General features: G+C 47.5%; 1 protein-coding gene across 1 annotated transcript; it reads right to left on the bottom strand.

Moving 5' to 3' along the window:
- Positions 1–67,216: 67,216 nt before the first annotated feature.
- Positions 67,217–177,848, bottom strand: LOC138293951 (uncharacterized protein C1orf87 homolog). Its single transcript, XM_069233219.1, has 8 exons — positions 177,761–177,848; positions 162,461–162,601; positions 142,213–142,426; positions 107,017–107,118; positions 95,008–95,271; positions 94,639–94,766; positions 87,004–87,154; positions 67,217–67,333 (listed from the first exon to the last, which is right to left on the bottom strand). Exons 2-8 carry the CDS (start codon positions 162,565–162,567, stop codon positions 67,217–67,219), a joined length of 1,083 nt encoding a protein of 360 aa, XP_069089320.1. The 5' UTR covers positions 162,568–162,601; positions 177,761–177,848.
- Positions 177,849–236,036: the final 58,188 nt, after the last annotated feature.

Below are 236,036 nucleotides of genomic sequence, written 5' to 3'. Positions count from 1 at the left end.
GTCCTTTCTGGGATGCATTCCTTTGAAGGTCCAAAGTATTCAATTGAATTTGAAGTCAGATAAGGTTGCCTACTGAAATCTCGGACAGAGACATCTTAGTTGAACAACTTATTGTAGATGAATAGAACAATGATAAAAAGTTGACACCATAAATGAACACACAGAAAAGTAGTTTTAAAAGTCCCTTTGTCATGTTTCTATAAGTTGCACAAATTCAGCAGATGGGCATGTCTTATGTGTACTAATGTGAGTTCAGAGATAAGAAACTGCAAACTAAATGAGGAGAGTATATAGCTCTTTGCCCTGCTCTACATTTCCCAATGGCAGCAGAGTTGTTTGAGATTGACTTGGAAATTCTTCCTGTAGAGTCTGGGTCATCCTGCAGATCTGTACTATTGCCTGGTGGTACCGTGTCCAAGCAACTATGTGGGGTGCCTTTGTCATTTGTTACTGTCTTCTTCACACCTCTATAAAATATTTTAGAACATTGAAATGTTGGAAGTGTCATTTAAGGCAACGTAGTAGCTCCAGGATTATAACAGTTGGTATAAGTCTTCTTCTCCATCATTCCAATGTTTGTCTATGTGTTTCTCCCTTTTTAATTTAGAACACTCTACCCTAAGTGTGTGAAATGCTCTAAAAGTCTTATAGCCCTTAAGCTGCAAGCTATTCTGGTTGTTAAAGGCCCTCTCCATCCTTAAAGGCCTTCTCCATTGTTATAGGCCCCTGTCTCTAGTTCAGGCCTGTAACTTTGGTCAGGACCTTTAACAACTGGTATGGCTCTTGGCAGCAGGCTATAATATTATAATTCTTCTCAACTATGTCTTTAGCTTCTCAACTTTCCCAAACAGTAGTATCGGACTGTTAGAAACTGGGGCCCATATTTATACTTTTTGACGCTAAACTGCGCTAACGCAGTTTAGCGTCAAAAAATTTTGCGCCGTCTAACGCCATTCTGAAGCGCCATGCGGGCGCCGTATTTATGGAATGGCGTTAGACGCGCAATCAGACCGGCGCTGCCTGGTGTGCGTGGAAAAAAACCACGTAGACCAGGCAGCGCCGGCGTTGGGAAAAAATGACGTTAGGGCGTCTTAAAATGGCGCAAGTCAGGTTGACGCAAAAAAATCGTCTTAACCCGATTTGCGCAATTTTTTCGACGCCCAGACGCCATTTCATGACTCCTGTCTTAGTAAAGACAGGAGTCATGCCCCCTTGCCCAATGGCCATGCCCAGGGGACTTGTGTCCCCTGGGCATGGTCATTGGGCATAGTGGCATGTAGGGGGGCACAAATAAGGCCCCCCTATGCCACAAAAAAAAAAAAAAAAAAAAAAATTATTATACTTACCTGAACTTACCTGTACTTCACTGGGATGGGTCCCTCCATCCTTGGGTGTCCTCCTGGGGTGGGCAGGGGTGGCAGGGGGGGTCCCTGGGGGCAGGGGAGGGCACCTGTGGGCTCATTCTGAGCCCACAGGTCCCTTAACGCCTACCCTGACCCAGACGTTAAATTCAGGCGCAAATGCGGGTTTTTTTGACCCGCCACCTCCCGGGCATGATTTTTGCCCGGGAGTATAAATACGACGCATTTGCGTCGCCGTCATTTTTTTAGACGGGAACGCCTTCCTTGCATCTCATTAACGCAAGGAAGGCGTTCACGCTAAAAAATGACGCTCTTTCTTCATACTTTGGCGCTAGACGCGTCTAACGCCAAAGTATAAATATGGCGTTAGTTTTGCGCCGAATTTGCGTTGAAAAAAACGACGCAAATTCGGCGCAAACGGAGTATAAATACGGGCCTGGGTCTCTAGTTGTCAGAGGTATGCGCCCTGTCCACGTAGGGACCACAATCTGAATCAGGTTAAGTCAGATACACAACCCAAATTAACCTGTGCTCACCCTCTGGGAGCTTGGAACAGACCAGTCAGACTTAACTTAGGAGGCAATGTGTAAAGTATGCGCGCAACACACACATTAACACAATGAAAACACCACAAAAACAACTCCACACAGGTTTAGAAAAATAGAGAATATTTATCTGAGTAAAACAAGACAAAAATCCAATCCGTAGAAGTCGAGATATGCATTTTTAAAGACTAAGGCCCTCATTACAACCCTGCCGGTCGGTGTTAAAGTGACGATAAAACCGCCAACAGGCCGGCGGTAAAAATTGAATCACGACCCTGGCGGAAACCGCCAACATAGACAGCCACTTTAACACTCCGACCGCCAAGGCGGTACAAACAAACACCACGGCGTTAACCGCCAACAGACAGGCGGAGGACAATGTACCGCCCACAGAATTACAACAGTTCAATCCACCACCTTTTCCGGGGCGGATTCACTGCGAACAAAAACACGGCGGAAACAGGACTTAGAAGGGAAAACGCTCACCTCTACACACTCCACGAGGAACCAGGACGCCATGGAACCCGAGCTCCAGATTCTTCCAGCCTTTATCTTCCTGCTCCTCTACCAGGAGCACGAACGCCGGCGGCGAAGACCACAGTGAGTACTGCACCTATGACACAGGGGAGGGGGGAGGGGAAAGAAAGTGACACACACACGCAACACGAAACACCCCCACGCCCACAAATGACAACACACTAATACATCATGATAAATTAAAGTTACACCCCCCCAAACCCCCCTGGAAGAATGCAAGGACAAAAGGAAATGAGTCGAATGATTGTAATATATTCAAAGACATGAATCAAAAATATATACATATATAAAGATATTCACACTATAAACAAATATATTCACCAAGAAAACAAGTCCAAGGGATTCCACCATCATAGTCCGCGAACCACTGGGCCCAAAATGCATGGGCGAGGCCCACACTCAATACCCGAGAAGATGGAGAGAACACTGCTGGGGCATCAGATAGAAATAAAACAGGCACCTCGGGGGAAGGGAAGGGGGGGCACCTCAGCCGGATGAGTGCACGACGCCAGATCCACGAGGGGGCTCCATGCCCACTGCTTTATCGTGGGGAGTGCAAAGCCACAGTCTCTCAAGTCTCTTTAGTGGGTGGTTTGCCCCCTGCTGCACCCCGGGGAGTGCAAAGCCACAGTCTCTCAAGTGGATAACAGTCTCCACTGGTTCTGGAGGGGGCTTGGTGCTCAGAGTGCTTCATCCTGCCAAGGACAGAGGTAGTGGATGTCATTTTCCACTGGTTCTGGAGGGGATTTCTCCACTGGTTCTGGAGGGGGCTTGGTGCCCAGAGTGCTTCATCCTGCCAAGGACAGAGGTAGTGGATGTATTTCTCCACTGGTTCTGGAGGGGGCTTGGTGCCCAGAGTGCTTCATCCTGCCTGTGGCGGCCTCAGTAGCGGTGCTGGTGGCGGAGGTGTCCTTGGCAGCAGTGCTGGTGGTGGCAGTGTCGTGTTCAGCGGTGCTGGTGGCGGCGGTGTCCTGTTCAGCGGTGCTGGTGGCGGCGGTGTCCTGGGCAGCGGTGCTGGTGGCGGCGGTGTCCTGGGCAGCGGTGCGGCGGTGTCCTGGGCAGCGGTGCTGGTGGCGGCGGTGTCCTGGGCAGCGGTGCTGGTGGCGGCGGTTTCCTTGGCAGCGGTGCTGGTGGCGGTCTTGTCTGCCGTGCAGGTTTTCCCAGACTTGCCGGTTTTACTGTGCCCCTTCCCCACCTTGGATGGTGGCGCAGCTGTCTCCACACTCCCAACTGTACCCCTGGGATCGACTTTGGTGGCAGATTTTTTTCCTCTCTCCCGGCGAGCACTGGCCAACTTTTTGTGCTTTTGAGGTGGGGGACTGTCTGTGCTCTGGCTCCTTGCCACATTGGCTGGCCTGCTGCCTGGCGCACTCCAGAAGCCGGTTACTACTGGCACCACTGTTTCCCCAGATGTTGTGGCTGAGTTGCTGGGTTGGGACCTGGAGAGGTGGGCCCCAGGAGAGTGAAGGGGTGGGGGAAGTGAGGGAAAGAGGTCAAGGTTGGACAGGAAACGTTTGTTGGGCACACTGGGACGGGTAGATGGAGGGGATTTGGGAGTGGATGAAGAGGAGCGGTTGTAGGAGGTGTGTGTCTGCTGACTTTGGGTGAAGGTGCATGGGCTGGAGGCTGTCGTGAGGTGGATGGCTGTTGGGTGGGTGTGTGGCTGCGTTTGTGTACCTTGGGAGGAGGGCTCACAGACACACTGGTAGAGGACACAGGGGATGTGTGAATCGTAGGGGGGTGGTGAGTGCACGTGAGCGGGGTGTGGTGGTGGGTGTGCTGTGATGGACGTAGTGGATGAAGATGTAGTGCATGCAGGTGTGAGTGGAGATGAGACAGGGAGGGAGAAGGGAGACGAGGAGGAGGGGGACACAGTGGAGGCTGTGGCTGTTGGTATGTCTGCATGTGTATGATGCTTGTGTGAGTGCCTGTGGGATGTGTGGTGCTTATGTTTGCCTGAGCTTCCGTTTTGTGTTGATGTGTGTGCATGCTGGTCTGATGGTGTGCTTGGGATAGGCTGAGATACAGGGGTTTGGGTCTGGGAGGAGGAAGTTGGAGGGGGAGGCTAGAGTCAGGGACAATGGCTGCCATCAGTGCTGAGGCCAGAGTCTGAAAAGCTCACTGTTGGGCTGCCTGACCAGAATGAATGCCCTCCAGGTTTGCATTGGTTTGTTGCAACTGCCTCTCTACACCCTGGATGGCATTCAAAATGGTAGACTGCCCAACAATGAGGGATCTGAGGAGGTCAATGGCCTCTTCACTGAGGGCAGCAGGGGTGAGAGGGGCAGGGCCTGAGGTGCCTGGGGCGAAGGAGATGCTCACCCTCCTGGGTGAGCGGCCAAAGGAGCAAACGCTGAGGGGCTGCTGGGAGGGCGGTGTTGGTAGGGGGGGGGTGGCGGCTGTACCTGTAGATGAGGCGCACAGATGGGCCCGCCACCACAAGGGAGCTCCCATCAGAGGAGGAGTCTGTATCGCTGGTGTCAGCTCCTGTCCCCGCCGTGGAGCTCCACTCGCCCTCTGACCCACTGGTGTATTCAGACTCCGTAGTCTCAACCTCCAGGGCCATGTGGGATGCAGCTCCCTCCTGCTCCGGTGCCACTGCTCCTCCGCCTGATGATGCTAATGCACACAAGAACAGGGAGACCACAAAAAGGGGGCGGAAGACAGAAGAAAGACATGTTGAGTGCATGCAATACCGCTACCGTTGGCGGACACTACAGACACAGAAGCCCCCTGCACTACGCCGTGCACTTGGAGTTCCCTAATCAATCACAGGGACATGGGTTACAAGGCTATGCCCGATTGCTGCACACATGGATGTCACAGGAGCCTGACTAGGTGTAGTTGGCTCTGTACACATGTGGGGTGGGGTGCCACAGGGCCTGCCTTAAGAAGGGAGCTTGCCTACTAAACTCGCCCTGGCCTAGGGGAACCCACAGCCCACCTCCGCTACCCAGACACCTACAATACTCGCTGAATCAGCTGAATGAGAGTGTACTCACCCCCTTGTGGCTGCTGTGATGCCCTCAAGTACCCATCCAACTCCGGGTACGCCACCGCCAGGATCCTGAACATCAGGGGGTCATGGTGCGATGGGCACCCCTCCCACGTTGGGAGGCCATCCCCAGCTGGGCCTCCGCCGTCTTCTTGCTCCAGCGGGGAACTGTCCTCCCATCTTTTCCAGCAGTGGGTACTCTGTCTGTGGTAGACCCCCAGGGTCCGGACTTCCTTGGAGATGGCACGCCAAATATCCTTATTCTGGTGGGTGCTGACCTACAGGAATAGTACAGGGGAAAAGGAGAAGATATAACCGTCCGCACCGTCACATTCATTGACCTGCATCCCTACCCTTGCCATGACGCACATGCACTCACCGTCGTTTCATGCATGCCTCATTCTCCCCCCTATCTTTCATCCACACCACTCCAAACAGGCATTTCCCGTAGAGCATGCTCATAGTGTACTCACCTGTTTGTCTGGAGGACCGTAGAGTAGCGTGTACTGGGGGAGGACCCCATCCACTAGTTTCCCCAACTCCTCCGTGCTTTAGGAAGGGGCCCTTTCCCCAGACACACGAGCCATTGTCTCTTCCAGACTGAGGTCAAAGCAGCACTTGCAGTGCAGGTCCTCTCCTGTCGAAGATCAGGTATCAAGTGAGTGAACATAGAGAAAATGGCGGTCACGTCCGGGTGGTGCGTACCGTCACCGCCGGCGTACATCATCATTGGCTCCTGGGACCCATAGGGTCCAATGTTAACCAATACATGATTGCGCCGCGGTCTTCGACCGCCTACTGCGACGATGTACAACGCCAGCGCAGTTACCTCATATCCCCTTGTCCCACTTTACAGGACAGGCAGCCGCCATTTCAGGGGCCCACATAGCATTATTTTGGACTGTGCCACACATATCTAGGCCTTGCTTAAACACTAATACAGCCATATGTCGATTTGCAAACATTTTCCGATTAAGTTGTGTTTACGTACCTCAGAGTTGGTTGACTCTCTGCTCGCTGTTCTCCTCCATAGGCAATGTCTGCTGGGGCAGGTGAGGAGATGGAGGGCATCCTCCGGTGTACAGACCGCTGGTGGACCTGTCAACAATGGAGGAGCGACATGTGATCATCACCTAGAGACTTGATCGTACCACAATCCTGGAACTGTGTGCCCAGTTGGAGCCAGACCTGATGTCAGCTATACGCCATCCCACAGGAATCCCCCCCTCAAGTGCAGGTGCTGTCAGTACTCCATTTCCTAGCAAGTGGGTCTTTTCAAACAACAGTGGCCATAGCATTAGGGATGTCCCAGCCTATGTTTTCCAATGTGTTGTCCAGAGTGTTGTCTGCCCTGCTGAAACACATGCGGAGCTACATCTTTTTCCCTTAGGTGGAGGATTTGCCTACAGTGAAAGGTGATTTCTATGCCCTGGGACATATCCCCAACATCATAGGTGCCATTGATGGGACACATGTGGCCTTGGTCCCCCCGCAGGAGTGAACAGGTGTACAGAAACCGGAAGAGTTACCATTCTATGAAGGTGCAGATGATGTGTTTGGCCGACCAGTACATCTCCCATGTGAATGCCAAATTTCCTGGCTCAGTGCATGACACTTATATTCTGTGGAATAGCAGCATCCCTTATGTGATGGGGCAACTCCAGAGGTACTGTGTGTGGCTATTGGGTGAGGACATGGACCCAATACAGTGTGACTAGGTGTGTGGGTCGGGGGATGTCCCTATGAGTTTGTGTGTGTCTAACAGTTGTCCCTCACCATTTGCAGGTGACTCTGGTTACCCGAACCTGTCATGGCTACTGACCCCTGTGAGGAATCCCAGGACAAGGGCAGAGGAACGCTACAATGAGGCCCATAGGCGAACTAGGAGGATTATAGAGTGAACCTTCGGCCTCCTGAAGGCCAGGTACCGGTGCCTCCATATGACAGGTGGTTCCCTATTCTACTCACCAAAGAAGGTGTGCCAGATCATCGTGGCCTGCTGTATGCTTCACAACTTGGCTTTGCGATGACAGGTGCCTTTTCTGCAGGAGGATGGTCCAGATGGAGGTCTTGTGGTAGCTGTGGAGCCTGTGGACAGTGAAGACGAGGAAGCAGAAGAAGAGGACATAGACAACAGGAACACGGTGATCCACCAACACTTCTAGTGAGACACAGGTAAGAAGACAACAATGCCTGCTACATCTGATTTAATTCTACTACCTCTCATCTGTTTTTCTTTTTCACCCAGTGTATGGTCACTGAGTTGTCACTTTCCCTTACGATTTCACAGATGTGGGTCCCACTGTGTGACATCTGCTTTGTTTCCTCATGGACTAGATCTGTGTGACATTGGTATGTTGACATTACATTGGATATAGCATTTTGCCACTGTTATTGCTAATACATATTTTCGAAAGCACAGACTGAATCCAGATTGTTTTGTGATTTAAGGGTGTTTATTTAAGTGCTAAATAGTGGAGAGGGTTGTAAAATAGTCAGGGGTGATAGTGGAGGAATGTTCATGGCAGATTCCAGTCTATTAGTCTCACAGGTGCATTGTCCAAAGAGGCATAGGAAGTGGAGCTGGGGCAGTTTAAGGACGGACAGGGTGGCAAAGTGGGACAGAACGACGACAATCAGGGTGGTGTCATTTCTTGGCGGGGGTCTTGGCATTGTTCTCTGTCTTTGTCCTGGATCTCAGGGACCGTTGGCGGGGTGGTTCTCCATCTACTGGGGGTGGGGAGCTGGTGTCGTGGTCCTGTGGCGGTACCTCCTGTCCACTAGCGCCGGCGGAGGTGGTGGGCAGTTCATCGTCCAGGCTAGTGTCAGGGGCCCCTTGTTGTGCCACAGTGTCCCTCCTGGTGTTGACGAGTTCCTTCAGCACCCCTACAATGGTGCCCAGGGTGGAATTGATGGATTTGAACCTCAAAAATTGTTCTTCCTGCAGCCGCTGGGTCTCATGAAACTTGGCCAGTACCGTTGCCATCGTCTCCTGGGAATGGTGGTAGGCTCCCATGATGTTGGAGAGGGCCTTGTGGAGAGTCGGTTCCCTGGGCCTGTCCTCCCCCGTCGCACAGCAGCCCTCCCAGTTCCCCTGTGTTCCTGGGCCTCTGTCCCCTGAACCGTGTCTCCACTGCCACTGCCCCCAGGTCCCTGGTGTTGTTGGGGTGGTCGGGTAGCCTGGGTTCCCTGTAGTGGTGGACACACTGCTGATTGACGTGTCCTGGGGACAGAGGTATGGGCCCGCTGGGTGGGTGCTGTGCTGGTGTTTCCAGAGGGGGGAAGCTCTGTAGTGGCTTGTGCCAGTGTGAGGGGAACCGACTGTCCCGAGGTCCCAGATGGGGTGGGCTGGTCATCTAGATCCAGTTGGACAGAGCTGCTGTCATCACTGTGGGCATCTTCTGTGGGTGGAGTGGGCATGTCTGGACCCTCCTGTCCAGTGACGTTGGGTAGGTGTCCTGCAGGGGTGTAAAGGCACGATTATTGCATCTGTGTGTGCTATGGTGTGCAATGGGTGGGTGACCCTGTACCCCAGTGCTTGCATTCCTGTGTAGGACCTTGTGTGATAATTGTTTAGGGGGGTGTATGGGTATGTGCAGTGGACATGCTTTGGTGATGGGTGTCCCTGCTTTGGTGTTACATGCAGGGCTTGGGTTTGGGATGTGTGGCTTGTGATATTGGGACATACGTGCGGAGTTGGAGTGATGGGGGTGAGGGCGAGGGTGGGGGTATGTGATAGCATGCAGTGGGTGGGCGATGAAGTAGTGAAAGATTTGACTTACCAGAGTCCATTCCTCCAGCTACTCCTGCGAGGCCCTCAGGATGCAGTATAGCCAAGACCTGCTCCTCCCATGTTGTTAGTTCTGGGGAAGGAGGTGGGAGTCCGCCGCCAGTCCTCTGAACCGCGAAGTGGTGTCTTGAGACCACGGAACGCACCTTCCCCCATAGGTCGTTCCACCTCTTCCTGATGTCATCCCGTGTTCTTGGGTGCTGTCCCACTGCGTTGACCCTGTCCACGATTCTTCGCCATAGTTCCATCTTCCTAGCTATGGTGGTGTGCTGCACCTGTGATCCAAATAGCTGTGGCTCTACCCGGATGATTTCCTCCACCCTGAGCTCCTCCTCAGAGAACCTGGGGTGCCTTTGCGGGGCCATGGGGTGGTGTGGGTGATGTGTGGGGTGGTGTGTGTTGTGATGTGTGGGGTGATATTTAGAGGTGTGTTGTGTGAGGTGCTTGGATGTTGTGTGAGTGATAGTGTAGGGTGCCGGTGGATGCTATTGTTCTTTCTGGTGGTGTGTCTCTCTCTGGCCTTCTGTCGCAATTGTTGACGTAAGGGTTTGTGGGTGGTGTGTGTTTTATATTGTATTGGGTGTGTGGGAGTGATGTGTGGATGTGTATCAGGTGTGTGTATTTCGATATGTCCAATGTGGTAGTGTTTTGTAAGAGTGTGTGTATTTTGAGCGCAGCGGTGTGTACCGCCAATGGAATACCGCGGTTGAAAGACTGCTGCGTGGATTAGTGGGTCGTGATAATGTGGGTGTATTCCTGTTGGCGTGACGGTGGAGGTTTTGTTATCGCCAGTTTATCACTGACCTTTGGTGTGGCGGACCTGTGTGGGTGTCTGGATTTTGGCGGATTCCGAGCTGTGGGTCATAATGACTGTGGCGGAATTCTGGTCTTCTGCACGGCGGTAAGCGGCTTTTACCGCCAATGTTGTAATGACCCCCTAAATCAGAAATAGTTCTTAGAAGTCACCAGCAGTCAAACGGTTACTTGAGGTTGTGAGGGACCAGCGCAAAGCCAAAGTTTAGGCCAGCTACAGAACCCAACCGCTGAAACTTTACCGCGTCAAGGGCAATATGCAGTGATATTCTCAACGCAGTCGGGTCACTGCATCGCTGTTAGACTCTGCTGGAGTGAATGCCATGCGCTGTCGCCAAGCCGCACAGAGTGTCATCATCCGGCTGTGCAGGCTGTGAATCCGTTGTTGTTGAACAGCCTCTGCATCTGCATTGAAGGAGCAATGCAGTGGTAAATCTCACACACTCGAGGCAATGCATTGGTCTTTGCGGAAATCAACTGCAGAACCCACTTCTGAAGCCTACCCCTATAAGGGGCACCTCATGCAAGTTTAGGACTCACAAATGGAAGAGTCCAGCAGCACCAGAAGAGTTCCAGGCAGTCTTTGATGTCCCTGAGACTGCAGAAGAACAGGGGAAAGCAAGCAAGCCCTTGGAATCACTCTGGGTTCAACAAGATGGGTCCAGTGCTTGTCCTCAGCAATGCACAGATCAGCAGGCAGCAAGGCAGCTTACCAAAGCAGGAAAGAGGTTTTGGGAACAGACAGTCCTGGCAAAGTGGCACTCCCTATAGCACAGCAGTCTTTACTCCAGCAGAGTTCTTCCCAAGTCCAGAAGTGTACTGATTTGGTAGGTTCAAAGACCCAGTACTTATACCCAGATGTGCCTTTGAAGTGGGATGACTTCAAAGCAGCTTCTTGAAGTGGACAGAGATCCTTTCTTCCTAGCCCTAGCCCTAGCTCAAGACTACAAGTAGGGGGTAATCAGCCCCTCTGTCTGGGGCGAGGCACTTCCCTATTGAAATCTAAATGTTAGCTCCCCTCCACTCTTCCAGGCCAAGAAGGCCCATCAGAATGCAGATGAATGCAGATGAGTCCTTTGTCACATCCACGTTCCCTGTGTTTGTGGCTGCCTAGAGTGAGTGCAATAAGTGTAGCTGTCACCTAGTGCAGCTGTGTATTAGAGACAGTCTGCAAGGAAACCAAAGCAGTAAGAGCAGATAACTGCTCACTTTCTAAAAGTGGCATTTAAAAAAAATAGTAATGTTAAATCCGACTATACCAGTAAAGAGGATTCATCATTACCATTCCAATTAAATGTAACATGATGTAGCTACTCCTTTCTGATCAGGACTTAAAGCTTAAAAATATATTAAGGAATTTCCAATGCTGACCTAGAAGAGAAGTAGGCCTCATAGAAGTGAAGACAACTTTGGGAGTTTTTTTTTTGGGGGGGGAGTAATAAAAGGAACGATTAAGGCTTGGCAAGAGGTTTTAAATGCCAAGTTTAAATGGCAGTGAAATTGCCCACTCAGGACCTGCAATGGCAGGCCTGAGACAGGTTTGAAAGGCTGCTTGTGTGGGTGGCACAATTAGTGCTGCTGGCCCACTAGTGGCATTTAATTTACAGGCACTCAGAATATGGTATACCACTTTATAAGGGGTGCACAAGTAAGTTAAATATGCTAGTTGGGGACACACCAATGTTAGGCCAACAAAAACATTACAGCAAAAAGTGGGGGGGTAAAAGGCAAAACGTTTAGGGTGATCCTTCAGAGAGGGCCATTTCCAACACAAACTCATTCTGGGCTCTTGAAGTATTGTTCCCCACACTTTATACTCTCTGCCTCGCCTCCTCCTGTTGTATCACCATGAGCCTGCCTTATCCCTCCAAGAACTGAGATAGGAGACCCTGTAAAAAAAAGTTCAGTCAACATTCTTGTCTTATGCATGCCCCTTAAGCACCCATATTTTTCATAGAGAATTAGTTCTGTGATCTGGAAGGAAGTATAATAGAGATACGCATTTTACTGCCTCTTTCTACTAGATGTCCAATGAGACATCTGCTACAGATGATGGACGAACTGTAGATTTTAATTCTTTGTTCTTTCGTAAGAATAGTGTTGCTGCATACCTAGAACACTAATAATAGTGTAGTAGTAGTGAATGAGTTTAGAAATGTATAAGGCATGTTTGCAAAATAAATCACCTCTTTGTGCCATTCTAAAGCTCTTTCTCATATAATTCACCTATTTTGAGATAATTTGCTGTGGTAGTAATTGTCTAATTGTCCCAAAGCTTGGTTATGAATGACAGAATGACATGAAATCATCCTGGTCCCAAAATGGGTAACCTGGGTTTATACAATGGCATTGGCATCTTTTGTTCAATAACTGTCATTTTCATCTAGGGGAATATGGGTAAATGACATTGAACAGGCACGCAAGACCTTTAGCTACTTATGATTTGATGATTCTGCATGAAATCATAATTCTTAACTACAGGTCTATGTTCCATTAAGCAACAGAGATTCCTTTGCCTGACTTTAGAAACAAGGCCTGATTAGATTTTCCAGGATAGGTTAATCAGTCACAACTGTAAGGGATGTTCCACTCGCTGAAATATAAATTCTATTATTTCCTATGGGATTTATATTTTGGCGGACAGGATATATGTCATTGTTGTGATGGAGTAACCCATCTGCCAAAATCTATAGGCTATTGCAGTATTTCTCAAACTGGTTGCAATTAGAACGGGGCATTTGTGACCAGATCTAGTTTCTTTAAATTATTTTTGGCTATCCTCTCCGAAGGGAATTAAGTTAGCCAGAACACCTAGTAATTAAGGTTTTAATGATATTTTCCTTAGATTTTTCAGTTAGTCAAAGCAATTATTCTAAATCATCCACATCGATTGTGAGAATGGGATAACATCTCTACTTAAATAGGAGCGAGAGATAAACTGTTCCTCGAAGAAAGAAGGCTAAATTTATGGTGCTCTAAATGGCTTAACGTAAGAAATCCAGAATTACTATTTCTGTTTTGGAACAGCACAGTTGAATCCAACTACTTCTTATCCAGTCCATGATCATGGACAAGCAAGACTGAATTTTTAGTACTTGTATGTGAGAGCCCTCCAGTACCATATACAGATTGGTTATCACCTTTGTAAGCCTCCATCCCCATACTTCTTGATCATATAATTTACAAGTTTTCAAAAAACAGAAGTATGAACTTCCAAATTTGCTGATGTTCAAGCATGTTTATTTAGATAGGCACAATAACATCTGCTCTGGTCTTGATAGAGAAAGAAATATGGAAATCAGTTTTGTGGATTCACCCTCAATAATAATAAAATATATTTCTTAAAATGTGTCACTTTTGTTTTGAGGCTTTTCATTTTGATTATCAAAAAATGCAACCTATTAAGAAAAATTATCAACGTACTTTACTCGACTTAAAATTTATCATCACTGAAAAAGATATGGCTTCATCAGCACATATATACACACAAAGTATTACATGATATATTGACACCTTACTCCACATAACCACACTGGATTATTTACTCAAGACAGTCCCTACTATCTTTATAATCTCAAAATTAACATATTACTCGTCTGTTATAACCAGCTCCAAAATCCACAGGAAATGGATTAGCATAATAGTAAAATGAATAGGAGTTAGTTCTCACTTCATGAACACTTAGGGGATCATTACGAGTCTGGCAGTCTGTATGCCACATTATGAACACGGCAGTCGTGCCGCAGTTGCCCACCAAGATCAGAGATCCCAGCGGTCTAGCGGTTGTGTTGGTCCTAAGACTGCCATGAAAAGGGTGGCGGAGAACTGATGCAGTGGGCCCCCCTGCACTGCCCATCCACTTGGCATGGGCAGTGCAGAGGTCCCCCTGGCCAGCACCATCACAAATATTTCAGGGTGCTGGTGCACCCTGCATCCTACATCATTGCCGCTGGCTCGATTACGAGCCGGAGGCAATGCTGTAGGGTGTTTCTTGCTAGGCCAGCGGGTGGAAAATCAGTTTTATGGACCCGGCCGGGAGACAACCTCCCCGCTGAAAGTTTGGCGGATGGCCTAAACTGTAATAAGGCCCTTAGTGCAAACTCTCAATTTCACACTTTCAGTTAGTCAACAGAATTAGAAAGTTATCTATCTCACACATAGAACAGTCCTCCAACATTTCTACCTGTACTAGGTTTATTCAAACCTAAACTATTATGTATACGCAGAACTCTGCAAAGTGGCTAAAAACTCTGCCGCGCTACACAGCTTTCCGCTATTGGGCAGAGTTCTCCATTGCACCATTCACGTTAAGTTTAATGTCAAACGCAACACAAAGTACATACTCACTTCAAAATTACAGGTGCGTACTGCATCACGCGGTTTGCAGGGGTGAGGCCATCTTGTTTTTTACTCTGTTTATGGTGCTGTGCCATGAACTTCAATCTGTCCCCAATCTTTGTAGTCCCCACACTTGACCTACCTGTATTTTTTTATTTACTGTATTAGTGTGCCTTTTTGTGTCTCATTATCTTTACAGTTTTAATTTGTTTTGTGTTTTTGTGACTTTTTGTATTTTTGTTTATTTTTCCCTCATTTCTGCCTTCCTTGTCCTCCTGTTCCTTTTCTCCTACCTCAGTACCCAATCCAGCACCATGGCAGAGCAGCGGGCAATAGTGGCTATCCGTCTTGTGGGCTGCGCCGCTGTCAAGGGGTGCAGCCTTGGCCAATATTCAGCGAGGAGGAGGAGGCAGCACTCGTTATTTTATGTGCAGTGCCACCTCCATCCATGCTGGCAGCATACGGCAGGCCTGGAAGCGGTTACCCTCTGTGGGAGCATCAGCAGTGCTGGGCTAGGTTGTTCTGGTTGGTCAGGGCCATCACCCAAGTCCAGCACACACCCAGCAGCTGACGCACTGCTGGGTGGATATAATTGACCGCGAGCCAGACTTCATTGACCTGCAAGATGTCACGATCCCGGTGCTTGGTGTGCATTATATTTTTATTGTGTTTGTGTTCTACAATGCTAACTTTTTTCCGAATAGCTTGTGGCTTCCACTCAGAGGTGAGTTACGTTTAGTTTACGTTAAGAATATTATTTATTTTGTGATCCAGTTAGAGCTAGGCAGGTGCTCAGCACCACATCATCGTACCTGTAGGTAGGCACTCACTTTGGTTGATTATTTAAGAAGCCATTGCAACACAGACTCCTCTGTCCTCCTGTCTCCATAGTGAATTAGTGATATCAGTGAGTTAGCAATCTCTGTGACTTTATGTAGCTCGTACAGTTTCAAGCAATTTCACAGCTATGCGAGTATGCATGCATTGCTAAAAAGAGAGACTGAGTTGGTTCATCAAAGGGCTTGAGAAATGAGAAAAGAATGAAAGATCATTCATTGTAAATGCAATGCATTGGTTCCAAATGTAGTTTTTGTTAAGAAATTTGGAATAGGGATTTTAGGAGTACAGCCAACTCAACAATAGTTGATCATACTAGTATAGTACAATAGGCGATCTGATTTAAGTGCAGTGACATTGCATTTGCCTGTCATATAATAATTATTGTGGAGATTAACGGTACCACTAATGTATTTTTTTATCTTTTTTCTAATCTTACATCAGCACCCCAGGGCAAGAAGAGGGGCACTTCGCGGGCAGATCCAACCATATAAGCCCTTTTGTTAGACTTTTCATCCTTGGCATGGTCTCCCGTAACTTTTTGACACTGTTCCCCAGGTTGTTGATGTGTGCTGAACTCTGATTTTGCTGTTTTTGTTACTCTGGGCACTTTACTACTGCTAACCAGTGCTAAAGTGCAAGTACTCCTTTACAATATGTGTATGTAATTGGCTTATCCATGATTGGCATATTTGGTTTACTAGTAAGTCCCTAGTAAAGTGCACTAGAGGTGCCAGGGCCTGTAAATCAAATGCTACTAGTGGGCCTGCAGCACTGGTTGTGCCACCCACATAAGTAGCTCTATAATAGTGTCTCAGACCTGCCACTGCGGTGTCTGTATGTGCAGTTTCTGCCAGGCCTAAACCGTCCCTTTTCTTACATGTCAGACACCCCTAAGGTAGGCCCTAGGTAGCCCCAAGGGCAGGGTGCAGTATATGGTTAAGGTAGGACATATAGTAATGTGTTTGTACATGTCCTGACAGTGAAATATTGCAAAATGTGTTTTTCACTGTTGCAAGGCCTGTCCCTCTCATAGGTTATCATGGGGGCTACCTTTAAAATCTGATTAAAGTGTAGATTCCCTTTGGGAGTGGATGAACATATAGAGTTTGGGGTCTCTGAGCTCACAATTTAAAAATACATCTTTTAGTGAAGTTGATTTTAAGATTGTGTGTTTGAAAATGCCACTTTTAGAAAGTGGGCATTTTCTTGCTTATACCATTTCTGTGACTCTGCCTGTTTGTGGATTCCCCGTCTGGGTCAGTTTGACAGTTGGGCTGGTTGCACCTCACACTAGGCAGTGATATAAAGGGAGTTGGGGTATAGTCTGCATTTCCTGATGAGCCATCTGCGCTAGGAGGGAGGGGAGGAGTGGTCACTTACACTTGAAAGGGCTGTGCTTGTCCTCACACAATGCAGTCTCTGACCCCCTGGTGAGTGTCTGGGGCCTGGCCTGGGCAAGGCAGGATTTCGCATTCAAAAGAGACTTTACTTTTAACTAGGCCTACTTCAAAGGAGAAATTGGGTATAAGAAGGGCACCCAAAACCACAGACTTTAGAAACACTTCTGGAAACAAAAGGAACCTCTGCCTGGAGAAGAGCTGAAGAGCTGAGGAAGAAGAGCTGCCCTGTCTGTGACTGTGCTTTGTGGAGCTATCCTGCAGTTGCTGCTTCTGCCAGAGTAAGAGGGCAAAGACTGGACCTTGTGTGCCTTCCATCTTTAGAAGAAATCTCCAAGGGCTTGATTTAGAGCTTGCCTCCTGTTGTTTGAAGTCTCCGGGACAGCATAGACTTCTCACTGCCAGCACCTGGAGTCTCTGGAGAGACTCCTACTCTGCCCTTTGGTGCCCATCCAGTTCCTAGGACCCTGAAAGGAGAAGCTGGCAGCCTAAAGACAAGGAAATCCACACACGGAGTGCCGTGCAGGGAAAAGATCGTTGCGCTGCCGGCTCCGCAGCTGAGAAACGACGCTCGCAGGAAATGCAACAGAAGAATCAACACACGGAGCAGGAGAAATGACGTGCAGCATCGCTGACGGAGGCTGGGAGATCACAATCCCTGCTGCTGGGTTTTCGGGTCATCGTGCAGCTGGATTTCTGACTCAAGTGTGCGTGGAAAAACAACGCAAGGCCTGCCCCGACCCGAGAGTGCTGACCGGATCGACGCATCGCTCTCCGGTGGAGAGAAGAATTTACACGCCCGACCCGGCAAAAGGAGAAACGGCGCACGGTCCCGCTCGTGACTGGAATCAAAGCATTGCAAGCCCTTTTTGAAACTACTTAAAGACTGCATTTTTATTGATAACTTGACTTGTGTATTGTGGATTTTTGTCATTTTGGTCTTGTGTTTAGATAAATATTTCCTATTTCACTAAACTGGTGTTGTGTCACTTTGTAGTGTTTTCATTGAGTTACTGTGTGTGTTGGTACAAATACTATACACCTAGCACTCTGAAGTTAAGCCTACTGCTCTGCCAAGCTACCAAGGGATAAGCAGGGGTTAGCTGTGGGTGATTCTCTTTTACCCTGACTAGAGTGAGGGTCCTTGCTTGAACAGGGGGTAACCTGACTGCCAACCAAAGACCCTATTTCTAACACCTATTATTTAATATTATTATTATTATTTCCCTAACTTTTCCCTCTCTCCACTTTTACACTACTTTTAATTTTGCCTTGTTAATTTTCTTTATACAGACTCTTTTTTCCATCTCCAACTTTTCTTTCATTCCTGCTATCCCTGCATTATCTTTTTGTTTCTGTCTTTCATTGACCATTTTGTATTCCACCCCTTTGTTGCTCTTCAATAATTCTGAGTCATCATCAATCATAGGCTACAGTTCTACCCCTCTATTACTCAAAGCTTTTGGTTGGATTGACTACCTGGCTTTTCTAACATTCCAACAAAATGCCCAGAGTGATATATTTGACAGAAGATACTCCATTGCTAAATGAATTGTAACAACTGAAGTTGCATTTTGTTTGATTAAAAAAAATGAAGAATGGGACCTGGCATCTAAAAACTGTATGCTGTTTCTTTGTAGCCACACCAACCAGTAGGGCTGGCAAAAGTTTGACTGCTGCAGGAGCAGGGGGAGATGCAGTGGCAGGTACAGGCGCTGGCAAGTCACATTGCTTGCTTATTGACAATTACTCTTAATCACTAGCTACTAGGGTGTTGTTGTGATTGGATTCATGAACCCCCCGCATTAATACTACAGTGGTGGTTGGGGTACTTACGGCCTCTCCTATCTGTAACGCAGCAAAAGCACACATACTGTATGCTAAAAATTAAGCCTTGATGGAACGTGATAGAATGGAAGGTTAAAAGAAAGGATGGGAAAAAAGAGTGAAAGGAAAGGATGCATGGGTGGATGAAAAAGGATGTGTGGGTGAGTACTGGTAGGGGGTAAATGGATGGATGGGTGAAAGGATGGTTGAAAGAAAGGGTGGATAGTGTGGGTACTGAATGGATGGATAAAGGATTGTGAAATTGGGTGAAGGACTGGATAAGAGAAAGAAAAGCTCAAATCATGGTGGCTATGGGTGAATATAGAGGAAGAATGAAATGACGATTGAATAGTTGCTTGGATGAATAAACAAGGGAGTTCTTCTTCTGTAGAGAGATCAGTGGTGCCCCTCTATTCTTGTTTAGCAAAAGCTCTACCTACCTGCCTAATCCATCTGCCTTACTCTGCAGTAGAGTCAAGTTTCTTTACCCTCCTTACTGCCCAGCGAATCCATTTTTTGGAAAGAAATTGTGATGGTGGGTGAGACCAGTGAGTAAAGTAAGACTAGTAAGTGCCTGTTTTGATTTCAAGATTGGTGTAGGGGATATTCCATGACACATATGCCAAATACAATCTATATAGCCCATTCCTTTCCCTGTAGTGCAGTGCATCATTCTCCCTGTCTACTTAGGGCAGACAGGATAAAATACATACGCATTTTATACATGGCATGTGTGACATAGCTTATTTATTCATCTGCCTCTTTGGAGTCAGAATAGGAACTAAACTAAGTAAAAGGCATACGGGAAGAGCAGGGACATTGGAATTAAATATAGATAATTGTCAGCTACAGCTGCCCGAGCTGCAGATAGTGGTAACGTACTTAAAGAAGTGGCTAGCATGCCTCCAATTATTTGGCACAACAACTTGTACTCCATAGTGTATAATGCTTTACTCATCATAATGAGAGGTAATTCATTTTTAATTTTCCTCTAAATGTGTCTGTAGAAGGGCATTTAAAAGAAAAAAAAGAAATCATTGTTTTTTTTTTTTAATCTGGTCTTATTCCGCCTTAATTCTTTTGGACCAGCCAGTTAGTGCTTCTTATGTGAGGCATCTGAACGTAAACAAATACAATATTGGCCCGTGACTCTCCTAATCATAAATAATCACATCAAATTCCAATGTCCCTAGGGCACCAGCAATATAGTGCTACTGTGCCACCCACTATCTATCATTTGACGAAGTGCTTGTTCAAAGCATTGTTTACAATTTATCTTATAATGTGTCTTCTGTTATTCTTCTTTTTCTTGATATAGCTACTCCTGCCCGACGACCACCACCAACCAGGCAGTAGATAGCGGCACATCTGCAGCAGCAGAGGCTGGGTAACATTCAGGCAGAATACCAGTGCCTGGTGATCCTGAGGAGGAAGAGGTAGAAACAGCTGCCTCGGACCCAAGACCCAGCAGAGCACCATGCCAGCCCTCAGCCCCCCAGCCAGTACATCGCTGGTGCCAGCAGCCAGACTCCCTGACTGGACCTGCTGCTGCATCCTCCCACTCCACCAGGGCATTGCTCAAACGCATCCTGCAGCAGATGGACTGGATGGAGAGCTGGCTTGCCAGCACTGAGCAGAGCTTCGACCAGCTCCAGACCCATGTTGACAGTGCCCTTTTTAATCCCTTATTTTTCTTTTTTAATATTTTTGTTTTGGTGGGAAGGACGTGTTGTGGGTGGAGAGGGTGGGTAGGGATTTGAGCTGGATTTTGGACTTTTCATTGGACTTTTTGGGGCCAGGGAATATTTGTTCAGGGGGAGGGGTGGGACTACTGTGGGTGGAGCAGGAGGGTTTTCAATTTATAAATAATAAAGGGGATTGTGTCTCAAATTTTGATTTTGGTGTTTTAGACTTTTAGTTTGCACTGCTGTCTTTTAGTGTTGCCTGTTATTTTTATTCTGCTAAAAAAGTGTATGTCATTTTCTTAGACCCTTGCTCTATTGCCGTACTGCAAGTATTATTGACTACTAGGGGATGATTAACCTTGCCTATTTTGCCTACAAAAACCCAGTACAAAACCCAGTACCCAGTTCTTCAGAAGGAGTTAGATACTAACTAAACAAGTTCACATCAATCCATAATTCTTCTCTTACCTGAATAGATGAAGTAAGGGAGTCTTCTTACTGCATGGTTTTCCCAAAGATGGCATCTTAAGGGGGTGGTAAGCAGGTATTAGTAGTAGCAGGCTAGCATGCTAACGGGGAAGACAGATTTTCACAGAAGGTGACACTCCCACATATGCAAACTCCAACTACAGTATGTATTAATCAAAGGGTTATCCATCACTGTCAACTTGATTGAAAGAAAACAGGGAGTTAGTGGGTAATCATCATATTATCATAACTTCAGGAAGATGGAGACCAGACTACCACAATGACAGTATTTGACACACAGCAAGGAGTCAGGAGAAGTGGGCTCAGACTCAGACTCAAGAGTGTTTGGACTAGGTTAAGTGTTTACAGAACACACACACACAAGGCATGATAGAAGATGTTGATGGGGCCGATGTGGAATATGCTCAGGTAATAGAAAGTAGAAGGTCATGCAGTGAGTTGGTGTTTCTTTCACCACATCCGCTCCAGCAAGTGTGATCCATTTATTTATAGTATAAAATTAGCTCATACCTCAATAAATCACACAGCCCGGGGAGAGAGGTTTAGGGGTTCAGGCCCATATTTATACTTTTTGACGCAAAACTGCGCTAACGCAGTTTTGCGTCAAAAAAATTTGCGCCGTCTAACGCCATTTGGATGCGCCGTGCGGGCGTCAAATTTATACTTTGACGTACGGCGGCGCAACCAACAGGTGGGCGTCAGGATATTGTGACGCACACAGCGGCGTCAAGTCGTAAGGAAAAACCACGTAAAGGCGACGCACATCACCGTGGGCCGATTTACGACAGCGCAATCGTGAAAGCGCTGGTTTTTCTCACGCAATTGCGTCAAATTCTAGCGCGAAAACTGCAGTGTTACCAGAGAGCCAACATGGATCCCAGTGGACACAACAGAGCCCAGGATGATGACAGCAGACCAGGAACCAGCCAAGAGGTCCCACAAACAAACCAGGATAACCAAAAAAAGAAAAGAAAGTGTCGCTTCAGTGAAGAGGAGCAGGAAATCCTGGTGAGAGAGGTGACGGAACACCAGCACCAACTTTTCATAACATCCAAATTGCCACTCAGTAGGAGAGAGGCCATATGGAAGCAAATAGTGGACAAGATCAACAGTGTGGCTGAAGAACGCCGCACAGTCACTGAGTGTAAGAAACGCTGGCATGACTGTAAACGCAGGACCAAAGAGAAAATGGCCAGGAACAGGAAGGCAGCAATGCAGACTGGAGGTGGGAGTCCAGCACAACAGGAGGCCCTGGACCACATGGAGGAGATGGTTGCAGCCGCCATCCCCGAGGAGATCGTCACAGGGATTCAAGGGCAGGACAGTGCAGACTACCAAGACACAATGCACATGCAGGGTAAGTCGCATGGGGAATTATAATGCACTAATGTTAACTGCAACCAGGGGGGGAATACCTACTACACAATGCATGTAAGTCAGCATATACATAGAGTGGCATGGGTAAAGGAGCACAGTAGGGGGGCATGCCTAGCACACACTGAAGCTGGGGCACCACCAAACACAGCAACAAGTACAGCCCCATGGGGACATCCTGTAAGTACAACAATAGAGCCAAGGGAAAGCAGCGACAGGTAGGAAGGCCACTACAGCAAACTCACATCCAGGCACTTGTTTTGTAAAATCTATCCTACAGCAACTAGGTCCCTATCAGTAACCCAGTAGGCAAAGCAACAACTGCAATGTAACTGCCACAACACCTTACAATAACGCCTCTCATCTCTGTGCAGCTACAGTACCAAATGGCAGCAAACTCCCCATGGAATATACATACACAAATTAGGGGGTGACATTGACATCCGCAACAAGTCAGTGTAAAAATACAAACGCACCAGTACACTCAAATGCCCAATGTCCATACCTGACACATACATAAGCCAAAGTAAACAGCAATAGGACCCACACAGCACCAACCACACACACATGCTGCATACGTCAGGGTCCCTCACATGCCTGGATAACAAGGCTACATCACTAATGTCATACTGCTCAGACAACACCTGAGGAGGAGACATAGGCAACTGGTCACTCCAACACACCTGCAAAGTCTGACAAACAAATCGGACCTTCATACGATAAACAGGCTTATACAATCAAACACACATGACCCACCTTCATCTTCAAACATCAACAATGTTTACATCCACACCACATCCAAACATGAACATGCATAGGAAATGGCACGGAACATGTACACTGCATGCAATGTGAATCAAAAGTGAATGGGGCAGGTCCTGAGAGGCAAGTGTGTTGGCAGGGCACTCACAACACCCACAGTCAGTCAATGTGTATTCTGGCAAGTGTAATGTATACTTTGCGCATTAGCCTCAGGCTGTAGGCCTTTCTGCACCTTACCCTGAATGTACTCTTACGCATATGCTCACATCTAAGAGCCTCTGAGCACTTTGCACTACATGCTTCTCATTGGCCTTCCTATCAGGAAATATACCAAATAGCCAGTCCTAGGGTGTTGTTAATAAGTCCAATCACACTGTTTTGCCTACATCTGCACTGGAGTGTGCCAGAACAGATACACTCTGTGCCCCAGTCAAGGATACAGTCTGGTACTTTGCGGATAGATGGGGTAGGGGTTCTGATTTGCCATTCCTGCGTAGGGAAACTATCTCATCACCATGACTTATGACTTATAAAATCACTTCCTTGTCCCAAGACACACAAGAGGGAGTCTCCAAACAGAGAAACACCAGACGCTGCCTGCCTTGCTGCAGATGCAAAACCAGATCACAGGCCATTGCTCAGATATGACGGATGAAGTCTCCCCAGTGATTCAGACAGGCAGGCTAGAAGCTTAACATGCTGTGCTATAAATAGAACAAGCAGAGGGAGAGTACAAACTGTTAGGCACCATGATAGCTTTCGACCAATGTCTTACTCTCCTGCTGACTATTTCAAGTCTACCATGTTGAAGTATTTGGGTTATTGTGGCTCACACCTAAATATAGACAAGTCAGTTGTTCAAAGAGATCATCATATGAAACAAATACTGTCTTTGACTTTTGTGTATGAGTTCATACTGGAAAAGAGTGAAGATGTTGGGATCTGAGTGACCACAACTTCCCTGAAAAGTTCCAAAGATGTCATGCGCTCGGATGTATAATCATTCCTTTGCTGTGGGAGACATGAGCCAATGCTAGTTAGCTAGAGCAAAATGAAAGAATCAGGGTGACAGAGTCAATTAAAAGTGGGTCAGACTCAGTCCATCACACCATTAGCTATCCTGCTGCCTCGTAAGCAAGTCAGCTCAGGTCGGATAATGAGAACACACCCTCGAAAATGTCTCTACATAAGAATAGTTAATCACGGAGGGACTAGTAGGACACAAAGATGCCTATTCACAAAATGTTACAAAGCAACACCTAGCGGCAATTAGGCAGACAAGTCTGGTAGCTCCACATCACACATGTGACACACAGGTGGGCCATAGGCCTACAACAATGCCCATATGAAGGACAGCAGATACCCAGAAAAAAACAGACACCAAAGATAAGGCATCCAAACGCCTGTAACTGTTTGCAAACTTGTTACAACACAGACACACTAATTGTACCCTGTTTCATTGCAGAGGAACATGGATCTCCTGCCGATATGCCTGACCCTGATTTCCCTGATGACATCGATGACGACCCCATCAACCTCTCCCCACAAACCCTCAACATGGTCTTAGGAAGCCTCCAAACCCCACCTTCAGTCCCAAGGAGGAGCCCAGAAGAAGCAGCCACCCCAGTAGACCCACCTGCCACCCCAAATGTAATACCTGCCAGCTCCAACACAGCTGAGGACTCCGACGACACTGGAACCAGCTTTGAAAGAACCGTCGTTGGGGTCCAGCGGGAGCTGGCCAAGGAGGTGCGGGTGGGGATGCAAACTATGGCAGCCAGCCTTGAGAGGGTGCGTTCGTGCATGATCCCTCCTGCTGATCAGACAGCTGTGATGCAAGCACTAACATCGCACATGCAGGAACTTGTAGAAACTCAAAAGCAAATCGCCACAGCTGTCATCCAGTTGACGGAACAACTAAGAATGCAAGCCAGTCAACGGGTGCACGAATGCAACATCGAACCCCTCAGGGCTGACCTGGCTGCCTACCATCGGGATGTGGCTGCCATTCTGAGAAACCAGCAGGCCCTCCTTGCTGCAGTATTGCCCTTCCTAAGTCCACAGGGACTAGCCCCCGGGATGTCTGCCTCCATGTCTTCTAACACTGAGGTGTGTGTTGCCCCTTCACAACCAACAACAACAAGGACAGAGGAGGCAACACACACATCAGAAGAAGAAGACGTGGAACAGATAACCTTCACACGGAGGAGTACCCGGAAGCCCTAGTCCCTGCACCATGGCCTACTCTGACCAAGGTCCTGCGTTTAGTCAAAGCCCAGTTTCTGAACACCTACACTCAATGACTGTTTGGCAATCCACTGTTTGACTTGTCCACATTGCCAGTGAATGTCTCTCTCCTACAATTTGGTAATCCTGTCCCTCTGCACTGACACCTTCTATAGGCTCACCAAGAAATGATGCCCCAGAACGGACTCTGCCAAAATGTTGAATGGACAATTTGCACTACAACACCTGTAAATAAATCGCACTTGCTCACCTATTGTGTCTCTGTGTCATTTCACACTTCAACTGTGCAGTACCTAACTCCAAAGTGGCTGTGTGGCAACCCTGTTGAATCTCTATACTACTGTCCTGATGTCATATATTCAGATCCATCTGTGCATTGGCCAGGATTGCATCATAGCCCTACCATACTGAGGGAAATAACTGAGGAAGGAACTAAGCACACACAATCATGCTGTGTTGGTCAGAATGATGCACCATCTATCGCTATTCCAGAGAGCAAATGGTGTCTGGGAAATGTAGGCTCCATGCAAGACTTAAATAAGAATGGATGCCGCTTAATGTAATGAATCGTGTACAAATCACACTGCATTAACTTCCCTTACAGAGTAGGCTTCCATGAAGGAAATTCATGCTGCTTCAGTACACACATGATGTAGCTCAGCAATGAAAGCAGCAATACATGAGTGTGAACAACTCCTCATCTACAAAGATCTCCCTGAGCTTCACACTGCTGTCCGACCTAACAATTAACCCACATTGACATGTAATGAAGCACTCTTTGTGAAGTTGGACACATATCATAACAAAAGCTTGGTGTACAATGCACACTACCAATGGGGAGTCTCCCAATTTGAGGATACTTAACAAGTGAGCACACGGGTAGATGGGATGTTAAACATCCATTCCCAGGGGATGCTGAGCATAGGACACAAATGTCACACTAAATCATTCTGCAACATGGATGTCAAGGCCATGATAAAGTAGCACCTAACGCATCAAGTAAAGGGTTAACAAAATATTTATTTATATCTAGTACTACAAGAGGCAACTAAGGGAAAGGTACACCTACACTAATCTAACCTGACTACTAATAACCCACAACTGTCCCTATCTAACCTAAGCTAAACTTACTCTACACATGTAACGAAACGATCTAAACATCAACCCCCCACCCACCATTATGAGACAGGACACATGCAGGACAAAACATACTAACCTACACACATACTACACTATCCTAAACAAGCAGATAATTTTTTTTTTTTTTTTGTTTTACATTTTTTTTGTTTTTTTGTTTTATTAAACATGAATCCCAACATTGCCCCCCACCCACCCACCCACACACAAATATTTGAGAAAAATAACAAGGACCCCCCACCCTCTTCCCTAACACTAACTAAGCTACATACCTATCCTAATCCTAATACTAATCCCCAAAGCCCAACTAACAGGAGAAAAAAAGGAAAGAGGTGAGAGGGGAGGGATAAAAGTTTAAGAGGGCAAACGAACTAGACGTTTGCACTCCTTAGTGTGCGCCTGATGTCGCGGACCCGGGTCTTTACATAGTTCATGTCATCAGTCAGGTTGTCCACCTTCCTCAAAAGTTTGTCCACTTTCTGGGACAATGCCTGGAAGGCTGCAGGGTCCACGGGAGGGTCTGTGGGGAGGGTTTGTGTGCCAGCAGAGGTCGAGCTAGTGGCAGCTGTTGGTGGGACATGTGACTGTCCTGCTGCCAGCACACGGCTGGGTCCAGGTCGTGCTGCATGCGGCGGGTCCATGGCAGCCGAAGTAGATGGGACCACTGGGCCAGACCTGGTGGCTGTGTCGTTGGTGGCTGTAGGTGGCACACTTGTTGGAGGCTGTGGTGTGGCCCACCACGCCCCGGAGGCCCTTTCGGAGTGATACCTGCGGCCCATCCGCCGATACCCAGACTGCACCTGCAGGATGTGCCTGTAACGGATGGCACGCCGCTCAAAATGGATGCGATCGGCCGCCCTCATGTTAGCAGCTGTGAAGAGAAAAGGCAGATATTTACCTTTGGCTTTGCATTGGGTGGGATAGCACAATGGGTTATTTGTACATTACTAGAAATGTATAGGTTGCAGCAATTGTCACAACATAGTTCACAGAAGGGCTCAGAGGAAGTACATGTGAAGCATGCATACATAAGGGCATATCACACCTAGAATATCCAGGTCTCTACATGATGGATGACATCACCCTACACTACTCATCCTAATCATCCCTACGGTTTTGTACATCATGGCTGCACCTCTTCCGCATACTTACTTCACTACATATGTCACTATATGTGATAACTATCACACTCCTCACTCTAAGCCATCTGGAATTGGTTGTGTGCTAAGATTGAACCAATGGGCTATAACCCAATGTCTACACTAGGGACCAGATGTAGGAAGATGGGAAATGGGACGAACAATCTGCAATGCAGAATGGGGTATCTGACACCGTCTGTGAGTTGCTATGGGGTTGCTAAGAGCCACCTCATTTACATCAATGATGTGGGTTGCAAGTTGCTCCACCTTTGCAACTATGGGCACTCACGGGGATGGAGGCCTGCTGGGAACAGCAGACCTCCATGTCCGTGACCGCTTGGAAATAACGCAGAACATGTTCCCCAAGTGTAGGCCGTTTACCTCAACGGGAAATGAGCAGCACTTAGAAATAAATTACGACAATTTCAATATTGAATAATTTAAGGCACTTAGGCCCGTATTTATATTTGTTGTTGCGCCGCATTTGCGTCACTTGTTGACGCAAAAGCCGCGCAAAATTGCAAATTCCAATTGTAATTTGTAAGTTTGCGCCGTTTTGGCGTCAAAAAGCTGGGCAAATGTGGTGCAAAAAAATTATAAATACGGGCCGCAGTGGTCCCAAGGACCACTGCCTGTTTTGTACAGGATTATTTTGGTACACTCGGAAAGGTGATGGGTTACAATGGGGACCCCTTACTGCTAGCAAGTGGGTTACCATCCACTTAAAGTGGATGATAACTGCGACTCACTTAGCAACCACAAACTCCATTGCAAATGGACTTGCATACCACTGTCAGTTGCAAATAGGACTGGAAAAAGCCTTCATATTTAGGATTAGGAATAAAATCTCCCATATATTTTCATGATCACCTAATACATTTCGGAATAGGAAACAGATGTTTGCAACTCACACACAATAATTATGAGTTTATCAACTTGTACACAGTTTGGCACATCTGGCCCTAGGTTCTGACTCACGACACAAAAGGTGTCAAGTAAGTGTGAGATACTGGTTGCTACAGTCCAAGGTAGCCTGTTTCACATTAACATCCCAGTCGTTGAGGGTGGTGTGGGAAGAACAACCACCAATCCCATGTGAAATGCACACCCAGGAGTGTATTGAACGTTCACCAAGTATGTGCCTTCACACACAAGACCTATGAATGGCTAGCAACACGTTGGACTTAGGCAAACATTGTGACATCCATGGACCACACATGTCACAATGATATGACTTTTGCCAACATGACATACTATCAGTGAGGCATGTTTTACTACACACACAGAGGAGGTGGAACACCCATTCTCATGATTCAACAGAACACATAGGCCATTGCACTCAAGTCACACACACTCCTAGTTCAGCTTGTGTAAGTACATGCCCCCGGAAGATCCAACCTACAGTGTGCACAGTCCATCCTCAACTAGGAAGATGCACTTTTCATCACAGCCATGTGCCTAAGCTATATGGGAGAATGTCAGTCTGATATGCAGACTCAGTTCATGTCAAGTCCCCGACCAAGTCTTACTTTGACCAGTGTATTCTAAGTAACTCATCCCATTCCCCATTGCGGCCCAACTGTAATGTCCTACAGCCCCTCAATCTCAGAGATGGCTAGGTGTTGCTTAACAGAAACCTAAGTCCAATTTGATATCACACTAACACGACAATGGCAATGAACGGCCAGCGCATCACATCATGATTTCTCTTGAACACACAGTAGTCCATTTTGCGTCATTGGCAAATAAATATATCAAATAGCACTCAGGCAACACTCACTGTAGGTATCGGGGTCGTCGAAGTGTGCCACCTCTCCCACGGTGTAAGGCTCTGGTCCACCTGTAAAGCATGACAGGAAGAATGTACTCAGACTGGGTGGACTGACAAAATAATTCTGTTACAATGACACTGTGAGAATATGACATGGTAATGATACACTTTCACACATGCTCATACTGCATGGATGAGTTTGTATTCAACATTAACATTGGATGATTCTCCTGCTACAGTTACACACCCTACTACACACATGCAGTGGCCAGGACAGTCAGGTGTCGTCCAAGTTTACTCACAATAATTATGCCCCGCCAATATTGTTATCCAAACATCTCAGCATGTGCATTCCAGAGAGACATCCAGACACTTGTTCCATGAGGACTGCATGACCACTCACAGTCAAACAGCCTATGTGGACATGTTCAACACACAGCAACCACACACACATGTGACATATCTGTGGAAAACATATCTGACTTCATGTGACGTGTATAAAACACACATGTATATCATCATCATGGGATTCAAATCAGATTTCGAGCGATGGGGTCTACATATGTAGGTATGTTGTTTCGACATGACTTACTCATTGCCCATTATGACATGTAGAGTACAAATAGAGCCATTAACGTGTTGCTTGTCTGACACAAATGCTACACTACATTACATACAGCTACAGCCATCTGGTATGTGTAGAACAACTGAGCCATCTGACTGCTAGCATAGGTCTTCATACACATTGTGCAACACGTACACATTAGGGCACATATGTAAACATTAGTAAGGCAGCATTTGCATCATTGCATCACGCAGAGATGGGCCACACCTGCCAAATACAGATATATGTATTAAGTTTCTGCTGTTTGAGGGAGAAAAAGTGTAGCCAATTTGGGGATATCAATATATATTGACAAGGGCCTAGGTTTCCCTAGCATTACACATAGGCAGCTCCTTATCTAGCAGATTGGGTAACATTCATCACATGTTCACACACAGATTACTATCATGTCCATGTAATTGATTGCTACTCACCAACAGGGCCACCAATCCTGACTCCCAGGTGGTCCAGCAGGTCCTGTTCCCTCGTGATCAGATCGGCCCAGCGGTGTTTCAACTGATGGACATTCCGCATGGTCCCATGGACCCGGACCATGTGATGGCGCACCTTCTCCCAGCGAATTTTCCGGGCCTCCGTGTGATACCCCTGTATCACACGGCCCCCAGCCTCCAGCATCAGCGGGAGGAAATGGCACACTAGCCAGATAAATCCCCCCAATTCATCTTCGCCCATCCTGGACAGGCGAGGCCTCCCTGACATTATGACTGATGACTAACAGAAAAAATAAAGTAGGAAATGGGGAAAGGTAGAGGTGTGAAGTTAAGAAAAGGAGAAAATAGCCCAACTAACCCCAATAACTACCCTAGCCACAACAGACTCCCACAGACAATACAAACAAATACAGGAATGGACAAAACTAGACTTAACAGACTGAGACAATGATACACAACAATATTAGACTGAACAAAGTACAAAAGACAAGCTACACAGGACAACAAAGCAGTAATTCACAGGACAACACTCTTCACTGAACCACACAGTCTAGAAAAATCTGAGACTGAAAAGTGAAAGTGAAAGTCAACTTCCAATACAGATTTGGCAAACAGGATATCCTATTACATCACTTCCTGCATAAAATGGCCGCCGTTTTTTAATCGCGGTTTGCGTCGTATTTTCACGCATACATAATTTCGCGTCATTTTTTATGACGCATAATATTGCACATGCTGCTGAGTGTAAAAATATGATATGAATATTAATATTTATTTACTGTACGAGATGTCCAAAAATATGTGCATGTTGCGTCATTTTTTCCGACGCATACATGATGGGCGTCATATTTTATCCACCTACAGGAGTGCTAATGCTGCTGAGTGAAAAAATATGATATGAATATTAATATTTATTTACTGTACGAGATGTCCGAAAATATGTGCATGTTGCGTAATTTTTTCCGACGCATACATGATGGGCGTCATATTTTATCCACCTACAGGAGTGCTAATGCTGCTGAGTGAAAAAATATGATATGAATATTAATATTCATTTACTGTACGAGATGTCCGAAAATATGTGCATGTTGCGTCATTTTTTCCGACGCATACATGATGGGCGTCATATTTTATCCACCTACAGGAGTGCTAATGCTGCTGAGTGAAAAAATATGATATGAATATTGTGAGAAGGTAGCCTCTTTCTAGCCTTGTTACCCCCACTTTTGGCCTGTTTGTGAGTGTATGTCAGGGTGTTTGTCACTGTTTTCACTGTCTCACTGGGATCCTGATAGCCAGGCCTCAGTGCTTATAGTGAAAACACCATGTTTTCAGTATGGTTGTTATGTGTCACTGGGATCCTGCTAGTCAGGACCCCAGTGCTCATAGGTTTGTGGCCTATATGTATGTGTCACTGGGACCCTGTCACACAGGGCCCCAGTGCTCATAGGTGTGCATGTATATGTTCCCTGTGTGGTGCCTAACTGTCTCACTGAGGCTCTGCTAACCAGAACCTCAGTGGTTATGCTCTCTCATTACTTTTAAATTGTCACTAACAGGCTAGTGACCATTTTTACCAATTTACATTGGCTTACTGGAACACCCTTATAATTCCCTAGTATATGGTACTGAGGTACCCAGGGTATTGGGGTTCCAGGAGATCCCTATGGGCTGCAGCATTTCTGTTGCCACCCATAGGGAGCTCTGACAATTCTTACACAGGCCTGCCACTGCAGCCTGAGTGAAATAACGTCCACGTTATTTCACAGCCATTTTACACTGCACTTAAGTAACTTATAAGTCACCTATATGTCTAACCTTTACCTGGTAAAGGTTAGGTGCAAAGTTACTTAGTGTGAGGGCACCCTGGCACTAGCCAAGGTGCCCCCACATTGTTCAGAGCCAATTCACTGAACTTTGTGAGTGCGGGGACACCATTACACGCGTGCACTACATATAGGTCACTACCTATATGTAGCTTCACCATGGTAACTCCGAATATGGCCATGTAACATGTCTATGATCATGGAATTGCCCCCTCTATACCATCCTGGCATAGTTGGCACAATCCCATGATCCCTGTGGTCTGTAGCACAGACCCTGGTACTGCCAAACTGCCCTTCCTGGGGTTTCACTGCAGCTGCTGCTGCTGCCAACCCCTCAGACAGGCAGCTGCCCTCCTGGGGTCCAGCCAGGCCTGGCCCAGGATGGCAGAACAAAGAACTTCCTCTGAGAGAGGGTGTGGTACCCTCTCCCTTTGGAAAATGGTGTGAAGGCAGGGGAGGAGTAGCCTCCCCCAGCCTCTGGAAATGCTTTGTTGGGCACAGATGTGCCCAATTCTGCATAAGCCAGTCTACACCGGTTCAGGGACCCCTTAGCCCCTGCTCTGGCGCGAAACTGGACAAAGGAAAGGGGAGTGACCACTCCCCTGACCTGCACCTCCCCTGGGAGGTGTCCAGAGCTCCTCCAGTGTGCTCCAGACCTCTGCCATCTTGGAAACAGAGGTGCTGCTGGCACACTGGACTGCTCTGAGTGGCCAGTGCCACCAGGTGACGTCAGAGACTCCTTGTGATAGGCTCCTTCAGGTGTTAGTAGCCTTTCCTCTCTCCTAGGTAGCCAAACCCTCTTTTCTGGCTATTTAGGGTCTCTGTCTCTGGGGAAACTTTAGATAACGAATGCATGAGCTCAGCCGAGTTCCTCTGCATCTCCCTCTTCACCTTCTGATAAGGAATCGACCGCTGACCGCGCTGGAAGCCTGCAAACCTGCAACATAGTAGCAAAGACGACTACTGCAACTCTGTAACGCTGATCCTGCCGCCTTCTCGACTGTTTTCCTGCTTGTGCATGCTGTGGGGGTAGTCTGCCTCCTCTCTGCACCAGAAGCTCCGAAGAAATCTCCCGTGGGTCGACGGAATCTTCCCCCTGCAACCGCAGGCACCAAAAAGCTGCATCTCCGGTCCCTTGGGTCTCCTCTCAGCACGACGAGCGAGGTCCCTCGAATCCAGCGACACCGTCCAAGTGACCCCCACAGTCCAGTGACTCTTCAGCCCAAGTTTGGTGGAGGTAAGTCCTTGCCTCACCTCGCTGGGCTGCATTGCTGGGAACCGCGACTTTGCAAGCTTCTCCGGCCCCTGTGCACTTCCGGCGGAAATCCTGTGTGCACAGCCAAGCCTGGGTCCACGGCACTCTAACCTGCATTGCACGACTTTCTAAGTTGGTCTCCGGCGACGTGGGACTCCTTTGTGCAACTTCGGCGAGCACCGTTTCACGCATCCTCGTAGTGCCTGTTTCTGGCACTTCTCCGGGTGCTACCTGCTTCAGTGAGGGCTCTTTGTCTTGCTCGACGTCCCCTCTCTCTGCAGGTCCAATTTGCGACCTCCTGGTCCCTCCTGGGCCCCAGCAGCGTCCAAAAACGCCAAACGCACGATTTGCGTGTAGCAAGGCTTGTTGGCGTCCATCCGGCGGGAAAACACTTCTGCACGACTCTCCAAGGCGTGGGGGATCCATCCTCCAAAGGGGAAGTCTCTAGCCCTTGTCGTTCCTGCAGTATTCACAGTTCTTCAGCCTAGTAAGAGCTTCTATGCACCAACCGCTGGCATTTCTTGGGCATCTGCCCATCTCCGAGCTGCTTGTGACTTTTGGACTTGGTCCCCTTGCTCCACAGGTACCTTCAGACAGGAATCCATCGTTGTTGCATTGCTGATTTGTGTTTTCCTTGCATTCTCCCTCTAACACGACTATTTTGTCCTTAGGGGAACTTTGGTGCACTTTGCACTCACTTTTCAGGGTCTTGGGGAGGGTTATTTTTCTAACTCTCACTATTTTCTAATAGTCCCAGCGACCCTCTACAAGGTCACATAGGTTTGGGGTCCATTCGTGGTTCGCATTCCACTTCTGGAGTATATGGTTTGTGTTGCCCCTATTCCTATGTTTCCCCATTGCATCCTATTGTAACTATACATTGTTTGCACTGTTTTCTAAGACGATACTGCATATTTTTGCTATTGTGTATATATATCTTGTGTATATTTCCTATCCTCTCACTGAGGGTACACTCTAAGATACTTTGGCATATTGTCATAAAAATAAAGTACCTTTATTTTTAGTATAACTGTGTATTGTGTTTTCTTATGATATTGTGCATATGACACTAAGTGGTACTGTAGTAGCTTCACACGTCTCCTAGTTCAGCCTAAGCTGCTCTGCTAAGCTACCATTATCTATCAGCCTAAGCTGCTAGACACCCTATACACTAATAAGGGATAACTGGGCCTGGTGCAAGGTGCAAGTACCCCTTGGTACTCACTACAAGCCAGTCCAGCCTCCTACAAATATTAATATTCATTTACTGTACGAGATGTACGAAAATATGTGCATGTTGCGTCATTTTTTCCGACGCATACATGATGGGCGTCATATTTTTGAAACGTACAGGAATGCACATGCTGCTGAGTCAAATCTGAAATATGATGTAACTTATATTTTGCTGTCTAAATCTGTGAAATTTTTGTATACATTCAGATTTGACTCTGCATTCTGTGCACTCATGTACGTGACCAAAATATGACACCCATGCTGTATGCGTAGAATTATGATCAAATCTTTTTGTTACGTCTTCATGTTTTTAACTTGGGGAAGGTGATTTGTCAGGGTCAAACGGGGCAATGTGATACACATTTGTGTTTGGATATGCCACATGTCCATTGTTGTATGTATGGCAGGCATTCACACAGTAATGGTGTGGATACGTTACATAATGTCTTTTCCATATTTGTCAACATATTTGTGGCAATTGCTGATGGCTGTTTGGAAATGATGGATGGGATACCATGATGTATTCCTTCTCCAAATTTGGTCCACACTTATGATGGTGATGCTTTTATCTGGAGTCCTAACAGGGAGTGCAATGGTCACTTACAGTTATTATGGGGCTAACCATGTCCTAGCCTCATTTTGTGTTTGTGCTTTGTGTTCTACTCTTGACATGTAGGCCACACATGTACCTTATGCATGTGTTTGGCTCACAAGTACAGGATTTGTGTATGTTTGTGGGACCGTAGAAGTGGACTTAGGCCCCCAGCACCCTAGGATTTGACCATCCTGATTAGTTACAGTATCCATGGCTTGGCTTAATATTTTATGGGAAACCTGCAGCAGCAGGCTAATGTAAGGCCATATGGTATGTATGACTGTTGACCATTCATTCATCTCATTAGCCCATTAGAAGTTTGCAGTAATGATGATTTTGAGCTGACATGCCTACCATTTCCCAATGACTATGTTTGGAAGACTCTGAGCGTTCCTGATGTTCTGGGGAATATTCTTTAGTGGGTGTCTGTGTCCCTTTCTGCATTAACTGGTTAAGTGGCATGTCACATTCTTCCTGCTAGGTTCAAACTGGGACCCGACTGTGATGGTCTACTTTCAATAATTTGGTTGATTGTATGACATATGTGTACATGTGTGTTGGTATGTGGATCCACTATCACCTGTCTGGGTGTATGTTGTCACTGTGACATCCAGGTCTCCTCCTGAGTTAGTGGCAGCTAATGTTGTCCCAATTGTGTTTTGCTCATATCACCCACTGGAGAGAAGCCATTGATGACATGGTGACGTACACATGGATGGTCCCACCCTGTCTCTGACCACATGTGATGTGACTTTCACATGATCTACTTTTTTTGTCTGGGTGCAAGACTGTCTCAGGTGTTTTGATGTAGCATGTGGATTTGCCACATTTGTACTCATGTGGGCCTCTGTGTATGGCAATGTATCATGTCACATCCTACCCTCTGTGCATACAATTGAAATGTTCTTTTTTGTTGTGATGATTGTTATGGCATTGTTGGTCAAGGAGACCACATTCTTCGTCAGCATTTTATAAGTAAAGGTGCTCAGTAATGCATGGACCAAAGCATGATGTGGTGTTTGATATCTGTGTTTATTTACAATAGTGTAATACAGGTGATTATTATACATTAAGCAAAAAAATTATTTACAAGCTGCTGGCGCCTACGCTGTCCTGCTGCCGTGTTGGGTTGTCCCCCCTCCTGTTGCGGCCCAGCATCCTCCTCTTCGTCATCCTCAGGCATGCCTGGGTCCAGTTCAAGGAGGGGAATGTTCCTCTGGACACATATATTGTGCAATATGGCACAAGTGAGGATGATTTTGCACACCATCTCTGGGGAATAGAGTAGGCTCCCGCCAGTGATGTCAAGGCAGCGGAACCTAGACTTTAGGATCCCAAAGGTCCTCTCCACAATGCTGCGGGTCCTCTTGTGGGCGTCATTGTATGCCCGCTCTGCAGCAGTGATTGGGTTCCCGAATGGTGTCATCACCCAAGGCTGGATGCCATACCCCTGATCAGCTGAAAGAGAAAGAGAATGGATTGAATTAGATGTAGGAGGCAGTGTTGTACGGATCTTTGATGGCTGTAGTTGTCTTGTGTTGTCTGTGACTCTTTTGTGTACTAATGTTCCAACCTATGGTTGTTATTGAAAACTTTGCTTTGATATATTTTCCCTTGGCTGAGCAAGTGTTTGTTGGCTAACCGTTTGTCAGAAGGACTGTTTTTGTTGTTGCAGTAGAGTGTTCCCTCCCTAGCATTGTGACTAGTGATACAGTTGTCTGTGTGTCCTCACTGGGGGTGTGATGTTAGTTCCATGCCGAGTTAAAACGTGAAAGTGTATTTGACACCTTCATGTGTATGAGCCCAGGCCATCCCATACCTTTTGACTTATGCATTGTATTAGTGTACAGGTTATTTTGAGACTTCCAATCTGTAAAGTGACATTTGGCCAACCACACTCATTGATGTCTTCACATTAGGCTGTGGATTAAATTCCAATGTGTGACAGGTTAAATGTTGACTTCTGACACATGGCTAGTGATGTGAGTACCTCAGTGTGTTCCTGGCTAGGTGTTGCTATTGTGGTGTATGTGTTGTTTGTCCTAGAGGGTTTGTGTGCGGTGTGTGTATGGGTTTGTTTTTTGTCCTTACCAACAAGTAGTCCATTGCCATAGCGTCCATCCTGGAAGTGTTGGTTGATGGTGGAGTGACGGAAGATGAATGCGTCATGTACACTCCCAGGATATTTGGCCACGATGTTGGTGATCAGTCCTTGGTGATCGACTATGGCCTGCACGTTGATTGAATGTGTGTGCTTCCTGTTGCGGTAGAGGTGTTCTGAATCAGCAGGTGGCACAAGGCGTACGTGTGTGCAGTCGATTGCACCAAGGACGTGCGGGAAGCCACTGATGGCGTAGAACCCCTGTTTAATTTCCTGCTGCTTCTGCAGTGTGTTAGGGAAGCAGATATGGCGGGGTGTCAGGCGAATGATGGCATCCAGGACTTTAGGCAGGAATGCAGAGAATGATGGTTGGGATATTCCACCAACCAGGGCACCAGTTGTCTGAAAGGAGCCACTTGCCAGCAGGTGTAGTACGGCAAGCAGCTTTGTTTCAGTTGGGATAGTGCGGGGTGTCACTAAAGTGGGGGCCAACTGTTGTTCGATATTTGCCAGCAGCTGCTGAATGGCCTGCCAGTTCAACCGGTACCTCTGGATGATGTCCCGTTCCCTGAGGCCATGCAGGGTTGTTCTTGGGCGGAATATCCTGTCCTGCCTTCTGCGCTGTCTTTGGGGTCCCTGCTGTTGTTGTTGTAGCTGCTGTTGTTGCTGCAGGGCTCTGCGTCTACGTGCACGTTGAAGAAAAAGCACCTCCATAGCTCCCTGTTGCTGCTCTGCTGCTCTGTTGTTTGTTCTGTGTGTTCTGCTTAAGTACAGGTGTGTTTGCCCCATTTTAACGCCTGCCCTGACCCAGGCGTTAAAATTTAACGCTATTCGTGCTTTGCGTCATTTTTTTGCGCCGCCTACGGCCCGGGAGACATTTTTGCCCGGAAGCATAAATACGACGCACCGCTGTATGCGTGGGTTTTTGGACGGGAACGCCTACCCTGCATGTCATTAACGCAGGGCGGGGTGCCGCTTCCAAAAACTCACGCACATAGCGCCATTCCCCTTGTGCGCCGCATCGGGCGTCAGGGTATAAATATGGGGCATCGTTTGCGCTGAATGTGCGTCAAAATTTTTGACGCACATTCGGCGCAACCGGAGTATAAATATGGCCCTGAGTATTGTCTTTACTTGTGTATAAGTGCTGTGTAACTATAAGTGGTATTGCATGAACCTTGCATGTCGCTGCTATAGCTACATCTATGAGTGCAGCCTACGCTGCTAGAACACTACTACATTTCACTATTAAGGGATAACTGGACCTGATGTAAGGTGTAAGTACCTAAGGTACCCACTACAAACCAGGCTAGCCACTTAGGCCCATATTTATACTTTTTGACGCTAAACTGCGCTAACGCAGTTTAGCGTCAAAAAGTTTTGCGCCGTCTAACGCCATTCTGAAGCGCCATGCGGGCGCCGTATTTATGGAATGGCGTTAGACGGCGCAATCAGACCGGCGCTGCCTGGTTTGCGTGGGAAAAAACCACGTAGACCAGACAGCGCCGGCGTAGGGGGAAAATGGCGCATGGGCGTCTTAAAATGGGGCAAGTCAGGTTACGTCGAAAAAATCGTCGTAACCCGACTTGCGCCATTTTTTAACGACGCCCATCCCCCATCAACATGACTCCTATCATTGTAAAGATAGGAGTCATGCCCCCTTGCCCAATGGCCATGCCCAGGGGACTTCTGTCCCCTGGGCATGGTCATTGGGCATAGTGGCATGTAGGGGGGCACAAATCAGGCCCCCCTATGCCAAAAAATTTTATTAAAAACAAATAAAAAAATACTTACCTGAACTTACCTGAATGTCCCTGGGGTGGGTCCCTCCAGCCTTGGGTGTCCTCCTGGGGTGGGCAAGGGTGGCAGGGGGGGTCCCTGGGGGCAGGGGAGGGCACTCTGGGCTCATTTTGAGCCCACTTGTCCCTTAACGCCATGCCTGACCCAGGCGTTAAAAAGCGGCGCAAATGCGCCGTTTTTAGCCACGCCAACTCCCGGGCGTCTCTTTTGCCCGGGAGTATAAATACCACGTAAAGGCCTGGGAGTCATTTTTTAGACGGGAACGCCTCCCTTGCATATCATTAACGCAAGGAAGGGGTTCACGCTAAAAAATGACGCACATTCCGGGAACTTTGGCGCTATTCGCCTCTAACGCCATAGTATAAATATGGCGTTAGTTGGCGTTAGTTTTGCGTCGAAATTGCGTCAAAAAAAACGACGCAATTTCGGCGCAAACGGAGTATAAATATGGCCCTCAATGAGCAGATGGGAAAGGGGATTTGGGAAAAGGTGTGACAAAGACAAACACTACACAAAATAAACCACAACGATATTTGTAGGGGGGCTGAGCAGCACACTATCATCAATCTGTTATGGAAGGAAATAAAGGGACATATAAGTATGACACAGTTCAGTAAATTCATCGGAAACAGTCCTTCTGCCCCAAAGAGACCCCAGATGGTATAGCCTAAGTGTTATATCTTCTAGTTTTGAAATATGGAAGACAGAATGTAACCCATCCAGTTCTAAATATTATGATTGTTAAAAGGAAAATGATAATGCATTGCCAAATTGGGTGATGCATCCTCATTCTTCTTGGAATGTCCATCACTCTTCTGCCTGTATGAACCTGTCCGTTAGGTAAGTTGGAGTCTTGAGCCTCCCAGATTTGTTCATGCAGGAGAGGACTAGGAGAAGGCATGTGTATTGAAAACAACAGTAGCTGTATTATAGAGTAAAGGAAAAGGACAAAAGAAAGCAAGGTAAGCTTCATGATGAGTCAGAAGTGTATCAAGAAGACTCAGAGGCAGAGCAAGAACATAAGAGCAGTTTCACGTTTGAGCTATTAATTGCAGCAAACACATACACAGCATTTCCAAATCAATGCATCTCTCTCCAGTTCACAGATCTGAGTGAATACTATGCCTCAGAATCTTCGCTATCATCATGAGTTCTCTTTGAAGTTAAAAATGTTCTCCTTTCTAGCTGTTCAGGTAGTCCCGCCCTGAGTCCTTCCATCTTCCTCCTCCAGATTCAGAGTAACGCCGTCCCAGTCCCAAACTGAGCAAGGTAGACCTGTGAAGTGCACTGCTGTTGAAGAACAAACAGAGAAAAAGGACTGGAATATTTTTTGTGTAGCTTTGTGTTTGGTAACTAAAGTGGCTGGTTTGTTAGTAGGAACCAGGAAAAAGGAGTAGACCTTGCAGGTATATTTCACTACTTTTGAAAAGTCAATCGCTTTCAGGAAAATATTATCACCCATCAGCCCCCAAACACCGCAAATCATCAGAAACAAATTTACAAAACTTGTTGAACTCCCTCCCTCACTGTCAGCCACCACATATATCAGTCATCCCTCAAAAATTCACAATCACAATCAATCAGTATATCACCAGTCATTTGTGTAATAGTTACTTAGTTATCTCTTCCAATCCAAGCATGGTGGTTGAACAAAATACCCGCTTCTTCTTTGATGGTATCCACACATTGGAATTAGGCATTGGCACTGGCAATCTTTTAATCAATGATCTTATAAACCAGCCCTGCTAGGTGATGTTAAAGTAAGATAGGCAATGGCATGTGAAGGAGGCAGTCATCATCTCCAATGTCCTGGAGGGCAGTGGGGGTTTCTTCACTGTGCATGGGTTCAACTCCAATCGGGGCTAATATGTGACTATAAGATCAATGGTGGGGCAGCTTAAATCAACACTATCATAATTTTGCAATAGCATATTATTTGGGGCAAATAAAGAAAGAGAAAAAGAAGCTGAATGAGCAATAATTTAAAAAGTTATATGGTGCCACTGGCATACTAAATCCGGAAACATGCTTGATTCTGACCAACCATCCTATTCCTCTTCCTCTGACGTTTCGGGAATCAGGTGGTATAAATTGCTGGTTCAATTTGATCATTATCAAATCTCGCCACATTTTGAGGTGAGAGACTGGTCCTTCTCATTGTAACAGCTGCACTGAACATAAGTTCAGCAGACAAGCTGGCTACATGACAAGTCAGAAAGGTTATTGCCAGCCTGCTGAGCTCTGGCCATTGGAGCATCAACAAAACACTGTAAAGGGGTGAGAGGGAGCCGGGGAGCGGCGATACCGGCAGTACCAGACCCTTGAAGAATGTGTGACTACAGGGTGGTGCTCCCACCCAGCTCTGATGAAAGCGAGTATTTATGAAACTCGATAACTGAGTGTGCTGACAAACAAAAGTGTACTGAGCGGCACAAATCAATGAACCTCCTGATTAAAGGACAGGAAGGGACTTTTATAACTACGGGGACAGGACGAAGGTCCTGACGAAGGCCGCATGACCCAAGTTGGCATCTTGAACAAGCCGAAACATGTTGACCCTCTACAGAGATTAAGGTGTACAGGTAACTAATTCCTGAAAACACCACCAATAACATTTTTAATCCTGTCTAGGCTGTACCAGAATAAAATAGGATAAGTGGTTAGCCTGAGTCAGTTCTATGTCTCTTTTTGTTGTTCGTCCTTGGTCCCTGTGCCATGATTGTTGGTCTTGTCCTATGTGCTTTTATGTTTCCCCCACCCTTACTGCTCCACTCCGCAGGGAATTTATATCTCGGAGTGTGTTAGCAGGGCCCTATGATGAAGCATGCCACAAATTGTGGGTGAGGGCTGTTTTTCCCAAAATATTGATGTTTATACTGGTCTGGTTCTGATACCAGACATCATTCATTGGAGCATCTTCCCATACCAATGTGATGATGCGTTTTGATCCACGTGCATCTCTTTCTGGTCATCCAGATACTCCTAGAGCATCCTCTGAATTGGTGCTGCCACCTGCTTTTTCTTTCGCCTCTGCAGTAGACTTAAGACCTACCACTTGAAACCAAGCCAATGGTTGGATCTGAATCTTCTGTTGTTGTTGTCGCCAGTTTTCTAGTTGGTGAGGGTGGGGGATGTGAGACAGGACTGCCCTCTCTGGAAGTTGATGGTGGCACCCCAGAACTGCAGAGTGGGACTCTGAGTTCCAGTCGTTCTTCTTACAGTTCTCCTGCTTGCTCAACAATCCACCTCTTGTATTGTGAAACAACCCCTTCAGAAAAAGGAATGATAGTGGAAAGAATTTATTTGTAGCGTGGATCAAAAGGGCAGGCACAGATGTACTCTGTGGATGAGATGATATTATTTTGCGGCCTTGCATTACAAGTCAAGTGATAGATTAGGCTACTAACCAAGGCATGTGCTTCTAGGTTATCGTTCACATCCCTGAATGCGAACCTTTCAGACACCTTCTGTAGCTGCTTCTGCAACAGATGCAATAATGGGATAGCTTGGCCCATTGTACTGCCCTTCTTGCTAACTTTCAACATGAAAACCTCGAAAGGGAGCAGCATCTGTGTGAGGCATTTGACTAGGCCTCATTTGTCTGCATCCATGGTCTTAGCTTTCCCAATTGCATCAGCTCCTCTTTGAATGACATAGTCATTGATCTGTTTGTACTGCTCAACCAGATATTGCAACATATAACAGGTTGAGTTCCAATATGTTGGCACCTCCTTTATCAGGGCTTTAACTGGTACTCTGTTATCACGCTGAATAATCATCAACTGTTTCAGGCTTTAAAAGAATGGCTGAAATGAGTGCAGATGTGCCTGCAGGTGGTCAGTATGTTGCTGACTATGGGCCAGATGTATCAAGAATCCACTTTGCGATTCTCTAGTAGTGATTTTTAAGGAAATCGCTATTTCAAAGTCGCAAAATGGTATGAATCATATTTTACGATTCAGTAATAGCGATTTCTTAAAAATCGAAAATGCTATTACCGAATCGCAAATAGTGATTCTGAGCCCATTTGCACCTTTGGGCCTGTAGGCCCATATTTGCAAATTTTTTGCATTTCCCAAATTGCAAATTCCTAACTGGAATTCACAATTTAGGGATTGCAAAACCTCAGGCTGCTGGGGGCCTAAGGCCCCATCTGCTGCACCCCCAAAAACTATTTTAAGGACATGTAAGGCGTACACATGTCAAAGGGGCATGTGTGCGTTATATGTCAATTTAAAAAATACATTTTTAATGCATTTTTAAAATTTGCACATGGTTACCACCACGTTGTATTTGGTGGTAAATTGAGATTCCTTAATGCCTAATTTGCATTAAGGAAAAGCTTGATACATGTGCTTAAGAAATTTCTTATTTAGAGAATCGTAATTTGTGATTCTCTAAACGGGGTCGCAATTTTAAGGAATCACTGTTTTAGCGATTCCTTAAAATTGCATAGCGAATGCCTTTCATACATAATGAAAGGCATTTTTACATTCACAAACGGCCATTCGCACTGTTTGCGAATGTGAAAACGCTTGATACATCTGGCCCTATGTCTTCTTTTTTAAGAATGTTTTGCACAACCAGGTTGATGCAGTGCGCCAAACACAGGACCCTGAAATAGCGATTGTCTACCATGGCCCTGACTATGTTACTGCCATTGTCCGTGGCAACAAATCCAACTCGAAAACCTTTGGGTCGCAGCCATTCAGACACCTTGCTATTAAATTCCTCTAAGAGTTTTGCAGCTGCTTGTGATTTCTCTATGGCGAACATGGCTTCTGTTGCATGCCGCCAAATGTTAAAAAAAAATCTTCAGGGCCTAGACCTGTAGATAGCTTTTACTTTACTCCCAGAAAAGAGATCCAGTGATGCACATGTAATCAGTTGCGAAACAATTGGTCCTTCATGTCTGAAGTCAGTTGGATAGTGTGGACAACACTTTGCTGCATAGCTTGTCCAACCAATTGCAGCACATCGTGAAGCAGTGCTGGAACAGCAACTTGGGCACAATAGGTCCGGCTTGGAACCTTCCATTTTTGGCAGAGGGCTGCCACAAACTCTAAGAATCCCATTCCTTCCACAAAAGAAAAAGGGATCAGGTCCAGCGCTAGCATTTTTGCCAGCTTCTCATTGTAAAGACTTGCCATTGGGTGGTTGCGATCATAGGGCTCCTCCTGCCTAAACATGCTCATAATTGTACCCTGGATTTTCTTCTTTTGTGGAGTCACTGACACTTTTGAGACTTGACTCTGAGTCTTCCTGTGCCATTGTGAGGTTACTGATGCGGGTGAGTCTGGCGCACTGCTGGAGACAAGGCTGCTTTGCATGAGGATGTCACCCTCTTCTTCCTCACCTTCCACTGATATTTGATCACTTTTAGCTGATGTTTCCTGGCTCTCCTCACCTTCACTACTGCAATCACGTTGTGCTGTTTCTTTAAGGTGCTCCTCCCACTGAATTTTGTGTTGTTTTTTCATATGGGTTGTCTGGCCTCCAGTACCATAATGTGTACCAGGCTTACCTCAACAAACACTTGTGTGTGGCAATGTTCTCCTGCTGTTTGCTAATTGTAAAAATGCCCCAAGCAAGGGAGGAGTACTTTCTTATTGGGCCACTGCCAACGCCTAGAGGAGAACTGGATGTAGGTGGGTAAGTCAATTGCCTCTCTGCAGTGCATACTTCCACTTAGGTACGGTTGGTGCAGATCTCTGCTGGGGCCTTACAAATATGGGAGCTGGTGGTCCTGCCTGTAATATCGGACTCCACTATGCAAGCCTACACAATAACTGGCTTGTCGCCATCATTCTCCTCATCATCATCCCCTTCCATGATTCTAAGGCTTTCTGGAACGTTTATTTTTCCTTGCCTCTCTAGGCATCTCCCAGACTTTGCTGGGGTCTGCTCCATATCTCTGTCATCATTACCATCATCATCATCATCATCAGAAGTGGTGCTAGGAGAAGATGGTGGAGTAGTACCCTTCCTTTTTCTTGCTGGAGATCTAAGAGCCATTGATTCTAAAAGAAGATGCTCTTGCTCAGCAGGAAGCTTGCCCTCCTGCTATGTTCTAACTTCGGGAAGTTCTAGCTGTGGCTGCTGTCCACTTTGCTCTGTTTCCTGAAACGTTTGGGTACAACTTTGCGGAAGGGACAAATCCAATTCAACATCATTCCTTGTCCGGGTTGCCATGATTACAGTGGCTGCCTCACTGACAGACATGGTCTTGGGCTTAGGTTGGGTGGTCCTGTTAATGCAGGAGTGCTGCTCCCAGGTTCCTTCCTAGAGGCCGGTGTGGCAGGCACACTTCTCCCAAAACAGGTTGTGGTTGGCATGCCACTGGCAGAAAGCTGCTTCTTCTCACTGGCCACCATCTTGGGAGCAACTTTCTTTGGGGCCATCTTTAGCTCTAGATTGGCAGTGGCACTAAGATGCACAAGCGAAAGAGTTTGGTGCCTGTGGACCGAAGTAACTGTAAGTCCTTCTCTTTGGTATTACTGCGGGTGATGTGGGGTCTCTTCTCTTGTGCCCCTAAAAGCAACCATGCAAGAAAAACATGTAGTTAGGGAAACGAGGCATTGTTGCAATTTGAAAATAGCACAGAGAAATGCAATCTTAGTGTGGTTGGTTACTTACGTAATATACCTATTTAATCAAACATTGTAAAGGCAAATCACAACACCACTCCATAAAAAAATTACATTTCAAATCAGACAGCCCGACAGGCAGATCTAGCTCTTTGCTTTGTCTCCATCTGTTTTAAAGGAGACACATGGGGTAGTCAAAGAGGCGCATGGGTAAATGGAATAATCCTTTAAGTAGCCTATGGTGGCAAGGTGTCCAGAGAAAATGGAATAATCATTAACAAAATTAATTATACTGTTGATTTGTCTGCCATGCTCCACAGCCAGGGTGTCCTGGAGGAAGTGGAATTACACCTATGAAACTGAATGCTATAATGAATTTGTGCGTCTTTGGTGGGTAGATGGAGGAATGGAATAGATCAGGTGGATGTGGATGGATGGAGCAATGCAAAACACAAAATAGAATAAAAACTAAAATAATAATTAAAAAAATATAAAATTAATAAAGAAGAAATAAATAATTAAAATAAGAAAATTAAAAAAATAAAAAATAAAGAAAAAATATAAATAAATATAAAAATTAAAATAAAGGAATACATTTTAAAAAATGAAACAGAAAATGGCAAAAAACTAAAATTAAAAATAAAAATGTAAAAATTAAATAGAAAAAAAACGTTAACAACGATCAATAATTACGATATTTGTATGGAAGACTATGTCAAAGACACATTGGCTGCCCGCACAAAATGGTTTCCATCTAGCCACATGGCCAGTAACAAGTAACAACAAGGAGCAAAGCGGAGGCATGCAGGACAAAGAACACATGCTAGCCTATGGCAAGAGACACTGGTTGCACGGACAAAATGGCTGCCAGCCAGCCACATTGTCAAACAACAACAAGGAACAAGGAGGCATGGCAAACAAATGACACATGTAAGCCTTTGGTAAAGGGACACTGGCTGAATGCACAGAATGGCCACCAGCCACATGATCAAACAACAAGGAGCAATGAGGCATGGCAAACAAAGAACACATACAGGCCTTTGGCAGGGTACACTTTCCTAATAAGATTTTTAAAAACGTGCATTAATTGATTTGATTACTTTTATTACAAAGTGTGGGGCACCTCCTGTCAATAATAATTTCAGAGCAAAGCAGATGTGTATCAGCCTGTTCTTTTCAGTGGCTACTATAAAATTGAAACAATGATAGAATCTCTATCACTAACAGAAAGAACAACAATATGATACATTGCTAATCCCTCTGCAGCCAATGATGCAAAAACTCAAGCCTAACCTGGTTCCCACAGTTTCACACAACCCGGATTTTCACTTTGTACAAGATGTTCAAGCTCAAGAAAAGGAGTTTTCACAACTAGAGTACTCATGAAACTTGGGTAAACCTACAAGACCAACAGAAAGCTGAACAAATGCACCTAATCAATAGCATTGTTCTTTAAATATATATAATTATGGCTTTGGATATCCTAGTATGTTTTTGGATTAAATTTTTTCCATTCTCTCACATGTGGACAATGTGGACAATCAGAGATGCCTATAAGCATGGTTAAAACATAGGAACACTGTGGCTAGGACGTCAGAAACCGGATAGAGATTACCTCTGGTGGCAAGACAGACACATTGACTAGCATACTAGTTATTCTCCAGGCCACGCCCCATCATATCCCAGCGGCGTCTAACAGGCTGGCTGATGTGACCTAGGCTGTGTGTAACGGAGGAAGGCAGGAGGAAGTGGCACTAGTGCGAGAACAGCGGGTCGGAGAACTACTCGGCGATGGAGGAGGTCGGGTCAGCCCTGGAGAGGAGCATGACGGCTTCAGCAGGGAGAGCGGGAAGTGGTGGAAGGAGAAGGAAACACAAGCAATAGCAGTGTACAGCTCACCCTCGTGGAGACAGGAGTCAGTGGCAACATGAGGGAGGATGAAGGCCTTCAGGAAGGATAAGACGGCATCTCGAGTGCCCCAGGGAAAAGCGAGAGGGACAAGGCTGCCACAGCTCTTACAAAGAGTCAGAGCCTCAGAGGCATGTAACCCGGCTGGGGACGTAAACACTGGTTGGGTGGGAGGTGACAAGGTGCTACTTTGTGGGATTATAACAGATTTTGTGGGGAGCACCTGTCGGGTGGGTAAGAGGCCCGAGTGTTCTATACTCTGTGTTATCACTGGGCAAAACTTTTTTGTGGCTGCATTGAGAGGCTCTGACTACACCTCTGCACATGGGATTTGTTTTTAACTCTCTTCACTACTTCACTCTGCGGTGAAACTTGCCGGACCATAATTGGTTAGGGCTATCTCCGTCTTCAAGTAGGATCTAAGGCTAACAGTCCTTTGGTGTTGGCTCTTATAGTTGATGACTATGGTGATGGGTTCTAATTTGTAGTCTGACCAGTAAAGCCAAAAGAACAGATGATAGATGGAATGCTGAACAATGCAAACATTCACCCCCAGTCACAAAGATCTAGGTTTAGTCCACTGTTTATTTGCCCATCATGCCACCCCAGTTTGGACCCAGCCATATGCAAATCAGTCTTGACCCAGCTCCCTATGGGAACAGTTCAGCTCGAACTGCCAAGCTAGGTCCTTCCTAGACCGCAAACAAGCATTCTGAGACCAGTTTCGGGTTATCACCCCTTATCAGCCAGGCTAGCTTGAATCCAGTGGCGTAGTTAGCACAGGCCCCACGAATGGCCATACCCTTCCCACTTAGGGCGACAAATGCAAAAAGAACAGATGATGGGCGGAATGCTGAACAATGCAAGCATTCACCCCAAGTCACAAAGATCTAGGTTTAATCCATTGTGTTTTTCCCACCACACCACCCCAGTTTGGACCCAACCATATGCAAATCAGTTTCGACCCTACTCCCCATGGGAACAGTTCAGCCTGAACTGCAAAGCTAGGCCTTCCTGGACTCAAAACAAGCATCCTGGAACCAGTTTAGGGTGTCACCCCTCATCAGCCAGGTTAGCTTGAATCCAGTGGTGCAGTGAGCATGGGACCCACGCCTGGGCATACCCTCCCCACTTAGAGTTAGTATTTAAAGCCTTTTTCTGTTTTTCCCCCAAGGGAGAAGTCTAACTGTCCTTGAGACGTCCCAAAAGAAGGAAGATTGAGGAAGGTGAAAACTACATACAATGGAATTCTAAGGAGGACGTTGGGCGCTTCTTTATACCTGTTGTACAATACAACCAATAAATCCTTATACTTCATACCACGCTGGTTTGGGTTGTGTCTCACTTCCTGTCACAACAAAGGGAAGAGATGCGGGGCAAAGGAAACACAGGCACTATCTCGAAATAGTCATCAGTATGTATCACACAATACTTTAATGTACAGTGTCACAAAAATCACAGCAACTAGAACAGGAGATGCACATTGATATCTAGATGGATGCCACATAATGTTTCTATTTGTATAGAATAATTTGGTAGAACATTTGTAGATTTTCCCTGATTTTTTGCCTTAATTACTGTACTTCAGTTGGACCCATTTTTGTTGGCCATAGGATTCTGTGTCCTTTACTCCTAATCAGTGCTTGTGTCCTGCCTTTTAAACATAACATTTGCATACACCCAATTGGCACATTTAAATTACCTATAAGGGCATAGCATATGATACTATGGCCCTCATGACATTGGCGGTAAATCCCACTTACTGCCACACTGACGGCCACCGACAGAATACAGCCACAGACACAAATCTGCCGGCCCAAAGGACAGTGATAAAGTGGCGGTCCCAAAACCCACACCGTTACGCCAACAGAACAACACCCATCACATTATGACCCACAAATGACCACTGCGGATATTCAACGGCGGTAAACCGTTGGTGGTACATACCGCCCTGCTCACAATGGACACCCACATAAAAAACAACACCACATTGGACAATTCAAACAACACACAACTGACACCCATTCACACACCACACCCACATCACTGTAAAACACCCACCCACATTACCCACAACCCTTTACGACTACAAAGCGTTGCCACCAGACAGACACCAAGACCACTGACACAACTAGAGCCACACACTACTCACAGTTATATACTACTCATATACTCCACATCACACACCCCAACACATTACCCAACACACCCTGACCAACACACATCACATAACACCCATGGCACCACAAAGACACCCCCGTTTCACTGAGGAGGAACTAAGGGTCATGGTGGAGCAAATTGTCAGGGTAGAGCCACAGCTATTTGGAGCACAGGTGCAGCAGATATCAATAGCCAGGAAGATGGAGCTATGGCAGAGAATCGTGGACGGGGTCAACGCCGTGGGACAGAACCCCAGAACAAGGAATGGCACCAGGAAGAGGTGGAACGACCTATAGGGGAAGGCAGCAAGACACCAGCTCTCTATCGAGGGGGGAGGAGGTGGGTTCCACCACCAACCCACCTCCTCCCCCACAACTCACAGCATGGTAGGAGCAAGTCTTGGCTATACTACATCCTGAGGGCCTGGCCGGAGTCGGAGGAGGACTGGACTCTGGTAAGACAACTCTCTACTATTATCACCCCCCTACCTGCATGCCATCACACAACCTCACCCTCACTTCCATCACTCCACTCCATCCCATACACTCCACCATCACATCTCTCTAATCCCAATGCCAAGCCCTGCATGCTGTACCAATGCATGGACACCTCTCAAAGTCTTGCATGGGCACTCATCACTAAAGCATGCACACCATAGAGAACTAACAATCCCACATACACTAACATACACAAGTGAAAGCTGGCAGGGCAAATCAACCACAGAGAGGAAGCCACAGATGCACAATATGTCAGACACATAAACCATAATACATAATTTAGATCCTCACAGGTACCCCAGCCATTGTCAGTGGAGAGGAGGTGCCAGCACTAACCAGTCCCCCAACAGAAGAGGCACACAGTGATGACAGTAACTCTGGTCTTCAGGATCAGGATGACCTACCTGGCCCATCAGGGACCACTGGCCAGCCGGTTACCCAAGCACAGTCACACACCACTACAGAGCCTCCCCCATCTGGAAACACCAGCACAGCACCCACCCAGCGTAACCACACGTCTGTCCCCAGGACACGTCAATCAGCAGTGTGTCCACCTCTACAGGGACCCAAGACCACACCTCATACCCAAGACAATCAGGGACCTGGGGTGGGTGGCTGGGGGCACACGGTTCAGGGGACAGAGGCAGAGGCCAACAGGGAAACTGGGAGGAATGCTGTGCGCCAGGGGGAGGACAGGCCCAGGGAACGAATCTCCAGGAGGCAGTCGCCGAGATCCTGGGAGCCTATCAACATTCCCAGGACACGATGGGCCAGATCCTTGACAACATGCAGGACAACCGGTGACTGCAGGAGGGACAGTACCAGGGGATCAGGGAGGACTTGCAGGCAATCAACAACACCCTGATCTCCATAGCAGGGGTGCTAGTAGACATGGGCAACATGCCAATTGGCCACACAGCTCTGTGATCGTGGCCCTGTCAAGTCTATAGGTGAGGATAATGTGCCTGTCCTCGAGTGTAGCCAAGTCCATCAGGGTTCTGTACATGGGGGTATGTCTCCATCTTCTATTCATCCGTAGCAGTAGGTATCTAAGGGACACAAGAGTGAGGAGGCTGTCACAAACTTAACATTGGAGCCACAACATGAGTTAGCAATCTGAAAACTTGTAATCGGTCAGGGTGATTTGTCCAGTATGTGCCTATTTCTCCTGTGACGCAGCATGAATCCATTGGGCTGACCCCCCTGAAATGGTGTTTGCCTGTCCTGTGTGGAGGGACAGGTGGAAGTGAGGTAAATCCGCTGATATTGTGTGCCGTTGCGGGAGCCGGTCGGGATCCGCTGTGCAAATCCTCATTGGTTAATATTTGGCCCTATAGGTTACAGTGGCCAATGCTGATCTACGCTGGCGGTGACGGTATGCATCGCCGCTGACAGAACTGCCATTTTTCATCACATTCCTCACTTGCTACCTGACCTTCCACTGCATGTGCTGCTGTGACCTGTGTCTGGAACCTACCATGGCCCATGTGACCAGGGAAAGGGCCCCAGCCTTCACTTCAGATCAGTTGGAGAGAGTGGTGGATGGGGTTCTACCCCAGTACGGACTGCTGTATGGGCCTCCAGACCAACAGGTGAGTACACTGTAGGCACAATGCATGTGTGTAAGGAGGGTGGGTGGATGTCCTATCTTGCGGTGTACAGCTTGTGTGCTGGACTATGTGTGTGCCAATGGTGATGGAAACGGGTATGGAGGCCATTTGCGTAACAGGCTGGACTGTTTGTCTAATGGTGTTTCCCTGTGTGTATTGCCTCTGCAGGTCAGCGCCCATCAAAAGAAGGGTATTTGGTGTGCCATCGCCAAGGAGGTGCGGACCCTGGGGGTCTACGGCAGGCAGAGAACCCACTGTCAGAAATGGTGGGAGGACTTGAGACACTGGGTATGGAAGACGGCGAACGCCCAGTTGGGGATGGCCTCCCAATGAGGAAGGGGTGCCTGTCGAACCCTGACCCCTCTCATGGCCCGCATACTGGTGGTGGCATATCTAGAGCTGGATGGGCACTTGAGGGCATCAGAGCAGCCACAATGGGGTGAGTACAGTGGCTATCATTACAACTCACGGCTGGTGGGGTGGCATCTGGGTGGTGGATGTGTGTTAGAGGGTGCCCCTAGGCCAGGTCTGACATAGCAGCGTAGGTCCTCTGGTGGCTAGGGTTCTGATGAGATAATCCTGCCTACCTAGCTTGTAAGCATCCACTGCTGGTCAGAGCTGCATGGGTCCCAGGTGTGCTGCAGTTGGCGGTGTGTGCCCCTCCTCATGCCTTGGAGGCTATCGATATCAGTGGTGGTGCAATGGATAGTGCATAGGCCTGTTCCCTGTGTGTGAGGGTACTGTGTACACCAACGGTGGTGTTGGTGCAGCCATTGACTCAGTGTATCCTTTGCCTCTCTGCCCCACTTTCTTGTTCTGTTATTCTGTTCTTATTTGCATTATCATCATCTGGCGGAGGAGCAGAGGCACCGGTGACAGAGGGAGCTGCTTCCCACAGGACCCAGGAGGCAGAGTCCACCGACGCTGACGGCACCAGTGGGACGGAGGGCGAGGAGAGCCCCATAGTGGAGACTGGAGGGGACACGTCAGACACAGATACCTCCTCCGATGGGAGCTCCCTGGTGGTGGCGGACACTTCTGTGACCACCCCAGCTACAGCCGCCACCCTGTACCAGCACCCCCCTCCCAGCAGCCCCTCATCGAGTTGCCCGTGCCCGCTCACCTAGGAGGGTGGGCATCTCCTTCGCCCCAGGCACCTCAAGCACTGCCCCAGTTAGCCCTGCTGCCCTGAGTGAGGAGGCTATTGACCTCCTGAGATCCATCTATGTAGGGCAGTCAACCATTGTGAATGCCTTCCAGGGGCTGGCAGCCCAGATGCAACAATCTAATTAATTCCTGGAGGGCATTCACACTGGATTGGTGGCCCAACAGAGATTGATCCAGGATCTGGCCCCTTCTCTGATGGGAGCCATTGTCCCTGTTTCTACCGCCCCCTCTCCAACTTCCACTTCCCAGTACCATTCTCCTCAACCCTAACCTATCCCAAGCACACATACCTACGAGTGTGCACACAAAACAACACCCAAGAGTGTCACAGGCAAACACAAGCACCACACTTCAGTCCACAGGCACTCACACAAACACCATCCAGTTGCAGACACATCAACATCCAGTATTTCCACTGTATCCCTATCCTCCACCTCCCACCCAGTAACGTCCATTCTCACATCTGCATGCACAACCTCATCAACTACTACCTGCATCATCACCACACCCAGAAGAACACACATACCTCACAGGCAGACACCCCCACAACATCCATGCACACATCCCCTGTGCCCTCTCCCACTGTGTCTGTCCCCCCTCCTAAAGTACACAAACGCAAGAACTCAGAAACCCAACAGCCATCAGACACCTAATAGCCATCCACCTCACAACAGCCCATGCACCTGCATCCAAATCCAGCGACATACACCTCCGACAACCACTCCCTCATCCTCCACTCCATTTCCTCCTCCCTCTTCCCGCCCCAATGTCCCTAGGAAACTTTTCCTTTCCACCATTGATCTCTTCTCTACCCTTCCCGTCCTGTACGTATCGCCAGCATATCACGAACCCAGCCAAGCACCTCTGCCACGCAGTCCACGGGCCCAGTTCCATCCGTACCTACTTGTGGTGGAAAGGAATCCAGGCCACATATACTGAAGGGGAAGGAGCCTGCACCAGCCAGCTGAAAGGACAAAGAGCCTGCACCAGCAGGCAAGAAGGGCCAGGAGCCTGAACCAGAATCTGTCACAGAACCCCCACCACAAACCATGGTTGTGCATCCATCGGAGAGTGCAGGGGATGTGCAGGAGCCTCCTACCACCACCAGCACCACCACAGTGCATCCTTTTGATGGTGCAGAGGATGTGCAGAAGCCTCCCACCACCACCACCAGCATGCCACAGTGCACCCATCTGAGGGTGCAGGGGATGTGCAGGAGCCTCCCACCACCACCAGCGCACTGCAGCCATCACCGCCTGGCGAACACAATGTAATCCTGCCTCTATGGGATGCTGTGCAGCCTGTCGACTTCAGAACCAGTGGGCAAGTCACCCACCTGAGAGACTGTGGCCTATCACTCCCCAGGACCAAGCACAGGGTATGGTTCTCCCTCCAGAACCAGTGGGCAAGTCACCCACTTGAGAGACTGTGGCCTTGCACTCCCCAGGACAAAGAGCAATGGGCATGTTCTCCCCTCCAGAACCAGTGGTCTTGTTTCTGCTCCTGGCTGAGGTGCCCCCCTCCCCCTGAGGTGCCTGCCTATTTGCCAACTGATGCTCCTGCACTGTTCTCTCCATGTTGATGCAGGTGACAAGTGGGGCCTTGGACTTTGCCCTGTGGCCATGTGGCCCACGCAAACTGAGTCCCTTTTTCTGTACATTTGTAGATATCTGTAACATTGCTAAGTTATTATTTATACTGTGTTGATATTATTACACTGACTTTAGTAAATTTGTTTTGACCTTGCATTATTCAGCCGATTTAGGGGAATTAACTTGTTATTATGTGCATCTGGTTGTGTGTATGGGGTGAGTGTATGGGGTGTATTTGGTGCATATGTGTGTGTCACTCTCTTTTTCTCCCCCCCTCCCTTGTGTGCTAGGCGGCTGTACTCACTGTCGTCGTCTTTGCTGGCGCTGGTGTTCGTGGTGGAGCAGAATGTAGAATATCATCGGAAATGCATGCAGTTTGGGTTCCATGGTGGCGTGGTTCTTCCCTGTGTCTCCAATGGTGAGTCCTTTCTCTTCTGGGCTCTGTTTCCTCAGGTTTTTGATGTCATTGGTACCGCACCAGAAAAGGTGGCTGATTGTCTGGTCTTAATATGGTAGGCGGAATGGTTCCGCCTGGCTGTAGGCGGCTTCCGCCATGGTGGCTGTTGTTTCCTCCCTGGCGGTCGGTGTGGTACATTGGCTGTCTTTCGGAGATATGACCACCATAGTCATAATATGGCGGTAATTACCACCTGCCTGTTGGCGGTATTACCGCCACTTTATCACCGACCGCCAGGGTCGTAATGAGGGCCTATATGTACCTAGTCCTGTTATTTAAATGCTACAAGTGGGATACAGCATTCATTCTGACACCCACTTGACTAACTGTAAATGCCATTGCAGCCTGTGTGTGCAGTTGTAAAGCTGTCATTTCAATCGGGCAAGATAAACCTTTTGCCAGGCCTCAATGTTCCTTTTTAATACGCATAAGTCACCATAAGGTAGGCTCTAAATGCTCACAGGTCAAGGTGCATGATATTTTAAAATTATGACATGTGTATTAAAGTTTCACATGTCCTGGCTTGAAAAACTTCCAAAATCGTTTTTCACTACAGTAAGTCTGGCTCTCCCACAGAAAAGGAATGTATTACATGATGACACTGTCATGCAGGCTCCCATTATCCTAATGAGGCTGTTGCATTTGGGCGACAGAATCACCCGAATTGTGTGGAACTGAGCTAGTCCCAAACCATGTGACAACTATCAGCCTAATCCAGTTTTCTGGCTCACTAGCAGCGCCTCACCTCTGCCCAAGGGCAGGGATGATTGTGGCAACCGGGCACATGACAAGATTGACGTCTCAGGGAAATCGTGGTGTATCAGATCTCATACTTTTCTGTCAGTTACATTAGTCTCACACATGCAAAGACAAACAGAGGCAGAGAATGATTCAATAATGTTTATTGAACTAACTGCATCTTCGAAAAAATGGCATGAAATGCAATAACTTGGAGGATAAATCAAGCTGGAAGCAAAATAGTGACAAGAAGAGTGACACACAGGAAAAGTCCTACCACACTGTTACTATGCATAATATATGTGATTCCTACCGAATATATATTGGAGCACAATGTGGTAAGCCCTAATCCGCACTTCAGGTTTCCCCCCCGGGAAGCCTGTTGTCTGGAAAGACACCATCCCCGTGTAGACCAGGGATCCGGCAATCTAAGAAAGCAGCTGTTGCGAAGGCAGTCAACAATCAGCATGCAGTCATCTGGCTGAAATATCACTCTAACTTGTGTGGGACAGAGAAGTGTTTTTATAATAAAATAGCTGATGTTCTGAGAAAATGTCCCCACGTAAAAATGTGTATGCTGCTGTGAATGTTGGAGCCACAGTGCACCCACGGACCTTTTTCCTGCCAGAACTGCAACCTCAGGTTCAGCCACAACAAACACACAGAACACCCCAAACCTGAAACCACCGACTCCCGCCCGGACCTCATCAAGTTCCTCTTTCTAAATATATGCTCCCTCCATAAGCACAGCACAGAAATTTGGGACCGGATCAACTCCACCCGTCTGGACATCGCATTCCTAACTGAGACCTGGACCAACCCTAGCTCCAGATCAGACATCGCTTTCGCAATCCCAGACAGATACAACATCCTAAGGAAGGACCGGCCATCCTGTCCGGGCGGAGGAGTGGCCATCGTACATAAGTCCTCACTCCGCATCGGGGTCAACACAGAGGAACACTGTACCACAATGGAACACGTACACTTCCTGATTTCCACCTCGAGGATCGCAACGACCAAAACACCATTTCCCTACTCGACAATCTCGCCACCCCCGGACTCCAAAAACTAATCACCATGCCCATGCATGCCGCAGGACACACGCTAGACCCCATTTTCACCTCAAGCAACCGGATTACCATCAAGAATATCTCCATTCCGTACTGGACCGACCATCACTGCCTGCACTTCGCCATCACTGCACTAAACAGCCGCCTCCGTGTCACCAGGGCCCCCCCAGGAAATGGAATGAAATTACAGATAAGTAACTCACCACGACCCTTGCCAAATCACCCGCACCCCCACTCATGACACCAACACCGCAGTATGCAAACTCAACGCCTGGCTCACCGAATGCGCCGATTACTTAGCCTCCTTCCGATCAACTTCGGTCAAGCGCATCCCAAACACAGCCAGCTGGTTCATCACTGAACTCCAACAATCCAAGTGCACTTGCAGGCGCCTAGAGACGAAATGGAGAAACAGCAAAACCAGTGAAGACCTCGCCTCCTTTAGAGCCGCCACTGCCACCCATCACTGACGCATCAAGAATGCAAAAAAAGCTGCACTCCAGGAATCAATCAACAGCTCCTCGCACAACACAAGAGAACTTTCACGGTAATCAACAAATTCACCAATCCACCCTCCGAAGCCACCAGCATGCCACATCGCAAGACCTCTGCGACAAACTGGCCACCTTCTCCCACCACAAGATTAAGGACATCTATGACAGCTTCCTCCCACAGAACCCTCCCGGCATCAGAACCTATGACCAACCCAGTAACCCAGAACCCATCCAAACTGTCCACAGCTGGTCCACACTCAACACAGAAGAGACTGAAAACATCATGAACAACATTCACTCCGGAGCTCCCACAGACCCCTGTCCTCACCACATCCACAACAGAGCCAGTGCATCCAACGCCCCAGAACTCTGCAAGACACTGAACTGCTCTATCAAAACAGCCACCTTACCCAATGATTGGAAACATGCCGAAGTCTGCCCTCTCCTGAACAGACCAACAGCCGACCCATCAGAGCTAAAGAATTTCCGGCCCATCTCGCTACTACCCTATCCGGCCAAAGTCTTGAAAAATGCCATAAACTAACAGCTGTGACAATTCATTGAAGAAAACAACTCTCTGGATACCTCCCACTCTGGCTTCCGCAGCAGTCAAAGCATGGAGACAGCTCTTCTTGCAGCCACCGATGACATCCACAGACTCCTTGTCTGAGGCCACACTGCAGCACTTAAACTCCTCGACCTTTCAGCAGCCTGTGCACGGTCTCCCACAGCACCTTACGCACCAGACCCCATAACATAGGAATCCGCAGAAAAGCCTTACAATCAATTCACTCCTTCCTCACCAGAAGTACACACAGAGTCATGCTCCCACCCTTCATATCCAAACCAACAGACGTCAGCTGCGGAGTCCTCTCAGGTATTCTCCCTGAGCCCAATGCTCTTCAACATGTACATGGCCTCACTTGCAGCCATCGTCAGAGGCCACGGAATGAACATCTTGTCATATGCCAATGACACACAACTCATCATACCCCTCACTCAAGACCCGGACAAAGCCAAGAGGAACTTTCACACCGGAATGAAAGCCGTCACTGTCTGGATGAGGGAGAACTGCCTCAAGCTCAACTCAGACAAGACCGAGCGCATCATCTTCGGAAACTCCAGTTCAGCCTGGGATGACTCCTGGTGGCCCACATCGCTCAGCATCCCACTTACTCGGACTGACTTCACCCCTAACCTGGGAATCATCCTCAAGTCCTCCCTAACAATGACCCGACAGGTAAATGCAATCACCTCTTCCTGCTGGCACACCCTCCGACAACTCCGCAAAATCTTCAAGGGGATCCCGGACGACTGCCGCAAGATAGTCACCCACGCCCTAGTAACAAGCAAGCTCTACTACGGCAACGCACTCTATGCCAGCACCATGGCAAAGAACATCAGGAAACTACAACTCATCCAAAACGCTGCCGTCAGACTCGTCCTGAGCCTCCCCCGACAGGAACACATCTCCCAACACCTAAGACTCCTCCATTGATTCTCGGTGGAGAAGCGAATCAACTTCAAAATACTCACCCACACCTACAAAGCCCTTCACAGCACCGGACCAGCCTACCTGAATCATCCCATCTCTTTCCATAACCCCACCAGACCCCTCCGATCCACCCAACAGTCGCTAGCCACCATTCCACACATCCGGAAAACCTCCACCGGAGGAAGGTCTTTCACCTACCTCGCAGCCAAGAGCTGGAACAACCTACCCACTCATCTCAGACAAAGTCCATCACTCACCATCTTCAGGAAGAACTTCAAGACATGGCTCTTCGAATGAGTCCTAGCCCTTCCACCAGTGCCTTGAGACCCTCACTGGTGAGTAGTTGCACTTAATAAAAACTGATTGATTGATTGATTGATTGAATGTACCACTTTGCTGGTAACTCTATCTTGCTGCAGCCTTGAGTTAAGCACAAAGTGAAAGGAATGTCTTGCTAGAAACACAATGCTTTCCTGGGCGAAAGATAAAGAAAATAAAACAACACCGCAAATGTGGCCTATGCTAAAATAATAAAATAAAGCTGAATTAAATATAACCGGGTAAAGTGCACGAGCTGCAGGCCTAGTTGCTAAAATAACGTGCCTAAAAAACATGGCTAAAATAGCTATACAAAAAACACCCGCTAAAGCAGAACTGCAGTTTAGATCCAGCTAGAGAAATATTTCTTCCACACATTTTAATTGTAATTTGAAATCCTCTTTCGTTGTTAAGTCGGATTTTAAATTAATATTTAAAAAAGGAAACTTTTAGAAAGTTGCAATTTTTCTGCATAAATCAAATGTGCCTTTCTGCCAGTGTCCGGAGTCATTTGGCTGTTAATGGCTATCCTATGGAGTGATGTATATTCCTCCCAATGAGTGGACAAAGAGTCCCGTGTGTAGAGAAAAGATTTCCTTTCATGGGCTGGACAGTCTGGGGCTCATATCCAGCCTGGCCCTGGGCTAAAAAAAGGTAACCTGAAGGCTGTACCCAGCCTCTTGCTGACTTCAGAAGATACCTACCCAGTCACAGACAAATGCAGTTTACACCTGGGCCAGCCTGCCCTCTGTTTCGCTACACAAACTGCAGCCAAGCACAGGGGAAGGAGATCTGACCAGAATCAAGTTTCGAGTTAGACAAGGGAGATGCCCCACCCACAGGCAGGCACAGGACCTGAATCACAATACTCCTGTACTTGTGGAGATTCAAAAGAAGGACTGCCCTGCTTTCTGAAACCTGAAGGAAGACTGTACCCGCTTGCCTGGTACCCAGAACCCCAGAAGTGACTCCAAGGGCTGTTGGCTGACCTTCTTTGTGAACTACAGGGATACAACATGTTTTCAGAGCTTTCCTTGTTTTCCTGTTGACCAGACCAAACTGGAGCTGCCCTGGACCTCTCTGCTGGTCTTTGTGAGAGTAAGTCTTGACCCCCATGTGTTAGCATCAAAGTGCTAGAACCTTGGCTGGTGTCAAAGTGCATGTCTTCCATCCTAACTGAAAGCTTCACAGGACTTGATGTTGGGCGAAATGGAGCAACACCACACAACACCTAGATGACGCCCGCACCATCTTCAACGGCGTATGGCACCCGATAGATGACTTCCCGTACACTGATGTGAAGAAGCACAAAATCAATGGCTTCACCAACTCTGATGTCAAGCAGCACCTAGTCAACGGCTTCACCAACTCTGATGCCGAGCAGCACCCATCAGTGGCTTCACTGACTTCACTGACTTCAATACCAAGCGGAACCTGATCATTGTGTAAAGACAACTTTTCCAGATCAACTGGTCGTGGGACTCCATCAAAGACTTTCAACCTTCATACCGACTTTGAAGTAAGAAGGCAAATTCTTCAGTGGGAAGATCCTCGTTCCTATATCGGAGCCATGGACCATTGCGGTGAACTTGTAACTTTGACCCTGTCTAGTGAGATGAGATAAATGTGGTTGTCACTTTGTTCTTTTTGGCACTATTTTTCTCTAAGATGTAAACACTCATAACTCTGGTTTTACTAACTGGATTTTTGTCCTTTTTGTGTCATTCTATTTATTAGAAATTACTTAGATTGCTCTAAATTGTTTTGGGATTGTCCTTGTGTTGTGTTTTCACTTCATTACTGTTTGAGGACTGCATAAATACTTTGCACATTATCTCTACTTTAAGCCTGACTGCTTTCATGTCAAGCTACCAAAAGGTTAAGCACTGGTTCATTTAGTGACTTTTGATGGTCATCCTGGCAAGGATTGTTATTAGAGGTGGTTTCTCAACCCCCTTAACTAGTAACCCAATATCTTACAGCACCTTTTTTATCATTAGAAAGGTTCTGTGTATAATGTTAATGCTTGCCGTTCTCTTTCCATTTCATCATGTGTTTTTCAGCTTGGAGTGGTGAAGTGGTGTTGGTTGTAACTATCTTGAGCGATGCAGTAAATTTCGAGGAATATAAGAGGATGTAAACACAGTAAATAAAGTTCTTTAGAGTTGGTTAATGCATTTTGTAGTTTTTTGATGAGCTTGACAGAGGCATGCAGGACACTCTTGTTTGGAGCCAGATGAATAGGAGGGACACTGGAAAATAGGGGATTGCTACAGAGCAGGTGCAAGATGACTAGTGCTCCGACAGTGGTTGTGAAGTCAGCGATGGTTTTATTTATTGCAGGCAAAAGAGTTTAGTACCAGGCCTTTTCGGTCTTCTTGACTATGGGAATCTTGAAGGAGACACTGCTGTCTGTTGGCTTGTGAAATCTGCACCATTCTTTCTTGACTGTTTTTTCCTATATGAACTTAGCAGTCTTCAAGCTTCATAGCTGTACAGTGTTTGCCAGGGCAGCTAGGCCCCACCTGATGAGAGGGGATAGGAATCACCCAGCATGAACCTTTCAACTAACTATGGGAGACTCACATTGTTAGAAGGGAATGAGAAAATAGGAGGGACTGGCAAGCGCTGCCCCTAGTTGCTGGAAGCTTGAATAGTTATGTCCTGAATAACAGAATACATTCTATCCATATGATTATGGAGTGAGAGGAGTGCAAGTGGGAAAACAGGTTTTTATGATTGACCAATGAGTTGGTTTCTGTATGTGCTGAAATGTTGAGAGAAGAAAGCCTGAAGCAGTAATGTGTGTGTGCCGTTTTGATAGCACATGGCAGTTCTGTTAGGCTCCAAGGGCCAGATGTACCAAACGTTTAGCGAGTCGCAAACGGCAAAATTTGCCGTTTGCGACTCGCTAAACGCGTATCCCAATGCAGAAATGCATTTTGCGAGTCGTTACCGACTCGCAAAATGCATTTCAGACTCGCAAATAGGAAGGGGTGTTCCCTTCCTATTTGCGAGTCGCATTGGGATGCAATACCATTTGCGACCGCGTATGCGGTCGCAAATGGCATCGCAGTTACCATCCACTTCAAGTGGATGGTAACCCAGTCGCAAATTGGAAGGGGTCCCCATGGGACCCCTTCCAGTTTGTGACTGGAGCCCAAAATATTTTTTCAGGGCAGGGAGTGGTCCAAGGGACCACTCCCTGCCCTGAAAAAAAACCGAAACTAAAGGTTTCGTTTTTTTTTAAGTGCAGCTCGTTTTCCTGTTAGGAAAACGGGCTACACTTCAAAAAAAAAAAAATGCTTTATTTAAAAGCAGGTCGCTAACATGGAGGTCTGCTGACGTCAGCAGGCCTCTATGTTAGCGAGTGCCTATACTCGCAATGGGGCCGCAATTTGTGACCCACCTCATGAATATTCATGAGGTGGGTCATTGCGACCCCATTGCGAGTTGCAGTCGGTGTCTGAGACACCGTACTGCATAGCAATTTGCGACTTGCAAATTGCGAGTCGCAGGGACTCGCAATTTGCAAGTCGCAAATTGCTAATTTGCTACATCTGGCCCCAAGTGTGGTGGGGAGGAGGCCAAGCCAAGTTTTTGCTTCTGCAGAAGCAAAGTATTTGTGTAAGGATCTTAGACTTAGGGGCTGATTTAAGAGCATCCTAACGACACATTAGCATCATTTCATTTTTTTTATGCTAATGTGGCGTTAGATGACAAAAAATGCTGTGCCATATTTACAAAGTGGTGCAATGTGTGCATTGCACCACTTTGTAATTCTTTGCGCTATATTATGCCTGCGCCATGCATAATGTGTGCAAAGAGGGCATTCCCCCTGGGGGTCGAAAAAATGGCTCATTTTTTTGGCACTTTTAATGCCTGGTCAGAGCTGGCGTTTAAATGAGGCACACCATTATTTATAATGGGCCTCTATAGGCTTTGCAGGATTAGCGTCAAAATTGTTGACGTTGATCCTGCAAAGCTCCGAAATAGCATTAAAAATGTTGACGCTAGTTCCCCTAACTACCGCCATTGTGCACCGTGTCTGCAGAGGCAGCAGACCAACATAGCAGAGCACAGTGTAAAGTGGCAGTCACTCCTAGCAGCACATCAAGTAGTATGCAGCAGGCCAACACAGCTAAGCAAATGGCAAAGTGGTAGTCCCTCCTGGCAGCGCAGCTCCTCTTGGTTGCAGAGTCTCCTCAGAACCCCAAAATGAACTAGTTTGGTAGGGTTTAGGGTCCTGTACTTATACCCAAAAAGGCCTGTGGTGTAGGGGAATCTTCAAAGGAGTTCTATGAAGTGCACAAGGGTGCCAGGCTATCTGTGAGGGTAATCAGTCTTTTGTGTGGAGGGAGAACACCACATTTTGAAGTTTACCTCCATTCCCTCTACCCAGGAAGACCCTTAAGTATGCAGATGAATGCAGATGAAGCTAAGTGTCCTGTGTTTGTGGCTGTCTAGAGGGAATTCATAAAGTGTAGCTGTCACCCAGCCTATCCCAGACATGTATTCAGAGACAGACTAAGGTACAGAATGGGTAAAATAAGAAAATGACAACTTTCTAAGAAGATGTTTTAAGTCAATCCCAATGTAATCCTATGGTAGAGACAGGCTTTGCAGTATTGAAAAACAAATTGAAGAGTTTTTCACTACCTAGTCATGTTCAGCTAAAAAGTACATCTCCAACATTTTAAAATTATTTTATTGATTGCATATAAACAATTACAAAAAATGACTTGAGGTACAGTCACTGAGCACAAGTTGTTTGTCGGCACACAACACAGTTCCATACATGTAGCATAAGTTACAATATGACCCTCTAGACCCCATTAGTGGGTCCCCGACTGAAAGCATTGTCGTTAGTTAAGGGCGAGTTTTAGGGGCCAAAGAAATGTATGGATTAATGTTTACCAGTCTCTGCCTGTAGTCGGCCCTCAGGCTGCACATTCTGGTTAAAGGTGCTACGGCAGGAGCTGATGTGCAAGTTAGTCTCACATTTATCTATCCCACTATCTGTAATGTGGTGGTATTTGACATGATTATGGGAGAAATAGGTCTGTTGTGGGTGTAAAGATAAGAGTGGAAGGGGCCCCATATATCTTTGGGATGGGAGCTAGGTGATAACAGTTCACCATGTTCATCTAATTGTTCTTGGTGGTATGTGACATCCTGCTCCCAAGTGGGAGAAGGGCGCCTTTCCAAGTGCATGACCACTCTCTTGTTGCTATCAAGAGTAACATTGCTGTGAGGCCCCAGCAATTGACAGGTTTCAGCGCCACGTGGCCTAGTAGTGCCAGCAAAGGCGTCCTAGATGTGTTTTGTCCAGTTATGGTGTTAAAGACCCCCTCCCAAAATGGCAGTATTGGCAGGCATATCCATGCTAAGTGCAAGAAGGAAGCCTGCTCTTCCCTGCATCTGATGCACCTCACATCTGGGGCTAAGCCTATTTTGAAAAGTTGTAAAAGATTTCGATAAATGTGGTGTAAGTATTTAATGTGTATGAGTTGCAATCTGTGGTTGGGGGAGAGGCGCTATAGTTGGCTGCAGCAATAGTCCCATTGTTTGTCTGAAAGTGTTTAGGAGAGGTCTGTATCCCACCTTGCACGGACACCTGTTATGAAAGGCGGGGCACACGCCAGAGTGGAAGTATAAAGACAAGTGATCAGGAGGCCGGGGGCGGGGACAAGAGTATGATTTTTAATGGTGGTAGTCTGGGAGGCGCAGCAGTAAAGGTGGGGTGTAAGGTGCGGCATGTTGCCGAAGTTGGTAGTACAGCAGTACGTCTAGCAGTGTGTGACTGGCGCCCTCTACCTCAGGTAGTTGTGTGATAAATTGGCCTTCTAGGTATATATTGGCAAAGACAGAGATTTTAAGTTTAAGAGCAAGTACCTTGGTGCTGTGCCCCTGAAGTGGTGGATTAATTGGGTTCTCAAATAGTGAGATGGATGGTGCGTATATTAGGGGTAGTCCAACCCATCTGCGTAGGCCCTCCAATGCCCAGTGCACGCAGGTGACCGCTTTAATTTCAGCTCTAGGTGTTTTATAGTGGATGAACAATGCTCTCTTGAGGGGGCATGGTGCTGCTCTATCTTTCTCTATGGTGGCGTGCGGTTGAAATGGGGTGGGATGCACCCAGAAGTGGAGAAATTGCGCTTGTGCACAATAAGCGTAAAGTCTCATGTCTAGTCCCCCCAGACCATGCTTCGCTGGTGGTAGAGTGAGAAGCTCCCAGGATGCAATGGGCTGCTTGCCTGCCAGACACAGATTGGATTTTAAACGTTTAAGGAAGGAGGCAGTCAGGGGAAGGGAAATATTGAGGAACAGATAGAGAAATTTGGGAAGGATCACCATCTTTGCTAGAGAGATGCGGCCTGTGAGAGACAGTGGGAGGCAAGACCATGATGGTATCCTGTCCTCCAACCAGGTCACCACCCTACCATAGTTTGCCTGCCACAAAGTATTGATGTCTCGGCTAAGCCAAATGCCTAGGTAATCGACCGGCTTTTCTGCCCATTGAAGGGGAAATTCAAAGGGGAAAGGCAGAGTCTCATCCCTAAGGGGGAATAGCACTGATATCCCCCAATTGATCTGCACGCCTGAGTAGCCTCCAAATCAAATCACCTCTTCTATCATGAGAGTCGGGTTGTCATGTGGGTCATGGGTATAAAGCACAATGTCATCAGCATATATTGAGATCACCAGGGCCCTGGAGTCTAGACCAATGTCCCTGTTTGCATGGTGTTGTCGAAGGCGTGCCACTAGTGGTTCCATAGCGATGGTGAACAAAAGAAGCGATAGCGGACATCCCTGTCTTATCCCACGTGTAATTTGGAAGGGATCTGATATAGTCTTATTTACACTCACTCTTGCCATTGGGAGGGTGTATAATAGACGGATCTGTTTTATAAATATGGGACTGAGACCTATTCTTGCTAAAAGGGGGAAGAGGTATGACCATTCTAGTGTGTCAAACGCCTTTGTGGTGTCCAACAAAGCAGCCATTGCCTGAATATGTGGAGCCATGTGGTGCATGTTGGCGAAGATTGTACGGAGATTATGGAATGTCGACCTGCCTGGTATAAAACCAGATTGATCCGGACTAATAATTTTAGATAGGAGTGGTAGTAACCGGTTAGCCAGCACCTTACTATATATTTTATTGTCTACGTTGATGAGAGAAAGCGGCCTATAGGAGTTGCAACACAACACTGGCTTTTCCGGTTGAGTAAGGTAACTATCATAGCCTCTCGTAGTAAAGCATCCCACATCTCCAACTTTTTAAACACACTGCACCCTGCCCTTGGGGTTAACCAGGGCCTGCCTTAGGAGTGACTTATATGTATATATGTAATAAAAATTATGTTTTGGGCCTGGCATCTGTGTACACTTGCCAGGTAGAAATGGCAGTTTACAACTGCACACACAGGCTCTGCCAGCGCAGGCTTGAGACATGTTTGAAGGGCTACTGTAGTGGGTGGCACAATCAGTGCTGCAGGCCTACTAGTAGCATTTAATTTACAGGTCCTGGGCACATCTAGCGCACTTTACAAGGAACTTACAAATACATTAAACATGCCAATTGTGGATAAGCCAATGTTACCATTTTTAGAGTACAGAACACCTACACTTTAGCACTGGTCAGCAGTGGTAAAGTGCACAGAATCCTAAAAGTCAGAACAGATGAGTCAGAAAAACAGCAGGTCACAGGGCAAAATGTTAGGGGAAACTTCGCCATGGTTGCCAGGTCTAACATACATTACCACTGTTACAGATATATTTAAACATTGTTACTTTTACAGATTGTTGCTAGGCAAAAACGTTGCATGATCTCCAAAATCTAAATTCAATTACAATTATGGCAAGAACTATGCCACTTGAAGTAAATGCAGTTGCCTTCAACAAACACATCATCGACTTTCATCATCAACATCAGATTTCATCACAACAGCAAGAGTTATATAGTTGGAAAGCACAGCAGTGCTGAATGTAATTTATCACATCTTAGTTTTCATGCAAAATTAGGACAAAGGTTCATAAATCTGGTTGATGACATGAGTATTGACCAAACATTCTTCCATGTAAGGGGTACTCTGTGTCTGCACTGTACTGTTCAAAATGAACGACACACAGAACCATGTAACAGGCAAATTCACATTGTACTGATTCCATTTGCACATCTATTGTGCTACAAATTATATATACTATTAATAAGCATTCACTTGCCTTATTTTGCCTTTCACACACACATGTGGGCTGCAGAGAACTTCTTTGAGCAGCAGAGGAGAGATAGTAAGTCCATGCTGCTGACAGACCAGCACAATCTGAAAAATATAACGGATGTATTAGCCTAAAAACGTTAAGGGAGTGGAACCACCAGGAGACACAACTACGGTTATTACCCATGCTGCTGGATAGAATACTGTGTTCAATAACGCAGTGATGTAATGCAATTTTATTTTTCATTTGTTGCATCAGACCACTTATTTTGAGGTATTTCAAATGTGCCATGCCACCCACGCCTCGCCTATGACCTGCCAAAGCCAATTAACACACTGTTTTAGTTGGTTCCATATTATCTGAAAGGGCTTTGAAATGCAAAGAAGCATGAGTGCTAGATACCACCGCCAAGCCAAACCCACTCACAGGAAAAAAAATCAAATCCCACCCAATTCAAGCCAACAGAGAGCTGGCTTGTACATTGTTTGAGGGTGGTCTATTAAAACTACAACCTATGCAGAGGGCTGTCTCTAGTTTAAATCTTGTGATACAAAATGACATTGTTAGACTTTTCATCATTGGTGTGGTCTCCCTTAACCTTTTGCCTCTGTTCCCCAGTTTGTTGATGTGTGCTGTTTTTGTTAGCCTGGGCACTTCACCACTGCTAACCAGTGCTAAAGTGCAAGTGCTCCTTTACAAAATGTGTATGTAATTGGCTTATCCATGATTGCCATATTTGATTTATTAGTAAGCCCCTAGTACAGTGCACTAGAGGTGCCCAGGGCCTGTAAATCAAATGCTACTAGTGGGCCTGCTGTACTGGTTGTGCTACCCACATAAGTAGGTCTGTAATCATGTCTCAGACCTGCCACTGCAGTGTCTGTGTTTGACGTTTTAACTGTAAATTCAACTTGGCAAGTGTACCCACTTGCCAGGCCTAAACCTTCCCTTTTCTTACATGTCAGACACCCCTAAGGTAGGCCTTAGGTAGCCCCAAGGGCAGGGTGTAGTGTATGGTTACGGTAGGACACAATTTAAAAATACATCTTTTAGTGAAGTTGATTTTAAGATTGTGTGTTTGAAAATGCCACTTTTAGAAAATGAGCATTTTCTTACTTATACCATTTCTGTGACTCTGCCTGTTTGTGGATTACCGTCTGGGTCAGTTTGACAGTTGGGCTGGTTGCACCTCACACCAGACAGTGACACAGAGGGAGCTGGGGTGTAGCCTGCATATCCTGATGAGCCATCTGTGCTAGGAGGGGGGGAGGTGTGTCCACTCACACCTGAAAGGGCTGTGCCTGCCCTCACGCAATGTAGTCTCCATGCCCCTGGTGAGTGTCTGGGACCTGGCCTGGGCAAGGCAGGATTTCACATTCAAAAGAGACTTTACTTTTAAGTAGGCCTACTTCAAAGGAGAAATTGGGTATAAGAAGGGCACCCAAAACCACAGACTTTAGAACACTTCTGGAAACAAGAGGAACCTCTGCCTGGAGAAGAGCTGAAGAGCTGAGGAAGAAGAGCTGCCCTGCCTGTGACTGTGCTTTGTGGAGCAATCTTGCAGTTGCTGCTTCTGCCAGAGTAAGAGGGCAAAGACTGGGCTTTGTGTGCCTTCCATCTTGAGAAGAACTCTCCAAGGGCTTGATTTAGAGCTTGCCTCCTGTTGTTTGAAGTCTCAGGGACAGTAAAGACTTCTCTCTGCCAGCACCTGGCGTTTCTGAATAGACTCCTACTCTGCCCTCTGGTGCCCATCCAGTTCCTGGGACCCTGAAAGGAGAAGCTGGCAGCCTGAGAGGAAGAAATCCACGCACAGAGTGCAGTGCAGGGAAAAGATTGAAACTACTCCGATCTGCGGCTGAAGAAATGACGCGCCACAGGCTCTGTGGCTGAAAATCGACACTCGCCGGAAAACACGACCGACGAATTGACGCACGGAGCTGGAGAAACGACGCGTAGCATCGCTGACGGGGACTCGGAGATCGAAACCCACGCTGTGTGGTTTTTGGATTATCGTGCGGCTGGATTTTCGATGCAAACACCACTGGTCGTGTAAAAACAATGCAAGGCCTGCCCGGACCCGAGAGTGCTGACTGGATTGACGCATCGCTCACCTGCAGAGAGAAGAAACAACGCACCCTGACCCGACAAAAGGAGAAACGGCGCACGGTCTCGCTAGTGATTGGAATCAACACATCGCAAGCCCTTTTTGACGCACACTTGCCCGTGCAGGTTATTTTTGACGCACCCAACGTACATTTTCACGCTAATAGTGTTAGTGTGCGTTTTAAACTACATAAAGACTCTTTTTGCTTTTTAATTGATGACTTGACTTGTGTATTGTGGATTTATTTAGTTTTGGTCTTGTTTTGTTTAGATAAATATATTCTATATTTTTAAACTGGTGTTGTGTCATTTTGAGTGTTTTCATTAAGTTACTGTGTGTGTTGGTACAAATACTTTACACCTAGTACTCTGAAGTTAAGCTGACTGCTCTGCCAAGCTACCAAGGGGGTAAGCAGGGGTTATCTGAGGGTGATTCTCTTTTACCCTGACTAGAGTGAGGGTCCTTGCTTGAACATGGAGTAGCCTGACTGTTAACCAAAGACCCCATTTCTAACAGACATGAATTGTATTTCTCTCTTAGAGTGCTCATAAAGAACGTGAATCAAGGGTCTGGCAACCGAGACATCATAGGAACAAGGTTTGAGCTTCATTGAAAGGCATTTCTGAAAGTGACAACAGAGACCAGCTTTCTTGCAACCCATCAATGTAATTTTGAGTGAAGGTTGCAGATGTTAATTCTTTTCATGATGTCCTGTTGAAATCAGTCATTCAGTACTACATGCGCTCGAGACTGCTGGAGTTTACTCAAATAGCCCGTGCTCGGAGATTGGAAGTCCACTTAGTGGTTTAGTATTTCGAGAAAGAGTAAGGGAATTTGTTAAAATTAGTGAATTTCTGGAGCCATCCTTGGTCTTTAACTTGATGGGGGTGATTCCTGACTGACAAGGTCTTTAATTAAATTATTTGTCGATCAGAGGCAACACAACAAAGCCCAATCTAGCTCCTGACTAAGATTCTATAAATAGAATGGCAGTCTCATTGCTCGAAAGTTCAAGGTCTAAAAAGAGGTAGGTAACAGTAGTGGATGTGTGTAAAGTTTGACATTTCCTAAGAATTTGTGATTGGATTTCTTGTTTTTAACCATTTAGGGCCCGTTCAACAGACAGCCTGGGTAGTCATGGAGGAGTCTCAGCCCTGAGAATTCTCATGGGGTGATTCCGCCAGGAGTGTGGAGACTCCCGCACAACTGCAGAACTTCCACCAAGGCTGCGCAGGCTCTTGGTGATTCGGGTCCTGAGTTAATGTGTTGAAGACAGAGTTGTTCTCAAACTGTCACCAAGATGACTGATCGATACAGCTATTGAGGGTCGATGTCATAAGGTCAGGCACATTGAATTGAAGCTGATGAGATGGATTTGATGCTTATTATTTTCCAATCAAGGACACATAGTTGCCCTGTATATCGAAGCAAATATATTTGAGAGTTTTGAGCACGGCAGAGAGTTGCAGAATGGCGTGGTGACATCGCATTTAGCTCTTTCTAGCAGAATGCTTATCCGTGTGCCCGAGGAGTACATATAGTAGTATAAACAATAAGGGTGTGGCAACCTAGAGTTTTATTTAAATAATAAGCTGGGGGAGAGGAAGGTCACGAGGATTACTGCGTAGATGATAGAACATCTGGGTCTGGGGGTGATGACATTCATGCACTTTGGTTGCTCTAAGTGTTGCCTGTAGGTGAATCAATCAAGGAAGGATCGTTTGATCCCCTTGTCTTGAATGGCAAAAACAAACTAACAGGATTGTACGTTGTGGTGTTGCGCAGGACGTTAATACTCCAACGCAGTGCACACCATGAAGAACACACACACAGATACTGGGTTTCTGGCCACGCTGGAAACTTCCCGGGGCAATTTGTTAACATGTACCCGTTATGTCACGGGCACAACCATTCAGCCGGCAAGGCAGAGTGAACGTGACACAACCCCTGTTTACTCATAGTGATTGGAACACCACAACAGTGAAATACAACATTCCTCCTTAACCCAACGAAAACATAAAATAAAAATAAAACAATCAGCACAGAGCATCAGAGGATACATTAATACATTTCAGAGTTTACTCCAGCACAAACCCTGGTAAACATGTGGAAATCGATGGTCGAGGATGCAACTGATATCTCTCGACACCACGTTTCAGCGGTGCAGGAGTAGCGACTAGTTCACAAGGTCCTTCCCGAACAGGTGATGCATGTTGTTCAGCACTCTGTGGACCCACCTCTGAGCGACGTGGAGAAGGATGAACCACACAATCCATTGACTGTCCAGGAGCCACAAGGACACCACCAGAAATATCAGCAGCCCCAGAATCACCATTGTCACCCGAATCCTCAGACATGGTCTCATCCATGTTTGCCATGTTCAGATCCGGCAGCCTAAATAGTTTGAAAAATGAAATGTTCCTCATGATGTTTTCCTGATCTTTACGAGCAGACACCATGGTACCTTTGATGGCACTTACAACCCATGGGTCCTTTTCAAATGGTAACAGAAATGTACTCGCTGTCCTTCGGTTCTTAACTAGGACAAGATCACCAATCTGGAATTCTCTTTGTTTGGCTCTTCTTTTCTGTGACACCTATTTGTGTTTTCTTCTCCTTTCAGACAACGCCTTTGCTGCTCTGTCAATGACTTGTGAGGATTCACCCACATGAAGGATGGTGTTCCCAACCATCCGATTCATGCATAAAGTGCTCAGGGGAACCCCAGTGGTGACATGAGGAGTGAGACGATACTCCTGAAGAAACATATATATTGCACAATCCACATTCTCACTATTGGACACGGCAATTCTCAAAACTTTATTGTGAGTTCTCATAAAGCATTCTGCTTCTTCATTGGCATGAGGCCAGTGTGTTGTGTTCATTCTGTGAATAATGCCAAGAGATTTCAGGAACTCGGCAAATTTCACGCAAAAGCCCATGAGTGGCCACTACCTTTTCAAGTCTAGGAATAGTTTGGGAAGCAGTGATAGAGTTGGGATATTGGGAAAAATCATCAATCACTACAAACATGTGGCAACCATCAGGTAAACTCCCAAAATCCACACTGGCTTTAAGCCAAGGCACAGGGTAAATTGTCTCCGTGTGGATAGGTGGGGGAGGTTCCGTAGAACCAATAGCTTGGCACATGGAGCACTGACGAACCACTCTTTCCGGTTGTTTATCCAGCCCTGGAAACCATACCTTACTCCTTAACCGTGATTTGGTTTTAACCACCCCTTGGTGTGAGGAGTGGGCCAATTCAACCCCTTGAGGCTGTAGGGAGGCTGGAACCACAATCCTCAGAAACCTCAATAGGCATTCATCCAGAGATATGGCCAGTTCAGGTCGAACTTTGTGTAGCGGGGACAGTATCAGGCGGGCCTCAACAGTTCTACAAGCCACTTTGTGGAGAATATGATGACATTTCCCAGAGGTTATCGCTGACATGACCAATTGAAGACACTCATCATTTGTGGTGGCTGTTTTGATCTCCTCCAAGGAGATGGGCAGAGGTCATGAGCGTTCCACCACCAAACGCACATATTCCTCCACATCATCAGCATCAGAGACCTCTATAGGAGTGGTCAGCCTAGCATGTCGAGACAAGTAGACAGCAGGGTTCAGATAGCCAGGCCGATACACTACAGAGAAACAATAGTCTTGTATCTGCAGGATCCTCTTTTCAATTCTAGGAGGTGGTTTAGAGGAGGATCCATTGAAAAGAGGGATGAGCGGCTTACGATCAGTGTGGACTGTGAATGCCTGTCCATATAAATACAAATGAAAATGGCGACAGCCCCAGTGAACAGCAATAGCTTAGTTTTCTATCTGGGAATACCACTGCTCAGTGTCAGTGAGTGCACGGCTTCCATAAGCCACTGGAGCCCATCCTCCATCTCGTTGTTTCTGAGAAAAGACAGCTCCAAGACCAGTTTGGCTTGCATCAACTGACAGTTCTGACTCCCTCTCAGGGTCAAAATACACTAGCGTTGTATGTTCAAATAGAGCCGTCTTGGTAGCCTGACAAGATGCCTCCTGCTCAGGGCCCCACTCCCACGCGGTATTGGATTTGATAAGCTCTCGTAAAGGTTCCATCAAAGCAGTAAGATTCTTGATGAAACGGCCACAGTAATTGACCATTCCCAAGTAACTACGAACACCTGATACATTGGTCGGAGCTGATGCCGATTGAATGTCTTGTACCTTATCCGGATCTAGTAGGACTCCTTCTCCTGAAAACCGATAGCCGAAGAAGACCACTTCACTCTGTAAGAACGCACATTTGTCACAGTGGTCACAGTTCTTGAAGACGCTTATAATTGGCTCTCAGACGGTCAAGATGCAGCTCAATAGTGGGCACGTGTACCAGAATGTCATCACTGCCATTGATGACTCCTGGCAGCCCAGCAAGCTCCCCTTGAATGACATCCTGAAACACCTGCACCATGCTGGATATCCCAAAACTGAGGTGTTTATACCTCCTCAGGCCGACATGGGTAGACAAGGTAGTGATGGCCCTTGAGTCAGGAGCTAACATCAGCTGATGATATCCTGCTCGCAAATCCATTTTAGAGAACCATCTCGAGCCGGCCACCTCAGCAACAATGTCATCGACTGTAGGTGTCAGATGTTGTTCCCTTTTGATGGCCAAATTGGGGAGGCGCATTACCACACAGATCCTGACCTCGCCAGGTTGCTTGGGTTTTTGGGCAAACATGACCGAAGATACCCACTGTGTGGGGCCCTCCACCTTTTCAATAATGTCTGCTTGCTCCAACTTCCTCAATTCAGCTTCAACCTTTGGACATAAATGAAAAGCCACTCAGCGATGTTTCAGCGCCACCGGCTGAACAGAATTGCCAATGTGAAGATGTATTGAGTGATCTTTCAAACATCCTATCACTTCAAACAGATGTCCACACTCCCCAGATGTACACTGAAAGCAAAGGATACAAGATGTAGTTGCCCTGCCGTTTTACAGCTCAACAGCATCCCAGACCCATCTTGGTCAGATATACTTTGGTGCGTGTTGATTGGCCTTCATGAGATGTATTGGTCGTAAAGACTCCTGCCAGTGGTAATGGTGTAGTGGACCCAAAAGCATATACTTGGGTGGAAGTGGATAGTAGATGTGGCTGTATGGGAATGGTCTGCAGCACCGATTGTGCCAGAATGTTAATAGATGCTCCTGTATCAATCAACGCGGGGACCTGGTGACCAGACAGGAGCACTGTGCATCTCGGTATGAGCCTTCGGGGACATCCTCCTGGCTGCATTGCATGCACGATGTGGACTGTTCCCTCCTCTTCATCAGTATCACCATCATCCATATCATCACGAAGCCCCTTGGGTACCAATTGTTGTACCAGATTGACAGGTTTGGATTTTTGTGGCTTGTGACGGTCAGACGAACAGCATACCTTAGCAAAATGATGCATCTTATTGCAACTGGAGCATTTCTTGCCTTGGGCAGGACACCTTGATGAGGGTACAGGCCACCACATGAAAAACATGTACGGGTGCTTGATGCAGGCTTTTGATGAGCTCTCTTCTTGTCTGCCCCCACTGAGGTCACCATGTTCACAGGTTCTGTTTTGATCTGGCTCTGCAGAGCAGTGCCCATCCGCATCTTTGATAGCTCTTTGGATCGACCCAAAGTAAGAATGTTTGCCAGTGGCATTCCGGGCACCTGCAGGATTTATTTTAGTTTAACAGAGGCACAGCCCTGTATGAACTGAGCCCGGTCTTCATCCTCCACATCAGGTAAGGTACAAGTACTTTCAAGTTCTTTAAGCCATGCTTAAAAAGTATCAATGGATTCCTTGGGTAGCTCAGTAAGAAACGTTCATAATCCGGGTTGGCAAGAGGTTCGAAGTGTGTAGCTAGGGCCCTTTTGAGTGACTGATAATTGGGAGGCGGTCCTTCTTCAACCACAGATTTGCTCAGTTTATGAATGGCAGCACCCCCTAGATGTGACAGCATAGGACGGCATTTGTCGTTATCCTGCGCTATTGCCGCAAAGTAGGTTTCCAGATGTGCTACCCATTCCTTCCACTTGCAGGTTGTGCAAAGGGTGGACCCTCTATGACAAAAGGTTCCAGAACCGGGGCAGACACCGTCGCGCGTTCCAGATTCGGGTGTAGAGGATGAAGGTATGGCAAAAATGGCAAATGCCTCCGATTACTGTTGGCAAACAGTCATGTGAGATGAACACAGACAGCGCACAGATGCAACAAATACTCTGGGAGAGAAAAAAAAATCCCTTGGCTGGCTACATGGAGACACCTTCCTCTGTGATGTGGCAGGCCAAACTGTTACATATGTAATTTATGGATCCACATATATTATCACATGGGCTCCCCCAAAGGCCACCCCCAGCATGCAGTAAAACGGAAGGAACACACCAGTATCTCAAAGCAGGGCCGTGATGAGCATTTGATACTTGGCTGCACAACTAGAAAAGTCCACAATGACACCCCCCCACTGTATACAAGAAGCAGCATTGCACAGTTTATCATGGGGAACGGCAGAAAGGGCAATGCTCATTGGAGCAGACATCCTTCAGGCCTGGCAACATGTGGAAAACTGAGCTCGTGTAGCTCAGTGAAGGAAACTCACCAGCAGATGGAGTTGCGGGGTGTGCCCTAAGGTCATAGAACTGCTGATCCCGAATGCAGGGTCGGGGCGCAGAAAACAAAAGCCTGGCCATGAAGGAGGGAGCCAGCCTGGGCACGCAGCGGGTGAGCGGATGCATTGCAGGTGCACTCTGCCCCAAACCGCGTCACGGGGCAGCAGGAACAGCACCAGCTCCAGAAAGGAAAACACTTGACCAGCCGATGCAGGCACGGGGCGTGAGAAGAGATACCAGCTTCCTCATCACCAATTTGTGGTGTTGTGCAGCGCGTTAATACTCCAACGCAGCACACATCATAAAGTACACAAACACACATACTTGGTTTCTGGCCATGCGGGAAACTTCCATGGACAATTTATTAACATGTACCCGTTACATCACGGGCACAACCATTCAGCCGACAAGGCACGGTGAATGTGCCACAACCCCTGTTGTAACAGCCCAATAGTGAAACACAACACATACCAATGATAATTTTGCCTAGGTTAACTTTTCTGTCTCGATAGAGGTAATTTTAGCAGTTGTTCAGAGTGCATGTAATTCACATCAAAAACAGACATAGAGATTGAGGCCCTCAGCATGACTTTGCAGGGAGGCAGAGGCCGCCTGTCAAACTCCTGCATCGGGATGACAGCATATGTGGCTGTCCCTCTGCGGTACCTACTACGAGTTTCCTGGTGGGCAGGCAGGCGGAAACAACATTTCTGTCTGCCGGCCCAGCTGAAAACACACCACAACATTGACGCCAGTTCGTAATAGAGCTGGCGGCAATGTTGCGGTGCGTTGAGTGTGACAGCACCTGTCGCGCTGTTCACTGCCCATTTTTGGGGCAGTGAAAAGCGTGATTGGGCTGTCCATGGGGGCCTCTGCACTGCCCATGCCAAGTGCATGTGCAGTGCAAGGGCTCCCATGGGGCCCCGGAACCCCTTTTCTGCCAGCATTTGCATGGCAGTAGGACCACCATGCAAAGGGTAGTAGAAACGCAGGTTGTAATGGAGAGGGCAGCGCTGCACTGGGGGATTGAAGGACATCGGCTGGCAGCAACCTGGCAGTGCCAGCGGTCGGACCGTGGCGGCTCCGCCACAGTCATAATGTGGCGGTCGGATCGCCACCGCGAGTCTGGCGGTCCATGAACAGGCAGACTCATAATGAAGCCCTGAGTTCAAGTCAGTCCCTTTTACAAATAGCCTTTTTTAGATCTGACTTCTTCAGTCACTTGTTGAAAAGAATCAATCTCATTTTTGATTAGGCCAGAGGAGATTTCAGGCTCACTATTTGCGGCTGAATAGCGGGTGCATTATTTGGCAGTGTATAGACTGTGAAGCAAAGAGTACACAAATATCAGTGGAGGAACATTTGTGGTCCTAAAGGTGTTTCCACACTCTGATTGATGCAGAAACAACACTAATTTTGCTCCTAAATATGTTTTTGCGCTTAAATGTGAATTGTGCTTATCAAAGTGTTTCCACGCTCCTCCAGATTTGAACCAAGTAAAACCTCAATGGGATATTGCACCTAAATGTGATACCAAAATGCTCCTGCACAAATGATGATTTTGAACCCTAAATGTGATTTTCCTACAGGTTTTCTACATTTTTACTGATGTGCGGAACTCAAGGGAGTTTTCCCACCTCAATCTGCTGTCAATCTAATAAACTATCGTGCTGATGCACACAATTTCCACATAATATGACATTTTCCCTTTGTGGTTTTTCTCTGTAAAGTAATTTTACAACCAAATATGATATCATACTGTAGATTGATTTTGTACCTAAATGTGTTTTTCCTAATAAATTTAAAGGTGTACCTAAATGTTATTTTGCAGACGTGATTTGCACCCCATAGGTTTTTCAATGCTTAACTTGAAGTTGTAACATGAGCAATTTTCCCCTCAAAAACTGTTAAGCAAATATGAGTTCATGCAGAAGTTCACATTTTACATCTAATAACAACTTTTTTAAACAATTGCTGTTTATTTTATTTTCTGTTTTATTGTCACAAGTCTGTACCCACTGATATAGTATACTTACAAAGTCTTATTCCAACAACATGACTGTGAAGGATTAAAATGTGCGCAGGTCCAAAATTTCAGTTAATGAATGAAATATCTCACACACCGTGGAAACAAAAGCAATATATGAAAAAGAAAAACTATTAAAGAAATCAACTCTACTGCCAAACTGTAAGAAATTGGGTTATTTTCAAGGGAATAGAAGCCAGAAGGTTAACTGTGTCTAACCCTTTGGTAGCTTGACACAAAACAGTCAGGCTGAACGTAGAGACAATGCAGGGCACAAAGAGCAATAAAGTGAAAACACATCACAAGAAAAAGCCCCCAAAATTGTATAAAATTAGAGTACATTTTAACAAATAAAATGTTACCAGCATGACAAAAATCCAATCAGTATAATTGTAGAAATATATATTTTTTAATTTTTGAGTGAAAATATGTCTTAAAGAACAAATGCCACTCGTGGACTTCTGGTCCACTAGACTGGGGGAAAGACAGGATGACCGCAATGGAGTGTGGGCTGGACAGAGGGACCAGATTAGTCCCACTAAAATGTTAGCTTCTAAGTCTGTCACAAAGAGTTCCATTGGTGGTGGAAGAGCCAGCAAGAGGAGGATGAGTGTTATGGATTGTTGCCACTGTTGCGCGAAGAACAAGTCAGGTGTCATGGACAGCCATTGCTATAGCCTTGAGTTGGCAGTCATTGTAGGCTTCAGTGCAAAGTGCAGGCCTTGCCTTGCTGTACTCCTCAAACTGTCATTGTGGAAGGAGCAGGTTTCACCAGGGCTTAGCATTGGCATTCATTGCGGGTGGCAGAGTTTTGGCGTGAGCAGGCCCATCTGTAGTCATGAGGAGCCCTACTTCAGGGTTTTCACCTTTTCACCTTTTCTTCTTTGCAGGAGCTTCCACGGATGCTAGCCAAGGGTCCAGGACCTGGCGTGGGTACCTGTTGGGGATTAGGACTCAGTCCAGCAGAGGCCAGCAGCAGGTTTCAGGCGGGTCGAGTTGTAGGTTCAGTGGCAGCAGGTCAGCTGGGCAGTTGCAGGGAGGCCTCTGAAGCTTATTGCGTTTCTGTAACTCACACAGATCAGCCAACTGAACTTTATATTCAGCCAGGGTAGCCTGGGATGAAGGAAATCATGTCCAGTCTTCCTTCTTAGACAGCAAGGCAGCCCTTCAAGCAGCAGATCAGTCCTCTTCTGTAACTTCCATAGTCCAGGGGTGTACTGATGTTAGACCTGGCATTCTCAGGGTGGTCTTACCCCAGACTTTTTGCCTTTTAGCTCCTGTTTTGCTGCTGTATCTTTTGTTTGGCCTTATGACTTTGAGCACATTACCTCTGTTAACCACTGCTAAAGTGAATGTAATTCTTCCCTAACATGGTAACATTGGTGCATACACAATTGGCATATTTAGTTTACATGTACTTCCCTTGAAAAAATGGTATACCATATACCAAGGTACTGTAAATTAAACACTACTTGTGGGTCTGCAGCACTGGTTGTGTCACCCACTCAAGTAGCCGTATGTATCATGTTTCAGGCCTGCCACTACAGAGCCTTTATGGTCAGTGTCACTGCCACCCTGACTTGGCATTGAAAACCTGTGACCAAGCCCTAAACTCCCCTTATTTACATATGTCACACGTAAAGGAGGACCTAAGTAGCCCATAGGGCAGGCTGTCATGTAAGTGAAAGGTAGGGCATGTACATTTAAGTTTTTCATGCCCTGGTAATGAAAATCTCCCAAAGACATTTTTTATTACTGTGAGGACTGCCCTGCTCATAGGCCAGCATTGGGAATTTCTTATAATACTTTTATGCTGTAGTTCCTGATCTAGAGTAGCTGCATCATGTTTAGTACAACTGGAATGGTAATAATAATTCCTCTTTAGTGGTCAAGTCAGAGTTATTACTACTATTTTAGAAATGCCACTTTTAGAAACTGGGCATTTCTCTGCTGCCATTGTGCCCAAAGCCTATCTTCAATCCACATTTGGGTAACAGTTACACTTGTGCATTCCCGTCAGCCACCCACAACACAGGATTCTCAACTGCATCTACATTCATCTGCATACTGATGGGTCTTCCTGGGGAGGAGGTTGGAAAGGGGTCACACTTACACTTCAAAGGGTAGTGACCAGAGTCCACACACAGGGGCTGATTACCTCCCACTGATAGCCTGGAGCTGGGGCTGGGCTGAAGTGGGGAACCTGTGCACTTTACAGAAATCTTTTGAAGTCATCCCCCACATCAAAGGCACTTTCTGGTATAGGTACTGGTTCTTTGACCCCCCCCCCAAAACAGTACACTTCTAGACTTAAGGAACTCTGCTGGGGTAAAGACTGCTGTGTGCCAGGATTGTCACCCTGCCAGACCTGACTATTCCCAGGAACTGCTGGTCTAACCTGTTGTGCTACCCTCCTGCATGCTGATCTCTTCCCTGCACCCTAAGGACTAATCATCTCTCCCAGCATATCTCCAAGTGCTTGATGACTTGCCTCCAGTTTTAATTGAGGGCCTTTGGGACATCAAAGACCCTGTCGCCCAGTAGAAATACCATCTGGGCCTACCATCGCCAAAAAGGGTGAGTGTGGTGCTCTCCCTGTGACCATTGTGACTGAGTGCTGATCCTCAGGGCTTGCTATCTCACTGCTGGAGATTAAGGCGGCACAAGGATCACTTGCACCTGTTTGCACTATTCAACGTACTGCCCGACTGGGCCACTAGCGCTGCGCCACGGCCCACTTATCCCTGTGTGAGCCATGCACGAGTGCAACCCAGACCCATATTGCAAGCTTTGTGGGTATGGGCACCGGCAACAAGGACTCCAACTGCCCGGCCCACCTGCAGCACAGAGAGCCGCACAGCAGCGTGCTCCGATCCGGGCTCACAGACAAAGAGAGAGAGAATGCCACCCTAAACCTCTGCCTAGGAGCGCACGGGCATTCCAATGCTACAAACAGAGAACAGCAACTGTGCAACTTGTTTAAGGGGACAGCAATGCGACCAGCTCCACAGAGAACCCGGTAGTCTTAGTGCTTCAGCTGCAATCTCTGCAGAGAAAGGACCAACACTTTTGGCAATTTTAATCTCATACTTGGGCCGGCCGTTCTGACTAGCTCTCACTGCACTACCATTGGGGAATACACGTACTCTTTCAGAAATACCATAATGGCTCTACAATGAGCCTGTGCAAATTATACTTAATCTAGACATCCCTTGGAAAGTAAATGTCCATTGGATTTTTTTCATTTTGGTCTTGATTTGCCCAGATAAAGAATTTCTATTTTGCTATAAAACCTGACTAGACTCTTTTTGTGGTGTTTTTTACTGTGTGACTGTGCGTGTGTTGTACAAATACTTCACACATTGCCTTCTAAGTTAAGCCAGCCTGTTCTGCACCAAGCTATCAGAGGGTTTGCTCATGTATCGACTCTCCCTGATTAGGACTGTGGCCCCTACTTGGACAGGGTGCATACCTCTTCCAAGTAGAGACCCAATTTCTAACATCTGATGAGTGGCTATGGAGGGCCAATATTTAAACGTGGTGTCAGCCTTTGTGTGTAGGGAGGGTCCCTGTTCTACCCCCATAGATGGGTCTGGAATGTTGTTCCCCAGGCCAAGGCTCTAAACTAAGGTGACAAAAGACAGGTCATGCCCCTGTCTGGTTCCTTTGTGTCTTCTGTAGATAAAGCCCTTTGAAGTTTAAGTGGGGCCAGGTACGGCTCCTCACCAGGCATCATGTCAGGATGGCCCATCTTGCTAACACTTAAGTCTCCTTTGTGTTGCTGTCTGGGAGCAATACACACACACCAATGGCAGAGCCATTCACAGTCATGTGACCCAGGACCTAGGCAGAAGGCACAAATGGTTGGGACAAGAAAACAGCAACTTTCTAAAAGTGGTATTTTAAGGATTATGACTTAAAATCTGACTATACTATTAAATTACAATTTCATTGAGTGTAAACAGCATATCTCTGTTTGCTCCTAATCTAAAGTTAGCAAATGTAATAATGTAACACTATGTTAGTAAATGGGAGCGATAGGCCATATAAGGGTGAAAAACGACTTCAGGAATTTGTTCATTCCCAGAACATGTAAGACTTGAACACACATGTCCTACCTTTTAAATACATTGCATACTGCCCTATGAACCTTTAGGGCCTACATTAGGGGTGACATATAGGTATTAAAAAGGAAGGTTTAGGCCTGGCAAAAGGTTTATTTTCCAGGTTGAAATGGCAGTTTAAAACTGCACTACAGGCTGCAGTATCATGCCTAAGACATGTTTGAAAAGGGTAATTTAATGGGTGGCACAATGAATGTTGCTGTCCACTAGTAGCATATAATTTACAGGCCCTGAGCACATGTAAAATCATCTACTAGGGACTTACATGTAAATTAAGTGTACCAATCAGATTTATGCCAATCGTACCATTTTTTTCTGAAATAATACACACGTTATCAATGGTTAGCAGGGAAAAAGTTCACAAAGTCGTAATGTCAACAAAAATAAGTTCAGTAACAGAAGGAAAAAATCTGGAGGTGTCCCTGCAAAAAGCGCCATGCTCAACACAGACCAGTACATTTTCTATGACATATTGACTCTCTTGATAAATAGTAATTGATCTAGCACATTCCAAACAAGATCTATTATCATCGCTGCTTTGTGCCCATGTGTGAACATCTGGTCCATCTATGCAGGATGAGGCATACCAACAACAAAGTTATATAATCCCGTCTTTGTAGTTGACTCTTAAACAGAAATCCTCATTGGGCAATGGCTCAACCATCTCTCATCAGTTACTTCTCATGGGGGTCTTTCATCAGTTTTACGCTTATTGTTTCCTGAATCATGTCCTGTTGATTCCTGTGCAGACAAGGTGGTGACCTCTGCTGTAGACCATTGCATACTTCGCAGATCCACTCTCCACACTCTAACCTTTGGGATCTAACCTTACTAGGCTTACTGTTCAAGGTGATATTTCTTTTGACTACCATTAAAGCGAGATCCGCAAATGTACATGTTTGTTTACTTTGTTTCATTCAATGCGTCAACCCCAATAAGTACAGCCTAGGGGTAAGATCTAACCGATCTAAATTCTCTGACATGACCAAGTATTTCACTCCAGTATTGCTTAATATGCTCACATCTCCACACCATACGGGTGGAACCTGCATTGACTGCCCTCCTTCTTGGGCAGGTGTCAGGGATTCCAGGACAATTTTTGCAAATCTAGTTCTAGGGAGGCATTTCTGGCAAAGCTAATTAATTTAGGTGAACTTAAATCTGTTTTTTCTTTTGGTGTGTTCCAGGGCCTGAAGCCAATCTTTTTCTGAGAAGGCAGTAGCTTTTAGAGTGCCCCATTTTGCACAGGGTAATCTGCATGAAATGTAGGTGCTAGGGCACAGCAAAGGCTTGTGTCAGCTTGTCTGTGCATTCCATATGTTAGTAGTATTGTGAGGGCATCCGACTGCTGGTGTTCATTCATCTTATCCCCCCTAAGTGAATGCCATCTCTCTTCTCAGTGCCTTAAACGTCAGAAACTACCCTGCGTTTATCTCATACTTCTCCATGAGTAAGTTGAGTGAATGAAATGTGTAGTTTATGAACAAATTCTCAATCTTGGTTATCTCAGAATCCATCTATCGTTTATTGTCTAGCATCTGAGCCAGTGTATGTAATCTGTGGGGGAACCATGAGTGATTTTTTTAATGTGTTATAATCAATAAAATGAGATAGTACTAAAACAGTGGGGAGAGGATAATCATTTTAACAATCGATACCCTACCCAAGGGGGATAATGGTAATCTGCACCAGAAGGGGACTGACAGTTTAATCCCAGTTACTGCCTTCCCGAGATTGCCTCTTTAAAGCTTGACAGTATCATGGTAAATTTGTACCCCCATATATTTGAATGTTTCTGTTTCCCATCTTGGAATGGTGTTTGGTATCATCAGGTGGTGTGTACCCTTGACAGGACTCAGAGGGAATAAACATGATTTGTCCCAGTTCATCCTGTGACCCAATACGTTTCTGAAGTTTGATACTATCTTCATAACACCTAGAAGCATAACCGTTAGGTTGCATAAATATGAGATGGCCTTCTGCATATATCAAGCCTATATGTGTCCCTCTGGTGAGTTTAATTCCCCATTCATCCCGCCATGTATGCAATTTGCTTGCAAGAGGTTCTACTGCAATTGTGAACAGCATCAAGGAAATGGTGCATTCCTGTTGAGTTCCCTTATTTATAGGCCATTGTCCAGAAACAATACAGCCAGAGTGGACACTGCCTGCCAAGTCGATGTATAGCAAACGGATCCTTTTGGTTACAGCACTTTGAATAAATAGGACCATAGGAGCATATCAAACACTTTTTCGATGTCAAGTGAGGTGATTGTGGGTATTCGGTGTGGAATACCCAACCCTCTCACATTCCATTTGAGATATTAATATTTGTAAGGCCTCTTGTATTAGAGTTGCAAGTAATGGGAGTGTTGCTGCCTTTATCAGCGCACTGTATATCCAGTAAGGGTACCCCCTTGAAGAGGTTTGGGGTATTGTGTGGTTGAGTCAATGCCAGAAGGTCACATAATCTGTGTATAACAATCAAAACCCGATGTGCCCTATCCAGAGCAAACAATATTCCCTCACCATTTCCACTGTCAACTCCAATTGTAACTATGAAGTTGTGCATTCTGAAATATTTCTTTTGACTAATATATTGCGGTGTGACGTACAGGACTCCCAGGCACTGAGGTGCCTGTGTGAATTGCAAGAGCATCAGATTCCTCCCTCTCTATATTATCCATACCAGTCCCTGCAAACTTACTACAAATATCTACACAGCAGAGTTCTTATTCCCATTCATGTGTCAATCATGCTACCTCACTAGAAGGTTTGTGACCCTGGCGCAATGCTGATATCACCAATGTCAATACCTTGTATTTTCCAGATGCCTCCTGCTCATTGTCTATTGGGGTCAGCAGAGAGCCCCTGAGAACTGTCATTTTCTCCACCAGCTATGCTATTTTGTAAACAGCATGTTCTTTAGGTGGTTTGCCCCATGCCAGAGGTATAACCTACCATCTTTTCTGCTTCTGTCCTGTTCTTTGATTATTTCCTGGTCCTTGGCTTTCTGTAGAGATGCCACTGCCCTGACATTCTCCCTCATAACTCACAACTCTAAGCTTTGCTGGGAATGTCTGTGAGTGATTAAGGTCCAATTGGCTTATTTTCACTTAATCTCTAAGGAGGAGCTCCTGTTTTGTTGCAAGACTGCATTATAGTCTGGGAGTACATGTACTTTATTTCTGTCAACTGTCCAGGACCCTGTTCAACAAGTCATATATAGGCTCTGATCACGAGCCTTTAAATTCAGCAACTGCACAAACATTGGTTTAGGAGTTGCCCCAGGGTTTGGGGTTCATTTGGAGATCCCATTGACCCACTCTACTGTGATGAGCTTAGAGGGATTCTAGTCATAAATGTCAATTATCAGCCATTCCTCCACAAATACTTCAGAACTGTTCCCTTAGGTTTTATCCAGCAAACCTGCCTATGAAATCTTATGGCTTCGGCAGCCTTTGGTGTCCTCTGCACTGATTTGGCGGTTCTGCGCAGTGTCCTTAAGGTCTTTCACTTGGGCTTGAAGTAACATAATGGAGGGCCTCAATACAGCTAGCTTGGATTTGTTCTCAATTATTCTTCCAGACAGCTTTTTTAGTCAGCTTGTAAGTAGCTGACTCTAAGTGGGACCAACTCTATCCTGGTTGCAGTGGTGCTAAAGAGCTCCTTGTTGCCAGCAGTATGATGTCAAAATTTCCAGAATGCTTCTCCAGAGTATTGTTGAGTACTTATATGGAGTCTCTGTTGCTGCCACCTCTGGCCACCTTTGAAGGTAGCTGTTGCTCACTCCTACTCTGTGGTTTACCTGCTAAGGGTTTCACCATACGTGGTCGCCCTAATCTCCCTATTATCACACATAAACCCCTCACAGAATGGGACCAGACAGTGTAAAATGCCCATATAAATCTAGGTTACCCTGAGCTTAGCTATTCCTAACTGAAGAGAGAGAAATACAGTGAAGGACAAAACTCATGGCCCTCCTGTTCACCGTCACTACTTCTCGCTGAGGCAATTTTTCAAACTATCTCCTACTTCAGTTCAACTATAAGCTATGCCCTAGCAACAGAGCACAAACTAATTATACGCAGGACTTCACCACCCATGGGTGTGACTCACTTGAACAATGCTTTTACTCAACTCATGCTTCATGTCAGCCATTTACTACTGCCCGGAGCACACATCTTATCCACACCCCAAAATGAATTGCTTTACATCAAACTGAAGCTGGAATACCTGCATGACGATGACAAATCTGCAAACCACACTCTCCATCTCTCTCACACGTGAACTCTTCTCTAAGGGAAAGGGACTGCTCTCTTAAGCCTAACTGGATTGCATCTCACAGGACACATCTACTCCTAAAGGGTCCAAAATGCTCAAAATCCCCAATGCTTTTTGCACACATTACATCTAACATTCCCAAAAGACTTAAATACTCATGATCACAGATCTCACAACAGATTCCAACTCCTGTTAGTACCCTCTCCACAGCTCACCATACTAAACACAATTAAAGTTTAATCTGGCCAAGCAACCAATATCACTAGGCATGATGTGGTACGTTCCTTGGACATTGGTAATCACGTATGTTAACTTCTATTTTAAATGCTCTCATTGTAAGGGCCACGAGTTATAAAATGTAATTGATTTCTCATTTGCAGTCGTTAAAAACATAGTGAGTCAGAATTCCCTGGGCATGCGATATGCCGCTTGGTGTCATCTGAACTTTATTTTATACTTGTGATACTCCCAGATTACAGTTTACTTTTCCTGTTAGGGTCACCCCTAAGGAAATTTAAGGTGAAATCTGCCCTACTTCTGTGACTTACTTTACTTTATACGTTTCTAAACTGTAATCAAAAATCAAAGGAAATGAATATACATACCTCAAAGGCTGGAAGGAGTCCAGAATGTGACTTGTCCTTGTTTAGAAAAATAAGGCTGATTTTTTCTAGATCCAATGTCCCTGAACATTCCTTCATTGCATCTCTCAAAATCTTCAAGATTTTCTCATCTGCTGCAGAAAGCGTGGTATTTCTGTTGAATAAAACTGAAGCAGTAAGACACTTTGTATTAAATATGACTGCATGAATGATCAAATGATCTGGTGAACCTTCTTGCTTGACAACATGTCACAAGTCAACACAACATTGAGGTGTAACTCGCCCCTTCAAACCTAGCCAATGCCCATAATCCCTAAACAATATCACCATCTCTCTCCCATCTTTTCAGTGGCATGGTAATGTGGAATATGATTTCCCAGCAATTTGCATCAAGTACATGCCTAAATCACTAAAACCACAGTCCCTCTTGATATACCTACCACAGATGATGCCACTCTAACAAAACGATTCCACAATCTAGACATCAAGGAGCTTCAAACTGATAACTTTTAACAACAGCACACCATGTATTAGGGTATCATAGAAGTGCAGTTACCTTATAACATATCTGGGCACAGCGGTAAAAAATGTGTGGACACTGTATATTTGTACAAGAGCTCGCACCATGTAGTGGCCAGTTATGGGGCATGCTCTGACATTGTCCAATTGAAATCCAGATCATATGATAGACTAAGGTTGGAATTTCGTCACACTTTTCAATCATTTATGCAGCTAGTAAATCAAACGTTGTTTGGAATCATTCCCAGTACTATTGAATTAAACTCTATATTCTATTTATTTTGTGTACTTAGGTTTGTACGAAGTTTCGATGGTAAAAAGAAGAAAGAGCATCAAATATAGTCATATTTAAAAATGAGATCACGTTATTGTGTACAACAAGATACAGGGATACACGGATTTGCTTGAACTAAGTAATAATCCTGTTACATTCTAGATTCCTCAGAGTGTTATAATTGGGGGATATCCATTCAACTGGAATGAGTTGCCTGAAACCTGTTTCTTTCTCCTTTTTAACCAGTGCAATGTAGGACTAAGGCTATGGGTCATATTACCTAGTGAGATCAGGAACGGGGGAGGGGGTGGTGGTTTGAGTCTGAGGTTTCCCAATAGTCTGCTGTGGACCCAACTAAAACAGATGGTGCAATGAGCTGGACGGAGAGGGGGCTACATCCAAGTTATGGACTCCAGTTTCATGGAGTTAGCTGAGTTTCAGTTGTTGCTACAATGGCCAGGGTATAACCTTGAGGTTACAGATGCATCTCCAGTGAGAAAGCTTAGTAGGTTAATGTGATGCCCTTGCTGCCAAGTCTCTCTCTCTCGCTCCCTCCCCTTCTCTTTTTTTCCACAAGGGTGTTTTTTTATATGCATTTGATGTAGCGTCAACTCCAAAGTGCAACAAGGCACTGCTCAGGGAACATTTTTAAGTAGCTGGGATATTTCAAATTTGAGCTGTAGCTCATAGAACAGTATTGTGTGCTATTCTGCTTACATTAAAAGAAGAATTTGAGGACATGATGGGAAGAATATGGTATTGCAATGTTCTTATGCAGGGAGATTTGCCCACAATAAAAAGATTTTTGGTCAAATTCTGAATCCATAATTAGAATGAAGGTCTTGCAGGTTCCAAGGTCAAAATGAGTACATATGAATATAATAAAAATAGTTTACCAAAGTGGGTGGGGATGGTGGTTATAGGAAGCTGAGTACTAGCATTTTCACAGTTCACCCACTGCAATGTTTTTGATAAAAAGGTGCCTTAAAACAACATTTGGCCATATGGAGTCTGAAGACTTAAAATGAAAACCAGTTGATTTCTTTCTCTTGCTACAAAAATAAACTTTCAAATAGGGATATTGTATTCTTTTGTCTTGCTGTCCAATCCTACCACCATCCCCTAAGAACAAATAGGGGCTAATTGAATAGGGGCTCATTGGTATAACCCCTTTAATCCCCCTTTCTATCACTGGAAATATAATTGGAGATATGTGGGAGCCTTTCTCTAAGCAGATGAGGAAAAATAAACAAGTGAAAACAGCTTTGCTAGATGCATTTTTAAACGCACAGCTTCAAATGAAAATACAAGGTGTCTGTGCGTTAACTGTTTACACAGCTATCAGATTCTAATGTTATTTATTTCCCCTCCCAGTTACGCTTGGAGAAGGGGAAACATGAGTCTTGAGGGAAATTGTTTCATGGTTTAGGGTGACAGATGACATCTTTGCTGCAGCTTTGCTGTTGAGGAAAAATCCTGGGGCAATGAGTACCACAACCCAACCTAGAGGTACTGAGTCTGAGTACCAGAATGTCCCATTTCTGGAGTGTGACACCCAACACATCCCCATTGAAGGTAAGGCCCTGGCTACGGCAATACATGTGCACAATGCCACTTGTGCTTCCTGTATGATTCGGTTAAACCCGGCATCTTTGGTTTGGTCTCCCCTGTCTTTTTTATGTCTGTTTCCCATGTTTTGACTGTGTGCTGGACTCTGTTTTTACAGTTTTTAGTACTCAGGGCACTTTACCACTGCTAACCAGTGCTAAAGTGGAAGTGCTCCCTGTGTAAATTGTATTTGTAATTGGCTTTTCCATGATTTGCATATTTGATTTACTAGTACGTCCCTAGTAAAGTGCACTAGAGGTGCCTACGGCCTGTAAATCAAATGCTACTAGTGGGCCTGCAGCACTGGTTGTGCCACCCACCTGAGTAGCCCTGTAAACATGGCTCAGACGTTTGTTGGCCTTTATAGACCTCAGACATTGTCTGTGTGTGCAGTTTTAAAATGACAGATCGCTGTGGCAAGTGTACCCACTTGCCAGGCCGAAACCTTCACTTTTAATACATGTAAGGTACCCCTAAGGTAGGCCCTAGGTAGCTCACTGGGCAGTCTGCAGTATATGTTAAAAGTGGGACATGTACTGATGTGTGTGACATGTCCTAACAGTGAAATACTGCCAAATCCGGTTTTCACTGTTACAAAGCCTATGTCTCTCATAGGTTAACATAGGGGCTGCCTTAAAATATCCTTAAAGTGAAGTTTCCCTTTGAGAGCAGATAGTGATGTGGAGTTTGGGGTCTCTGAACTCACAATTTAAAAATACATATTTTGGTAAAGTTGTTTTTTAAATTGTCTGTTGGAAAATGTAAGTTAGAAAGTGGGCATTTTCTTGCTTAAACCATTCTGTGACTCTCGCCTGCTTGTGTATTCCCTGTCTGGGTCAGACTGACAGTTGGGCTGTTTGTGACTCCCTTCTAGACAGTGACACAAAGGGAGCTAGGGTGTAGTCTGCATATCCTGATGAGCCATCTGAGCTAGATTGGGAGGAGTGGTCACTTACACCTAAATCGGCCATGTCTGCCCTCTCACAATGCAGTTTCCCACCCCTAGTGTGTGTCTGGGGCCAGGCCTGGGCAAGGCAGGATCTTGTGAACAACAGAGACTTTCCTTTAAAGTTTGTCTACTTCAAAGGTAGAAAAGGGTATAAGTAGTGGACCCAAAGCACCAGACTTTAGATCCCTTCTGGAACGAAGAGGCACCTCTGCCAAGGAGAAGAGCTGAAGAGATAAGGAGAAGTGCTGCCCCTACCTGTGACTGTGCTTTGTTGGGCTATCCTGCAGTTGCTGCATCTGCCTGTGAAAGGGGACAAAGACTGGACTTTGTGGTATATTCCTCCTTGAGCAGAATCTCCAAGGGCTTGGATTGAGCTTTCCTCCTGTTTTGAAGTCTCAGGGAGATATAAGAGTTAGTCTGCTAGCACTTGGACTCTCTGCTGAGACTCCTGCCCTGCCAAGTGGTGTCATATACAGCCCCTGGGCCCTTGAAAGGTGAAGCTGGTAGCAAAAGGATGATGCACAACCTGCAACGTGGCTGAAAAACGCCAGTCCACACGCTTTGTGGCAAAAATCGACGCATCACGGCTGGAGAAACGTCACAACACCCCCTTGTAGCTGCTGATAATGATGCAAAACCCACAGAGCAAGGTTTCCCAACACTGTGCGCCCAGATTTCTTACGCATCATCGCTAGGCGTCAAAGTTATCATGATCCTGCGCGGATCTGAGGTGCACTGTCCAGAAATCGAAGCATCGCTCTCTCCAAGGAGAGGAAAAATTAAGCATTGCCTACCCGACCCAAGAAGGAATGATGATGGCCTCACTTGTGAGGAAGGTATCAAAGCATTGCTGTCTTTTTTGACACATGCTCACCCGTGCAGATTTTTTTTTTTACGCAAACCAGGTACTTTGTATAAAATCAACGTTTCCATTGTTTTCTATGTAGTAAGACTCTTTTTACTTAGAAAATGTATATATTGACTAGTATATGTTGTATTTTTGTCATTTTGGTCTTTTTGGATTTGGATAAATATTACTTATTTTTCTAAGCTGGTGTGGTGTCCATTTTATAGTGTTTCCACTGTGTTACTTTGTGTGTTGGTACAAATACTTTACACATTGCCTTTGCTATAAGCCTGATGCTTGTGCCAAGCTACTAAGGGGGTGAGCAGCGGTTGTCTTAGGAGGGTAACTCCTTTACCATGAGTAGAGTGAGGGTCCCTGCTTCGACAGAGTGGAAACTGACTGCCAACCAGCGGCCCCATTTCTAACAGATTCCATTTCATTTAACAATATAATGTGCTGGGATTTTTTTACTTTCCACAGCTGTTTGTTTTTCTTGCAGATGATGCCACGTTTCTTGGAATACCCACCATTGTGAGGCTGGTTCAATGTCATGGATCTACCTATGTTTCTGATGCTTTGGAAACCTGTATCAGGTGCACCTTCCTATTGTGCCTTTTGCCAAGCTCATTTAAATATTTATGACGCACATGTGGAAGAAGTCAATTTCACAGAAGGTGGAATTTACCAACAACTGTTGGAGCAATCCATTCATAGATATTACCTGGATATAGCTAGCTACTAACAAAGTAGCTTTGATTTCCATTAATATTTTGGCCTACTTACATAGTCACTCTTGATAATACATTCTGTAAAAGGTGACCTCCCGGGCATTCACATACAGAAAGTGGTTCCTTTCTAGTACAAAATCATCGATGTGAAAGTTAATTCTCTTTATGTAAAACAGGAAGTATATTCAGAATCATGTATTGGATTTGAAAAGTCTATTTTTGATCATTGCCTTCCAAATCTAGGTAAATGTAACGTACTGAGGTAGTAACGATTAAAGGAAAGAGTAATTGCTTGTAGATAGGAATGAATTAATTCCTTCTTTTTTGGGAGATTGTTTCCGAAAAACAAAAAAGAATGCCCCTGATTCTCAATGAGTTTTCTCCCTTCACATAAGTGATAATAATACGTGTGTTTAAAATTAACAAATAACTCATCTGTAAAATTGTGGTGAACTATTTTCAGACTTTTGATAAAGTGTTACACAAATTCATCCTATTTGCTCAGTTCATTGCTTGGCATGCCACGACTCAATAGCTGACTCTTAGAGGTGGTCATGATAGTACCTTTGAGGGTAGTTGTGTTCTATTACACACCTGTAATGTGCAACTTGTTTACCAAAATACAAAACCTCTACAATTCAGTGTTTTGTATAATTAGCCCAGATTCATGTTGTCATGAATCATAGGAAGGACAGCAGATTATCTAGTTATCCCAAGGTCACATTCCAAGTTTTTTCCCTGTTTTGAATGCCCCTTTCGTAAGGTGAAACTAATAGGTCATTCCAGTGTAAGACAACAGTTGTCAGATCAGTGATAAAATCATCCAGTACTCCATATATCCAGAGTAGACTGAGCTCAAGGAAATCAAATGACCAGACCACATCCAATAATCAAAGCAAACAATAATTTGAGGTAGAGGCAATCTTGGATTCTCAAATTCGAAATGGTTGTTTACAATATATAATTGCCTGCAGTGGTTATGATGCCTCAGATGGATCATGGAAGCCCGCCTTCTATGTGCATGCCCCTAAAATTAATTCGAAACTTTGATTAAAAAAATCCCCAATAAGCCAGTAGGGCAATGAGGAAGGTAGTTTTTGCGGTGGGGGTACTGTCATGAATTACAGTAAGAAAACTTGAGCACCAGACATATTTTGTAAAACAGCAGCCAACACACAAAGAGGCAAAGTCTAGAGACATGGAAACTATGAAGGACCAGTCAGTGGCAGTGGTGGCTGAGCTACAGCAGTCACGTTTTCCAGGTCAAGCAGAGATGGACAGCCAGGAGGACGACTGCAGCCAGAACAATTTAAGCAGCCCGGTAGTGGGAACAAGTGCCATGCAAGGACTTAGTTGCTTGGAGCCTATATACTTAGTTTGCTTGCCACAGTTGGTGTTCCCTGCACCTTTGTTTTGTTCTTCCCAATTTCCCTATGTTTTCCTTCTCTTCAACTTTGTGTTTCCTAGAAGGTTTCAGCTATAATTTAGACCTTTATTTCCTGAAAGCTACTTGACAAGTTTGCCAATTCTTAGTGTTGTCTCAGGCTCCAGAGCTCGGGAAAGGTCGCTGGGTACTTCTTGGTTTTGTTACCTGCTGTTTCCTTCTGAGCATCAGCTAAGATATATTGAGACTGGGATCGCTCTGTGATCTTTTGCACTTGTACTAGTTCTTTGGTCAAATAGTATGCATTTATGGTTATAGTCAGGCTAGCTAGACCAGAAGAAAACGTGGTCTCTTTAAAGCCATTTAGTTGGAGCAAGTAGGGAGGGACAGTTACTCAGCTGAACTGCTAAGATCCATTATACTCTAATGTGTTTCTCTTCTCACCGGCCCCTTTTTTTCCTCCCAAGAACCTATAAGGAGGAAATTGATCACTTCACCGATTTTATTTCATAGAGAACAGTGGACTAACATTGGAGCCTGTCCTTTTCAACTTTCAATGTCTGTCTTGGGTTGTGACACACACTATATAGCTTCATGGTGTGGGCTACGTTTTCATACAGCAAATGTCCTGTTTCTTGACAAGGACTAGATATTATGCTAAGACATGAAGACTGATTCACAAAGGTAAACATACAGTTTTCTGCAATTGAACTATTTTAATGATACTTTACTAAGATTAATTTTACAACTGTGGAACTTCCACACATTTAAAATGCAGAGTCCCATCAGTCATAAAATTACTATTACTAAAATTAAACTTGCAGTTTATGAATACCAAAACAAATAGTAAACTTACACAAAAGTGTATGTTTGCCTTTGTGAATCAATGGTGTTCAGGGTAATAAAATATCACCAGCACTAACTAATAATAAAGCGCGAAGTATGCCTTGATGCTAACATCAAGCATTGCACAATGTAGTACCAAACAAACGCAAAAAAAAAAAAAAAAGTTTCTGTGATCCAGTCAATTATTTAGCATAAAGCGGTGATTCCTGACAGACAGATTTACACAAAGCCTGAGCCTTTAGAATTTTTTTCTTAATGAGATTAGTTTTTGGGGACTATTTAAACAATTTTTTAGCGTTTTTGCTGTTCTATTAATTAACAGGTGAGTCCATTATATGCATACAGATTGTTGAAACAGTTGGAACTATTGTGCACTACAAAGTGCTGACTGCCTGAACTTTTCAACCAGGACATTTGTATGTGAGTTGCATTTGTGCAATACACCTTAATCACTCACCTCATAATTGAACAGGTAAAACGCACCTTTTTGTTTTTGTGTCCAGTTCCAGACTCTGTGCAGGAAGCACTTTGGCAGGCTCCTGGTCTTGGGTGCAATTACTTTTATCTGACGAGAACAGCTCTAATAATTGGAGAAGGGCTGCATAATTTACCTACAAGAGATTGCAATATGAATTAAATAATATTGTCAGCTAACATTGTAACAACTAAAGACAGTTAAGATTGTTCCTGGGTTTACGTTATATGTTGTCATTATTCTATTAGTGAGGACAACACCTTTTAACTTATAAAACCACCAAAACGTTTTTCTATTGACGGTGTACTTTTGTAAAGAAATGAATGCAAGTAAAGTTTGCTTTCAAGAGTATTGAAAATATATCTAGACCATCATACCAGTTCTGGGTCATTAGGTTTGGCAAACTTCTTAAACAGCACTTTGATTGTTGGTAAAGTTAGCGGAAGCGGATGCCTCAGGAGAACCAGACTTATCTGAGACTGACGGAGGAATCCAGACCCGGTGGGATCCAAAGTGTTCAGATCCTCCTGGAGATTGTCAAGATCTTTCACACTAAATGTATACAACTTGAGGTCATTTCCAATTGTACAGACTAGAGCATCATCTTCATTATAAAGGAACAGTGGCCTTTGGCAAGTATTCTGAAAAATGTAAATAAAATATATATATTTTGACAAACATACATCAAATTGCTTTAACTTTTGTACGTTTTTGTCGTTCAAATTAATGTCAGAAAACCAAGTGTGTAAACAGTGCTGACTTGTCCTACAGTTAGTAATAATGCTGTCTGCTCACAAGAAGTTTCAGTAACACATATTGCAATTATCAAATGAAATACTCTAATCAACTGATAGATGTACAGTCCATTAAAATGGGGCATAATTAAAGGAAAGGATTCAAGATGGACCATGTCAAAAAGTGAAACAATATATTCTACATACCTTTAAGACTGTCCCCATTTTTTTATTAGGGTGGAGTGTGCAAGTGCTCTGGCCTCTGTTGTAATCTCTCTGTGGGCTTTTACCCTCAACCATATCACGCCCGTCACTTTCATTCATTCATGGACTTGCCTTTTAAAATGTGCTTAATTTCTTTTATAGGCATGCATATGTAATGCCTTTCCGGTGTTGAGCTCTCCTCGGGCGCACCAGCCAACTACTGAAAACATAGGAGGCTCCATGTTGTCAGCATTGTTTCTGGACTACATTTTATTTTCATTTCCTACACAGCGCGATCTCGCTGGGTTTTACACAGCGCGATTGTGCTAGTTTAAAAAATAATAAAAAATTGTACATTTCCCCCGTCCCCATCCACACCACCACCCACCCTCCCCTTGAGATCTTCGGCGGCCACTGCTGCACATATGCATTGCCAAACGTCCTCTAGTTTACAACGCTAATAGCTCTAACTCGAGCAAACGCGAGACCCATTGCATTGAAAATGCTTGGTGTTTACTATGTTTTCACTGACTTCAAAGTGAGAACCTTTACATGACAAAGGAATGCAGATTAGTCTCCCCATGAAGCTTGTTCATGCCCCTCCTTTGCTACAGTTCACACGGCTGTAACATAAACCTCAAATAGCAAATCAGTGTGTGGAATCATACATGGTAATCTGTTTTCACCAAGTTATTTCCCATTCTTTGGTGTTTTATTTTAAGTGCAGTGTTTGATTGTGTTTTACTACAAGGTAATGGTAGTTACATGTGCGACTGATAATCAAGATCATAGTGTGTTAAAGCTGAGAGAAGGATGGGGCTGTAGTTTTCATCATTAAGAATTGGACTTGGAAATAGCTCAACACTTCCCTCTCACCTGCCTCTACATAGACCTCACAATTCCAGCTCAACTTTATGCATGTCCCCATTACCACATGCTTTTGAGTGCATAGGTGTAAGCCCCAATCAGGCGTTTGCTCACTAAATCAGGCATTTGTTTACTGAATGACAGCACAAAGAGGGTGTGGGACCATGTCAGTAGGAGGTCAGTGGATGAAGCTCTTGCCCTATATGTGCGTGTTTAAGGTTTTTTCTTTTTTACAACGAGCTTGCCTCTTGACAGCAGGTTTCTCTACCTCTGTGACACCAGTCGAAAAGCCCAAATCCTGCATAAATGTTGTTTCATCACTATCTTTCTTGAACAAAAAAAGGGATTTTCACCGCATGGTGCCTATTCTACTTATTGACCAAAAGAAGCTGATACTGGGGAAGGTTCTGCTGCAAAACAGCCGTAAGCTGTGGTCCAGTATGATTGCCTGATGAAAACTAACCAGGATGGAGATCCAGCTCTGGAACTTATGTTTGATATGAGAGACAAAAAAAGTAATATATATTTAAAGATCTGGATTTAGTATTTATGCATCTTAAAAATTCAAGTAATCCCACTTTTTAAAGAATTATATACATATATATCATTCTCCAGGTGTGGTGACATAGTTACAATATGAATATAAAGTTATATGATTTTTGTTGTAACTCTTCATTCATGTAGTATACATAGTACTTGTGCATTTCCTTTATCTTTTATTAGGGTAGTCTATTTTCAGGTGTATGAAATAATGGGTTTATGAAGTCCAGTCAACTAAGTTATAGATAACACTGTCTTTTTTGAGTCTGCTCATATTCACTTCTTCACTTTCAGTCCACAACTGTAAATTTTTCGATCTGGCCTCACACAGCTATTCGAAAAATAGCAATGTGTATTTTAGCTAATAATAGCAAGAGTGATACACATTTAACTATAATTTTCAAATCTTAAACTTGGGGATCATTCCCCTTACACAGGACACACGTTTATCGAGTTTTGTTTTTGATTTGTCTATCAAGGCATCCTTTGCTCTGTCTCACAAAACGTTTAATTCTGGGGCAGTGCCGTTTTCAGTGGAACAATGACAACTTTATTGTAGAGCATTTCAGACAACCGTCTATTTTGTTTAGATTTATCCTTTGTCATAACAATGGTGTTACATGTGTACAATGTGATACACAAATTTGCCTCAGCTTAAATCGTGCATCACATGATACTTCTTTAGCATGTAGGCACATACTACATCATGCTGCAACCCTTATTTATTTCCTACCTTCAATACTTAATTTAGCTTTTGCTTTAAAAAATATATCACCTTTGATGTCTCATAATGCTCTGCATAATGTTAAATTTGTTTACTTTACCCAGTAACTCCCAAACCCTTGACATAGTTAAGATGTTGTATTACTCATCTGGTACTTCTATACGGGTTATCCTTCACATTTTTCTTAAGTCTGTGGTACCTTGGAATGTTATTTGCCACATATGGTATATATTTCACCCTGTGTAGGAAAGTGCCCTCTTTCTTGGCATGGTAACCCCAATTTGCCTGCCTGTTGTCAGTGTGTTTGACTGTGTTCACTGGGATGCTGCTAACCAGGACTCCAGTGATTATGCTCTCTCCCTTCTAACTTGGTAACTGTACCTTTTTCTTCTCACAATTGGCATACTGGTCCCCCATGCAAGTCCCTAGCATATGGTACCCGAGTACCCAGGGCATTGGGGTACCAGGGGATCCCTATGGGCTGCAGCAGTTATTCTGCCACCTATAGGGAACCCGCGCAAAGGGTTCTGCAGGCCTGCCATTGCAGTCTGTGGGAAATGGGTGCTTGTACCCGTTTTCACTGCAGGTCACTGCACCAGGTCACTATAAGTCACCCCTATGGTAGGCCCTCTCAGTCCAGAAGGAAGGGTGCAGGTACCTGTGTGTGAGGGCACCCCATGCACTAGCAGAGATGCCCCTACAAACTCCAGGCCCATTTTCCTGCACTGTGTGAGTGCGGGTACACCATTTTACTCATGTACTCGACATAGAACACTACCTATGTCCATCTACATAATGATAACTCTGAACCTGGGCATGTTTGGAATCAAACATGTCAGAATCATACCCCAATACTGTTGCAAGTACAAGTATTAGAAGTATGATTCCATGCACTCTGGGGGCTCCTTAGAGGACCCCAGCATTGCTACCACTAGTCTTATAGGGTTTTCCGGGCAGCCCAAGCTGCTGCCACCCCTCAAACAGGTTTCTGCCCTCCTGCTGCTTGATCTGATCAAGCCCAGGAAGGCAAAACAAAGGATCTCCCTTTGGAAATAGGTGTGACTGGTTTGGGAGGGGTAGCCTCCCCAATGCACTGGCATGCTTTGAAGGGCACATTTGGTGCGTGCCCTTCATGAATAAACCAGTCCACACCAGTTCAGGGACCCACAGTCCCTGCTCTGGCATGAAACGGGACAATAGAAAGGGGAATGACCACTCCCCTGTCCATCACCACCCCAGGGGTGGTGGCCAGAGCTTCTCCGGAGGGTCCCTTGGTTCTGCCACCTTGTTTCCAAGGTTGTCAGGGAACTCTGGGAGCATCTGAGTGGCCAGGCCAGGCAAGTGACGTCAGAGCCCCCTCATGATAGGCGCTTACCTGGCTAGGTGATCAATACCAATTTCAGAGCTCTTTAGGGACTCTCTCTTGGGTGGGTCCTCAGATTCAGCTTGCAAAATTCCAGCAGGACTCCTCTGCAACCTTCACTTTGACTTCTGGCCTCCAGAACTGTGACTGGAACCTCCAGGACCCAACAAGCTGCCTCTAAGAAAAATAACTCTTCTGTAACATTGTTTCCAGGGCTCCTGACAGCAATTGCAACATTTCCACTGTCTGTACATCCACTGAGGGTGGCGTGTCTTCAGTCTGCACTAGAAGAAAGAAGGAATCTCCCTTAGAGTAAATGAGTCAATCCCCTGCATCAGCAGGCACCTGCTGCAACGATGACTGGCTGCGTGGATCTTCTTTCATCCTGAGCTGCGTGGATCCTGCATCACAGGTGGTGTCTGAAGTAGTCCTCTTGGCCCTCTCTGCCAGCTGTCCATCTTTGGTGGAGGTTAGCCCTTGCCTTGCCAAGCAGGACAGTACCCCTGTGCACCACGTCTCTTGCAGCTGCCAAAGCTTGTTTGCATCTCCTCCAAGGGATCTTCAGGCAACATGTAGCTCCAGTCCCTAGCACTCATTCCTGCTATGCACAACCCTCTGCATGGTTTACCTGCAGTGTGGGATCCCTTTCTGTAGTGCTGCATGGGGTCATTCTGTAACTTCTGTGTCCCCATCCTGTGGGACCCCTGTGGGTGCGGCCCCTGCTTCTGTGGGCTCTCTCTGTTCCTGAGAACCCCCTCTGACTTCCCCTCCTGGGTTGAGTCGTCCTGGGCCTTGCTGGTCCTCGGCAGCTCCACTTTTCCACTAACAGCAAACTTGCCTTTGCCAAGGCTTGTTGGTGGAATTCCTGCAACAACACCCATCTGCAATCTTCACTTCAGTGTGGGACATCTTCTGCATCCATCAGGAACTCTTCTATGGCTCCAGGGCTGCAGTGTTAACCTGTTCTTCCTTATCGTCGACCAACTCCTTCAAGTACAGCTGGATGGGTAGAAGCTACTACACCTCCTGGACTCCACTGTGACTCTTGGACTCCTCTCTCCACAGGTCTCCTTCTCCAGGAATCCACCGCTGGTTTCTTGCAGTCTTGTCTGGCTGTCTTCTTTTCTTCTTTTCCTTTGTTTTGGGTGGTTTGGGGAAATTCCAATGATTTACTCCTGCTTTCCTGGTCGCTCGGGGGTACTTTGTTACTTACCTCTGTGGTTTCTAGTACTCCCAGCTCTCCTCTTCACATTCCATGTACTTAGGTGGGAGTCCTGTGTTCACATTCCATTTTTTTAGTATATGGTTTGGGCTCCCCCTAGGATCATTAATTGGTTATCTACATTTGCACAGTTTTCTAACCTATTCTATGCCTATTACTGTCTACTAGTGTATATAATTAGTGTATTACTTACCTCCTATTGGAGGGTTGCCCTTCTAGTACTTTTGTGGTATTGTGTGACCAAACATGAAGGGCCCTAAACATGAATGTTCACAATGGAAAATTAGATTTTGTTTAAGAACTTATTGCATTGGCCTTTTCAATTCTCTTTCCTGGACATTAGAGAGACATGGTGGGTTGAAAATGGGCAGAGGTTTGTGATGAATTGTCTTCAGGCAACGTGTAGCTCCAGTCCCCAGCATTCGTTCCTGCTATGCACAGCCCTCTGCATGGTTCTCCTGCGGTGTGGGATCCCTTTCTGTAGTGCTGTGTGGGATCCTTCTGCAACTTCTGTGTCACCATCCTGTGGGTGCTGCCTCTGCTCTTGTCAGCTGTCTCCATTGCTGAGGGCCCCTCTGACTTCCCCTCCTGGGTTGAGTTCTCCTGGGCCTTGCTGGTCTTAGGCAGCTCCACTTTTTCACTAACTGCAAATTTGCCTTTGCCAAGGCTTGTTGGTGGAATTCCTGCAACAACACCCATCTGCAATCTTCACTGCAGTGTGGGACATCTTCTGCATCCATCAGGAACTCTTCTCTGGCTCCAGGCCTGCAGTGTTGACCTGTTCTTCCTCACGGTCGACCAACTCCTGCAAGTACAGCTGGATGGGTAGTAGCTCCTACTCCTCCTGGACCCCACTGTGACTCTTTGACTTGGTCCCTTCTTTCCACAGGTCTCCTTCTCCAGGAATCCACCGTTGGTTTCTTGCAGTCTTGTCTGGGTGACTTCTTTTCTTCTTTTCCTTCCTTTTGGGTGGTTTGGGGAAACTCCAATGATTTGCTGGGGGGTACTGTGTTACTTACCTCTGTGGTTTTCTAGTACTCCCAGCTCCCTTCTACACATCCCACTTACTTAGGTGGGGGTCCTGTGTTTACATTCCATTTATTTAGTATATGATTTGGGCTCCCCCTAGGGTCACTATTGGTTATTTACATTAGCATTGTTTTCTAACCTATTCTATGCCTGTTACTGTTTACTAGTGTGTATAATTAGTGTATTATCTTCTTCCTATTGGAGGGTTGCCCTTCTAATACTTTTGTGGTATTGTGTGACCAAAAATAAAGGGCCCTAAACCTGAATATTGACCATGGAAAATGAGACATTAGAGTGACATGGTTGGTTGAAAATGGGAAGAGGTTTGTGACAAATTGTTGTTCTCAAGTCACTTTCAAATGTCGAGTAATTATGGCATGCTTTAGTAGATATGGAAGTGTAACCATTGACAAGAAAGTGTTGACCATGGATGCAATATAGGCTCCAAAGGTGTGAATGAATTGCATTATGCAGGACACAGTGGGCAGTGTAGCCGGGAAGTAGGATGCTTTGACTGAGCATTTTTTATAAATGTCCTCTATGCCCAGGAGTTTTTAAGGTGTATACTTATATCGGAGAATACAGGCAGTGGGAATAAAAAGGGTGCTGTTTGTTCACAAAAGGTGCCCAAATATTTTTTTTATTTGGCGGAATAGATGACCCTTGCAGGCCTGTAGTCTTATGATTGTTTTTGACGATCCATGGAGCCATAAACTCTTTAAAGATATTGAACATTTACTTGCATTTAATGATGCCTCAATATGTTTGGAGAGGAAGTGTTTTTTACTCTTTTGGTGAACTTGTAGCATCATCTTCTATAGATTTAAATCACATTCCAATCAAAAGCAGCTTCTATTTCGATTTCTTCAGTAATGCTGAAACTGGTGTACCTCCTGCTGCTGGACTTGTAGCCTGATATTAGTATTTCCAGTCTGCTGAGTCAGTTTGTCTAGGATGACCATTATGTTCCGAGCATTTGCAAGCAGTGCCAGTGCCAGTGCCAGTGAGTGTTTTCAGATGTGGTTGTTGGAATGCAAAGGTGCATTCCTCGCTGCCTGAAGGGAGTCATCTGACCCAGCCTGTTGGCATAGGCACAATACAAGGTCAATACATCGTTTCCACAGGTGGCTGAGAAATGCACTACTGTAGCTGCCCACTTACATTTAGTCTATGCCGTTCCCTCAGTGCCCCAAAAGGATTTTGAATAAAACTGCATCAGTGGGTAGAAAGAGAGAGTCCTGGCCCATCAAGTGGTGCCTGGACTCCCTAGACCACTGATGTTGCTCCTCACTGTGAAGCATGTCCGGCTTCACTGCTTTTTTGCCCTGTGATTCTTCTGTGGACATGCCTGTTTTCCATGGCAACAGGCTGCCACTCCTTGTTCACATCAGCATTTTGAGAAGTGCTGGTTTAAAAATTCATTGGGGATGTGAGGCACCAACTTTGACTGTTTGCAGCATCGATCAATGTTCCATCTCTTGTGCCACCTGTAGCTACTTAATGGGTGAATCCATCAGAAGCCAAGTTTATCCAAATATTACCATGTGTAATGCTAGCCGCCTGATATACCATTGAGCAATATCTGTTTCTAGAAATGACAAGGATTTCTGATGAGCTGATGACGAAACAATGGAGTTAATGATATTACTGCTTTCCAGTGACTGCTTTGAGTGGCATTAGTGCTGGTAATTATATCGTTCTTAGAGCTCTTAATCATTCTTCTGTTGACTGATGGGGAGGACACTGGGGCCAGGTGGGACTGATACACCAACTGAGTAATGGTGTTTGCCTGCTGCAAGATCACCTCTCTCTCCTGTACAACTGCATCTCTCTTCGTTAGCCACACCCTCTAGGGTTCTCCTTCACGAAGATGCCTGTTTCTGAAAGTGGCGATGGCATGGCCGATGCGTTACGTCACTGCAGGAGTATTTTTTTGTCTACAGTGCATTGTGCTAGCACTTGAACTCTCCTTTGGGGCAAATGTGTATGAAGCCACGTGGAATCACCGGTTCTGGCAAGAAACCAGGAGTGGAACATTTGCTTTATAGCAAAAGCATCTCTGATGTACATTGCCAAGACATGACAATATTCTTTCTGACATCCACTTGCCATGGGGAACTGAAGGATGCAGGGTCCAGAGTCACAATGAGAATGCCATGTAAGCAGCCACCTCTCATCGATTCTAAATTGCATTCTCTTACTGTATTCCCTTTATCTGGATACCTTCTAGATAACTCTGAATAAGCAGACTTTCTGACAGACATCTTTCTGGTTTTCTCTGCTGCCCTGTATTCTCTGCTTATCTGGTGCCTTCCTGGTGTACTGTACGTTGAATGTCCAAGCCTTTCAATCATATTGTGACAAGGAGGTTCGTGGCCCTGGCCTATATATTCGTCAAACGCATACACAGAAAGCAAAGTCCGAATATGATATATAATCATGGCTGCTAGCTTCGGAAATATGGGCAAACTCAGAGGTGACATCATGAACACCCCTAGCAAGCAAAGGGGAAGAGAAACAATTTACAACACGTCGGACACCATTCTGATAGATCTATCATCAAAAAGGGATGATAGTTCTTGAATGTAACCACATGCAGAAGGGGGGAAGAAACTAGTGTATGCAGACACCACACGTGGATGATAAATAATTATAGTACAGCCATAATGTCACAGAAAAGATGTAAAATGAGTAGGAAAGATGAGAACGACTATAGGGGATACACACCACAATCAGAGATTTTGACACAATAACAGGAGAAGACAGATGTTTTGACACACACACCGTATAATTAAAATAAGCTCTACTTCATATTGTGATACTCCGAAACTGGTCGCAGGATGCTTCTTTACAGTCCAGCCATGACCTGGCTTGGCAGTTAAGGCTGGACTGTTCCCAAGACTGTTTTGCATATGGCTGGGCCCAAACTGGGATGGTGTGGTGGGCAAATAAACCATGGATTAAACACAGATCTCTGTGACTGGGGGCGAATGTTTGCATTGTTCAGCATTCTGTCCATCATATGTTCTTTTTAGTTTTAGAAAGTTGGCATTTTCTTACCTTAGCCATTTGGTGCATGCTGCCTGTCTCTGATCATCAGTCTGAGGTAGGTGACAGCTGGACTTTCTGTATTTCACCTAGTTAGCCACACACAATGGGAGCTTAAATGTGACTTGATGGGCCATCCTGGAAGGATAGTAGGGAGGCGCTGGACCTAGCCTAATTTACACCTGAATAGGCTGTGTCCTATCCCCACACAAAGGGCTGCATAACCACTGTAATGAGTATGGAGCCAGGGACAGAAGGGCAGGACCTCTGTGCACTTCAGAGGCTTGTCATTGATGTCTTCCCCACTTCAAAAGCACCACTGGGTATAAGAACTGGACCTCAGACACCTCCAATTCAGTACACAGCTGGACCTGTGAATACTGTACCAGGAAAAAGAACTGCTGTGCTGCTGGAGTACTGCAACGCTGCTGGACCGCACTCTTGTGACTCCTGCTTTGCTGTGCTGACCTGCTACCTGCTGCCCTCTTCCTGGTTGAGAAGGACTGCACCTGCATCACTTGAACCCAGAACTCAGAGTACCTCCTGATATGATCTCTCCGGGACAAAGAAGACCCCCATCCACCCTGCTTCTGCACCTGAACTCTGCCATTGTTGAGTCTATCCTGCCAATGGCACCCCCGTGCTGGACCTTTGGAAGTGGGTCTAAGGTGCTTATCAGTGGAGCCCATGCATCATCTCTGCTGAGCTACGCATCCCCAAGCAGAACCAATGCATTTTGTCTGCAGAGCAATTCATCCCGAGCAGAACTGACAGGAAGCAGCTGTTGTGTTGATTGGATCCTTCCCAAAAGACTTACATTGCTGCCATGTCACGCATCTTGGGTTTGACACATCGCCTTCAGAACCACTGCTGATTGATGCTTTTAATGGCACAAGCTCCTTGCATCTCCTGTTGACAGCAGCCTCAATGACGAAACTCGGTATGACAGCTTCACTGCTCATCGGATCCAAAACATCACTTTGACTGCACAACACATCCTCAACACCAGTCTTTGCAGTGCAAGCCCCATTGACAGTATACCTGACGTTGATGCAACAGGACCTCGCACCACAGCCTCCTCGCAGGATTTAAGGTACTTTGTTAAGGAGGAGGTCTAACTGGGTCCCTGTGGCTGGCCCACAATCCATTGTGTTCCGCCTCAACTTGAGCCTTTGTCCTGGTCTGGTCCAATCAGATATCCCCAAGAGAGCTTCTTCTTTCTTGGTGCTCTTTATACTTAAAACTTTGAAATTCAATATCTCTGTTTCTACTTATTGGATTGTTGTCGTTTTGGTCTTGTTTTATTTATTCAGATCTATTTGTCTAATCTGGTGTGGAATCTTATTGTGTGGTGTTTTCAGTGTTTTACTGTTGGAGCTGTTGCACAGATACATTACATATTTCCTCTAAGTTAAGCCTGACTGCTCTGTGCCAAGCTGCCATAGGGTCAGCACAGGTTGATTTAGGCATGTTTGTGCCTTTCCCTGACTAGGATTGTGGTTGCTACTTGACCAGGGCTCACAGCCCAGTCAACCAACAAATCAATTTCTACCAGATGTGTATCTCGCAAATTTCAAAACAGAGCAATTAAAAACTGTCCTACACAAGACCTGCATACTTCCAGGACTGTGCCACACCCATCTGATCCCTCCTATTTGTTTGAAGGCAGGTTCCCTAGCCATTTTAATGATGAGACTCTTCTCAAATTGAGCTCTACACGATCCCAGTCATCAAGATAGGCCCAGATAAAGAGTTAGTAATAATCAATATTATGACAACCTGGTGCACTCATAACAATTTGCATACTGCAGTTAAATGAGTGTTGAATAAACTGCGTTAAGTAACGTACATTTTTCCGCATTGCTAAATTTATTGTTTGTGCTAGTACAAGCTGGTTTTGGGTCTACTTATCTTGCTCAAATGTGTCTCTGTGTCCCTGTTTGTTGTGTTTAGGGCTCATCTCCTACCTGGGTACAATTGTATAATTTTGCCTCTTGGTGACCTTTGTTAATATGACTTTTACATGTATTGATTTGTACATTGAATCATGGTGAAAAGTAAAGGGATTAATCCTAACATCAAATTGAAATGTTGGAAAAATGCCCATGCGACTTAAATGTACAGAAAAGTGCTAAGCATGTTCCAATGACCTGGCTCTTTATCCCGGGGATCATAAAAATAAAATCCGCATCCAGTTTTCTTGGTTGCAGTAAATGTAAAACGCACAATGCTTTTAGCGGGTTAAAACAGGCACAGGGAAGTAAGGAGCTTGGAGTTAGTTGCTTTTGATCGATTTGTAAGTGCAATTGTGTATTAATTTGTAAACAGACCATTAATATTTTATTGTAGTTGAACTTGTACTTGCGTGTATAAAATTATTCTCATATAATAAATAAATTTATGACTGCATAGACACATCAAGAGGACTAGCATAAATTATGTATATGCAATGCGACCTGAACTTAGTAAACGTGTGTGTTTGAAACACCACATTCAATTATGTGTCTGAAACTAAATAGTTCACCTCTAGTTATTTTTAATTTTAAATGAGCAAGTGGATTTTTTTCTCTACCTCTAGGACATTAATAGGGAGGTACCTCGACACACTGGATTTCCTGTTGATGTAAATTATATCAACTTTTAGATATGTTTTACCTGTTGGCATACGCTTTGTGGCTTCTTGAAGCTGTGAATGAAGGATAACGTTTGATCCCCAGTGGGCGCTGTGAGGCACTGAACGTCAGATACTGTGAAGTCCTTTAAAAAAATAAAGAAAGAATGAGTGAAAATAGATATCAAAGAGCAAAAAAATGAAGGTTTAATTTATACACGAAGCTACACAATAAACAAGGCAACTTCAATAAAAATGTGTTTCTTTAAATAAGGCAATGTGTGAATATATCAAAAACACTGGATGAACTTGGGGTCACAGATTTTCAAAAAGTCTCACTACGTGAAGAAAGAAATGTTGACAATTTATAGCCTGCAACAATTCAAACAGGCAAGAAATGAAAGTTAATTTCTGAAAAATCAGGTTAACAATGAAAAGGTGTCTACACACATAACATGTGCAATAGGTTTAATTTAAAATACTGGTAAGACTAGCATAAAAATAAGTATGTTTCTCATTTTAAAAAGTAACAATTTATTTCAGTTTCTTTTACAGAGTGAACAATACACTGAAATTAAATGAAGTGTTGTACGTTTAGAATACAAAATCTAATTTGTGTGTTTGAGTTAGTACAGCGACATTTCGTACCTTCATTTGAACATCTCATTGGAGAGGGAAAAGCTGCTTAGTAGGAGTGGATATTAATATGTGACAAGCACTCATTATAAATTATATATACATCACTATGGCCCTCATTCTGACCCTGGCGGTTCTCTACCGCCAGGGCCAACGGGGGCGGGAGCACCGCCGACAGGCCGGCGGTGCTCCCTTGGTCATTCTGACCGCGGCGCTTTGGCCGCGGTCAGAACGGGAAAACCGGCGGTCTCCCGCCGGTTTTCCACTGCCCCTTAGAATCCTCCAAGGCGGCGCAGCTCGCTGCGCCCGAGGGGATTCTGACCCCCCCTACCGCCATCCTGTTCATGGCGGGAAAGCCGCCATGAACAGGATGGCGGTAGGGGGGGTCGCGGGGCCCCTGGGGGCCCCTGCCGTGCCCATGCCCATGGCATGGGCACGGCAGGGGCCCCCTAACAGGGCCCAACTAGGCTTTTCAGTGTCTGCGATGCAGACACTGAAAAGCGCGACGGGTGCTGCTGCACCCGTCGCACGCCTTCCACTCCGCCGGCTCGATTCCGAGCCGGCTTCCTTGTGGAAGGCGCTTTCCCGCTGGGCCGGCGGGCGATCTGAATCAGATCGCCCGCCGGCCCAGCGGGAAAGTCAGAATACCCCTCGCGGTCTATTGACCGCGGGCGGTATTCAGGCGGCTTCCGACGGGCGGGCGGCAACCGCCGCCCGCCTAGGTCGGAATGACCACCTATGTGTTCTCCTCCACAACTGTCACTCAATCTCCTCAAGTCACTCATTCTACTCTTCAGTCGTCCTCTTTACTTCTCTCTCCCCAGTTGTAGTCCTAACTCAGTCGTCCTTCTCGCTTATCAGTGACTGTTCTCACTCACCAGTTATCCTTATTACTCATTTTCCACAGTTTTGACTAATTTTCTTGACTCTAGTCACCCTCATATGTTAGACCCAGACAGAAAAAGAGAATTTTCTTTGTTAGCGTGACAGACCTTACTAAGTAAACTTACAAGGGAGGAACGTATAGGCCGATGGACCTTTGGACTGCGCTTTAAGTTTTTCCCAACATATTTCCCATACAAATCCAGATCAATAACATCAACAATCAATAACATCAATAATCAATAGGAGTCAGTCATTTCCACACACCATGACCTTGCAGTCATGAATAACCACACCTTTATGTAAAAGTTAGAATGTTTACTTCCCTATAGTAAAAATGCTAATGTCACGTAACTTAGGGCCAGATGTAGCACTATGGCCCATAGTCTCAAAATCAAATGGTAAACATACAGAAACAATACTCGCTGACCAAAGCGGCTAAAGAATCGCAATCTAATCAAAGCTTGAGCTACTACACATTCTAAGGTTACAGTACAAATTAATAGCAGGAATAACTTTGCAAACAAAATCACATACATTTAGATTCAGCATAGAAAAGACATCAACTGTTATTACATGTAGCGAACTTCATCCGTGAGATCCCTAACTAACATCAGATAAGAATAGCATGTTTGGGCTTCATGCAAAACAATTTAGTCACACAAATTTGGAAAAATATCTAACTATGGCTCTATCAAAATAGGGGTTGGTACCTAGGAACAAAAGCAAATAGACATAACAATCAGTAACGTCGTCAGTATACCTGTCCTAAATATGGTTCAGCAAGCTGTGACAGTCTTCGTCAATAGGACATCAGTTCGGTCAGCAAGACCTCAGGATTCAGCATCAAAGTTCAGAAAAAGCTAAATCTCTTTAAGCAGTTTGGAAAAGAATAACAACTAGACGCGAAATGGAAAATGGAAATTGGGCAAATACGGTCCTCCTCTTGATGCAGTCTGGCTAATTTAGATTTCCTAAAACTACTTCCCATGCCTCATTGGTCAAGGAGTCGCATGTTTACACCTTGTCCAATCAAACTAAACCCCCTAATCTAAAGTTTAACTACTACATGGATCACATGTCTATGATTGGCTGCTCTTCTCCTGTTATCATTGATCGGCTTGTCAGGTGTCAATATTGTTGCAGCTTATACTCCAGTCAGTGTATCCATTGTCTTCTCCTAGGAAGGTCAGTCATACACATACTACATTATGGGGGTCATTCCTACCCTGGCGGTCTATGACCGCCAGGGTAGGTGACGGAGGAAGCACCGCCAACAGGCTGGCGGTGCTTCCGGGGGCATTCTGACCGCGGCGGTAAAGCCGCAGTCAGAAACGGGAAACCGGCGGTGTCCCGACGGTTTCCCGCTGCCCCAGGGAATCCTCCATGGCGGCGCTGCTTGCAGCACCGCCATGGGGATTCCAACTCCCTTACCGCCATCCTGTTCCTGGCGGTTTTCACCGCCAGGAACAGGATGGCGGTAACGGGTGTCGTGGGGCCCCTGGGGGCCCCTGCAGTGCCCATGCCACTGGCATGAGCACTGCAGGGGCCCCCTAACAGGGCCCCACATTGATTTTCAGTGTCTGCTTGGCAGACACTGAAAATCACGACGGGTGCAACTGCATTCGGAGCCGGCATCCTCGTGGAAGGGGGTTTCCCGCTGGGCGGTCGGCCTTCTGGTGGTCGCCCGCCAGCCCAGCGGGAAACTCAGAATGACCGCTGCGGTCTTTTGACCGCGGTACGGTCTTCTGGCGGTTCCCGCTTGGCGGGCGGCGGTCGAATCAGCCCCTATATATTGTTTCACTAGCAAGTACAGCATCTTCTAGCAAGCAGTTTCTCATGAGATCGAACTTCAGCTACGAGCACATGGTCAGTACAGTGGAAAATCACAATTTAATTCTCTAAGCATCCATTTTATAAGTCACCAGAAAATGCAGCTTGACATGAGGCCGTGCAACTAGGCCAAGACCTTGCTAAGTTAAGGCCTACAATTAATAAAGCTAATACATACCGCATAACCCTTAATATGGCATATTACTACATTAATCAAACATAAGCTTGTCATTTTACATTAATAAGCTATTAATAAGTACACTCCGTGAACACTGGCGGCCACTCTGGTGGGCGCACCTTCAAATGCGTGCATTATTTTTCTCTAAATTAATACATTTCCTACACAAATCCAACACTCAAAATACATGAATATCCAATAATAAATTCAGCATTAACAGCATCAGATGTAGCATTTAATCAAGCACTGAGAGGAGACTGGGGGCCATGTATAATAAGGACAAAGGGCCTAATTTGATCTTGGCAGGAGTACCATCGCCCCCCCATTGTGGAAGTTCCAAGTACTCCATCAAGCTGATGGAGTTCCGACTGCCATATTTTTATATTTGGTGGCTGAACCTCAATCTGCGCTGACGGGGTGTAGTCAGTTGCATAAGCATTTTCCTACTGCCAACGCGGTGGATTCCTATGCTGGCGAATAGTACTTCATCAGGATGGCGGTATTACGCAGACTGTATTTAGATAAATCAGTTGTGTTGGCAGTGTACCAGTGGCAGATCCCTGACTGCAGGAGTCCGTCGCAGGACCCGTTCAACATTGTACAATGGCTGTGGCCATTGGATAGATGCTAGCACCACACATCTGTTGGCTGTTGCCTAATTGTGCTCACCTGCATACCATCCATACAACACACTCCATTCCAGTCCATGTACCTTTGCCATTCCACTACAGAACATCATTTTGATGAAGAATTCCGAAAGCCAGAAGTCAGTTTATTTTCTCCCCCTGTTTCTTGTTTTCTTGTCATTTTTACTTTTAATTTAATTTGTGGCTCACCATTTTCATTTAATTTAACTTAAGTATAATGGCAGGGAGGAGTCATCCCTGTTTTACAGAGGAAGAATTGTCAGTCATGGTGTGTGAAATAATTAGAGTAGAGCCACAATTGTTTGGAGCACAAGTACAAAATACAACCATATCTAAGAAAAGACAAATGTGGACCACAATAGTTGATAGGGTGAATGCGGTAGCTAACAAGCAGGAGGAAATTAGGAAGAGGTGGAACGACTTGCGGGGGGGGAAGGAGTGTGTTCCCAGGCTTCCAAGCATCATTTGCAGGCCCAGATGACTGGTGGTGGTTCTCCTAGCCCCACATTACATCTTATGAAGGTATTGTAGATCCTACATACTGAAGGCTTGACTGGAATCCCTGCTGGAGTGGAGACTGGTAAATTATACTTCTCAATGACTCAAGAAAAAGAAATGCAGTGTTTGCTCTTAGATTAGCTGTTGATAATGTGTTTTTCACCTTTGTAAAATGTATAAACCCAGATTTTAAATTCACAAACCTAAGGTCATCATCAAAATAATAGCAGAATGGTACTATCTCTTGTTTCACTACTGGGTAATATGTGTGGTCAGTATGAGTGTTCTTCATTGATCATTTTTTGCATTTTCTTGTTTTTTTTTTAATGCATTTTGTTATACTTAAGATAACAGGTTCCAAACTCCATCTTTAAGATCATAAGGTATGGTGATTTTAAGTGATTCTACAGCTATCAACAACATCAACATGTTTTATAAATGGTATTATTTTGTATACAAGTGAACGTCTACACAGCATACATTTCACTAGGACTGTTCAAATAACATTTTTCACAGTGTTTTGGTAATGTTAAGTTGAAATGACTACAACTATCATTATACCTTGTTTCTGTATCTGGAAAACATGTTTGCACTGTGATGTTTCTCATCCTCTCTTTTCTAACATATATGCACGTGTTAAATTCTCATGCATAGACAAACCCTATTTGATGCAATGAATGAAAAAATGGCATGATTAAAAGAAAATGGCATGTTTTCCAATAATGTATGTTGTCTCTTGCTTGTCAGTACATTGCATTAATGTAAATGGTCTCACAAATCAAAGTATGTTGGTTTAAAGGTTTTCTTACAAGTCATGTTGCATGCAGAACCAGCAAAGTTGATATGAAGACTAAAACCAGAAATCCTACCAAATCGTGTGATAGTCTAATTATTAGCATGCTAAGCCTTTAAATGGTTTCCTTCACATTTCTTCTCTCTACTGAGTTGGGTTGACTGTGTGGTATTTCACATGTATCCTTTCTAAGTAAGTAGCACTTTCCAGGACATCTCTTTGGATGTCGTTTTTTTTAAAACGTTTGCATGAGTGTAATTTCTAATGAGTTTATAAATTGCCACAAACACTGAAAGGTTTAATCATAACATTATTTGTAAAACTGTTTCCTTTCAGTTTGCTTCATATGTAGCTCAAAAGCCATTTCATGCATAATCCTGACACTTACAATATGATGTTCTTGCAAATCATCTTAGGATCTACATCCAGAGTACGTGGCCAACCATCAGCCAACAGAGGATACCTCCACTCCAGACCAAGATCAAGTCTACAGTGAGGACTCCACTTCTGCAGGTCCAGATGATGGTGTGCAACCTGGTCCATCTGGTTTGGCTGGGGAGACAGCTACAGTTAGTCTCACTCACCCATACATTTACCTCCTACCAGCACCTCTGCCAATGGATACCACCATTTCCCGTGTCCAAAGGAATATCACACAAATCTTGCCCCCCTCCAACAAGGCTCCTGTTGAGACAAAAACTATATCACCACCTCCAGTTCATACACAACTTAGTGGGATAGGGCACACTGGCTCAAGAGCACAGGGTAGTGGGGGTAAGGGTCATAGGAGAGAATCTGTGGGCCAGCAAAGTGAGGCCACTGTCACCCAGACCACCACTGACCAAGTGTTGGGAGCCCTAATAAAAGTCACAAGACATGATTGGCCGGTACTTACAAACATGAAGCAGCCCCAGAGGGAGCACATTTTAGATATGCAGAATCACAGCTCCAATATGAGCTCCCTGACTTGGGTGCTGTTTGACATTCATCACCATATGTGCAGAACTTTCCCAGCAACCCCTTTCTGTGGCCCTGCAACATCTGTCCCCACTATGCCTGCTTCAGTCACAGAAAGGGAGGCCTAGTCACATGCAACCACCTCAATCCCTGCAACTGTGGATTCCCCTCCCACTCCCCACGCCCAGGAGTGGACATTCATCCAGACCATTAGGAAAGCATGGCAAGACCTCCACCACCACCAAGAGACACAGAACCTAATATCTTCAAGTGTGTGACTACCATTCACTCTGTGAACTGTTTACGGACACATTTACCTTTTTGAGGACATCTGTATTCTGTACATTGGACCTCAAACAATCTTTCCTCTATAAAAATAGTTTTATTCACCTTGACTGATGACAATGATAGTTGTAGTCATTTTATTTTTGGTTTTCATGTGTATATTATTTTCATCCTATTTGAGTTGATGTGTGTTTGTAAAATTAAAACTTAACGGACAAATTCAAACACTGGTGTTGTTATTTTGTGGTATAAATTCTTAAATTATATTTACTTCCATCATTTATTGAAAAAATCTGAAAACAAAAAGATAGTTTGAAACAAACTGCTACATTTAGGTAATGTTTCTTCCATTTTCAAACACGTAACTTAATTAGTGTCAGCACAAATAAGGATGTATCAATAGCATCCATTTACAATAAAGATTTGTCGGTCAAACTAAAAATAAAAGTACTCTTTTTGGCATGAACCAAATCGTCTGTGTCATCATTACAAGAACAGTTCCAGACATTGACACCATAAAAGAAAGGAATTTGATAAAACAAAAAAGATTCAATAGGCAAACTAATCATGATTCATGCCATCAACTGGAGCAAGAAATCCTGACTCAAGAGGAATCCCACATCAATAACACCAATAGTCAAAATCATGGCAGAGCTACCTTTTGTTGACACATGATCAATCCAATACACTTTGGCAGTATCTGGTGAAATGGCACTACCAACTTAAATTGGTGTGCTACAAGAAGTTCTTCCTAAAATGATGAGACACATTAACAGCCTCATATACTTAACATAAAATGAGAATGCTGCTGATGTGAATGGAGATGAGTATGGTATGGTTCAAATCACACATGACTTGCACAGATCCCTCCAGCCAGACTACACATCCCAGCATCCTCCACTGCTAGGATGAGATTGGAGCTTCGCCTTCCCGCCCAGGCCCCCTCAAAAGCCTGCACAACCTCCCACATCACGGGATTTGCCCAGATCCATCACGACAGGCTATACATCCCAGCAGATACTGCTGCTGGGATGAGACTAGTGCTTCGTCTTCCTGCCAAGGCACCCTCAAAAGCCTGCACCACCCCCGTATCGCAGGACACACATGGGCGGCACCCGGGCCAGGGCAGGCCCATCCACAACTGTCAGAGCCAAGAGGAGGCTGAGCTGGGCCACCACTCTTTCGTCTGACCCCTGTTTAAGGTACTGTGCCCCAAACCCGGTCCCTGCGCTGCCTGCTGTCCCTGCCCCTGGCTGCCAGCTATGCCTGTCCCTGTGCTGCCGGCTGTCATTGAGCTGCCTGCTGTCCCTGCCCCTGCAGTGCCTGCTATCCCTACACCAGTGCTGCCTGCTGTCCCTGCACTGCCTGCAATTTCTGCCCCTGCGCTGCCTGCTGTCCCTGCCCCTTTGCTGTTTGCCATTCCTGCCCCTGTGCTGCCTGCTGTCCCTGCGCTGCCTGCTCTCCGTGCCCCTGTGCTGCCTGTTGCTTCTGTGCTTCCTGCTGTCCCTGCCCCTACACTGCCTGCTATTCCTGTGCTGCCTGCTATCCCTACACCTGTGCTGCCTGCTGTCCCTGCATTGCCTCCTATCCCTGCAATTCCTGCTGTCCCTGTGCTGCCTGCTATTCCTGTTCCTGCGCTGACTGTCCATATGCTGCCTGCTATCCCTGCGCTGCCTGCTCTCCCCCCACTGCCTGCTGTCCCCACCACCACACTGCCTGCTTTCCCTGCCCCTCTGCTGCCTGTTGTCCCGGTCTGTCCACTGCCTGTTCCAGGCCCTTCCCAGATGCCCAGATCCACCTGCACCACCTGCCAGGACCACTAATGGAGGATGTCACAGGGTCACACAGCTGACATGCACAGTGAGCGTGCTGCCAATGCATCATCAATTGGACTCTGCCCAGGGAAAAGGACCCCTGGCCCTTCTGCCACCCGACTTTACAATGCCAAGGAACTCCTGGACCTGGACCCAGGATGCCAAAACAACAGCTGCGTCTCCTCCTCCCCACGATCCACCAAAGGACCCTTTACCTGTTGACACTGCCACTTCTCCTGCAACACAACCTACGAAATATCCTGCACTGCTCCTGCACAACAAAAACACCCCACAACTGCTCCATTGCATCTTGTTCAACACCCGTTCACTCTGCAAACATGCCATGGAAATCTGGGACATCATCACCACCCTCTCCACTGATGTTGCATCCATCACCGAAACATGGCTCAACCCCTCCTCGGACCCCGACATCACCACCGCCACTCCCAAAGACTACAAGATGATACACCGAGATGACACCAACAAACAAGGTGGAGGCATTTCCCTTGTCTTCAAGGAAACAATCAGATGCACCATCACCAATGACGACCCCACACTTCTCATGGAACACCTTAACTTCAGACTGACACGAAGACCACAATAAGAGGCACTTTTACCTACAGACCCCTAAGACCCTGGGCAACATTCTGCAACGCCATCTCAAACCTCATCACCCCCCTAGCAATCGACTCTCAACAATATGTCCTACTCAGTGACCTCAGCTTTCACATCAATGACCCCAACAACACCATCTCCACCGCCTTCCTGGAGAACCTGAACAACATTGGCCTCACCCAACTGGTCACTGCACAAAGCCAGACACACAATAGACCCAATCTTCACCTCCAGCGACAGAATAAAATTTAGCCACACCACAGAACTCACCTGGACTGACCACACCATCATAAACTTCACCGACACCCGGCACATCATCATCAGGTGCCAGATCTCCTCCCACTGTAGTTGGAGTAAGATCACGGAAACTAAAGGGTTGCAGGCCCTCACCACCTCCCAACCTGACACACCAACAGACTTCAACCCGGCCGTCCAGAACTTCGCCGCCTGGATCACCGACAGCACCAACAGAGTCACCCCACTGAAACCTACAAAATACAACAGGACCTCCAAACATACCAGCTGGTACAACCCCAGAACTCAGGACAGGACCACCAAACTCATCTGCCACCAACTGGAGAAACAATGGAGTGCCACCAAGAACCTCACTGACAAAGCAGCTCACAAAACAGCCCTCAGCAACCATCACTGGCAAATCAAAGAAGTCAACAAAGCAGCCATCACCACATGAATCGACTCCGCAGCCAACCACACAAAGGAACTCTTCAAAATAGTCAAAGAGTTCTCCAACCCCGGTGACATCCTCTCAGACCACTTCCACAGCAAGATCACAAACATCTACAACAATTTCAACCTCCAATCTGCCACCCTCAATCCCAATGGCCTCAACCAATCAGCAAACATCAGCCAAACCATTACCACCTGGTCTTCGCTCACTGCCCTGAACACCTCAGCCATCATGTCTTCCATTTACTCTGGGGTGCCTACCGGCCCCTACCCCCACAACCTCTGCAACCTTCCAACGAACCCAGTCAGCATGCAACTCATCAGCATCAACACCTCCATCTAGACAGAAACCTTCCTGCACAGATGGAAACATGCTGACATCAGACCCGTTCTAAAGAAAACCTCCACCAACCCCAGTGATCCTAAATACTATCATCCGATCTCCCTGCTCCCCTACTCAGCCAAAGTACTTGAGAAAGTCATCAACCAGCAGCTCAATGAATTCCTGGGAAATAAATCACCTGCTGGATGACTCGCAATCAGGATTCTATGCATATCGCAGCACTAAGATTGCACTGATCACCACCACAGTCAACATCAGAACACTGCTCGACCAAGGAGGAACTGCTGGCCTGATAGTCCTTCACCTCTCTGTGACGTTAAACACCATCTCCCTCAAGACCCTCATTAACAGACTCTACAACATAGGCACACAACAAGACACCCTTAAGTGAATTTCATCCTTCCTTACAGGACGCACACAGATTATCTGACTGTCTCCCTTCATCTCCGCACCCAAAGACATCAAATGCAGTGTACCACAAGCCTCATCCCTAAGGCCCACCCTGTTCAACATATACATGACCCCCATCGCAGACATTGTCAAATTCCATGGACTAAACATAATTTCCTACTCAGATCAACTGATCCTCTCACTCACCAAGGACGCCTCAAATGCCAAATCCAACTTCTGCAACACCATGACATAGCCAAATAGATGAGAGACAATTGACTCCAACTCAATTCCGACAAATCCAAAGTACTGATCTTTGGGAAGAACACCTACACATGGGATCACAGCTGGTGGCCTGCTGAACTCAGAATACACCCTCACCCACCAACCACCATCACTCAACCTCAACATCATCCTCCACAGCCAACTGACCATGAATCAACAAGTCAACACAGTCGTCTCCTCCTGCTTCCACACACTTTGCATGCTCTGCAGAATCTTCAGATGGATCCCAACCAACACTAGAAAGACCGTCACTCAGGCCCTCGTCACCTGCTGCTTCGACTATGGCAATGCCCTCTTTGCCGGCATCTCCACCCAGCTCCTCAGAAGACTCCAGATCATACAGAAGGCTGCTGACAGATTCATCCTGGCCCTCCCTAAACAAACCCACCTCACCCCCCACCTGAGAGACCTGCACTGGCTCTCCATCCCCATCCAAAAGAGATGCATTACGCATGTCTATAAAGCTGTCCTTGACGAAGGACCTGCCTACATCAACCATTGACTGAACTTCCACCAGCCTTCCAGACACCTGTGCTCCTCTTCACTCGGACACTCCCCCGACATCTGCCTCAGCCGCAGCGGTTGCCGCTCCTTCTCATACATCGCTGCCAAGACCTGGAACAAACTACCCTTCCAACTCAGTACAGCCCCCTTGCTGGCAGACTTCCATAAGAGACTCAAGACCTGGTTCTTAGATGGTGACACAGTGCCTAGGTAACCCCTGGGGTGACAGTGTTGCGCTTTACAAATGCTGATTGATTGATTGACATGTGTGGTTAGATCAAGTGAAGCAGCACGTTTTGCCTTGGTGGAAACATACAACAGAAAACAAGTCTAATGCAATACCAAAAACTCCTATACAATCAATGTGCAAGTTGTTTTTGTACAAGATTTGTTCATCCAAAGTGTGTGTCTTTCACAGAATCAACACGTTCCCTTTGTACTTGGCAACAGCAGCACATAACAGCAAATGTCACAACTTTGAAATGTCCAAATGAAGAATGTTGATGAATCCTGAAACAGAAGAGCAAGAATACATACATTTCTTTTCCTGACTAAATAGACACTTTACAAATGATAAGATATGATACAATCGCATGAGATCAATTAAAGATAATCAATGTACAGGAACACAGTAGTCAATGTGTCAAACCTTTGATCAACAAACATCCTTGCCTAGGAATTTTTCAGACCTACCCATGTGAAAAAGTGGTCAATGACATACATCAATTTCTTCCTCTTCACCATTGTCATCTTCATTTGGCATTTGAACATGGTCACCTGGTGGCACATCATGCTCTCCATCCTCTGAGAAGTACGGGATGTTCCATCGCAGGGTGATGTTATGTAACATGCAGCAGGTCATGGTGATTTGGTACGCCTTATTGGGTAAGTAGAAGAGGGCTCCACTGGTTTTATCTAGACAGCAAAATCAAGGCTTCAGGAGCCTGAAAGCCCATTCCACTAGCCTCTGTGTTCTTCCATGGGCCTCATTGAAGTTGACCTCCACTGGCATTGTTACATTCCTTAGCAGTGCTACCAACTATGGTCGGTTAGGATAAGCTGAGTCTCCTATATGAAAAATAGAAATAAAACATTGCACAAAATGTATGAATCCATTATAACTCCTCAAACTAGTGATATACCAATATTCAGATTGACAAATTGTACTTACCCACAAGCCAGGCCATCTCATGTCTGTGTTGTGACATTTGTAGGGGTATGCTGCTGTTCCGTAATACAAAAGAATCATATGTTGGCCCGGGGAAACGGGCACACACGCTGGTGGTATCAAAATCAGGTAAGCAGACAACTTGCACATTGATTAAATGGAAGTTTTTCATATTGCAGTAGACCTGTTCTCTGGTGTGTGGTGGCACTAAGATAATATTTATGTCATCAATTGATCCAATCACATGTGGTAGGCCCCCCAAAGCATATAAATCTCCCTTAACATTTGCTCAATCCACATTACATGGAAACCGGATGAAGCTGTTGATGTGTCTTTTCAGCGAAGTTGATTAAATGGAAGTTTTTCTGATTGCATTAGACCTGTTTTCTGGTGTGTGGTGGCACTAAGGCAATATGTATGTCATCAATTGATCCAATCACATGTGGTAGGCCACCAATAGGATATAAATATCCCTTCATATTTGCTCAATCCTCATTACATGGAAACTGGATGAAGCTGTTGATGTGTCTTTTCATTGAAAAACTTCTTGTAGCACACCACTAGAGGTTGGTTGTGACTTTCCTCCAGATACTGACAAAGTGCATTGGAAGGATTCTGTGGACACAAAATGAAGTACTGGCATGATTTTCACTATTCGTGTAATTGATGTGGGATTCCTATTGTGATGCAAAAGATCTGGCTCCAGCTGATGACATAAATGCAGAATAGTTTGCCTATTTAATCTGAATTTTTTGATAATGTCCTTTTCTTCCATGGTGGCAAAGTCTGGAAAAGGTCTGAACACTTGAGGCTGTCATCTTCAACCTCTCCCTGGGTTCATATGTCTGCATTTAAGAAACACTTAGAATGGTCAAACAATACTTTGATAATCAATACACATCTCATATCTTTGTAAAATTACATATATTTTTATTACATATATGTACACATCATTTTGTAGTGATGTTGCAGCTTAGAATAAATTTTTTTACATGTCTGATATATTTTTTAAATAATGTGTGAATAATACTTAATTTGAAATGCATTATTTACACATTATTTTTGTTTTGATTAAAAAAAAAAATCCGTCAGCGAAAGTATAGAATACCGCATCACTATCGATTTTAAAAACAGTAACGCATTACATTATAATGTGTCAAGTTTTTGAAATAACAGTGTTGCACGTATTTTACATTGGTAAACAAACTAGCCACTATATTGAGTGGTGGTGACGCAGTTAACATTTGAGAATACACTTGTTCATATCCCAAAATGGCAGACACTTGACCTTGCTGTCAGGACATTGGCAATCCGATGGCAGAAGTTGACCACGTAGAAGGTGTAACACTCCATGACGGACACAGCCGTAGGCTAACATGATTGGCGACTACACACGAAAGTTAATGGCTGTGTCTGTCTCTATTGCAGATTGCGTTTATGTGCATGGCATTAGGAAAAAAGCTCACTTACCTCCTAACACTGCATACAACAACACGTCCTCCACTTTTGCTACCGTTATCAAACTCTGAGAGCCATGATGCTGGGAAAAGCAGGTGACAATGCCCCTAGCTTCTCTGCTGAGGAGTTGGAACTGTTCACCACAGAGGTCCTTTCCCTGTCCATCCAATTGTATAAGAACTGGAACAGGTACATGTTGCATAGAAAATGCATTTCTAAGTAACTTGTTTCTTCTTAATACACAGGCAAATGTTTCCCTTTTAGTTCCTGAGTGAAGTGTTGTGATTGGAGTGAAGTCAGCTCAATAATTTAGGAGGAGATATAATGAGGTTTACCAATGTTAGAAATGTCTGTAAATTCAAATGAAAAGTCATCTAAATGAATAAAAGTGACTTTTTGTAGGAGGCTGGTCTGGTTTACAGTAGGTACCTAAGGTACTTACACCTTATACCAAGTCCAGTTATCCCTTATTAGTGAAATGTAGGCAGTGGCTAGAAGCCAGGATCTCTAGGGGTAGTATGGATGAACAGCCAAGGCCTAACTAGGAGACATGCAAAGCTCATGCAATGCCACTGTAGTCACACAGTACTCACACACATGAAAGAAAATACTCAGGCCCGTATTTATACTTTTTTTGCGCCGCATTTGCGTCATTTTTTGACGCAAAAAAAAACGCAAACTTGCAAAATACCATTGTATTTTGTAGCTTTGCGCCGTTTTGCATCAAAAAGCGGCGCAAATGCGGCGCTAAAAAAAGTATAAATACGGGCCTCAGTGTTACAAAAATAAAGGTTCTTTATTTTGGTGACACAAATGCCAAAAATACCATAGAGACTATACTCCGTTAGAAGGTAAGTAATACACAAATTATATACACTGGCATACAGAAATAGCTGTATAAACAGTTAGAAAACAGCGCGAGTAGTAAAAATCACAATAGTTAGAAATGGGCCTGGGGGAACACAAACCATATACTAAGAAAGTGGAATGTGAATGTTGATTTTCCACCTAGGCAAGTGCAGTGTGTGAAAGGGCACTGGGAGTATTAGAAAGCACCAAAGGTAAGTAATAGAACCCAACCCAGAGCCCAGGAAAGCAGGAGTAAATCACAGTAACTTTCCTAGCATACACAAGAGCACGAAAAATAAGTTAATGCAAGAACCAGAAGAGACTGCAAGACACCAACAGTGGATTCCTGGACCTGAAGACCTGTAGAAGAAGTGTGGCAAGTCCAAGAAGCACAGAAGAGTCCAGGGAGAACAGGAGCCCCTGCTAACCAGGATGAAGGTGCAAAACAGGAACCAACAGTGAAGAACAACTGTCAGTAATGCGCCCAAGAAGATGGATGTGGGTTTCTGGTTGGTGCAGATGATGTCCCATGCCAGATGGATGATTACCGTCTGGTTTGCGTCACTGGATTCTGCCAACAAGCCTTGGCACATGCAAAGCTCATAGTTAGCTGAAAATAGTGCTGCTCGGGACCAGGAGGGATGTGGTGGACTCTACGCAGGAGGGGGATTCCAAGGGGGCTCTCAGCAACTCAGAGAGCTTTCAGAAGACCAGGCCACATGCACAGGAGTCCCCCAGCACGGGGACAAAGAAGTTGCAAAAGGAGGCCCATGCAGCACTTCCTATCTGGGGTGGGCTCCAATGTCACCTGCTGGCACTGGCCACTTAGATGCTCCAAAAGTTCCCGGCCAACTTGGAACCCAAGATGGCAAAACCCAGGGACCCTCTGGAGAAGCTCTGAGCACCACCCCTGGGGTGGTAATGGATAGGTGAGTGGTCACTCCCCTTTCCTTTGTCCAGTTTCACACCAGAGCAGGGACTGGGGGGTCCCTGAACCAGTGTAGGCTGGATTATGCCAGGAGGGCACCATTTGTGTCCTTCAAAACATTTCCAGAGGCCCCCCATCCTGTAACACCTATTTCCCAAGGGATAGGGTGTATCACCCCTCTCTCAAAGGAAATCCTTTGTTCTGCTTTCCTGGGTCTAAGCCGCTCAAGCAAAAGGAGGGCAGAAACCTGTCTGAGAGGTGGCAGCAGCTGGGGCTGCCTGGAAAACCTCACAAGGCTGGAATGGCAATGCTGGGGGATTCTCTAAGGAGCCCCCAGAGTGCATTGAATCATACACCCAATGCTTGCAAAAGCATTGGGGTGTGATTCCAACATGTTTGATACCAAACATGCCTATGTTTGGAGTCACCATTATGTAGCTTGACTTGGCTAGTCACCTATGTCCAGTACACACATATAATGGCGTCCCCGCACTCACAAAATCTGGGAAAATGGTCCTGGGGGTCGTGGGGCACCTCTGCTAGTACAGGGGTGCCCTCACACACAGGTACTCTGCACCCTGCCCTCAGGGCTGAAGGGCCTGCTACAGGGGTGACTTATAAGTAACCTGGTGCAGTGTAAATGGCAGTGAAAGGGTGCATGCACCTTTTCACATAGGCTGCAAGGGAAGTCCTGCATAAGCCTTTGTATGGGCTCCTTATGGGTGGCAATATAAATGCTGCAGCCCATAGGGATCCCCTGGAATCCCAATGCACTGGGTACCTTCGTACCATATACTAGGGACTTATAAGGGGGCACCAGCATGCCAATTTTGGGTGAAATACTGGGTTACCAGTATGCAGTGGCAAATTTTAGAGGAGAGAGAGCATAATAACTGGGGTCCTGGTAACCAGTATCCCAGTGAACACAGTCAAGCACACTGACAGGCAGAAAATGGGGGGTAACCATGGTAAAAAGAGGGTACTTTCCTACACTTTTCTTTTCTATTTACTCACAAATCTAGATTTCAATTTGCAAACTGCATGCCCCTCACTTCCAGTGCCCAGTAGATATTTTACTATAAGTATGAGTGAAAAATACAGTCATATGTCGACATGAGAGAAATGTAAAGTGCAAGAAACAACTTTCAAGTTATGGGCTTGTCTGATTTGTTTTCATGTGAAATATATCCCATTGTCTGAAAAATGAGTATCTGTTTATTTTACCCATGTAATTTTGCCACATATAGGGAAAAGCATATACTGTGCTGCAACTACATATGACACAGGCTATCAATCACCCATACAAGTATGTCCCATTCCTACACACACACTTGTTCATACATCACCAAAAATCATGCTCTCACTGGCACAAATGGCAGCCCTTCCATACTGTTCTCAGTCATGGTACGTGTTAAAAACCATAGTGTCTGCCTCTAAGAACATTAGGCATTAAGCCAATGTAGCTGTGCGTGGGTGTGGGTGCTAATAATGTATAAGTTGTTTAGCCTTTAGTAGCTCACAGTGATCTGTACTGCTCAGAAGTGGCTCTCACTACAGGAAAGGTTTCAGACCCATGGCATAGATGATGTTTGTGGCCTAGGTTTGTAACATGAAGACATTGAAAGAGTTGAGGGTAATCAACAGGTCCCTATAAATTAGTATATCATAGGAAAATTCAAATGTTGGTAAAAAATATGTACTGACTTTTTAAAAATGCTTGTGAGAGATGTTACGAAATTGTGTCACAGCAATGCAGACAAACAAAATCTCACAATTGCCCATACAGTCAAAGCCCATCAGCAGAAGGTGATATGGAAGGCTATCACGAAGAAGGTGCCAACCATGGGGGTTGCTAAGTGCGCAGTATCCATTGGCGCCAGAGGTGGGAGGACCTGCGATGCTGGACCCACAAGTCATCTGAAGTCCCGTTGGCCATTCCTGACAATGTGGGAAGTGTGTGTACCACGCAAATTGCCTGCATACGTGTGATAGCCTATTTGGACCTTGATGGGCAGTTGAGAGCCCAAGAGCAGCATCAAGGGGATAAGTTATTTTTTGAGTTCTTATTGTGAACTATTTTTTCTTATAGTATTGATTTATGGCATCAACATAAAGGTTGAGACACATCCAATACACAAGAGGATTTCTGGAAGGTGTAGGTTTTGCACAAGGTATATGATGATGTGTTTTATGTAATTATATGTGTTAAAGGTTGCTATTAGATTCATTATCAACCCAAGGACTGTTTTGAGCAGACGCATGCCTGCATCAGAAAAAAGAGAGTCCACAATTGTGGTTTCTGTCTGGTATGATTCTCCTTCACAAATGGCCCGATTTCAGGTGGCATGGCATACAATGCATTTATGATACAGTGGATGTTGCTGACTTCACATTGGTAAGTTGGTATAATGACCAAACAATATTGAGCATCTGGCCCAAAATGACTAGGAACATGAGTACAACGGCAATATTTCCTAGCAAAAACATTTCATAATCAGGTTTTTACTGTAAGATTCAAGTCAGTTCGTGTTGACAGTAGCAGAATGTCATGGAGACTTACTCCTTCACAAATGTGCATGTAAGCCAGTCTGTTTCAACAAACATGACATTAGTAGGCAATCTTTATTAATTCAAACAGACAGGAATGTGTGCACATTGGTGACACTTACACATACCTCAAACAACATTTTTGTGTCCTTTGTTATGTCCAAATGATGAATCAATAATTGAACGCAGAGTTATTGAAAGGGACTTTTGCAGATGCACAATGTACATGTTACCAAGTTTTTTGCTAGATATTTATTTTTGTGTCATGAGTTGACTATTCAGAACAACCAATCTGTAACTCTCAGAGGTGTTAAACAATTCCATGAGGAATTTGAAGTGGTTAAGTGATTGATCTAAATGGAAATGGGACTAATGATGGTAAGTTCCCAAGCTATGAGCAAATGGGTCCACAAAATGTTGTCTACATGCATGGGGTAGTGGAAAAAATACCTACGTTTTATGGCCTATGAGCGGGTGAAAAATGGAGATTAAGAAATGTTTTGTTAAATACCCTTGTGACCATTTGATTTGCACAGATATGATATACATGTTCTTTGTGGTTTTTTCAGCCTCTGCAGCAGCAGGCGAGGGAGACATTGGGCATGAAGGTGGGGAAGCAGCTAGCCTCTGTGTGTCTAATGGAGAAACATTGGACACCGACGGACACAATGGCATGAAAAAGAGGGGCATAGCATGGAGCCCACCAGGTCTACCTCTTCTTCGGAGGACTCGACAGAAGACCAGTCCTTAGTGGTAGTGGACCCAACAGAACCTGTCCCTTCTGCATCCTTGTCCACCACCCAGATTCCCATCTCTGTCCTCCCTCTTGCTTCCTCCCCAGTTGGCCAAACCTGCCCACCTAAAAGGCTGGGGCCTCCTTTGCTGCAGGCAACTCCCACCCATCCCGTCCACCCGGCTGCACTCAGTGAAGAAGCTATTGACCTCTCACACTGCATCTCTGTAAGCCAGATCTTGAATAGCATCCAGGGGCTTAGGTCCAGATGTAGCAAGCAGTTTTGCCCATTCTGTGTCTATGGGAAAAATGTGTTCGTACATATGGCCCCTAGTTCCCAAATGTAACAGATAGTTGCATTCCTGGACGCCATTCATAGTTCAATGTCTGGCACACAGAGATCGCTTGCAAAGATAGCCTCTGCACTGACTGCAGCCGCCTAACCAGCCCAACCTTGTGCCCCTACTCCAGTCCCTTCATCATCCCATATTTCACCTCCCACTCAATGCCAAGCACACTCACTTTTATGCATGCACCCACTCCACCAGACACAAGCAGCACACCCGCACCCACACATAAACACAAACATACCAAGAAAATCAAACATACACATATGAAACATTCACACAGTACTAACAATACAGCCACAGGCACCGCAACAACCACTACACCCACCACCACAAACACAACCACCACAGCCACAACACCCACCACCATAGACACAACCACCACACCCATAACCACAACACCAACCACCACAGACACAACCACCACACCTGCAATCATTACCTCCCTGCCCATGGCATTCAGTCACCCATGCTGTGACGTAACTGCATCATGGTTCAGTTCGGCAATAGTATTGTGTTGTCTATTTAGTGTGCATCTGCTTCACTCAATACTGCATTTACAAAGTTTTCAATGCATAGCAAATGAAAAACAAGGTGTGTTTCCCTTTTCTCCCAGGGTCACTCAGTCACTTTCTAGAACTTCAGTCCTTTATTCTTTCCTAAGGCCTGTCCCAGCCACCCAAAAAAAAATAATAGAAAAATCCCTTTTTGGCATGAGCCACATTTTTCTGGAAAAGTGATTTATATTTCATGGCTTCTGTAATGGGTTCATGACAGCTTAAATGTTACTCTTTCAATATTCGTCAACTACAGCAAGGCATATGTGGGTTAAAAAAATGGATGTGTGGCTCGTAATCAGCCACATCAAATTCCATTGGTCCTAAGGACCAACAATATACTGCTATTGTGCCACACTATTTTTAAGCATTTGTTTGCATAGAGCACTGTTTACAATGTGTCTTTTTCTTTTTTCTTTCTTGCTATAGCCACTCTTGTTAGACCACATACATGCTAGGAGATAGCCGCCTGGCTGTGGCAACAAAGGCTGGAGGTCATTTGTATGGAGTACCTGTGGCTGGTGGCTCTGCAGAAGGAGGAGGAAGAGGCACCTGCCTTGACGGTGGGTCCTAGCTAGTCCAGCTTGCCCTCAGTGCCTACAGCCTCCCAGTAGCAACAGCATCGTGATCAGCACCGACGCCAAATGATAGCAGCCTGTCCACATCAGACCACTGCTGCCCCATCCTCCCGCTCAGACACCATATTCCAGTGCTGCATTCTATAATGTCTCAAGTGCAGATTAAGAGAGCCCTCAATGATCTCCAGACCCGCATGGAGAATGCCCTCTTTTAACCCTTGTTTTATTTTTTGCTTTGGTGGGAGGGACATTTGTTGTGGGTGGAAATGGTGGGAAAGGGAGTTCGGACAGGGTTTTTTCATTTTGGACACCTTGGACTTTTTCTTTGGACTTCGTTTGGACTTTGATTTGGGTCGGGTGTTTTGTCTGGGGAGAGAGGTGGACCTGTTGTGGGTGAAAAGGGTGGGTTTTATAATTATCAAAAATAAAAGGATAATCATTTATTTTATTTTATTTATGCCTCAAATCTTTATTTTGGTGTTTTACTTTGCACTACTGTCTTTCAGTGTAGCCTGTTTTTTAAAATCTGCTTAAAATGTGTATTTCAGTTAATTATACTCTTGTCTCACTACACCCTGTAACTATTTTGCCCACTCGGGGGTGATTGACACTGCCTATATTGCCTACAAAATACTAGATACACACAAACATCTTCAGTAGAAGGTAATTACTAACTAAACTATTTCACTTCACTCCATAGTTCTCTGTTTCCTGAATAGATGAAGCGAGGGCTACTACCTTTCTCAGTCTTCTTACTACAGGGTTTCCCAAGGTGCTATCTTATGTTGGTGGTAGTAGGAGGCTAGCATGCTAACAGTGAACACATCACAAGTGAGGTTCCACTCCCACTGAGGTGAACTTCAACTGTAGGATTAATCAAAGCGTTACCCATCACAGGCAACTAAATTGAAAGAAAACACAGAGTTAGTAGGTCATATTTTTTAAATCATAACTTTAGAAAGAATGAGACAATACTACCAGGATTACATCATGACACACAACTAAGAAGACCTGCTATGATAAAAAAAACTAACAATAGCAACTAGCAATAGAAATTATGGAAGAGTGAGGTGAACCCACCCAGTTCTAAAAATGATGATTGTTAAAATAAAAATGATAATGTATTGCCAAAATGGGAGGAGCATCTGCATTCTTCTCGGAATATCCATCACTATTGGGTGCCTGGCTGAACCTGTCAAGTAGGTAAGCAGGAATGTTGAGCTTTTACGTTACATTCGTGCCGGAGAGGAGAAGGCATGCAGATTGAAAAACTGAAACTGTATTGCAAAGTCAAAGAGAAGGACAGAAGGAAGGTAAGCTTCTTGAGGAGCCAGAAGTACACCAAGAAGACTAAAAGGCAGAGTAAGAACATAAGAGGAGTTTCACGTTTGAGCCAGCAATGCAGCACACACACACTCAGCAGCATTTCCCAAATCAATGCACCTTGCTCCAGTCCACAGATAATGAGTGAGTACAAGGCCTCAGAGTCATCATCATGGTTTCCCTTTAAAGTAGATAACTTCCTTCTTCTTGCTGTTGAGGTAGTCCTGCCTTGAGTCCTTCCATCCTCCTTCTGCCTCCAAGTAACTCCATCCCACTCCCAACCTCAGCAAGATAGACCTGTAGTGCATTGCTGTTAAAGAATAAATAAGAAACATAATTGGAGTATTTTGATTAGATATGTGTTTTTTAACCAAAGTGACTTTTCTGGTCTCTGAAGAACCAGAAAAAAAGAAGTGGACCCTGCAGGTAAATTTTGCTAGGTTTGAAAGGCCAATTAACTTCTGGAAAAATGATCACACATCAGTTCCCAAATATTGCAAATCATTGAAATCAAGTTTATAAATTAGTTGAACACCCTCCCTCACTGTCTGCCACCACATACATCATCAATCATCACTCACAATCACTCAATAATATATCATCACTCACTGGTGCAATAGTTAGTAGTTACCTCTTCCAATCCAAGCACGGTCGTACATACAAAGTTGTATATCCTCTTTGATGCAAGCAACACATTGGAATTTGGCATTGACGCTGGCAGTCTTGTAAATCAAAGATCTTCTGGGGAGGCCCTGCTAGGTGATGCCAAAAAAGGATAGGCATGCGAGGGTGGCAAACATTGTCCCAAATGTCCTGAAGGGAATGTGGAGGTTTCTTCACTGCACACTGGTCCACCTCCAATAGGACCATATATGTGAGTTAAACCAGTGGGGCAGCGTAAATAAGACACAAACATAATGTTCCTCTATCTATATCCTTTTATTTGGGCAAAGAAAGAAGCTTGACTATAAATATCTAAAAAGAACAATGGTGGCATACTCCGTCAGGGAAGTGGCATGTGTCTTCAAATTCAGGTAGTTCACCAAGAAGTTGGTCAGCTAACACACTTTTGACCATTTATCCTCCTCCTCATGTGCTGTTTCAGAACAGTGTAATCGTGTGGTATGAAATGTTGGTTAAATTTGATCATGGTCAATCTCTCCATGTTTTGAGGCAAAAGACTGCTCTTGCTCACTGCAAAACCCGCACCAGCTGTACTGAACACATGCTCAGCAGATACACTAGATACAGGACAAGCCAGACAATCTATTGCCAGCCTGATGAGCACTTGCCATTAGCACATCTTTGCATACCATACACCAATGGGTTTTGAACCACATTGACCTCTTTTGGGTCATCCAGATACTTGTGGAGTACTACATCTCTCAATGGTCATTGGTGCTGCCCTTTGCTCAACCTCTTTTGCCTTTGCACTGGACCTAAGCCCTGCCACTTTAAACCAAGCCAAGTCAGAGGTTGGGGAAATTCTTATGTTTCTGTAGTTGTGTTTTTTGCTGGTGTTCTTTTTGCTGGTTTTTGGTTGCTGTGAGACAAGACTGCCCTCACTGGAAGTTGAATGGGGCCCCCCTAGAACGTCTGCCTGGGACTCAAGTAATTTCCAGCAGAATTTCTTTCAGGTCTTTGGCTTGCTCAACTATCCACCTGTATTTTGAAATGTCTCCTTCAGAAAAAGGTTAAAGCACCCAGAACATTTGTGTACCTTGGATCAAGTCGAATGGAACAGATGTACTTTTTGGACAATATGCTGAAATTTTGTAGCCCTGCATTGCAAGCCAAGGGACGGATCGGGCTCTCAACCAAGACATGTGCTTCTGCATTTTTGTTCACACTTGCGACTCCAATCCTTCCTGGCACCTTCTTTAGCCGGTCCTGTAGCAGATGCAACAGCTGGGAAGCTTGTCCCATCATATAGTCCTCCTTGATAACTTCTTGTGTGAAAACCTCAAAAGGGAGGAGCATGTGTGACAGGCATTAGACTAGGGCCCATTTGTCCGAATCCGTAGTTATTGCTTTCCCAATAGCATCCCCTCCTCTTTGAATGACACAGTCAATGATCTGTCTGTATTGCTCAGATATTGCAACATGTAATAGGTTGAGTTCCAACATGTTGGCACCTCATGCATGATGGTGCTATATTAGCATATTAAATAATCCTCAACTGCTTCTGGGCTTTAATAGAATGGCTGAATTGAGTGCAGATTCTTCTGCAGGTTGTAAGTATGTTGCTGACTATGGCCATCATTACGAGTGTGGCGGTCTCAAGACCATAATATTTGTGATGGCAGTCGGACCGCCGCAGAAAGGGCAGTCCGATTGCCCTATTAGGACCGTGGCGGAGCCTCCACGGTCCGACCGCCGACCTCGCCAAGCTGCCAGGTGGTCCTGGCAGTTATAATCCACCAGGGCAGAGCCGTTGGGGGATTACGAGTCTCCATACCACCGCCAGCCCGCTGCACCCGCCACACCGCCACATTGCAGCCGGCTCAATTACGAGCCAGCTGCAATGTTCCAATGCGGGAAACTCAAAATAGGGCTGGCGGGGTTTAGTCTGCAATGGCGGTATGGTGGCGTGATGAGTTTGACGGGTGGCCTCTGCCGATTGCTAAACTAATAATGAGGCTCTATGTCTTCTTTTTTGAGAAACTCCTGTACCACCAGATTGATGCAGTGCGCCAAACACAGGACCGTGAAATAGCCAACATCTGCAATGGCCTTAACTATATTGCTGCCATTGTCTGTGACAACAAATCCAATTCTGAGACCTCTGGGTCTCAGCCATTCACACACCTTGCTGTTATATTTGTCCAAGGTGTTTACAGCTGTATGGGATTTTTCCATGGCGAACATGGCCACTGTTGCATGCCTCTGAATGGCCATAAAAGTATCTTCAGTGCTGAGACCTATAGATAGCTGTTGCCTAACCCCCACAAGAGAGATAAAGTGTGCAGTGATACACAAGTAATCAGATCCTTGACAACTGGTCCACATGTCTGTCATCAGGTGGATAGTGTGAACACCACTTTGCTGCAAAGCTTGTCCAACCAATTGCAGCACATTGTGATGGAGCCTGGAGCAGCAGCTCTGGCAAAATAGGTCCAACTTGGAACCTTCCATTTAGAGCAGATAGCTACTACAAATTCTAAAAATCCAACTCCTTCCACAAAAAAATGGAGAGAGTTCAGTGCTAACCATTTAGCCCGCTTCCCATTGTACAAATGTCCTGCTGGTTGTTTGAAGTTGGAGGGACCCTCCTGCCTACACATGCCCATAATAGTAGCCTGTATCTTCTTCTTCTCTTCTGGGGCCACTGACTCAGGCAATTTCTGAGAAGTAGGAGGTGGTAGACTCAATGTGTGTCTTGGTACAATGACTGTATGCAGTGGGGACTCCATCTGACCGTCTTTTGCCATTTTGAGGTCACAGAGGTGGGTGACACTGGTGCACTGCTGAGGACAGGGCTGCTTTGCATAAAGATGTCAACCTTTTCTTCCTCATCACCTCCCATCATGATTGGACTTGGAGCTGATGTTTCCTGGCTCTCCTCACCTTCATCACGACCATACTCATCAATGTTTTTAAGGTGCTTCTCCCACCGAATTGCATGATGTTTTTTCATATGGGTTGCCTGGCCTCCAGTACCATAGTGTGAACCATGTGTATCTCAATGAACACTCACATGGCAAATGGAGCATATTACAATGTTCTCCTCCTGCTTCCTAAGCATAACAAAATCCCTAACTGAGGAGGAGTACTTTCTTAGTGGGCCAGTGCCAATGCCTGAAGAATTACTGGAGGTAGGTTGGTGTGTCATCGATTGTCTCTCTGCAGTGCATACTTCTACTGAGGTAGAGGTTGGTGCAGGTCTCAGCTGAGTTTTACAAATATGGAAGCTGATGGTGCTACCTGTGCCACATCCCTTGGAGCAGGTTGAATAGGAGGGGAAATGTCAGACTCCCCTGTGCCAGCTCCCACAACGACTGGCTCAGAATTATCCTTCTCCTCATCCCCTTCCATATTTCTAATGCTTTCAGGAACTTTTCTTTTCCCTTGCCTCTCCTGGAATCTCCCAGGCTCTGCAGGGGTCCACTCCATGTCCACATCATCATCATCATCATAAAGGGTGCTTGGGAAAGATGGAGTATCTTTCCTTTTTCTTGTGGGACATCTGGGAGCCAATAATTCTAAAAGAGGAGGTTCTTGCTTGGCAGCAAGTTCAACCTCCTGTTCTGCTCCAACTTCAGGAAGATCTACTGTTGCTGGCTGCAGCTGCTGTCTACTTTGCTCTGTTTTGTGCAACAATTGGGTACTACTTTGCAAAAGGGACAAATTCAATTCAACGTCACTGCTTAGGTTGGGGTGGTGCTGTTGACCCAAGAGTGCTACTCCCAGGTTCCTCCCTGGAGGCCAGTGTGGCAGGTACATGTATCCTAAAAAAGGTTGTAGTCGGCACACCAGTGGTGGAAAGATGTTTCTTCTCAATGGCCACTTTCTTGGCAGCAGCTTTCTTTGGGGCCATCTCAAAGTTGTCAGTGGCAATAAGCTGCACAAGAGGAAGAGATTGGAGGACTGACGTCATATGTTTGTTATACAGGCTTCTTTGGCAGTACAGAGGGTGATGTCTCTTCTTCCCTTGTGCATCAAGAAAAGCAAACAAGCAAGAAAAACATTTATTGAAATATGGCATTGTTGCTGTTTGAATTAGTACAAAGACAATATAATTTAAAGTGGTTGGTTAATTAGGTAATAAGGATTAACAACAATTTATCCAACCATTTTAAAGTCAAACCACATCACCATAACATAAAATTTAGGCCCTCATTATGACAATGGTGGTAAAATCCGCCTACTACCACGGCGACGGGCAACAAAAGACCATCACCCCGGCTACCATCCATTCACCGAATTATGACCACAGGCAGATTTCCGCCACAAAAAGGGCGGAAATCAGGCTGTGGCCATACTGCCGGATGGTGGTAAGGTGGCACTGCTACCACCAGCAGCGCCACGCCAGTAGACCGCTGCAGCCGTATGATGACAAATAATACGGCCTGGCGGTGTTCTGCTGGCGCTCGGAGCACCCCGTCCCGTCCCCTGCCGGAAGACCCCCCCTGGATACAGGTAACTCTGGTTTGCGACAGGGGAGATGGCTGGGGAGGGTTTTGTGTGTGTGTGGGGGGGGTGTGTGCATGTATGTGTGAGTGTGTGCATGTATGCAAGTGTGTTTAGGGTTGTTTGCGTGCATGTATGAATGTGCGTGAGTGCATGTATGAAGGTGTGTAAGTGCATGTATGCATGGAAATGTGAATGCGTGTCTGTGTGTAAGTGTGGATGTCTGTGCCAATGTGTGCGTGAATGAATGAATGCATGGGTGTATGTATGCGTGTAGGTCTGTGTATGGGGGAGGTTGGAAGAGTGGGGGAGTGTGGATGAAGGGAGGGTGGGGGGCATCTGGTGAGTGTTGGGGGTGGAAGGGGCCTTCCTTCCCTGTCACTGATAGGGCCTCCCACCATGGTTTTCATGGCATTACGAACACCAAGGAAACCATGACGGTAGGCAGGGTCATGATACTGGCGGCGGCACAATAGCGGCCAGCGGGCCGGAGATTGTTATCTCCAGCCCAGCGGCTGCTTCCACTTCAGCCAACCCGCCAATGTCATAATGTGGCAGTAAGTACCGCCAGCCTGTTGCCGGTAATACTGCCACTTTATCTCTGACCGCCGGGGTCATAGTGACCTCCTTAATCTCCAATGTGGGTGGCACAACATACAGATATAGCTTTTTGCTTTATGTATAGCGATCCTAAATGGAGGCACCTGTGGCAATCAGGAAGATGCATTGGTAGATGGAATACTCCTTAGGCTCGTGTGCGCCGCTGGCAAGCAAGGTAGTCCGGCGGGAATGGAATAACCATTAAAAAATGAGTAATGCTGGTGTGTGTACAGTGCACCTACTCTATGGCAGGAAGGGGTTCCATGGAAAAATGGAATTACACAACAAAATTTAATTAAATAAAAAAATAAAATACAAAAGTAAGAAATAATGAAAATGAACGGCTGATGTTTGCACTACAGGAGTATGAGATATCTATTGAAAGGGAAGGAGTGCAGATGAAATGTTTTAAAAAGTGCATGTAATATAAAGCGATGTTGAGCATAATCATATTTATGAGTCAAGCGAAGAAGGTGGAGAATGCCAACAGGTGCTCGCACATCCGCAAAGGTATAACAGCTGTAGGGTCAGAGAACAGTCATTCAAGTGAACAATGTAGTAGTGGGTGCCAGGCTAGGTAGAACACACTGATTATTCCCGACCCGACCGGTACGGTTGATCTATCCACGAACCTCGAGGCTTATCATGGCCATTATTCATCTCGCCAGTACTATTTGACTTCTCCTTAAGATTTATGACAAACAGCAGCTCGTTTATGCTCCAACCGTATTCACATATACGCTTTATACATCTGAAGCCTTGACAAAGTCTTGAAGACGAAACACGTGTTGGCTGTTTTTGCTGTACGGACTTATTGTTACATTTGATTACCTTATTGTAACTCTGACCATTTATCACCATCTGGCTGTTCTGGATACATGGACACTTTGTACAACGCAATTTTTGTGATTGAGACTTCAACTACCTACTTGCATCTATAATAAATTTCTATACATCATCTTCCCAGACCGGACATCTAATCAATTCTTGAACATTTTCTGGATCGACAACACTGGTGTGCCCTGGCCACTCTTTTTGCATAATCATATTTATAATAGACACATACTACAATGATCCTTAAGCATATTATTAAACTAATATCACATGCAAGCCAATGGCAAAAGCACACTGGCTGGCTGCACAAAATGGCCGCCAGCCATATAGTCAAAGAACAACAGCTAGCAAGGAGGCATGGAGAACAAAGAACACATCCAATTCCACGGCAAAAAACACTTTGGCTAAGTACTAAAAATAGCCTCTGGCCACATGGTCAAACATCTGTGAGTAAGGAGGCATGGAGAACAAAGAACACATGGAAACCTATGGCAAAAGCATACTCGCTGGCTGCACAAAATGGCCACCAGTCACAAGTTCAAACAACAACAGCAAGCAAGGAGGCATGGAGAACAAACAACACATGCAAGCATATGACAAAAGCACACTGGCTCAGTAAACAAAATGGCCACCGGCCATATGGTCAAACAACAACAGCAAGCAAGGAGGCATGGAAAACAAAGAGCACATTTAGGTCTGGGCACAGACTATACAAAATGGCCCCTGGCCACCTGGCATGGAGAACAAGGACAAAGGGAGGCCTATGGCAAACACACTCACACAAGGAGGCCAGACAAAGGAGGCATGGTAACACTGAAGAAAACACTACCATTAATTCAGCCATGCCACACATGAAAATTAACCGAACAATATACATTTTACAACAACACACATCCTCCTACGGCATAAAATATTGCCCACCAATATTCAAAATAAATAAAAAATACAAACAATAGACAACATTTTTAATTTAATCCAATGCTATTCCTGCTCTAAATTATATTTTAAAATACATATGCCACATAAACATGTCTTTCATGCACCAATGACTATTGCAGGGACTGATTGCTGCATGGCCTGCTGGAAGACTAGGCCAGATAGTAAAATAAATGACTATTGAAAATGCAGCAAACATGGAGAAAGGGTACTGAACTGTGCAACGTTTTTTATTTACAAAAGTTTAAAAATGAACTGCAAAAAAAAATAACCAGGCTTCTTCTGAAACTCTAGGCCACCCACCACAATGAAATTTAAAAATCAAATAAAAGTTTGAATAAATACTGGTGCACCCCTAACCAAACAACACCCTTACACAATAGTTTTTTTAATTTGTTTGTGTGATAGCACAACAACAAAGTCCTTAAATCCAAAGGTATATATTCAGCAGACAAACAGAGTGATTCTCCCACCATGAAATCCAAGTGAAAGTGACTAGAGATGGACAAAGCACTGTGAGGTGCCTGCAGACAAAAACAGGAAGTTGGAGTCTTTGGAGCACTTCCTTCCTGTTGAAAAAAGAAAGTTAAAAAAAAGAAAGGATTTTCACACTAAAAAAATTGAGCGGTCAGTTGGAATAGAAAATCAACTAAGAAATGTGTTTTCGAGTAGATTTAGCTGCTTCAGGAGTAGAGAATATGCTCGACGTGCACCTGTGGTTGCTCGCGCTCGCGAGCGGCACAATAAATGCATCATTGTGGCCGGAAGCTGCGCAAGACTGAGAACATCGTGGCACTTGTGAGCGAGCACCAAAAACGGTTCTCAAGAGCGCTAACACTTTTAAAAAATCTGCCACGTGCCAGATGGTGGAATTTTGGGAACTCTGTGTTACTAAGGGTAGTGCAGAGTGCCTGAATTCCATGAACTCCATGAGCGGAACTAATTTTACTGCCTGAGCCAAGCGTGGTGGCTGAGCCCTTTTACTCCTGATATTATGGGGTCCAACCTACTATAAATCCTACTCAACTGGGCAAAGTCATACTTGTGCACTTGATACTCAGTGGCAGCTGTGACTGAGCAGTCAAGGCTTCCTCGGGTGTAGATGTTGATATAGGTCAGTATACACGACTCATAACTCAAAGTGCAAACAGTAAGAACAGTAAATCAAAGTCCAGTCAAATACCTGCTTTTATAAGAAAAAGTAGTACTTTTATTTCTAACTCTTCAAATGCAAAGAAGTGCAACATTCAAATGCAAAAACATAATCCCCCTTGAAGTTGGGGCTCTAGTGGTTGTCAGGCAAATCCTACTCCCACCACCTTCGCGTAACATCTTCATAGTTATTCCCCATTCAAAGGTGGCTACATCAGGGAATGAAAACTATTAGTCTGTACTCAAGAGTTTACGCTTTTGACCCTTTCAAAAGTGTCTATGGTGCCGCAGCGCCATTAACAGCAAGTTTCCCTGGGGCCCTACTGGGCCTGTTCATGTCTTACCTCCTCTCACAACACAGAACAGTGATGTAGTAGGCACCTTCAAGCGTGTACCGGTGAGTCCTACTCTGTTCAGAGAGGTTGGGCTGCTCTCAGTGTACGCTCTCTCTCCTGAGTGGGGCTGCAGGATGTCTCCCAGATGTCGGAGCTGCTCTCTGCTCAGGAAGACTGACTAAAATGACTTTGCTCAATGGGGGAAACAAATCTTTTCTTCAAATCCTGACTGGAGCCCTCAAGGTGCAGCGTACTCCATAGCGTCTCTGGCAGTCCTCAGTAATGAGCCAGGGGCATCTCCCTTACTGTGCAGGTCCAACCCACAGATCCTAGTTTCAGTCTCCCCTTCAAGCAGCAGCCTTAATAGTATGGCAACATTGGTATCAGAAGCCCCTGCTGGCACACGGGTTTGCTGGAGTATGGGGTTATCCAGGCTCACCCAGCACATGCACCCCAGCCCAGACAGTCACAAGTATTGGCCCTCCTTGAAGCAGTAAATTTACCAATGACTCCCTCTGGCATAAGGGGTCACTGAAGCGTGTCGGTACAGGCTTAGAAAGACCTGCATGGTGCTCAACACATAGCTTAGTCTACAGTGGCCCTCTTTTGGCTTAAGGGTGGGTCACCAAAACAATCTTGCACATGGGTGATGGCCCAATCAATGCTCAGCTGAATCCTCATACCTCACACCTCACACAGGGATTACTCATGGTAGGGATCCCCAGTGGACCTCACTTTCTCCAACTCTCTCCTTTTCCTCACATGGCACACTAGTCTTGGCAAGCAGGCAGGCACTGGTGCTCCAGGGCAGGTGGTCATGGTTTCCTTGTGTGATGTCAGAGAGACTAGCAGTACTAGCAGTCCTTGACCCCCAGTCCTGGAAACAAGTAGATGTTTTGTAGAGCTTCCTCTTCTAACACAGCCCATCTGCCGGTTTGGAAGATGACAAACTTTTGGGGACTCAACTTCCCCTTCTATTAGTCCTTTTCCAGATACCAAATCTGATTTAGGGTCTGGGTCTTTTGAAGTTTTATGCGGGGTCTGATTCTTTTGAAGTGGTCACTTCTACTTTTTTACTCTCCTTCAAGAAAGAGGTCTGCCACAGCAGGCACAACTTCAAAGCTGATTGCCCACAACACAATTCATGGAAGTGACCAGATGTCAGCCACAGTGATATGTGCAACAACAGGTTAGTTGCAGACCCCTGTATCTATTCTTTATGATTCTCTTATCAGCCCCATCTCCCTTCCTGAGATATGAACAGGAACCTTCCTTGTGATCTATCTCTCAATCAAAGAGCAGTCTTTTGAAGGTAATTTCTTCACACACCGCATCAGAACCTTTAAGAAGGTGAGTGAACCTGTTGGCTATCAGGTGTCATTTTGGGTGCCCTTCCTGGTGTAACAGTACTGCAATCCATCAGACAGGCCTATATCATGGTGCACAGACAGGATTCATGTTTGCCTATTAGAAAGAAAAATCAGCATTAGGAATTCAGACAACATACAGTTTGGCATCCAGGGCAGGGATACACGTCTCTTACTCTACAGAGGACTTTTCCATCCCAACAGATGTCACCCCCAGATCAGAAAACCACAAACCAACTCCTAACTTGGAGAAGTTAGGTGGCCATATGGGTAAAATCGTTGGGAAAGTCGGTCAGCATTCCTGTGACTCAATCTGGCTCTGTGCTCCACTACAAAGTCTAACTCTTGCAAAGAAATAGACCATCTCTACAACTTGGGATTCTCCGCCTTCATACCCATCAACCATTTCCGTGGCTTATGATCAGTTTGCACCACAAATTTAGTGCCAAATAAATATGGGTGGAATTTACACAAGGCCCAGAGTACAGCAAAGCACTTCACAATAGCTGCTTAGTTCTGCTCTCTGGATAGTTATCTCCTACTAATAAAGGTTACCAGAATGCTCACTCCCTTTGTTGTCCTGTTGAGCTAACACCTCTCCAACACATGTGGGAGAGGCGTCTTTCTGTACAATGAAAGGCTGACTGTAGTCAAGCGCTTCCAGTACTGGTGCAGTGCACTGTGACTTCTTCAGTGCCTCAAATGCCTTTTGATATTCTGCAGTCCATATTACCTTCCGAGGCTGAGGACAAAGCAGTCAATGAGACAATTATGCTCCCATAATTGGCCACAAAGTTTTGTAAATACCCAGTGAGTCCTAAAAGGCCCTCATTTCAATCTGGGTAGTAGGTACCACACACTCCATCAAAGACTGAATTTTGGCATCCAACAGGTAAATCTTCCTATTCCCCACCTCTTGTCCAAGGTAGAATACAGATGACTGCCCCATCTGACACTTAGTTGCTTTGATGGTTGCTTAGAACACCCTTGCTTTGCCACTAAAGCCACAGGACTAGCCCAAGGAATACGAGATCTCTAAATGACTCCAAAGTCCAACATTTTTACAACCTCAGCCTTAATGCATCCCTGAACCCAGTCAGACATTCTGTACATTCTGTCCTTCACTGCAGACTGTCACCCGTGTCTATGTCATACACACAGACAGGTGTCAACCCTGTAGTCAGCGAGAAGAGGTTAACAAACAATTCTGGCACTTCTCTACATTCCCTCTGCTGCTCAGGCAGTAACTTAGGGGCTAGCGGAACTCCTTCCACAGTGCCATCCTTCATGTCACTACGCAGCAAGACAAAAAGAGGCTCACTGTCTTCGTCATCTTCCTCTGCCATAATCATGATATTCAATGTGTAGTCTTTCTGGAGGTAAGGCTTCAGCTTGTTCACATGGAACACCCTCTCGGGTTCTCATGTGGCACCTGTGTCCACCATGCAGTTTACCTCAGACGCTTTCTAAACTACCTTGGATGGCCCACACCATTTGTCCTCCAAAGCCCTGGGACAAATAGGCTTTAGCACCAACACCTCCTGACCTTCTTGATACCCAGTCCTCATAGCTTTCTGGGCATACAATTCATTTATCAGCGATATGCTATCCTGAAGGTTTTGCTTTGCCTGACCCTTGTGTTGCGCCATCAACTTCCTGAGGCCAATCACATAGTCCATCACATCTTTCTGTGATGACTCTGAAGTTCCCTTCCAACCTTCTCTTACTAAGGCAAGTGGTCCCCGCACTGGGTGTCTATACAAAGTTCAAAGGGACTGAACCCTACTCTCTTCAGTGAAATCTCTCAGCATGCAAACAATAAACATAGCAGAGTTCCCATCATTCTTTGTAGTATCTTGTTAAACCACTCCACGAAACCATTGGTTTGTGGGTGGTATGTCGCACCAGCTTGTTCACACATCTCTCGCATGTAGGAAAAGATTAATTTGGTCCCCCGGTTGGAAATTACCATCCTTGGAAATCCAAACCTAGAAAATATCCCCAGGAGAGCTTTCACTACCACCTTCGCAGTTATGTTCCTCAGAGGTACAGCTTTAAGGCACCTGGTGGCGTGATCCACCAGAATTAGGATGAACAACTCCACAACTACCTGGTCTAGGCTAAGAGCGAGTTAAGCACTCAGCAGGTGACCTTTTAAGAAGGTGAGTGAGCCTGTAGGCCTCACTCTAGTGACACAGGATAGGAAAGTCCTGTTCACCATTACTGATCACCATGCTTGTGCTGCTTAACTCCTAGTGAAGGAAGAAACCTTCCACCACTATGAGGGTAGCACTTTTGGGCGCACCTCCTGGCCAAGAATGCAATTTGTGAGATCAGCCAATGTCAAGGCGCACCTGCATGATCCATATTAAACTATGAACAAAAAAACTTCAACATTAGGGAGCAGTAAAGTTGGGTACTCAAAGCCCTGAGATTCCCCAAGAAAGGAGAATTACTGGGGAATCAGTAACACTGGGTTGAATGTACACGGTTATTCCTCACTCCTTAATACCCCCATCCCAGGAGGAATAGTAACACGAGTTACCGGTCCCATCAGAATCACAATACTTGCATTGGTGCACTTAGGGATATGTGACGACATTGCCTGTAATTTAATCAGGGTCAAAGTTCATATGGTGTCACTTTTCCAGACCTCTTGGGGTTGGGGAGCCAGAAGACACGTGATGTTATCTCCATAACTCAGCGCGTTTTTGGTGAATTTATGTCACATGAGGATTGCACCCATTTTAACAACAGTGAAACAAAAAGGAAAAGAGGAAGAGAAAAATGAGGAATGTATGACAATGGCACTTTACATTTTTAAAGTTATGGATGCAGCCCATTTTTCACAATCAGAAAAAAATGTCAGCTAGTGATGCTAAAGAAATGTGCTTAGAGCAGAAACTCTTGAAAAATATTTTTATAGCTCGACGAAATATTGTTGAGGCAAAATAATCTTCAAGTAAGTCACAATGTACAAATATGTCGTTCTAGAAATTATTTGAATAAGGTACCTACTTGAACAGGTTTCCGGGAGCAAAATAAACTTACCTGATCATCCAAGAAACTTCTATTAAATGCGCTTGCTTTGATATTGTGTTCTTTGCCATCTTCCTCCTCGCGTTCACAATTTAGATCAAAATTTCCATTATCAGAGCTACGGGTTTTGGCATCTAAAGAATCTTCTGCTACTTCTTCTGCGTTGAAATCTGAATGTTTTAAGACTTCAGTCTGAGGTTGAGAATTTACATATTTTAAACCTTTGCTGAAAATACAAAAATGAGCACGTTCATTAATTTATGTCCTGAGTACACTTGGGGCGCTGATTTTGTGCATCATGCTGTAAAATGGTTTTCCTTGAAATGTATATCTCACTACTATATTAGTCTACAATATAGACAGACGGACAGACAGATAGATAGATAGATAGATAGATAGATAGATAGATAGATAGATAGATAGATAGATAGATAGATAGATAGATAGATAGATTATATGCAGAGTATAATGATATTTCTTACCATTGTTTATCAAGACACATTCTTCTATCATGTTACGTCAAAACAACATACAAGCAGCATCGCTGCTGTTCTTTAGTTGTAATAACTTTGAAGGGCCCAAAAGCACCAGATTTCATGTACAGATTCTTGAATACCGTAATTTGCATGCCGATGTTATCTTCTGACAGAGGTTTGTTTTAGCAAATAAATTATGAGTGACAACACTGTCATTATTTCCCTGTTAACAAAGACAATGCTGTCATTGAGTATAATTAGCTCTTAAGTCTCAAACCAATGATTTTGAGGGGTACAGGGAATATTTGTTTCCAGAAAAATATGCTGCTATTGGTTTTGACTGTGATTTTTAAGTATTGCATTGTTTTAGAGTTTTCTTTTAGAACTGCCTCAAACGTTTTAATTGTTGTGCCTTATGCTGTGAGATAAGAGATTTAAAATATACCACATGGGCCCAATATTATCTGAGGTACAGAGTAGAGAGGCTTAATTTAGGGCATTGTATAAAGTATTTATGGAGAAATAAAACAGTCATAAAGCCAAAACACTGAGCAATAAAAATTAGAAATCAATTTAGAAAAATTGAGTCACATTTAATAAATCAATTTACACATAACAGCAAAAATCTACTAAGGAGAACCAGAGATACCATATTTTATAGTGCCAAAAAGCACAAAGTACCATTGATTGTCAACAGTTGCTGTAAACCAAGACCTGGGCACATCCAGTTCTCTTCTGCAGGTCCAGAAAGTGTTCTGATGTGGTGTCTTGTAGTGCCAAATTTATGCCTGGCACTAACTAGTGAGTGGAGATGACTCCTGGCCACTCCATAACCAATGGGTTTAATGTTCCTGAGGGCAACCCAACCCACTTTTTCTGTAGTTACTGTTTGCCTTACAGCAAACAGGCCCAAATCACAATGTGCCAGGCTATTTCCCAAATGGGAAAAGTATTTGACCACACTAAACTTTGATTCTGAAGGCTGTGGTATGTAGGGATATGAACTACGGTAATCACTAGTGTCCTCCCACATCTAATATTAAACTCCAGTTTAAAGCAGACCTTGTTTAAAGCAGACCCACAAAAAACTAAGAAACAGAAGTCTGCTAGGACAAAGGCAGGGTCATGCAGTACCCAGACAGGGGATGCACAAGAAATGTCCTAGAATCCTATGTCCTTCCTTTTAAATGTGATAAAGTGTTAAATGTGGCTCATACAGGCCTGTCAGGCAGGATGTGAGAGGATAGGACACTGTGGTGTCAACAGGGGGCCCACATCCCCACCATAAAGATTTCTAAGTAGCTCAGAGGGGTCAGCCCTGCCCATTTAGGTCAACATATAGTGTAACTCCTGGTAGGAATTTCACAACTCGTTCACACCCCAGTGAGAGCGGAGGACAGGCTGGGAGTTGACAGAGGCTAATGTTAGCTTTCCGAAAACTCAGAAAGGTAAGGAGTAACTTTTGAACATTTACTTTCCTTTACTCAACATCCACATTCATAATTAAATTGGATTTTTAATAACTATTACAAATAAAGGTTTAATAATTTTCCTAGTTGGTGCATTTTCGGTGTTAGCAGTATTCATATTTTAAACTGCACTTTTGTTTCCTGCATAGGAAAGCTAGGCCTACCAGAGTGAAAATAGCTTTTTGAACCTTTTCATTGTAGGGACATAGGTGGACATTATGACATTGGTGGTAAATCCTGCTTACCGCCGTGGAGACGGCTGCCAACATACTGTTGCGGAGGCGAACATCCGTCTACCATATTATGACACACACACTCCAAACCGACAGAATACTGACACAAACACAAATCTGCCAGACCAAAGGTTAGTGTTAAACTGTCCGTATGAACACCCATACCGTTACGCCAACAAAACAACACCTTCTACATTATGACCCACGAATCACCACAGCGGACATTCAATGGTGGTAAACCATTGGCGGTACACACCGCCAAGGAGGATATGGCCACCCAAAAACAAAACTAGACAACATTGTCCAGAAACAAAAACCCACGCCTGACACAAATGCACACACCAACAGCTCTATAAAACACCCCCCACATCACCCACAATCCTTTGCAAACATGAAAAGACCGCTACACTTTGCCACACCAATCCCAGAGACAACTGCACACGCATATCACAACTACCCATTCATCCGTCACGCAACACACACCACACACTCCACCACGTCACACATTACCCTCTGCACAACACACTCCATACAACACGCAAGTCCCCACAAAGGCACCCCCGTTTCACTGATGAGGAGCTGCAGGTCATGGTGGAGGAAATATTCAGGGTAGAGCTGCAGCTGTTTGGAGCACAGATCCAGCAGATCTCTATTGCCAGGAAGATGGAGCTATGGCGGAGAATTGTGGACCGGGTGAATGCTGTGGGACAGCATCCACAAACAAGGGACGACATCAGGAAGAGGTGGAACGACCTATGGGGGAAGGCACGTTCCATGGAAAGGAGTAAGTCTTGGCAATCCTGCATCCTGAGGAACTCACTGGAGTTGCCGGAGGACTGGACACTGGTGAGTCAATATTTACTACCTAAACCGTCCCCATACCTGCATGCCACCACCACCCCTCCCCCTGACACCCATCAATCCACTCCATCCCTCACAGTGCACCAACACAAATAACTAACATAAATGCCAAGCCCTGCATGCCATACCCACTGCATGCAAGTCCCTCCCAGCCCTGCATGTACACCACCACCAAGGCATGCACAGCATGGAGAACTAACAACCCCACAATACATCGCCATACACAAAGAAAAGTGGCAGGGCAACAGCAATAGTATAAGGGAAGCTAGGGATGCAGAATACCTCACAGACATGTAGCATAATACACCTCTTACATCCCCCCAGGTGCCCCAGCCAATCTCAGTGGCGAGGAGGTGCAACAGCTACCCAGTCCCCCACCAGAAGATGACCCCAGTGATGACAGCAACTCTGGAGTTCTGGATCTGGATGAACTCCCTAGTCCATCAGGGACCACTGGTCAGTCGGATACCCCAGCCCACACCCAGTACACCACAGAGCCTCCCCCCTCAGTATCCAACACCACAGCAGCCACCCAACATCCCCAGACCTCTGTCCCCAGGACACGTCAATCAGCAGTGTGCCTACCTATACAGGGACCCCAGTCTACACCTCGCAAGCAAAACAATCAGGGTCTCGGGGTCAGTGGCAGTGGGCACACCATTCAGGGGACACAGGCACAAGGGGACAGGGACACTCAGAGGACAACTGTGCATCAGTGGGAAGACAGGCCCAGGGAACCGACTGGCCAGAGGCACTCACTAATGTCCTGGCGACTTAGCAACAATCCCAGGACAAGATGGGTCGGGTGATAGACATCATGCAGGAGAACCAGAGGCTGCAGGAGGAATACCACCAGGAGATCAAGAAAGAATTGCAGGCCCTCAACACCACCATGGTCTCCATAGCAGGGGTGCTGGGTGATATGGGCAAGATCTTATGGGACTACAGAGCACACCAGCGGGCCCCTTCCACTAGCCAGTCAACTGACAAGCCATCCACATCTGCTGCAGCAAGTGGACAGGAGGCCCTGGCACAGGACCCACAGGCCACCAGCACCCCTCCCCCTGCAGAAGGTGAACCACCACGCAAATGTTCCCTGTGACCCAGACAGACACCAGAGACACTTGTCAAGACAAAGACCACTGCCAGGAAATGAGGCCCTCCTGAATGTCCCCCATGTGTTCCACTGTGTCACCTTGTCCACTTTGAACTGTCATTGCTCTCTTTCCTATGGCCCCTTGGACACTGGACCTGTGCTACAAACAGACTGGACCACTACACTGGACATTCCTCTACCATCACCCCATTCCATTGCATTATCCCTTCATAACTTTCACTTCAATAAACAACCTTGAACACAACTGGAGTATTAGTGTTTTATCTGACAGAAATGTGCTATGTGTTGAACTGTAACATCCTGTGCAATTGTCCTAAACTTTGTGATTCCATCCAACAAATGTCCTGTAGCAGTTTGTAGTCATCACATCAGTACACAGTTGTAACCAAACCAACATCTGCAAAATGGGAAGGCATAGGTGACAGTCAGTTGGGGTGTTAAAGAAGTGACTGCCATCATGCTATAGCACACAGAAAATATAATTAGAGGAATGGTCAGTTCTACTGTCTTACCTGTGTCATTGGAAGTACTGCCGTATACCTGATATCCTATTGTCCATATCCTCTTCCTCCTCATCCTCACTGTCCTCAGGGTCCACTGCTGCCACTGGAGCATTTTCACTCTCCTCCTCCTGCAGATAGGGCACATGTCGTCTGATGGCCAGGTTGTGAAACATGCAGCATACAACAACTATGAGGCAGACCTTCTCAGGGGAGTAGCAAAGGGATCCACATGTTAGATTGAGGCACCTGAATCTGCCTTTCAGGAGCCCGAAGGTCCTTTCAATAATCTTCCTGGTATGCTTATGAGCATCATTACACCTATTCTCTGCCCCTGTCCTCGGATTTCTTACAGGGGTCAAGAGCCAGGACAGGTTTGGGTAGCCAGAGCCACCTGCAAGAAGTGAGGGACAAACATGAGCCTTGCACAATGGCATGGGGGGTGACTCCTGAAGGCATACACTGACATACCTTGGGTGGGGACTCAGGCTCACCTATAAGCCTTTTTAGTTGTGCCATCACTTGTGGGGTGCTGCAATTTTTCAGGACGAAGGCGTCATGCAACGACCCAGGATACTTGGCAGTGACGTGGGAGATGTACTGGTCAGCAAGACACACCATCTAGACATTGAGTGAGTGGAAAATCTTCCTATTCCTGAACACCTGTACATTGGCCTGGGGGGGGGCTAAGGCAACATGTGTTCCGTCAATGGCCCCAATAACATTTGTAATCAATCAATCAATCAATCATTCATTTGTAGAGCGCGCTACTCACCCGCAAGGGTCTCAAGACGCTGAGGGGGGAGCGTTGGGGAGATGCTAATGCTCAAACAGCCAGGTCTTGAGGTGTTTCCTGAAGGTCAGCAGGTCCCGGGTCTGTCGTAGGTGGATCGGGAGGGTGTTCCAGGTCTTGGCGGCAAGGTGGGAGAACGATCTTCCGCCGGCTGTAGTCCTCTGGATGCAAGGAACGGAGGGAAGGGCCAAGTTGGCGGAGCAGAGTTGACGGTTGGGGGTGTAGAAGGTGAGCTGTTCGTTGAGGTAAGCTGGGCCGGCGTTGTGGAGTGCTTTGTGGGTGTGGGTGAGGAGCTTGAAGGTGATCCTCTTGTTGATGGGGAGCCAGTGTAGGTCTCTCTGGTGGGCTGAGATGTGGTTGCGTGGGATGTCGAGGATGAGGCGTCCGGAGGCGTTCTGTATACGTTGCAGTCTTTTCTGGAGTTTGGGCGTGGTTCCCACGTAGAGAGCGTTGCAGTAGTCCAGTCTGCTGCTGACGAGGGTCTGGGTGACTGTCTTTCTGGTTTCGGTGGGGATCCACCTGAAGATCTTGCGAAGCATGCAGTGGGTTTTGAAGCAGGATGATGAGATGGCGCTGACTTGCTGGGACATGGTGAGCGATGAGTCCAGGATGAATCCCAGGTTGCGTGGATGGTTGGTGGGCGTCGGTGCGGTTCCTAGGGTGACCGGCCACCAGGAGTTGTCCCAGGTGGAGGGGTGGAGCCAAAGATGAGGATCTCCGTCTTGTCCGAGTTCAGCTTGAAGCAACTGCTCTCCATCCAGTCGGCGATGGCCTTCATTCCGTTGTGGAGGTTGATTTTGGCATTGGTGGGGTCCTTGGTGAGTGAGAGGATCAGCTGGGTGTCGTCAGCGTAAGAGACGATGTTAAGGTTGTGTGATTGGACGATGTTGGCGAGCGGTGCCATGTAGATGTTGAAGAGGGTTGGGCTGAGTGCGGATCCTTGGGGAACGCCGCAGATGGTTTCGGTGGCTTCAGATCGGAAGGGAGGGAGGCGGACTCTCTGGGTTCTGCCAGTGAGGAAGTATGTGATCCAGTCCAGGGCTTTGTGGCGGATCCCTGCGTCGTGGAGGCATGTGCATAGGGTGTGGTGGCAGACTGCGTTGAAGGAGGCTGAGAGGTCAAGTAGGGTGAGGGCCGCAGTTTCACCTCTGTCTAGCATGGTCCTGATGTCATCGGTGGTGGCGATGAGGGCCGTCTTGGTGCTGTGGTTGCTGCGGAAACCAGATTGAGACGTGTCCAGAGTGTTGTTGTCTACAAGGAAGTGGGTCAGTTGGCCGTTGACGATCTTCTTGATGACCTTCACTGGGAAAGGGAGAAGGGAGATGGGCCGGTAGTTCTTGAGATCTTTTCAGTCTGCTTAGGGTTTCTTTAGTAGGGCGTTGACATCGGCGTGCTTCCAGCTTTATGGGAAGGTGGCAGCCTCGAAGAAGCTGTTGACGATCATTTGGAGTTGGGGGGCGATGATGGAGCTTGCTTTGTTGAAGACATGGTGAGGGCAGGTGTGAGAAAACAGGGCTGATTGCAGAGGCCACCTAACTTTTTGCCCCCATTTTCCACTTTTTGCTGGTGTTTTCCTGACTCTGATGGTGCCCTGGGTACTGCTAACCAGTCCTAGGGCCTGTGCTCTGTGTAAAATCAGTATGCAAATTAGACTCATTATAATTGGCTAAGTCAACCTACCTATAAGTCCCTAGTATATGGTAGGGCATGGAGGTTTAGGGACCACAGCATAGGTAGTGCACCCATAGACGCCCAGTGTCATTTTAAAGGCAGGCCTGCCTTGCTGGCTGCTTTTAAAATAAAGTTATATGCAAATTCGACTTTGGAATTAAAAGTAGTTCCAAAGTCTTAAACTACCTTATTTTTACATATAAGTCACCCCTAAGGTGTGCCCTATGTGCCCCTAGGGCTGGGTGCCATGTAACTATAAGCAGGGACCTTATAAAAGTAGTTTTATAAGCCCTGGTGAGCTAAAAACAGCCAAATTAGTTTTTCCCTCATTGTAGTGAATGGCCTTCATAGGCTAGAATTGGGAAACTTTATTTTAATTTTAAAAGTCCCCTTAAGTGACAGATACCAAGATTTTGCTATCAAATTAATTGTTATAATAAATCCCACAACTTCCAGTAGTTGTATTTAATATAACTTGTTCAGGTAAAGAGTTTTAAACTTTACCTGAAAAGTTGCCAACTTCAGCCCTGCATTGTTTTTGCTGCTGTGATCTGATTGGCCAGCCTCTGGCAGCCTGGCCAGGCTGGCTTGGTGAGGTGTGAAGTGGCCTGGCTTCACACAAAGAGATGTGCCTGTGGGAGGGAATCTCCCCTCAGCAGATGGTGAGGCAGGGAGGGCTGCCAAACTGGTCTTCAAAGGCAGAGAAGAACATTTGGAGCAACCCAGCAACACCCCCACATCCTGCAACCCCAGGCAACTAGGTGCCCCCTTGATTAGATTAGGAGAAGGTGGGAGAGGGGTGTGTTTATGATTTTTAGCCACACCTGTGGGTGGGCTCCGCCAGATGTGACCTCCAAAAATAATTTTCAGCAATGATGGATTTTTGAAGAATGTTGCCTCCTGGGATTGATTTTTGCCACACTTCCCAGGAAGTGGTCATCACAGGGGGAAGGACGCTGCACCTGATTGGAGAATCAGGACCCCCCTGTTTTTCACCCAGGAGCAAGGATAAAACTGGCAGACCTGCACCCACAACTCAGTTCCCTACCAGATCCCTACCGGGAAGAACTACAGTAGAAGAAGGACTGCCCTGCTGGACCCCTGGCCTGCACATGGATCCTGCACTCAGAAGGACTGCACCAGCTGCACACTTGGGCTTCATCACAAGAAGGACTTTGCCTGGCTTCAACTGGTTCAAGGAGGGACTCCCTGTTTGCTACAGGTGAACAATTGCTAACCAGAGTCCCCTGCACCAACTCCTGAAGAAATCAACCAGCTGACCACTGCCCAGTGGCCAAAAAGGAGTTTACGCCAGGTGCATTTTGGGAGTTGTAGTCCACACCCCCAAGGATCATCTCAGAGCTTCTGGACCCTTGGGGTGAGCTGTTGACCCCAAAAGAACCTTAAAAGAACATCTGGGAGAAGACCCAGAAGTTTGGAGAAGTTTGGAGAACTTTTGAAAAAAAGCTCCATAGAGGGACTGACCTCAACAGCGACGTGGTCTGATTTGCGGGTTCGTTCCGGTGAAGAAAATCTCCAAAAAGAGACTGAGTCCGAACGTACCAAGTTGACTGGGACCTCCCAGCCAGCGTATCCAATGAGGGCTCCAAGGACGTCGGATCAAGATCCAGGTTTACCCCGGTCGAAGGATTTTCACCTTGAAAAAAGGACTAAGTCCGAAGGTAAAAATCTCCACCGAAGATTCCTGCAACGCGTATCCGTAGAAGTGTTCCAGGAGGTCGGATTGGACTGGCAGGTTCGTCCCACTGAAGAAAATCTCCAGAAAAACAACTAAGTGTGAATGTAAACTTTGACCGAGGCCTTCCCCGGCCTGTAGCCGAGCTGGGCTCCATCGCGGTAGGCCTTAAACTTTGACTTTGCCCCGGTCGAGGTGCAACCAGATGACCCGATTGGCGCTTTTTGTTTCTAGGCGCTAAAAAAACAATAATTCTTCACAAATTCATATCTCCGGTTCCCCTTATCCGATTTTATTTGTTTTTGTGTCATTTTAAAGATAAAAATATAATCTAGTTTTATAAATTGGTTTTGGATTTTTAAACTGTTTCCTGTGTTTTATTTAATTACTGTTTTGTGATATTTGAATGCTTTACACTCTGGGGGTCATTCTGACCCGCCAGGGTTGGCGGGAGCACCGCCAACAAGCTGGCGGTGCCCCGCAGGGCATTCTGACCGCGGCGGTTCAGCCGCGGTCAGAAAGGGAAAACCGGCAGTCTCCCGCCGGTTTTCCGCTGCCCTGTAGAATCCTCCATGGCGGCGCAGCTCGCTGCGCCGCCATGGGGATTCTGACACCACATACCGCCATCCTGTTCCTGGTGGCACAGGATGGCGGTATGGGGTGTCGTGGGGCCCCTGGGGCCCAATGGCATGGGCACTGCAGGGGCCCCCGTAAGAGGGCCCCACTTTGTATTTCAGTGTCTGCTTTGCAGACACTGAAATACGCGACGGGTGCCACTGCACCCGTCGCACCTTCCCACTCCGCCGGCTCAATTCTGAGCCGGTGTCCTAGTGGGAAGGCTGTTTTGCACTGGGCTGGCGGGCGGCCTTTTGGCGGTCACCCGCCAGCCCAGTGCAAAACCCAAAATACCCTCAGCGGTCTTGCGACCGCGGAGCGGTATTTTGGAGGGGGGAACTCTGGCGGGCGGCCTCCGCCGCCCGCCAGGGTGAGAATCACCCCCTCTGTCTCCTAAGTTAAGCCTTGTCGCTGGTTGCCAAGCTACCAAGGGTTGAGCTGGCTTTAATTTACTGAGACTTAACTGGACCTAAGTGGAGGTTAGTGGCCTATTGCTAAGTGTAGGTACCTACCTGCCCTTACCAATAACCCATTTTCCAACAGCAGGGGTCCGATGGTGAGCCGGAGTGAATGGTGCTCATGGTTTTGATGGTATCATCGTTGTTGATGTGGATCTAGGAGAGCAGGAGGTTGGTGTGGCTGGGGTCCTATGAGTCGGGGTTTGTGGTTACAGCGGCTGTCGAGGTGTTGAAGCTGTCGCGGATGTCTGTGATCTTGCGGTGAAAAAAGGTGGAGAGGGAGTTGCAGAGGTCTTGCAAAGGTGAGGTGTCGTTGGAGGAGGACCTGGGGTTGGCAAGTTCCTTAACGATGTTGAAGAGCTCTTTGCTGTCGTGTGAGTTGTTTTTGATGCGTTCCTTGCAGATGGATCTCTTGGTGGTCTGGATGAGCTGGTGGTGCCTGTGGATGGCGTTCTTGAGGGCAGTGTGGTTGGTCTCTGTTTGTTAGTGGCACCACTTCTTCTCGAGTTTTCGGCACTCCCGTTTGGAGGCCTGAAGGTCGGCTGTGAACCAGATAGCCTTGGTGCTAGTGCGGTTGTTGGAGGGTTTCTTGATCGGGGCGAGGGTGTTGGCGCAGTCGTCTATCCATTGTCTAAGGTTGTGGGCGGCTGTGTTGGGGTCGGTGGTGTTGGGTGGTGGGGCTCGGGCAAGGGTGGAAATTAGTTGATCTTCTGTGACCTTGTTCCAGCTGCGGCGGGGGATCTGCTGTGGGTGGTGGTGCGTGGTGGGCTTCTTGAAGGTGAAGTGGATGCAGCCGTGGTCGGTCCGGTGTAGTTCGGTGGTGTGGCTGAAGGTGACGTAGCTGCTGGTGGAGAAGACGGGGTTGAGCGTGTGTTCGGCGGAGTAGGTGTGTGTTGTGACGAGTTGTTTGAGACCTAGGTTGGCGAAGTTGTCGAACAGGGCAGTGGAGTTGCTGTCATTGGCGTTCTCCAGGTGAAAGTTCAGGTCACTGAGGAGGATGTAGTCTGTAGAAGCAAGGGTGTGAGCACTGATTACGTCGGCGATGAACTGCGGCTGGGTCCGGGGGGTCTGTAGATGAGTGTTCCTCTGAGGGTGGTGTTGGCGTTGATGTGAATTTGGAAGTGTAAGTGTTCGGGGTGTCTTCGATGTTGGTCGAGATTCTGATGGTGTTCCTGTGGACTATGGCAACCCCTCCTCCCGGTCTGTCGGTGCGGTCTCTGCGGGTGATATTATAACCGTCCGGGATGGCTATGGCGATGTCGAGTTCCGAGGAGGGGTTCAACCAGGTTTCCATTAGGAAGGCGACGTCCAGAGAGGATGAGATGAGTAGGTCCCAAAGTTCGATGGCATGCTTGTGGACGGAGCAGGTGTTGAGAAGGATGCATCTTAGGTGGTTGCGTCCGGTTCTGGCAGGAGGGGCGGCGGCTCGGGGGCTGGTGAAGCTGCAGTTCCGGCATGAGAAGGGTCTGTGGGTGAGCTTCGGGGTGGCTTGGAAGCAGGTGGCTGATCGGCCACAGATGAGGGCGTGGAGGGCGTTGGGAATGTAGCAGCATCGGGCAACGTGGGGATCGCGGGGCCAGGGGGTCTGGCGCTGGGTGTGGTCCAGGCGGAGACGGGCACAGACGGGCTTGCCTCTGGCGTGCCTCCGACATGCCAGCGGCCGCCATTAAGAAGTGGAGGTGGGAGGTAGGAGCGGTGGGTAAATGGGGGCACGAAGGGGGCGGGCCGCAGCGGTAGGACTAGGGAAGGGGGGAGAGGGCAATGGAGCACGAAGGCTGAGGAAAGTAGAAAATGGCTACAAAAGGAAAAAAACAGCTAAGGAGAAGGCAAAAAGGCTTAAATAAAAGGAGAAAAGGGCTGAAAAAAAGGATACAAAAAGCAGTGAAAAATACAGAATAAACAGACAGTCACAAGACAGACATGCAATACTTACGGCACCACTAGACACCAGGGATGAGGCGCATGCGGGAGCCTGAAGGAGGTGGAGGGCCTCGAACTCACAGCAGCAGCGAGGGCGGGGTAAAGGGCAGGTGCGCAGTCATGTGGAGCTGCGCGGTGTGGGGAGCCTCTCCTGACCAAAACAAGGTCAAGGGTTGCTCACCTCACCGCGCCGTGCCGCCATTAAGAAGGGGAGGTGGGAAGGAGGAGCAGCTGGGAGGTGGGAGCGGTGGGCGAATGGGGGCGCAAAGGGGGCGGGCCATAGGGGACGCAGAAGCAGGACTATGGAAGGGGGGAGAGGGCAATAGAGCGCGAAGGTTGAGGAAAGTAGAAAACGGCTACAAAAGGAAAAAGGGCTAAGGAGAAGGCAAAAAGACTTAAATAAAAGGAGAAAAAGGCTGAAAAAAGGATACAAAAAGCAGTGAAAAATACAGAATAAACAGACAGTCACATGACAGACACGCAATACTTACGGCACCACTAGACACCAGGGTTGAGGCGCTGGCGGGAGCCTGCGGGTGGTGGAGGGCCTCGAACTCGCAGCAGCAGCGAGGGCGGGGTAAAGGGCAGGGGCGCAGTCATGTGGAGCTGCACGGCGTGGAGAGCCTCCCCTGACCAAAACAAGGTTAAGGGTTAAATATGTCCCATTGCATAGAATCCAGCCTTCACAGTGGCCAAATCTTCTACTTGGGGGAAAGTGATGTAGCTGCAAATGTGTTTGACCAAGGCAGCCAAAACCCTTGCCAGCACTATTGAGAACATTAGCTGCGACAGTCCTGCAGCCAAGCCCACTGTCACTTGGAAAGATCCTGTTGCCAGGAAATGGAGCACTGATAGGACCTGCACAAGAGGGAGGACGGCTATCAGATCTCAGATCAGGCTCCAATGGAGCACACAGCTCTGTGATTGTGGCCCTGTCCAGTCTATATGTGAGTATCATGTGTCTGTCCTCCAGTGTAGCCAAGTCCACAAGGGGTCTGTACACTGGGGCTTGCCTCCTCCTTCTATTCCTCCACTGTGGTAGGTACCTAAGGGACAGAAGAGTGAGAAGGGAGTGACAACATGAAAAATTGATCCACCACTTCAGTGTACATGGAGCATGTATGTAACTGGACAATGTAAATGGCTATGTATGTACAATCAACACCATTGACGCAGTTTTCGTTCTAAGTTGTATACCAGCACTATAACATGGCAACAGCCTGTCCTGTATGTAGGGATAGGTGGAAGTGATCTCACTCCTCAACCTTGGGCGTGATGGCGGAAGGCAGTCTGCACCACTGTGCAATTCCTCATTGACTAACATGGGACTCTATGGAGTACAATAACCAATGAGGATCACAGCCACACCGCCGCGAACATGACCCCCATTTTCTGACTATAAGCTCACTTGATTCCTGACTTTTCACAGGACAACACCTCCGCTGTGACATTTGCATGGAACCTGCCATGGCCCATGCGACAGGGGAAAGGGCCCCTGCCTTCACTTCGGAGAAGTTAGAGTGTCTGGTGTATGGGGTCCTTCCCCTGCATGGACAGCTGTATGGGCCTCCAGACCAACAGGTGAGTACACCAGGGGGACGTTGCATGCAACAGGCCTGCATGGAGATGTGTGTGTGCTGGCAGTGTGTCATTTGTGTGGGGGTATGGCTGGTGGTAGTGTACATGTAGGGCTCCGGGTGATGTGTGTGCCATTTGAGGGGCAAATGATGTCTGAACACCATGTGTGTGACAGGCTGGATATTCCGATTCATGGTGTCCCTCTGTTTGTGTTTCTCTGCAGGTCAGCGCCCATCAGAAGACGGGCCTGTGGCATACCGTCACCAAGGATGTGCGGACCCTGAGGTTTATAGCCAGCAGAGGATCCACTGTAGGAAACAGTGGGAGGACCTGAGATGCTGAGCCCGGAAGACCGCAGAGGCCCAGCTGGGGACGGCCTCCCAACGATGAAGGGGTACCCATCAGAACCTGTCCCCCCTGATGGCCTGCAGACTGGCGGTGGCCTATCCAGAGTTGGACGGGCGCTTGAGGGCATCACAGCAGCCACATGGGGGTAAGTCTAGTGTGTGACAACCATCTGTTTTGCCAGGCATGGGATTCTGGTGTTGGTTTTAGTCAGTGGATGCCCCTTTATGCCAGCTCATACACTGCTGCGTGGCCCAGCTCAGGGCTATTGGGTGAATAGCAAAATTCTGGATAGCTAACTAGGTGGCTTTCCACATCAGACAGAGCTTACTAGGTCCCAGGAGGGGTGCAGATGGCAGTGTTTGGCTCTTATCCTGCTGTGGTACCTAGCCAATGGTATGTCAGTGTGGTGCATACTGCTCAATCTGGTCCCTATGTATGATGGTGATGTGTATGCCATCTGTGGTGTTGGTGCTGTAATTAACCCAGTGCTCCCTTTCTTTCTCACCCCCCCAGATTTTCTTCTGTCATCCTGTCCATGTGTGCATTAGCATCATTTGGCAAAGGAGCAGGGGCACCGGCGAGTGAGGGAGCTACAGCCCACGGGACCCAGGAGGCACCCAGAGTCCACCGACGCCAAGGGGACCAGTGAGATCGAGGGCGAGGGGAGCACCATGGTGGAAACAGGAAGTGACAACACTGACTCTGAAAACTCCTCCGATGTGAGCTCCCTGGTGGTGGCAGACATATCTGGAACCACCCCAGCTACAGGTACAGCCACCACCCCTGTACCAGCACCGCCCTCCCAGTAGCCCCCCACTAAGTTGCCCATGCCCGCTCACCCAGGAGGGTGGGCATCTCCTTCGCCCCAGGCACCTTTGGCCCTGCCCAAGTCAGCGCTGCTGCCCTCAATGAGGAGGCTATTGACCTCCTAAGATCCATCTCTGTAGGGCAGTCAGCCATAGTGAATGCCATTCATTGGCTGGCATCCCAGATGGAGCAATGTAATGCCTTCCTGGAGGGCTCTCACATTGATTGGCAGCCCTACAGAGATCGTTTCAGGCTCTGGCCTCCTCTCTGATGGCAGTCAGTGTCCCTGGTCCTACCATCCCCCCTCCAGCTACCACTTCCCAGTCCCATTCTCCTTAACCCCAACCCATCCCATGCACACATACAGACAAGCATACACACAAAACATCACACAAGAGTGGCACAGACAAACACAGGCACCAAACTTCAAGCCACAAGCACTCACAGACAGATGCACACACAACATCCACTGCCTCCACTGTCTCCCCCTCCTCTTCCCTCATAGTCACATCCGCACTCACACCTGCATGCAGTGCATCAGCCGTCCCAGACCCTGACACCTGTACACCCTTGCCCACAGACACAAGAGCAGACCCTCAGACATGCACCACACACACCACATGCGCAGTCACCACCACCACCACCTTCACCATCTCATGCAGCACACCCACCTCACTTGCAGAAACCACCACAACATCCATCCACACATCCTGTTTATTCTCTCCCACCATGTCTGCCCCCCAAAGAAACACAAACGCTCACAATCACACCCCAACAGCCATCCACCTCAGCACACCTACTCCTCCTGCTACCACTCCCTCTACCCCCACTCCTGTCCCTCCTCCCACATCCTGCCCCAATGTTCGTAAGAAGGTTTTCCTTGCCCATCTTGATCTCTTCCCTACCCTTACTCCCTCCCCATCCTGCCCATAAGTGCAAGGTCCCAACCACCCAGCCATGCACCTCAGCCAACCAGTCTGCCACTGCTCCTGCCCAGAAATCTGCTGCTGCCACTATGGGGCCCCTGAGTGGGACAGCCACCACTCCCAGCAAGGACACAATTCTTCCTCAAAAATGGAGATCTAGGGTGGCAGAACCTAAGAGACAGAGAATGGGGTCAGTGGAGGCACCTCCTAAACCTGGAGGCAGGGACACAAGTCACATGACAAAGGCCTAGCGGGCCCCTCACAGTAATGAACACAAGGATCCCCATCCACCACCTGAGGGCAAGGATCCCTATCCACAACCTGAGGGCAAGGATCCCCATCCACCACCTGAGGGCAAGGATCCCCATCCACCAACTGAGGTCAAGGATCTCCCTCCACCACCAGAGACCATGTAGTGCCCCTCCCTCCAGGGACTGTGCCCTATGACTCCCCTCCAGGGACAGTGGGCAAGGAGCCCCCACTAGAACCAGTGGGCATGATACCCACTCCAGAGACTGTGGTCTAAGATTCCCCTCCAGGGACAGTGGGCAAGGATCTCCCTCCAGAACCAGTGGGCATGATACCCACTCCAGAGACTGTGGCCTAAGACTACCCTCCAGGGACAGTGGGCAAAGAGCCTCCTCCAGAACCAGTGGGGAAGGAGCCCCCTCCACCCCCATTCCCCCTGAGGTGCCTGCTCATTCCCAACATGATGCCCCTGAACAATGGTGTCCGGATGATGTCAAGAGTCAAGTTGGGGCTTGGATGATGCCCTGTGGCCATGTGGCTCTTTAGTACTTTGGACTGGCCATTGGCCCAATTTGTACATTGACATGTATTTAGTTATTTATGTATTCATTATGGTGGCTGTTGGCAGCAAATTACAGTGGTTGCACTACAGGTATGTGTCCATGCATTGTTTTCTCCTGGGTCCTGTAACTGTCGATGTACTGTGCAGCTGGTTGTCTGTGTGTGTTTGGTGTGTGTTGTGCAGATGTGTGTCACTCTCCTTTTCCTCCCTCCCTCCCTTGTGTGCTAGGCAGCTGTACTCACCATCGTCATCTTCATTGGCGTTGGTGTTCCAGGACGGCCATGGCGTGGTAGCGCATCGGGAAGACTTGGAGTTCCGATTCCATGGTGGCAGCGGAGTCCTCTATGTCCTTGAAGGTGAGTCTTTCCTTTTCTACAATGTGTTTCCGCCAGGCTTTTGATGGTGTTGCTAATACCCGAGAAACCCTGGCGGTTTGCTATGTCATAATATGGTGGGAGGTACCTTGACTTCTGCCTGGCTGTAGGTGGCTCCCGCCGTGGTCGGTGGTGTTTGCGCCCTGGCAGTTAGTGTGGTACATTGGCTGTCTATGGGAGGCCTCACCGCCATGGTCATAATTTGGCGGTAATTACCTCCAGCCTGTTGGCGGTGTTACCGCCACTTTAACAGTGGCCGTCAATACACCGCCAATGTCATAATGAGGGCCAAAGTGATATTAATGTTCTACCCACCTGTAGGCTAAAAGTCCAACACAGTGGTGACTTAGTAATGTTTAAAATGGAAATCTTTATCTGTCAAAAAGAGTAATTTTAATAGGCTGCACTGCAGGTTTTACACTGAATCAGTCAGGCCACACAGGGTAGGTCTGTAGCCATATTGGTACTGACACTGTAGTGGATGGCACAATAGGTCCAATAGTCCACAAGTGGCATTAAATTCCACGCCCGTGTGCACATTTTACACCGTATATTACAACATTATAGGCAAGTTAAATGTACCAATCAGGTTAAGCCAATTTAACCACATTTAAAGTGAGAGCACAGGCACAGAGTTCTAAATCCAGCAAAATAAAGGTCCAGAAAAAGGAAAGCAAAATCTAGGGTAAACACACAGAAAAGGCAGATTTATTACAATAGCCTTGGCCAAGGAAAATAAAATTTTCTTGAAGTCTCATATCTTTTAAACAAAGTTCTTTCTCTTAGCATGCTCATGTTTGCAACACTCAGAAAAGATTGTAGTTCATTGATGTGTGTTTTAGCTCTAAAGCCTCAGCCTTCTGACATTCTTACAAGTAGAGATAAGTACATCTAATCCCAAGATTCTCAAAAAGAATATCATGAAAGGTTCTAATCTCACTTATGTGTCTCCTTTACATCAGTGGTAATTTGCCTTGGAGCTGCATTGGAAGTCTGGCTACAGCTTTCTAGATTACTGGCCCCAAGAAAGCTTTATGTGAGGCTTGCTAAATGAGAAGCACTCCATAACTAGCAACCACAAGTGGGTGGGGCCTGTATTAATGCCTGACTCCACAGTCAATACTGCATGGAATATTAACTCCGGACTTGGCACTCTAGGGACTACAACAGAAAGATCCACTTAATGATTCTTTGTTACAATCCAGCTTAAACTTAATACAAGACCTATACACTCACAGGAAAATATTATCTAGGGAAGCTTCAGTGGAGGTAGGAATTGCAAAACGTTCTTGATTAAAGTGGATAGGATTAACACCTGAAAATCGGCCAAGATTGACTAGAGAGGAAGGAGATCACAACATAATGAAGAACTTCATTTTTCCTGGTGACAAGTAGGTTTGCTCCCTTTGGGGTATGATTTACTACCAAACTGATAAAGTCAAGGTAACAAACCAAACAAAATGGGAGATAAAACTGACCTCTCCTTAGAAGATTAGTGTTGATGGAGATGTTTTTTAATTTATATAAAATGGTGATGACCGCCAACTACAAGAAACATTGGGTATATTTATGAGACTTGCACCGCTGGAGCGCCATTTTTTTTAATGCGGTGGAGGCGCAAGTCTTTCAATCATATCTGTGAGGCCATGCAAAGCCACTTTGCATAGCTTTGCATGGCCTCATAGATATGGAGTAAGAAAAAGCAGCGCACGTCACTGCGTAGCCTTACTCTGCGCAAGGAAGACATTCCATGGGCATTGTTGTGGGTCTTCCCACACAACCCAGGAATGTTGATGCTGCCCCAGATTTACCTAATCACGTAAACGTGTGGCAGCGTCAAAACCTTACACCTCCCCAAAGCAGGTGTAACAAAAAGAAATATTTTCATTTCTCCTTGTTTTTATTTCTCTTTCATGTGTGCTGCATGCCCATATAGAAAAAGGAAAGCACCTCTCTGGATTGTTTTTGTGCAGGAAGGTGCTCCTTCCTGCACATAAACAATCCTGCATGCAAAGCAGTCACCCTGGCCCCATGCGTTGGTGAACCAAAGGGGGAAAGGACAGGAATGCACTGTATTTCCTAAATATGGTGCATTTCTGCCCTTTCACATTGGCCTACAGCAGGGCAGCAAGAAGACCTGCGGTGCTGCCCCACTCCAATCCCATATAAATAAAGGCCATCATGTTTTGTCCATTATTTACCTTATGTTTGTACAGATAAGGGATTGTACAAAATTCTGCCAAAGATGGAAAGTCACACAAGCCTCTCTGAGTCATACGTTCTTACTTTGTTTCAAGTTTTGCCAAATATGTATTTCTGTAGGGGATTTTTGACTTGTGTGTGATATGCAATTCTTTTACATACTGATCTGTTCAAAGAGTGGTGTAGTGGTAGAAGGAGTTGAGGCCAAAGTTAATTAACACTTCCATTAGTGTAGTGATATTTGTTACTAATGAACTTTTCAAAAATGCTCTCTACTGTGTTTGTGTTTCAAGATTTTCTCAAGGTTTTAAGAGCGATTGGGTGAGCATATAATACATTCACTAATATTTTAATGTTGCATTATAAGGTTGATGGATGAAGTGAGCAGCAGTGCACCTCCTCTGTTAACTTGTGCAAAAGTTCTTAGAGCTGGTAATAAAGGCATGTGTTGCAAATAGGCATATTTTCCTATCCTTTAATATTTTTAAAAGGTCATGAATCAAGAGAACTGCCTGGACATAGATTTTAACATAAGATGCAACGAAGAAGAGCAATGGTGTGGTAATGTAAAAATTATATCAATGGGACCCAATATCGATGACAAAATATGGGGAAAAAATCAACAGGTAAGTCTAGATTTTCTTTACATAACGCCCAATTGAAGGCAAACGCCTAAACGCATTGGCCATTCTTTCCTGCTCACTAATTATCAGAATGCAACAAAAATACACGATGAACTTCATGCGATTTCTGCACCGTTTTTCTACCTATACCAGCAGGTGGGAATCCAGTTTGGATAACTCCATGTATATGTACCTATGCCATACATACATTTTAAAGGTATATAGATGTGGAGTTAGAAGAGTAAATCTATATTTCCCTATGTGCACTTACCTTTCAATAGTTTGTATCTAGATATTCTGTCCTTGATATTCTTGAACCACATTGTTATGGGGGTCGATATTCAGTAGTACAATCAAAATGACTTACTGGTTATCCTCACTATACCAAGTCCTACACTTCCTGGTCACAGTTCTTCAGCTCCACCATCACTTCCTTCAGTGATAGTTTGACTGTGGCCTATTGGTTATTGCCCTAGTAGACCTCACAAATACTGTGTGAGATGGGCTGCTTTTAGAGACCTCGAGGTACATGGCTAAAATAAGTGTGTTTACTTTATCTGGTGGTTTGGTGCCTGTGTCCATTGGTGAATGAACATTGGTTTTTAGGATTCTGATAATGAGGAATAGAAGTTTGAGGATTACAAATACCTTAGCATGTACATTCTGTCACTTCAAGAGAGGGTTAGGAAGTTGCTGTATTTCTGGTATTTGATTACAATAATTTATTTAGAAGTTAATATTGTGAAAAAGATGAGAAACAGTTTGAAACATGTACAACTCACATATAAGGTCTGTCCTCAATGCATTGAATGTATTTGCTGCCAACAATTTTCACAATAATCTCTGGAGTAGCATCAGTTCCGAAAGGTGCATCCCTTGCGGAAGCCATGTTGATGAAATGCAGAGCAGCCACTTCTGTTAGCCTGCAATTTGAAATTAGATTGTTTTAGGGCTTAATAAAATAGCCTTTTCATGGGAAAAGCAACCTATGAGTGGCAAAAATGATGACAAGAACAGGCCTTCGCTTAATTTAAAGATAAAAATATGTTCAAAATATTGGTTAGCAAGTGAGAACATCGTCCGTAATAATTAATGATCTCCAACATACTGTGTAGAAAAAACTGTGCAACTGTAGACCCTCCTATTGTGTGCCATACTGGATGGTACACAATGTTTACAATAGTGTGCTTGATACATTGTGCATAACCTGCATGGTTTGACTACATCGCTCTTTGAGGATGGACAGAGAAACATCATACGCATAACGACATGGTATAGAATTGGTTGTACCAATCCTTGCATAATGTCACTATCAAGGTGTCTGTCAAAGTGATGCACTAGAAAAAAACACTTTATTCACACAACATCTTCCCACACTTTCCTATTATTATGTTACTGTTTAAATAAGTCACTTATTAAACTTTGGTCCAACTGAGCAATATGGCACAAAATTGTAAAAAATACCACTTTGAAGGTGATGGTGCTAAAGGGAAGACCAGAGAATATCTTGGGCACCTACAGCAACAGCCTTAGGTTGAGGAGGGAACCATTCGGACCATGTGTGTGACATAATTAGCTGATATGGAAATGGGATGGCTTTAAGGCAGGGATTGGTGTCTGATGTGGAGGCTATGGGTGAGACCTGGGACGGAGGGACAAAGTAGTTGACTAGAGAGGCCTTTATGATGTTGGGCCCTGTTGAAATAGAAGAGCTAGTGAAGAGATATTAAGGTGAGGTGGTGATAAGTGGACCAGATGAAAGGACACAGCACCCTTAAAGGGATATTTGTAATGAAGAATCTTTGATTTTGGAATACATCTTATAATTGAAATCTCCATTCTACACATTGTGTCATTAATTATTTTAGAGTTATGGCAGGAACACAATCACCCATTCACTAAAATCAATGTTGGATGCATGCAGTGGAGGTCTCTGTAGTGTCCTGCTGGAGCCCCATGTCCCCTTCAGCACATACTAGTTTACTAGCCACTCTTAGAAGGCTGGCCTTTACATCCACCCCACACCCATCCAACACAGGCATCACCAGTCAGTTGACCCTGTAAATAAATGCTCGTTGCTAGTTGAGAACTATATCACCCTGTGTCTGTATCATCAGTGTCCAGCATGTGGACCTAGGGCCCACAAAAAAAGTCACCACGCAGTTGCTGTGAGTGCCTTGACCCGGCAATGCATTGCATCATGTAAGATTATGTCTTCGGCCTGGTATCTCAACAAACAAATGATAAGGACTCACAAAAAGCGACAGACACCCGATAGCAAGGCCCGCTTTACCGCTGGTGGCGCCCTGTGGGACAATCTTTGTTGGAGCGCCCCACCCCATGACCACCTTCTCGGATTTCCTCACTACCACTCAGCAAAAGTGCCCCTTATCCCTCCATAATCCCTCTCTCAAATACATTTCATTTGTTTTAAAGCACTGGTAAAGACTGACTTTACTAATCCACTCAGCAATTAACAACATATATAGTTATGTTATTTACATCAGGCACATTAACCCTCTGCGCTAATTTATGGCGAGTCAAAACTGCCTCTGGACAAAACGCTGATCTCTCTCTCTAGCGAAAACATTAATCACAAGAGTTATCTTGACATGATAATTGCTTCCTGAAGGCTGGACACACAGGGAACTTTTCAGCAGGTGCTTTTAAATAACAAGTTTCATAAGTTTATTGCTAAACAGAGCGCCCCGCAGAGGTCAACGCTCCCCCCAATCCAGGTCAACACCCGGTGCAACCGCACCGCCCGCACTGCGCTAAAGCTGGCCCTGCCCGAGAGTAAATCAATATTGTGTGGGCCAAAGCCAGGATGCTTGTCTGTGTCTCTGAGAGTCCCCCAGCCCAATCAACCACAGTCGGAAGCATTTTTTTAATATGCTGAAATGCATGTTGTACACTGGGATCTTCTCTCACAATGTGAATGTAATCCCTTCTGCCGTACAGCTAGCGGTCATTTAGCACCGCTGTATGTGCGGTGAAATGTTTTGAAGGCTTGCCAATAGACAGCTGAAGCCATCTGGTGAGAGCTCTTGTTATCACACACAACAACAAGTCATACAAATGCATTGCTCTCATAATCCTTTTATTCCTTTTTTAGGTCGAGCATAGAAGCGCGCAAGCGCTTCTCTTCTCAGAATGTTGTAATCTGTTCTGTGAGCTTTAAACATGCTCATCTCACGCCCATCACTTTCATTTGTTCTTGGGCCTGCCTTTTAAAAATCCCTTGATGTTGTTGGTAAATGCTTTATGTTTGTCCCATCCTGAGTCGGTTTGTTACCACCTTGGAGACTGAACTTGTTACATGGATTATTGCACGATCTGGCATATACCTTAGTGTGGCATACCATTGTTTCTTTTGCCTCAATGCTTTGCCCTCATGGTGGTATGTTCTTTCATCTTCTTAATTGTTTTTGGGCATCTCGCTGTTTCTTTGCGATGTCTGCAGGGCCCTTTCTAATATTTCTTTTTGCAGTTTTATGTAGAGCGAACTTGACACAAAGGTATTACAGCACTTTACATGAGAACCAGTTACATTAAACAAGAACACATTAATTTTTGGTAGCAAGGTGAGATTAAGTGATTTGCCCAGAATCACAGGAAGTTGAGTAGGCACGGAGACTCAAACCATGTTCCCTAGCTCCAAAGTCACCAGCTCTGGCCCTTACGCCACATTCTCTCCCCTAGTGTTCTTTGTCTGGTGCGTGTTGGGGCAGTTTGGCAATAACTCTTTTTTTATATAGTGCTTGGTAATACAGGTTCTGCCATTTCATAGCATTGCAAAGCAGGTGCCATTCTTAACAAAATCTCTATATTTCATTTGCATCGACCTTGCAGAGATGGAGGGGTGAAAAAGCTATGTCATGATTGTAAACTGTGATATTCTCGTTCTGTCAAGACCTCTGCAGTGGGTGCGTTAACCAACTGAAAGGTCACCAACCAAACACACAGGTTAGTTTTAGGCAAGAAGATGGCGAAAGTTGTTGTCTCCATAATGGTGGAAAAGGAGCCATGACTCACCAACCAAGCACATAGCAAAAAATATCTAGCCTTTGGAAGTAAATTGGGCCTCTTCAAATAGAGTTCAGTTAGTAGAGGCAGCCATTTTCCTAGCCTTATAGCGCAAAGAAGCTAACAAAAGGGTGCCACAGTGAGAGGAGCAGCATATCATAGGGCACAAAAGTGGAACAAACTCCATCACTTCCTCCTCTCAGAACTCACTGGCGTCATAGCTTTGACAGTGCCCTCACAGCTACCGCAACCTTGCAGATGCCATTTCTGAAAGCACTGTCTAAAACAGTGCTCGAATAGCACTGCTTCCTGTCTGAAGAGGCCCCACCTTGAATACCCCCAACGGTCACTGCCACAGGCGCAGATCGCTTCCCCATCACCCTCTGGACTCCTGTGTATAATGATCCACGCATCATCTATCACAGTCCAGTAAAGTTTAACCTGCTCTCCTCTCTTCCAACTCTAGGCTTTATGTAAACACTCTACTAAGTTCCCATGCATCATTTGTTGCAAACTCTATGCATTATTGATTGCCGTGGTTACCAAGTATATGGAAAATCAAGGTCAAGAAAATATCTTTCTGACCCTAATAAGTGGCCGTTTTCTCACTCCTGCTTCTAGTAGTTTTCCCCTCAGTGCTTCCCCACGCCTCCCCATGTCTATAGGAAAATATGTTTGTTTGTTTATGTGGGTGTACACCCAAAGTCAATGCTGGACAGTAACAGTAAGGACTCCATGGGAAGAATATGTTTTAAACAGAACTGCTGTGGCCACCAGAACCAGCCACTGCTTGTATTTATGTAACCCAAATGTGTTGTTGCGACTTAAATCTTTCTTTGTATAAGACAACAAAGAAAGACTATAAATAGACACTATGACGAGTCCAGATTTGTCGCTGGCACAAAATTGATAGGTCATTAGAATATGGCTTGCACAGGGCCACGATGGAAAGAACCTAGACAATTAAAATAGTGTACATCAAGTGGGTTGTTTGCATAATTGCATCACACATTTTGTTCACATTACAAAAGTAAGAAATTTGAGATCCTGGCTTTTAAGTGAAGGTAGCCTAAATATGGGCTAAGGTAGCCCACAGGCCTAAAGTGTCCTCAGCAAAGATCTGCGTGGCAGCAAGGATTAAATGTTTTATTCCCAGAGAGGTTAGCTTGGCTTTTCATCATCCAGGGTGATACCACCTGAGCCTTTGATTGATATATCACACCATCACTACATAGAAGAGACCGGCTGTCACTGAACTAACACACTGAGCCCAGACCACCACTATCCCAGTTAGTGAAAACATTCAGAACTCAGCAGAAGGGGTGTCACAGCTTCAGATGATGCCATGCAGAAGGCAAAATTGTGAAAGACAAACTGTGGGAAGGTAATATACTTTTTTTATCGTGTATGTCTCTTGGTCCTTTTCTCTTGTCCTGGAGTCATGTCTTGTCATGGCTTTGCACGTGATGCCATGTGGTTCCTCAGGATTTTGTATGTCTGCTGGAAACAGGAGAAGCTACTCGGGAATGAGGTGATAAAATCACACTGCTGGTAGGACAATGACACATACATGAGTGATCAACTACCTTCTGTACTGATTTACATGTTAATAAATGCTTCAACAAGTGTATTTGCCTGCCTCGTGTGCTGTGCATCTCTGTCTTCTCTTCAGATCACCTATTATCAGGGCCACTGGAATTATGCAGCAAATGACGGGCAAAGGTATGTGGTAGAGGTGCCTTAATCATGTGGCTAGAAAATACAAATTATAATGCTTAATGCTTCACATTCAGTGGCAACATTATGTTGCTGTTTTGTCATTTAACACACATTAATACAGTCTGAGCAAAGATTTATCCTTATTAGTATCAGTTTAATGCATGACCACAAGAGTCAGCAACTAAAAAGTGGCTAGGTGGCTTCTGCAAAGGATCCATCTCTGTGCAGAATATGCCAGTCACAGAACTGCATTATTCCAGTGGCCCTTCCTCTTACTAACATGCGTACACACAAATATTCCTGTCATGTGACCAGACTATTTCTGAATATCTCCTTTGACTTTAAGAGAGGTCAGAGCTGAGTCACTGCCTGGGAGGGACATGACTATCTTAGCTTATTCTCATTGTGTGTTCTACGACTACACACCAGAAGTACATTAATGCTGTATGCTTTGTATTTGCTGCATTTGGGGATGCACAAGTTCCTCTTCAGAGGGTATATGGTCTAACTAAGCCCTGGGGTGTAAGGAAGGTGCATTATGGAGCCACCTAGTGGTTAGGTGAAATTAATGCTATTTACCTTAAAACATATATGGGGACTACACCATTGGCACAGTCCTGTTTTGCTCCAGGAGCTGAACATTGCACCGCTCCCTGGCCCAGCTGTTCCAAAAGAACGTCCATTGAATGGCTGGGGCTGGTTTGTCCCAGCCTGTAATGGCACAGACAAGCTAAAAATGATGGAGAGGAATGTGCCTCACCATGTCTCAGAATATTGTATTCGATATTACAATTCACACAGAGATGCTTCCCACCTGGAAAAGGTCTGTGTGATTTCTCATTTACGGCTGTGCTTCACAATCAAACTGTGTCTAAACTGGAAAGGGCACCAAGCATCAGTGTGATATAACACAAGGCACCACCACTGCAATATCCAGTGCCACGACCGTGATGTGGACAGTGGCTGGATCAGTGCCCACATCCTGGTCTGCAGGTATATTTTGAATGCAAACCTTTTCCCAGAACCTAGTTGGAAATCATGAGATTTACTTGATAAATGATTTCCCTGGAAGCAGAAAGTTGTCTGATTTACAGTCATTTGCATGTATAGGCTCAACTTACTCGCATAAATGGCTTGATTTACAAAAGGGGAAAATATAAATTTGAGCTTATAACCCAATTTACACACCTATAATATAACACCTGAATTATGTAGCATTAGGTTGTTCTGAATCTGCTGCCATGGCTGTGGAGTGTGCAACCATTGTGGGGATGCCATAGAGAGTTTGGGCGCACTGACAAACCCATGAATTGGTACCTACTCACAAACATTCTCAGCCTGGAAAAATTTAGAGACTTACTGTTGTTACAGACAGGACTAAATCATTTCTCAGTAACAGAATGAGGGGAAACATCCCTAAAATTTGTGGAGTTGTAGGAGACGTGACTTCTCCAATTGGAAAAACATTTTCCCGGTAGAAAATGGAGGAAAAAGTTAGAAAAGGTAACTGTCTTAGTAATCATTTTTTTCTCATATGACATTGTTTTTAATGAGCAGTTATGAATGTTTAGCTGCTAACAATTGTGAGTACTTACGAAAAGTTGTTACTGTTGCAGGCTCCCAGGATTACTTCTGGAATTCTTAGAGAATTCCAAAATTAGAATAAAAATTCTCCTCCATTTTGTAGGAGTAAATTTAAGACTGTAAGCTTTCTTAATGAATGTGGTCCCCTGTGTCTGAAAAAAAAACACACACACATAAGCGTAGAACATAACTGGGGGAACCATGACTGCAGGCTAGGTGGCAGCCCAATGCTTTTGCCTCCCTGTGAATATTTATGTTAGTGTTTAGCTTCTGTAATTCTAACTTACCATTTAAAAGGAAGCTGGTAATTTGTGGTCAGTCTTTGCTTCTGTACACAGATGAATGGTCTAATTTGCTAGTTGCATATCTTTGCATTCTGAAACAGTCATCTGTGGCTCGGGCTGCAAAGCAATGGCTGCTTCATTGCATCTTTGGGCTGGGTAACTTTTCGCTTCATACTTCGTATGGGCCTAAAGTACTTTCTTTTCAAATATTTTGAACACTGGATTTTTCTATTTGCTGGAACTGCTTACTTTGGGCCTTTGTCATCATTCTCCTCGCTCACAGAGGAGAGACGTCAGTGACCTCACTAGCTGATAGAGTAAGTGGCCTACTATAGAACACAAGGTGAAACAGGAAGCAGTGCACTGCACAACAGCTTTTTTATTTCATTTTTATGCTGTGGTTCTATGTGCTATATACATATATAGGTATACTTTGAGGCTATTAGAACACTTTATAGAACACACATTTCCATTAAAGGACTGGGAAGGCAGGATCAATGTCAGGCTTGCAGGGCAACCACTGTCTAAATAAGTTCCATATAAATTATTTTGACGTAATTTATCTTATGTGGGCATCAAGAAAGTCTGACATGGTTCTGGACCTACCATAGATTCCTAAGAAAAACATACATTTGAATCCTTTTAATAGCCCGAACAAATGCCAATTTACCAGCCCTGTAGGAGCCTCACTGGCACTACTGGTCTAGGTCAAGAAACTCTATTGCCCAAACCCAGGTTTCCCACTCTACTCTGAGTGGTCCAAATGGCAAGGACAAGACTTAAAATTTTGAGTAGCCACCCTCAACTGAGATAATTCTCACTTCAAAACTATCTGCCAGTGCACAAATATATGCACCGTAAAGGCACCATAAAGGCCCATGAGATTCAGGTACAAGTATCTGTTCTTCAGACTCCAGTCCCGAGACAAGGGCTGTCATGAGACTATTAACCCAAGGCAGTGCTTTCAATGGAAACAGAGTACTAGCTCTTCTGTATTTCCATTTAAAACACTGACCCAAGGTCACAGATGTGGCACCTCTGGAACCTATCCTGTCAGCCCATCTACCACTGAAGCTCTGTTTCCCCAATCTGCACACATTTGAAGCCTCCTGTTCAGATAAGCTGCCTCTTCTGTTATTCTCTTTGTATACAGTCAATGTTTTTAAACGTTAGGCTGGTATTGCCAATGTAGAGGAATAATTCCTTTAAAAGTTTAACACACAGACATATATGGATGCCCCCTTTTCTTTGCTCCTAACTCTTTTGACCCCCTCATTCTCTGGGCTAAATGCCACAAAGGTGCCTTTGTGTGGCTTGGTTGGAGCTATAAAAGCCTAGGTAAACACACGAGAAAGGGTTGTATCTCTAGGGTATCACAGCCAGTCTATAGGAATGAGGCATGAACACTCCCAAGATGGAGGCCTTGTTGTGTGCTTGCTCCTGCAGCAACAAGCTTGGGATGGTTGCTGTTGCACCTGGCATACATCCACTACACTCCAAGCCAAAATACATCGGTAAAGGACATTGTGATTTACAATGCCAATAGCTCTAACTCACAAATGCAATACCTATTGCGTTGCAAATGCTTGTCTAATTTACTGTATCGATATGTAATAACCATTCTGATTTCCAGTTTCGGAATGACTTCAAAATGACTTTTGGTGACCGGTTCAGTGAAATAAAACTAAATTAAATAAAATGTATGCATCACATCATACTGGCGATTTTGTTTATAGTTCTTATTATGGTTTTCTTTTGTCAGAATTGGGATAATTATGTTGTGCTATATTAACTTGAATTTGTGTGTGAGCCTGAGTCTGTTGGCCACCTTAGTCCTTTGAATGTTTTGAGAGGCTTCCACGCAGAGTACAGTTTGAGTAATCATGAGGTGCCCGCTTAAGTGTTGTGGCCCGTCTTTATGTTGGGTGGCAGAATTTTAGCCATTGAAATCTGTACATGTTTCTTGGTGGTGGAGAAGTGTGAGTTAACAGTTTTACTGGTTGCTTAGGCATGTGTTAATTTGTAACATATCCACTCCCTGGCATTAAGGGATATTCCAAATGTGGTTCTGTTGCACTTGTGGTATGTTAGGCTGCTTTTGTTAACATGTTTATTGACATTGTTCGCTGTTATAAACCAACAGCATCATGGACAATGTGCATTCTGTCCATATAATATCGTTCTCCATCTCCCACCACATTCAAGGTAATGTCTACACTTAAGTTTTGGAGGGAGGTGAAAACCCTGCTGCTTCCTAGGAAGACACTACCTATTGCTAAGCCGAAAACAAACACCCTGAAACGTTATAGTAATTAATAGCTGCTGATGGTTACACCTTTAGCCAACCCTTTCTCAAAATGGAAAGGTCACCCAGTACACCTACAGAGTCTTAAGACCTGCTGCTCTGTTAAACACCCTGGGGTCTCATCGCTACTTGCAAACAAGTTGAGTTACATGGCAAATGCCCATTCCCTTTGGCTCCTAAAGCAACTGGAGACGGAGAATAGAAAGGTAAGCATACAAAGAAAGATCTGCCAAACTGGGACTCACTTCAGGCTTCCATGAGCTATAAACTCTCACTTTCACTTATCTCCCTCCCATACTGATCACATAGGAAGACTGTGTCAAAGTCCATTCAGGCAGATCTTGGGCACTCTTTTACCTTCTCCTAATAACAGTCAAGACTCATAAAACTGCAGCATGGTTGACCTTCATGTAGCAACCAATACAGAAATAGGGATAGAATCTCTCCAATAGTATGTCCTAATACCTCAAGGACCTGTAGAGCTAACTAATGCTGCCACCTTGCCTAAAACATAAATCACACATGAATCCCTCACACTCCTGTTATTCACCACCCTATTAACCTGGGCCTCATTTAATATGACAACTACACCTGAGTGGTTATCTTGCAAATCAGGGCAACATTTCCCATGTAGGCTCAATACTACGCCAAAACTCTTCCAAGCACATACCCTATAGAGTGTAGCATACTACCCAATTAAGCAAGCACGTCAGCAACTCCCTTACGGGACGGGTAGTAAGCGCTATATAAATGCTACATACAATGTAATTCATACTCATACATGCACATATAGAAAGGGACTTTTGGACAACCCCTTCCAGCCGTTGGCTACTCTGGTTTAGTTGCCTTTAGGACACAGGCTCACAGTGCTGTCATTAATGTTGGCAACAGCCAAGACATTTCACAGATGTGAACATTCAAGAAGTAGTGCGTCTCCTCAATGTGACATACAGTATCATGGTGTAAAGGCTGATAGCTCAGCACAGCACAGCCCCCAACCAGTCCTTCTCATTATGTTATTTCACCGACAGCTATTCTCATGTGCACCAGGTGAATTAATTTCCTTCTCCTGGTGGGCCACTCCTCTCCATATGCACCTGGCAAGTTACTTGAAGCAGCCCCTTCAGCTCTCACTCCTCCTACTAGGTGTAAAGTCCAGCTCGACTCCCCACCGCTCCTGATGTACCCACATTGAACTCTGTAGATAGACTTCACTACTGCTCAGGATGCGACATCCCAGTGGACTTTGTAAATAGAGTCCAACACTGTGAGACCAGGCGGGACAGGACCAACAGTGTTTGAGTGAGCTGTAACCTCATGGACAGGCGACTGAGGGATCCAGACTTCCTCTACATTGCCATTTGTGCCCAGAGTAGTCTAGTTAAATTTGGAGGCATGCCATTATGCTAGGTGCCCCCAGCTGCACCTGTCCACTTACCATTTCTGGCAGACTGCCTGAAGAGACTCAGTGGTGTTTGAGTGTTTATTCTCTGCCACAGGTTGGACCTGTCTGGCTGGACTCATACCAGTGTTTCTACAATGACTTATTTCCACCAGCCACTCCTTGAGGGCTGGCTTCCACTTTCACCCCACACCCATCCATCACAGGTGTCACCACTCAGGTGACCCTGCTATTAAAAGGGGCCGGGCTCACATGCTCTGGGCCAGTTCATGTAACCATATGTATGTGTCCGTGTTGTAACTTAACATGAGGGCCTAGGGCTCCCAACACTACGATCGTGATGAGTGGGTCTGACCCACGCATGCGCCTATTACAGCTCGGCTGCGCCTCAAGGAGGAAATGCAAGATGCGTCCTGCACCTGCCATCCTTTAGGCATGTTCCTGCAGCCCCTCCTGCCATGAGCCAGCAAGCTGAACGGCCTGAAGGGAAGAGAGCACTGAGAAAAATGGGGTAAAGTGCAGCAGCCAGTACAGGACGCCCTCATCATTTGAAACGTGTCGCTGCAGCTCCTGGGAGTCAGAGCTTGCATTGTGAATTGACACTCCCTGCTGTGGTGACTGTTAGCCTCCCGGACCTGCCATTACCCTGTCTCGGAAAACTGGGTGAAGAATACCCTGGAGGGGACAGGAAGAAACCAATATGGGTGCTGAGAGCACCACGTGCCCCTGGCAGCCCCCCATCTGGAGCTGTGAGTAACAGAAAAGATCTCCTGCAGATACCCTGTGGGCAGAAAGCCAGAATCCATGTGCAGGAGTATGTGACACCACTCCAGCATGGTGCAAACCCCAGCACCTGTGAAGTTGTTCCTTGACCAGATCGGAGGGCAAGACTGCTGCTGCCAGGAAGAGAAAGATGTGCCACTGGGTGCACCGGATACCAGGTATAGCCCCAACCCGGCTTGGAAGAAAGGATAACTCGGCCTGCAGTGTTAGGAAAGCTGTCGTGGCCCCCACAGTTAAGAATGACCTGTATGCGGCGGCCCTGGGCCAAGACTTTCAGCCAAACTAAACTAGTAGCCCTGCTGCACCTGCAATACATCAGCATCTCTACACACGGCGTGACCGGCCATTTCAAGGAAGGTTGCTGCAGCCTTGTGAACCGGCCACAGCATCACCTAGCTGTAGTTTCCTGCACCACACTCCGGGAGACGAAGTAAGTGATTCACAATTTGAGAGGCCCCAACAAAGTGAACTTTTAAGCAGTTGGCAAGCCGCCTTGCTACCCAGCATTTGCAACAAGCACCTAGAGTGCTGCGCGCCCCTGATTACCGTCTACTGCCACTGCGGGCAGGAAAGGAGACTATTGGCCTACCTCTGCACCCACACAGCACTCCCTGTCATTTCTTGTGCCCACTAGAAAGAGAGAAGAGCGGGCTGCACCAGCCCTGAGCAACCTCTTCCACACATGCATGTAGTCCACACTGCACCAGCACTAATTTAGTAGAAGGGAAAAATGGCCTGCAGAGCGACGCATACCTTCATCAGGGCAATAAGCCACTACCACTCTGCCACTTCAGCAACAGACTGATCAAGAGAGCACCACCCGCCCTCTGTTGGCTGCCTGTCATTGCTGCAGGAAGGGGACAGACTGTAAACCACCTACAAAGAGCCCCAAGAAGCCCAAAGCTGTCCCAGCCAAGCAGCAAAGCATAGGAAGGCAGCAAGCCCCACGTAAAGCACAAGAAGGATGTGCGCAGAGAGCGCAACCCCCTGTGACAGTCTGTCGTCACCGCAACTGAGGGGATAGCGTCACCTGCCTTAGTGGAGAACACCCACCACTGCAAGCCAGGAGAACGAGCAAGTGCAGCTTCGGCAGTGGGTGCTCATAGAGAAGGACCGAGAGTGCGAAGTCAGAGGTGCACAGATGGCTGCACCAGTGAACCTGACAGCACAGGCTGGATCCAGGGGAAAGAGTCCTCTGAGAGTGAGAACCAATGTTGAGCGAATGAGGCAGCACTAGCCGGCCACACCCCAGCACCAGATGGCGACCATTGGCCTATCCTTGAGCATGTCACTAGGAGTGACTGGCTCTGCCAAGCAAACCGAAACGGAGGCAAAAGCAAGTGCTGCGATGGCGGAGTTTCGAGGTGCAAGCGCTATGCCCTCGAGTGCAGACAGGAAGAAGGAAAGGTGACCCTCCAGTCAGGGAGCGGACTACCAAGAACAACCCTGAGGAAGGGACAGGACCTGCATGAAGTCCAAGAGAAGGAATCAAGTCCTATTGACAGGATGAAGCCTGCAAGAGCCTGCAATGGAAGACGATGCACCGTCCAAGATGCAGCTCACAACCAGCGAGAAGTCCATGTGGCGCAACATGCCACCTTTGGTGCAGCTCCACCTCACAAAAGAAAATGGAGAGGAGAAGAGAGAGGAATGTGGCATGACACCACAGCGTGAAGAAGGTTTGATGGAGAAAAGTGTGTGACAGACCTGTTACACAGAAGATTAGGAACACCACAAGTGTGCAAGAGAAAAGGGAGAAGAGTGATAGGACTGAGGACTCATACCAGTACCAGAGAAGGTATCCATCAACACAAGCCAGCCACCGGGGTGCACAGACGTCACTGGAGACAGCTCTGCAGGTGGACAAACTGTAAGCCACCAGCAAGCACTCACAGTGCCCAGGCCCACACTTCACAGTGCGACCGTCCAGACACCTTTCGCCTGCTGCTTGACAGAGATGGCATTCCTGCTGCCGAACAAGAAAAGCAAGTGTCTACAAAGTCCCTCTAGTCATCCTTACTCCAAGCAAATTGTTAGATTGTAAGATTGTCATCATTACCAGGTGGATCACCTGAACCACCTAACGTGCATTGCACCACCAGAGTGGAGCCGTATGTCCACAAAAAGGCCAGAGGCTGACAAGGCATTCCTGGCACCATGGGAGGCTGACCACCCAGAATCTGCTGTGAGGCCCCGTGAACCTGGGACCTGTTGAAGAGAGCATATTCGACCATTGGACCATCTACCTTTAGGGTTGCACGAGATTTGGATGTGGCCCTGTAGAGAGTTCCACAGCGACCCCCTTGGCGCAGCTTACTAGAGGCCCACACAGCCCAAGTAGTCCCATGGCAATCTAGGGGCAAGAGCCTCAAAGGAATTCCAGTGAGAGGGGAAACCTGACAAGGGAGATGTGTCAAAAGCAGCTCCACAACAGGCACTGGGGAGCACTAAGGTCCCAGACAGAGATTGGTCACTCAAAGACTACCAGACGAAGTCCAGTGCACCTGAGACTTGACGACCAGAGCACACAGACTCTGTGACAACCAATCTTGCGGCTGCAAGCATGACATGGATGTGCTCCTGTTGGCTCTTCCTCAGTGACAGTTCTGCTTGGCTTGAGCTAGGCCCGCACAGTCCACACGGTCCCAGCAAAAGGGCCTCAAGAAGACTCCAGTGCCATGGAGTCTCGGCATGAGAGAGAAGCCTGAAGTTGCTCTATCGGCGGACGTTAGGAAGCACCAAGGCCTTCAAGGATGACACCCTTTCATCCATGTCATCCTCCATCTTTGCTGGAACCTGTACACCTTCAAATAGATCTCTGCAGTGGACTCCCCACTGTTCCTGATGCACCCACATTGAACTCCGTAGATAGACTTCACTATTGCTCAGGATGTGACATCCCAGTGGACTTTGTAAATAGACTCCAACACCCAGAGACCAGGCGGGACAGGACCAACAGTGCCTGAGTGACCTGTAACCTCATGGACAGCCGACTGAGAGATCCAGACTTTGTCAACACTGCCATTAGTGCCCAGAGTAGTCTATTTAAACTACAGAGGCGTGCTGTGATGCTGTGTGCCCCCAGCTGCACCTGTCCACTCATCATTTCCGGCAGACTGTCTGAAGAGACTTAGTGGTGTTTATTTTAGTGTTTATTCTCTCACACAGGTTGGACTTGTTAGAATTTTTTTTCTTAATAAAGTTTGGGGGGGGTGTAGAGTCCAGCTGGACTCATACCAGTGTTTCTACAATTACGTGTTTCCACCAGCCACTCCCTGAGGGCTGGCTTCCACACTCACCCAGACCCATCCATCACAGGTGTCACAGGTCAGGGGCCATTTGCCAATTCACTTAACCATAGGTATGTGTCCCTGCCGTTATTAACTTAACATGAGGGCCTAGGGCCCCCAACACTACACCAAGCTACTTCGATTACACATGCCCGGTGGATTTCTTAATGCAGCCCTGTTTCTCTCCTTTCTGCCACCCTGTCGCTCCTCTCACGCATACTCAGCGGGTTTCTTATTGTAGCTCCCGCCAGTGTTTTTCCTCCATCTTCCAGCACCCCTGCCCCTCATATAATCATACATTTTTTCAGTGGAAACAGGGACAGATTCGCTTTTCCAATGCCTGTTATGTCTCTTTGATGGAAACTTAATAGCCAGAGATGCAGTAATTTCTGGGGAAACCTATGACAGAAAAGAGACTTGAAATAAATTTACATGAAGCCCTCCCCTCCCACCACCCCACCCCCACCCCCGCCTACAAGTGGAGCGCGCCGTGAGTCTTGCAGACTGGCACTAGAATTGTGTACGAGCGAGGTAATGGTTAAACAACTGCGTTGTTAATAAATTAGCTCCCGCCTGCCTCCAAGGTGTGTTATGTGCTACATGTATCCACACAACGAAAGACATGCAGCCGGGATAAACAGTTTTTGTGAAAGAAATAGAAGGAAGAGATGCCAGAAAGATCTAGTTACCTAAACGCCTCGTATTCGTCTTAAAGAGCCGAAGGATGTAATCCGCGGTCCCTCCAGCGCGTGCTCACGTGGTTGTCACCAGGACGCGGGCTCCGTTGCTGGGAGGGGAAGTGCTTTCCAACCCTCTGAGGCAATACGTAAATACCGCACCTCAGGCTGTACCTACACAACGCACCACGGGCATGTCATGCTGCCTAAAGGAACTGAGACGGAAGTAAGTGGAAGTAAATACTCTAGGGAAACTGGAAGAGTTTACAGAAATAATTCAGTGTAGTTTGTTTTAACATAACTCCTTCCCACTCCTCAAGTAGGATTACACTACATTACACCATTCTAGAACAGTGCACATATGTAAATCCCTTCACTAGTGCAATTCGGATTTTGTGAATTGCAATCCGGGATTTGGAGTCATAAAACAATCCATTTGCTCATGTAAGTAATCTGACATAAGCAGATGGCTTTGAAAGTTGGGCCCAATTTGTGTACAGAAACCAAGAAGGTGCAAGATGTGCATATTCAATCAATCAATCAATCACTGCATTTGTAAAGCGCCCTACATACCCGCAAGGGTCTCAAGGCGCTGGGGAGGGGGGGTGCTACTGGTCAAAGAGCCAGGTCTTGAGGAGTCTTCTGAAGGCCAGCAGGTCCTGGGTCTGTCATAGGATGGTGGGGAGAGTTTTCCAGGTCTTGGCGGCGAGGTAGGAGAAGGATCTGCCGCCGGCGGTGGTTTTTCGGATGCGGGGGACTGTGGCAAGGGCGAGGTTGGCTGAGCGGAGGCTTCGGGTGGGGGTGTGGAAGCTGAGTCGGTTGTTGAGGTAGGTGGGTCCGGTGTTGTGCAGTGCTTTGTGTGCGTGGATCAGGAGCTTGAAGGGGATCCTTTTGTTGATGGGGAGCCAGTGCAGGCCTCTCAGGTGGAGTGTGATGTGGCTGCGGCGGGGGACATCGAGGATGAGTCGGGCCGAGGCGTTCTGGATGCGTTGGAGTCGTCTCAGGAGCTTGTTTGTAGTTCCTGAGTAGAGGGCGTTCCCGTAGTCGAGTCTATTGGTGATGAGGGCCTGGGTAACGGTTTTTCTCGTGTCGAGGGGGATCCATTTGAAGATCCAGCGGAGCATACGGAGGGTGTTGAAGCAGGACGCGGGGCGGCGTTGACTTGCCTGGTCATGGAGAGAGTGGAGTCGAGGATGACCCCCAGGATGCGTGCGTGGTCCGTGGGTTCCGGGGCTGTGCCTAGTGATGTGGGCCACCAAGAGTCGTCCCAGGCTGATGGGGTGGGTCCGAGAATGAGGACCTCCGTCTTGTCTGAGTTCAGCTTCAGTCTGCTGTCCTTCATCCAGTCGGCTATGGCCTTCATTCCTCGGTGGAGGTTAGCTTTGGCGGTGTCGGGATCTTCGGTGAGGGATATGATCAGCTGGGTGTCGTCGGCGTAGGAGATGATGTTGAGGTTGTGTTGTCGTGCGACGTGGGCGAGGGGGGCCATGTAGATATTGAACAGTGTCGGGCTGAGGGAGGATCCCTGTGGGACGCCGCAGATGATCTCAGTGGTTTTGGAGCGGAAGGGTGGGAGGCGGACGCTCTGGGTTCTGCCGGAGAGGAAGGATGTGGTCCAGGCCAGGGCCTTCTCTTGGATACCGGCATCATGGAGGCGTGCTGATAGGGTGCGGTGGCAGACCGTGTCAAAGGCTGCTGATAGGTCCAGGAGGATGAGGGCAGCTGTTTCTCCTTTGTCCATCAGGGTCCGGATGTCGTCAGTGGCGGCGATGAGGGCGGTCTCGGTGCTGTGGTTACTGCGAAAACCAGATTGGGACGGGTCCAGGATGTTGTTGACTTCGAGGTAGCGGGTCAGCTGTTTGTTGACAATCTTCTCGGTGACTTTTGCCGGGAAAGGGAGCAGGGAGATGGGACGGAAGTTCTTGAGGTCCTTGGGGTCCACCTTGGGCTTCTTCAGAAGGGCGTTGATCTCGGCATGCTTCCAGCTTTCTGGGAAGGTTGCTGTCTCGAAGGAACAGTTAATTATTTTCCGGAGGTGGGGCACGATGGCTGGGCTGGCTTTGCTGAAGACGTGGTGAGGGCGGGGGTCCGATGGGGATCCGGAGTGGATGGAGTTCATGGTTTTGATGGTGTCTTCGTCGCTGACGATGGACCAGACGGTCAGGCTACTGGTGCGAGTGGTAGTCGCAGGGGTGGTGGACTCGGTGGTGGGTGAGGCGGGGTCGGGGTTGAAGCTGTCGTGGATGTCGGTGATCTTGCGGTGGAAGAAGGTGGCCAGGGAGTCGCACAGGTCTTGAGATGGCGGGATGTCGTTGGTGATGGAGCTGGGGTTGGAGAGTTCTTTCACGATGCTGAAGAGCTCTTTGGTGTTGTGTGCGTTGTTGTCTAGGCGGTCCTTGAAGGCGGTCTTCTTGGCGGTCCTGATGAGTTGGTGATGTCTGCAGGTGGCGCTCTTGAGGGCTGTGTGGTTGTCTGGTGTTCGGTCGTGGAGCCATTTCTTCTCCAGCTTCCGACAGGTGTGCTTGGAGATCCGGAGGTCCTCGGTGAACCAGGCGGCTTTCTTGTTGGTGTGGTTGGTTGTAAAGGTCTTGAGAGGGGCGAGGGTGTTGGCGCAGTCGTTGATCCACTGTGTGAGGTTGGTCGCGGCAGTGTCTGGGTCGGTGGGGTCGGTGGGTGGTCTCAGGGCGAGGGCGGTAGTCAGTTGGTCCCCGGTGACCTTGCCCCATCAGCGGCGTGGTAGCTGTTGGGTGCGGTGGTGTGTGGTGGGTTTTCTGAAGGTGAAGTGGACGCATCTGTGGTCGGTCCAGTGTGGTTCGGTGGTGTGGTTGGAGGAGACGTGGGGGCTTGCGGAGAAGATGGGGTCAAGCGTGTGTCCAGCGGCGTGAGTGGGTGTCGTTACTAGCTGTTTGAGTCCGAGGTTGGCGAGGTTGTCGATCAGGGCGGTGGAGTTGGCGTCGTTGTTGTTCTTGAGGTGGAAGTTCAGGTCCCCGAGGAGGATGTAGTCCGTGGAAGCGAGGGCGTGGGTGCTGATGAGGTCAGCGATGGTGTCACTGAACTGTGGGCGGGGTCCGGGAGGTCTGTAGATGAGAGTTCCTCTGAGGGTGGTGTTGGGGTCGGTGTATAGATCTAAAAGTGGAACATTTACACACAATTCTACAAACCTACTTTTATACTATTCTGTAAGGTCAATCATTATCCTATTTTAAAATTTAAAAAATCTAGCTAAAAAGAGCCATTTCCCTATTTATCATCTGTAAAAATTGTGCCCACACTTGTTACCTCCAGGGAATGCACAGTAAATAAAGACACGCTAATTGCTCTGCTCTCGCTAATTGCTCTGCTCTATGTTGTGAATTTACACTTTAGGTAATCAAAATTGTTTTAAAAATTATACAGCTTTCTACTTTATAAAACAGGCAATCCCCAAAAAATCTACATTTGAGCATTTCATGTTCAAGCTGCATTTACAATACGTGCTGCAGTCTGTATCATAACCCTGCATTTGAAAGTACAGGCAAATACAGGGAAAGCCTCAATCTTGAATTTTGTAATTCTTTATCTCATGGATTAGTCTGGTAACACTGAAATGTTTGGAAATATCGCATCATTACCCCAAGAGTCTAACAAGTGGGAACCTGAAATCTTTCTGTAAATATTGCAAATCATAATCCAGAGAGAGCTTTTGTATTTTCATGTTTAGGTCTGATCGAAAGATTATTACAGGAGCGTCTGAGTCCAATGTGATAGAGTCTATAGAGGCAGATCAACTATTGTTTTCCTCTGCCCGCTTAGACTCACAGCCCATTTCAATGATCCATTCCAAAATTCATTTTTCCAATAAAAGGCAGTTTCATCTTCTCCGGATCATAGTAATCTATTCCAAAATTTCAGCATCAACTTCATTGCTAAGAATTGCCAGGAGACTAATCTTTTTTTTATTTTTTTAATGTTTTTGTCCTCATCTCACTTATCCATGCCAATAAAGGAAGATTCTTCCACTCGTTAATCCCCAGGTGTAAAGCCCCTCAATCTCAATGGGCCACTCCACCTGTCTCTCTCTTGCGCCGATCTTTCCGCATCCTTGGCTGCCCCCTGCCGATTATTTGCCTGGTGCCAAAGCACAGCAATACACAGAGATAGAGAAAAAGTATAATCATCGGACTTCGTGTCTGAAACTAAACACCACAAATCATATGAAGGTCTGACAAACATTTTCCCATCTCACCCAAAAAGTGTCCCTCTTACTACCAGGCCCAGCTCTATCCATGTTACACAGTCAATTTACTGATCTTTGCCACTCTTGAACTGTGGGAGGCGATGAGCACACCCATTTATAACAGATTTGTCGCCGGGCAATAAGCATCAGCACAAACAAGAGATGCTGCTGTGATTGAGCTTTTAGATCACAAACCCCAAACGGGACCAAAAGAGGATTTAGGTGGTCATTACAACCCTGGCGGACGGTGTTAAAGCGGCGGTAAGACCGCCAACAGGCCGGCGGTAAATAAATTGCAATTACGACCGTGGCGGGAACCGCCAACAAAGACAGCCACTTTAACGATCAGACCGCCATGGCGGTACAAACAAACAGCGTGGCGGTCACCGCCAACAGACAGGCAGAAGACAATGTACCGCCTACACTATTATGACAGGCCAATCCGCCACCTTTTCCGGGGCGGATTCACCACGGATAAAAACACGGCGGAAACAGGAATTTCAAAGGGAAAACACTCACCTCTTCACACTCCGCAAGGAACGAGGACACCATGGAACCGGAACTCCAAATCCTACCTGCGATAGCCTTCCTGCTCCTCTACCAGGAGCACGAACACCAGCGGCGAAGACCACGGTCAGTACTGCACCTACGACACAGGGGAGTGGAGAGGGAAAAAACAGGGACACACACACGCAACACCCCCACCCCCACCCTCACCCACTACAACACACACACTAATGTATATCAATACATCACAGTTACATCCCCCAGCCCCCGGGAAGAATGCAAAGACCAAAGAAAATGAGTGTAACCATCGGAATATATTACAAACAAGTAGGCAGAAACATATATATATATACACCATGTACAAAATAAATACCAGGCATAGTAGTCCAGGTACTGCACAAAGAAAGTCCGTGGAACACTGGGCCCACACAAGTTCCCCGCCCATGATGGAGAGAACACTTCAGGGGCATCAGATACCAAGAAAACAGACACCTCAGGGGGAGGGAAAGGGGGGACACCTCAGCCGCTTGAGTGCACGACGCCAAATCCACAAGGGGGCCACATGCCCACTATTCCATCCTGGGGAGTGCAAAGCCACAGTCTCTCAAGTCTCTACAGTGGGTTGGTTGCCCACTGTGCAATCCTGGGGAGTGCAAAGCCACAGTCTCTCAAGTCTCTACAGTGGGTGGTTTGCCCACTGTTCAATTCTGGGGAGTGCAAAGTCACAGTCTCTCAAGTCTCTACAGTGGGTGGTTTGCCCACTGTTCAATCCTGGGGAGTGCAAAGCCACAGTCTCTCAAGTGGATAACAGTCTCCACTGGTTCTGGAGGGGGCATGGTGCCCAGAGTGCTTCATCCTGTGAAGGACAGAGGTAGTGGATGGATGTCTCCACTGGTTCTGGAGGGGGACTGGTGCCCAGAGTGCTTCATCCTGTGAAGGACAGAGGTAGTGGATGGATGTCTCCACTGGTTCTGGAGGGGGACTGGTGCCCAGAGTGCATCACTCACCCCGTGACGGACCCAGTTGCATCAGTGCCCCTGCCGCTCATGGGCTAGCGGTGCTTGAGTTGACGGTGCCCTGTTCAGCGGTGCTTGAGTTGGCGGTGCCCTGTTCAGCGGGGCTTGAGTTGGCAGTAGCCTGTTCAGCGGTGCTTGAGTTGGCGGTGCCCTGTTCAGCGGTGCTTGAGTTGGCGGTGCCCTGTTCAGTGGGGCTTGAGTTGGCGGTGCCCTGTTCAGTGGGGCTTGAGTTGGCGGTGCCCTGTTCAGCAGTGCTTGAGTTGGCGGTCCTTCATGACCCAGCGGGGCTTGTGCTGGCGGTCCTTCATGGCCCAGCAGGGCTTTTGCTGGCGGTCCTTCATGGCCCAGCAGGGCTTTTGCTGGCGGTCTTTCATGGCCCAGCAGGGCTTTTGCTGGTGGTCCTTCATGGCCCAGCGGGGCTTGTGCTGGCGGGCTTCATGGCCCAGGGGGGCTTGTGCTGGTGGTCCTTCATGGCCCAGCGGGGCTTCTGCTGGCGGTCCTTCATGGCCCAACAGGGCTTTTGCTGGCGGTCCTTCATGGCCCAGCGGGGCTGGTGCTGGAGGTGGCCTCCTGGGCAGCTGGGCTGGGGCTGGCGGTGGCCTCTTGGGCAGCTGGGCTGGGGCTGGCGATGCCCTCCTGGGCAGCTGGGCTGGGGGTGGCGGTGCCCTCCTGGGCAGCTGGGCTGGGGCTGGCGGTGGCCTCCTGGGCAGCAGCTGGGCTGGGGCTGGCGGTGACCTCCTGGGCAGCTGGGCTGGGGCTGGCGGTGGCCTCTTGGGCAGCTGGGCTGGTGCTGGCGGTGCCCTCCTGGGCAGCTGGGCTGGCGGTACCCTCCTGGGCAGCTGGGCTGGGGCTGGCGGCGGCCTCCTGGCCAGCGGGGATGATGGCGGTCTTCTCCGCCAATGCAACTCTTCTCAGACTTGCCGGGTTTCTTGTGGCCCTTTCCCACCTTGGAAGGTGTCACAGGTGACTCCACACTCCCACCGGGACCCCTGGGAGCGGCTTTGGTGGCTGGAGTCTCCCCCTCTCCCGCCGGGCACTGGCCAACTTCTGATGCTTCACAGGTGGGGGACTGTCTGTGCTGTGGCTCTGTGCCACACTGGCTGTCCTGGTGGCCGGTGCACTCCACATACCGGTGACTACAGGCACCACTGGTGCCGGAGATGTTTTGGCTGAGGGGCTACTTCGGGACCTATGAGATGGACGGGGTGGGGGAGGTGTGGGAAAAAGGTCAAGGGGGGACAGGAAAAGTTTTTTGGACATACTGGGACGGGTAGCTGGAGGGGGTTTGGGAGTGGAGGAAGAGGTGGTGGTAGTAGGAGGTGTTCGTTTGGTGACTTTGGGTGAAGGTGCATGCGCTGGAGGCTGTCGTGAGGTGGATGGCTGTTGAGTGGGTGGGTGCCTGCGTTTGTGTATCTTGGCAGGGGGCGTCACAGACACATTGGGAGAGGACACAGGGGACGTGTGAATGGTAGTGGGGGTGATGACTGCACATGAGCGGGGTGTGCTGGTGGGTGTGCTGGTGAAGGACATAGTGGCTGTAGAGGTAGTGCATGCAGGTGTGAGTGTAGACAAGACTGGGAGGGAGGAGGGAGACAAGGAGGAGGGGGACACAGTGGAGGCAGTGGATGTTGGTGTGTCTGCATGTGTGTGTTGCTTGCGTGAGTGCCTGTGGGATGTGTGGTGTTTATGTTTGCCTGAGCTTTCCTTGTGTGTTGACGTGTGTGCAGGCTGGTCTGATGGTGTGCTTGGGATAGGCAGAGGTACAGGGGATTGGGTCTGGGTGGAGGAAGTTGGAGGGGGGAGGCTAGAGACGGGGACAGTGGCTGCCATCAGTGCTGAGGCCAGAGTTTGAAAAGCTCGGTGAAGGGCCGCCTGACCAGAATGAATGCCCTCTAGGAATGCATTAGTTTGTTGCAACTGCCTTTCTACACCCTGGATGGCATTAAAAATGGTAGAATGGCCAACAGTGAGGGACCTGAGGAGGTCAATGTCCTCCTCACTGAGGGCAGCAGGGGTGACTGGGGCAGGGCCTGAGGTGCCTGGGGCGAAGGTGATGCCCACCCTCCTGGGTGAGCGGGCACGGGGCGAAGGCTGAGGGGCTGCTGGGAGGGCGGTGCTGGTAGGGGGGGTGGTGGCTGTACCTGTAGATGCGGGGGCACAGATGTTGCCGCCACCACAAGGGAGCTCCCATCAGAGGACGAGTCCGTATCGCTGGTGTCAGCTCCTGTCCCCGCCGTGGAGCTCCCCTCGCCCTCGGTCCCACTGGTGAATTCAGACTCCGTAGTGTCGCCCTCTAGGGCCATATGGGATGCAGCTCCCTCATGCTCTGGTGCCACTGCCCCTCCACCTGATGATGCTAATGCACACAAGAACAGGGAGACCACAGAAAGGGGGACGACGACAGAAGAAAGACATGTTGAGTGCATGGATTACCACTACTGTTGACGGACACAACAGACAAAGAAGCCCCCTGCACTACGCCACGCTCTTGGGCTCCACTGTTCAATTCCCGGGAAATGGCCTAGAAGGCTATGGACAACATCTGCACACATAGATGACATAGTGCCACATGGCCTGCCTTACGGAGGGGCCTAGCCTACGGAACACGCCCTGGCCTAGGGAATCCCACAGCCCTCCTCCCCCACCCAGACAACTCCACTGCACGCAAAGTCAGCAGAATGAGAGTGTACTCACCCCCTTGTGTCTGCTGTGATGCCCTCAAGCGCCCATCCAACTCCGGTTAGGCCACCGCCAGGATCCTGAACATCAGGGGGGTCATGGTGCGATGGGCACCCCTCCCACGTTGGGAGGCCATCCCCAGCTGAGCCTCCGCCGTCTTCTTGATCCAGCGGCGAATGTCCTCCCATCTTTTATGGCAGTGGGTGCTCCGTCTGTGGTAGACCCCCAGGGTCCGGACATCCTTGGTGATGGCACGCCAAATATCTTTCTTCTGGTGGGCGCTGACCTATGTGAAATGTACAGGGGAAGAAGAGAAGTCATTACCAACTGCACTGTCAAAGTGATTGGCCCAGATCCCTACCCTTGCCATGTGGCACATGCATTCACGTCTTTCATGCACGCAGCACTTTGCCCCCATCCTTCTTACATCCAGCCCTCTCCACACAGGCTTAGCCCATACAACATGCTCCCTGTGTACTTACCTGTTTGTCTGGAGGACCGTAGAGTAGCGTGTACTGGGGGAGGACCCCATCCACGAGCTTCTCCAACTCCTCCGATGTGAAGGCAGGGGCCCTTTCCCCAGACGCTCAAGCCATTGTCTCTTCCAGACCGAGGTCACAGCAGCACTTGCAGTGTAGGTCCTCTCCTGTCGAAGATCAGGTATCGAGTGATTGAACAGATAGAAAATGGCAGTCACGTCCGCGGCGGTGCGTACCGTCACCGCCGGCGTACATCGTCATTGGCTCCTGGGACCCATAGGGTCCCATGTTAACCAATGCAGCATTGCGCCGCGGTCTTCGACCGCCTACCACAACGGTGTACAACGCCAGCGCAGTTACCTCACATCCCTTTGTCCCACTTTAGAGGTCAGGCAGCCGCCATTTCAGGGGCCCACATGGCTTCTTTTTCAACTGCGTCACACATACCTAGGCCTAGACTCAACACACATACAGGCCACCTTTTGTGTATGATTGGTGTTCTGGGTAAACTGTGGGTACGTACCTCTGAGTTGTTTGATTCTGTGGTCGCTGTTGTCCTTCATAGGCACCGTCCGCTGGGAAATGTGAGGAGATGGCGGCATCCTCCGGTGTACCGACCGTTGGTGGACCTGTCGACAATGGAGGAAAGACATTTGATAATCACCTACAGGCTTGACCGTGCCACAATCCAGGAACTGTGTACCCAGTTGGAGCCAGACCTGATGTCAGCAATCCACCATCCCACAGGAATCCCCCCTCAAGTGCAGGTGCTGTCAGAGCTCCATTTCCTCGCAAGTGGGTCATTTCAAACAACTGTATCCATGGCATCAGGGATGTCCCAGCCTATGTTTTCCAACGTATTGTCCAGAGTGTTGTCTGCCCTTCTGAAACACATGCGGAGCTACATCGTTTTCCCTCAGGTGGAGGGTTTGCCTACAGTGAAAGGTGATTTCTATGCCCTGGGGCACATCCCCAACATCATAGGTGCCATTGATGGGACCCATGTGGCTTTGGTCCCCCCACACAGGAGTGAACAGGTGTACAGAAACCGGAAGAGTTATCATTCTATGAATGTACAGATGGTATGTTTGGCAGACCAGTACATCTCCCATGTGAATGCCATGTTCCCTGGCTCAGTGCATGACGCCTACATCCTGCGGAGTAGCAGCATCCCTTATGTGATGGGTCAACTCCAGAGGCACCGTGTGTGGCTATTAGGTGAGTACCTGGAAGCTAGTCAGTGGGAATGGTTGTCTGGGTCTGGGGTTATCCCTCCAGGTGTCTAACAGTTGCCCCTCACCATTTTCAGGTGACTCTGGTTACCCCAACCTGTCATGGCTACTGGCCCCAGTGAGGAATCCCAGGACAAGGGCAGAGGAACGCTACAATGAGGCCCATGGGCGAACTAGGAGGGTGATCGAGCGGACCTTCGGCCTCCTGAAGGCCAGGTTCAGATGCCTCCATATGACAGGTGGATCCCTATTCTACTCACCAAAGAAGGTGTGTGTAAAGAAATGGCTCCCTGTTGCAGTTACCCCCCACTTTTTGCCTGATACTGATGCTGACTTGACTGAGAAGTGTGGTGGGACCCTGCTAACCAGGCCCCAGCACCAGTGTTCTTTCACCTAAAATGTACCATTGTCTCCAGAATTGGCACAACCCTGGCACCCAGGTAAGTCCCTTGTAACTGGAACCCCTGGTACCAAGGGCCCTTATGCCAGGGAAGGTCTCTTAGGGCTGCAGCATGTCTTATGCCACCCTAGGGACCCCTCACTCAGTACAGACACACTGCTTGCCAGCTTGTGTGTACTGGTGGGGAGAAAATGACTAAGTCGACATGGCACTCCCCTCAGGGTGCCATGCCAACCTCACACTGCCTATGGCATAGGTAAGTCACCCCTCTAACAGGCCTTACGGCCCTAAGGCAGGGTGCACTATACCACAGGTGAGGGCATAGGTGCATGAGCACTATGCCCCTACAGTGTCTAAGCAAATCCTTACACATTGTAAGTGCAGGGTAGCCATGAGAGTATATGGTCTGGGAGTCTGTCAAAAACGAACTCCACAGCTCCATAATGGCTACACTGAATACTGGGAAGTTATCAAACTTCTCAGAATAAGAAACCCACACTGATGCCAGTGTTGGATTTAATGCCCCCTGTATTTTACCCAATGGTTCAGTGCAGGACTGACTGGTCTGTGCCAGCCTGCTGCTGAGAGACGAGTTTCTGTCCCCATGTGGTGAGGGCCTTTGTGCTCTCTGTGGACAGAAACAAAAGCCTGCTCTGGGTGGAGGTGCTTCACACCTCCCCCCTGCAGGAACTGTAACACCTAGCAGTGAGCCTCAAAGGCTCAGGCTTCGTGTTACAATGCCCCAGGGCACTCCAGCTAGTGGAGATGCCCGCCCCCTGGACGCAGCCCCCACTTTTGGCAGCAAGTCCAGGAGAGATAATGAGAAAAACAAGGAGGAGTCACTGGCCAGTCAGGACAGCCCCTAAGGTGTCCTGAGCTGAGGTGACTCTGACTTTTAGAAATCCTCCATCTTGCAGATGGAGGATTCCCCCAATAGGGATAGGGATGTGCCCCCCTCCCCTCAGGGAGGAGGCACAAAGAGGGTGTAGCGACCCTCAGGGCTAGTAGCCATTGGCTACTAACCCCCCAGACCTAAACACCCCCCTAAATCGAGTATTTAGGGGCTCCCAGAACACAGCAAGATAGATTCCTGCAACCTAAGAAGAAGAAGGACTGCTGAGCTGAAAACCTGCAGAGAAGACGGAGACACCGACTGCTTTGGCCCCAGCTCTACCGGCCTGTCTCCCCACTTCTAAAGACACTGCTCCTGCGACGCGTTCCACAGGGTCCAGCAACCTTTGAAGCCTCAGAGGACTACCCTGCATCTAGAAGGACCAAGAACTCCCGAGAACAGCGGCTCTGTTCCCCAAAGACTGCAACTTTGCAACAAAGAAGCAACTTTGATACAACACACGTGTCCCGCCGAAAGCGTGAGACTTTGCAATCTGCACCCAACGCCCCCGGCTCGACTTGTGGAGAACTAAAACCACAGGGAGGACTCCCCGGCGACTACGAGACCATGAGCAGCCAGAGTTGACCCCCCTGCGCCCCCACAGCGACGCCTGCAGAGGGAATCCCGAGGCTCCCCCTGACTGCTTCAAAGACCCAACGCCTGGTAAAGACACTGCACCCGCAGCCCCAAGGACCTGAAGGATCCTACCTCCAGTGCAGGAGCGACCCCCAGGTGGCCCTCTCCCTTGCCCAGGTGGTGGCTACACCGAGGAACCCCCCCCCTTGCCTGCCTGCCTGCATCGCTGAAGAGACGTCTTGGTCTCCCTTTGAAACCTATTGCGAACTCGACGCCTGTTTGCACACTGCACCCGGCCGCCCCGTGCAGCTGAGGGTGTACTTTTTGTGATGACCTGTGTCCCCCCCGGTGCCCTACAAAACCCCCCTGGTCTGCCCTCCGAAGACGCGGGTACTTACCTGCTGGCAGACTGGAACCGTGGCACTCCCTTCTCCATTGAAGCCTATGCGTTTTGGGCACCACTTTGACCTCTGCACCTGACCGGCCCTGAGCTTCTGGTGTGGTAACTTTGGGGTTGCTCTGAACCCCCAACGGTGGGCTACCTTGGACCCAAACTTGAACCCCGTAGGTGGTTTACTTACCTGCAAAACTAACAAACACTTACCTCCCCCAGGAACTGTTGAAAATTGCACTGTCTAGTTTTAAAACAGCTTATTGCCATTTGTGTGAAAACTGTATATGCTATTTTGCTAATTCAAAGTTCCTAAAGTTCCTAAGTGGAATACCTTTCATTTAAAGTATTGTTTGTAAATCTTGAACCTGTGGTTCTTAAAATAAACTAAGAAAATATATTTTTCTATACAAAAACCTATTGGCCTGGAATTGTCTTTGAGTGTGTGTTCCTCATTTGTTGCCTGTGTGTGTACAACAAATGCTTAACACTACCCTCTGATATGCCTACTGCTCGACCACACTACCACAAAATAGAGCATTAGAATTATCTCTTTTTGCCACTATCTTACCTCTAAGGGGAACCCTTGGACTCTGTGCATGCTATTTCTTACTTTGAAATAGTACATACAGAGCCAACTTCCTTTAGTGTGCCAGATCATCGTGGGCTGCTGTATGCGTCACAACTTGGTTTTGCGACGCCAGGTGCCTTTTCTGCAGGAGGATGGTCCAGATGGCGGTGTTGTTGCAGCTGTGGAGCCTGTGGACAGTGATGAGGAGGAAGCAGAGGAAGAAGACATGCAGAACAGGGAATCAGTGATCCTGCAATATTTCCAGTGAGACACAGGTAGGAATACAAACCTGCCTACTACATGTACTTTGACACTACTACCTCTGTCCTGTCTGTCGTTTTCACCCAGTGTATGGTCACTGAGTTGTCACTTTCCCTTACGATTTCACAGATGTGGGTCCCACTGTGTGACATCTGCTTAGATTCCTCATGGACTAGAGCTGTGTGACATAGGTATGTTGACATTACTATTTAAAAATCATTTTGTCACTGTAATTGCTAATACACTATTTCGAAATCACAGACAGACTCCAGATCATTTTGTGCTTTAGGTGTGTTAATTTAAATGCTCAATATTGGTGGGTGCTGTTAAATGGTGAGGGTTGATGGTGGAGGAATGTCCATGGCAGAGTCCAGTCTATTAGTCTCACAGGTGCATTGCCCATATGGGCATAGGAAGTGGAGCTGGGGCAGTTTAATTATGGACAGGGTGACAAAGTGGGACAGTAGGATGACAATCAGGGTGGTCTCATGTCTTGGCAGGGGTCTTGGCATTGTGCTCTGTCTTTGTCTTGGATCTCAGGGACCGTTTGCGGGGTGGTTCTCCCTCTGGAGGGGGTGGGGTGCTGGTGTGGTGGTCCTGTGGCGGGGTGTCCTGTCCACTAGTGCCGGCGGAGGTGGTGGGCAGTTCATCGTCCATGCTAGTGTCAGGGGCCCCTTGTTGTGCCACAGTGTTCCTCCTGGTGTTGAGTACTTCCTTCAGCACCCCTAGGATGGTGCCCAGGGTGGAGCGGATGGTTCTGAGTTCCTCCCTGAAGCCCAAATACTGTTCCTCCTGCATGCGCTGGGTCTCCTGAATCTTGGCCAGTACCGTTGCCATCGTCTCCTGGGAGTGGTGGTAGGCTCCCATGATGGAGGAGAGGGCCTCATGGAGAGTGGGTTCCCTTGGCCTGTCCGCCCCCTGTCGCACAGCAGCCCTCCCAGTTCCCCTGTGTTCCTGGGCCTCCGTCCCCTAGACCGTGTGCCCACTACCACTGCCCCCAGGTCCCTATTGTTGGGGAGGTGGGTTATCCTGGGTTCCCTGTAGTGGTGGACACACAGCTGATTGACGTGTCCTGGGGACGGAGGTATGGGCCCGCTGGGTGGGTGCTGTGCTGGTGTTTCCAGAGGGGGAAAGGTCTGTGGTGGCCTGTGCCTGTGTGAGGGGAACCAACTGTCCAGAGGTCCCCGATGGTCCGGGCTAGTCATCTAGATCCAGTTGGACAGAGGTGCTGTCATCACTGTGGGCCTCTTCTGTTGGTGGTGTGGACATGTGTGGACCCGCCTCTCCGGTGAAGTTGGGTAGGGGTCCTGCGGGGGTGTAAAAGGATGTTTATTAAATCTGTGTGTGTAATGGTGTGCAATGTGTGGGTGACCGTGTACCCCGGTGCTAGCATTCCTGTGTGGGAGCTTGTGTGATGATGGTTTAGGGGGGTGTATGGGTATCTGCAGTGGGCATGCTTTGGTGATGGGTGTCCATGCTTTGTTGTTGCATGCAGGGCTTGGTGTTGGGATTTGTGGTTTGTGATGTTGGGACATATGTGAGGAGTTGGGGTGCTGGGGGTGAGGGTGAGGGTGGGGGTATGTGATAGCATGCAGGTAGGGTGGGGGATGTAATAATTGAGATTTGACTTACCAGAGTCCATTCCTCCACCTACTCCTGCGAGGCCTTCAGGATGCAGAATCGCCAAGACCTGCTCCTCCCATGTTGTTAGTTTTGGGGGAGGAGGTGGGGGTCCGCCTCCAGTCCTCTGAACCGCCAGGTGGTGTCTTGAGACCAGGGAACACACCTTCCCCTGTAGGTTGTTCCACCTCTTCCTGATGTCCTCCCGATTTCTTGGGTGTTGTCCCACTGCGTTGACCCTGTTCACTATTCTTCGTCATAGCTCCATCTTCCTTGCAATTGAGGTGTGCTGCACCTCTGATCCGAATAGCTGTGGCTCTACCCGGACGATTTCCTCCACCATGACCCTGAGCTCCTCCTCCGAGAACCTGGGGTGTCTTTGCCATGCCATGGGGTGGTGTAGGTGATGTGTGGGGTGGAGTGTGTGGTGATAAGTGTGCTGATATGTAGTGGTGTGTTGTGTGAGGTGCGTGGAAGTTTTGTGGGGGATGGTGTTGTGAGCCTGTGGATGCTGTTGTTCTTGCTGGTGCTGTCTCTCTCTGGCCTTCTTTCTGGATTTTTGGTCGTAGGGGTTTGTGGGTGTTGTGGGTGTGTGTTTTATATTGTATTGGGTGTGTGGGAATGGTGTGTGTATGTGTATCAGGTGTGTGTATTTTGAATTGTCCAATGTGGCTGTGTTTTGTAAAAGTGTGTGTATTTTGAGCGCGGCGGTGTGTACCGCCAATGGAATACCGCTGTTGAAAGACCGCCACGTGGATTTGTGTGTTGTGATAGTGTGGGCGTATCTCTGTTGGCGTGACGGTGTCGGTTTTGTTTTCACCAGTTTATCACTGACCTTTGGTGTGGTGGACTTGTGTGGGTGTCTGACTTTTGGTGGATTCCGAGATGTGGGTCATAATAGCTGTGACGGAATTCTGCGGCCGAGGCGGTGTGTTGGTGGTCTTCTGCATGGCGGTAAGCGCCTTTTACCGCCAATGTTGTAATGACCGCCTTAATGTCATAACTTCACCAAATATCTTGTTCAAAATGTTCTCGATGGCTTGCCAAAAATTTCCCAACCTAGGACACTTCCAAAACATATGGATGTCATCTGCATTTGGATCGCTACATCGAGGGCAGTTTTTCTGGGTTTTCCCATTGCGGGATATCCTAGCTGGAGACCAGTATACTCTGTGCAAAGTAAACAAGTGGTTCTTCGTCATTGCCGCTGATTTAACAGTAAACCAAAGATTTAAGCATGACTTTTGCCACAAAGATATAATATCGACAGATGGGAACACCTCCCTCCATTTCTGGAGCGGGAGGGGGGTATCCTCTACAACTGCATCCCAAAAAGCTTGATACCAAACAGTGATTTCCTTAATTAAAGATCTCTGAGTTAATTTCTCCTCCCAGCTGGAGCTACCAATTTCCCCTACTTGAAGCGGTTTAATCCAGCTGGCCAACTGATAATATTTAAACTTAGAAACGGTCCCCCCGCCTGCTCCAAAAATGTGGTCCAAGGAATCAACTCCAAATCTTTTATGATCTGTCCCCACAGCAGCACCCCATTCGCTTTCGAAGGAACAGATAACTTATCAAGAAGACATACCGGAGTGCCCGGTGAGTCCCAAATTGGGGCCAATCTGGAATAATAAGCTATCCCTAATATGTTCCGAATCTGTGCCCAAGCCTTACAAGCCTGTTGTGGAATCTTAAGTCTAACTTTTTTGAAAAACCTTGGATGACCAAATTTATACAGAAAATACTCGGCCCCTTCCTGAAGATGTGCCGTCAAAGCTTTCCACAGTGGAGTATACTCTGACTTCTTGCTTAAAACAATTCTGATATTTTTTAATTGAAAAGCAGATAATACTCATAAAAATCCTGTGCTGATATCCCCCCCACTCCTTCTTCTTACATAGCTTCTTCCAAGATATCCTTATTCCTTTAGATGCTCGAACAAACGTAGACAGGTCTCCCTGCAATTTTGTGAACCATTTAACCTTACATTCCAAAGGGATAGTATTAAATAAAAATGTACATTTTGGCAGAATGGTCATCTTCAGAATATTAGATCTACCTATTAAAGAGAGAGGGAGAGCGCCCATGCTTTAAGGAGTTTCTTAGTCTCAGAATGTACTTTCTCAAAATTCACCCTTGCTACCTCACACAGATTGTTCGTAATCTGGACTCCTAAATATCTGATCTCCTGTTTAACTAATGGGGATTCATACAGCATGTTCCAACACATGATCTCTGTCTTTTCAGCATTTACATTATAACCCGACATTCTCCCAAAGCCTTCTATCAACTAGTTTATAAAGGGAAGTGAAAGAGCAAGATCCCTACTATAAATCATCAAATCATCCGCATACAATGCAACTTTCTTTTCCCAGCCTTTACTCTGAAATGGGAGAATTTTCCAGTTATTTCTCAACAATATCGCAAGAGGCTCAATATATAAATCAAACAATAAAGGGGACAACGGGCAGCCCTGACGTGTTCCGCGTCCAATACATTCCTCCTGCGACAACATAACATTAATCAAAATTCTCGCTGTCGGGGTTCTATATAACTCTTTAACTGCTCTAATGAAAGTATTCCCTAATCCATATAACTCCATTGTAACCTGCAGGAATAACCAATTCACCTGATCAAATGCCTTGGCTACATCAAAAGTTATAACTGCCAAAGGAAGTTCCTCCTCCGAGGCAAAATCCACTGCATCCAGCAAATCATGCACTAATTCCTGTAGCTGCCTACCTTTAATTAATCCCTTCTGATCCGGATGTACCAGACCAGGAATGACTTTCCCCAACCTTTTAGATAACAGACTTGTGTAGATCTTATAATCTGGATTAAGTAGCGAAATACAGGCAAGACACAGAAGATGAAGCAGTGCATGTCCTGCTAGGAAAACTCTTAGATGAGTTTTAGGGTGTACTCTGTCTGATGACACTTTCCCTCCCGTATTTCAGCGCCAGGTCTGCGACCAAAAATCGTATCATGTGAGCGGTTCTGTCCAACAAAACCAGTGATGGCAGAGGAGACAGTGCCTATGCAGTGCGCACCTACATGATAATGCCATACCTCAATCCTGCAACACCTGCTGAACGGAGATACAATGCAGCACACAGGGCGACCCGCATCGTGGTGGAGTGCACATTTGGACTGGTGAAAAGTTGCTTCCGGTGCCTCCACAAAAGTGGAGGGGCACTACAGTACAGTCCAGAGACCACATGTAGAATAGTGGCTACTTGTGCAATCTTGCACAATATAGCTACCACCAGGGGCATACCTGTAGAAATATGTGAATCTGAATCTGATGAGGATGATGATCCCATACCACCCCTACAGCCAGCAGACAGGAGCAGTGCAGCAGAGGGAAGGCAAAGGTGTGCTGACATCACACACAACCATTTCAGATGCGCTGCTGCTGCAACATAGCAGCTTCCAGCCCACCAAAGAAGCAACCCTTGACCCTGCTTCTGCAGGCAGGTCGCTCCTCGCTCTGCCGCCCAGCGCTATCCTCACTGTCTCTCCCTTTACTTCCTTTCCCCTGCCGCTGCGTCACCTGCGTCCCCTCCCTTCCTCCCCCCTCCTCCTCACCTCAGTTTCTTCTCTTTTTAATTCCTTTCCCCTGCCGCTCACCTCCGTTTCTTCTCTTTTGAATTCCTTTCCCCTGCCGCTGCGTCCCCTGCGTCCCCTCCCTTCCTCCCCCTCCTCCTCACCTCAGTTTCTTCTCTTTTTAATTCCTTTCCCCTGCCGCTCACCTCTGTTTCTTCTCTTTGAAATTCATTTCCCCTGCCGCTGCATCCCCTGCGGCCTCCCCCCCCTCCTCATCACCTCCGTTTCTTCTCTTTTGAGTTCCTTTCCCTTGCCGCTGCGTACCCTGCGGCCCCTCCTCACCTCCGTTTCTTCTCTTTTGAATTCCTTTCCCCTGCCGCTGCGTCCCCTGCGGCCCCTCCCGCCTCCCCCCTACTCCTCACCTCCGTTTCTTCTCTTTTGAATTCCTTTTCCCTGCCACTTCGTCCCCTACGGCCCCTCCCTCCTCCTCCTCACCTCCATTTCCTCTCTTTTGAACTCCTTTCCCCCGCCACTGTGTCCCCTGCGGCCCCTCCCGCCTCCCCCTCCTCCTCACCTCAGTCTCTTCTCTTTTGAATTCCTTTCCCCTGCCACTGCATCCCCTGCGGCCCCTCCCGCCTCCCCCTCCTCCTCACCTCCGTTTCTTCTTTTTTTAATTCCTTTCCCCTGCCGCTGCGTCCCCTGCAGACCCTCCCGCCTCCCCCTCCTTCTCACCGTCCTATCTGCCTTTTTTCCCGCTGCTGCATCCCCTGCGGCCCCACCCCCCCAGCCCTCTCATTCGTCAAGCCCTCCCTCCTCCCAGCTGCCACTCCCACCCTCCCCTCCTCTTATGGCAGCTGCGGCGCAGTAACGAGGAGCAACCATTGACCCTGCTTCTGCAGACAGGTCGCTCCTCGCTCCGCCGCCCAGCGCCATCCTCACCGTCTCTCCCTATAATTCCTTTCCCCTGCCGCTGCGTCCCCTGCGGCCCCTCCCGCATCCCCCTCCTCCTCACCTCAGTTTCTTCTCTTTTGAATTCCTTTCCCCTGTCGCTGTGTCCCCTGCGGCCCCTCCCACCTCCCCCCTCGTCCTCATCTCCGTTTCTTCTCTTTTGATTTCCTTTCCCCTGCCGCTCACTCCTGTTTCTTCTCTTTTGAATTCCTTTCCCCTGCCGCTGTGCCCCTGCCGCCCCACCCGCCTCCCCCCTCCTCCTCACCTCCGTTTCTTCTCTTTTGAATTCCTTTTCCCGACTGCTGCGTCCCCTGCGGCCCCTCCCACCTCCCCCCTCCTCCTCACCTCCGTTTCTTCTCTTTATAATTCCTTTCCCCTGCCGCTGCATCCCCTGCGGCCCCTCCCGCCTCCCCCCTCCCACCTCTCCCCTACTCCTCACCTCTGTTTCTTCTCTTTTGAACTCCTTTCCCCCGCCACTGCGTCCCCTGCGGCCCCTCCCGCCTCCCCCTCCTCCTCACCTCGGTTTCTTCTCTTTTGAATTCCTTTCCCCTGCCACTGCGTCCCCTGCGGCCCCTCCCGCCTCCCCCTCCTCCTCACCTCCGTTTCTTCTTTTTTTAATTCCTTTCCCCTGCCGCTGCGTCCCCTGCAGACCCTCCCGCCTCCCCCTCCTTCTCACCGTCCTATCTGCCTTTTTTCCCGCTGCTGCATCCCCTGCGGCCCCACCCCCCCAGCCCTCTCATTCGTCAAGCCCTCCCTCCTCCCAGCTGCCACTCCCACCCTCCCCTCCTCTTATGGCAGCAGCGGCGCAGTAACGAGGAGCAAGCATTGACCCTGCTTCTGCAGGCAGGTCGCTCCTCGCTCCGCCGCCCAGCACCATCCTCACCGTCTCTCCCTATAATTCCTTTCCCCTGCCGCTGCGTCCCCTGCGGCCCCTCCCGCATCCCCCTCCTCCTCACCTCAGTTTCTTCTCTTTTGAATTCCTTTCCCCTGTCGCTGTGTCCCCTGCGGCCCCTCCCACCTCCCCCCTCGTCCTCATCTCCGTTTCTTCTCTTTTGATTTCCTTTCCCCTGCCGCTCACTCCCGTTTCTTCTCTTTTGAATTCCTTTCCCCTGCCGCTGTGCCCCTGCCGCCCCACCCGCCTCCCCCCTCCTCCTCACCTCCGTTTCTTCTCTTTTGAATTCCTTTTCCCGACTGCTGCGTCCCCTGCGGCCCCTCCCACCTCCCCCCTCCTCCTCACCTCCGTTTCTTCTCTTTTTAATTCCTTTCCCCTGCCGCTGCATCCCCTGCGGCCCCTCCTGCCTCCCCCCTCCCACCTCTCCCCTACTCCTCACCTCTGTTTCTTCTCTTTTGAATTCCTTTCCCCTGCCGCTGCGTCCCCTGCGGCCCCTCCCGCCTCCCTCCTCCTTCTCACTGTCCTATCTGCCTTTTTTCCCGCCGCTGCATCCCCTGCGGCCCCACCCCCCAGCCCTCTCATTCGTCAAGCCCTCCCTCCTCCCAGCTGCCACTCCCACCCTCCCCTCCTCTAATGGCAGCCGCGGTGCGGTAACGAGGAGCAACCCTTGACCCTGCTTCTGCAGGCAGGTCGCTCCCACTCCGCCACCCAGCGCCATCCTCACTGTCTCTCCCTTTAATTTCTTTCCCCTGCCGCTGCGTCCCCTGTGGCCCCTCCTGCCTCCCCCTCCTCCTCACCTCCGTTTCTTCTCTTTTGAATTCCTTTCCCCGGCCGCTGCGTCCCCTGCGGCCCCTCCCGCCTTCCCCCTCTTCCTCACCTCTATTTCTTCTCTTTTGAATTCCTTTCCCCTGCCACTGCATCCCCTGTGGCCCCTCCTGCCTTGCCCCTCCTTCTCACCTCTGTTTCTTCTCTTTTGAATTCCTTTCCCCTACCGCTGCGTCCCCTGCGGCCCCTCCCACCTCCCCCCTCCTCCTCACCATTCTATCTGCCTTTTTTCCCACCGCTGCATCCCCTGCGGGCCCAGCCCTCTCATTCGTCAAGCCCTCCCTCCCCTCCTCCTATGGCAAGCCTGTCTGCGCCCATCTGCGCCAAGACCGCGCCCAGCACCAGTTTTCCTGGCCCCCTCAGACACACCTACTCCCCCCTCACCCTCCACTCTCTCAACCCAGGCCCCCGCCCCACATGTACCCCATTAGCCCCACACACACTCATGGCCCCTTCACCTGCCACACCTGCCACTTCTCCTGCTCGTCATCCCTCACACCACACACCAACCATAGCGACCCCACCTTCAACAAACACAACACCCCCAACACAAGACTCTCCCACCCTGCCCTCACCAACCAATCCCGCAGCACACCAGCCCACAACCAGAACACACCCCACAACAACACCCTCACGTACCACACGAACGCCACCCACCACAACCACCTCAACTGCCTGCTCCTCAACATCCGCTCCCTTCACAAACATGCCATAGAACTCTAGGACCTCATCACATCACACTCACCTGACATCGCCTTCCTCACGGAAACCTGGACCAACCCCTCCTCAGAACCCGCCATAGCCATAGCCACCCCCAAGGGATACAAACTCCAACACAAAGACCACCTCAAGAGTCCAGGCGGTGGCATCGCCATCCTACACAGAGACACCATCAAAGTCACCACCTGCTCCCAAGACAGTATCGACAACACTGAACACATCCACATTAACAACAACTCCACCCTCAGAGGTACACTAATCTACAGACCACCCGGACCACGCCCCGCCTTCTGCAACACCATCGCCGACAGCATCAGCTCGTACGCCCTCACCTCCACAGACTACATTATCCTCGGTGACTTCAACTTTCACTTAGAAAACCAACAAGACCACAACACTACCTCCCACATAGACAACCTCGGACTTAAACAACTGGTCACCGCACCCACCCACTCAGCAGGACACACGCTCGACGCAATTTTCACCTCAAGCCAACACATAGCCTACACCCACACCACCGAACTCCTCTGGACTGACCACCGCTGGGTCAACTTCTCCTTCACCAAACCCCCCACACACTACCATCAATACACCACACCCTACTGCATGTGGGACAAGATCCCCACAGAACGACTTAACTCCCAACTGGCCCATAACCCCCCCAACACCAATGACCACAATACAGGAGCACACAACCTCTCCAAATGGATCACTACCTGCGCAGACACACTAGCCCCCCTCAGAAAACACATCGCCACCCGCAACATCAAGAACGCCCCATGGTTCACCCCTGAACTCCAAGACTCCAAGTGCAAATACTGCCAAGGTGAGAAAATATGGAGACTAGAACCTTCCACAACCAACTTCTCCACCCTCAAAACCACCATTCGAACCCATCACCAACTCATACGCACCGCCAAAAGAGATCACTACAAGACACGCCTTGACAACAACTCTCAAAACAGCAAAGAACTCTTCACCATCATCAATGAACTTGCCAAACCCAAAGCCAGCAACATAGGCCACACACACAGCCCCTATGTGACGCCCTTTCCAACCACTTCTTCCACAAAATCCTGGACATCCACAATAGCTTCATACCACACACACCCCTCATTCACCCATCCCAACTCCCACTCATGACCCCCCCACCACACTCTCCATATGGACCCCCACCACACACGAAGAAACCGAAAAAAACGTGAACTCTATCCACTCCGGTTCCCCCTATGACCCCTGTCCACACTGCATCTACAACAAAGCTAGCCCAACCATTGCCCCCATACTCTACAACATAATCAACTCCTCTTTCGACTCCGCCACCTACCCAGACCCCTGGAAGCACGCAGAAATCACTGCTCTCCTAAAAAAAAAACAAGCCGACCCGGAGATCCTCTCCAGCTACCGCCCCATCTCCCTCCTCCCTTTCCCCGCCAAGGTTGCAGAGAAATTAGTAAACACCCGCCTATCCCACTTCCTCAAAGCAAACAACACTCTTGACCCCTCACAATCCGTGTTCCGCAAAAACCACAGCACGGAAACCGCCCTCATAGCATGCACTGACGATATCAGGACCAAAGTCGACAAAGGCGAGACCGTTGCACTCATCCTCCTAGACCTCTCCGCAGCCTTTGACACTGTCTGCCACTACACACTCCGCACACACCTCCACAACATAGGAATTTGCCACAAAGCCTTAGACTGGCTCACCTCCTTCCTCACTGACCGGACCCAGAGTGTCCGCCTTCAGCCCTTCCACTCCAACACTACCAAGATCACCTGCGGAGTCCCCCAAGGGTCCTCCCTGAGCCCCACACTCTTCAACATCTACATGATCCCACTAGCCAACATCCTCCGAGCACACAGAATCACTATCCTCTCCTATGCAGATGACGCCCAACTCATCCTCTTCCTCACCCGCAACCCCACCACCGCCCCACCCGCCTCCCCCCTCCTCCTCACCTCCGTTTCTTCTCTTTTGAATTCCTTTTCCCGATTGCTGCGTCCCCTGCTGCCCCTCCCACCTCCCCCCTCCTCCTCACCTCCGTTTCTTCTCTTTTTAATTCCTTTCCCCTGCCGCTGCGTCCCCTGAGGCCCCTCCCGCCTCCCTCCTCCTTCTCACTGTCCTATCTGCCTTTTTTCCCGCCGCTGCATCCCCTGCGGCCCCACCCCCCAGCCCTCTCATTCGTCAAGCCCTCCCTCCTCCCAGCTGCCACTCCCACCCTCCCCTCCTCTAATGGCAGCCGCGGTGCGGTAACGATGAGCAACCCTTGACCCTGCTTCTGCAGGCAGGTCGCTCCCGCTCCGCCACCCAGCGCCATCCTCACTGTGTCTCCCTTTAATTTCTTTCCCCTGCCGCTGCGTCCCCTGTGGCCCCTCCTGCCTCCCCCTCCTCCTCACCTCCGTTTCTTCTCTTTTGAATTCCTTTCCCCGGCCGCTGCGTCCCCTGCGGCCCCTCCCGCCTTCCCCCTCTTCCTCACCTCTATTTCTTCTCTTTTGAATTCCTTTCCCCTGCCACTGCGTCCCCTGTGGCCCCTCCTGCCTTGCCCCTCCTTCTCACCTCTGTTTATTCTCTTTTCAATTCCTTTCCCCTACCGCTGCGTCCCCTGCGGCCCCTCCCACCTCCCCCCTCCTCCTCACCATTCTATCTGGCTTTTTTCCCACCGCTGCATCCCCTGCAGGCCCACCCCCCAGCCCTCTCATTCGTCAAGCCCTCCCTCCTCCCAACTGCCACTCCCACCCTCCCCTCCTCCTATGGCAAGCCTGTCTGCGCCCATCTGCGCCAAGACCGCGCCCAGCACCAGTTTTCCTGGCCCCCTCAGACACACCTACTCCCCCCTCACCCTCCACTCTCTCAACCCAGGCCCCCGCCCCACATGTACCCCATCTAGCCCCACACACACTCATGGCCCCTTCACCTGCCAAACCTTCCACTTCTCCTGCTCGTCATCCCTCACACCACACACCAACCATAGCGACCCCACCTTCAACAAACACAACACCCCCAACACAAGACTCACCCACCCTGCCCTCACCAACCAATCCCGCAGCACACCAGCCCACAACCAGAACACACCCCACAACAACACCCTCACGCACCACACGAACGCCACCCACCACAACCACCTCAACTGCCTGCTCCTCAACATCCGCTCCTTTCACAAACATGCCATAGAACTCTAGGACCTCATCACATCACACTCACCTGACATCGCCTTCCTCACGGAAACCTGGACCAACCCCTCCTCAGAACCCGCCATAGCCATAGCCACCCCCAAGGGATACAAACTCCAACACAAAGGCCACCTCAAGAGTCCAGGCGGTGGCATCGCCATCCTACACAGAGACACCATCAAAGTCACCACCTGCTCCCAAGACAGTATCGACAACACTGAACACATCCACATTAACAACAACTCCACCCTCAGAGGTACACTAATCTACAGACCACCCGGACCACGCCCCGCCTTCTGCAACACCATCGCCGACAGCATCAGCTCGTACGCCCTCACCTCCACAGACTACATTATCCTCGGTGACTTCAACTTTCACTTAGAAAACCAACAAGACCACAACACTACCTCCCACATAGACAACCTCGGACTGAAACAACTGGTCACCGCACCCACCCACTCAGCAGGACACACGCTCGACGCAATTTTCACCTCAAGCCAACACATAGCCTACACCCACACCACCGAACTCCTCTGGACTGACCACCGCTGCGTCCACTTCTCCTTCACCAAACCCCCCACACACTACCATCAATACACCACACCCTACTGCATGTGGGACAAGATCCCCACAGAACGACTTAACTCCCAACTGGCCCATAACCCCCCCCACACCAATGACCACAACACAGGAGCACACAACCTCTCCAAATGGATCACTACCTGCGCAGACACACTAGCCCCCCTCAGAAAACACATCGCCACCCGCAACATCAAGAACGCCCCATGGTTCACCCCTGAACTCCAAGACTCCAAGTGCAAATGCTGCCAAGGTGAGAAAATATGGAGACTAGAACCTTCCACAACCAACTTCTCCACCCTCAAAACCACCATTCGAACCCATCACCAACTCATACGCACCGCCAAAAGAGATCACTACAAGACACGCCTTGACAACAACTCTCAAAACAGCAAAGAACTCTTCACCATTGTTGGAAAATGGGTTATTGGTAGGGCAGGTAGGTACCTACACCTATCAACAAGCCACTAACCTCCACATAGGTACAGTTAGGTCTCAGTAAATTAATCCCAGCTCAACCCTTGGTAGCTTGGCAACGAGCGTCAAGGCTTAACTTAGGAGACAAAGTGTAAAGCATTCAAATATCACAAAACAGTAATTAAATAAAACACAGGAAACAGTTTAAAAATCCAAAACCAATTTATAAAAATAGCTTATATTTTTATCTTTAAAATGACACAAAAACGATTCAAATCGGTTCAGGGGAACCGGAGATATGAATTTTTAAAGTATTATTATTTTCTAGCGCTTAGAAAGAAAAAGCGCCAATCAGGTCATCTGGTTGCACCAGGACCGGGGCAAAGTCAAACTTTCAGGCCGACCGCGATGGAGCCCTGCTCGGCTACAAGTCGCGGGAGGCCTCGGTTAAAAAGTTACCTTCTGACTTAGTCTCTTTTTTGATGTTTTTCTTCCCCGGGACGAACCTGCCAGTTGAATCCGACCTCCTGGAGCCCTTGTCCAGATAGGCGAAGTCGGTTTCCTCGGTGGTGATTTTTACCTTCGGACTTAGTTGTTTTTTCGAGATGAAAATCCTTCGACCGGGGTAAACCTGGATCTTGATCCGACGTCCATGGAGCCCTTCTCGGATTCGATGGCTGGGAGGTCCCGGTCAACTTTTTACCTTCGGACTTAGTCTCTTTTTTGGATGTTTTTCTTTACCGGGACGAACCACGAAGTCAGGCCGGGTCGCGGTTGAGGCAAGCCGGCTAGAATTTCCGCGTCGGGTCGGTCACTTTATGGAGCTTTTTTAAAAAAATTCTCCAATCTTTTCCAAACTTCTGGGGCTTCACCCAGATGTTCTTTCAAGGTTCTTTTGGGGTCCACAGCTCACCCCAAGGGTCCAGAAGTTCTGTGATGGTCCTTGGGAAGTGCGGACTTCAACTCCCAGAATGCACCTGGCGCAAACTCCTTTTTGGCCACTGGACAGTGGTCAGCTGGTCACTTTTTCAGGAGTTGGTGCAGGGGACTCTGGATAGCAATTTTTCACCTGTAGCAAACAGGGAGTCCCTCCTTGAACCAGTTGAAGCCAGGCAAAGTCCTTCTTGTGGTGAAGCCCAAGTGTGCAGCTGGTGCAGTCTTTCTGAGTGCAGGGTCCAGGTGCAGGCCAGGGGTCCAGCAGGGCAGTCCTTCTTCTCCTTGTAGTTCCTTCTTCTTGAAATTTGGTGGGGATCTGAGGCGTGGGTGCAGGTCTGCCAGTTTTATCCTTGCTCCTGGGTGAAAAGCAGGGGGGCCCTGGTTCTCCAATCAGGGACAGGGTCGTCCCCCTGTGATGACCACTTCCTGGGAAGTGTGGCAAAAATCCATCCCAGAAGGCAACAGTCTCTAAAAATCCAACATGGATGAATCTGATTTTTGGAGGTTACATCTGGCTGAGCCCACCCACTGGTGTGGCTAAAAATCATAAACACACCCCTCTCCTGCCCTCTCCTAATCTAATCAAGGGGGCACCTAATTGTCTGGGGTTGCAGGATGTGGGGGTGTTGCTGGGTTCTCCAAATGTCCTTCTCTGCCTTTGAAGACCAGTTTGGCAGCCCTCCCCCTTCCTGCCTCACCATCTGCTGAGGGGAGATTCTCTCCCCCAAGTACATTCCTTTGTGTGAAGTCAGGCCACTTCACACCTAATCAAGGCAGCCTGGCAGAAGCTGCTGCAGGCTGGCCAATCAGAGCACAGCAGCAAAAACAATGCAGAGCTGAAATTGGCAACTTTTTAGGTAAAGTCTAAACTTTTTACCTGGACAAGTTATATTAAATCCAACAACTGGAAGTTGTGGGATTTATTACAACAATCAATTTGATACCAAATTCTTGGTATGTAACATTTAAGGAGACTTTAAAATTTAAAATAAAGTCTGCCCATTCTAGCCTATGAAGGGCATTTACTTCAATGAGGGAAAAACGAATTTGGCTGTTTTTACCTCACCAGGGCTTATAAATCTATTTTTATAAAGTCCCTGCTTAAAGTTACATGGCACCCAGCCCTAGGGGCACATAGGGCACACCTTAGGGGTGACTTATATGTAAAAATAAGGTAGTTTAAGACTTTGGAAGTACCTTTAATTCCAAAGTCGAATTTGCATATAACTTTAATTTAAAAGCAGCCAGCAAGGCAGGCTTGCTTTTAAAATGACACTGGGCACCTCAGCAGTGCACCTAGGTGTGCACCACCTATGCTGTGGTCCCTAAACCTACATGCCCTACCATATACTAGGGACTTATAGGTAGGTTAACTTAGCCAATTATAATTAGCCTAATTTGCATATCCATTTTACACAGAGCACAGGCCCTGGGACTGGTTAGCAGTACCCAGGGCACAGCCAAGAGTCAGTAACCACCAGTACCTATCCAGAAAGAGTGGTGGTGATCAGGCAAAAAAAAAGGACTTTCCTACACTGCCCCCCCCCAGATGAAAGGTGATGGGTACTAACCTACACCCTGGTAGTCCTCATCAGCTAAGTGGAAAAACCTGGAAAGGCCATCTGCATTGGCATGAGCAGTCCCAGGTCTGTGCTCCACTGTGAAGTCCATCCCCTGTAGGGAAATGGACCACCTTAACAGTTTTGGGTTCTCCCCCCTCATCTGCATCAACCATCTGAGAGGTCTGTGGTCAGTTTGTACACGGAAGTGAGTGCCAAACAAGTAAGGCCTCAACTTCTTCAGGGACCAAACCACAGCAAAGGCCTCCCTCTCAATGGCACTCCATTTTTTCTCTCTGGGGAGTAGTCACCTGCTGATGAAGGCAACTGGGTGATCATGGCCCTCTTCATTAACTTGTGCTAACACTGCCCCAATCCCTTCCTCTGAAGCATCTGTTTGCACTACAAATTCCTTGCTATAGTCAGGGGCCAGTAACACTGGTGCTGAACACATAGCCTGTTTTAGGGTGTCAAAAGCTTTTTGACACTCTGGGGTCCAAATGACCTTCTTGGGCTGTTTCTTGGAGGTAAGCTCAGTTAGAGGGGCCACTATGGTCCCAAAATTTTGAACAAACCTCCTGTAATACCCAGTCAGGCCAAGAAAGGCCCTGACCTGAGTCTGGGTTTTTGGAGCCTCCCAATCCAGGATAGTCTGGATCTTGGGCTGGAGAGGTTGTACATGGCCTCCACCATCTGCGGCGTCCCCCAAGGATCCTCCCTCAGCCCCACGTTGTTCAACATCTACATGGCCCCCCTCGCTCAACTGGCCCGCCAACATCATCTCAGCATCATCTCCTACGCCGACGATACCCAGCTCGTCCTCTCCCTGACCAAAGACCCGCTCACCGACAAAACAAACCTCCACGAGGGACTAAAATCTATCGCCGATTGGATGAACAACAGTCGCCTGAAACTCAACTCCGACAAGACGGAAGTCCTCATCCTCGGACGCACTCCCTCGGCCTGGAACGACTCATGGTGGCCCTCCGTCCTCGGACCCCCACCCACCCCTGCCAGCCACGCAAGAAACCTCGGCTTCATCCTGGACTCCGCCCTCACCATGTCCAAACAGGTCAGCGCCGTCTCCTCCTCCTGTTTCAACACCCTCCGAATGCTCCGCAGAATTTTCAAGTGGATTCCAACAGAAACCAGAAAGACGGTGACCCAGGCCCTCGTCAGCAGCAGACTTGACTACGGCAACGCACTCTACACAGGCATCCCAACCAAAGACATCAAACGCCTCCAACGTATCCAAAATGCCTCCGCCCGACTGATCCTCAACATACCCCGCCGAAGTCACATCTCCCCTCACCTAAAGGAACTCCACTGGCTCCCGGTAGACAAGAGGATCACCTTCAAACTCCTGACCCACGCTCACAAGGCACTTCACAACACCGGACCCTCCTACCTCAACACCAGACTTCACTTCTACACCCCAACACGTCAACTCCGATCCGCCAACCTCGCCCTCGCCATCGTACCCCGAATCCAGCGCAAGACATCCGGCGGCAGATCCTTCTCCTTCCTCGCCGCCAAGACCTGGAACTCCCTCCCCACATCCCTTCGCCAGACCCAGGACCTCCTCGCATTCAGAAGGCTCCTCAAGACCTGGCTCTTCGACCGATAAACCAGCAGCGCCCCCCTCCCCACCCCCCCCCTCAGCGCCTCAAAACCCTGACGGGTACATAGCGCGCTTTATAAATACTATGATTGATTGATTGATTGACCAACAAGGTGGCCCAGGTACACAACAGAACTTTGCCCTATCTGGCACTTGCTTGCCTTGATAGTCAGGCCTGCTTGAAGCAGGGCCTGAAGCACTTCCTTCAGGTGGACCAGGTGGTCCCTCCAGGTGGAACTAAATACAGCTATATCATCCAGATAAGCTGCACTAAAAGATTCCAACCCAGACAGGACTCTATTCACCAACCGTTGGAAGGTGGCAGGAGCATTTTTCATCCCGAAGGGCATCACCTTGAACTGAAAGTGGCCCTCTGGTGTGGAAAATGCTGACCTCTCCTTAGCTCTTGGACTTAAGGCAATCTGCCAATATCTTGAGGTCAGATCAAATGTGCTCAGGAATTTGGCAGCCCCCAACCTGTCAATGAGCTCATCAGCTCTAGGTATGGGGTGAGCATCAGTCCTAGTGACTGCATTTAGACCTCTGTAGTCCACACAGAATCTTAATTCTTTCTTCCCACCTTGGGGATTAGCTTTGGGCACCAGTACCACTGGACTGGACCAAGGACTATCAGAGGGCTCAATTACCTTCAGGTCCAACATCTTAGCCACTTCAGCTTTGATGTTGGCCTTGACCTGGTCAGACAGCCTGTACAGCTTGTTCTTGACAGGCAAGCTGTCACCAGTGTCAACATCATGGACACACCAATTGGTGAGTCCAGGGGTCAGGGAGAACAGACTAGCAAACTGTCCCAAGACTTGCTTACAGTCTTGTTGTTGCTGATCTGTCAATTTGGGAGAGAGTACCACTCCCTCCACTGACCCATCTTTTGCCTTTGAGGACAGGAGGTCTGGCAGAGGTTCACCCTCCTCCTCCTTCCCTTCATCAGTGACCATCAGCATGGTCATGTCTGCCCTGTCCTGGTGGGGTTTCATCCTGTTTACATGTAGGATCCTGTGAGGACTACTGGGGGTGCCAAGGTCCACCAAGTAGGTGACCTCACCTTTTTTCTCTAGGATTGGATAGGGCCCAGTCCATTTGGCCTGTAGTGCCCTAGGAGCCATGGGCTCCAAAACCCACACCAGCTGTCCTGGGTGATACTCAGGCATGGTAGCCTTTTGATCATGCCAGAGCTTCATGAGCTCCTGACTGGCCTCCAGGTTTCTGCTTGCCTTCTTCATATAGTCAGCCATGCGAGACCGCAGGCCTAGTACATAATCCAGCACATTCTCCTTGGATTCCTTGAGAGGCTTTTCCCAAGACTCTCTCACCAAGCACAATGGGCCTCTTACAGGGTGCCCAAACAGTAACTCAAAGGGGCTGAATCCAACCCCCTTCTGTGGCACCTCCCTGTAGGCAAACAGCAGGCATGGGAGGAGGACATCCCATCTCCTCCTGAGTTTGTCAGACAAACCCATGATCATGCCCTTCAGGGTCTTATTGAATCTTTCCACCAGACCATTGGTCTGTGGATGGTAGGGTGTGCTGAACTTATAAGTAACACCACACTCCTCCCACATGGCTTTCAGATAGGCTGACATAAAGTTTGTGCCGCTATCTGAGACCACCTCCTTTGGGAATCCCACTCTGGTGAACACACCAAGTAGGGCCCTAGCCACTGTGGGAGCAGTGACTGTCCGGAGGGGTATTGCCTCAGGGTACCTGGTGGCATGGTCCACTACCACCACAATGTACCTGCTACCTGAAGCAGTTGGTGGGTCTAGGGGACCAACAATGTCAATCCCCACCCTCTCAAAGGGAGTCCCAACCACTGGCAGTGGAATCAAGGGAGCCTTTGGCTTGCCCCCTGTCTTGCCACTGGCTTGACAGGTGACACAGGAGCTGCAAAACTCCCTGACTTTTTCTGACATTTCGGGCCAATAAAAATGGTTGACCAGCCTGCTCCAGGTCTTGGTCTGTCCCAAATGACCAGCTAAGGGGATATCATGGCTTAAGGTAAGGAGGAATTCTCTATACTTTTGGGGGACCACTACTCTCCTAGTAGCCCCTTCTTTAAGGGCCCTTGCCTCAGTGTAGAGAACTTCATCCTCCCAGTAAACCTTGTTGGTACCACTGGTATCCCCTTGTTCTTGCCTGGCAGCAGTCTGCCTCAGGCCCTCAAGAGTGGGACACTCTCTTTGTCCCTGGCACAAATCTTCTCTGGTGGGCCCACCTGCCCCTTGCAGTTCTGCCAAGTCAGGCAGAGTTTGCAGGGAAGGTGTCCCTCCCTCAGAGTTCAGATCCTCCCCCTCAGGGTTGGATTCTTCCTGACCCTCTGTACTTGTTGGGGCTGGCAAGCCAGACCCAGTGCCTTTTCTCTTTTTCTTGGAGGCTTGGCCCATTGTTCCAGGGTCCAAGTGTCCAGCATTCCCCTGTTGTGCCGCCTGTGACCTGGTCACAGCACACACCCATTCAGGGAGGTCCAGCATCTGTGCATGGACCCTTCTTTCCACTTCTGACCACTCAGATGCTTCAAGATCATTCCCCAGTAGACACTCTACTGGGAGGGCAGGAGCTACAGCTACTTTTTTAGGGCCAGTCACACCTCCCCATTCCAGACTCACCATAGCCATGGGATGGAGTTTGGTTCTGGTATCTGCATAAGTCACCTGGTGGAAGACACCAGGTAAGACCTGCTCTGGAGAAACCAGCTTTTCTGCGACCATTGTCACACTGGCTCCTGTATCTCTCAGAGCTTCCACTTCAGTCCCATTGACTTTAGGCCTCTGCCTATACCTCTCCATGATGGGAGGTAAGGTGGCCATAGTTGCAATGTCCACCCCACCCACGGATACTGAGGTGACCTCAGTGTACCCTGATTCCACCCCTGGGCCAACTTCCACCCCCAACCCTACACTAGCAATCCCCTGGGATTGCCCACCAGTGGGGGGCTTCTTGGAGCAGATAGCATCTCCTCTTTTATGTCCTGGCTGATGACAGTCAAAACACTTGCCGGCCTTAGCAAGCTCTTGAAACTTTCCTGCTTTAGCAGGATCATAATTCTTTCCCTGATACCCTTTCCCTTTAAAAGTGAATTGGCTCGGGGCTCCCCCTCCCTGAGAAGTTTTTGGGGACTCTTGTGAGGACTCTTTGGGTTTTTTGTCATCTTTCCCCTGGTTCTTCCCCTGAGAAGAACCACGTCCTCCCTTTTTCTGATCACCCCCTGGGGGTTTCTGGTTAACCCTAGTTCTTAACCAGTCATCTGCTGCCTTCCCCAGCTCTCTGGGGTTGGTCAACCTAGAGTCTACTAGATACTGGCGGAGCCTCTCTTGGACACAATTAGTTAGAAGGTGCTCCCTCATAATCAAATTGTACAGCCCCTCAAAGGTACTTACCCTGTTGCCCTGTATCCAGCCCTCCAGTGCTTTTACTGAAATGTCCACAAAGTCCACCCAGGACTGGGTGCTTGTCTTTTGGGTGTCCCTAAACTTAAGCCTATACTGCTCTGGGGTTAGACCAAACTTTTTAGTCAAGCAACTCTTCATACTGGGGTATGAGTCTGCATCCTCCCCACTCATGGTTAGGAGCCTATCCCTCCCAGAGTTGGGAACTAACTCCCAAAGGAGTGAACCCCAGTACTGAGGCTTGACTTTCCTCATCTGCAGGGCCCTCTCAAAGGCCCCCAGCCACTTATCTATGTCATCCCCCTCTACATAGGCAGGAACCACCCCTTTGGGTAATCTGGGGGCAAAACCCCCACCCAGGGACACCTCAGTTTCTTTCTCGCTGCCTCCATCTTTTTTTTCTTTGCTTGCCCACTTTTTCTTTTCTAGGGCAAGCTTATCTGCCTCCAAAGCTATGTAGGCTAGCTGGGCTTCCAGCTCTCTTTCTCTGATGGATGGGTTCTCTCCTCCTGAAAGGACCCCCTTCCTACCACTAGCTTTGGGTCTGCCCCTAGTGACTGTATCCACTGAGGACCGTTCCTCCTCTTCCTCACTTGGGGTCTGATGCCTTCCCTCCCCTGAAAGGTTAGAGCTAGCATCTTCCCCTTTTTCTTCCTCCTCTGGAGCTTCCTCTGTCTCTACCTCTTGGGCCTCAGCCCATGCTGTCAGGGATTTAATCAGGATTTCCTTCCTGAGATAAGTGGTTGCAGGCAACCCTCTTTCAATACACAACCCCCTAAGCTGGACTACTGTCAGTGTGGGTAGGCTAGCCAGATCAAGCTCCATGGTTCCCTAGTTTTGTGTCAACAAAAACTTTTTGCAAAAATTGGAAACAAGAATTTAGAAAAATTACAAAAATTCAATAATTGAAATTAATCCAAATTAAAAATTAAAAACAATTTTTGCACTAGGACAATTTAAAGGATTTTTAATTTGTTTTACCTAAAACTGTAACGTGATATTGAACACAAGTACAGGATCCCGTCGCTGCTTCCAATTATGTTGGAAAATGGGTTATTGGTAGGGCAGGTAGGTACCTACACCTATCAACAAGCCACTAACCTCCACATAGGTACAGTTAGGTCTCAGTAAATTAATCCCAGCTCAACCCTTGGTAGCTTGGCAACGAGCGTCAAGGCTTAACTTAGGAGACAAAGTGTAAAGCATTCAAATATCACAAAACAGTAATTAAATAAAACACAGGAAACAGTTTAAAAATCCAAAACCAATTTATAAAAATAGCTTATATTTTTATCTTTAAAATGACACAAAAACGATTCAAATCGGTTCAGGGGAACCGGAGATATGAATTTTTAAAGTATTATTATTTTCTAGCGCTTAGAAACAAAAAGCGCCAATCGGGTCATCTGGTTGCCCCAGGACCGGGGCAAAGTCAAACTTTCAGGCCGACCGCGATGGAGCCCTGCTCGGCTACAAGTCGCGGGAGGCCTCGGTTAAAAAGTTACCTTCTGACTTAGTCTCTTTTTTGATGTTTTTCTTCCCCGGGACGAACCTGCCAGTTGAATCCGACCTCCTGGAGCCCTTGTCCAGATACGCGAAGTCGGTTTCCTCGGTGGTGATTTTTACCTTCGGACTTAGTTGTTTTTTCGAGATGAAAATCCTTCGACCGGGGTAAACCTGGATCTTGATCCGACGTCCATGGAGCCCTTCTCGGATTCGATGGCTGGGAGGTCCCGGTCAACTTTTTACCTTCGGACTTAGTCTCTTTTTTGGATGTTTTTCTTTACCGGGACGAACCACGAAGTCAGGCCGGGTCGCGGTTGAGGCAAGCCGGCTAGAATTTCCGCGTCGGGTCGGTCACTTTATGGAGCTTTTTAAAAAAAAATCTCCAATCTTTTCCAAACTTCTGGGGCTTCACCCAGATGTTCTTTCAAGGTTCTTTTGGGGTCCACAGCTCACCCCAAGGGTCCAGAAGTTCTGTGATGGTCCTTGGGAAGTGCGGACTTCAACTCCCAGAATGCACCTGGCGCAAACTCCTTTTTGGCCACTGGACAGTGGTCAGCTGGTCACTTTTTCAGGAGTTGGTGCAGGGGACTCTGGATAGCAATTTTTCACCTGTAGCAAACAGGGAGTCCCTCCTTGAACCAGTTGAAGCCAGGCAAAGTCCTTCTTGTGGTGAAGCCCAAGTGTGCAGCTGGTGCAGTCTTTCTGAGTGCAGGGTCCAGGTGCAGGCCAGGGGTCCAGCAGGGCAGTCCTTCTTCTCCTTGTAGTTCCTTCTTCTTGAAATTTGGTGGGGATCTGAGGCGTGGGTGCAGGTCTGCCAGTTTTATCCTTGCTCCTGGGTGAAAAGCAGGGGGGCCCTGGTTCTCCAATCAGGGACAGGGTCTTCCCCCTGTGATGACCACTTCCTGGGAAGTGTGGCAAAAATCCATCCCAGAAGGCAACAGTCTCTAAAAATCCAACATGGATGAATCTGATTTTTGGAGGTTACATCTGGCTGAGCCCACCCACTGGTGTGGCTAAAAATCATAAACACACCCCTCTCCTGCCCTCTCCTAATCTAATCAAGGGGGCACCTAATTGTCTGGGGTTGCAGGATGTGGGGGTGTTGCTGGGTTCTCCAAATGTCCTTCTCTGCCTTTGAAGACCAGTTTGGCAGCCCTCCCCCTTCCTGCCTCACCATCTGCTGAGGGGAGATTCTCTCCCCCAAGTACATTCCTTTGTGTGAAGTCAGGCCACTTCACACCTAATCAAGGCAGCCTGGCAGAAGCTGCTGCAGGCTGGCCAATCAGAGCACAGCAGCAAAAACAATGCAGAGCTGAAATTGGCAACTTTTTAGGTAAAGTCTAAACTTTTTACCTGGACAAGTTATATTAAATCCAACAACTGGAAGTTGTGGGATTTATTACAACAATCAATTTGATACCAAATTCTTGGTATGTAACATTTAAGGAGACTTTAAAATTTAAAATAAAGTCTGCCCATTCTAGCCTATGAAGGGCATTTACTTCAATGAGGGAAAAACGAATTTGGCTGTTTTTACCTCACCAGGGCTTATAAATCTATTTTTATAAAGTCCCTGCTTATAGTTACATGGCACCCAGCCCTAGGGGCACATAGGGCACACCTTAGGGGTGACTTATATGTAAAAATAAGGTAGTTTAAGACTTTGGAAGTACCTTTAATTCCAAAGTCGAATTTGCATATAACTTTAATTTAAAAGCAGCCAGCAAGGCAGGCTTGCTTTTAAAATGACACTGGGCACCTCAGCAGTGCACCTAGGTGTGCACCACCTATGCTGTGGTCCCTAAACCTACATGCCCTACCATATACTAGGGACTTATAGGTAGGTTAACTTAGCCAATTATAATTAGCCTAATTTGCATATCCATTTTACACAGAGCACAGGCCCTGGGACTGGTTAGCAGTACCCAGGGCACAGCCAAGAGTCAGTAACCACCAGTACCTATCCAGAAAGAGTGGTGGTGATCAGGCAAAAAAAAAGGACTTTCCTACAACCATCATCAATGAACTTGCCAAACCCAAAGCCAGCAACATAGGCCACACACACAGCCCCTATGTGACGCCCTTTCCAACCACTTCTTCCACAAAATCCTGGACATCCACAATAGCTTCATACCACACACACCCCTCATTCAACCATCCCAACTCCCACTCATGACCCCCCCACCACACTCTCCATATGGACCCCCACCACACACGAAGAAACCGAAAAAAACGTGAACTCTATCCACTCCGGTTCCCCCTATGACCCCTGTCCACACTGCATCTACAACAAAGCTAGCCCAACTATTGCCCCCATACTCTACAACATAATCAACTCCTCTTTCGACTCCGCCACCTACCCAGACCCCTGGAAGCACGCAGAAATCACTGCTCTCCTAAAAAAAAAACAAGCCGACCCGGAGATCCTCTCCAGCTACCGCCCCATCTCCCTCCTCCCTTTCCCCGCCAAGGTTGCAGAGAAATTAGTAAACACCCGCCTATCCCACTTCCTCAAAGCAAACAACACTCTTGACCCCTCACAATCCGGGTTCCGCAAAAACCACAGCACGGAAACCGCCCTCATAGCATGCACTGACGATATCAGGACCAAAGTCGACAAAGGCGAGACCGTTGCACTCATCCTCCTAGACATCTCCGCAGCCTTTGACACTGTCTGCCACTACACACTCCGCACACACCTCCACAACATAGGAATTTGCCACAAAGCCTTAGACTGGCTCACCTCCTTCCTCACTGACCGGACCCAGAATGTCCGCCTTCTGCCCTTCCACTCCAACACTACCAAGATCACCTGCGGAGTCCCCCAAGGGTCCTCCCTCAGCCCCACACTCTTCAACATCTACATGATCCCACTAGCCAACATCCTCCGAGCACACAGAATCACTATCCTCTCCTATGCAGATGACGCCCAACTCATCCTCTTCCTCACCCGCAACCCCACCACCGCCAAAACCAACCTACACGCCGCTCTCCTCGACACCGCCAACTGGATGACCACTAACTACCTCAAGCTCAACTCAAACAAAATTGAGATCATCATCTTCAGCCCCAACAAAACCACATGGGACGACTCCTTGTGGCCCACCGCTCTAGGCCCCGCACCCACCCCCGCAAACCACGCACACAACCTCGGCATCATCCTCGACCCCTCCCTCTCCATGACACAGCAAATCAATGCTCTAACCTCCTCCTGCTTCCACACACTCCTACTCTAAAAAAATCCTTCAAATGGATTCCCCCAGAAACCAGAAAGACAGTCACCCATGTACTCATCAGCAGCAGACTGGACTACGGTAACGCCCTCTATGCCGGCACCACACTCAAACTCAAACGCAAACTCCAGAGAATCCAGAACACAGCCGCACGCCTCGTCCTTGGCCTCCCCGCCACGAACGAATCCCTTCACTGGCTCCCCATAGATAAGAGAATCACATTCAAGATCCTCAGCCACGCACACAAATCCCTCCACAACACCGGCCCAACCTACCTGAATGAAAGAGTTAACTTCCAAACTCCCACACACAATGTCCAATCAGCCGACCTCGCCCTAGCCACAGTCCCCCGTATACAACGCACCACCACAGGAGGCAGGTCTTTCTCCTACCTCGCCCCCAAAACCTGGAACTCCCTCCCCTTCGCAAAACCAAAGACCTGCTGGTCTTCAGAAAGAACCTCAAGACATGGTTGTTCGATCATAGACACACCCTGCCCCCCACCTGTTCCCCTCCCCAGCGCCTTGAGACCCTCACGGGTGAGTAGCACGCTCTACACAGTTTTTGATTGATTGATTGAAATAGGCCGATAAGAAGAACACTGTATTGGATTCTTACAGGGTTTCAGGATCAAAGAAATTACAGCTTCAGCCCATGATCTAGGTGCATGCACCCCTTCCAAAAGCATATAGTTAAACAATTTCAGTAAAATTGGGGTTAATTCCTCCCTCAGTAACAAATACAGCTAGTTCGGGAGGTTATCTGGACCAGATGCCTCCCTTTTCTTCAATCCCTTAAAAACTTAAATTAGTTCCATCTCACTTATCTCTCTCTCTAATAAATGTCATGCCGAATCCTCCAGGACAGGCAGACTAATGCTGGTCAGGAAATCCCTAACCTGCTCCTCTAAGTTCTGGAGCTCATCCGTGTACAAAGTTTGAAAAAAGGAAACAAAAGCAGCTTCTATTTCTGTCCTCTCTACACAGATCTGCCCTGTGACCTCTGATCTTATTGAAGAAATATATTTCTTTGAGCGATCTGACTTTGTTTTCCATGCTAGTAATTTACTGCACCCTTCGCCATATTCATAATGTGCATATTGACTAGTTTCCCATTTCTTCCTATTCTGAATTTCTAAGAAACAATCCAAGTCCAGACATGCTTTTTCGTATTGCCGCTCCAATATCTCCAGTTGGCCCTTATCCTCCATTTTTTGTGCATTCTGTATAGATTCTTGCAATGTTGCTATTAAAATGTCAATGTTACATAACTTCCCTCTTTCTTCTCTACGCCTGTATGCTGCCAAACTAATCAATCTGACCCTTATATAAGCCTTATATGCATCCCATATTATCTGCAAGCTACCTGAAACCTGATTTAACTCAAAAAATTCTCTAGTGTCTTTTCTTAATATCTCAATTATCAAATCATCCATCAATAATACACAACTTATTGAACACCAAAACCTAGGGACTTGTAGCGTAAAAGAAAGATACAACTTCACAGCTGCGTGGCCTGAAAGGTGTGCAGGAGCATGAGCTACATAAATAGCATTCCCAAGAAGGCTATTATGTAGTAGAAAAAAGTATATTCTAGACTTGTACCCATATTTCTTATTATGAAAGGTAAATCTGGGCCCTTCCCCCCTTCACTTGCCAAACACCCACAAGCCCCAAATCAATCATAGCCTGCTTGACCAGTGACCTACTTCTAGGGGAATTAGCCGTCGCCCGGGGGGTGGATTTATCCACATCCAGAGTCAGCAATACATTAAAATCCCCCCTAGCACAACTGGATACTTAGCTAGTAAAAGAAGGTTACAAAGATCTGTAAATGGGGTAGGATCGTCAACATTAGGGCCATAGTAGCCTGCAATCATAAGCCACAACCCATAAAAGCACACCTCCACCACCACCCATCTACCCCTTGAATCTACATGCACATCGCCTACCCTTATCCACATAGCTTTTTTCCTTTTAAAAAGAATAGCAACCCCTTTAACTGAGCATAATTGATTAGTCACTATCCCGCAGGAGATCCACAGTGTGTTTCTGAGCACATTATTCCATTCTTCTTATGAAAGATGTGTCTCCTGTGAAATAATAACCTCCTCTTCCACCTGTCTGAGAAACTCCAGAATCTTCCTTCTTCTGCGCTCAACCCTCAACCCATTGATATTCCATGAAATCATTTTAAAGAGTAAACTCTCCTGCTTACCCATCTTCACGAGAAGCTTCTTGTACCCTTCCCTTATCCAATTTAAAAAAAAAAACTACTGAGGACTTTTATATTTTTATACTTTTTTACCCACATGCCCCCACACCTAAAACAACAAACACCCCACACCAAACAAAGCCTCCTCATCCCCTTCATCCACCCTCCCATGGGAACAGTCCCTTCTTCCAACAGGACAACCAAAAGTTACCCCATAGAGCACTCCATCAACCAGAGTACATCCAATTATATCATTGTTGCAATGCCTTCATCTGTTCTATTAGAGCCCTAACCTCCTCCGGTTCTCTTATATTGTACGTTTTGTTCCTCCACATAATCCGTAGGGCCGCTGGGAACCTCAACTGCACTGTCGCGCCCAAAGACCGGAGCTCTTGCATTAGTTTCCCCAGCTCCCACTGTTTATCCAAGGTCACTCTAGAAACATCTGACCGTATTCTAAAGGACCAGTCGCCTTTAGCAAAGTTTCCCACCTTCAAAGCCTCAGACAAAATCTTCTCTTTTATTGAATAAGTAGCAAAGTTTATTAGGATTCTTCTGGGGGATTTCCTACCCGTGTTCTTCTTGAACGGATCTCGATGTACTCTTTGAATATCATCCTCCAATTTCAGATGTGCTAAACCCGGCATTGTATCTTTTATCAATGAGACCATATATCCTTTAAGATCCTCACCTTCCGTTCCCTCCGGGACCCCTAGTACCCTAATATTGTTCCTTCTCATATTGTTCTCCAAAAACTCTAATTTATCTTGTAGGCTCTTCTCCCCACGTTTGAGCTGTGAGATATCCTGAGTGTTAGACAGCACCTGGCCGTCTTGCTCTTCCACGGCCTCCTCCAACCTACCAATCCGGTCTGTCAATTGGTTAATCTTAGTCTCCAGGACCACACAGGCTTCTTGAATTTTAGCTTGGTTACTCTCGGAGATCTCGAACTTCTCCCGAATCTCCTTCGTTAGGGAAACCAAAAGATCACAGACTGCTGCATTATGAGGCTCTGAAGGAGCTAGGGTACTGGGTTCAAAAAGTGGGGCTTGTAGGAGCGAGAAAACCTCTTTACTCCCTGAGAAGCCTCTCATTATTTGAGACGTCTGAGCATTATGGTTTACCAGGGACCGCTGTTCTACTGCCTCCGAGTCCCCTAAGACCAATTGCGACTCCATAGATAAAGGAGAAATCTCACTCATCTCCTCCACCCCAGCCTGAAAGTATTTAGCAATTGATCCTTGAGTGGCACTTTTTCCCCCTCCAAAGTCACCAGTACCTTCAGTGTGCTTCTCAGACTCTCCCAGCCTTCCCTTTATCCAAGATTGGCCCCTCCTTTTTGTTAAACATATAGGGGGTCATTCTGACCTCGGCGGTAAAAGCCGCTTACCGCCGGTCAGAAGACCGCCACAATACCGCCGCGGTCAGCCGCCACGGTCATTCTGACCCACAACTGCCAAACCTCCAAAAATCCGACCGCCATTGCAGTCCGCCACATCAGCGGCCCGCGATAAACTGGAGATGACCAAACCTCCACCGCCACGCCAACAGAAATACGCCCATGCCATTACGATCCACAAATCCACGCGGCGGTCTTTCAAACGCCGAAGTCTATTGGCGGTACACACCGCCGCGGTCAAAATACCCACACCTTTACAAAACACTACCACATTGGACAATTTGAAATACACACACCTGATACACATACAAACAACACTCCCACACATCCAATACAATATAAAACACACACCCACATCACCCACAAACCCCTACTACCAAAAATCTGAGACGAAGGAGAGAGAGAACATCAGAGAATAGAGAGCCAGACACACAGAGGCACACTACAACATCACACACACCACATAGTAGCACAAAGCACCACACACCAACACACTCATCACCACATACACCACCCCACACCTCATCCACACCACCCCATGGCACCACAAAGACACCCACGCTTCACGGACCAAGAACTCAGGGTGATGGTGGAGGAAATCCTAAGAGTGGAACCCCAGCTCTTCGGCTCGCAGGTGCAGCACACCACCATAGCAAGGAAGGCGGAGCTATGGCAGCGGATCGTGGACAGGGTCAACGCGGTGGGACAGCATCCCAGAAATAGGGCCGACATCCGCAAACGATGGAACGACCTACGGGGGAAGGTGCGCTCGATGGTGTCGCGACACAACATCGCGGTGCAGAAGACTGGCGGAGGACCCCCACCCACCCCACCAGAATTCACAGCATGGGAGCAAGAAGTATTAAACATCCTGCATCCTGAGGGCCTCGCTGGAGTACCCGGAGGAATGGACTCTGGTAAGTCCTATCTCATATACTTCATCCCCCCCAGCCCACCAGCATGCCAACCCACACCCCCACCCTCACCCCCAACCCACCATCACACATCATCCCTGAGAATGTATCCCTAGCACAACCCACCCAACCCCTCACCAACCCTTGCATGCCACCACAAACATTGGACACCCATTACCTAAGCATGACCACCGCACATACCCATCCCCCCCACAAACCACCCTCACAACACCACCCACAAGGGAATGCCTGCACTGGGGGACAAGGGCACCCATAATTTGCACGCTTTTCCACACACAGAAACAATAACCATACTCTCTCACCCCATGCAGGACCCGAACGCCAACACACCGGTCAGGAGGGTCCTCAAATGTCCATCCCACCCCCGGAACAGGCCCCCAGTGAGGACAGCAGCTCTGGCGACCTGGAACCTGATGACCAGCCCGGACCATCGGGGACCTCTGGGCAGTGGGTTCCCCAAACACAGACACAGGCCACAGCAGACCCAAACCCCCCTGGGAACAACAGCACAGCTCCCACCCAGCGGGCCCATGCCTCTGTCTCTAGGACAGGTCAAGCAGCGGTGTGTCTGCCACTACAGGGCACCCAGGCTAACCCAACACCCCAACAACAACAGGGACCTGGGGGCAGTGGTAGTGGGCACACCGTCCAGGGGACAGAGGCCCAGGCAAACAGGCAACTCGGAGGGCTGCCGTGCGACAGGGGGGGGGGGAGAGGCCCAGGGAACCCACTCTCCAAGAGGCCCTCACTACCATCATGGGAGCATACCACCACTCCCAAGAGACGATGGCGACGGTACTGGCCAGGTTCACCGAGATACAGGCACAGCAGGAAGAACGCTACATGGGGTTCAGCAACCAACTCACCACCATCGCTACCGCCATGGGGAGCATGGTCCAGGCCCTCAACAGGATAGAAGACACGTTGCGGGACCATGTGGCACCACACAGGGCCACTGTCACTAGCCAGGAACAGCCTACCACCTCCGCCGGCGCTAGTGGACAGGAGGCCCACACACAACGACAGGCCACAAGAACCCCACCTCCTGCTGAAGAACAACCACCCCGCAAGAGGAGCCTAAGACCCAAAAAAAAACCAGAGTAGCATGCCAAGACCACCGCCAGCATGAGATAGCCCCAGAAGTCATCCCACTGTCCCACATTGCCACCCTGTCCAAACTCAAACAGCCCCTGCTCCGTCCTTCCACAGGCATATGGACAATAGACCTGTCAGACTGAGAACTGGACTCTGCCATGGACATCACTCCACCCCCACCCATCACCGTCATCATATAATGTACCATTATCTGAGCACACAAAATAAAACAATTATTGCACAGAAAACCGTTTGGAGTCATGCTGTATTCTCAAAAAATCGTACAACACATAACAGTTCACAATATGTGATGTCAGTTAGTGATAACAACATACCAATGTCAATACGCTGTAGTACATGGCCAAACCAAGCAGAAGTCGGGCTATGAGTCATTAAGCACTGAGAAGGGAAGGGAAAAAGAATATGTTATTTAAAAGAGCTGGGGGGAAATACATAAAGTTGAGATGCATGAGGCTCTAAGTAACTGGGAAATGGCGTGGCTGAATCTTACCTGTGTGCTACTGAAAATACTGTTGTATGACAGCTTCCCTGTTGTCTGTTTCCTCACCGTCGTCTTCCTCCTCTTCACTCTCCACAGGCTCCACGGCTTCTACGACACCACCATCTGGACCATCCTCCTGCAGGAAAGGCACCTGGCGTCGCAAAGCCAGGTTGTGAAGCATACAGCAGGCCACGATGATGTGGCACACCTTCTTTGGTGAGTACATTAGGGATCCACCTGTCATATGCAGGCACCTAAACCTGGCCTTCAGGAGGCCGAAGGTCCTTTCAATGACCCTCCTAGTACGCCCATGGGCCTCATGGTACCGTTCCTCTGCCCTGGTCCTGGGATTCCTCACTGGGGTCAATAGCCACGGCAGGTTGGGGTAACCAGAGTCACCGATTAGCCACACACGCTGTCTCTGTAGCTGTTCCATCACATAGGGGACGCTGCTATTACGCATAACATACGCGTCATGCACTGACCCAGGGAACTTGGCATTTACATGGGAGATGTACTGGTCTGCCAAACAGACAACCTGCACATTCATAGAATGGTAATTTTTCCCATTTCTGTACACCTGTTCATCGTCATTTGGGGGTACTAATGCCACATGGGTCCCATCAATGGCACCAATGATGTTGGGGATATGTCCAAGGGCATAGAAATCACCCTTCACTGTGACCAAATCAGCCTCTTCTGGGAATATGATGTAGCTCCTCATGAGTTTCATCAGGGCAGACAACACTCTGGACAGAATCTTTGAAAACATAGGCTGAGACATTCCAGATGACATGGCCACTGTTGTCTGGAATGAGCCACTTGCAAAGAAATGGAGGACTGATAGAACCTGCACTAGAGGGGGAATTCCTGTGGGTTGGCGGATGGGTGACATCAGGTCTGGCTCCAGCTGGGCACACAGTTCATGTATAGTGGCTCGGTCAAGTCGGTAACGGAGTATTATATGGCGTTCTTCCATTGTCGACAGGTCAACCAGCGGCCAGTACACAGGAGGATTCCTCCTTCTCCTCGCAAGTCCCTGCGGACGGTGCCTAGGAAGGACAACATGGAGCACTGAGTCAATCAACTCACAGGTACGTACAACACAGCTTGCACAGTACACGAAAATGTTTTGACTGCTATGTTTTTATGTGTGCAAATGCAAGGCCTAGGCCTGTGTGACGCAGTAGAATTTAAGCCATGTGGGCCCTTGAAATGGCGGCTGCCTGACCTCTAAACTGGGACAATGGGATGTGAGGTCAATGCGCTGGCGTGGCACACCGTGGCGGTAGGCGGTCGAAGACCGCTGTACGAAGTCGCATTGGTTAACATTGAACCCTATGGGATTCAGGAGCCAATGACGATGTGCGCCGGCGGTCGCGGTACGCACCGCCGCGGTACGCACCGCCGCGGGCGTGACCGCCATTTTCTATCTGATTAATCACTCGAGACCTGATCATCCACAGGAGAGGACCTATACTGCAAGTGCTGCTGTGAACTCGGTCTGGAAGTGACAATGGCTGCTGCGACTGGGGAAAGGGCCCCTGCCTTCACTACAGAAGAGTTGGAGAAACTCGTGGACGGGGTCCTCCCCCAGTATGCGCTACTCTACGGTCCTCCAGACCAACAGGTGAGTACACTGAGTGCACATTGAATGGGTAATGCCTGTGTGGAGTGGGGTGGCTGTCAGTTGGTGGGGTGGGGAGAAAATGAGGAATGCAATGCACGACTGATGAGAGTATGGGCCACATGGCAAGGGTGGGGAGGGGGGGCATGTACTCCAAACATGCAGAAATGTGACGTTTTCTCTTTCCCACCCTGTGCATGTCAAACAGGTGAGCGCCCATCAGAAAATCGATATTTGGCGTGCCATCGCCAAGGAAGTCCGGGCCCTGGGGGTCTACACCAGACGGGGCACCCACTGTCGGAAGAGGTGGGAGGACATCCGCCGCAGAACCCGAAAGACCGCCGAGTCACTGCTGGGGATGGCCTCCCGACCTAGGAGGGGTGCCAGTCGTACCCTGACCCCCCTGATGTCCCGGATCCTGGCGGTGGCCTACCCTGATTTGGATGGGCGCTTGAGGACATCACAGCAGACACAAGGGGGTGAGTATCAGCACATTCTCCTATCTATATGCGCAGTGGAGGCGTCTGGGTGGGGGAGGAGGGCTGTGGGTGACAGTGGGCCAGGGCACTTTCTGTAGTGTAGTCCCCTCCCTTAGACATGGCCCTGTGCCCCCGCCCACCACCTCTGTAGGGTGCCAAGTGCAGCTATCCATGGTCCAACATCACCCATGAGCGCGTCTGTTGCCCCTAGACCTGTTGGCCTAGTCAGAAGTACAGAGTAGTGTACCCCAAGTTCGCGGCTTAGTGCATGAGGCACCTGTGTCTGTCCTCTCCGCCAAGGCTATTGACAAGGCATGCACTCAACTTTGTTTTCTTTCTCCCCCCACCCTTATTCTTTGTTTCTTGTGCATTAGCATCATCAGGCGGAGGAGAATTGGCGTCGGAGCACGAGGGAGTTGCAGGTCACCAGGCCCCGGTGGGCACTGACACAGACACCGAGGGCACCAGTGATCCGGAGGGTGAGGGGAGCACCACAACGGGGGCCGGTGGAGACACCAGCGACACAGACACGTCCTCGTTTGGGAGCTCCCTAGCAGGGGCGGCAACATCTGTGCCCCCAGCAACAACAGGTACAGCCGCCACCCAGCGCACCAGCACCGCCCTCTCAGCAGCCCCTCAGTCTTCGCTCCGTGCCCGTTCGCCCAGGAAGGCGCACGTCTCCTTCGCCCCAGGCACCTCAGCCCCTGCCTCTGTTACCCCTGCTGCCCTCAGTGCGGAGCTCATTGACCTCGTGAGGACGCTCATTGTTGGGCAGACTGCCCTTTTGAATGCCATCCAGGGGGTGCAAAGGGAGGTGCAACAGAGCAATGCCTACCTGGAGGGCATTCATTCGGGTCAGGCTGCCCATCAACGAGCTTTCACTTCTCTGGCCTCAGCACTGACGGCAGCCATTGTCCCTGTCTCCAGTCTCCCTCTTCTAACTGCCTCCAGCCTTTCTCTGTCTCCTGTTCCTCAGCCTATCCCATCCACACCATCTGACCAGCCTGCACACACCTCAACACCCAAGGCCAGCTCATCCAAACATAAGCACCACAGAACACACAAGCATTCACCCAAGCAACACCCAGTTGCAGACATACCAACAGTCACTACCACCTCTGTGTTCCCCTCCTCCTCGTCTCCCTCCTCCCTCCCTGTGACGTCTACACTCACACCTGCATGCACACCAACATCAGCCAGTTCTTCCATCACCAGCACACCCTCCACTACAGTCCTCACACGTGCAGTCACCACCCCCACTGCCATGAACACGTCCCCTGTGTGCTCTCCCACTGTGTCTGTCACCCCCTCTTCCAAGACACATAAACGCAGGCAGACACCCAAACAACAGCCAACCACCTCACGACAGCCTACGTCTCAGTCACCTGCACCCAAGGACAGCACACCTGACTCTCCTACAACCACATCCTCTTCCTCCACTTCTATCTCCACTACTCCTACCCTTTATCCTGGTCCAAAGAAATATTACCTCACAAATGTTGACCTCTTTCCCTCCCCTGACCCACCCCCTCCATCTGGGAAAAGTCCCAAAGGCACCTCAGCCACCACCAGCCCAGCTTCCAAGGTACAAGTGGTGCATGGAATATGGAGTCCACCCTTTGGCGGCAGTGACACTTCACTGAGCAGCAAGGGGACTGGCAGCCCCCCCCCAGGCAAGAGGACCCAGAAAGTGAAGGGCCGCCGTGAGCGGACTGAGACGGCTGCCCCCAAGGAGGTGACTCAGGCCACTTCACCTGCCACAACAGCCAGGGGAGGCAAGGGCCCGAGAGCCCCATCTAAGGAGCGGAAGGGCAGCAGGGCGGAGAGGCCAGCCAGCAGGAGCGCGGAGCAGGAGGGCCCCACACACCCCATCCCGGCTGCAAGGGACGACACCAAAGGGCCCAGGACTCCGTCTCCGAAGGGGCCTGACACTGCACGTTCGGAGGGCGAGTGAGCAGGTTGTCCAGGCCAGGTCTGACTCCCTACACTGACTGGAAGAGCACCGCTGAACAGGGCCCCGCCGTGCAGAAGAGCACCGCTGAAGAGGGCCCCGCCGTGCAGAAGAGCACCGCTGAAGAGGGCCCCGCCGTGCAGAAGAGCACCGCTGAACAGGGCCCCGCCGTGCAGAAGAGCACCGCTGAAGAGGGCCCCGCCGTGAAGACAAGCACCGCTGAACAGGGCCCCGCCGTGCAGAAGAGCACCGCTGAACAGGGCCCCGCTGTGCAGAAGAGCACCGCTGAAGAGGGCCCCGCCGTGCAGAAGAGCACCGCTGAAGAGGGCCCCACCGTGCAGAAGAGCACCGCTGAACAGGGCCCCGCCGTGCAGAAGAGCACCGCTGAAGAGGGCCCGCCGTGCAGAAGAGCACCGCTGAAGAGGGCCCCGCCGTGCAGAAGAGCACCGCTGAACAGGGCCCCGCCGTGCAGAAGAGCACCGCTGAAGAGGGCCCCGCCGTGAAGACAAGCACTGCTGAACAGGGCCCCGCCGTGCAGAAGAGCACCGCTGAAGAGGGCCCCGCCGTGCAGAAGAGCACCGCTGAAGAGGGCCCCGCCGTGAAGACAAGCACCGCTGAACAGGGCCCGCCGTGCAGAAGAGCACCGCTGAAGAGGGCCCCGCCGTGAAGACAAGCACCGCTGAACAGGGCCCCACCGTGCAGAAGAGCACCGCTGAACAGGGCCCCGCCGTGCAAAAGAGCACCGCTGAACAGGGCCCCGCCGTGAAGACAAGCACCGCTGAACAGGGCCCCGCCGTGCATAAGAGCACCGCTGAACAGGGCCCCGCTGTGAAGACAAGCACCGCTGAAGAGGGCCCCGCCGTGAAGACAAGCACCGCTGAACAGGGCGCCGCCGTGCAGAAGAGCACCGCTGAACAGGGCCCCGCCGTGCAGAAGAGCACCGCTCCGCTGGGCCCCGCCGTCTCAAGCACCGCTCCGCTGGGCCCCGCCGTCTCAAGCACCGCTCCGCTGGGCCCTGCCGTCTCAAGCACCGCTCCGCTGGGCCACGCCGTCTCAAGCACCGCTCCGCTGGGCCCTTCCTGTCAAGCACCGCTCCGCTGGGCCCCGCCGTCTCAAGCACCGCTCCGCTGGGCCCCGCCATCTCAAGCACCGCTCTGCTGGGCCCCGCCGTCTCAAGCACCGCTCCGCTGGGCCACGCTGTCTCAAGCACCGCTCCGCTGGGCCCTTCCTGTCAAGCACCGCTCCGCTGGGCCCCGCCGTCTCAAGCACCGCTCCGCTGGGCCCCGCCGTCTCAAGCACCGCACTGCTGGGCCCTTCCTGTCAAGCACCGCTCCGCTGGGCCCCGCCGTCTCAAGCACCGCTCCGCTGGGCCCGCCGTCTCAAGCACCGCTCCGCTGGGCCCCGCCGTCTCAAGCACTGCTCCGCTGGGCCCTTCCTGTCAAGCACCGCTCCACAGGGCCCTGCCGTCTCAAGCACCGCTCCGCTGGGACCCGCCGTCTCAAGCACTGCTCCGCTGGGCCCTTCCTGTCAAGCACCGCTCCGCAGGGCCCTGCCGTCTCAAGCACCGCTCCGCTGGGACCCGCCGTCTCAAGCACCGCTCCACTGGGCCCTTCCTGTCAAGCACCGCTCCGCTGGGCCCCGCCGTCTCAAGCACCGCTCCGCTGGGCCCCGCCGTCTCAAGCACCGCTCCGCTGGGCCCCGCCGTCTCAAGCACCGCTCCGCTGGGCCCTTCCTGTCAAGCACCGCTCCACTGGGCCCCGCCGTCTCAAGCACCGCTCCGCTGGGCCCTTCCTGTCAGGCACTGTTCAGGGTTCACTGTGCCCACCATGCATCCTCCTTGTCCAGTGGGGACATTTATCCACCTGATGGACTGTGGCTTTGCACTCCCCAGGATGGCACAGTGGGCAAGCCACCCACTGTAGAGACTTGAGAGACTGTGGCTTTGCACTCCCCAGGATGGCACAGTGGGCAAGCCACCCACTGTAGAGACTTGCGAGACTGTGGCTTTGCACTCCCCAGGATGGCACAGTGGGCAACCCACCCACTGTAGAGACTTGAGAGACTGTGGCTTTGCACTCCCCAGGATGGCACAGTGGGCATGGTGGGCCCATTGTGGATCTGGCGTCGTGGACTCATGTGGCTGTGGTGCCCCCCCCTTCCCTTCCCCCTGAGGTGCCTGTAGTTTTGTCACCAGATGCCCCTGCAGTGTTCTCTCCAAAGGACTCAGGTCTCCTGTGTGGGCTTTGCCCTTGTTTCGCTGCACTTTGGCCCACGGACATGATGGATTCGTAAGATGTGCAGGACTACTTGCTTCAGTTATCCACTGCTGTGTAAATAATTTGTTTATCAGAAGAACGTTTTGATGGTTGATAATACTTTTCTGAGACTATTTTGTTCATAAATATTTATTCTCAATTTGGTTATGTGATTGTATTTTTTACGGGTGTTTGGGTGGTGTCACTGTGATTTGTTGCTCTGCATTGGTGTGTACATCTTGGGGGGGGTTGGGGGTCGCATATGTGTGTGCCCGTAACCTTTCCTCCTCCCCCCCTCCCGTGTGTCGTAGGTGCAGTACTCACCGTTGACGTCTGCGGCGGAGTTCGTACTCGTGGTAGATGAGCAGGTAGACAAGAGCAGGTATGATGTTCAATTCGGGTTCCATGCTGTCCTCCGTCCTCGTGGAGTGCGTAGAGGTGAGCGTTTTCCCGTTCGTAGTCTGTTTCCGATGTGTTTTTATCGGCGGTGCTCCCGCCCCGGAAAAGGTGGCAGATTGGTGAGTTGTGATAGGGTGGGCGGTACATTGTCTGCCGCCTGCCTGTTGGCGGTGACCGCTGCGCTGTTTGTTTGTCCCGCCGTTGCGGTCGGAGTGTTAAGTTGGCGGTCTCTGTTGGCGGTTCCCGCCAGCGTCAGAATTCCATTTTTCGGACCGACAGCCTGTTGGCGGGTTGGCCGATGCTTTATCACCGACCGCCAGGGTTAGAATCACCCCCATAGTATCTGAAATTGTAATGTTTTCTGACCCCCTAGAGCCGGGCTTACCTTTCCGCGCTGCCCCTAATTTGGTAGCACCTACCTGGGGGCCTTTCAGATAATGTTTTACCGGTGACATAAATGCTGCTCCAAATGCCCCTTCTCCTCACTTCTCCGTGTCCGTCTCTCCCTCTAGGGGCCCAATATGCCTTTCCGCCAGGTGGGCCCCAGAAAGTGTCAATGGGCCTCGAAGGCTGCACCGTGAGGTGTAGGGCTTCTCCGACGCACACACCTCGCGGCTTCGCCCCACACCCCAGAGGCCGAGTAGGACCTCCGTTGTGTCTCTCCCCTGCGTGTGCCTTTTACTGCCGCTGCAGCGGCACATATAGAATCGAGGGCCAGAATTTCCACCGGCTCCTCCGCAGCGGCTTACAGCCTCCGCCGCTGCGTATTCATAAAAAAAAAAAAAAAGGAAAAACAGCCCAAGAAGAAATCTGGCTTCTGTCGGAGCTACAGGCATCCGACGCCACTGTGTCTTTTCCTCCGACTCAGCACCCCGGTAAGCCCCTCTTACTCTGCTGGCATCGCTCTGCACTCAGCTCCAGAAACTCTGTGTGGAGCACTCGCGGCTCTATGCTCAACTGGCCGCCATGTTCCCCGACGATCTCATAGCAGAAGACTAATCTTGTTCCATCCTTGTCGCTTGTATCATAGATGATTTGCTGCAGAGTACCCCTCAGCTATACAGTCAGACCCTTAAGTCACCTGCTGCAGTAGCTATTTAGCTACAAGAGCATTCACAATGCTTGTAAATATAAAAGTAATAGAAGTTAAAGTTATGGTATAGAAAGGTATGAGACAAAAGAGAAGGTAGAATTACTCAGTGTTCACATAGTACATTCCTTATTGACCCAGATCAGCAATTCTGAGCGAAATTATATATAATTTTATTTAAGACCGGACGTTGTGGTGCCCAAAATATACTGACAAAATAACAGTAGCTAATTAGGGCTTTTCTGTTAAAATGTGCGACGTGGACTACTACATATTTGATAGAATTTTTCTATTTAGAGTAAGAAGGTATTGACCCGCTGGGTGGAAAATCGCAGACTGTGCGCACCAGGGGAAAAAAAAACAACTGATACTTGTATTGTAATATGGAGGAAACTGTGGAAAAAAACAGATGCATTATATTTTCCATTTATTGCTAGGTCCACACTATTTTTATAGCAGTAACACAATTGCCAATTTGTGATATTACCACAAAAAATATGGCAAACACTGATTGTGTCAGAAGATGGCTACAGTTGTCTCATTGACTCATATTGCTATACCCCCTCACTTTCTCATCACATTCCTTAGTTCATCTACTGTATGCACACAGGCACCCTCCTGCCTGAAACTACACAATTCAGATTGTTAAAGTTTAAGAAAAAAGAATTCCAATTATATTTGTTTCTGGATGAGGCAGGCACTCTGTGTTCCCTGTCTTTAAAAGAGGGCATATTCTATTGGTCACTGCGTTCTGGTGCACTTTTCAACACTGGCTTTCTAATACTGACAACCCATGTCTAATAAAGCCCAATTCTATGATAAACTGTTTCTGCACAAAACAATCCTTTGAGGCTTTTACCTTTTTCTATGTATGCTGCAGATTGCAGCACACAGAAAGAGGTAAAACGAGAACAAATATACACATTTCTCGTCGTGACACCTACCCTGGGGAGGTGTCACAATTTGATGCATTCCCAGGTCTACCATGCATGGTAAATATGGCAACGTGGCAACATCCATGGGTGGATATGCGTGGGAATACCAATGCTCCACCCTAGAAAGTCTCACTTGGGGTAGTGTAAGGCAAGGCAGCAACTTGTGCTACCTTGCGTTACTCCAGATTTACCACTGACACAGGGCCTCGCACGGTGGTCTTGCGTGGCTTGGTAAATCATATTCTAAAATTTGTATTGCCCTGCATTCCCTTGTGTGGCGCAGGGGTGATGCAAAACCTCTGATAAATATACCCATAAATGTCTATTTTAATTACTGTGTAGCAAAGGGGTTCTGCCGATTTAGTTCACCAGGATTTTTTTGTATTTGACTACCCAGTTTTAAGAACTTTATCATGGGACAGTCTCACTACCTAAGCCCTACTCATGGTAAATTGCGGACATGTCACTTGTCAGTGTTCAGCTTTTAAGATAAGGTCGCTGCAGCAAAGCTAGAGTAAGAGTTACTGTCTGGTTACATATGAATATGTGTGTGGCTGCGCCTGTGAGACTACTATTGTGCGAAGCCTGATAACAGTGCACAGGTAGCCTGTCATAATAGGGACTCTACCTGACTGGAAAAGACTTGGGATAGACTTTGTAATAAGACAGGGCATTCACAGGGTAGGTCTTTAGGCCTGAAAGAAATTGGGTGACTGGTTAGGGGAAATGAAACCCTGTCCAAGCAGGAACAACAATATTCATCAGAGTGAGTGAGGCTCAATCAAACCCTAAACTAACCTGTACTCAACCCTCACATACATTGTCACAGAGCAGTCAAGCTCAACTTAGAGACAATGTGTGAAGTATGTATATAGTACTTCAAACAGTATTAAAGTGTAAACACAACACAAGAAAAATCCCAGATCAATTTGGAAAATAGAGTAGATTTTATTAAATAAATCAAGACCAACACAATAAAAATCTAATTAGTACAACTTTAGATAATGCAGTTATTTTGTGAAAATAGCACCTGAAATGCACAAAGCTCCAACTGTTGATATCTGCTCACTCTATACCGGAGCAAAGTCACTAGTTCAAGATGACCGCTAAGGAGCATGGGCTAGCTACAGGGACCCAGTTAAACCCACTGAACAAGAGTACCTTCCATCCTGCTTGCGAAGAAGTTGCAGAATCCTTCATTGAGGATGTGTCATGCAGCGGAGGTGATACAAGGCTCTGGTCGGAGATGCATTGCGCAGTATTGGTTGCAAGGTGAACTTCGAGGATGCAGTGTGAAGTCCTGCATCGTCATCGAGGACTGCTTAGGCGAGGGGGCTTGCAATGAAAATTCCTGCACCAAGGCTCAGTTGTGCACCTACTGTTTTGAAGAAGCTGCAGGACTTGTGATATGGAGTCCTTCATTGTCATCAAGGCTGTTGTCGAGAGGCTTAAGATGCAAGGGCCCACGTTGGGGATGCGTTGGGTAGTGGCAGTTCCAATGGGGCTGTGGGCTGCGAAGGCGATGCAAAGACCTTGCACCAGGAAAGTCTGTGCAGCAGCGGGAATGCATCGGTTCTGCTGAGTTCACAGATGGATTGACAGAGCACTTCAAGCCCACTTCCAAGAGTTCAATACTGGCATGGCACCACTTGACAGGGTAAGACTCACAGATGGCAAAGTCCAGGTGCTGGGTTCAAGGTTGTTGGAAACCTGTCATGTCCCTGAGGCTTCGGATCGGAAGCCCAGCCAACTAGGTCTTGGAGTCACTCTAGGGTCCTGGGCTTAGAGATGCAGGTCGAGCCCTTCTCACCCAGGCAACTGGATGCCCACTTTGAATTGAAGGAAGCTTTTAGAGGCTTCCACCCCCTGAGCTGTAAGGCATTCCCTTCCTCCCTGTCCTGGCCCTAGCTTGTCTGTAGTCACAATGGACCAGTGACAACTCTTTGCGAGAGTGCTCATGCAAAGTCTTTGTGAAGTGCACGTGTGGTAGGTGACATCTCCTTCCCCTCTTAACTCAGCGTGGCCCATCCTGCCAATACTTGTCTTCCCTTTGTCTTGCTGTCATGGAGCAATACACAAAGACAAACTGCCATCTATACCTAGTCATGTGACTGAAGAACGGGCTGCAGGCACCAAATATTTAAGGCAAGAGAATGCCGACTTTCTAAAAGTGGCATTTTCAGAATTGTGATAAAAATCCAACTTTACCATTAAGGAGGGCTTTTAATTACAATTCTTTAGATACCAAACACAAGCGGTCTACCCGCTCCCAATTGAAAGTTACAGCTTATTAAATGTAATAAGGTAAAATCAATGCTATCCTATGAGAGAGTTAGGCCTTGCAGTAGTGAAAAACTAATTTAGGAATTGTTCACTACTACGACATATGAGACTTTAAAGTATATATCCTATTTTACAGAAACACTGCACCCTGCCATCTGGGCTGTTAATGGCCTAACCTAGGGGTGACATATATGCATTGAAAAGGAAGGTTTGGGCCTGACAAACGGTTCATTTTGCCAAGTCGAAATGGCAGTTTAAAAAGTACGCATACAGGCTGCAGTGGCAGGCCTGAGACATGGTTGAAGGTTACATAATAGGTGGCACAACCTCTGTTGCAGGCTCACTATTAGCATTTAATTTGCCGGCTATAGGTACATATAGCGCCCCTTTATGAGTGACTTATGTGCAAATGTGCCAATTGGGTGTAAGCCAAATTCTGCTATTTTTAGGGATACAGTACAAGCACTTTAGCACTGGTTAGCAGTGATAAAGTGTGCAGAGTCCTAAGTCCAGCAAAACCGAAGTCAGCAAAACAGGAGGGTTGAAGGCAAAAAGTTAGGGAAGAACCACGCCAAGGATGCCAGTTCTAACACTGCCTTACTGAAAAATCTTTAGTGCTTTCACTATATGATTCATGCAGGCAAAATCTGCCCTAACATGCAGTTTCACCCCACTTAAGCCTACAGGGTTAGCAAGGTACCAAATTATGCTGAAACAAGGCCAACTTCTTTCTGTGATACCTCAGGAGGTGCCGGGCCACCACCAATGATATGCGCATGTGCTGTGGCGGTTGCAGGATGTGCCACAGGCCCTACGGAATGATTTTAATTATGAAACCTGCATCTCCAGTGGCCTTTAGGCCATGACGCAGAAGAAGTTAAACATAATTTTAAACACTCCCAAAGCTAGAGCATTTTCTCTTCAGGTCTGGAATGCAGGGACTTCTTCTGGTTGGTCCTATTACTACATGTTGTGTCCTATAGAATGTGAAGACGCAGACATACATGTTGCTTTGAATTCAAATGCTTTATTGACAATTTCAATGTTGAACAATTAAGGTTTATCATTATCAGGAATGTCTATGGCTAGTAGTACTGTTTCCATGGATTTTAATGAGGTTCTATGGGGTAAACATGACATATGGCTGTTTTCCTAAAGTGGTGACACCCTGATAAAGCCAGTAGGCTTGCACTATATATACACACACACTGACACCCCTTATACTATATTACCTTGACACAACATGCAGGTATACCTACCTTATTTACAATGGCATCCACTTGATTTGTGATGTTCCATCTGTTATAGGTGGGGAAGCATTATGATTATGGTGTCCAGAACCCTCTAGGAGTGAAATGCAATATGAGGGTGTCAGCAAAGTTATTTTCATTCACCTGAAAACAAACATTTGTAAATTAATGTATAGTATTTAGTAGTGTGTGTGTGTGTGTGTGTGTGTGTGTAATAAAAGTGCTGGACAATATTTTATTGAGTGGTGTTGGAGTTGCTAGGCCACACCATCTCCCCTGAGTAGGCCTTGGACTGTCAGCTACTTTACCCTGAGAGAGTCAAGTGCTAAAAGAGGGTACTTGGTTCCCTTTAATAAGACAATTGTAGAACTAATACTTGTGAAGAGCGCAAGTTCTTCACAACTAATAATTTCTTACACTATGTATATAATAACAAGAGTCCTTTCAAGATGAACTAGGGGCAAGCCCACAATAAGCCAGTAGCGGAGGCATCATAAGCACACAACAAAAATACCAAGCATATGCTTGGTAGAGTTATCCTATATAATGTCATATGTCAATTTAAATCCTTCAAATGAACAGGGAGACATACAAATGCTCAGGTATTACATGCCCAGGAAGTGTTTCAAATGCTCCCAGAAAAATACCTACAATTTTCAAAAACAACATCAAAGGCCCACACACTGCCTCAAATTCCCAGACACATCAAACGCTGAGGCAAGGATAGCCCATTAACAAGATAGCATGATTCCGTTTGTGAGGCCCAGGCTCAAATGGCTAGGCAATCCTCACAAGCCAAGACATAATCTTCACATGCCAGTAAATAGTTTCAAATACCTAAACACAATCTTGAATGCCCAAGCACAGTCATCATCACCCAGAGGTGGGGGACCTGAATATCAAGTCCACCATATTGTAAAACAACAAGTGGACATGCATTCCTCAGACACTTAAACAAAAGAAAGTGGAATCACCCTTTTTCTCTTACTGCCATAAAAACACATTCCAGTAGAATATGAGTAACTCTAAACATATGTCACTAACAACCTGCACTGACAGGGTTTGTAGTCTTTTGTCTTTGCTTCCTCTATGAAGTAGCGTATGGTCAATACTTTCTTAGGCCCTCTATCTAAGGCAGTTCATTGTCTCTGCCTGTTTATTGTGTTATTGCTATATGCTGCCTCAGAGTCTCTGCTGGGTCTGTGCCATCATACTTTGCAGTTCTCACAGATCAGACTGAAAGGGCAACAAAATACTTTGAGGGGAAAGACAGAATAACATTTACAGGGAAATGCATAAATATACAGTAATCTCTTTGAGTTTATGTAATCCTTTTTCCTGAGGGTACTGGTGGAGGCCATCTGGAGGTAAGGCATGTGAGGGAAGAAAAGAGAAGAAAGAAAACTCAGTTACCACGGGATATCAGGAAGAACACAATTCCTCAGTTCACCCTGTTGTATGTGTATTATAAAGTGGCCAATAAAAAGCTTGTAGTGAATCCTAGTTTGTTTTAATGGGATAACAGGAGTTAGCTTAGATGTTGGGTTGCAGACTCCTGCCCTGTGACCTAGTGACTTTTAACCTACTTAGCTTGCTCTGTCTTAGCCCATTTAATTATTTAATTCTTCTAAGATGGCTGCCTTGTTTATAGTTAGGCCACTTGTTATGATT

This window comes from Pleurodeles waltl, chromosome 4_2 (genome assembly GCF_031143425.1).
Source record: "Pleurodeles waltl isolate 20211129_DDA chromosome 4_2, aPleWal1.hap1.20221129, whole genome shotgun sequence".
Lineage (NCBI taxonomy): Eukaryota > Metazoa > Chordata > Amphibia > Caudata > Salamandridae > Pleurodeles > Pleurodeles waltl.
Note: the sequence above shows the minus strand (reverse complement) of the source record. Positions and strands in the feature narration are given on the sequence as shown.

What these genes read in the sequence shown, in the direction of transcription:
- LOC138293951 (XM_069233219.1), bottom strand. Translation starts at nt 162,567, where the DNA reads ATGGCTTCCGCAAGGGATGCACCTTTCGGAACTGATGCTACTCCAGAG. An exon ending in ATTGAGGACAGACCTTATAT is followed by an intron (nt 142,427 to 162,460) that starts GTGAGTTGTACA and finishes TTGTATTTTCAG; the next exon opens with CAAAGGTTTAAAATATGTAA. An exon ending in CACAAAGCGTATGCCAACAG is followed by an intron (nt 95,272 to 107,016) that starts GTAAAACATATC and finishes TACATTTTTCAG; the next exon opens with AATACTTGCCAAAGGCCACT.